We start from the raw sequence: 245,321 nt of genomic DNA, 5'->3' as shown, positions 1-245,321 counted from the left end.
TCCCGTGTGCCAGAAATTCCCAGAGCGACCCCCTCCGGCTGCAGCCTGGTCACCTCCCAGGTTCCAGAAATTCCCAGAGCGACCCCCTCCGGCTGCAGCCTGGTCACCTCCCAGGTTCCAGAAATTCCCAGAGCGACCCCCTCTGGCTGCAGCCTGGTCACCTCCCCTATTCCAGAAATTCCCAGAGCGACCCCCTCTGGCTGCAGGCTGGGCAGCTCCCCACATGGACAGTTGCCCTTAGCGATTCCTTCGCCCCAGGTGGCTAATCAAGCACTTTAGGGACCTGGGGCCCTGAGCCGCGGCGGTCATTACTGTCATCCTGGCACCGCTTAGCATCAGGCAACTCCCGAGGCTCAGCCTCTCCCTGCCGTGATTGCCACCCTCCTGTAACTCGCCTAGGAAATGGGAAAAGTTGCTTCTCATTCATGCGCATCCTTCTCCTAAGTTCTCTGTACATTCTTGGGAGTGACAGCCTCTTCCAGCTGCACCCAGAGCTGAAATGGCAATTTTATTTCTGTCCTTAATGGAGCCAGAGAGAGGATTACCCAGCCACCGGCTCTTGCTCGATTCAGCGCTGCTCTGCCCACCGCCACCCCCGCCCCCGCCCGCCACCTCCCTAATTGCTACGGGGAGCGTGGGAAAGGCAGGAGGGATTTCAGGCAGTTAGTGACCTGGGATTTCAGGCAGTTAGTGACCTGGAGATCACACTGGGGGCTTCCTCGTGGCTCCCAAGTCTCTGAGAGCTCCCAGTGGGAACCAGTGGGGGGAGGGCTGGTGAGTGCGGAACGGCTCCAAGTGCCTGTTGCTTTTGGAAGCGGGTGTCAAAGCAGCCAGAGAATGCACTTATTGTTCCATTCTATGTGGATTCCAAGCCACTGCCTTCCATCTGTTGAATGTCTGGGTTTTGCTTATTGAGAGAGCGCCTGGTGCCCGCGGGCTCCTGCCTCCCTCGGGGCCTGCTCCAGCCTCGCCGACCCGGCCCGCGGTCATTGCCTTTCCCTTGTCTGGCCCTCCGGCCTCCACCCGGAACACAAGCCCTCAGAGTCCTCCCGGCCACCTGGAGCACTGGCCAGGATGGAGCCCTGGGGGCGGCGGGGCTCGTGCCCTTTAAGGAAGCATTCTTCCCCAGCCTTTGGACAGTCTCGCAGGTGTCACTTCGTGTCCCTTGCTGGCTGTCAAAGAATGATGATGGCTTTGGCCTTGCCTCCAGCCCAGTGAAGGGACTGCATCGGAGCCCGGGCACCATGAGACTTGCTTTAGAAGTGGCTAGAAGGGAGAGATCGGGGCCGCGAGAGACCTTTGAGCTGGGGGTAGCCTCGCTTGGGTGGTTAGAGTTGGCCACCTGACTCATGGTCGGGATAACGTGTCCCCAGAAAATTGGAGCGAGCGCGATTATTATAGTTCAGTTTTGTCGTTGAACGCTCAGATGTTATTTGGGCTAATCCAGTGATGGACCTGTGGGCCGGTGTGCTGCCTGGCGTGGAGACCTCACCGCCCAGCAGATGGCTCGTTAGCCCGATACTTATTTATTCCCCATGTGTCCCAGTCACCTGACCCGACCCTCTCCAGTCATCTCCTTCTGGCGCCCTGGAAGGACGGGTGTCCGAATGCCGTGTGCGGCTCTGAGGAGCGTGCACATCTCCGTCCGGCATCCCGTGGGGCGCCGGGGCCTCCTGGCTGCCTGGTTCTGTAGCCAGAATAATGATCTCTCTTGTCAGCGTGTGAGGAGCTAGGATGCCGCCGCGGGTCCGGTTCAGAGAGACTTAGCTGTCGCCCCCGAGAGGAGTCCTTGCCTTTGCCTCATGCCCGCGTGGGGCAGTGGTTCCAGCGCACATCAGCACCGCTGTGCGTCCGCGCCTCCCCTGGTGCTGGCGTTCGGAAGGGAATACACTAAAATCTCGGGCTGGAGGAGCTGGCGTTTCACTGCGAGACACACAAGGTGGGACAAATAAATGGAGCATGTCGCGTGTTGGATCGTCATGAGTGCAAAGGAGAAAAGTCACTTGGGGAAGGAGATTCCAAATGTGGCACGTGGGGGCTTGACATATTAAAGAGTGAGCCAGGCACAGTGCGCAGGAGTCGGGGAGCCAGGAGCCCAGGAGGAAAGAACCTTCTAGCAAAGGGTGAAGAACCTTCAAGTATGGGCCGGGGGTGGAGGTGGGGTGCCCGATGCAGCTGGCAGGGGGAGGGGAGGGAACAGGGGAGCTGCAATGGGGAGCGAGTGGCAGGCCCCCGTGTGGACCATGCAAGTGACCCGATGCCACTCTTCTGGATGCCAGCCTCATGGTATGTGGAGGAGGAGGCATGTGGCCTACTCGCCTGCTGGTGTTTTGACAGGATCATCCCGCTGCTGGGTGGCAGGGCTGCAGCAGGGAGAGCTGCAAAGACACTGCTGCTGTCGCTTTTGCAAACAACACTGGCAGTCGTGGACCACAGGGTGAGAAGTGGCTGGATTCCGCACCCAGTTTGGAGGTTGCTCACATCTTTCATTTCTGCTCATCGCTTGGGTTGACGTCATTTCGACCTGTTTGCTCTCCTTCCCTTTTATATCGTGTGGTCCTGCCTGAACTCCTGCTCCCTCATCCTGGACGGCCCCTGGGGTAGGTAAGGTCCGAGGAGCCAGCGCTCCCCTGTATGTCCTGAATCAGCCCAGGTGTCTCCTGGGGTCCTCGACCTGCATTCCTGGCCACCAGGCGTGCAGCCGGTGTAAGTTCCAAGAATCAAGACAAAACCCGAGAAAACCACCTGCCTCTGCCTGCTGGGCTGGGGGCTGGGGGCAGGATGGGGAGCCTGGGTGGAGCGGGAGGCCCAACTTGGAGTTCACGTAGTCCCAGGGGGAGTCACAGGGAAGGAAGCCTCCGATTGTCTGGGATGTTCCGAGTGCGAGCTCCTGCCTAAACCTCACAGGGAAGGGGAAGTGGTGAGGGAGCTCCCGGAGATGCAAAGCCACCGGGCTCCTGAGGACCAGAACCGAGTCCAGCCTCTGTCTCTGGCCCCGCGTGGACTCTGTGCTTTCTTCCGGTGCCGAATGCACAGGTGCGTTCTGTATGCAGAGCTTACTCGCTAACCACCGCAAAGACCGCACCAAGGGAGAATTTCAAAGTAAGGCATCAGAGCCAAAATGAAGAGCAGAGGGACCAAGCTGAGACACGGTGGGAGGGGCTGGCCCTGGTCCCCGGGTCCCACACGGGCTCTTCATCTCTGGCTTGAGGACGCGAAGCCACGTGAGGAGGAAGAGCAGGTCTCCCGTGTCTCTGCAGGGAGGATGCAGAGATTAGCAGGGAAGTTCAGGGAAAAGTCCAGAGGACGACGTGTGTCCGGGGTGGCTTGGCCAGGCGCAGCATTCTCCCTTGCGGCCAGCAGCGCCCAGCACCTGCTCCCAGCACCTGCTGCTGGTCTGCCCCGAGGGCATTCCCCTGCCTGTTCTTTTCCTTGGGCCTACCTGGTGTTTTTAATAATTGCTCTGGGAAGGATCCAGTGGCTGCCTCTACCAATTCTTTTTCTGAACCAGGGGTGGGGTGGGGGGCACCAAATGAATGTATGGAACAAGCCAAGTGCATTGGTGCCAACTGCATATATGGCGCTGAGCAGGCTTTATGAGGGGAGATTGGGGTGTGCCGGGCTCTGGGAGCCCCGTAGGACGGGATTAAAATGAACACGCTCACTGGATCTAAGACGCTTTACACTCTGACAGTTTTATCATCCGCCTCTTGGAGGGATCAGCCTGTTTCATACATACATAAGGAACTGAAAACCCCGTAAACTGCTCTAACCCCCTGGGGAAGCCGCTTGGCAGGATGCTCCAGGATCTGCCCCGAGCTTTGGGGCGAAGGGAGGAAAAGCGTGTGCAGCAAGGGCCCGTGTTACCGGAGTTTGATTTGTACCCACGTCAGCTTGTGTCTTTTCATGGTGTTGGTAATTATAAAATTATTACTGTTTGTAAATGTTTCAAATAATGCAGTGCAAGAGGCAGGGTCCCGAACAGATCAGGACGTGGAGCCCCACCGTCTTCTGAATCCTCGGCCCGTGGCTCTTTGACTTGCACATTTTCTTTTTTCTTCTCTTGTTCCCTGCGCGGTGGTCGTTGGGATCTTCCCAGGATTTTGTGGTTCCGAGTAGTATAGGCAGGAACCTCATGGGCGTCCTTGGGGAGCCGTGCTGTTAGTCTGTAGAACTGATCCTGGGACGTCAGGCTTCAGGGTGGAGGTGTATGCACATCTAAATTTTTGATTTTGGGAACACCTGGGTGGGGTCGGCGTTTGAGTGTCTGCCTTCGGCTCAGGTCGTGACCCCGGGGTCCCGGGATCGAGTCCCGCATCGGTCTCCCCGCAGGGAGCCTGCTTCTCCCTCTGCCTGTGTCTCTGCCTCTCCCTCTGGGTCTCTCATGAATAAATAAATAAATAATCTTTTTAAAAAATCTTTAAATTTTTGACTTTGCTGAATTGCCCTCTGGATGGTTATAGCACGGTTCTGGCTGCCATCAGCAAGCGGAGAGGTCCTTTCTGCCACACTTTGAACAAAATGAGATAGCCGTGATCCTGTTTGCATTTGCCAATCGAAGAAGAAGAGAAACATCTTTTTTTCCCTTTTTTTAAACATTTATTTGAGAGAGAGAGAGAGAGAGAATGCATGCACAAGCCAAAGGGTGGGAGGAGGCAGAGGGAGAGGGAGAAAGAATCCGCATCAGAGTCCTCGCCGAGCATAGAGCCTGAAGTCGGGCTTGATTCCACGACCCTGAGGTCATGACCTGAGCCGAAACCAAGAGTTGGACACGTAACCACCTATGCTACCAGGCGCCCCAGAAACATCTTATTTTAGCTTGCATTTCTGTGTTTTCAAGTGAGATGAGACAGCTCTCCTGCTTGTGGGCCGTTTGTGCTTCTCTGGCAAATTCATATTCTTTGCCCTTGTTTTATTAAAAAATATTTTTTATTATTGATTTTTACCAGCTCTTTCTGTACCACCTATAGCAGCTCACTGACCCTCATGTATTTTCCAAATATTTCCTCCAAGTGAGTGGCTTATCTTTCAACTTTATGCATAGTGTCCTTCTGATGTGCCTTTTATGTTTGCGCATCCTCAAGCCGCTGCTCCTCTTCCCGTAGGCACTCTGGGTCTCCTGTCAGCTAAGAAAGCAAGTATCATTTGTAACACAAATTTTTTTAAAGAAAGAAAGATATGACCTACATTTCCAGAGATCGGTACTGGCTAATTAACTGTGGCACATTTGCTGAAGGGAAACATCAAACAGGAAAATTATGGTGAGTGCACGGAGGCCAAGGGAAAGGTCACGGCACCTCCAGTGACACAGAATCTGCAGAGGTGTTTACACGCTGGCTGTGCATTCCCACACGGGACCCGTCTGTGTGGCACGAGCCGCAGGCTGGAGCTGGACACCAGCACGGACAGGCCCAGCCCCTCCTGGGATGCCCGGGTGGCCCAGTGGTTGGGCATCTGCCTTGGGCTCAGGGCATGACCCCGGGGTCCTGGGATCGAGTCCCGCATCGGGGTCCCTGCATGGAGCCTGCTTCTCCCTCTGCCTGTGTCTCTGCATCTCTCTGTGTGTCTCTCATGAATAAATACATAAAATCTTAAAAAAAAAAAAAAAAAAAAGAACCAGCCCCTGCCGCACAGAGTTCACCCACCAGGGCTGGTCCGTGAAAACCACCACAGGGTCGAACCCCATTGGAAAGGGGATATGAAATGGGTGGTAGGGTTCCAGGCATTTTCTTCTTCAAAAAAATTTTAAAAAAATTCTGTGATGTTAAAAAAAAAATTCTGTGATGTTATTTTTTTGCCATAAAATTGGGAAAAGGGGAAGCAAGCAGTAAGGTGGTGTACGTTGAGCGCGGGCAAATCTGTGCCCTCCCACTTTCTTGGAAGGGGCTGGATAGGGAAGGTCGCATCTGGTTTCCAAACATGGTGCCGGGAGCCTTTGTTTGACCCTGTGGTGTGGAGTTACGCTGCTTCCCCTGGCGGGCCTCCCTCTTCCCCTCGTCATGTACAGTGTTGGTCTCCGTGGGAAGGTGGCTGGATCCAGGCCTTTTTTTTTTTTTTAAGATTTTATTTATTTATTCCTGAGAGACCAAGAGAGAGAGGCAGAGACACAGGCAGACGGAGAAGCAGGCTCCATGCAGGGAGCCCGATGCGGGACTCGATCCCAGGACCCTGAGATCATGACCTGAGCTGAAGGCAGACGCTCAACCACTGAGCCACCCGGGAGCCCCTGGATCCAGGCCTTTCTTCCTGCCTCTCCGTCCATTTAGCGACCTCCTACCAGGGATCCCGGCCGCTCTCATCTTTCCGGAGTGCACGTCCCCAGGAGCTTCCTGGTGCACAGCCTGGCGCTGTCACTTCCCTGGCTGGCCAGTCTGGGGGCCTTTCTTGCCCCCCAGGGTGGCATACCTGGCATCTTTCGCCTCCCTTGTCCTTCTCGGTCCACACCTCCAAGGAGACACCAGATACTCGCTGTCACGTCCCTGACTTTGCACCCCATTTCACCGAGAAGAACGTCCCTTCCCCTCTCCTCCCCTTGATCACCTCAGAGATCCTTTCAGGTGTCATCCACACGGTGCCGACTTCCCCGAACCCCTTGACCTCTGGAGCAACCTCTCCCCTGGGTTCCCCGAGCCCCAGCGCACCTCTGGGATCCCATGTGTGGCCCCGGACAATTTACGAGCTCTCCCCAAGCCTCAGGTTCCTCGCTGAGCAAGTGGGGGTGACCACGCCGGCCCAAAGCATCCTGGAGATGGATCGGGGGCATGGGCTGGTGCGTGAGAGGTGGGCACGTGGCGGTGGGCTCGTGCGCTGTAACAGCTGCCATCTCCTCCACTAAATCGTGGCCTTGGGGGTGCCGACCGGGTCGTGGGGGTCTTCCCGACACAGGCTGGCCCTCCACCTGGAGCTGGACGGACCGTCACCGTCCACCCAGGAATGTCTTCTGCGACTCGGCTGCCAACCTTCCTTCGGTACGTGGCCCTGCTGGATCTGTGACCTCACCTCCGTCGGCATTAAAACAGTCCTGGGAGCCCCTCGGGCCGCAGGCGGTGTTTCCTCGTGCTGACCCCGAAGGCTCTTCCTCCCTCCCACGGAGCCGGAGCCAGCTGACCCGCCAGCCCTCGTGTCTGTCGTCATCTCACCGCCCGGTCACCCGGGGGCCTTGGGCAAGGAGAGGAGGTGGCCGCCCGCGACGCCAGCCCAGGGGACGGGCTCCTTTCTGTCTGGGCCCCGGAGCAGGTTCTGGGAGGGCGAGGTGGGCATCCGAGCCTGTCCTCAGCATCCCCGGCCCCCAGGGCTCCCACGCTGACCTGTGCGGGGCAGCTGCAGGATTTTAAGCCGGGGTCCAGGCTGATCCGAGGACCCGAATGACCCCCCCGCCACCCCGGCCCACGCTGGCTCCGTGGAGAGTCCGCCCTTGTGAGAGGAGCCCACTCCACTCTCGTCCGATGATGTCATTTCCAGAAACAGCACACGAAGGCCTCGCTGTTATGCGGACCTGTCCTTGATTATTCGCCCCCCGCGCGTAGCTATAGATCCAGCACTGCGGCTGGATAGTTGTTAAGGAGGAGTGTTGTGTCCTATTATTTCGGGTGGATTCCTCGACACCTCAGAATATGTGACAAACACACCCAATGTCGGTTGGAGGGTCAGGTCCGGTGCGTGTTTTACTGCAAGAGACTTCCGTGAACTCCAAGCTCGACTGCGGCCATGGCCTCTGCTGCACTAATCGCCCAGGTGCCCGCCTGTACGTGGAGCAGGGAGTTCCCTGTCCTGTGTCCCCAGAGCCACCCTGTCCCTCCCGCATCACCCGAACCAGGCGTTTACGAGGCTCAAAAGGAGGGGCCTCTGACTCGTCCCAGCAGGTGGAGGATGTGGTTCCTTCCACCCCGATTCTCCTTGACTTCCCCCGGAGCCCCCTCCCTCAGAAAGGTCCTCTGGTCTGTGACTATCCAACCCGTAACTGGGTGAGGTCACGGCTGCCCGATGGGACACCTTTCTCCCATCCCGAAATGCCTCCCCCTGCCCTGTTCTCTCCCTTCCTTTTGATTTGCTCCCACAAACTCCATCTCACCTGTGGGTTTCCCTGGCAGGCTCCTTCTTTCCCTCCCCTGGCTGCTGGGGAAAGGCTCCAGCCCTGCGTCCAGGAGCGCGAGCCCGCTGCCTGCTGGGTCCGGCCTGTTCTCACCACCGCCCTGACACCCTTAAATGAAGGAGAACATCTTTCTTGATCAGTGTGGACCAGAGGAGGCTGGAGATTTTCAAAGAAGCTTCTTCCAAGAAATTAGGTGAAGTGGGAGGTAGAAGGAATCAAAGGATTTACCAACGTTTGGAAAAAATGAGTTTTTGGTGGCCTGTCTCTGAGGGCCAACTGTGAAGCAGGTGAATTGGCAGGACCTACCAGGCCTTCCACCTTCTGGGTCCGGCCCGAATATGGACCACAGCAAACAAAACTCACCAAGCACGGGTCAGGGTGAAGCCCGGGGCCAGGAGCAGGGAGCTGGGGGCCTGGAGCAGGTCTGGGGCTGCCTCTGCTCTGTGATGAGCTCGTGGGCATATAAAAGAGGAGGGTATGTGAGAAGAGCACATACTCCGTTTCCCTCAGCCTGCACATGTGCACAATATAAGTACCCTCTTGGGGGAGGCTTGCAGAAAGCTCTCTCGGTAAATAGGCCAGGCCAAGTTCTACCAACCTGGGACTTATGTTCTGGCGGGGAGACAGACCAGCAGCACCCTGGTGGGACTTATATTCTGCTGGGGAGATAGACAATACAAAAAATACCATACCATATAATGGATTGTATAGACGTACAACGCCAGGGCAGAGATAAGAGCTGTAAAGTAAAAAAATAAAAATAAAAAAGAAACAGAGAAAGAAGATAGAGAATTCCTCAGGCTACTATTGTAGATATTATTGTGGTCAAGGAAGTTATCATGGAAGAGGTGACACCTGAGCAGAGACGTGGTTGCAAGTGACACGGGTGCAAGGAGGCCGAGCTGCCCAGTGCAGTGTCCAGGCCAGTGGGGTCCTGGGGACTGGCCAGCTGGGGCCAGAACCCAGGTCCTCCTCGCTGGGCAGCACTGGGTATATTGCTTACCTTTCCTCAGCCTCAGTTTACCACTTTTTACAAGGGACTCATGTGTCCCCTGCAAGACGAGCGGGTATAGGTATGGAAAGCACTCAGCCATGCACAGCGTGGCCCCGCCCGCGCCTTTCTTGTCCCTCGTACCGCGGCTTGCTAGTGTAGGAGGAGAATTTGAACGGCGGTGGGACAGCTCTGCAGGGCGAGCTTTCTGGTGTGACGGGCACGGGGTCACTGTTGCCATGGCAGTTGTGACTTCTGCCCCGGGAGCGGAGGCCTGAGGATTGCAGAAGGGCCCTCCTTAAGGGCCGGCTGAACACTACAGGAAATTTCTGCTCCCCCTTTAGGGTGGTAGGTCCCCGATGTTTTCCTTTTGGAGATGATCCCGAGCAATGCCCGGCTGCTGGGAGGGGAGGGGCGCGCCCCCACCACTTGCTTCCATATTTATTTTATTTTGATGTTTTACATTTTAAAAAATTTAAATGCAATTTGCCAACATATATAGTCTAACCCCCAGTGCTCATCCCATCACGTGTCCTCCTCAGTGCCCGTCACCCAGTCACCCCGTCCCCCTGCCCACCTCCCCTTCCCCAACCCTTTGCTTGTTTCCCAGAGTTAGGAGTTGCTCATAGTTTGTCTCCATCTCTGATTTTCCCCACTCAGTTTCCTCCTTTCCCTTATAACCTCTTTCACTATTTCTCATATTCCCCTTATGAGTGACACCGTATGACGATTGTCCTCCGACGGACTTATGTCACGCAGCATCGTACCCTCCAGCTCCATCCACGTGAAGCAGGTGGTGGGTGTTCGTCTCTTCTGCTTCCGTCTTTAGTGCCAGTGACCTGGGCCGACCCGGCTTCCCATCTCCGCCGCGCCTTCCCCCTTCCAGGAAAGGAGCCTGTTGGGGGCCACAGCCGCCAGAGCCCCGCTGGGAAGCCCGTGTGCACGCAGTCACCCTTTCCCAAGGCTACCTCCCTGGGCCCCGGCTGTCCGCGCTTCCGTGACACCTGACAGGAGCCGCTTGTCGCTGGGGTTACAGGGCACACCTGGGGTGTCGTGCTTGCTTACGCTTGGCCTTCCTTGGAGCGCAGGGCTGGGTGGATGGTGTAACCCACCCCCAGATGCTGGCGCTGTCATCTGAGGGTCAGCCGGTCCTCGGCCGCCTGCTAAGCGAGGTGGAGGCGACGCTGTCCGGGCCCCGCCGACAGGAAGGCTTGGTGCTTCGGAAGAAAATCAGTTGGAGCCTTTCACCGGTGAGCTGCTCCGTACAAATTTCAATTTCTTGCTGATGCAAGACATGGCTCTCCAGACTCCTCCCCGGTCTAAAGCACAGGACTTAACGGAGGGTAGAACGTCACATCGAGGCCACAGAGTGCGGCTTTTCCAACCAGGGCACATGGGGACACTGGCATGTGCAGGGCCAGGCTCTCTCGGCTCAAGGGGACGTGAGCAAGGACCACAGATGCGCTGACTCGTACGTGGAGTCTGGGGCTTGATGCAGTTAGACCCGAGGTCTCAGTCGGCGCGTCTGGCCGGCTCCCCTGCCCTCCCGATGGGCCCTTCCCCCGTGACCCGGGCCAGGGCTGGCTGGTGGCCCAGAGCTCACGTCCCGCCCGCCGTGACCCGAGTGCAAGGTAACTCCCTCGGGACCGGGTGAGATGCCGGCCTCAGGGGCCACCCGGGGCCCAGCATGAGTCACTGCTGCGGGGACTGGGTGCTCTGACCCAGGCGTCCGGGTCACCGCCGGGCGGTACGAGCCATGACTCACAAGCTTAATATGCTCATTACAGTTTAGAAAATAAAGTTTCTATGGCAGAAGTCTTTGAGGCTTCTGGAAAAATTGCAAAGGTAGTACACAGAGTCCTCGTCCACCCCGCTCCAGGTCCCCGGCACGAGCAGCCGGCCTTCCTTCGCGGGGCACGCGGGGCACGTCCCTGAGCCAGCATCGATCCAGCAGCCTTGACACAGGTCCAAGGCTGGGTCAGACGGTTTTGTTTTCACTTTGTTTTCCTAATATCCTTGATCTGTTCCGGGATCCCGCCCAGGAAGCCACATGAAATGCAGTCATCACGTCTCCCGAGCCTCCTCCTTGGCTGCGACAGCTCCTCAGAAATCTCTGGGTCCTGGTGACCTTGACAGCTTAGGGGGCGCCGGCCCCGGCTGCCTGGTAGCTACTGGCTGGCTGCTTGGCCCCTCCCTCGAGCTCCCGGGGTGGGGGGCAGGTTTGGGGAGGGGGCCTCGGGGGGTGAGGAGCGGGTTTGGGGAGGGGGCCTCGGGGGTGAGGAGCCACTCTGTGTCACGTCCAGGGCGCACACTGCCAACATGGCCAGGCACCGTCACCCTTGAGCTCGATCCTCCGGCTGGGGTGTGTCGTCGGGTCTCCTCCCTGTGGGGTCACCCCATTCCCCCGCCCCCCAGCATCTCCTTTGGGAGGAGGGAGGGTGAGGTGTGCTCCCCATCCACTTACATAGGTTATTCTGAATTCTTCTGCCTGGGGAATTTGTCCCTCCTCCCCCCGTGTCCTTTCATTCAGCTATTTCTGTTTATCCGGGGGGCGGGGGGGGGGGGCTCTGGGAGGCCTGCGGAGTTCCCTGGTTATAATCCAGCGCTGCTGGTGTGTCTTCTGCTCACCTTGATTCTGGTCACTGGGAGCCTTTCAGTGGGCTCCGGGGCCCTCGGACGTCCTCCTCGGTCTGTCTTCCTCCCTCATTCTCTTTCTTTCTTTCTTTCTTTCTTTCTTTCTTTCTTTCTTTCTTTCTTTCTTTCTTTCTTTCTTCCTTCCTTCTTCCTTCCTTCCTTCCTTCCTTCCTTCCTTCCTTCCTTTCTTCTTTCTTTCTTTCTTTCTTTCTTTCTTTTCTTTCTTTCTTTCTTTCTTTCTTTCTTTCTTTCTTTCTTTCTTTCTCTCTCTCTATCTTTCTCTCTCTTTCTTTCTTTCTTTCTTTCTCTTTCTTTCTTTCTTTCTTTCTTTCTTTCTTTCTTTCTTTCTTCTTTCTTTCTTTCTTCTTTCTTTTCTTTTCCCTCTTCTTTCCCCTTCCTTCCTTCCTTTTCTTCTTCTCTTTCTTTCTTTCCTCTTTTTTCTCCTTCCTTCCTTCCTTCCTTCCTTCCTTCCTTCCTTCCTTCCTTCCTTCCTTCCTTCCTTTCTCTTTTTCTTCTCTTTCTTTCTCTTTCTTCTCTTTCTCTGCCTCTCACTTCTTTACTTTCTGGCACCACAAGAAGCTCAGCTCATCTTGGGTACGTCCTGCCCTCGTCCTAGAGCAGCCATATCCCCAGGAGCCCTGGTGCCTTGGACTGGAGAACTGTGTCCGAGACCAATATCTGGAGCTGGGTGTGCTCATTGCTTCTGGGCTGCCTCAACTCACAAAACTGGAAAATATATGTGTATATTCTGATCCATGTGTACACACCAATTCACAACCTTTGTATTTGTATCAGATCGGATGGAATCATATTGGCATCTTCAACTCTAATCTGTTACCACACTAATAATCTTTCTGGCCCCTCCTCTTGCCCATGCATGGCCCCCCTCCACCTCCTGTGGTGGGAAAGCTGGCTCCCATCACCCACTATCCATTGCTTAATTGTTCAAGGCCAGTATCCATGTGTCCCGATGTTTGGAGAGCCTGTCAGGGGTGGGTGGGATCTCAGGGCCTGGCCACAGGGATGCAGAGGTGAGGAGGGGTGCACAGCAGGGGCTGCCCTGCTCTAGGACCATTGCCATAGAACATTCCAGGCCCTGCAGTGTCCAGAGTTAGCCGTCTGCTGTGGAATTCACGGGCTGTGGAGATGCTTCTCTGCTCAGCGTCTGATGGAAGGCCTGGACAGATGCCCCTCTCCTACCCTGGTGAGGGCAGACTGTGTAGCCTGTAGAAAGATGGGGATAGTAGGAAGGAAGTTCTCATGAGAACAAACCGTGGAGGGCTTGCGAGAGGACGGATGAACAGACTGAGAAGGGCCCCATCAGACCAGCCAGGGAAGGTCTTAGCCTCAGGCAGGGTGTAAAAGGAATGAAGACTCTGCACATGCTGATCTTGAATTAAGCAGTGAGCCTCTTGACGGGAGGCCCAAGGTTGAAATAGCAACTTCAGAATAAACTGTTGAAAGGTGGCCTTCGTCTTGTCCTTCTTCCAAAGTGACCTGCCCCCTCAAAATCCCCAGACCCAGGGATCCTGGGCAGGGTCACCGGAAGCCCACCTGGTGAAGCTGCTGCTTTTATAACAGTATGTGGGGCAGGGTCTGCTCCCGGGATAGCGCTTCTGCAACAGGCGCTGGAGCCTTCCGTCGCTTTGTCCTCCCTGGACTCGCTGGGCTGTGAGCTTGGAGCAGGCTACCCTGCCGGCTGTGGTTGGCCCACTGTGTGCTGCTGCCATGGCCGGGAGGAACTCTGTCCCTGCTTTGTGGATCAGCAGAGCTTCAGTAGTTTGCTCAAAACTAGCCCGACTCTAACCATCAGGACATAGGGAAAGTCCTTATAGGCACTGACCCCCTGGTATTGGTTTTCTGTTGACACATGACCTATCACTTGCAGAGTGCCCAGCGTGAAGGGAACCATCGTCTGTGTTCCCCTACACGTCTCTGTTACGGAGCTGAAACACTGCATCGCCTTGTCATCGGTCACATGCTCCTTTCCCCATCATGAGGATGAGATGTCACTTCTCAAGTGAGCTCACAGAGCTCAGAGCTTGATAGTTCTGGGAAAGAGGCATGGACCATTAGAGGCTGCTTTCCTCGTGCATGTGCGTCTGCTGAAAGATCCTATTTGCGAGCCCATTTGGCACCCATGGGGACTGGACACAAATCTGTTTTCTGGTGCATGCTGATTAATCTCACCCCACCTACAAAACACGCACATCCTCTGCGACTGACTCCATGAAAACCTCAGGATAGTGGCTTAAGAAAACATACAATCCTTCAGTATTCTAGAAATAGCCATTTTTATCATTTTTCAAGCGAGATTGATTCTTTTTTTTTTTTTTGATTCTTTTTTTTTTTTTTAAAGATTTTATTTGTTTATTTGAGAGAGGGTCCTGGGATCGTGACCTGAGCCGAAGGGAGACACTTAACTGACTGAGCCACCCAGGTGCCCCCCGATTGATTCTTTTTAAGAGGTGCCGTTGTCAGGCACATGGATTTGATGTAGTAATGTGCACGGTAAAAATAATGTGCTGCCCATGTTCCCACAAATGCCGTTGTATTTGCCCTGTTTGACAGGTTGGCTTATAGACTGGCCATCTGCTCATTTTCCAGCTTTGAAAACAAAAATGGTGCATGGGATGCCATCTAACTAGAAAAGGCAAACATCTTTGGGGAGTTATGCAAGGCTTCTTTAGAAATGCTCCTTAACTGAATTATGGTGTTTGCAGAGTGTTATTAACATGTTACACAATAGTACATTATTACGGTATGAGTATTACAGAACAAGAAAACCATTTGCTTCAGTGGAAAGTTAGTCACTCTGTGGAATAAATATCTAGTAATTTGACAATGTAAACTTTTCCACTGGCTGATTTGATGTTCTGTAGACAGAACTTTAATGAATCATTGTTAAATCTACTTAGCTCCCTCACAGAGGCAAGGAAAAACCATCTCTAAATGTGCAAATGAAAAACAGAGAATAAAAAAAAAAAAAGAAAAACAGAGAATATGCTCTAGAGCTCTCTGCCTTCTATTATTTGCTTTAACCAAGGGTGGGGGAATAGGATAAACTGCCACAACCAATTAGGGCTTCCCTGCCCACACCCACAAGGTGGGTGTGAAAATGTTCCATCTTGGACTCTTGGTCAGTGAGAGAGAGCTACTTTACATTTCTGTGGAGATGGACTATGGTGACCTAAGAGATGAGGATAATGTCAAAAGCCACAAGCACCTGGTGAAGTGACAGGATAGGAGAATATACCGCAAGGGATAGAAGAATATATCTTAAACGGATAGATGGGTGGATGGATGGATGGGTGGGTGGGTGGGTAAATGGATGGGTGGATAGGTGGGTGGATAGATGGATGGGTGGGTGGGTGGATGGGTGGATGGATGGATGCTCAGATGGATGAATCATGGATCACAGATACTTGAATAGATGGATGGATCATGAATGCTTGAATAGGTGGTTGGATGAATGCTTGGATGGGTGGGTGGATGGATGGATGATGGATAGATCATGGACACTTGCACTGGCAGATGAGAGCTTGGATGAATGCATGAGTGGACGGGTAGATACTTGGTTATATCTATGAATGGGTGCATGGATGGATGGATGAATAGATGGATGGGTGGATGGGTAGATGGATGGATGACGGATGCTTGGCTAGGTGGATGCATGGGTGCACAGATGTATAGTTGGATGAATTAACAAATAAAGATGTTTGGTTTGGTTTAGGCAAATGTCAGCACGTTCAATCACCAAAGTCCAGTAGGTAGGTGGACACTCAGTCATGGAGTATTTACTTTGTGACAAGCACAGTGCCAACATGAGGTTTACCTTTAGGAGGTGAGGACCAGTGTGGTTGGTAGAAGGTCAGGAAGCCATCAGAGGAGATGGCAACTGTCTAAGCCTGAGTGAAGATGGAGCCCATCTTGAGCAGGTAGGGTCTAGAGCTTTGCAGCAGGGAGAGTAACTATGGTAACAACAACTTGCAAGTCTGTAGTAAGGTGCTTGGGGCTATGTCCTCTCAGTTCACCCTCTGTCCCTTTTCTTCACCTGTCCTGGGGCTGACCCATATGGACACACCAACGGGCCCTCTTCTCTTCTGTCTTCTCATTGGGTTCAGCCAACAACGAGTCCTGGCAGGAGCTCAGAGTTGGAGGAAGAGCTCGGGGCCTTGATCTCTGTGACATTGCCCTCGTCAGGCTGTTGTCTCCTGTGACTGAAGGTCACTGCTCTGCCCACAGTGTCCTCCTATATATGACTATCTTCTTCCAGGCTTCTTGTAAATGCTCGCCCCTTCCCTATAACCCCTTTGGTGGTAACAGCTCCAGGTTACCACGTCATCTCTCAGGTGTCCCCTTGCGCCCTGCCCACACCTTTATAAATAGTTCCTTTTCCAAATAACCCCCCAAATTGTCCTGATTCTGGAGTTGTTTTCTGTTGAGATCTTGACTTATAAGGTAGTTAGTATGAGGGGCGCAGAAAACAGATCCTCAAATCAAAACAGATCCTCAAAACCCATTCCTAGACCCTCCCAGGGGGGTCTGGGAATGGTTGGTCATATATTCAAGGAGCCCAGGAACAATCTCCTTGCCAGGGGAGACAACACAGGTAAGCACAGGCACAACGGAACCTTGATGATTCTGATAATCACTGGTGTCCACATGACAGTGTGGAGGGGAGCACAGCAGGGAGGGCAAAGCACTGGACAGGAGCTCCTGTTGGGTGACTGTGATGAGTCACAAGAGTTTGGTCTCTTGGTTTCATCCTATCTCCCTGGGGAGACGAAAAACTTAGACTACTGGGCACACATGAGGTAAGGGCTCTGGGGGGCAAAGAGATGATGGGCAAACCCTGACACATGGGATGAACACATGTATAGACCTGAGAATTTTGAACTTCCGAGTTTCCTGAGCCTCCTATTCCCCCAGAAACAGTCCTTCTCCTTTGTCTGAGGACACCAGTCCTGTTTGAGGACACACAAAACCCTTTCAATGACTAGACTGGGCCAGGTACTCCTTGAGCTGATGCTAAGTCTGCTTGTTCCTCCCCTCACTCCGTCTCCCCAAACACCTTCATTCTCACCAAGTGTAAATGAGAGTGGAGTCAGGTCTTCCTTCTCATGCTTCAATGTGCCTGGGAATCCTCAAGGGATTCTGTTAAAACACAAATTAAACTCAGTAGGTGTGGGGAGGGGCCTAACAAGCTCCTGACGCTGCTGCTGGGCTCTGGACCATGGGTTGAGCAGCAGAGAGGCAGGCTCAACATAGTCCTGCTGGGGAGGAAGGAGGCAGTCTACCCACCGAGAGGCTTTAGGACCTTGACAAATTGTCAGCAGGAAGATAGAGGAGCATGTGTGAGGGGATTCTGATGGTGTAAGGCCAAGTGGGGATATGATGCTCAGAAAGGCCTACCCACTGACCCAGTTGGGATGGGAATCATCTGCAGAGCCTGAGTGCCACCTCCAGAGATTCTGATGTAATTATCTGGGATAGGATTTGGGCATTAGGAGTTTTAAATATTCCTCAGAAGAGTCTAATGGGCATCCAGGGCTGGGAACCACCGGTTAAATATGATTAAATGTATTGTCTTTATCAATAGACGACTAGATTGATCTTCAGAGCCTGAACTCAGTGACGGTCTACAGAAGGTCTGGGTGAGCATGTGACTCTGCATTTCTAAGAAAAATCCTGGAGTGGCCGAAGCCAAGTGCTTACCCATTAGAGACAAGTGGACTGCACTTCCATATCCAAACAGGAAGGGTAGCCATCAGAATGTTCGGACAAGTAGCACACGCAGCAATGGCTAACTGATCATGGAGTCACTAAAAATGGAACAGGTGAACAGGTGAGCAGCCTCTCAAGAGATATGTATGTAAGGAAGAAAATTCCATGCATCTGTCTATGTATCATGTATCTATCATCTATCAACATCATTATCTGTTATTTATCTATATTGACCGGTCTATCTATCTGTGGAAAATTCAAATTCTAAATTGATAGGGAGAGATCCAACTTAATCACCACAGTAGGGACTCATGCCCCAGACCTGGACCTAAGGCCAATTCATAGATCTGTGTCCCTCTATTGATGGGGAGGCTGTCTCCCTTTGAAGAAAGGTGCTGCAGTGAGGCACGGGTGTATACTGTGGGACTTTCTTCAGGCCTTCCCTGGGACCAACACGATGGCCAACCCTCTGGGCATTATTAGATATCGATTTGGAACATATACTGATCCCCAGTGGACACTGTGATCCACTAATAAAGATGGAAGCTTTTGGCACAGTGTTAATGGAGTCTTGGCTCAAGTTCATCTCACGTGGAGACTACGGGAATTTATTCCTAGGGGAATAAATATGCTTAATGTCTTAGCTTGGTGTGCCATAATAAATACTATAGACTGGGTGGCTTAAACAGTAGACATTTATTTCTCACGGTTCCGGCTGGGAATGAAGGACCTATGAGGCTGGGAAGTCTGAGATCCATGTGCCTACAGATTCAGTGTCTGGTGAGGCCTGTCTCCCTGGCTTGCAGAGGTGGCCACCTTCTCAAAGTGTCCTTATGTGGCAGAGAGAGAATCAGCTCTGGTGCCTCTTCCTCTTCTGATAGAGACATTAATCCTGCATGGGAACCCACCTTCATGTCCTCATCCAAACCTAATTATTTCCTAAAGGCCCCATCTCCAAGTACCATTGCACTGGAGGGCAGGACTTCAACATATGAATCTGGGCAGGGGGGAAATACAGCCATTCAGTCTATAACATTTAGCAACTGGCCAAATGCCCATATTGGTGGAAGGAGCCAAGGGAGCCCTAGAACTGCCCTCTACACCATACCTTGAGAAATAATGAATCAAACCAAAACCTTATCCTAGGGAAACTGAAAAGTTGGGGCACTAGAAGACTTGGGAGATGTCAGGGTGGAGATTTGTACCAGGGGCCCATTTAAAATATATTCATTTAGGTTTTACAAGAGTCAGATGGATCCTAGAGCATGATGTGGGTTTTCACAAACTTGGTCGGAGGTAATGGTGACTAGGGTTCAGATATGACTTTACTGGAGCATAGCTGCTGGCACCAGATTTGTAGCTATTGCCTGGAAAATGCTTTCTTTTCAATTCTGATCAGTAAGGAGACTCATAAGCGTCTGCATTTACATGGCAGGTGGGGAGGTATGCACGGGGGTCCAACCACATGGTCCTCCTTTTCACCAAAGCTGACCTGGTTACTACCACTGCTGAGTGCTGACCTGAGACCAGTGCTGAGTCACCCACGATCCTCGTTGGGGTGAGCTGATGACCTGGTGGCCAGCTAGTTACACCAAGCCTACCCATCACAGAGGAGCAGCACTCTTGTTTTCATAGGAACAAAAACTTTGCCTTCCCTCCCCTGTCCCCCAGTATCTCCGAGCACCACCGTTCTTGTTCTGTAGGATGTCCCAGCCATTACTGTGGTATTCACACTCCATTGCCTCCAACAGTAACACATTTCATGGCGAGCAGGTGCTGCTACCCCTGAAAGAGAAGATCACCAGCTGGTTGTGTGGCTCAACCGTGAAACTGGATACACACAACAGAATTCCATTATATGATGCAAGTTTTCATGGGGACGCTGGGCAAGAGTAGACCACAAGGCACACATATATTGCATAAGCAGGGAGCTCAGACTCTATGGGACCCGTGTGCTCCTTATTCATCTTTCCCTCAGCCCATACCTGTGGCCATCAGGGCCATTTCTTATGGCCGGGTAATGGAGAAGGAGCAGCATGGGCCTGGTTAGTGGAGGGGTCTCCATGCTGTGCTGGCACCAGCTGGAAGTAGTGGCCTTGCGGTGCAATCAAGGCATAGCCCTAAAAGACAATGATGAAGGGAAATCCTCCCGTGGGCACAACTCCACGAAACACATCTAGTTGTCTACCTCATGGTCACCGAAGGCCCAGGTCTCTGTTGATTTATGAGGAATGGCAAAAGGGTTGGCTGGTCTTCCAGCTATGTGGAAAGAGCACAAATAAAAGCCTGGTGACAAGGTGGGTCCTGGGGAGACATTTGTGGGTCTCGTGGGAAGGGCAGAGTGTGAACATATTTGTGTCTGACATAAATATCCATTGGGGGATGTGGGGGCATCCCAATATTCAGCAGTCATGGGTGACCCATCTTATGGATATCAGCTCATCTCTTTCTTCAACCAGTCCAGTGCTTGATTGGATCCATGTCAAAGAGGCCACAGATTTTAAAAATCAAAATTAACGCCCCCCCAAAAATCCACAATAAACAAAACATCAAAGTTTAAAATAACCCCCCCACCAAAAAAAATAAATAAATAAAATAAAATAAAACCCAGGACAACACCAAACCATACTGGAGCCTGGGACCAGGAAAGGAACCCCAGCTGGATTACTTTCCTGGGGCTGCTGTGACAAGCTAGGCAGCTTAAAACAAGGTAAATAAATGTATATTCTCCTGGCTCTGGAGGGAGAGCCCAAAATCAAGGTGTCGCAGGGTTGGATCCTGCTGGAAGCTCTGAGGGAGAGTCTGCTCCAGCCTCTGTGCCCTCTGCTGGTTGGTGGCTGGCAGTTCTTGGTGGCCCTGGGCTCGGGACTGCATCAATTCCATCTGTCCTCCTTCTTCACATCACTGTCCCCTCCCTGTATCTCATCCCCTTCTCTTCTCTTCTAAGGACACCTGTTTTGGATTTAGGGCCCATCCTGACCCAAGATGGTCTCATTTCCAGACCTTTTTTTTTTAATATTTTATTTTATTTATTTATTCATGAGAGACACACAGAGAGACAGAGGCAGAGACACAGGCAGAGGGAGAAGCAGGCTCCCTGCGGGGAACCTGACATGGGACTCGATCTCAGGACTCCAGGATCACGCCCTGGGCCAAAGGCAGGCACTCAACCGCTGAGCCCCCCAGGGATCCCCCTCATTTCCAGACCCTTAATTCAAGTACATCCACCAAGGCACTTTTTCCAAATAAAGTCATAGTCACAGGCTCCAGATAGACCTATCTTTTGGGTGGGTGGGGCCACCATTTGACGTACGACATCTGGTTGTCTTAAGCAAACACATCAGGAATATACCTGATGTTGGCTTGTTCACTAATCTGATTTTTTTTTTTTTTACTAATCTGATTTTTAATGGAGAGAATTTCCCTGTTTGATGATTTCTCTTCACTAAGTGGTGATCTTAAATAATTTTTATTTCACTTAAGTGAATATCATTATAATAAATTTCGTTTCAATAGAAACAAACGAGTAGTGTTGTGGCTTTTAATATACCTCCTTTTCAGCTTTTCATTATTTTTTTTTAACTACTTTAATGCTCTGGGGGAAAATAACCATATTCAGCCATACAACACACGTATACGGGGTGCACGTGCTTCCTTTCATCTCAGGCTCTAGCCCGGGTTGGCTCAGGTAGGATCACGCAGGTGTGGGCAGCCAGGCTGGTGGCCTGCAAGGGATGAAGGCAAAGACGAGGGGACGGCATTGAGGTGTCGTTTGGACTAGACTTGAGGCCAGTGCTGCCACGGCCCAGGGCTTCCTCACATTTTTGGTGTCTTTACCGCAGCAGGCACATCTCGGAAGGACTTCCCCGCTTGGCAGCTTGCAGAGGAACGAGGACCTCACCACGGTTAAAGGCCTTAGAGGCTGTGAGAACAGACACAGCTGCCAGGCTGATTCCCGTTGGGGCTGGGTGGCCTCCCCCATCAAACCACCACAGCTGAGGCCCTGACGGGGCCCGAGACAGGCAAGAGCCAAGCCCCAGCGTGTGGGGTCCCCCCAAAACCTCTGTTTGGCCATCCGTCTGGGCTCGGCTTCCTGGGGCACCAGTGATGTCTTACCCTCAGAGCATCACGTAGGTGAGGGGGCCTGAGACATCGCGAGTCACTTGATGATCCTCAGTGGGGAAGGATCACAGGGACTTTTATGTAAATACATGCTGAGAAAATATAACGTGAACAGCTTTCACCTTCGAGCTGCCTCTCTGAGGGATTTGTAAAGGCTGAGCAAAGGCCTCCTTCCTGATTTGACAAACTGGGCCCTAGGTGTCCGCATGAAAAGATCCTGGGAAGAGAAGTATTGTAGGTGGGGCTGGTGATCGGCTCTGGGGCTCCCCGACTCTGGTGAAAGCCAAACTTCTGCGTGGACCCCAGTGCCCCACTGAGAGAGGAGGGGCTCCAAGGACAGGTTTAGCACCCGCGGTTCAAGGGTGGTCCCTTCAACAGACATGTCCACCCTGCGGCTGTGAACATGGCCTTATTTGCAAAAGGGTCTTTGCAGATGTAATTGCAAAGTTGAGGATCTCGGCGTGGGCTCATCCTGGATTTAGGGTGGGCCCCAAATCCGATGGCAGGTGTCCTTATGAGGAGGGGGACCCAGACACACAGGGAGAATGTCACGTGGAGACAGAGCAGAGATTGGAGTCAGGTGTCTGTGAGCCAAAGAGTGTCAAGGATTATAGGGACCCCAGCAGCTGGGAGAGGCCTGGGAACAGAGTCCCCCAACCTCCAGAAGGAGCCAACACTGCTGATACCCTAATTTTGGGCTTTTGGCCCCCAGAGCTGGGGGAAGATGAATCTCTGTCGCTGTAAGCTCCCAAGTCTATGGTTATAAGAGCCCAAGGAAACAAATGCAGTGTTTAAAGGATTTCTAGGGGATCCTTGGGTGGCTCAGAGGTTTAGCACCTGCCTTCGACCCAGGGCATGATCCTGGAGTCCCGGGATCGAGTCCCGCATCAGGATCCTTGCATGGAGCTTGCTTCTCCCTCTATCTGTGTCTCTGCCCCTCTCTCTCTGTGTTTTGCATGAATAAATAAATAAAATCTTAAAAAAAATAATGGATTTCTAAAAATCTAACTTTTATTTATGACCTAGAGTATCGGTCCTGTTCAAAGGGGGAAGGAAGGTCTTTTTTTTTATTTAAAGATTTTATTTATTTATTTATTTGACAGAAAGAGAGAGCATGCCCAGGTGAGAGAGAGACAGAGAGAGAGACAGAGAGACAGAGAGACAGAGAGACAGAGAGAACGACCAGGGGGCGGGGCAGAGGGAGAGGGAGAAGCAGGCTCCCCGCTGAGCAGGTGCAGACGTAGGGCTCCGTCCCAGGACCCTGGGATCATGACCTGAGCCAAAGGCAGATGCTTCACCGACTGGGCCACCCAGGCGCCCCTAAAGGGGTGGGAAGGTCCTAACTGGAGGGGCCTCTCAGAGACCCAGCCTGGGCATGCATATGGGACCGGGTGGGCGAGCGTCGCTGGATGGGGTTGAGCCGTGGCCCCAAATCCCGGACATGGAGGCTGGGAGTGAGCGAGCGCTGCTCCAGGGGCCTCGGGTCCAGGTGCTTCTGCAGAGCCCGTTAGAGGCAGGCCCCGGGCTACGCGGTGCCCCGACCTGCCGGTGCAGCCTCTGCTCCTCCCCCCCGTGGTATTCCACACGCGGCGTCAGGGCTTTAGCTCTTTCTCATTGCAGCGCATACGCTCACACGCATGTAAAAATGGTGTATAAAATCCCGTTGTTTGCATGCTTCGGTAGAAACCGTTTGTAAAAGGCTGCACGCGTGCCGGGGTGGTGCGACTCCCCAGTCCCTCTGGGACGCTCAGCCCCTGAGCCACTTTCCCTGCAGAAGCTGGGGCCACGTGAGCACAGGTGAGCCCCGCAGGTGCCCCTCACGTGGACCTTGGGCTCCGAGCGTGGATGACAAGCAGCGAGGAGAGGGCTCCTTCCCGGGGCAGGAGGCAGCAGCATGGGGTTGCCAGGGCTGTGGGGCGGTGGTGCGCGGCGTCCAGGTGGCAGTCGCAGCTGCGTCCTCCGCAGACCAGGTCTGAGGCTCTGGCTCCTGCTGGCCGCTCGCCTGGCTTCGGCTCGTTTTCCAGGCCTTCCTGCAGCTGGAGCGGGCTGCCCAGTGTCCTTTCAACATCCCTTTCTGGTCACATCAGCCTGGGGCGGCTGGAGTGCAGGGCCTGGCTGATAGGACACGCCGAGCGCCACACCGTGCTGGTGGCCGTCCTGCAGGCTCCTTCGGCCGCACCACTGACCCTGCTTCCCCTACCAGGACAGCCCTGAGCAGCCCACCTACTCAAGGGAGCGCCGGGTGCTCTGTGGGGCTGGCTGTGGGGCCCGCGGCTCCCTGGAGGGGGTGCAGTGACTGGGGGGGCCGGGCGGCATCCCGGGGGTGATGCCCTCTTGCTCGACCTGGCCGCTGGTTAAACAGGTGCATTCACGGTGTGAAAATACATAAGACTAAACACTTAATGATTTGTACATTTAGCTTTAAGCAGGTTATACATCAATAAAGAGTTAAAAATAAAATACAATAAAGAGGAGATGAATTTGGGGATTGGTGGGGGGAGGACGGAGAGTCGGGTGTGGGTAAACCCTGAACACCTCCTCTCCCTCAGGTCCTTAGCACTGTCACCAGGAAGGCATGGATGAGGAGGGAGGGGAGAGCAGGAGGAGGGGGAGGGGGGAGAATGAGGGAGGAGGGGGAGGGAGGAGGGAGAGGGAGGAAAGAGGAGGAGGATGAGGGAAGAGGTGAAGGGAGGGAGGAGGAGGGAGGGTGAGGAAGGAGGAGAGGGGAGGAGGGGGAGGGAAGGAGGGGAGGAGAGTGAAGTAGGGTGAGGGAGGAAGGGGGAAGAGAATGAGGCAGGAGAAGAGGGTGAGGAGGGAGGAGGAGGGGACAGGGAGGGGGAGGGAGGAAGGAGGAAGGAGGATGATAAGGAAGGAGGAGGAGGAGGAGGAGGAGGAAGGCCATGGAAACCGCTCAGTCTGTGTGCTCACTGGAGGAGACGTCCCCCGGAGGCTCTGGGGGCGCAGACAGGTGCTGGTGACCCTCGGCCAGTGTCCCCCGGGGAGCGTGTGGACGTCTGACTCATTTCTGGTCACTCCTCCGAATCTGGCCTGGGCCCTGCCCCTCGGTGGGCGGAAGGTGTGATTTCAGGGCGGTGCGGGCATGCAGGGTGGGCGCCCTGCCTGGGGAGCAGGAGCAGGCTCTGGGGGCCTGGGGGTGCTGGCCCCTGACACGGGGCATGAGAGCTGCTGTGAGCCTGCCTCACCCACTGAGGCTGGCGGAGCTGTGGGGGGACGAGCACCCCCAGCCTAAGGACCAAGTGACCCCAGAAGAGGGACCCCATCTTGGAAGCTCACGGGGCAGATGGGGTTGGCAGGGGACCTCCAGAGGGAGGAGAAGAGCCGGGGGCTCAGGGGACCCTGGTGGGTGGGTGAGGAGCACAGGAGTGTCCAGGGAGGGCCTGGAGCAAAGCCTCAGGGGCGGGGCGGGGGGGGGAACCTGCCCAGCTGCTCCCTGGTGGCTGGAAGGGGACAGTTTATGGCCCAGGGAAGGAGCAGCTAAGCCGCTGCCCCTCAGCCAGCCCCTGCACCCCTTGCCCAGGAAGACACCTATCTTAGGTGCTGCCTGTCACCAGCGCCCCGGGGCACGTGGCCCCCACCCCTGCCAGCCGGCTCTTCCCAGGGGCGCCCCGAGCCCTGCAGCCGCCATGCCCACGCCGTCCCCTCTGCCTGTCTGGAGTCCCCCTGCTCAGGGCCTCGCTCTGGCCAGCCCCCTAACCCCGGCCTCCCGGCTCCCATCCCAGCCTGGGGCCCCCACAGCCTGGGTGTTGGGGGGTCCTGGGGTGCTGTCCCGCTGACACCCCTGAGGGGCTCCGAGGCCGGGCAAGATCCCAGCTCGCCTCCTCTGCAGGCTGGGTCGGGAGGCCTCATCCCCCTCGGCCTCCTAGTCTGTGCCCGCCCCCGTGAGGACTGGAGAGACGCACTGGGAGGCAGCAGATGCCAGTGGAGGGGGCCTGCGGGGAGAAGCCAGAGGAGCTGGGGCAGGGGAGCCCAAGGGGCAGCAGGGCGCAGGAGGGGTGCGGTCAAGCCGGGGTGGGGGCTGCGGGGTGCTCCCCTGGTGCCTCCCCACCCCCACCCCCACCCCCGCACGCAGGTGGCAGGTTGGCGGGGGGAGATGAGGGGGCCGGAGAGGTGGGCAGAGAGCCCTCTTCCTGAGCCTCCCCTAGCTCCCCGGCCGGCTCCCCACTGCCCTTCAGCTCTTGCTCGGGACACATTTGCAGTTCGGCAGCGGCTGGCTTCTTCCTGCATTTCCTCTCTTGTGCTAAATGTGAGGGTTTGGGCGCTCTCCAGGCTGGCTTTTACACAGAAAACAGAATTCACAAATTGCCTTTCGTTTTGAAAAAGTCATCTCCGTTTTATTAAAGTGGAGAATTTGAATAACTAGTTCTTCCTTATATTTAAGTTCAGCTGGTAGTTGGGTACCCGGAAGCGATTCGTTTAAGGAGGATTTTGATTCATACAAGCAAACCGGGAATCTCTCCTATTCCTTAGTTCGGCACAGTGGATTCCCTTGGTGGCGGCTTCAGTTATTTGATTAATAAAGCGGACTCGCCTGTTGGATCCGATTACCTAAGAAATTCACTTTTTAAATACAGACATTCTTGGGGCGCCTGGGTGGCTCAGGGGCTGAGCATCTGCCTTCGGCTCAGGGCGTGACCCCGAGGTCCCGGGATCGAGTCCCACATCGGGCTCCCCGCAGGGAGCCTGCTTCTCCCTCTGCCTGGGTCTCTGCCTCTCTCTGTGTCTTTCATGAATAAATAAAATCTTAAAAAAAAATAAACAGAGATTCTCAAGTTCTTTTCAACGTTCCCATGCTGGAAATAAATTTCGTAAAATTTCTACTTAACATCCCCGGCCTAAATCAGTTACTTCTGTCTTAATTGAAATAAAAAAACCAGGCACAGCCTTTTGCGATTATGAACACAGCAAACTCCAAATATCTGTAAATCCTTTCGTTGTGAACGTATAGATTGTGAGTTTGGTTTTCTTAAAATTTCTGTACACGATTCAAGCACGTCAGACATTAAGAGGTCCTACGAAGTCATCCCGAGAAAGGTCACTAAGGAGGTGGTGACAAATTCCCATTCTGGGGACAGTCGGGTTGTGTCCCCGTGATGACCAGTGAATTATTTCCGACAGTGCATTTGGGCATGCTGAGCTCCGCTTGTAGTCTATAAAAGGGGTGGTTTCATTTTTTTAAATTCCCTTATTTTAAGAGTTCTGTGTTGTTTTCATATCCCAAAGGTTTACGTCAGCCTGGCCAGATTCTTCTGTTCGCTCAGGAGCCTTCAGGTCGCACGGTCGCTGCTGCTTCTCCCTTGCAGGTGGCATAGGACCTCCCCATCTCTGGTGCTCGGGAAACCACAATTATGAAAGTTTCCAAATTCACACAAAAGTAGGGAGAACAGGGAGCCCTCTGTCTCCACCTTTAACTTCCAGTAACATAACATATTAAGCACATTTCCGTCCCCACGAACTTCATGGACTCCTGCAGTTCCTTTCCCGACCCTTCTCCTTCCTTAGGGATGTTGAAGCCATGCACTGTAGGAATCATCTCTGCCCGTCTCTCCTGGCTTGTTGCTTCTTTTCCCCTATTGGGTTACAACCTCTACAACGAGAGCAAACCATCATGGAAAATCCCGTAGAAGTGCTTGGGAGGAGGAGGGAGGGGACGTGATGGCAGCCAAGTGGAGCCTGGTAGGTCGCGGCCTGAGCACATCTGCGGCCCTTCGGGCAGAGGGCAGGGCTCCAGTGACCTCGTGGGAAATGCACCGCGGGCCTGGTGGGGATCTCGATGGAGCTTCTGGCTCCTGCCTCACCTGCGCACTGACCCGTGGCTCCAGGCGAATCCTCCCTCCGCGGGAAGAGTCCTGGGGCCCCAGCCTGGTCAGACTCCCCTGAAGCACACAGGCGGCTCATCGATGTGGGGGCAGGTGCACTGCCGGCCTGGTCAGAGCCCGCGGGACACTCAGACCCAGGTGTCTGCTCTTCCTGCCTGCACCTGCCACGTCGCGCCACACCACAGGACGAGGGATTTTGCAGCAGGAAGGAGCCTGGCTCCCCTCACTCTTTGGTCTCAGATGAACGTCGAGGCCTGGAGGCTGTTTGCTCATCAGCCGGCCTGTGGCCACCTGACATCCTCCTCCACTGAGCTGACGTCCATGAGGTCACAGTGGAACACGTTTCCCCGCAGCTCCTTGTCTGAGTGATGCTTGCCTTTTGTAGATCCCCAGGAGCAGCTGCCCCTATACTGTGACTTTAGAGCTCATGTTTCATTGCAGGGACCTTTGAAATATGGGGGAAAGTTGACTCTCAGCCTTTCAGAAGCCACGCTGCCTGTAAGATGAGACAGGCTTGCAAGATTATACAGGACTGCTGCCTATATAAAGATAAAATCAACACCTCAGGCTTGCTTTTGATAAACCTTAAGGAGACCGAAAGACCTTTTCTGAAGATTGTCCTTCACGGCTTGTCCTCCTGCATTTGTCCCATAACAACATCGACCATCAGAGTCTAGGTTCTGGGAGGACAGGGGCTAGGTCAGCCTCAATTGCTGGTGGCCCCCAGCCTCCTGAGCAGTGTCCTCTTGATCAGCCTAGGTTGAAAACTGAATACGTAAGACAATAATTCAGGGGCCTTAGACGTGAAGGATAGCTCTAGTGGAAACCTCGACTCTAAGGGCAGAGGAGAGCCAGTGCCCCTCACGCTGGGAACTTGGGCGTGTGACTGCCAGCATCGCTCACCTGCAGAGGAAAGCAGAGCATGGCTCCGAGGAAGGAGATGCTCGTGGGCTGAGCCTCAGTGCCTCCAAGAACTGACGGTGACCTGCTGTCACTCCATCCCTCTGGTCCCATCTCTGTGGCTGTAAGGTACTGAGTTTCCTCCCTCTCAGGACCCCTTAGACCCTGTGTCTGTTTGTCCATTTATGATCGGCCATCAGCTAGGCCTGGTCTGGCTGGATCCTTGGGTTTTGGCAATGGGGGGGCCATGATACCAGAAGGGCAGTCAGAGCCACACCTAGGCAAGCCTTCACTGCCTGCTTCACGGTTGACTTTACTATGTAGTAAAAACCACGGGCAGGAAGAGAGCCATGCTGTCAGGGTGCATGGGTGGCCGTAACAAAATCCCATAGACTGGGTGACTCAGCAGTAGACGTTCATTTGCTCACAGTTCCCGAGGCTGGATGTCCAAGACTAACATGACAGCAAATTGGTTTGTGGTGAGAGTGCACCTGGCTTGCAGATGGCCACCGTCTTGCTGTGTCCACACATGGCTTTTCTCCAGTGTCTACACTGTGGCCGGGTCAGGGAGGGACCGAGGAAGCTCTCTGCTGCACTCTCACAAGGACCCTAGTCCTGCGGGATCAGGGCCCCACCATTAGGACCCCATTTAACCTCATTACTTCCTTACTCCAAATACACCCACGGTGGGGTGAAGGCTTCAAACTATAAATTTGGGTGTGGGGAGGGGACACAAGTCAGTCCACAGTTGGTGGTAGTTTAGGAAGGTTTACTGGGCAGCAGAGAAGGGAGCTGTTGGAGAGGAAAAATATTTATTGAGAACCTATTGTGTACCTGGCAGTTTGAGGGGTTTTATATACCTTTTAAAACATCATCCTCATTTACTAGTCTTCTTTTACAAGAAGGGAGACTGAGGCCAAGGAAGTGGAGGAACTGTCTGAAGGCATACAGCTCCTCAGTGGGGAATGAGCTTTGAATCCTGGGTCGTCCTACCGGAGCCTGGTGCTATCAGACAGCTGAGGAACAGGGATTGGAAGGGAAAATGGCAGGGGGCAGAGGCATGAGTTTGGGGATGCTTTAGGTACCCTGGGGCACAAGGGACAGTTTTCAGACCTGTCGAGTTCAAGGTGGGCCACTTTAGGGGTACACTGCAGGATCTGTGAGAAGGCCAGGTCTCACCCACAGAGAGCTGGAGAGAAGCCCGAGGCTGAATCAGTCAGCAGTTGCTGTGTAACAAATATCTGGCTGCGGGAGGAATCTTATGGTCTGAATGTGACTCCCAGAGGACACTCCTTGAGCAGGTGTAAAGGTCTTCATCAGGGGCTGTGAGAGTGGCAAGTGCTGGTGTCCCCACTTCTTTAATAATGTGGACATGTTGGGGTGCTAGCAGAGTGCCAGAGAAGAGGGGATGTTTGGTGGTGGGTTGGAGGGGGGCTGATAGAGGCATCTACAAGGTTCCCTGTCTCAGAGAAAGGAGAGTGCAGGTGCCTGGAATCTATAGAAACAGGGGCTGCAGCATGGGGTGTGGACCTGTACCTCATGTTCATTTAAGGAAGAGTGCCACATCCTTTCAAGCTGTTGGAAAACAATGTGCTCTGAGCACAGGCTTGAGCTTACTCAGGAGAGGGACGGTGGGTTTAAGACAAATTAATCCCCCAAGAAAGCAGAGGCACTTGGCACAGAGCTCTCTCTGAGCCTGAAGGAGTTTCCTATCCTTCCCCCAACACAAAAATGTATTTTCAGACCAACCAACCAACCAACCAACCAACCACAACCAACCACAACCAACCAACTCACCAACTAACCACAACCAACCAACCCACCAACCAACTACAACCAATCAACCAACTAACCACAACCAGCCAACTGACCACAACCAACCCACCAACCAACCACAACCAACCAACCACAACCAACCAACGAACCAACCAACCAACCAAGCACAACCAACCAAGCACAACCAAGCACAACCAACCAATCAGCCAACCACAACCAATCAATTAACCAACTAACCACAACCAACTCATCAATTACAATCAACCAACTAACCAACCAACCACAACCAACCATAACCTACCAACCAAATAACCACAACCAGCCAACCAAAACCAACCAGCCAACCAACCAACCACAACTAAACAACTAAAACCAACCAGCCAATCAACCAGTCAACCACAACCAACTCATCATTTAAACAATCTATTGTACAGTCTTTCACCCAGAGGTCAGGGTCACAACATAAAATAACACATTGCTCAGAGACTCATATAACAAAAGGGGACCAGTTCCTCCTGGCAGGACGGTGAGGGCCTCATTCCCCAGGGATGTCTCCTGTCTGACCCTACTTCAGCTGCCATGGCCTCCTTCAGCCATGGTTTCCCCCCACCGAGTGTGGAGGGGTTAAGGGCATCATCCATGATTAGAGATGCAAATTTTGGAGTCAAAGGAGACTGCAGACAGCCTCTCCAGCTCTGTGAGGCCCCAGATGCTTTTCCTACAAGCCACACACCCTTGCCTTGGCCCAGGAATGACTGTTGGGACCATGCTGGTCATGCACAGGCTTCTCCAACCTGCCTGTCCCGCTGGCTTTCCTGTCCTGTGAGTTTACGCAGTCATACCCCCTTTCATTTGTCAGCCGGACTCTTCCCTTATTTCTCTGCTGCAGGCAAGGTGACAGAAGCCCTGCTCCCACCCTTAAGGTGTTAGAACACCTGTGCCTGTACCTGAGGTGACGATTCCAGAGTGGGGCAGCTCTTCATGTTAAGAAATGCCATGTTTTACCTTCAGGCTCTTTTTGCCTTTTAGGACCAGGTTGTTTTGGGATTCCTTGCTTTGGATTGGGTCCTGCGAACCCCACCATGTTGGTGGGGCACTCAGTTGCCCTGGAGTTTCTGTCCTAATGGTCTGAGAGACAGGCACTTCTCCTGCTGGTCATTGCCATCCGTGGTTGGCTGATTTTGTGAATGTTCCACGAGCGCCGGATAGGAGAAGGGAGCTACTCCTGCAGTTCCTCAGGCCCTGGCAATCCTCTTATATTTCTGAGCGGAAGGGGGTGTGACACCTGCTTCCAGGTGAGCTCTCTTCTGTTATTTCTTGTGCAGCAAGAAAACAGGCTTCTCCAATTCCACCCTGCGTGGGGCCCACTTCACAGGGTGCAGGGCAGACTTGGGGTCAAAGGCAGATTGAACAGAATGTAGGCGGGGTGCCCACATTAGTCAGGCTACTTCGGGAGAACAGATGTATTTGTGTTTAAGATAAGGAATCAGCTCACGTGATCATGAGGCCGAGAAGTCCCTAGACTTGCATCTGCAGCTGGAGATCCAAGCGGCAGGTGGTGTGATCCAGGCCGAGTCCAAAGGCCTGAGGCCTGCCAGAGCCCAGGTGGTGTGCGTTCCAGTCGAGGGCAGGAGTCCGACGTCCCCGCTAAATAGCCAAGCAGAGAGCAAGTCTTCCCTCTCCACCCTTTGCTCTGTTTAGGCTCCAACAGACCATACAGGACAGGACCCCCCACACTGGGAGGGGGCACTCTGCTTTATTCAGCTCACCAATTTGAGTTCTCATCTCACCCAGAAACACCAAGAATAATGTTTAGCCAAATACCCCCTGGCCCAGTGCAGTTGACACACATTATTCCTAATGGTGGTTTGAAGCCACCAAAAAGAGAGGCCTTTCCTGCTCACTGGGTCTGAGCCCAGGATCCATCCACTCTGGCCTGTTGAGAACTAGGCACCAGTGTCCTGCACTCAGGCAGCAGGGCTGTTAGGGAAGAGGCAGCAGGCCTCTCACTGACCCACATGGGGTTGGGAGAAGATGCTGTGGTAGGCCCCTTGCTTTTTGAAATGTGTGCATGTCAGTTTACAAATGTGTTCACACGCTTGCATGAGCATTGTGGTGACATGAACTCACACGCAGATATGCACACTGTGACCAGGAAGTCATTTAACTCAGGCTCAGTTTCCTAGTCTCAGCAATGGAGATCAATGGGTGCCCATTCTTGATGGAGACCAACAGGTACCCCTTCCCGATGGAAACCAATAGGTATCCTTTCCCTATGGAAACCAACAAGTGCCCCTTCCCTATGGAGACCAACGAGGGGCCTTTCACACTGGAGATCAATGGGTGGCCCTTCACACTGGACACCAACGGATGGCCCTTCACACTGGAGACCACTGAGTGGCCCTTCACACTGGAGACCAATGGGTGGCCCTTCCTGATGGAGAGCAATGGGTGGCCCTTCCCAATGGAGACCACTGAGTGGCCCTTCACACTGGAGACCAACAGATCGCCCTTCCCAATGGAGACCAATGGGTGCCCCTTCTCACTGGAGGCCAATGAGTGGTCTTTCCCAATGGAGACCAACAAGTAGCCCTTCACAATGGAGACCAATGGGTACCTCTTCTTAATGGAGATCAGAGTGTGTCCATTTGAAGATTTGGTGACAGTGCTCTGAGATCAGCTGGATTTTAGCCCCCCTTGCCTGTATGCTGGTACCTTTGTGTGAGGCACAACCTAGCCGGGTCTATACAACAGGCCTGGTTGTGCTGCCATGGAAGACTGGGAGTAGGGTTGGGGGGTAGGGTGGCATCTAGCAATGTGTACTTATATTAAATACAAGCTTGGGGCACCTGGGTGGCCCAGTCGGTTAAGTGTCTGACTCTTGGTTTTGGCTCAGGTCATGATCAGGGTTGTGAGACTGGGCCCCGTGTTGGGCTCTGTGCTCAGTGTGGAGTCTGCTTTGGGCTCTCTCACTCTCCTTCTGCCCCTCCCCTTGTGCACTCTCATGCTCTCTCTGTCTCTCTGTCTCTCTCTCACATAAATAGATAAAATCTTAGAAAAATAAATAGGAGCTTAATAGGTGCTTCTTGAAGGAGGGGTTAGGGGATACTCCCCGACACCAGGTGGTGGCTAGGTGCAGACAAAGCACCAATGGTCAGGATGTCAGCGCTCTACAGGGCACGTGTCAGAGGCACGGCATCCAGACATCAGATCTGGGAGCATGCGAGGCTATCAGCTTCCAGCCATTCTCTGTGAGCCCAAAGGGGACAGGAGCAAATGGGAGCTGGTGCCCGATGTCAGGATGACAGCCAATCTGAGGGAGAAACATTTGTTTCAGGATCAAAAGTCTCCATCGATGCTCTTCCTTTGAGGTCAAGTATTGTAGGGGGAAAGCTAATGACAAAGGAGGTGTGGGTGACCTTGAGAAATGGGGATTGTGGGACCAGCAGGGTATCTGTGCTGGGGACTCTGCCAAGAGACCACATGGTTCAGCTTTCCTCCCCCTCTGGGTCAGCCTGTGACCACTGCCACACTCGTCACGAAGGATGCCCAGTTCTTCATGAATATCATCAGTCAAAACAAGACAAAAAATAGAAACAATGAATTAGGGCATGGAGAAGCCATTGCCTGGGACAGAAGGACATACTGCAGTTTTAGCACCAAAAATGGTCTAACTGGGAACAATCAGCGATGTTCCAAATGGAATCCATAATCCAACTCCACATCCAGAGGGTCCAATTGCGTTTTCTACTTGAAGGTCTCCCATCACATGTGCTCAGAAGGCTTTGGCCATCAAAGGGGTAGCAGCTTCTTTGCTCTGTGGCAGAGGCTTGCTGGTCTGTGTGTCACCCACGTAGACTGGGGTAACCGGTCTTGGGACTGAGGTTTTTTGTAGGGTCTGTGGAGTGTAGACCACAGTGGGTGTGAAGCAAGCTCCTCTGACTAGGGGGCTGTGGGGCACAACTCCTGCGTCACCGTGTTGTTGATCCCAGCTCTGAGAGAGAAAGAGGGAGAGGGAGAGAGGTTTCAGGTTCCTTGTTCTGCAGGTGTCAGAAATACCACTAGGTACCAAATGACTTGGTTAATCTTATGACCAGTATGGGTATCCGTTTTATACAAAATCTCACTTTATATGTTTGTAGATACGAAAAACAGCCTTTTTCTTACTTTATTTTAGAAAAGAGGTAATAGCCTCTCGCTGTGAAATAAGCTAAATTAGTTCGAGAATTTCAGAAGAAGTCAATATTTTAATTGAAGTTCTGAGGAATGTTCTCCAGACCTGGGAAGAAGCTGAGTCCAGGAGAAGACAGTTTGTGAGCACTTGGGATCCTCAGCGTGAGGAAAGTGCGCAGAGGTTCTCAACTCTGGGTGCCCGTGGGTGCCTACTGGGGAGTATTTTAAAATGCTGATGCCCGGGCCCAACTCTAGACCAGAGGAGCCAGAAACTCTGAGAGTGGGGCTGGGAATCTGTATTTTTAAGAAGAACACCTGGGTGGGAGCTGAAAGCCACTGCGTAGAGATTTCTTTCCTTTTTTTTTTTTTAAGGACTTTATTTATTTATTCATGAGAGACAGAGAGAGAGAGAGAGAGAAGCAGAGACATAGGCAGAGGGAGAAGCAGGCTCCGTGCAGGGAGCCGACGTGGGACTCGATCCCGGGTCTCCAGGATCATGACCTGGGTCCAAGGCAGGCGCCAAACCACTGAGCCACCCCGGGATCCCATGCATAGAGTTTTCTGATTGCTGCGAAGCCAGAGTCAACTGGGTGCAAGAGGTGGGGCTGAGCAGGTGCAGGGGGCAGGGTGGGCGATGCTGGTGAGGAGTGGGGCCCCCTCCGTGGCCAGGCTTGGTGGGAAACCCCCACTCTCTTTGCCCCTTGGTCCAGATTGATGATTGCCCTGCAGGGAGCTGATCAAGTTGACAAACACTAACTGGGCCAACCCCTTCTCCACGCATCTCAGTGCGGACAAGCTCTCATTAGCTCCTCTTCAATATGAGTCATTAGCCAGCTGCCCCTAAATTAGCCTGCGCATATCCACATGCATTTCAGGGAAGTGGTGACTGACAGCTTGTCCCAAAATGGAAAGGCAGATGACAGAAGCTTAATTAAAATAGAATAATCAGTATTTTTAAGACCCCACACTTTGAGGCACAGCTTGCACTGGAAAGGAAGCCGACGTGGCCTGGAACCGGAGTGAGCTGCGCTGTAAAATCGTGACTCAGCTGTGCCGAGGGAGAGGCATCATAGCCTCTGGACTTGTCCCTGCTGGCGTCCCCGTCTCCAATCACATTTTAGTGGGCCGCACACACCTGCAGGGCCCGACTACGTCTTACCCACCTCAGTCGTCTTCATGGCTTCCAGCGTGACGGCAGACTCATAACAGGAATTCAGTCAGCGATGTCTGGGGCGTAGAAGATGAAACCAGCCTCTGTGGGGTGAGCGGGAGGCACATGTCCCTGGATGTGGAGAGACTCCTGCTGCCCCAGGATGACCAGGGCGAGGGGCACACGCCAGTTGGCATTTTCAACATGGGGGAGAGCCGTCCTGCGCTGGAAGGGGGGCGCGAGGGAGTGGGGGAAGCCACGTCTTCAAGGTAGACGCCCATGAGCATGTGACGGCGGCTGGGTCCTGAGTCTCAGACCCCTGCGTGGCGCCCTTGTGAAGGATGAGAGCAGAAAGGTGGAGGCGTCATGTGTTCACGCCCTTGCCCCTTCAGCAGTGCTGCTGTGGACACCAGTACGTGCCAGGCACCGAGCTATAACCACAGCTTGTCCCCGTAGAGGCCTCTGTGTAACGTGGACATGAACATTCCAACGCCACTGGAGGATCGAGGTGGTATATGAGGGACGTGGGGACTCTGAGGAGAGACAGACCCTGCCTGGGAGGGGGACGGCCCACAGCACGTGGCCATTACTAATCCGGAGGCATTAGGACAAGGATGGGAGAGCTCTTTCTCCTGTCTGGCACTGTGACCACTTAACATCTGGCTGAATGGTGTTGATTTTAGAAGGCCAGTGGGGAGATGGCCCCGGGGTGGGGTGGGGAGGTGCAGGCCTCCGGAGCGTCCAAGCAGAGCTGATACCACGGATCTGCACTCCCAGTTTGTGATGAAGTCGGAAGAAAACATCTTCCTTCTACAGAACAACTCGGAAATGCGGCTAAGTCTCTCGTCCTGGGTAACAAGAACAAATGGGCTTGTCTTGGTTTCCCCGCAGTCAGGCATAGTGTACGCTGCTTGAGGATGGTGAGTGGGTCTCTCGTGACCAATTCGGTCGTGTTTACTCTCTAACCCGTGCCTTGTTTACAGGAAGTTCCTAATAAATTGCTGATGAGCAACGGCTGACTTGCCTGAGCACGCGCGGGCCCTGCGTTGGGACACTTGCTGTCGCCTTGTTAAATGTCCTTGCGTTTTAATGGTCAACGTTTCTTTATTTGTAGCTTTTAATCGCATTTCACTGGAACACTAATACAAAGGACGGTTTAAATTCTTGGATGTGCTCCGACGCGTCCATGTGGGAGATGGTGTGCCTAGAAACAGATGCTTACATTTATTCCTGAGATCTGTTATTTCTACCAGATATCTGCTGCCAGACCAGTGTCTCGTAATCTTCTGGAAGTAGAGACGCAGACCAGATTTTCCACCAGCATTATACGCACCATGAAGGTACTAGAAAGGAGACAGGCGATCTGATTCAAAGGGCACAGCTCCGTACTCGGGCGCCGTTTTCAGGGAGGCTTTGGGTTAATTCTTGTCAACTTGAGTGGCCAATGATTCCACTGGGTGATGGCCGATCCATCGTCACCTCTGCACTCCTTTGGACGAAGACGGGGGCTCTCCAAAATATCTGCTTTGAACGAATCACATTCTTGTTGGGCATGTCTCAGTAGGCCTTCTGCTGTGACAACAGGTCAAGTCTGAGCGTGTCCCCAAGAGAACAACATTGTCCCCTGCTGGCGATGAGGCAATGTGCACGTTTCCCCCGTTTTCAGCAGTCTGAGTCAGTAAATGGGCCCAGTGGAGATTTTTTTTGCTCACGTACACTCCTGATTCTCCACGGGGTCCTGTCTGCACATGACACCCTGCCATCTTGAAGACAACCACGTCAGATAACTTAAAATATGTATTTTGTCTGGATCCCCGTGACAGGAAGTAGACTAAGCAAAGAGAGGGCTGGTGTCTGTGAGCGTGGGGGACCCTGAGCCCCCATGGGAGGGATTTCGCATCCCTGGAGCGTTGACAAGTGGTCTTGCGGTGGTGAAACCCACTGTAATTTGTGTCTCCTTCCTAATCATTTTGCAAGAGGTGATGCCTGGTGGCAACGATGCGAGCCTGTGTACCAAGACGCACTCGGAAGGTAATGAGCGTGCTGGGGGATGGAATGTTGTGTTGTGACACAGGGGACGGCCAGTGTGGAGAGTAGCTGGGAGCCCTTCTTCCCCCTTTGACAATGGCCGTGGCCCTCTTTCTGATGAGACAGGTAACCCCAAGAAAGCACTTGTGTGACAAAAATCTCTTTAATAAACCACTGAAGAGTAAAAGACGTGGATCATCACCTTTAGGTTGGGCTGCAACCCAGAAATGAAGTTAATTACTCCTGCACGTTGGCGGGACTGTTTGTGGCTGTGAAGAATGGTACAGGCAGGATGCCCAAGTAAGGAGGCGTGATAAAGACCACTGTTTTTGTAATAGTATTTAAAAATCCCATGACAGGTATTCAATAAATGTTCATCGGAAGAATGAATTATAATATTGGGCAGTGAACAGTTATTTTAGATACGAAAATATCATCTTTAAACCTGGACCATGAGATCAGCCCTGTCGAAGGTTCTCCCACCAGTGGTGATGCTCTACTTCAGTATTAATTTAATTCTTTAATGTGGGCAGGCATTGTAGGCTACTAGTGCCTTTTTTTCCTGGCTGACAATCCTCAATTTTCTTTGAGTGCAATTTTCCCTGGCCCTGGGATTAAGTATTTTCTGATCCAAGCCAACCATGGCTTCCTGTCCATGGGTCCCAGTGACCATCTCTACAAGTTTGGATGTGACCGACTTCTGGCCAATGAGATGTACGGAGAGTCAACTGGAGCATTTCTGGGAAAATGTTCTCTCCTTGATAATTCAAAAATAAATAAATAAAAGGAGAGCTTTGTGAAGATGGCTTTTGCTTCCTTGCCTTTCGTACTGTGGATGCCATGCACAAGCATGTGGTGTTGCTGTTGTGGGAGACATTGTGCAACTGTGGGCAGGGCACGCTCATCCTCTGCGCATAGCAGGCTGGAGATGCAGGGGGGAGCCTGGGCTCCGTGATTCTGCGAGTCCTGATGGCTCGTGTGTATGTGTGTGTGTGTGTGTGTGTGTGTGTGTGTTTGATGTCAGGGTTAGCTGCTAAGCTGAGAGCTTATAGGTCACAAATTTGCAAGGCCTCCCTGTGTTAGGCTCACCATCTAGAATGAGCCGGGGACATGGAGACCCCACTAGCCACCTTTTACAAATATTTGCACGTTACAGGAGTGTCTTTGTTCCAGCTTCGAAGACTAAAATCCCACAGCCTGGGCGGGTAAACAGCAAACCCATATTTCTCACAGCTCTGCAGGTGGGACGTCCAAGGGCAAGGTGTCAGGAGTTTCAGTTCTCTCTGGGAGGTCCTGCCCGGCCTGCCCATGGCCACCTTCTCGCTGTGCACACGTGACCTCTTCATTGTGTGCGGGGATGTGAGGGCTCTGGTGTCTCTTCCTCTTCTTATAAAAACACGAATTTCAGCGTGGGGGTCTGCTTCCAAATGTCACCCACATTGGAGGTTATAGCTTCACCAGTGGATGTTGGGTGCATGCAAGCATTAAGCCCATGACAAGGAGGTGGTAGGAAAATGTGGCAAGATCAATATACATCCATCCTGATTTCTGGAAAAATGACTCTGAGCACTCAAGGTGGTGTCTCAGGCTGCGTTCTCAAGAAGCAGAGTCTGAGGTGGGGATTTTTGTGCAGGCGCTGTGTTAAGGGCACGCTCTCAGAAGAGGAAGGAGGAAAGCAGGACAGGCCAGGAGAGCCACGTGGTCTCAGCTGAGGACTGGCTGCAGCCTGACACCCACAGAGGAGCCCAGGAGTGAAAACTGCTCCACACACTTCATCTGCCCTTGAGTTGGGCTGGCTTTGGAACCGTGGGCCAGCCATGGGCCGTGGCTGCAGGGGCAGAGGAGAACCTGACGCAGGGGTGAGGTGAGGCCCCCTTTTGACCGCAGTAGTTCTTTGGAGAAGATGGCACCCTTTGCTATGCCCCTCGCCCTGGGCCAGCAGCCCTCCCTGCCGCTGTTGGATGCGTACACTGTCGCCCTCTTTCCTACTTGCCAGGAAGCCCAGGGCTGAAGCAACACTGTCCACCGTCAGCCCCTTCCTATGGAGGACGTCACCCCACTGACCAACAGGGGCTCACGGACGCATTTCTGGGACACCTAGAAATAATGTCACCAATGGCTATATGACAAAAACTTGTAAATAGCTGCAGTGCATGTGATGCAAAGAGCACTTTCAACTCAGCAGACAAAGTGCAGAGATGGGGCAGTGCCGAAGAATAAGGAATGTGCCTAGGAGTGAATTCATCAACAGATCTGTGAAAACATCTTCCACCTCGCTGGTAAAATCCTGTGCACACAAATTAAAAGAACAATCTGACATCAGGCTTTATGTCTCAAATTGGCAAAGATCAAAGACAAGTTTAAACACATTAAATTTGCAGGTTGCTTAAAAGGCTTCGAGAAGATTCCCCGACATCACCCTTCCGTGCTCGGTGTCTGTTTCACAGAGGGCTTACTTCTCGCTTCGTCTCCATCATTCTGTTCCTTTCACGGCCGCCCTTTTGGGAGCTTTGCCAAGTTGTGTTCAGAAGCCAAACTGTCAGGGCGTGAACTCTTGTCCAGACCCACGGTGGATTATAAATGTCAAATATCCCCTCATCTCTGTGAAGCCCAGAGAAATTCCTTTTGGAAAAAATATTCCAAAGTTTGGTTGCCCCAAAATAGCCCCTTGGTGAATGCAGTTTTCTACTACAGACACTTGGATTAGAGAAAACCCTGTAAAACACGAGAGCAGACTTTTAGAGAGAAATGCCGATAGTGCGGTGCGGCTCAAGGGAAGTGCTGGACTTGGGTCGGGAGCCCCGGCTGGCTAGCTGTGACCTGGAAGGGATTCTGGCTTCTTTTGTGTGTAAAGTGGGGAAAGCCCCATCGATGGTCCAGGGGGTGGGGTGAGGGTCACACTTGGCTAGGTGTAAGGAATTGCGTAGCTCCAAGGTGCCGCGATGAATGATCCTCCACCTTCTTATAACATGTGCTCCTCTCGTGGCCTCAAGAAACTCAGAAAGTGAGCTGTTTTATGGACAAATTGAGTGCAATGGAATTGTCCGTTAATGTAAAGCATAGGCAAGCCGATCCTGCCAGGAAAGAAAATTTGATTTTGATTTTTCTTTAAACTGATAGCAAAAAGGGAAAAAGAAAAGCAGCGCTGTACACAAACATATTTGATTCATCTGAAGCAAAAACTGGAAAGTGGGACTCCAGAGAATCCCAGTCTACAGATGTGTAAGGGGAGGCCTGCCCTCTGCTACCCCCCATCTCCTATCACTGGTCCCCTTTGATACAACACTGACAACACTGCATTATGGGGCCAACAGAAAGATATCTAGACTTGGAGCTTTCAGAGAGTCCTGTGCATCGGAATTGATGGGAGGGAGGGAGCTGGAAAAGTAACACCTGAAGAAGGGAACTGAATAGTTAACATGACTCCTCATTAGCCTTCTCCTGTTTTCTCTTTTCCCAAAATAATTTCACCAAGCGTCCTGCAAGTTTTCTCTCTGCTACCTGGCCTAAGATGATAGGGTCACTTGTTACGACAGGTGCATCTTTAAAAACTTCAAATACAACAGGCAGAGTATTCGAGTGCACTAGGCACAGAGGTGTCTTGCCCTCAGCTCTGAGCCGACAAGGCCTGCAAAAGACTTTGAAGTTTTGTTACAGGGAGAACAATGAGATTAATTGGGAACATGGAGAACTTAGTGAGGGACAGGCTGGATGAGACTCTCCAGTGGGTACTGGGGACCCCAGGAAAGCACAGGGTGCCTGGAGCCTGGGGCCTTAGGACACAAAGGGTGAATGCTTAAGGCAGAGCCTATTTAACACTTTCCCCTTGGGCCTTCCTCCTGCTGAGTCAAGAGGGGACATGCCACATCTCTTCCCCTGGTGCTTCTCCTCCTGTGTGCACCCCAGATTCCACAGAATGGAAATTCAGGCCATGGCTGGGGCCTCAGTGCTTCGGACTTGCAATGGGGCTCTTGAGGGTTGTCCTGTCCTGTAGGGGAACATACATTCTGAACTCTAGATAACCTGCTTACAAATGGACTTTGGAATGCAACCTATTCAGAGTTTTAGGTCAGCCTGTACTCAAGCTTCTCAACTTTTTGGAGAGTTTGACTGAGTTTTCTCCCATTTGTATTCAGAGTATAGGACAACATAGTCAGGCTGCCAAAGTGAGCATATTGGAAGCTCTGATCTCTTGGTGTCGGAAGAACGAGTTATTATTAAATTTATGCTGAGAATAACGCATATGGATTTCTGCTTCCAGTAATAGTGAGCTAAGCAGTTTGGACCGACCCTCCCTCTGAGGACAACTAGACATATTTGAACAAAATATCTGAAAAAAGTACTCTGGAATGCTGATGAACAAATCAGACAGTGAAAACATGGGGCCAGCATTAGGGAGAAGATAGGAATTTGAAAGATGAAGATGAGCCCAACATCCAGGGCGTTTGTTCCATTGGGAGCATTTGGAAATTATGGAAGAGGCAGCTGAGAGGAGGAGCAGCACCCTGTGTTGTTCCACAGGGAGAGAGGACAAAATTAAAATCCAAGTTCCTCCAGGTTTGGAGGTCTTAGCAACCCTTCTTCTTTGGTGGGGATCCTGAAGTGTTTCACCTAAAGAAAAAGGTGAACTGGAAATAAACAAGTGCTCACAAAAACTTTAGCCTCCTTTTAAGACATCTGGATGTCCAGGAAAATCTCAGTCCATAAAGTTAGATTAAGATGATTCCAGATTGCTAATACAGCCAGGTGACTGGCAGCCAGAAGAATCCCCAGAGAAGATTTTATCAGTAAATTATTTCTACAATTTCCCCCAAATGCAATGTCCAGCACATAATCTAGAATAAGTAAACACATAAAGAGAAAAGACTGGTGACAAGAACCAGCAGAAACAAAGGACAATAAAATTAGACCTTCAGGGGCTCTCTCTAGATATTGTGATTAGCCAGGCAAAACATTAAAATAGGTGAGAAACGAAAGCTATAAAAAATGACAAAGTATATATGAAATATCGGAGTACAAATTTGAGAATTGCAACATACAACTATTGAAACTAAAAACTCAATGGATGGGTTGAAATTATATCAGTTAATAAGAAAATCAATGGATTTGAAAGTGGGTTAAAAAAAATATCCAGAATAAAGTATGGAAAGAGATATAAGGATGGAGCATACAAAATAGGGGTTAAAAGGCATAGAGGATGCTGTGAAAGGTGTTATAAATATTTGCTGGAGTCTGAAAAGGAGAGGAAAAAAAGAATTGGAGGAAGCAATATTGCAAAGATATTGGCTAAGAATTTTTTTAATTGAAGAAAGACAAGAGTCAACATTTTTCTCTAAACGTTATTTTCCTGCATCCCACAACATTTGAAATGTAACGATAAAAACTGTTTAAAGCAAAGTTTTGGGGGAAAACCCCCCAAATAATGGGGAAAATGCCATGTAAACACAAAAAGAAAACTAGTGTATATATACGAATATCAGACAAAATTGACTTTAGACATAATGTCTTTAGAGCTGCAAATTTACTAGAGACAGAGATGGAAACTTTGATTCATCAGGAAGATATAGCAATTCTAAATTTGTATGCCCTTAATAATGCGATGCCAAAATATATTTTAAAGACATTCAATAGGGGCAGCCTGGGTGGCTCAGCGGTTTAGCGCGGCCTTCAGCCAAAAGCCTGATCCTGGAGACCCGGGATCAAGGCCCACATCAGGCTCCGTGCATGGAGCCTCCTTCTCCCTCTGCCTGTGTCTCTGCCTCTCTCTCTGTGTGTCTCTCATGAATAAATAAATCAATAAATCTTTAAAAAAATAAAAATAATAAAAATATTCAATAGAACGAAAATAAGTAGAAAAATCCAAATTATAGTGATAGTGGGAGATGTTGACTCACTTCCTTCATTGCTTGTAGACAACATGCAGGAAAATCAGTAATGATACCGAATATTTTAATACAACCAATAAATGACATAATAGATATATATGTGGAACACTGCACCAGAATCTGTTAGATATCCATTCTTTTCAAGCACATGTGAAGTATTTACCAGAATAGACCATGAAGTCAATCTCAACAAGCTTCACAAGCTAAGTCATGCAGAGTATGTTCTTTGGCCAGAATGTAACTAAGCCAGAAAGCAACAGTAAAAGAAAAATAGAAAATCTCTCCCATGTTTGGGATTAAATTCTTCTAAAAGCTTAAAGTTTGGAAGAAACATACCAGTGAAAGCTTTCAAAATATTTTGAATTCAAAGACAACCTTTGGGAAGCAGTTAAATAGCTTGATTCATAGCTTGATTATATACATTAGGAAAGAAGGAAGATGGAAAATTAATGAGTAAGAATTTTCTCAGGAAGTTAGGACGAAAAACAAAGTAGAAAGAAGGAAATAAATAGGAGAGCAAAAATAGTCAAAACAAACGCCAATGTGAAATAGAAAAGACCAACAAAGTCAGAAAACATCGTTGAGGGGACGCCCGGGTGGCTCAGTGGTTGAGCGTCTGCCTTCGGCTCAGGGTGTGATCCCGGGTCCCAGGATCGAGTCCTGCACCAGGCTCCCCGCATGGAGCCTGCTTCTCCCTCTGCCTGTGTCTCTGCCTCTCTCTCTGTGTCTCTCATGAATAAATAAAACCTTTAAAAAGAAAATCATTGAGAAGATTAGTAACATTGACAAAACTCTGAGACTGATCAAAAAAAAAAAAAAGTAATGGCATAGCAACGAATGTCAGAAATAAAGAGGACACTGCCACAGACACAGATGTGAAAGAAAAAGAGAAAAGAGTACTAGGATGATTTTATGAGCAACTTCATGCCAGTAAATATGAAAATTTAGATGAAATAGAAACACTTCCAGAAAAATAACTTACCAAAATAAACACAATAATAGGTATAAAATGTGAATAGTCTTTATTTTTTAAAGATTTTTTTTATTTATATATTCATGATAGACAGAGAGAGAGAGAGAGAGAGGCAGAGACACAGGCAGAGGGAGAAGCAGGCTCCATGCAGGGAGCCCGACGTGGGACTCGATCCCGGGTCTCCAAGACCACGCCCTGGCCCAAAGGCAGGCGCTACACCGCTGAGCCACCCAGGGATCCCCCAAAATGTGAATAGTCTTACAGCCATTAAAGAAATGGTTAAATCATCTCAATAGATTGAGGGGAGGGGAGTATGAAAAATTTTCAACATTCATGTGTGATTTAGAAAAAAAAAAGTAATTCTGAGCAAGTGAGGCTAGGAGGGAGCTTCCTACGTCTGATAAAGTAGATGCCAAGAACCCTCCAGGGAGCATCAGAATTACAAGTGGTCCTTGGGGACTGGAAATGAGACCATGATGGTGGCTGTCGTCGCGTCTATTAGTATTGTCTGGACGCCCTACCCTGTGCCTTCTGAGAAGTCGGACTCCCTGGGTACTTCCAAGTAACCCCGGTGAATGATCGATGCTGGGGAAGCTGGCCTTGCCCCACCCCCACCCCTCGCCCTGAAACAGGTGCAGTGTCCAGGCCTCCTTGTGGTTGCTGGGGTCACGTGCCTGGCTGTGGCCATGAGCCGTGACTCCAAGTGTGTCCGAGCCCTTGTTCCCTGTGGTATGGTTCTTCCAACCTTCAAAGTGGTGGCGATTCCATTAGCTGGGACCCCAGAGGTGGGGGTGTGGAGAAGAGCCCCCAAACTGCCGCAGACGGCATGCGGTGTGAACGAGAAATGAATGTGTTGCTGTGCGTCCGGGGTCACGGCACTGGGACACAGGGCTCGGAAGCATCCCGCGCTTGCAATTAGATGCTCCAGCACGATATGACGCATAGCACTTCCGCGCATGACTCTGGGCCATCACTGGACACGTGATCCCACTCAAGCAGAAGGAGTTCTGGAAATGTTCTCTACAGAAATAAACACGGAGAGGCACCCCGAGGTCCCATTTACCAACTCGTTGGCTCAGATGCCAGGAAGGCTGTCGGCAGCCAGTCTGCAGCCCGCAGCCACTTCAGTGACTGTCTCCGCTTCGGGGAGCCACCAGACCCAAGGTCGAGCCTCCCAGGCACCCGCATTCCGTGGCCAACCATGGCAGGGGCTGAAAGCGTTGACCATTTTGGCCCCCAGTGGGACCTAGAGCTTCCCCGGAAGCCGGCTGAGGCCGTCTTTAAGCTCTCAGCTCACAGAGAAGGACAGAGAAAGCTGAGTCACAGCCAAGACTCCAACGTCATGACAGTCGAGCTCCAAAGAAGGTTAGATTTCTGACCCCAAGCGCGGCAGGTCTGCTATGCCAAGGCCGGGGCCCTGGTTGGGAGGAAATGGTACCGTGGCGCATGGAATTGGGGCTTTCAGATTGGCGCACCCGAAAATCCTCAATTCCCAACTTCCCCGGGACCCTCTGAGTCTGCACAAGTGGGCCGCCCCTCCCAGGTCAGATGCTAACGCTGCTCCCCACCCCCGCGCCCCCCGCCCCGCTTGCTTGAGGACAATGTAAGATGACTCCCTTGTGTTCTCTCAAGCATCAGAATTTCATACCCCAGCGAGGACCTAGGAAGAGACGTCACGGACTTCATCTACTAGGATGGTCCCCGGAAGGCTGGAAAGGCACAGGCCACGCAGAGTGCGACGGGAACCCGCGACTGCCACGGCAGGTGGTGGACGAAGTAACCCCTTCTCCAAGACTCGGGACGTGGGCTGGCTGGAATGGACACGCTACATAAACCCCAAAGCCCGCCAGATGGTTAGGTCCCACAGCAAGTCCTGCCGGGGTCACCACTGACCGTGGGCTTGTGAAGTGCATTGCTGGGAGGGGCACCAGCCCCACTGAGACGTCGGTGGTGGCCTCCTCTCCTCGGTGCACCATCTCCCTGCAGGACAGGCCACTGGGACGGGCTCACCATGGGAGGGGCCCCGGGGAACCCGGCTCACGGAGACAGTGGGAATAAAGAAATTAGAACCCCAGGGGCCGCCGTCCGGGCCGAGCTGTCAGAGGACAGCGGGGTGTGATCACTGCGGCGAGCGGGCAGGCTGGCGTGGCGAGCCCATTCGTAGCGCTATGAAGACAGCTAGTGGGATGCAGCACCCGTGGAGGGCGACGAGGGTAGCCCTCAGCTCAGACCAGAGAAGAAACCAGGGTGGGTGATCGGAGGGGGAGGGGGGTGCACCTTGAGTCACGACCCCTTGTCCTGTCTACAAGCCTGGGACCACTGGGACCTCTTGGCTAAAGGGCAGGTTGGATCCCCAGGGGGAAAGGACGACGAAAGACATAGCCGGCGAGCTTGGTGACAACCGTCCCGTTCCTTCCCCAGTGAGACGGATGGGCATTTACTTGGGTAATTACACGCTGGGAAGGGAGGGACACCCAGACATCTTGAAGCCTGCTGGATCCATGGCTGGTTTGTCCTGGTCCCTCGGGACCCAAGGCTCCTCATAGGTCCCCATTGAAGCGGGGGTGTGTGGACGCCAGGCAGTAACTGTCGTCTTGTCCAAGCACTGATTTATAATGGGTGCATGGGGTCTGCACCCCTGCCCGCGAGGCCGTGTCCCCCATCCCCAAATTACAGTCTTGACACCCTTGGAGGTAAAAATCAACTGTCACGGGCCGGGGCGGGTGGGGATGACAAATGGAAGCCTCTGAAAACACCCCTGACCTCGGGCAGGATGGGAAATACAAACAAGGTTGCATGTGCCCCCGCGGAGGGTGACGGCGGGAATTAGCTTCTGTGCTTAAGGAGCTGAAGCGTGGGGGTGAGGGAGCGGGGAAGGGGGTGGGCGACGGCCCCCGTCACATCTCTGCTTGCTGTGCCACCCTGGCCCTTGCAGAAAGCAGGAGAATCCTGAGAAAGGACGACAGGAGGCCCCACAAGCTTCGTCAAGGGGCAGCCTCCACTGTCCCCGGCCCGACAGGTACAGCCGGTGACCCCCCCCAGGTCCACCTTTTGCCCCCCCTCAGCTGGCCAGCGCCTCCTTTACTCTCCCCACAGGGAAGCAGTCCGCAGTCACCCGGGATGCATGACAATATACCTTTGTGCTGTGCTCAGGCCTGGGCCCCCACGTAGCCCGGGGGTGACCTGGGCATCTCCATAGCACATTGGGCTGTGCTGTGACACTGACGCGACACTGAGGACACGACGCCACAGGGAGATAAGCAAGAAGTGGCAAAGCCCACTGGAAGTGCTGGTAAGACGCCAGAGCTCCAGCAGGTGGGAGACGAGCCCGAAGAAGACTGAGGGAGGGGCGGCGGGTCTATGGGGACTCCCCCCCGCAGGGAAGCACCACGCACTGCATTTTGCGTGTCCTCAGATGAAGAGACCAGTGGAGCCCAGGCTGGCGGTGGTGGTGCTAGGCTGGTGCTAGGCCTGGAGGGATGGGGAGGCCACGGCTGCAGGGGCGCCCAGAGCGGGAGGGGGGCCCTGCAGCCCCAGAGAGACCCCAGGTTACCACGGGCATGGGGGGGCGGTAAGAATGCGAGTGGGGGTCACTGGCCAGGCCCTCTGCAGGACCGCAGCACCCTGTGCCTTGTGAAGAGCAGCTGCCCGTGAGCTGCGGCCCGGGGCGGCTCGGGGCGGGCCCGCTTCTGTCACACTGTTGCTGGTGGTTGTTGGGGGTGTGGGGGGGTCAGAGACAGCCCCCCGCAGGTGAGCGTGTCTGCCCAGGGCGGGAGCAGAGGGCCAGCAAGCCATGCGTTGCCCGGCACCCCCCCCCCCGTTCCCCCCCGTCGTCCGGGGCACAGGATGGCCTGATGGAGACACTCCACTGGGCTGGGGGAGGAAGGAAAAGCCCCAGCTTGGAGGATGGGGGGCCATTCAACCTGTGGGACCGGCCTCAGGGGTGTGGCAACGCCCCTCCAGCCCCACTCTGTCCTCCTCTAAAGAGCAAGGGGAAGGAGCGGCCTCCCGCGGGCAGGGCTTTGGGGCCCCTGGGCAGCCACACACCGAGCTCCAGGGCTGGAGGCACCTGAGCCCCTGAGCCACCGGCCAGAGGGCAGGACAGGTGTGCAGCGGAGGCCGGGGGTGCACCTGGGGGGCACAGGAGGTGTGGAAATCCTGGGCAGGCAGGTTAAGGGTCCCACAGATGACCTGCCAGGAAGGGGCACCAGCAACCCGGGAGGGAGTGCAGGCTTGGCTGCTGTGGACCATGTCCCAGCCCCGTGGGGTTGCTTGGGATCTGGGGGTGCGGGGTGTGTGCTGAGGCCGCGTCCCCTCCGTGCTGCAGCTCCACCCTCTCCCAGGGCCCCGCCTTCCCTGGGCGGCTGGTTCCAAGGGAACCTCCTGATGTGCGTCCTGCAGGCTGGGCTCCCGCTCAGGGCCTGACTGCCGGGAACCTGCCCTGCTGGGAACCTGCCGGCGACATCCGGAGCCGCCCTGATGCCCACCTCCGCCCCTCTGCTCCCGACTCCCGCGCCTCACACGTGAAACATGTTCCCTCCCTTGGCACCCGACGTGCCCCACCAGCCCGGCACCATATTCCCAGGCTCTCTGGGTGCCGTGGGGTGGTCCCTGTATTGGGACAGGGGGTGGGGGACGCCCAGGGCTCTGGGGGTGCTGTGGGGTGGTCCCTGCACTTGGGTAGGGGGCAGAGGGACGCCCAGGGCTCTCTGGGTGCTGTGGGGTGGTCCCTGCACTGGGGGGGATGCCTGGGGCTCTCTGGGTGCCATGGGGTGGTCCCTGCACTGGGGCAGGGGGTGGGGGGGATGCCCAGAGGTCCCCACCAGGCCCAGATTGGCTGCCTCTCGAGGTGTCGATGGACGAGAGGAAGAGACACGTCGCTGTCTCCCTGTGCCTCCTGCAAGGTGGGGGCGGGTTGTTGGGGGGCGGCCGTGACCCGCCTGGAGCTGGGCACAGTGACAACACAGAGGCCGCGGGTTTGAGGCCGCCCCGGGGTCCTGGTGGGCGGGCCGTGCTCCCGAGTGGGCCCGAGTCTGCTCCCCGGGAGGTGCCCCAGCCCAGGTCTCTGGGCGCGGCCTTGCCTTTCGGGGCCCTTCCTGCCGGATCTGGGCGTCGGGAACCCCCCTGAAGCTGGGGGCTGTCAGCCTGCCTGCAGCTCCCACGGGAACGGGCCCGGGGTGATTTCCAGTCCCTCCCAAGGGGCCCCCAAGCGGCCTGCAGGGACCCAGGGGCCATTCGCAGTCGGGGGCGCCCACCGAGGAGCCGCGCGTTCCCGGCCGAGGCCCCGCCGCGTCTCGTCCCCACTGGAGACAAGGGTCCCTTCCACGGCCTGTCTGGCGTCACCTCGTGTGTTCCACGGCTTTGCACTTCCTGCTGGCGAGGCCGCCGTGTAAAATGGCCCGTGGCGGAGCGGCAGGTGCGGGCGGGGGGGCGATCGGGGCGCGCCTCCCAGCGACAGCGCGGGTGTAGACGGGCGTCGCTCGGGGGCACGTGGCGATGCCTCCGGCCGGGGCTTCAGCGTCAACGCACCAACACTGCGCGTGCAACACGTGTCTTTAGGGGGAGGCGCGCATCGACCGGGTTAGGTGTTGACGGATGACCCCGCTGTGACCAGAGGCCCGAAGGCACAGCCTTGGGTTTCCCCCGGGGTGGGGTGGGGTGGGGGGGCTCACTCTTGGCTAGCTCAGCGTTCTCGCAGACGTTTCCAGAATAGAGCTGCTGCACACGGCGAGAAGCGACGTCGCCCAGGTGTGCGGCTCCTTCGGGGGTGTCTGCACTGAAGGAGGCGGGAGGAGGCGGTGGGCGGCCCGGAGCCCGGGAGCTCACCGGGGCCGGGCCCTGCCTCTGCGTCCCCATGTCCCTCCCGAAATGCTGCCGGCGGCCGCGTCCGCGTCACCCGTGGGGCCGGGCTGGCGGCACGTGGCCCCTCTCCGTGTGGCCCCCCTGACGTTGGCTCCGCTCCCGCGCAGGCTCTGAGCCCTCGGGCCCTGCTCCCCTTCACCCGCTTGCCGAGCGCATCACTGTTCTCCGGGCTCAGCTTTGCCGTCTAAACCTCTCCCGGGGCTCCCTCAGCCAAAGGACGCGCACTCCTGGAATCGGGCCCCCGCCCCCACCCGTGGACTCACAGGCACCAGCTCTGGAACTGCCTGCCCCTGCCCTCCCAAGTTGCGGGGTCCGCGCTGGCACCTCGGGGGGCTCCGCTTCCCCTCCGGTGGCTGGCTGCGGGGAAGAGCCCCGGGGGGCCGAGCGCGGGCCCTTAGATGCCCCAGCCCCGAGGGGACGCGTGTCCCCACCGTCAGGGCGCACAGGCCCAACGCGGCAGGGCGCCGGCGACTACAGCCACCGCCTGTGCTCAGCCGGGGCACGCATGGGGCATCGTTGGCGGGAAGCCCCGAAGGCCCTATGGAGGCCCCAAGACACGAAGGGGGCTCAAAGGGGGGCGGGAATGTGCTCTGGTGCTCAGGGCGGGCGACGAGCCCCCGGAGGGGCGGCCACGGCGTGTCACAACTGTGCCCTGTGGGGCCCACGAGCCGCGCCCTCCACTCGCAGCACCTGGCCGGGGCCTGAAGGCCCTTAGGGCGCCCTCTGCCGCCCGCGCCGGGGCCCCCATTCGGGGAGCGGGTCCTGGATCTCTGTCACAGCTGGATTTGGGAGCCCGAGGAGCGCTAAGGCTTCCTTCCGGCTCCCCACGCTGCATTTGCAAATGATCCGGGAAGCTCCGGGGGGCGGGGTGGGGGGGAAGAGGGGGATCTGTCCTGGGGGGCGTCACGAACACCCTCGGCTTGTCATTGAACTGAAAGCCCTCCAGGAGTTCCCGGACCTGCTCAGAGCCCACCCCCGGGCTCCTCTGAGTCACTGGCACTTGGACGGGTTTCTTGCATTTCATATAATTTGGAGGCATCGATTTATCATTTCCCCTACTTGGTATTCTAGAGACTTCATTTTTCATTTCATGCTGCTGTTTCTAAAAATAAAAGTTACTGGTAACTTGAGTTTCTTACTCATTTCTCTTCCCTTTGACAGCAGGCGATTAGATTTATAAAATCTTGCCGCTGAGGAGATGGGCGGGTGACCAGCCACCCTGGGCTCCTTCTTGGCACTTGTGTCCCCCCCTTCTGCTTAGGTCCAGCTGCTAGGGGACGGCTGGGGGCGGAGGCCAGGCCTTCCCCTCCTGGGATGGGTCACCTGGCTGGACCCGGTCCCTGAGCGCTCCCCGGAGCTGATCCCGGGGGAACCTGCCGTGTGCAGTCGCTTGACTTCTCGGGGCTCCCATGACCTGGCTGGGTGGAGGCGAAGCAGGTGCAGGGGTCACGGACACACTGCTCCAAAACGGGCCCCTTTGGGGTATCGATCATTTTGAATAGAAGTACCTCATGAGCCAGCATGTGCAGGAGGGACCCAGACCCCCGCCCCTCCCCCACCGTGTCCCCTGAAGGAGGAAGTAAAGGTGCTTCACTGTCCCAGGAGGGAGGGGACCCCTCCTTGTCACCAGGGGTGGGGCCTCCAGAGCTCAGCATGCTGTGCAAACAGCCCTGGTCGCTTTTTTGCTAATGCAGTGCCCCAGCCCCCTCTGGCTGGAGTCCCCTACTGCCCGGGGCTCCCAGAGTGGTTTCTTTGTCCCGCCAGTCCCTCTGGGCTGCATGGTCTCCTCCTGGAAGAGCTGTAAAAACCTGTAAAAACTGCCCGCCTCGCTTGCTTCCTGGGCCTCAGTGTCCTTACCAGGCCTGGCGAGCAGGTAATGACACTTCGTCTTCTGTCTCCTGTTAACCTGCCTCAGGTCAGCTCGGTTCCCAGTGCGGTGACCTGAGACCGAGGGAACCCCCTCCCCTCACTAATGAGGCCGGTGACTGCTCCTGATGTGACCCCTATTTTCGTGTCCCTGATGAGAGTGTAAGAGGCGCTAAAGGCCCGTCACCACGGGGCTCGGGTGGGAGGCAGTTGGAGGTGGCTGCAGGCTGGGGCCCTGGTGGGGGGGTACCCCCTGGCTTCCGTATGGTAACCCGAGTTCCTGCATTCCTCACTAGGGGGAGGGGTGACCCTGCCCGAGCCTGGTCGCTCGCCCTGCCCGTCAGCCTGCAGGCCTCTGGGCTTCTGGGTCGCTGGAAGCAGGACAGGCCGACTGGACAGGCCGAGGGAACAGCCCACACCCCCAGGGAGGTGCTGGGAGGGGTGGGCTGGGGAGTGGGACCCCCTAACGGGGCGGATGCTCCCTGCAGGGGAGCGGCCTTCCCCAGGTCCTTCTGTGGAGCAGCGCCGGGGGCCCTCTGGTGGCGGCAAAGAATCCCGCCTGTGTTGGAACAAAAGGAAACCAATCCCGGGCCCAGCCCTTGCGTGGGAGCAGCCCTGCGTGCCCGCCAGCGCCGGGGGAGGGGGGGGCGGCCCCTGACCTGCCATTAATGGCCTCACCCTGGTCATGCCCACGTCTGCACCCTCCCCGGGGTGTCTGTGTCAGGGGCCGCTGGCCACCCCTGTCCCCACCGCCCTCCATCGGGGCTTCAAGCCCTCTCTGAAGCCAGTGGGCTGTCTCGACCCTCACGCCACCCCTCCCCATCCCTACACCCCTCTGTTTCCCTCCCCTGGCCCTGCTTGTCCGGAGAACCCCAATCCTGGTGGCCTGCCAGCTGCCCTGGGTCTGCTCACCGCGTCACTGAGTTCTTGGCTCAACTACCCCCCCTAACAAAGGCCATCTGGCTTGGAGAACGCTGTGCCCTCTGCAGCGCCCTCACCCCAGTGAGTTGCTGCTAGAGCCTGGCCTCCCTGAACTGGGGTGGGTGCCCCCGCCAGAGCGCAGCCCGTGGGTGCAGGCCCAGGGTCACCCTGTTTGTTGCTGTCTGCACACTCGCTCAGCACTTGGCAATGTGTGTGTGTTGAGGGAATGGATGAATGAAGGGATGGATGGATGGATGGCACCAGTCGACCTGTCAGGTTTGAAATCCTGCCTCCAGGCTCCTGGGAGCTGCCCTCCTGGGGCTTGGGTTTCAAGCACGAGGGGCTCTAAAGGAGAGCTTGTAGGGCTGGTGATGCCCCAGGTCACTGAAGGGGGGTACTGGGCTCAGCAGGCCTGCTTGGGGGGAGCCGGGCTCAGTAGACCTGCTTGGGGGGGGGGAGCCGGGCTCAGCAGGCCTTCTGGGGGGGAGCCGGGCTCAGCAGGCCTTCTGAGGGGGAGCCGGGCTCAGCAGGCCTTCTGAGGGGAGCCGGGCTCAGCAGGCCTTCTGGGGGGGAGCCGGGCTCAGCAGGCCTTCTGAGGGGAGCCGGGCTCAGCAGGCCTTCTGAGGGGGAGCCGGGCTCAGCAGGCCTTCTGGGGGGGAGCCGGGCTCAGCAGGCCTTCTGAGGGGAGCCGGGCTCAGCAGGCCTTCTGAGGGGGAGCCGGGCTCAGCAGGCCTTCTGGGGGGGAGCCGGGCTCAGCAGGCCTTCTGGGGGGGAGCCGGGCTCAGCAGGCCTTCTGGGGGGGAGCCGGGCTCAGCAGGCCTTCTGAGGGGAGCCGGGCTCAGCAGGCCTTCTGAGGGGGAGCCGGGCTCAGCAGGCCTTCTGGGGGGGAGCCGGGCTCAGCAGGCCTTCTGGGGGGGAGCCGGGCTCAGCAGGCCTTCTGGGGGGGAGCCGGGCTCAGCAGGCCTTCTGGGGGGGAGCCGGGCTCAGCAGGCCTTCTGGGGGGGAGCCGGGCTCAGCAGGCCCGCTACCACACCGCCTCCTGGAAACACGCACTGCAAACACAGCTTCCCAGGAAACAACAGCCTGCGGGGCAGCTTTCTTCACTTTGTGGTGTTAGCCCCAACTTTTAAAATTAGTTTTGTTACTTCTTCTGATTATAAAAATAAGATACGTCGGCATCCAGACACGTGGACAGTACAGGAAGTCACGTCTACGTCAGGGTTCCCACAGAGAAACAAGCAGTAGGGGTCATGTCCGCATACCACACACACACACACGTGTATACACACAGATACACGTAGACATGCACACACACAGACATGTATGCACACACATGCATACACGCCAGTCACACACCACATACATGCACACAGGCATGTATACACACACATAATGCACCCACACACACGTATACACAGATGCACACACATGCACACACACCACACAGTCACACACCACACACATGCACACACAGACACACATGCACACACATACACACCACACAATACACGCACATGTACACAATGCACACACACATCGTATACATACACAATACAGACATGCATGCACACATACACACACCTACACACAGACACACGCAAACCACTCACACACACATGCACTCACTCTCGGGCAGGAGCCAACCCCGCGGTCCACAGGCAGGATCTCTTGTCCGTCAGGAAAACCTCAGTGCTGTGCGCCAGGCCTTTGGGCGGATCGAGGCGCCCCAGCCCGTCGAAGGTAATCTCCAGCAGAGGGGAGATGGCCACACGCCACCAGGTCCTCCAGCCGCGCCTGGGTCAGCGTCGGCCACCTGACGCTGCAGCGCAGCCACGGGTCTAGAAAGTGGTCTGCACGTCAGGGGGCTGGCGAGGGGCAGCCGGCAGGGCACCGTCGCGCAGCCGAGGATGGCGCAGGGTGCAGCCCGTGTGGCCCACGGGACACGGAAAGACGCTCCGCCTGCCTCCCGGGCTAAGTGCAAACCAGTACGGCCAGAGCAATGCTGACTTGTGCGGGCGGGGGGCCCGGGGCTGTTTCGGGGTGCTGCTAATGCTTTATTCCTTGTGCTGGATCCTGGCTCCGTGGCCGTGCAATGATCATCTGTGACCCGCCGGGGCTCCCGGGCCTGGCTCTGGTTCTCTGGGCGGAGAGGACGCACCTGTCTGCGGGGTCAGACAAGGGGATGCCGTGAGCACCGCCCCCCGCGGCTTTCCAACAGGTCACCCGCTTCTCGTGCGTCCACCCGAGCACCTGCGGCTGGCGCGGAAGGCACGGACCAACGCGGGGCTCTCAGTCGCCACTGTTTTGAGGCAAAAGGACATGTTCTGGCCAGGCCTATCTGCCTGTTTTAGGACATGTGCTTAGTTTACTCACAGTAACAAAGCAAGAGTCTAAACCCACCCGTGGGTCGCGCGGTGTGTCCCAGCCCTGCCTGCCAGCCGACGGGCACCCCCGGGAGATCACCAGTCAGTAAGATCCAGAGAGCAGAGGGAGGAAAGGATGTTCAGGACCACGGCGTAGGGGCCTCGGCCTGGGCAGGAAGGGGGCGCACGGACACACGTGCATGCCGAGAGGCCGTGCGTGGGCACGTCAGCACTGCTCCTGCACGCCGGTCAGCGCCCGAGCTCTCGGAGACCCTTCGTTGGATGGGCCGGAAATCGCCTTCCCAGCGCCCCGTCTCCTGGCCCGTGGAGCCCTGGAAGGAGGCGGATGTGGGTCCGGGAACCAGAAGGATCTACACAGCTGCCTTCTGTCCCTTAGCCGGCGCCTCGACCCGCGACACCTGGGGCCCCTCGCCACCCTGGTGGCTTTCCGCGCAGGTGCACAGCGGGCACTTACCTCTTACAGGTCACGGCAAGCGACTCCGAACGTGCTGGGAAACGGGCACCGGTGCCTCAGGTTAAACAGGGCGTCCTTCCCCGGGAAGTCAGGGTGAAGTCCGCCTCTGGGCCCGTGTGGGTGGCACATGTCCCCCCCGCCCGTGTGTGCGGCAGCCCCGATGGACGCTCTGCCGCCAGGGTTGTGGGGGCGTGGGGGGACGGAGCCGCGGCCAAATCTGGTGGGTGTGGGACGGAGACCCCCAGGCCCATGCGGGACTCGGCCGTGCTTCCTGGGACAGCGTCAGCTCAGCGAGGTCTGCTGGGTCCGTGGACCCGGGACCCGTCACCTGCGAGGAGCGGGCGGGTAATACAACGTGACAGCAGACTTTGATGCCGCTGGGTTTCTTCCTGATACTTAACAAACGAAGGAACCCGCACGTCCATAGAGGAAGTGCTAGTTCTCAGACATTAAGCTCTAGAATTTTAGTGCTAAAAGGTGCCCTGGAGCCAATCTATTTGAAAACCCTCGTTTCAGAGGATCCCTGGGTGGCTCAGCGGTTTAGCGCCTGCCTTTGGGCCAGGGTGTGATCCTGGAGACCCGGGATCGAGTCCCACATCGGGGTCCCTGCATGGAGCCTGCTTCTCCCTCTGCCCGTGTCTCTGCCTCTCTCTCTCCCTCCCTTTCTCTAACATGAATATAGAAATAAAAACATCTTAAAAAAAAAAAAAGAAAACCCTCGTTTCAAATGCGAAGGGCCTGGGGGAGGAGGGGCTGGGGTGGCACTTAGTGGGCACAGGGTGACGAGAAGCTGTAACCAGAGCGCTGTGCTTGCAGAACGTCGTGCAGGCGCCAAAAGCCGCCCGAGCACACGCTTTAGCACATTATGTGAATTTTCCCTGCATCTGAAACTATAAAAACGAAGTGCCTGAGGCAGGCACGCGCTGCTCCTTCTGGTGGCCTTAGGACACTGTGGGGTGTGGGCACCACGGCCCGAGACCCCCAGCCTCTTCAGGCTTTGGGCACGGTGACCTGTGACACGTTCAGTGTCTCTGAGCTCGTTGGCCCCAAATGCCATCAGGGGCAGATCAGGCATGAATTCCGACTCAGGTTACATCTCCAAAGGGGGGCAGGGGCCTCTGGGGCAGTAACAAGTGAGGGTGCGGCCCAGCCCCCCACCTGTCGGGGCGGCGTGCCCCCTGGTCCTCGTCCCTGCGCACCTTTGGTGGCAATGACCCCACACTGGCTGGCGAAGGGGGTGGCTGAAAGCCGGCCTTGAAGGATGAGCTCAGAGCCCCGAGACTAAGCGTTAGTGGGAGGGGCATCTGGAACATTCTGGGAGCGGGAGCTCACGTGGTGGCACGTAATGTGAAATAGCTGCGTAGTGTCTACGTGGCCACCGGGGGAAGGGGACGCCAAGGGAACACACCCCCGACACTGGCCCCGGGGGTGTCAGAGACAAGACTGGGACCAGCCCACCCTGCAATCTCCGTTCTAATCTCCGTCTGGGTGGGGTGTCGGTGGGACGGCGTCATTGGCACGTGACCCTGCAGCCGCAAGGGCCCTGCGCCCAGAAGGCCTGGTAACCGCGCTGCTAATCCCCATGCGGACGTTCTGAGTAACGTGATCTCGGAGTTGTGGTTTCTAACAGAATGTCGGGTGGGACAGTGGAGCAGGTGCTGGGTCCCCGAGATCCCTCCTCCTGCCGCCTCCTAGAGCAGAAGACACGGTAACACTTTCTATCTCAGTACCTTGAACCGCACCGTGTTCTGCCTTCTGAACAAAGGGCCCAGGTTTTCGTTCAGCATTGGGCGCTGGCTGGAGATGAGCCTGCAGCTCCCGGCCCGGCAGGCCCAGGGGTGCCCTGGGAGTCAGGCCACTGCGGCTTCTCAGGGACACTCCCTGTGACACCCTGTGAGTAATTCACAGCGGCTGCTGCAGCCTCTAAGCCCCGTGCCCTGCACCACGCTGGACCCCTGTGCCCCGGTCAGCACCCAGCATGGGCTGCCCGTCCGTGAGCCTCTCTACTGCTCACCTGCCAGCCAGCCAGCTGTGGAGGTTCATGACACGCAGAGACCGGAGCAGGCATTTACAAACTCCTACGGCAACGGGCATGGTGTCTGTTCAGTCTAACAGGTGTTAGGACTTGTGTTTTTCCAGTTCATTTTTTCTGATGATTAGTTTTATTGGGTCTCATAAAGCAGTTGGAGAGGTGGTTCTGATTCCGGTCTTGGGGGGTGAGCTTCCGGGCACGTTACCTCAGAAGGGCTCTGCTCCTGCTCTCGGCTCTTTCACTGCCTCTATCACAAGCTTGCATTTCAGTGTTTTTTTGTTTTTTTTTTTTTAATTTTTTTGGTCGGATTTGAATAGGAAAATCTTAGGGACGTACAGATTCATGGAAGGCAGAGTCACACTTCCATGAGGGTGCAAGCCTGCACGTATCACAGGCCCAGCTATTTGCAGAAGGAAATCATCTCGGTTTCTTGCTCAGGGTGAAACAAAGATGGATTCTTCTATTGAAGTCGGATACCTTTTCCTTTAAAAGTGACGATGAGAGCGTCCATTCACGGATCTGCATGCGTTTCAGCGGAACTGCTTTCCACAGTGGCTGTGTGTGTACTCCTCGTTTTCAGATGTCGACTCTGCATCTCGACAGGTGAGCCCGGGGCTCCCAGAGCTGGCTCCGGGGCGCAGAGTGGCCTTTCTCTGTGGGTGGTGGAAGAGTGCCTAACAGAGTCGGGGAAAATGGTCACCCCAAAGCTTCCTGTTGCTGAGCCACAACCGGCGGTGGCTGTGCTGTGGGACGGGGGCAGAAGTGAAGCGGGTCTTCCTAAGGCCTTTTCCGGGCATACAGGGCGGGGTGTTCAGGTCTCAGGGAGAACCTTCTGCGGGGCGGGGAGCAGGGGGGCTCCTGAACGTCACGAGAAAGGATTCTCTGTGCATCAGCGAATGCACGTTTGTGCCCGCCTCCTCCTTCTCTGTGTTGAGTCCATGCTGAAACTGGGCACCCAGTACAGGGGCTGGGTGGCCAGCAGGAGGCTGCAGGGGACACAGCAAGGGGCCCTGGGGCCAGGCGGCACCAGGTGCTTACACCCAGGATGGGGAGGGAAGGCAAAAAGGAGTGGCCCCAGCGTGTGGGCTCGAGGCGAAGAGCAAACACAGATGGAAGGAACCAGAAGGAACCAGAACCCTGTTTGCGAAGTGGACCATGTGTTAGAAACTGCAGGATCCACCCAGTGCTGACCCGAACCTCATTCTAGTAGCGGGAACTTTCAAATGTGTACGCCACCTTTGCCATTAAACAAAGCAAGCCTATCTGGGGAGGGCGACGGACACCAGAAGAGCCCTCATCTCTCTGGCCCTCCCTTCTCTGCAGAGCCCAGAGCCGGCGCCTCCGTGGGGACGACAGGGAACCGGGCTGGACTCCTAGCCGTGGCCCTCTGCACTGTGGACGGACGAGGAGCCCGTTGCCCGTTTCTGGGGAGGTCCTCCGAAAGCCTGCACCACACCATGCTTCCAGGTGCAGCCCTGCTTCTCTCGTGCGTCGCAGGGTTTACAAAATACCCAGACTCTGGTTGCCAGGCGTGCGCTCAGCCGGCACCCGAGCAGGGTGGGCTCTGCTTTGCTGGAAACGGCCTCAGCTTCCCCGCAGAACTGCTGAGTGTGTTCTACTGCGAGAAAACCAAGGACACGTAGTGTTGGAAGTTCTTTTTTTAACATAATGGAAACGTGAGCAGACACAGTCAACACGCTGCTTGTTTTTTTTTTTTTTTTTTTTTAAAAACATTTTATTTCAAAGAGCAGATTAAGTATTTTGTTAGGCAACAAGTGGGAAACCAAGTGGCCAGAGGACAGAGTTTGTCTTAATAAATAACAAAATGCGATTTACATTTCTTAAACTTCTAAACCACGTACCACATCTTAAATAAATAAACCCACACTGGTGCTACGTCGCTAAAGAGAGTTCCAGGCGCCTGGTGCGTCGAGAAGTGAAACATGTCGGGGCACCGGGCCCGCCAACCCCCACCACGTCCTCCCTGAGACCTGCAGGGACGAGCAGTGGCAGCCGCCTTGGAGCTCAGACGTCGGGCATGTCCCCGGGCCTTGGCTTCCCGGCTGCTCGCTTCTTGACGCCTGCTTTTCAGGCCCGTGTAGACAGGGAAGTGGTGGGGAAGTGTCCCGGGTGACGTGAGGGCTCTGAGGCCCACCCTGGTTTCAGATCCAGGTGTCAGGGTTCTCCTGTCCCTCCAGAGGCAGGGCTCTGTGCTGGCTGCGTTCTCGTGCCCGTGGGGGTAGCCAGTCCCCACGCAGCTGATTCAGGCAACGCCTGGGAAGGTCCCTGTGGGCGCAGGGCTCACCTGCTCTAACAAACTGCAACACCTGAGAGACGCAGGCTCGCCCAAGCACCACCCGCCAGCCCCCGAGCAGCTGCCGTGTGTCCCAGGCTCCAACTGGGACGACAGTGGAAGTGTGACAGTGGGACGACGACTGTGGCGACAGCATTTCCCACGCACATTCTTGCCGCTGTCGTGGGCTCCACGGCTCTCCTGAAATAGTACCTGGACTTCTCAAGGTGGCTTTTGGGTCTTTTCCAGGTGTGTGTGCAAAAGGCAAGGGTAAATCATTCTTTCCAACACAGGATCCTTTATTTGAACTTTTCCTTGACAGTTTGTGAAGGACGGGCCCAGCCTCCCTCCAGGGCATGCGAGTGGTCAGTGCTCCTTGGATCTGGAAGGGGATAAAGGAGCAGCTGGTGACACAGCCAGCAAGGGTCACTAGGACAGACACGGAGTCTGCCGAACGCACACACCCTCCCAGGGCCAGCCTCTCACCCTTCCACTGGGGTCTTCCGAAGCCACCCGGCCCACCCCGCAGCCCTGGGGGACTGAGGAGGGAAGACAGGAGTGCAAGCAGGGCGCCCGGCTGGCTCTGGGGCTATTTTTGTTCTGACAAAGCTGCAGCTCAAAGACCACAAGGAAGGCAATTTCCCTGACGCTGGTCTCAGGTTCTGAGGAGGGTTATCACGATCGCAGGCGCATTGAGGCATTTATTAGGAGCAATGAGTGTGACCGAGATGTGCAAGGTCAGGGGCAGCGGGTGGGTTTTCTGTCCTCTGTCGGGTTAGGAAAGGCCAGGTGTGGAAGGCAGGTGAGCAGGGCAGCATTAGAGCTGCCCTCTGACATGGTGTGGGGGGCACTTACAGAACTTGGTCCCCGGTCGCTGACCCCGGGCAGCTCAGCTCCTTGTGAATGAGGCGGATCAGGAACTGCACCCAAAACGAAGAGGAGAGGCCGTTACTGTCGGCAGGGAGCCCGCGTCGGGCGAACCGGCGGCGCCCTCGGAAGCCCAGCTGCCACGTGGGGAGCAGGGGGGCTCCTTCTGGACATAAAGGGCTCAGAGGCCCACAGGGCAGCAGGAGCCTGAGGCTCGGGCCCCTGGGTGGGGCTGAGGGCCTGTGAGTCCCGCTGAGGCCACGCGTCTAGAGGTAAGGCCATTAAGACAGATTTCAGCCTAAAACCTTCCGGATCAAGATAGCCTTGAAATGAAATGAGTCCGATCATAAAATATCCAGATTGGAAACAGAGAGTAAAGACAAGGTGGCCCACGATCACGGAGACACTGGGTGGGGGTACTGGAGAGCCGCACGCCGGACTCTGAAAGCCAGGGGACCACCTCCTGGGCCCGGCACTCGGAGGCTGACCAGGCTGTCTTTGGAGCAGCCGAGTTTCATCTGGAAGCTTCTGGGGGAGCACTTGGCTCCACCGGGACCTTTGCTCGCAGCCCCCGCAGCCGCTGTGGGGGTAACCCAGGGACAGCTCTGCCTCACCTGCCACCTTTCCCTCGAGCTCCTTTACACGCTCACGGGGCCGAGTCCGTCTAGAGTCAGACCAGCGACAAAGCGCCCCTCTGGGTAGCTGGTTTGCGGCTGTGGATCTGGTCTTTCTGCAGGTGGACGCCAGCCCCACAGGAGGCTCCCTTACGAGGCAGCAGGTGCCCTCAGGCCCAGGAGGGCCTAGTGGGCTGACAGAGGCCCAGCACAGGTTAAAACCCACACAGCCCCACAGGACCCAGCCTCAGGCCAGAGCTCGAGGAGACGGGGACATGCATCGTCCTCGCGCTCAAGTTTCAAGGAGGAGCCCAGGATGCCCTCTTAGACGGAGTTCAGGCTAGAGAGAACAGGTGTGTCCCCCACAGAGAAGTGCGGTCGGCTGCTGTGCTCCGTCCTGTGCGCGTACAGTTAGGGGAAACGGGGAACGTGTCAGGTGCTAAGTACGGGGCTGGCGGCGACAGTGACACTTCTGCTGAGCAAGCTGACCCTGGAGTCTGAGCCTCCGGCCCACTAGCATCAGGCTGCTCGGCCGGAGCTGGCAGCTGAGCGATACACATGCCACCAAGTGCCACGTGTGAAGGGTTAGCAGGAGGAGCCCAGGGTTCTGCTAAGCAGATCACAGGAGGGAAGGGGGAGAAAGTGACCAGTGTTTTGCGTGGCATGAAATACACTGCAGTAGCGACGAACCTGCAGATCAAAGGTCGTATGCCAGTGTGTGACCACGTGCTGTGTCTGCAGGCGGGACCAGCCACCCGGCGCCCCCGAGACACGGGTCCGCAGGGGTAAGCCTACGCATGTGACGGCATGGCCACCAGGCGCTGGTCATGCTCCACGGACAGTCCCGCAGGTGCCTGGGTCTGACCCCACAGGGTGACCCGCCCGAGTTGTTGGGGTTCCCAGTCTGACTTGGGAGGTGCAACTGGTCTCTGACCAGCAGACAGAAGAGGTATGTCTGGTGTTTGTGCCGCTCCCGACTCCTCCCTGGGTGCGGGACGGCCCCTCTCCTGACACTTCTTCGTCTGGGTCTCTCTCACCTAACCCCGACAGCCGGTTGTTATTCTCCTGCCAGGTATTTTCACATTCCCTTTCTGCCCTTCCTGAACTGTGACGTGTCACGTGTGCTGTCCACTCTGCGAGCCCTGCAGCTGGCGGCCCGGCGCAGGCCGTTCACAGACCCGTTTGGACGTGTACACCCACCTGGGTTCCGCCCGCACAGCCCTGCTTTTCATTCCCGCAAACTGTCAGCTATTTTGTCATCAACCGAGCCCCATCCCATCTCCAGACCCCTCCACCCAGGGCCTCCAGGCAGATCCATTGGGTCTGTCCCGTCCTTGGTCTCTCTCTAATGCTGCCCACCACCCGCCTCTCTGTGCCGCTCCCTGGGGCTTCCTGCTGTCCCCATGAACTCCGTTCCTTCTCTGACATCTTCTGTAGCATCACGTATGCTCATTTTACGTCTATCTGATCCTGTCTTCTTGGACCAACGTGCCAGTGCTGCCTAATAAGCTGCCCACTGGAGCCCTCGAGGGTCCTGGTGTCCAGCTCCCCCTGGTGCAGGCCCGACACCCCACCTCCTCTCCCCGGGGGGCCCAACCCCTGGACCCTCCATTTCTGAGACTGACGACTCGCCCAGCTGCTCCAGCCAGAGCCTTAGCACTTATTTATGCTGCCTGGGTTTGGGGCCTGTGGCTACCCTCCCTTTCCTCAGGGTTGGCTGGGCTTTTAAAAGGAAGCGTGGTACATTTTCCCTGGCATTGGTGAGGGAGAGTTTCCAGTCTCTGAACAGCCCTACGGATGGAAGTCTCCTTGCCACTTAGGTCAAGTGATGTGGGGACTTAACTAAAACCCTAGAACAAATCCTCTGAGGAACAGCCTATGAGTTTCTGTATGAAACGGGGAGCTGTAACAGCCCCAAAATGAAAATACGGGACTTTCATTGGCTCGACAGAGCTGATATTTCCAAACCCTGAAGTCATTCTCCTTGGGTGTTTTCTGGTGAAGCAAGAGGAGGTGCCTGGCCCCAGGTCGGGGTCTCTGTGCACACCAGCCACTCTCAGGTATGCGCTGCATGCCTCTGGCTTGTGCCTGCTCCTTCTGTCCTGCAGCACCCCTGGGTCTTAGTGCATCTGCCCTAGAGAGTTGGGGCTGCCAACAGAAGCACCAGGTGCCTGCACCCATAGCCTCTGCTCCTTCTTTCTCATCCCTCTGGGTGCTGGGAGTTGGCAACTTCCCCAGGGGGCTGCTGGATGCAGGAGAAGTGCTGGGGCGACAGGGATCACCTGGTAGGTGGTGGGTTTCAGCTTGCTGTCTCCCCCAGTCCCCTCGATAATCCTGTCTTGGGAGCTGTTGTCATGCCCATTTAACCAACGTGGAGCTGCAGAACAGAGTGGGTGGACGCACACCCACCCACAGACGACGCACAGGGCTGGGGTCCCACGCAAGGGTGCCCCTTGCTCTGTGTGTCGCTACCATGCTGCCTGAAGCTGCAGAGCCACGGTCGGGCCTGCGTCTGCTCTGACGTTTGTTCAGACAACGTTTTGTTCAGACCACAAAGAGGAATCACGAGCGCTCAGGGCAGTCAGGCTCTGCCGCAGGCCAAGCCTCCCTGAGGACCGCGGGTCCCCGGGAGGCAGCACCACCAGTGTTCGGACAACAACCAAGGAGACTTACCAGTAAGGCACAGGCGTCAGCAAACATCAGCATGTAGAACACGTTGTTCCATCCAGACGGGGACAGGAGCCCGGCCAGCAGGGGGCCCAGGGCTGCTCCTGAAAGGGGCAAAGGGACACATGTGAGCTGTGTGAGGAAGACTCTGGAAGGTGGCTGACTGGAGTACCCAGGCCCCATTGAGTACAGACCGGTGCTTAAGGTTAAAGAAACACACTGACACCACAAAAACCCAGGCTGCTGGGGGTGGAAAGCTCACAAATACCCAGTACCGTGCGGGCGTGGCTGGGAAACCTCTTTCTGGAAGCAAATCTAGAAATATGTTCTGACCTTAAAACATTCATCCTTCTGATCCAACAATACCAATTAAAGACTTTATTAAAGAAATCAATCTAATGCACAACCTTAGATATGATTATGTTACGAAACGTACACTTGGTAAAACATGAGTAAGGCTTGTAGGTGCTGATACTGCATCGGTGCTAACGCCCTCGTTCTGATAATCAGGTGCTGTGGTTGCACCGCGGGATCCTTTGTCTTTACGGAACACTCACTGAATACACAGTTCCTGGCGAAGGGGCAGAATTTGCCCCTAAGTGGTTTGGGGGAAAAATATGCACATACACTTTTCTTACGTGTATGTGTAACGTGTTACAAGTATGTGTGTGTGCGCACGAAAAAAGATGATGTGTAGGATATATGAATCTCCTGTTCTATTTGTGCAACTTTCCTGTAAGTCTAAAATTATGTCAAAATGATTTTTGAGACCCTATCAAGATGAAAGAAAGCAAATATTCTTCAAAATGCCCAAAGATCTCCAAGAATGTGGCAGCAGTTTGGGTATTTATTGTCCTAAGAGTGACAGTGAAAGATTATGGCCCGTGCATAGGATGGGTCGTCGTTTCGGCATGGTAAGAAGTATGAAGAATTTACACCCACTTATCCTGACACTTAACCCTGAGAGGTAGGAGTTCTGGGGTCTTTGCCACTTTGTACGTACTAATGTGGTCCCAAGTGTTTACAAGGAGCCCTTACTACTTTTACACCTGAGAAGTGCTTGCGTGTGTTTTAAGTCTCAGAGGAGCTCCCAGATGCACACGGTACACTGCTCAGGTGTGCTTATCTGGGCACATCCCAGCACCACAGAATGGGCCACAAATGAATTTAACAACTTATAAGCCCACAAAGAGAAGGGCAGATGGGAGAAGGACCATTCTTGGGAGGATGGACTTTCAAGGGCACAACAAGGGCACGGGCTCCAGTCTTCTTGCTCAGAGAGAGACAGCCAGAGGACTCCTTGTTCACAGGCAGGCCTGTCCACGCACATGAGGCAAGGGGGTGGGGGTGGAAGGAGAGGGAAGGTGGGCAGCAGGTGAGAATTTTTTATGATGAACCATTAGGTCCGTCCCTCCACTCTCTTGATTCCAGGTTTCTCCTCCTCAACATCACTCCAGGGACACCCCCTCCGGCCACCAATGCTCACAGGACAGCAGCCCCTCAGCCTGGAAATTGTGAACCAGAGGCACTGGGCTCGGGGATTCGGGTGGAGATGAGGCAGCAACTGAGTCAGGGGATGGAGGGAAGGCCACCACTTCCACCAAGCAGGTGCCCACCCTCCCACGTGATGGCTGGTATGCTGGTGTGAGGCTCACACCCCAGCAGGCATTGAGGGGGGTTTCCTCCTCCAGATTCCAGGTGGATCCCACAACTGAGAAGACCAGTGTGGACACGCCATCCCACGCAGAAAGGGTTTCTAATAAGTGCTTGGTGGCTCATTCTTAAATACGAATCTGTGAAGGGCTGGCCACATTTATCTGTGTCTGAGGAAAGCCGCACACAAGCGGGGAGGAGGGGAAACCACAGGAAATAAACAAACCAGGGAGGAGAAAATACTCAGGAAATTGTAACACCTTTGGAGAACTGTTAGAAAATTAAGTTGAACCATATGATATTCTCACATTTACACCCAAAAACCAGTATCACCAATTTCACGATTCAATCTAACACAAGGTGTACCCAAGAAATAAGGACGGGATGCACCAGGCTTTTCCTCTCCCACAACACCCTGTGCTCGCTCTTCCTTTCCAGCCAGGCCCCACAGAATGGCTCCTGCAAAGAAGAGTGGCAAGGAGGGCCGTCATTGAGGCAGTGACCAGAGAACACACCATCAATGTTCACAAGTGCATCCATGGAACGGTTTCAGGAAGTGTGCCCCCTGTGCCCCCAGGCACTCAAAGAGATCCAGAAATTCGCCACGAAGGAGAGGTGAGCCCCACATGTGCACACTGACACCAGGCTTAACTAAGCTGTCTGAGCCAAAGGGATAAGGAATGTTCCATACTGTATCCACATGCGGTTGTCCAGAAAATGTAACATGGATGAAGACTCTCCAAGCAAGCTCTCTACATTGGTTACCTACGTTGCTGTCACCACTTTCAAAAATCAACAGTTAGTCTGGAGGAGAACTAACTGCTGATTGTCAAATAACGGCACAAAATTGCAAAATAAAAATACCCAAAACAAAACAAAAACAAAAACCCCACAAAAAGTGTGATGTACTACGGGGGCAGAAAAACACTAATGTGTGAGAACCAAAGTGAAGGTTGGAAAGTAAAGTCAAGAATATCTCTGAGAAAGCAGAGAAAAGAGAAAAAGACAGTAAAGAAGGGAAAAAGAAAAAAAAATGGAAGGATTAACCTAGAAAGGTTAACAGATATCTGACTAATCAGTTTTCCAGGAATTAAAACCAGGCAGCAGGAGGGGAGCCTCGTCAAAGAGAACACAGAGCACAATTCTGCAGAGAGGAAGGGCATGTGTCTCCGGGTGGGGTGGGCCCCCCGGGCTCTGGGCACAGAGGATGAAGAAGGCGCCCAGGGGTTCCCGGGGGAAGCAGGCGGAGCGCAGAAACGAAGGCTGGGAGAGGGCGACAATGGCCTTCTCAACGGAGACCATGGAAGCTACAAGACACTGGAATCCTGAGGAAAAAGGACTTTCAGCCTGGGATTCGTATCCGCAAGTTAGAGCAGGATCCAGACCTCGAAGACTCCCAGCCCCCAAGCTCCACCTCCCATGAGCTACTACTCAGGAAGCCACTGGAAGTCTCCTCCACCTAAGAGGAGCAGACACGGAGCTAGAAGATGGGTCCTATGTGGGCACATGGTGGAAGGGGTCGCAGGATTTGGGGGAAGAGGCTCTGGGATGAGGTGCAGGAGCAATGGGGCCAGGGAAGTCCCTCACTGCTGACAGTTGTAAGGGGGTGACGGGAAACAAAGGAGCAAGCATGACAGCAAAAAGTGTATTTCTTGGCTCAGAGTGAGCACAGCTAACACCACGCGAGGCACTGACTGAGGAGGATGAGGAAGGGGAGCGGGGCACAAGCGCCGAGCCCCAGCCTCCTTCCTAGGAGGACGGCAGACAGTGTCAGGCCGGGGACTGAGGCGTGTCGACTCGTATGCAAGTCAGACCAGAGGGAACAGCCGACGTGACTGCTTCCAGAACGAGGACTGACATTTTACATAATTAGCTCGCAGGGCTACCTGGTCTCGAAAGTTACATCACGTTTTACTTTGATAAAATGAAAATTAGCTGGAAAGAACTCAGGGCTCTATGTAGCTGCTCCGTGTAGGACATACAGACACCACAAGCCTCGCATCCCACAGGGAGGGGACTCCAAGCACCCTGGGAACGCACCTAACAGGTGGACCGTGTCACTGGAACTGCATGGCCCTGGTGAGCTGCAAGACGACACTGGCTTGTTTACTATGAGCTGAGCTTTGCCTGCGTCAAAACCAGAATTTACGACACCGAGCAAACGAGTCCAGGTGAACACTCCGTGGGCAAGGTATTTGCGGACCGCTGTGCATTTCAGCTCGAGCCTTCTTCTGTCCAGCGTGGGCAGCACGTACGGAGAGAAATGGCAGAGGGGCAGCCTGCTCCATCGCCGCTGCTTCCAGGGGCCCGCGGGCGGGGGGCTGGCAAAGCTGCAGGTGCCCCGTGGCCAGCGCGCTGAAGGTCAGTGGCCAGGTTGGAGGTGGTTCCCCTCTGCCGCCCTTCGTGGGGGGACGGTGCTCAGAGCTGTGCCTTGGTTCCTACTGGCGGCTCAGACGCGTTCTCCATCCTCAGCTGGGCACCTCCGCTCCCTCTTGTTTTTTTCGAAGAATATCAGGAAAGATGTGGTTTTCCACCTAACTCAATCGCCCTCCTTGTAAACCGTCACCCTCTGCTATCAAACAGCTCTCAGGGCTGCTGCAGAGGTGCAAGTGAGCTTAAAGAAACGGCTTCATGGTGGCAGTTGGGCTGATGTCCTCTGGGGACAGAAGGTGGTTCAAAGTCACAGATCTCCTGAGAACTGAGCTCCGCCCAGAAGCGTCCTGACTTCCGCCCGCATGTGCCCCAGCCGTGCTACGTGACGGGAGCTGTGCTGCCTCGTACACACCTGCCTCGGGCCCAGCACCACCTCCCTTTCTCTGGACGCGTCCCCAGCCCCTAAGAGGTGGCCCAGGAGGGGAATGTCTCACTTTAAACATTAGAGAGTGGCTTCTAACACTGCCCCCCAAATTCAAAGTCACCCCCAATCCAAAGATGGTGCAAAAGAGGCTCAGGCCTGGCCCCCTTAGAACGGTGACCTTGCCTAGTGCATTTTAGAACAAGCGGCACCTGTCACACGAAGTAAGCTGGGAGCCCTTGGGAACGGCAGCCAGGGCGTGATGGGGCTCCTGTGACCCAGAGGTGGGCGGTCCTGTCCCAGCGAGGTGTGGGTAGCTGTGTGAGCTGCGGGGAGCCCAGGCCCCTCTGAGCTGGCCCTTCCCTGTGAACTCAGCAGCCTGGACAGAGGCAGCCTGGCCCCGGCTGCCATCCTGGGGGTCCGAGCAGTCAGGCATTTCGGTTCACACTCCTCTACTGAGTGAGCGCTATGTTCCAGGTGCTTCTCCATGCTGGGATGTCAGCAGAGCACAGAACAGAGACTCCTGACCTGCAGCAGCTTCTGTTCAGGTCCACGTAGCAGACACGCAGAACATGCTGTGGAGACGAGACACCAGGGAAGAGGCGCCTGGAGTGTGGGTGACGTGGGTCCACCTTCCAGACAGCCGAGAGTTCTCACGGAGAGGGTGGTGTGATACCTGAGCCAAGACTCCAAGGGCCAGGCAGGAGGTTCCCCGAGGGGCGCTCCTCGGGCCCAGGACACAGCCCGTGCAAGGGCCCTGCACAGGCACACACTGGTATTTGTGAGCAGCAGCAGGGAGGCCGCGTGGCTCTGGAGAGCGGCGGGAAGGACTTCAGATTCTGCATCAGTAAGACAACAGTGGGCGTCCAGGAGTGGACGGTAGCGGTCTCTATCCTGCTAGCTCACAGGGCCACGGGCACCACCGAGAGAAACCTCAGCTTCCACAGTGCTGCAGGACAGCCCCAGGTGCCAGGCTCAGGGGGAACTGTGTTCTTACGGAGCCGCCTGAGTCTGGTAAGGGCTTAGTTCTACAGCTATGACGTTGTCCCACATGCCCAGGTGGCCCTCCCCACCTGGCTTGCCCTCTCTCACCATCGCCCTGCTGAGGGAGCCTGGGGCAGCAGGTGACCTGGGCTGCAGCTCAACATCCTCCCGGGCAGCCGTGGGCGCCACACCAGCCAACCTCCTGAGCTTCAGCTTCCCACGTCCGGAGAGGGACCAGAATAGGATCACAGGAGCCGGGTGCAGGGCAGGGGCCCTGGCGGGAGCGGTCACAGGGACGTGCTCCTTGCACGAAGGCTCAAGTAAGGTCAAGAATGTTGCCCTCAGCCTTCTAACTTGCCAGTAAGAACACGCTTGTCACTGTATCAGTTCCCATCTGCCTGTCTCTGAGTGAAGGACTTGCTTATTGTGCCACTTTTCTTTCCTCCAGAATATGCTACTGAATGCGCTTCAAGAACTCTAACGAGGGGTGCCTGGGTGGCTCAGTCGGTTAAGCCTCTGACTCCTGGTTTCAGCTCCGGTCATGATCTCATGGGTCCTGGGATCGAGCCCCATCGGGCTCCCTGCTCAGTGGGAGACTACTTCCCCTCTCTGTCCCTCTCCCTGTTAGTGCTTTCTCTCAAAAATAAATAAATAAATAAATCCCCCCCCCCCCCCATGAGCCTCTTAAAAAAAAAGGAACCATAATGAGGCTGATAACACCTGAATCTTGTATGCCTGGGGACCTATCAGTGTTCCTGCCCTTTGTGTTTGGTTAAGATCCTGTCCATCTTGAAATGGGAGTGATAAACAGGGGACCAGCGGCCCATGGGCCGAGAGGTAGCTTAGGTGAAAGCCCGAGCACGCGTTCTTTCACACAGAGGCAGAGTATTACCAACGAGTCCCGTCTGTCCTTCCTCTGGAGCCATCCGACCAGCGGACAGACGCCTACGTGGCCACTTCCCCCAGATGTGCGCATGCTTTCCATCTGCTCATATTTTACAAAGCCCAGCCAATCCCTTATTTATAAATTTATAAAAAAAACTTATTTATAAACTTTATTCGTCTTATAAATACGCTGTTCATCTGTTTGTGAATGGGGACTGAACTTTTTGAATATTGAAACCGATCTGAATATTGTATTTTGGAATCATGTTTTTCTACCTGAAATCTTAAAAATATGGTTGATGAAAATTCTATAATGTACTGGAAATGTTATGGTTGCATCACGGTGAGCCGGTGTTCTGCTACGCAGCGTCTAGCCCCTCCACTGAACGTGGGGATGCTGTCCTCACCCTCCCACCCGTGGCCCTCACTCTTTGGCTGCACATATGAGCTCTCCTGTGGTCTGCACATGTCATGGTTCGGTCTCAGAAAAGATTAGGTTTTCACAGTAACAACATCTAGCACTTCTTTTCACATTAAGTAATCTAAACTTGTCAGTAACAATTACCTGAACTCTGTGGCAAGTACATTAATCAAATTGCTCTTAACTGGTTTTTATAATAACTTATTAATATAAATTAGCAACTCCACTGAAATACTAACTGAACCCCAAATAATTATGAATACTATATTTTTCTATTAGTAAAAACTATTAGTATTATTAAGCACATGTAAGTACCATATTCATGATGTGAGTTTTCCATTTTGTCAAGTTAGATTTCACATATTTATTATGTATGAAGATTAAATTTTGAATTAAGTCCCGTTTGTAAAATTAACTAAGAAAAGGGAGTTTCTGTAAGTCTTCGTTACATTTTCCTTCCCTGTGTCTGTAGAGAACTGTCACATGGCAGCTGCTCTTTCTTCTGAACTCTGCCATTTTTAAGACTCTGATGCCCAAATCCTGTATCAACCTTTGTGTTTTTAAGTTGCAGTGTTGAATTCATTTGTGGACAAAAAAGATATTATAATTATATGATTATACACCATCCAACTAAAAGTAATCTTTGAAAGATTCAACAAAAATCTTTTTTTTTAATTTCCTTATTATTTATTTGTTTATTTTCATTATTTATTTTTAAAGTAAGCTTTACGCCCAACACGGAGCTTGAACCCACAACCCTGAGATCGAGAGTTGCTCTACTAAGCCAGCCAGGTGCTCCAATAATCTTTTTTTTTTTTCTTTTCTTTTTTTTTAGAATAAGCATTATAACAATACTGTAGAGTGTTTCAATGCAGGAAAAAAAAAAAAAGACCAGTCAGTGCTGTATTACCAAAGCAACTGAAATCCTTGACATCTGTAAATGAGGATGTGACAATGTGGTTTCCCTTTGACCACAATTAACCTCTTAGAGCTAAAAATATCCACTCACCTACAGAGCCAGTCCCGTCAATGATGGCAGTCACAGTGGCGAGGGCGTGGGAGTTCCCCTTGAGACTTTTGTGTGTGCCCTAGAAGAGAGCAAAGAGCAAACGTGAGCAAAGAGCAAACCTCTTGCACCATCAGTGAGAAACAAGCCTGCGCCTCCTTACAGCAATTTACTCGAATAACTTGGCAAAGCAATTCAAAGCATGGGGTGTTTTCCATCCGAAAAATTAAACTCTGCTCCATTCCAAACTTACTTTGGAAAGATACACAAAGTTTAAGGGTTTTCAACAGTAAGAAATCATCAGAAATATCTGTCCAAACATATTCTGCTTTAAAGAACTCTCAGAATGTTCCCTTAAGCAAATATTTACTCACAGCACACCACACTAGCCAATGTGGAAGATAAAGACACAGATGACACTCGTCCCTGTCCCTGAGCCGTGCCAGCATCAACGCCCACTTCCACATTCCCGTGAGGGGCTTTCCGTGACAACATGCCAGATGGCTCTGCAGTACCCGAAAACCAGTTCACGGCAAATGCCAGGGACGATGGGGAAGAGGGCAGGCCCCAAGGGGCTGATGTGAGGGTCACCAAGTCCTAAATGACAACCCATCAGGAGCTCTGGTTCTCAAAAAGCAATACATGTAAGCTTGAGAGAAAGCAGCACACACTGAGGACAATAAAAGAAAACAATTAACGGGAGATACAGTGCTTGGAAGCCTAAAACTACACAAATAAACCCAGGCCTGTAGCAACAGATGCTCGTGTGTGTGTACACAGAAGTATACAAAATAAAGCACACACACAAAGCGATAATCACCCGTAAGCCACATTTTCTGGAGTCTCTGTTGTCTGATCCCACGGGGCAGATTAGGGGTCTGGTGTGGGGCCTTCTAGAATTTTCTGTGCCTCGTGCAAACAGGAGTGTGGGGACTCCCTCAGCACAAACGGGGGGCCCGCTGCTGGAGGTCTGCGGCCCGGTGGACTCCCCGGCACCCCTCCCTCTGCTCCTCTCTGCTGACCTGTCAGGGCAGGGCCTCTGGCCGTCTTGGGCGTGAAAAGGCCTGGGTGCTGAGGACAGTGCACTGAGCCGCTGGGCAGGTGCCCTGCCCTGAGAGGAGGGGTATAAGGGGTAGGGGGCAGGTGCGGGGCCCACCGTGGTGTGGGGTCCGTAGCCACACGGGCTGGCCGTGGTTTCCCAGCAGGAGAATGAGCGAGTGGTTGGAGAATTCTGGGTCTGGTTCTGGGAGGACTCTAGAGAGGTGCAGGAGGGAAGCCATGTCCCTGCAGGCCAGGAAAGTTCCAGGGGCCTCAGGAGCCCGTCGGGGAGGCCGGACCAGAGGCCTGAGGAGGTGGCCACCCTGCCTACGAGACTACAAGCCACCTCTGGGGGACTGCTTATGAATTTAAACAAGCTTTTAATTTTAGAGTAATCCTGGGTGCACAGACGCGCCCTGCACCCACCTTCCCTGGGTCGCAGCGGATGCTGCTGGCTCTATCTGCCACAATTAAGGCCCAGCATGGATGCGCTAGGATTACCTATCACGTGGGTTCTTATCTAACGTCTACTTTGGTCTCTTTCTGTCCAGGACACCACACGATGTGCGGCCATCACATCCCCTTGGGCTCCCCCTGGCTGTGACAGTCCTCATACGTCCCCAGTTTCTGATGATGCCAAAGCCTGGAGTGGGACGTCCCCACGCTGGGATGTGTGGGATGCTCTGCTCATGATGACACTGGGCTGGGGGTCTGGGAGGGAGGCCACAGGTGACGTGCCATCTCCGTGGGACATGTCCTGGGTGCATGCTGTCACACGCACTGCCACTGTCGGCGCTGACCTTGGTTCCCTAGCGGGGGTGTCTATCAGGTCTCTCCTGCAGACCTTGAGAGACCTCTCCCCTTGAGAGGAAGTCGCTGTGTGCAGCCCACACCTAAGGAGAGTGAGGTGTATTCCCTTCTCCGAGGATAGAGTACCCACAGAAATTCTTTTATGGAGGGGATTTGTATCTTTTCTCCCATTTATTTAGGGAAAAGACTTTTTAAAGAGGATTTTGTATCTTGGAGCCTGGTTCCCTATAGACAGTGGCATCTGATGACTGTGTCAACTGACCCTCGTGTCAGGTGGATGCGGGTGGCCCTGCCTCCAAGGGGTCCAAGGCCACCTTGTCAGCAGCCCCTTCCTCCGGGAAGAGTGGGTCAGTGGTCCCCGTGGACCCCAAGGCCGACCAGCAGGGGGCCAGGCACAGAGGGTGGCAGCTAGAGGGTAGAGCCGACCCCACTGGGGCTCAGATCTGGGCCTCCAGGGCGGGCTTGGGGGTGCACGTTCACCAGCCCCTGGGGTTAGGCAAGGGTAGCACCGCAGGCTGGCTTCTGACCTGGGGCCTCACATGAGCCCCCTCCCCTGGGCTCGGCACCATCGTGGATGAATGGAGGGGGCAGCGCCGCTCTGCACTGGCTTCAGAAGACTCTTAAAAAAGCATGGCTATCAGTCATAGGCAGAAAGCTGCTTCTACATAGACACGTTTTTTTTTTTTTTTTTTTTTTTAATTTATGATAGTCTCACAGAGAGAGAGAGAGAGAGAGGCAGAGACATAGGCAGAGGGAGAAGCAGGCTCCATGCACCAGGAGCCCGATGTGGGATTCGATCCCCGGTCTCCAGGATCGCGCCCTGGGCCAAAGGCAGGCGCCAAACCGCTGCGCCACCCAGGGATCCCCCATAGACACCGTTTTACTAAGAGTGACCACCTCTGTCGAGAACGGCAGAGATGACCTGCGCCTGCCTTGGCTCGGTGCTGAGACGGGTGGCCACTCACCAGGTCGGCGGAGACGGCGGTCGTGATCAGGGCGTACGGCCCGCTGACCAGGGCCCCGCTGAGCAGCAGCATGGCTGTGGGAACCAGAAACCAGAAGGACAGATTTAGTACTAAACAGTGGCCTCTGGGAGAGCCCCTGAGGCCTCAGCCACTCGTAGGGGAGCAGCCTGGTGCCACGCATGGGTGGGGAGTGGGGAGTGGTGACCGCTGGGCCACGCGTGGTGAGCATCTTCCTTTAAACCTGCCTGGGTATAGTGTGGAAGTCCTGTCACACTCCCCCGAAGGCTCTGGACGGGTCTGGAGGACCTGGTACTACTCCCATTTCCTTGACCCTCAATGGGCGGCAGCTGTCGACGCCCCAGGAACGAGCTGGAACCCCGGTGTCCCGAGCTTGGACGTGCCCTGGGGGTGCCAGTGCTCCCTGTCATCATGCCGGCTGTGTGCTAACACCAGCCACAGCCTTCTCTGCCACAGGGAGGGCTCTCTCAGTGCCCGCTGGTGGCAGCCCCCGTGGGGAACCCGGAGACCCAGCCCAGCTCCCGAGGACAGAACACGCTGATTTCTGAAACGCGTGTTTCTACACCGTCCTTCAGGCTCACTCTCCTAACCTAGCCTCTGGTTCACTCTGTGCAGAAGCTTCTGGACCCACGGGTCACAGGAAACCCCATGGTCCTCGCATCAGCAACCTGCCTTCTGGATAACTTCTAACGGGATCCCACACAGCCTGCTTCCTTCCCAATCGGCGCTGCCAGCTTGTTAAGACAGAAACAATATTTACCAAGTGTCAGAGCCATAATCGGATAGTGCTGCTTGCAGGACGTTAAAAATAGCCCTCCAGTGTCATGCAACTGCTCTCAGAATGGCAGCTGACGGATGCCAGCTGGGAGTCCGTCCCCTGCCCGGCCTGTCCTCACCCGCCAAGGGTGCGGGACTCGGGCTGCTGCGGCCCTGCCCGCTGCCTGCCGGGGGCACATGGCTCCTCTGAGGGCCTCCTCCCGGCCCCGGGGCAGGTGGCCTGTGCTCTCAGACCTGCGGATGGGCAGGTCTCACTGCGGGCGCAGGCGTCCCACCAGGGGAGGGACACGGGACTATTTTAGCCATGCCATATGCTCAGTGACACCAGCCAAGTGCCTCTGTGTTGATGTTTTACTTTGTTTCATCAAGCTGTGTAGACGAGCACCGAGTATGGAAGAAGGAAGGCCTCATAGACTCACCGATAGTGGCTTCTAGGCCCATTTTGCTGATGGTGGAGAATATGTAGAGCTGCCACGGGTATAAAAAGAGAACTGGTTACTCCAGGAAGCTGAAGACTGCCCAGGAGGCTGTCCTTCTGAGAAGCCAGGCCGGGGGTTCTCAGGCAGCCAACCCGAGAGTGAAGATGCCCTGGAGTCCCCAGCCTCCTGCCCCCCATGCAGGTTCTGGTGGCACCTCCCACTCTCTGGGGGGTGGACGGCTGATGGATGGGGCTGGGGGTGGGGCGGCTCTCCCCGGGCTCACTCTGAACAGCCGTCCCCCTCCCTGAACAGATGTAGCTGCTCAAGGAGGTCCTGCGCTGGGGCCACACTGACGCTTCTTCAGCAAAGGTTCTATGAGGGTCTTTGTTGGGCTGCGTCCCAGGCTCCAGGGTGCCTGGCAGCTAGGCCTGTTCTGGGGACACAGCCCAGCAGGGTGGCAGACGGGCAGGTGCTTACGATGGGAGATGATGAGTAACTGCATTAGTCCCATTATTATCGTTACTGTTACGCAGCACTGAGTGGGAAACCCTCACATTCACTCCGTGAGGGGGCACTACTGGCGCCCTCGTTTCTCTGATGAGGAAACAGGCCCAGAGAGAGAAGGTCACCCGCCCAAGGACATGTGCCATCAAATGCATGAAAAGCTGGAGTACACAGCGCCACAGTGGGCAGGGTCAGCACGGCCTGGGGAGGTCGGGCATCCTAAAGGCTGAGCAGGGCCTGTATGGGGAGGACAGGGATAGAGCACCTCACAGGGAGCCAGGGATGAGTGAAGAGGTGGCTCATCAACATGCTGAGGCCATGGGAGGCGTCCAGGGGAGTGGGCTGGGAAGGCCCGGAGGGGTTTGGAGGGGTTTGGAGGCTATGGCCAGCATCCAGAAACCATGAGCCATGAACGTGGCTGAGTTCGGGCCAGATATGACCGTGTTTGCTGGTGGGGAGGGTGGCTGCTTCTGGAGACTCGGGGCCCACACAGGGCAGGGGTGCGGCGGGGCTGGGCTCACCGTCGGGGCCGCCAGCAGCAGCATCAGGCCGCAGGTGGAGGCCCTTTTTTCCAGTCGGTCTGAGATCACACCTGCCAGGATCCCACCTGCAATGCAGAGGGGCGAGTCCAGGGCTGCCTGGGTGCCCAGGGCAAGAGCCCATCCAGAGAAAGCAGACTACACAAGACAGCAGCAAGAAGAGAACCCTCTTCTCCACATCCCTGTCCACGTTCACCATGAGCAGGAGGCGCCTCAGTGAACCAGCCTCGTGGGGCTGTGGTCAGAGGTGGGTGACCCGGGGGCATATCCCAGTGAGACAGCAGGGCAAGTCGTGGGTCTGGTTCTAGGCTGGCCCCGAAGCCAAGCCCCTTCACTGCTGGGGCTCTGACATCTGCAGCCTACCCTGAGGCAGGTCCCTGCTTCCAGAGGAACACTGGTTCCAGGTGAGTCAGAGCCGGGACAGGGGACGGTGCCCCGGAGTGACGGCCATATATCCACTCGGGGGATGCAACATTTTGGGGAAACGCGTCCCTCTCAACAGTAAGGCAGCTGAGAGAGAACACAGGCCCAGGTGCACACCTACCCTTGGCAGTTTCCGTCTAAGTACCACAGGGAGGGAGGGACTCACCGAAGATCCCGCCCACGTCAAACAGGGTGGAGAGCTCCCCGGCTTGCCTGGCGTCAAGGTGATCTAACAAAACGACAAGTATCCCTGTGAGCAAGTCGCAGCCACGTAAGACCACACGTGGCACTCTTTTGTTTCCTAAGCATGGCTTACACGGAGGAGCAGCTGAGTCGACTCCACAGTTCACTATGTAGGTGGACGCGCAGAAAAGACGAAAGCCAAACACTCTTTAGCAAGAAATGAGGATTTGCCTGTCTCAGCCTAATTACCATCCCTCTGGTTCAGTGTCCCCCAGGGGTAGCTGTAGGTGGGGCACAGCACAGAAGGTGCTGGTGCAAAGAACTGCCTGGTGCAAAGGGGCTCTGGCACCACGGGAGTGCCACAGGACCCTGAGGTCCTCAATCTGGAAGGGACTGCGCCTCCTCGTACGGCAGAGGAGGAAGCCACGCTGGGCTCTGCGGGGGATTCAGCTTGGCCGGCACAGGAGAAGCGGGCTTCGGGGAGCATCTGGGACCACCGGTCAAATCCAGCCTTTCCTGGTGTCCTCAGTGGCACATTTTTTTGTTTTAATCACTGAGACTGGAAAAGCCAGCAATTCATGACTAGAGTCCTAAAAATGTCACCCCTTCTGCAATCACAGGGAACAGAAGAAAAAAGAAGGTATGATGCTTGTCTACACTGCATGTGGCTTGCCTGCCCTAATGGAGTCACTCGACAGGGAGCAGCTCCTTACTGCCCCCCTCTGTCCCACAGACTCTGCACCCCTAAGGTCAGGGGGCTCCCCTTACTGCCTCAACTGCTGTCCCTATGAAACTCAGCCTTCTTGCCTCAGGCTTATGGCCACCTCTGCTTGTCCTTACCACCACTGGGAACATGCGGTGTCGGGGCCCAGGGCAGGCTGCCCCAAGACAGGCCACTTTGGCATAAGGATTATCTTGAGTGAAGGAGTGCCTGGGTGGTTGTCAGCTATGCATCCGACTCTTGATTTAGGTTCAGGTCATGATCTCAGGGTTGTGAGATCGAGTCCTGTGTCAGGGTCTGCACTTGGTGCAGAGTCTGCTGGAGAGTCTCTCCCCTCTCCCTGCTCACGCTCTCTTTCCATAGAAGCTTCTTGTTGCCTCACTGTCTTTGGAATGCCCCGTCTGTGTGGGTTTCCCGTGTGCACACTATCAAATGTGATTTTCTCCTGGCATCTGTCTCATGGTATTTTGATTTTCAGTCTAGCTCAAAGGACCACAGGGCAGGGGAAGGCCTCCTCCCCGACAGCGGTCTGCACCCTCTGAACCCACACATTCCAAATCTCCCCTTGTCATCACGTTCTTGGGGACTCCGGTGTCCTTCCCTTCTCCTTGCAATCCCTGTTTTCTGGGCCCAGAGGCTCCAGGGCCCGCCCTGCCTGTCCGCCCCCAGCCATGGCTGCAGCCTCTGCACTCAAGCATCTTTTAAGAATGGCCGGTGCCAGGCAGCCCGGGTGGCTCAGTGGTTTAGCACGGCCTTCAGCCCAGGGTGTGGTCCCAGAGACCTGGGATCAAGTCCCACATCAGGCTCCCTGCATGGAATGGAGCCTGCTTCTCCCTCTGCCTGTGTCGTGCCTCTCTCTCTGTGTGTCTCTCATGAATAAATTAAATCTTAAAAAAAAAAAAAAGAATGGCCGGTGCCCCTCTCATCTTCCCCTCTGTGTCCCACACAGCACAGGGGTGCACGGTGCTCGTGGGCTGGTATGTTCCAACCTATCTACAGCTTCAGCCACAGCCGGACTTAGGATAAGGCCAGCTGTCAGCTGTCCCTAAAACTAGAGCCCATCTCCAAGGAGCAAGTTCCAGGTCAGATTACTCAGCATTTAAAATCTCAGATCCCCGGGCCTCCCCTCCTCATGGGAGGGTGTGACCTGAAGTTCTAGATTGAAATACAGGCTGCCCCAGATAGGAAGAGCCCCACGGAGCCTGCAGCCACAGCTGGAAAGGAACACGGGGTCCCTAAAGCTCCATCAAGGTTATTATCTGAGTTCTTTTTCTGCCTAAATTTTTCTACTAATCTAAACTATAGATTAGTGCACAACTTCCATATCTGAGTTTTCTTTTTGCCCATATTTTTCTACTAATCTACACTGTTTGTTCCAAAATATGTTTCAAATCATCATGCATCACGGGCACCATTTCCTTCCCAGACTACAGAAACCTGCACATAAAAGGGAGTCCAGATCACGGCCACTGCACGGACTTCACACCGGTGCTTCCAGCAACAGGTACTCACCCACATTGGTGATGTACAGTGGAAGCCAGAAGAGGAAAGTGTAGCTGACCAACTTCGCAAACAGCAAACACAGAGAGAACTCGATCACACCCTGAAAAAGAGCGAGCCAGTCTTTACCCCAAATGTGTACTCAGCAGGTTTACTTAAAGGTGCAACAGAATTATGAGTTACTCATTCCCCTAAGAACAGCTGGCACCTCTGGGCTTGTGGCACCGGCAGATGCTGCCGGCAGAGGACAGGATGCCGCCCAGGGAAGGGAGAGGACCGGCCCACGGCCACTCCGGCAGCACGTCCTCCCTTTGCAGATTGACACCCAAAGTCTTGATGTCAGATCAGAGTCCCTAAAAGTACGCACTGATTTGGTTCCCGCACCACGTTGCTCTGGAAACTTAGCGGCTAGAGTTCTCAGAGCATGCCTGGAGGGCCACCTGGTCACCGCGCACTTGGTCCTCTCTCCCCTTGCCAGAAACTGCTGCAAACAACGCAGCAGCCGACACGCACGGGACAGGCCTTCTGATGGGCCCACACCTGCGCCCGCAGCCTGCCTGCTCCCCACAAAGCAGAGTGCTGGGAAGACTCCAGGGAGAGATGTAGGTCGCAAAAGGGACGCCGGGGCCTGCCATCTGATGGCGACTGTGAGAGTCCTGTGTTCTACTTGAGCTCTACTTTTACAAAGATGTGGCCTCACGGGACAGCCATTCCAGATGTCATTGGGAGGTCTGGGTGAGAAACAGGGTGTGACACTAAGGGTCACGCTATGTGCGCACAGGAACACCCACCAAACTAGGCAGGGAACACAATTCTCAACGTGCGTGATTCTGGAATTACCCGTGTTAGTGTTTCACAGGGGCCAGGCCGGGATGAGCATGCGCGCAGGGCTGACGGCACGAGGACCATGCACCCGGAGCGGTGCCCACTGCTGTCCTGAGTGACCCCGTGTAATCCCCAGAAGAGTATTACACCAGTCACAGAGCCCCACTGCCCACGAGGCAACAGAGGCTCAGAGTGGCTGACACACTTGCCTGGGACACCCAGCGTGCCGGCGGCAGGGCCAGGTCACGATGCCACTTCAGTCTGCAGCGATGTGCACCCCACCTTCTGCCGAGCGGCGCAGGGCAAAGTTACTAGCTGTTATTAACAATTTTAAAAGTAGCTTTTGGGGATCCCTGGGTGGCTCAGCAGTTTATGGCCTGCCTTTGGCCCAGGGTGTGATCCCAGAGTCCCGGGATCGAGTCCTGCATCAGGCTCCCTGCATGGAGCCTGCCTCTCCCTCTGCCTGTGTCTCTGCCTCTCTCTCTGTGTCTCTAACGAATAAATAAAATATATATATATTTTTTAAGTAGCTTTTTATTTAAAAGCAGCCTGGCCCACATCCTCAGTGACTCTGGGAGTCCCGGCCTGGCCTTCCACGTTCCCCACTGGCCGGACGCCCAGCTTCATCTGGGTGCTGCCAGTACTTTCTGTTCTCAAGCAGAAGTCTCCGGAGTGCTTTCATTTCTGTGATGTCATTCTAAGGTCCTGGGTGTACTGTTTGTGTTTCCAGCCTCACCCATTCGCCAAAGGGCCTCTGGGCCTGCGCTCCCTCTGCCCTTTCTCTGCCCTTTCTCTGTGAGGGCCCGCACCAGTGGGGCCACTCTCCTCATGTGAGAGATCTGCGGCAGCTCCTTGCATGTCCCACCCGAGGGCAGGAGCCCAGATGTTTCTAGGTGTGGTCTATGAGGCCAGCAACAGCACAGGCCTGGACATCCTACCCCACGGGGGCAGTGTGTGCGATCTCCCCTCTCCACCTGCTTCTGCCCTGGGCTCGGCCTTCATCGCCTGCCATGGCTCGCCGTGTTAGAATACATCTTCCACGTGTCCTTTGGGAGGCCCCCAGATTCTCTGAGGGAGCCTGTGAATTTAATACAAGAAAATCTAAAGCAACGAGAAATGTCACCACTGCCTGTGTAAAAACCTCTGGCTGGACCTCCTTCCCGCCCTGATCCCATACCAGCATGCCGGCCAGCAGGTGCTACGTGAGCCTGTTAGCCCGGAGCTGGGGCCCACTGCCCGACCACGGACCAGCACCCTCATCTTTACACCAGTGCACAAGTGCAGTCTGCAGACCATCGGCTTTGTGTGTCCAGGGGCCTCGGTCTTCTCCCTTGGCTCTGCATGCTCGCCCCCTTACTCCTCCTGTTGGCACCTACAGCTCACACAGACCAGCTCTGTTCTCCTACAAGCGCTTTAAAGGGTAGAGAAGATCGAGTGGCCGCTTGCACACCACAGAGCAGAACTCGGGACAGCACCTCCCAGGGGCTCACCCTCGGGGTCTTCAGGGGCCTGGGAGGGGGAGCACCGGGGAGAAGAGGGGGCCCGGGGCACAGGCTTGCTGCCTCCAGATGTTCCAGTTTTCTGAGTGGAAGTGTGAAGCCCTAGTTGTCTATGAACTCGGTGACCTTCTACATGGAGGCAACCGACTTTGAAAAATTGAAAGCAGTGTGAGGCAAACACAGCCTGCAGCCTTCCCCAGGCCCCAGCCCGCCTGTTGGCAACTTCTGGGTTATGCCGTAGAGTCCTAACCCGGGGATTATCTAACCACGGATTTCTTTTTTTAAGCTCGATCGTCCGCAGCGGGCACAAGGGCCCCTTTCTGAAACCCCTCCCAGGCAGGCGTACTCACGGGGATCTTCAAGGCTCCGGTGAAGCTGATGGCGGCCATGCCGCCCCCGCTGTCGGCGGGGAGGACGACGATGTGGTTCTGGTGGACGGGGTGCTTCCCGTCCGAAAGCAGCAAGCATTGCATCTCGGGGTCCTGGAGGCGAAGCCCATTGGAAAGAGGAAAGAGAGAGAAGGTGTTACCAGGGAGGGCGTCTGGCTGAGCAAGGCCAGAAGTCCCGAGGAGGACGCCGCGCCACTAGGTCTTCGGGGCATCCTGCGTGAGCTTCTCACCAGGTCTTTGCCTTCTAATCCCAAGCACCGAAGTGTCTTTAAGAAATACTAACTAAAAACATGCAAAATCCTTTGACCCAGCCATCTGGAAATCTATTTCTGAAAGATCAAGTGGAAAAATACCAAGAACCATAGGAAAAAACAAATACTTGCAGATTCATTACTTTCAAATGAATTGATACCTAAGTGTAGTTACCAATACACTATTTTAATGAGATATTCTATTTTTTAAATTTTAATTCCTGTATAGTTAACATATAGTTTCAGGTATACAATAAAGTGATTCGTCACATACATACAACGCCCGGTGCTCATCACAACAGGTGCACTCCTTATTAACCACCACCTATTTCCCCGATCTCCCTGCCCACCCCCCCTCTCCTGACCACCAGTGTGTTCTCTAGAGTTAAGAGTCTGTTTCTTGGTTTATCTCTTTTTTCCCCCTTTGCTCTTTTGTTTTCTTTAATTCCACATGGGTGAGGTCAATATGGTATTTTTCTTTCTCTATTTTGCTTAGCATGATACCCTCTAGTTCCATCCATGTTACTGCAGATGGCAAAATGTCATTCTTTTTTTGTGGTTGAACAATATTCCTACACACACACCTCACTTCTCCTTACTCTGTTCATCTACCAATGGATACTTGTGCTGCTTCCATACCTTGGCGACTGTAAATACTGTTATAAACATCAGGGTGCATGTATCCTTTTGAATTAGCACATTTGTGTTTTCTGGGGGTAAAGAGTAACGTGATTGCTATACTCTAAGGCAGCTCAATTTTTACCTTTCTGAGGACCCTCCATACTGTTCTCCAGAGCGGCTGCACCAGCTTGCACCCCCACCAATAGTGCAAGAGGGTTCCCCTTTCTCCACATCCTCACCAACACCTGTCGTTTCCTGTCTTGTTAATTTTAGCCGTTCTGACAGGTGTGAGGTGGCTTCTCATTGTGGTTTTGACTTGCATTTCCCTTATGATGAGTGATGTTGAACATCTTTGCACATGTCCTTTGGCCGTCTGGATGTTGGAGAAATGTCTGTTCATGTCTTCTGCCCAGTTTTTACTTAGATTGCTTTTTTGGTATTGAAGTGTGTAAGCTCTTCATACATTTTGGATACTAACCCTTTACCAGATGTGTCATTTACAAATATTTTCTCCCATTCCATAGGTTGCCTTTCAGTTTTGTTGTTTCTTTCTCTGTCTGAAAGTTTTTTATTTTGAGAAGTCTTAATAATTTTTGTTCATTTTTGCTTTTATTTCCCTTGCTTCAGGAGACATATCTAGAAACACGCTGCTATGGCTGAAGTCAGAGACATTACTGCCTATGCTCTCCTCTAGGATTTCTATGGTTTCAGGTCTAGGACAGGTGTTTATAAACACTAAGCAGGCTCTCCAGTGGGTGGCATGCAACCAGATAAAGAGAAAACACAAAACAGATCCTGCTCAGTTAAGAGAAGAGCATCTCTAGCCCAGAGCAGGAATTGCATACAGAAACCCGCCTGGCCCTCTCTGGTTCTGTAAGGCCCTCCTGGGCCACTTGCTGGGCTGGTTGGGAAGCCCCAGATCCGGCCCTTCAGCTCTCTAAGCAAGCTTGATCTTTGTTGGAAAGGGCCTCCTGCCCACACCCACTCATCTTTATGCACAGGCTGGAGGGGTGGGGGGCTCCAGCTACCAAATTCCAGTCCTCTGCAGTGTCTGGAGGAGACAAAGGGAAAGTGGGAAGTCACGGTGGGTTTTCCAAAACAAACCAGGGGAACAACGCTGAGTCCTTACAGAGCCAGAGGCCCACTGGGTGGACCAGGTCATGGGATGCTGTGCATCAAGGACCCTATAGGATCTAAGAGCACCTGTGGGAGCCCTTGGTGGGGGGCAGGGCTTCTTCAGCCAGGGCGCCCCACTCCTGGGTGTAGGAGTCAGAGAGCAAAAAGGTTCCATCCACTACAACACAGACACACACACACACACACACACACACACACACACACACACAGGGCAGGGGGAGGGGAAGCATGTAATAATGCACTAACCTAAATGTGATAAGCCCATGCCACCCACTGTGCTGCCTGCGGCTATGCTGTGCTGAAAGGTCCCCCCTAGAGATCTGTGGATTCCCACTGTGTGCCTTGGGGAATCACCTCTAGTATTTAAACATCCACTCAGTGCCCATTGTTTGTTGAGCCACAGCCAATCAAAAGATCCTCAGAGAAGCCAAGGATGGGCAATGACTCATGACTACAAAGTGACAAATTCTGACCATCCACAAGCCAATCATCATAAAGACCTGAAGGATGGAAGAGGGTCCTCCTGGCTCCATGAACGCCAGAGCCTCTTCCTCTTCCCTTATACTTGTTTCCTCACCCACTCCTTTCCTTATGCATTTCCTCATGAAGTTGTTCAGAGTCAGGCCTGGCACAGAAGCGGTGGCAATGAAGGGGCTGGCTGACACTGAACTCTGAGCCTAGGGGATCTGAGCTGGGTCATTCTGGGAAAGGGGACACCAGGATGTCCTGCCGAAATTGGAGGACTCCTTTCTGGTGACCCGGGAGCCACCTCCAGTGAATGAGCCCTTCCTGCCACGTGAGAGATACGGGACCCAAACCAGCTTGGTCATGGGCACGTCAAGGTCAGCCTGTGGTGTGGCCAGGCCTGAAGAAACAAGACTTGCCAGGGCCTGTCAATGTGTAACAGTCTCTCTGGTGATATGTTAGTCAATAGGCTTTTGCAGGACAGGAAGGGGAAGAGGGAAGTTACACTCAGAAGACAGAGCTGGCTGTACTGCTCGTGCTGGGCTGCAACACAGGGCCCGGGGTCTTGCCTCAAAGGAAAAGGTAAGTCTTCAGTAGCAATCGGGGGAGTTACAGCCATTTGGACATTGATTAACTCCTGATGCTGCGGATCCAGTATCTGCGTTCCTCTGAGGTTCCTGTGGGGAGTCCCAAGCCCTGCTGTGAGGGGCAGAGCCCTGAGGACAGAGTCTGTGCTGTGTAAGGAGAGTCTCTCCCTGTGCTTGGTCTCTCCAGCGTCCCAGGAGAAGGCAGCCATCAAGAAGTGGGCCTCACCCCAGGCCCCACCAGTGCCTGGATCCGGCACTTCTTTCCTCCAGAAAGAAACGTGTCCTGTTTAAGACACCCAGTCTAGGGTATTTTTGCCAAGACATCCAATTTTTTAAATGCAAACTCAACAGTGAGGAGAGAGTTGAGCGCATTCCAATTGAATCTCCCTAAATTCCAAGAACCAAGATGTACGAAACATCATTTTTCCCTTTCCTGTTGTATCAACCACCACAAGTAAGTTTCCTTGGGCAGAAAAGAAAAACAAAAGTAAGGAGTCCATTCGGTACACTTATCCTTTAGGCTATTTGACTTAGAAAAGCTTGTAATTTTAAGAAGTCAAACTAAATCCGAGATGCCCCTGTGGCTCAATGCGGCCTGTGAAGCAGAGCCCCATGAAATACTGCTCGGGAGTCTCCTGAAAGGGAAGGGGTGGCAGCGCTGCCTCAGTTTCCTTGTCTGGAATGTGGAAGTGGCAGGTTGGAGGCCTGGGAGATGACTATGTTACTCGCTGGGCCCACCTCCCATGCCCAGCCCTCCCTGTGCATCCTTTGAATCCCTCTGGCCCAGGTCGGTGCAGACCCCGGCCTCTCCTCCTCCACAGCTCTACCCAAGCCACCTGCTAAAGGACGGATCCCAAGACTGGGCCTGCACCAGAGCCTGCTTACCCCCTCCCTCTGGACTCCTCGACTTAGCTGCTGTGGGAAACTGCTGGTTTCCATCTGCACCCCACCCCTGCCCCCCAGAATGGGAGTCCATGGGAGCAAGGGACGCTGCCGCAGATGATCCGGGTGTGACCTGACCTGGGACCCTGAATACTGGAAACAGTCGTAGAATGAGTGCATCACTTTCAAAGTTGACTAGAAACTTAAAGTCCAGCTTGCAGCCCAAAGAAATCGCACGAGGCAGACTCAGACTGTGCAGAGGAACTCCGAGACTCAGGTTTGTCACGAGGCAGGGCTCTGATTTCTGCGCAGCAGCAGGGCTGGTCCAACTCACCAGAGACTTGTTCTTGTCCATGAAGATCTGCTTCTGCAGTCTGACTCTCTGCGTGCCGTTCTCACAACCCTTCGGCTGCGGGGAGACAAAAGGAGAATTTAGCAATCACTGATCCGACAGCCGGCAGCCACAACCAACGGCACCGAAGTGAGGGTGCTCTGTGCTGTCCTCGCAAAACAGCTGCCGAGGGCAAGTAAGACACACAATTAAAATAAAACAAAGGGCTGAGGGGCCCGGGTGGCTCAGTCGGTTAAGTGTCCGACTCTTGGTTTTGGCTCAGGTCATGATCTCAGGGTTGTAGGATTGAGCCCCACGTAGGGCTCTGCGCTCAACAAGGAGTCCACTGTAGAGCCCCTCTCCCTTGCCCCTCCCGCTCCTGCTCTCTCTCTCTCTCTCAAATAAATAAAAATACATAAAACAAAGGGCTAACTGGAGGCTCTAGACCCTCAGATCAAGGATGTTTAAAGAAGATCCTTCCTGGAAGAATGATCCAAGATTGAGGTGAAAGGACTTATGAAGCCGCTAATCGTGGCAACTTCACTTTCATGTCTTCATGAACTTCACCTTCATGGCTTTGACATTTTTGAATGACCCTGAAAGGAAAGGCCTGTAGAAATAATATCGGGCCATATTTTTCTCCAACCTCCTGGGTCAGCAGGTGGATCAGAAGGCAGATTGTGTGCGTGCAGGGGACGCGTGGACGTCTCTGAGTGCGGCCGCTGGGCCGGCTGTTAGGGTTAATTCACAGCACAGCTAAACACTAATCCGTTTAAGTTTTGAAACTGAAATTCATGCTCATGGCAGGAAAATAGCTTTTAAACTACTATAAAATATCAACTATGTTTTTTTTTTTAAACGTGGACTGTAACCTTCCTGAAGGCAGTGTTTTTTTTTCTTTTTAAAAAATTTTTATTTATTTATGATAGTCACACAGAGAGAGAGAGAGAGAGAGAGAGGCAGAGACACAGGCAGAGGGAGAAGCAGGCTCCATGCACCAGGAGCCCGACGTGGGATTTGATTCCGGGTCTCCAGGATCGCGCCCTGGGCCAAAGGCAGGTGCTAAACCAGCTGCGCCACCCAGGGATCCCAAGGCAGTGCATTTTCAAAACTGATTCTTCATTTATTTTTTTGAAGAAGGTGCCAGAACCCTTCTTTTCAAATTAATTTTGCTCAAAAGCTCCAAGTGTGAACAAATGGACCAAAACCTCTCCTCCTGCATCATGGCAGGTGCTGTTTGGGGAGCGGCGGCCTGCGGGGAGAGCAAGAGGAGGTCCTGCCCTGGGGCTGCCCTGAGTGGGGAGACCAGCAGAGAGGGGCAAATGAACTTTATGCAGGGAAAAATGGGGAGCTGTGGGGAGGGTGTCAAGTCAGTGACATGCCCTGACTCCTGTTTCAAGAAAGTCTGCCCAGGAGGAGCAAAGGTCAACTGCCTGGGGAGGCTCAGAGGAGAGACTCGGTGCCCCGGGCCCCAGTGGTGGAGGGAACATCCCGCGTGGTGAGGAGGACACTCTGGGTTTGGCCTGCCCACAGTGAGGACAGGGGATTCCCGAATGAGAAGGAATGCTGGGGCTCAGCAAGTCTATGGGGTAGAGAGAGATTATTCCAGTTGTGACTCGTCTGAGACCCTGTGGGGATGGCAGGCGCACAGCGGCATGAGTGACGGGGAGCTCAGCGTGGAGGCCCTGCTGGGACTCCACACAGGGAGGTGCTGGCCACCAGGGCCTCCGTAGATCTCTGCAGGGAGGGTGTGGATGGGTGCTAGGGCATCTGGGGGTCTGGCAGAGATGTGGGGCCAGCAAAGCACTCAGTGTGGCCACGGCTGGACTGTCATGGGAGGCCTGGGACAGCTTGGCATCTGCAGGCCTGAGAAAGGGGGCACTTCATGGGAGAGGGAAAAATCACATCTGAGTGGGAAAAATTGGAGAGGGACACAAACCATGAGAGACTCTTAAGTCTGGGAAACAAAGGGTTGTGGAAGGGGAGGTGGGTGGGGGGATAGGGTGACTGGGTGATGGGCACTGAGGGGGGCACTTGTTGGGATGAGCACTGGGGGTCATACTATGTGGCAAATCGAATTTAAATAAAAAAAATCACATCAGCACCAGCAACAGGCCAAGTGGGACAGGGCCAGAGGCTGACTACATGTGGCCAGATGATGTTGCTGGGCCTGTGATGGTCTGTTTTTTGTTTTTTTAAAGATTTTATTTATTTATTTGATAGAGACAGAGAGTGCATCAGTAGGTGGAGGGGCAGAGAGAGAGGGAGAAGCAGATGCCCTGCTGAGCAGGGAGCCCATCCCAGGACCCCAGGATCATGACTTGAGCTCACCAACGGAGCCCCCAGGTGCCCTATGGCCGGCTGTTTGGGTGGGACAGTGCAGGCCTGAGGAAAGGAGAGAAGCCCTGCCAGTGCAGTGAGGGAGGGGATGCCCCAGGGGTCTGCTCTAAGGCAAGCGGGGAACCGGGCAGGAGCGAGGGCCACGCAGGTTTCATCCAAGGTGGGGACGCCAGCTGCTGGGAGCAACGCAGGGAAGAGGGAGCGCGGAGACGCAGGAGCAGGTTGACGGAGGAGCAAGTTCCTCGCGGCCACAACAGGGCAGGCCCGGCCTCACGTCAGCCTTCTGGGGACACCGCCACCCAGACTGCACCCCGTTCCCGCTGTGGTCACGATGGGCCCTTCTCCAGCACTGCCTGTATTGTGAGGGCAGGCCCCATGCCCACACTTGTCACCCACAGACACCGCACAGACTGGACCAGGCTGGTGACAGTCCTCAGACACCGGCCGACGGCACACTGTCCCAGAGGACACGAGGAGCCGAGGGGGTCCTTACCGCCACCAGGGAGGAGGAGCAGGCGATGTCCTTTGGATCTGAAACATCAAAGGGGGACAGCGGTGAACCCAGGCCCGGGCGTGTCCACCACCCAAGACATTAAAACGAGACCCATCTGATACTTGACTAAGTGAGCAAGGGTTTCAGGAAAAGACGATGCCCGTGGCAGCACCCTGCCACGCACCCCGCACGCCCCTCCTTCAGTCCCCGGGACACACGCTGGGTGAAGGGAGCCCCGGCAAAGGCAGACCATCGTGCGTGTGTAAAGGGCTTTGCACTATGGGAAAGATTTCACACGGGACAAGTACAAATGCGCAGAGGGTGTGTACACGACGATGACGAGCCACAGGAGGTACGTTTAAGGGCAAGGGTGCTCTGAGCCTGCACTGGGTTCTCTCTGGTCGCAGACACCCATGCACGGGAGCCCGGGCTCCAGCAGGCCGGGGAGCCCCAAGGCTACAGGGACGCCTCCTACTGTGAGGCCAGCCAGTGGCGCTGCCGCCAGGGGGGTCGCTGCGAGCACAGGGCAGCGCTTGTCAAGGCCGCGTGCACAGAGAAGCCCCTCCTGACCACGGCTGCGGGGAGACGGGTGCATGGTGGGGGAAGGGGGCTCCCCAGAGAGTGCGACATCGGAGCAGAGAGGCCTACTTGGGGGTCCCCCTGCTGAGAGGTACGGGGTGGACGAGGCAAGTCTGGTCTGCACGCCAGAGTGAGGGGGCCACGAGCCCCGTTGACTTCCTCATGGCTCCTTTTGGGGGACCCTATCACGGGCTCTGGGGTCCCAGGCAGGAAAGAGAAGGGCCTGGAACACAGGGGTGCATCCGCCTCTTCTCCCCTAGATGCTCGGGCCCAGGAGGGAAGGCGAGGAGGCTGGGGGCTGCGGCAGACGCAGAGCGAGGGAGTGAGGAGAGGCTGCGGTTAGGGGCCAGTGCGTGTCCCACCAGCAGCGGCCAGTCGCCCACTTTCCACCGTGTGGCAGGGGGAGGCTCGCACGGGGGAAAGATGGTGGCTGAGAAGTCACGGACGGGTGGTATTTCTCAGATGCTTTTTAAGAAAAGAGTTCCCACGGCCCCAGAGAATACTGTTCAAGTCCCTGGGCTCTAGGGAACCCAGGCTGGAGAAGCAGACTTCAGGAGAACCCACGCTCCCCCCGCAGGAAGACGGCTTTCAAACACATGTCGTCTCTGTGAGAAGAGACAGTGTTTATAACCCATAAAGTTTGTTTTTTAAAAATTATCACCTAAGTGAAAATTTTTTTTTAATTGAATCCATAAGAACACATCCCACGGACCCAGGGGTCCATGGCCAAAGTCTGAATGGGTGACCAGGCACCTGGTTACGCCCCAGCTTCAGCACTTCCTGTGTGACCTACAGCCCCGAGCCTGGAGACTTTGCCCTGGAAATCCACGAGATAACACCGCACTGAGCCTGGCACAGCGTCTGGGACACGGAAGCACTTGCTACGTGCTGGCCGCCTCCCCCCACGAGAATGTCCTCGCGAGGACGTGGAAGAAGGGCCACAGGGCACGTGCTCCCTGATTACTCGGAGAGTCTGAAAGGTGTGTGAACTCCAGTGCAAATAACAAGTAAACCTCAGATCTTAATACAAGAGGGTAGATGCCAACACTCGTGGGAGCACACAGTGGAGACGGGCTCAGAGGAAGACCCCCGGTGGGAAGGCAGAGAAATGCCAGGGTCAGGTGCCCATGAGCCCCATGAGCCTGGCGCTGGGGAGCAGCCCCCGCAGAAGCCAGGGGAGGAGAGCAAGTAGCCAAGGGTGGGGGGAATAGGGACCGCTGATCCCAGGACACGAGCCGTCCAAGGCAGCGCTGGGGGACGCTGGGTGAGGGCAGGGGCCAGGTGACGAGAAAAACCTGGTGGCCCTGGGCTCTGGAGGAACCTGCATGCATTGAGACACCTGCCCCAGACCACGAAAAGTGGGAGGAGAAGGTCAGGGGTGGGGGGCCGGGAAGGAGGGAGGAGGCACTGCAGGTGGTGCCCTGAAGGGGGACAGGGGAGCCACTGAGGATCTCGTGTCACCTGGAGCGTCCGTACTACCAATGGCCGGACATACAGACTCTCGGCACAAATCCACCCACAGCCCCGGGAATGTGACTGGGGGTGGGGGTGGTGGGGGGAAGGGGAGACAAGCTCCGAGTCCAGGCCTCACCTCACAGCACCCGCCCCGCCCACCCAGTCTCCCACCAGGGTCAGCACCCTGCCTTTCCCCGCAGGTCAAGGGGAACCCACGGAGCAGAGGCGCAGCGCGGGTGTGCAGGTGCGCATCTGTCCCCCACGCAGTAACAGCGGCCTCCCGGGACAGCCTCACACGTGCGGTCCCCTGGCCTCAAGGCCTGCTGGGCGGGGGAAGCTGAGGGATGGTGCTTCTGCCCCACAGTGACCGGGGCCGAGAGGCAGTGCTCCAGGGTCCCTGTGGGAACTGGACGGGGACCCCAACAAGACAGGGTGGGAAGGCAGCTCCAGGAGACCCTGGGGGGACCCTCCGCCGTGGCCCACCCCGTCGGAAGCCACAGGAGTGGGGCAGCTCGGTGGGAAGGAGGCTCTCGTTCGATCACAGAAGACGAACCGCAGCTTCCTTGTTCCTGGGAGCCGAGCCCTGAGCGGAGGACGAGGCCCTGCCCGGGAAACCAAGCTGACGGGTCTCGGTGCTCAGATCCCGGCCCGGCCGGCAAACAAGCTCACGTCTGTCTCCTGCCACACACCCCATCCCTCACCGCATTTCCTCTTTCCCCCATAACCAATCATCGGTAGAGGAAGAGAAGAAAAGGTACCGTGGATTCTCGACCCGGGGCAGGACACACCTGGGGCCCCCTGCACACGAGCAAAGAGGCGTGCATTGTTCTCCAGCTGACTAATGCCTAAGGGACACGCTGAGCGCCCTGGTGCCAGGAAGCCAGCCTAGAGAACAGGTGCCACCAGGGACCTTGCCTGGAACTCTGGGCCACCCCGGCCCTGCTGACGTGCCACAGCTGGCTATGGTGGTAAGTGGGCTCAACGGTCCCAGCCGTCTCATAGCTCACCTCACAGATGGCCCCCGGAGGACATGGTGACAGTGGGGTGAGCAGCCCTACCCCTCCCTGCTCGCCCTAGTGGACCATGGCCTCCCCTCACAGACGGAGGCTGGCCCGCAGCCTCACATCTGCACGGGTAGACAGCGGTCACTTTAAAATGGAAAGGTTTGCTTCAGCAACAGGGAAAGAGAAGCGAGAAGAGGAGTCAAACAGTCCTTAACGTCCTGGACGAAGCTGGCAGCTCGGAGCACAAAGCTGAAGCTGCCATGAATGCCCGGCACGGATGGCGTAACTGGGCTCCTGGGCATCCCGACCCGGGAGGGAACAGTAGGGAGCCGTCTAGCACTGTGTGGTGTTATTTTGCTTTTAGCCAAATTAAGGAAGCAAATGCCCAATACAACTCCTCAGAGCAGCTCACGGGATTAGAAGAGCAGAGCAGTGCTGGCTTGGGGTAATTGCCAGGAATCTCTGTCCTGCCAGATTTCTATTCTGAAAGTTAATGTCCAATCCAATTAAATCACAAGTTTGGTATTGAGTCTAGAACGGAACAAAGAATCTGATTTTCTGGTAGCACGCTCCCCACCTGCTCAGGATATACGGTCTTGAGTCATGCAATGATTTTATCATGTTGTCTCAGACCTATCTATCAGAAGGCAAACAAGCTGGTGAGATATGAGTTTGTGGGAGCGAGACGGGTGAGCAGGTGCAGCCATGTGGGCTGGGCGCTGCACCCCTGGGGGTGAGCGACGTGGCAGGTCTCCGGGAGACGTGACACTCCCAGCACAAGGCAAACCGTGCACACCTGAGAAAACAAAAGCCGGCAGCACCAGGGGAGAAACAGCTCATGGGAGAAGTCTACACCTGAAGAAGGACGCCTACCTGGCAAGGGGAGAGCCAGGGCGACCCTGGGCCCGCACTGGACGAATGTGGCCCATTCTCTTAGCAACTTGCCCCCCGAACCTCTCCTGGGGCGTCCTCCCCAAGGCCGCGTGTACTTACGTTCGATGAGAAACAGAAAGCACACTATCCCCATGGCTGCCACGATGGCCCCGGGAACGATGAAGGACAGGCCCCAGCATGTGGACACCCAGTAGCCAGCAATCAAGGAGCCCAGGATGTTGCCCACCGAGGTGTGGGAATTCCAGACCCCCATAATCAAGCCTCGCCTGTAACACAACACAAGATGGCAAAGGACATTGAGAAGCTTCAGTGGGTCGGCAGGTGTAGGATGGACGGTGCCCAGGATGTGTAAGAGGTGACCTGGAAATCGGCAGGAGTGTGGATGCCGCTCCCGCAAGGCGTTTTTATTTTACCCCAGGCTGAATAACCGCACCTCTCTCCCAGGGCTTGGTGACTTCACGCTTACAGAGAGGAAAGAAACCTTTCCCTGAACGTCGTGGAAGGCCCCAGCTTTAAATTCGTGCTTCCATAATCCAATCATTTGAGGAAATATCTCATTATCAGGACCCACCCGATGAATGAATTGGGAGAACCTGAATGAGGTTCGGGTGATCAGTTCAGGTCAGCCATGCAGAAGGACAGACTCGCCCCAATCATGACACGGTGGGGGGTGCCTCTCTGGGGAGGAAGGCCCAAGTTCCACAAGTTTCAATCACCTTCCTTCACAAAATAGTGAAAGTGACTTCTTCTGCAGGATGTCTAAAGAATAACTAAACAGAAGGTGATCTGGATTTCAAAAATAGGGCACCTGGGTGGCTCAGTCAGTTAAAGCGTCTGCCTTCAGCTCAGGTCATGAGATCAAGTCCCCACGTCGGGCTCCCTGCTCAGTGGAAAGTCTGCTTCTCCCTCTGCCCTTCCCTCCTGCTTGTGATCTCTCTCTCTCAAATAAATGAAATCTTAAAAACAAAAACAAAAACCTCAAAAAATAAATGCTACTGGGAGTGGAGCCACCTCTGCTCACCTTCCTTTTCCAAACCAGTTGCTGAGGCAGGTGACGACGCTGGGCCAGCCGGTGGTCTGCACCAGTCCGTTGATGATCTGTGACAGAGGGGAAAGAGGGCTCACCGCTGGCGGAAGAGGGTGTGTGAGCCCCGTCTTCAGGCCAGGCTCCCAAAAGCTCACTTGTCTCTGTTCCTTGCAAGTTTGGGAGCACAGCTGGGACTCCCACTACAAGGCAGCACACACGCTCTGATGTGAGCCTCAACAGCCAAAGATGAGTTTTAAACTACACACACGAGTGTGTGCATGTGTGTGTAATTACAAAAGTAACCGAGTCCAGTGAAACTCGCAGACCACACGTTTCACTTGTATCCTGACCCCCTGTAGGGGGACCGGATGGACCCCGTGCCCAGGGAAAGCATTTCTCCACTTTCCAAGAGTATTCTGAGCTTAGGCTCTAAGTACAGGGGTCAGGAAGGGCAGCAGGTTGGCTTCAGTCTCAGGAGTGGGGACGGCCAGCTCAGGATGACATGGGAGACCAGGTCCACCAGGGCACCCCCTCCCACTCGGGAGTCGGGGGGCTGCAGGTCTGGCCCCGGGCTTCAGCCCGGCCTGCCTTCCATCCAGGAACACGCCGGGACTCCGGCGAACTGTTCATTCCTTCCCTCTAATTTTCCATTTTATTACAAAGTGTGAATCACTGTTGTAATTAAAACAGCCAAACTTTTTCAAGTCCTGTGGCGACATTTTAAAAAGCAAATTACACAGGATTTGCTTTGATGATCTCAGTGCACCCCCCAGGCTATGCGGAGAGCCTCAGAGGCCAAGTCAGTACGTCTTGCACTTGTAGCTGGTACCTCCCTGGGGGTGTGCGGAGCCAGGGCTGCAAGAAGGACGGGGCCCAGCTGGACGGACAGAGCCTCACGGCCTGGCCTCTACTCCCCTCGGAGCCCCGGGAGGCTCTCTCCTTTCCTCCCCGCTGACCACCTGCAGGCGCGTCATCCTGCCAGCAGCTGCAGAGTCCTCCCTCCCTCCTACCCCCGCCACACCTCGAGTCCCCACAACACGAGAGGTCAAATGCATCATAGGACACCACATCCCAAAGTCTTCCACACAGAGGCGGAAGGGCTCCCCACGCTGGGGTGCTGATGGGGGGCGGAGGTTCTTGAAGAGGCAAACTCCTGGGATGAAGGGGGCCTCAGAGCTCCTGCCAGGACGGAGTGGAACAGAAGTGGCACTTCCTATGGAGTGCAGACGGCAGACAGGACACGCTGCTGCCCCCACCCTGCAGCTTCCTCCCGTGGCAGGGGTGGGACCTGCAGCACAAACACCCAGTTGGATTCATCACAGAAACCCTGTCCACGGGGAGCCACGGACCCGGCCCTTACCTGAGTTACCACGTAGAATCCAAAACTGTGGATATTGTAGAAATAGCCCAACCCAAACAGGGCAGTGAAAGCGCCACTGGACAGCATCCCAAACGTGAGATAATACCGAATGGGCAGGCGTTCCCCTATGATGCCGCTGGGGACGGAGAAAAAAGAAGCCAACGTGAGAAACGAGGAGACCAACACACCCCTGATGTGAAGGGCCCATGATCTCTCCGGATGTTTCCACGCTGTTCTTGGAGTTTCCAGAATTCGAATGCACTACAGTTTCTAGGAAGATTTCATCACAACTGTCTCCAGTAGAGCACTTATTAACCAGAAATTGGCAACGGGCAACATCTTTTAAGACTTTATTGCTGGTAAGAGCCACTGACTGTCCATAATAAACCTCAAACACTGTGACCTGCATGTGATGGCTGGCAATTAAGATCACCAAAATCTTGGGGCGCCTGGGTGACTCAGTGAGTTGAGCGTCTGACTCTTGGTTTTGGCTCAGGTCATGGGCTCAGGGGTGTGAGACTGAGCCCTTGAGTCTGGCTTCCTGCTTGGTGGGGAGTCGGCTTGTGCCCCCACCCCTCCGCTCTGCCCTGTTCTGTGAAATGGATAAATAAAATCTTAAAAAAAAAAAAAGAACCCACAAACTTGTCCCACTAGTTAATCCTGCTTTTATACAAACAACGTCCAATAAGTGTGCCTAGTGCTTAAAATGTTGATTTTCAGCCTGCAGACACGTGATCATGAAAAGGCCCTAGAGCGGTCACGGGGTCACCTGCGGTCATACGCCAGGCTGGATGGGTCTGCCAGCCGCCCTCCTGCTGCCACCACTGTGACCTGGTTTGAAGACAGTTTTTCTCTAATGTGAGGGCTGACACAGGGGGCTGCTATGCTCCTGTCCCCAGAAATGTCACTCGACGATGAGCTGGCCTCATGGGTAATTCCTTCCCGGAGCTGTCAGGGCGCTCGGATGAGACCGAAGTGGGCTAAGGGCCTGGTCCATGGTGGCTGCTCAATACGGCACACCTCATGCCACACGGAGTAGATGCCTGGCTGCCTGAGGAGTGTCACCATGGAGCAACTTGTCATTGTCACTTAGGAAGTGAACAAAACCCAGAATAATCACAAGTGATTGTGAGCCTTTTATAGTCATTGAAAACTGCTGATCTCCTTTCCTTCCACGTAACCATTCTGGGAGTCAAATAAATATGAAGCGTAATGACACCTGCCTGCCCGGTACTCTGGGAAGTATCCCCCAAATTCTGTCTTTCATCTCAAGAACCAATACATCCACCAGCTTTCCCTTTTGAAGTCCCTAAATAAGGAAGCTCTATCTAGCACCACGCAGATGACTAAAGCGGAGGAAGTAATTTAAAATTAGAAAGAACATTCAGGTCATGTTTTAAGTTGGGTAGAAACTTAACAGGACAGACTCAAGAGCACTCTAGAGCCAAACAAGTGATCCAGTTCAACTTGCTGGCATCAGGGAAGAGAAAACGTGTCTCAGAGGGGCAGGCTGACCTGCCTGATGTCACAGGACAGAGCTCGTGCCCCCGGCCAGGGCTGACAAATGTTCTGCAGTTTTGCTATAGGATATAATGGGCCCACGTTTAGTCTTTACTTCAAAGTTTTTGAAGGAAACGCCTAATGGGATGGACGCCATTCCACCTTACATACGATTCACGCGGAGACAAAAGGTCGTGCCGCACCTGCTGGGAAGGCGTCCGCTGTACACCGAGAGACAATTTTATAATACCCCTCCTGAGCGAGCTGCATGACAAATTACCTTTGTCAAGAAAAAGGCAACAATAAAACCACCTTATTTAAAGGCTTTTTAACCTCAACACTCCCAATACGTTGCATGGGGTCATTCTCTGTGGTGAGGGGCTGTCCTGTGCTGGAGCACGCTCAGTGGCCCTGATCTCTGCCCGCTAGAAGCCAGAAGCACCCCGTTCTGTTGTGACAACCAACCACGCTTCCAGCTACTGCTCAACGTTGCCTAGGGGACAAACTCCCAGCTGAGAACCACACGTAGATACTATTTTCTAGTAACTGAGAAAAACACCTTCCAACCTTTGGGTCTTTTTATCCTATAAGGTTACTGGTGTCCTGTAAGACTGTAGCCTTTGGGGTGTAAAGGTCTGACCTCAAGATGGAATATGGTGGCTAGCTGCCTGGTTGCAACTCCTGCCCTATGAAGCCTGATGCTTACACTGCCTCCTCCTCAGCTGGGCTTGTGTTCTGTTGTGTGCCACACACATCAGGCTTCCGAATCCATCCTTATTCATTCGTTCAAACACGTTCTGCAGCGCTACGCAAACACAATAAAGCAAAGGGCATCCACTCCCTCAACAGAAACTGCCTGGGGGGGCACCGACCACCCACCAGCTGCCCTGAGCTGGGGTGGGGGGCAGGTCTAGATGATGCCACACTCTGGGTGGATTATCAGGGAAGGAATGAACCACTTACAGGGACCCCCAAGATACTCAAAGTTCTGTAGATCTCTCGGTTTCCTACAAAAGCTTCTTTTGAACCAGCCAGTCACGTGTGCCATTCCCACCTTCCTAGGTCAATTCAGAATGGGGTAATGATCACGTGTAGAGATGCTGGGAACACTCCATGGGCCGGCTCTGTTCTGAGAATCCTATGTGTATTAGCTCATTTAGTCCTCACCATAAACCTGTGAATTAGCTACCATTCTCCCCATTTCACAAATAGGAAACTGAGGCCCACAGAAGGTCAGTAATTTGCCCAAAGCCTTGTGAGCTGGTGCTAGAGTTGGGATTCACTCCCAGCAGCATGCTTCTGGGGTCCACGCCCCAAGTACACGTAGGGCGGTGAGGCGCTCCGTTGAGCCAAGCTGGGCACCCCGGGGCCATCCCCAGCGCACACTGTATAAACAGCTCTGACACTGGCGATCTGGGAGTGTGAACAGACCGCAGCCCCAGAGGCCAGAGGTGAGGATGCGCTCTGTAGAGCATCCTTGGGAGCTGCCAGCATCCTGTCTCTGGTGACCACATCGCGGCAGGGTTCACAGTGCATCTGAAAGCCCACGGCCCTAAGCACCGTCCATGCACGGTCCGCCCTGATCAGCACAATACCTGGGATGCCTCAGTGCGTAGCTTTGGGGTCATGCCTTGACCACCAGAGCAGTCTGCACACGCCGGCTTTCCCTTTGCCCTTGTCTCTGAGAAGAAACGGGAAGGGAAGCAACCTGCAGACACGTTCTGCACCGAAGAGACAGGAACCAGCAAGAGAACCCAAGTGGACCTACCTCAGGTACATGCCAATGGCATATGCGCACAGGAACGAGTAATCCAGGGCCCCGAGCAGCTGCTGGTAGTTATCCTGGTCTACATGGGAAACAAATCAACAGGAAGCGGTGAGTACTGTTTACTTTTCACTCAATCCTGGTTTATGTTCTGGGCCAGGACCATAAAACACAAACACGCGCCCTGTACAGTTGGGCGGTGTGCTCAGGAGGAGGATGGGGTCGTTTCAAGCACAGGAAACGTAGCGGAACATCTTCTGGTTGGCTTCTTGACAAAGGGAAAGAAAGTTGCCACATTTTCAAATACTAAATAAACACTATCTGGGTCAGAGGAAATCCCCACGGCTCACAGGCGGCCTGTGGTGTGTTCAGTTGGCCTCCCGCGTGAGGCTGGCTCCTCCTCTGCAGCCCCTGCCCTGTGCCTCTTGGGGTCCCCCTTCTGTCCACCACGGTGGATGCCCTGCAAACCCTCTCTCAGCTCCAACCCTCTCTCAGCTTCGACACGGACAAAACACAAGGTCTCTTCAGCAGATCTCCCAGGATGAGAATCTGTCAGGTGGCGGCGCAGATGCCACAGATACAGCAGCTGTGGAAGGAGGGCCACTTGACAGGCAACGGCTGTCCCGGGAGAGGCGGTCACACTGGAGCACGTGGTTACTGCGGCTCGGATGGGCCAGGCTGGGAGTCCGGCAGGGCCCCAGCTCTCTGCACACCCCCACCCAGCCGTGGAGGAGCCGGAGGATGGACGCTTCTGGAATCGAGTGCTCCAGGTGGTGGGGAGGATGGAGAACTCACCAAACGGGGCCCAGCTGCAGTCCGTCTCATTGTCTGCTGGCCGGTGGGAGGGGGTGCCACTGGCTTTCTGGCTCTGGCTTTTGAATTCGACCTCCTCCCCGTGCAGGGCAGTGCAGTACCTGTGGAGCTCGCCCTGGGACACCCGCGGGTGTCAGAGGCCAGACAGAGAAAGGGGACTCAGGTGAGGCTCGGCGGGCTCACAGCAGAAAGCCCTCCTAGGGCAACCATGTCCCGGGGGGTGAGGCCCCTCCTGCAGGACCTGCAGAGTGCCCCCGGGACTGAGGCTTGTCGGACCCTCTGCGACACACACACACACACACACACACACACACACACGGCCCCAAAGATGGTGGCTCTGAGCAGCCACACAGCTGGAAACTGCCTGCCGCTGTCCTGGCACCACCTGCCCACGGTGAAGAATGGTGCCGTCCTGCTAGATTCAGACAAGCAAACACTGCCCAGCAAAGCAAGAGAACAAGCCACAGGTCCACACGACGGTGAGGACCAGTCTCCCCACAACAGAAGCGAAGAGTGCCAATGGCTGGACTCCTATGACCCCGGAGAACAGGCATGGAACCCTCGGTGGCGCTGGTGGGACCAGGAGTCACCTGAAGGAGCACAGTGATGGGGGACAGGGCACACGGGCGCCGGAGCTGGAAGGGAGCCTGACCTTAGGCAAGGTGACGACTTCCAGAGTGAGCATGTAAATATTTGACAGGCTAGACACTTAAGATCTGGGGACACTACTGTGTGCCAATCATACCTCAGTAAAACCACTAAACAGCCGGGGCAGAAGGCCACAGCCCAGCAGGCTGTCCGCGGAGCCGGCAGGCAGGCCAGGGGCACAGGTGCTCCGCGGGAAGGAGCACGAGGCCCGGGAGCTCTCCGGCTGACGGGTGTGGGGGCCCGGGCAAGCTGCTCTCCCCCTGCCTGTGCGCCCGCCTGCAGACAGGGCTGCCCCTCCTCACCCCCAGAACTCCTACGGGGACCCACGGTGCTGGACACCACGTTCCAGCACCGTGCTTGGGACTAGGCGCCCTCGAGGAAAAGTGGCCTTGGCACTGGGGCTTGGAGGTGCCAGGAAGAGTTGCAGGGGTGGTCACGGGGGCCGTGCACAGGGCACAGGGGATGCTCCTTAGGGAGAGGAGCCCCACTTCCAGAAAAGGGCCACGTGACACCGGGGCCCATCTTGTTACAGGGGAGCGTCCATGCACCTGCCAGTCTGCCATTCAGCTCCCTGCCACCCGCTGTGGGTTTTCTGGGTTTTTCACTCCAAGTGGCTCAGAGGAAGCAATCTTCCAGATTGAGGGCAGACAGAAGACATCCTCAAGGTCAGGGAGGTGGTCCTTAGTGGGAGCGAGGGCTCTACGGGGCATTCCTTACCAAGCAGCCACCTGAGAGAGGCAGGGGGCCTGGGGGGCATGAGGAAAGTGGGCACTTTCCAGGATACCAGGAGAGGTATCCCTCCAGGTTGGGACACAGGACAGGGGGCACAGAGCTCCGCCGCGGTGCAGCGGGTGGGGGGCAGCCAGAGTCCTGCCTACGGCCCTCCTTTGCTGACACCCGTTTCTTCAGGAGGGAGTCGCCAAAGAGGTTGATGACTTCCGAACGGCTGCCCTTGCCAGGGCTGTGGTCAGCCTGGTCTGGACACCTCCTGGCTTTGCGTGGACACACGCCGCTGGGACCTGGCACGGCACATGGGACTCAGCCACCTTGTGGTCCTGTGGCTTTGTCGTCAGCACTGGGCGAGCTGCTGGAAATTCAGACTCTGCCCTAAAAATTAGCTGAGGGCTCCGCTTTACAAGCTCAGTTAAGTCTCTGCAAAATAGCTTTCTTGTCTCCGCCTGGGATTACTCAGCCTCCTCTGTCCCTGCCTGTGCTCCAGGCTCGCCGGTTGGATGTGGCCGCGAACACGGAGGGAGGCTGGCAAGGCCGAGCCCCTCTTCCTGCACGTGTTCCCCATTCCTCTGATTTTATGCGTGGCTCCTCCTGTTCGCCTGCAGAAGTCAGCCTGGGCCCGACCCTGAGCAGCACGGTCCTCCTGGTTCACGTCCCACAGAGAAAGCTCAGGCTGGCTGGGGGAGGACCAGCCTGCTGAGGAGCTCGTGCGGGGGCTTACGTGGGTGCAGGGGAGGCTGCAGACCACTGCTCCACGCAGGGTTTCACATCCTCTCCCATCACGTCATTGTCCCAGGGAGCAACCGTAGCGAGAAATAGAGAACGTTGGAAAGGTCCCTTCTTGTTTCAGGGACAAGCAGAAAAGGGTTTCCGTTTGGTTCGTCCCGTGGTGAGGGGGCTCTGTGCTGGGACCTCGGTGCTAAGGTGCTGGCTTCCCGCCTCCGAGAACGGTGTGGGGACCAGTCTTCCCAGGGCCGCTCGGAGGGTGCAGTCATTGGCAGCCGTGGGCAGGGGGCCCCCCACTCACAGCCAGACCTCAGCCCCCACCGAGCCCCCTCCCCCTGGAAGCATGATCTCCGCCTCTCCGGGCCGCTGGAAGGCTGCACAAAAGCAAGACAAGTCTTCATATTGCTGTGGCACAAAGGGTCCTGGGGATGCTCGTATCGCCACATGCTGGTTTTCAATGACGCTACCATGTTTTCACATTTCAATGAGTTTTACTCCCAAGTCTGGTGTTTGAGGAAAAATTACGGATTAATTAGACCAAGATGAACTGATCAGAAAAATGCTCAGCAGGTGACAGGCTCACATGTCACAGTGTGAATCATTAGGGGGCTAGTCCTTCATCGTCCCAAAAGCAGTCGCCTTTGCCAATTTTTACGGAGTGCTTCGACAGATAACAGGAACTCATCAACACGTGACACCGGGCAGTCATTAAAAGCTGGGCAATCAGAAGACTACGTGGCGTGGAGCACTCAGGGTACACGACCCTCGAGGTCATCTATCACCGTCTGTGTGACCCACGGCACAACAGCAGCAACAAAATACACAGCAGATGCCACAGGGACTGGAAGGTGGGGTGAGGGCGGAAGGGCATGGTGTCCGCAAGATGGGAGGCCAGAGAACAGCCACGGAGCCACAAACAATGCGGGTGGGGGGCGGGGGGGGGCAGGGTGGGGTGCGGGGTGTTTGTACTTGTCCCCTTCTGCAGATCCATCTGCAGCCCTAGCCCATCCCGCTGTCCCCACCCCAGCACTGGGCAGCGAAAGGGAACCACGTGCGACCAGCGGGCAACAGGGCCCTTCCAAGGCGACACTATTCTACACACATGCTCGTCCTCACAGCCACGAGGCACACACATCCTTACTCGGAGGTACATTTAAGGAAGACTGTTGTTTAAGCTTGGAACCCGAGCAACATCACAGAGCGACTATGTGTGCTCCCTCAGTCATTCCACAACTGGGTGGGCCACCTCCTGGGTCCTCAGGCCCGTCTGGCCCTATGGCTACAGCCACACTGCTGGCTCTGTGACTGAGCACTAAGCCAACCGGGCAGAGACCAGGCAGGGGTCACAACTGTGGAGAGGTGACAGACGGTGGGAAGGGCAGGTCAGAGCGGGATGCAGGCCTTATCAGCAACCCCAGGAGAGGGGTGGTGGATGCACGGTGAGAACTTAGAGTGTGTGCATGCATGTGTGCACATGTGAGTGTACATAATCCACATTGGGGGGGGGGGCACGTGTAGTCAGCTTTCTGTCGTTCACCAGGTGGTGGGGGTCCTTTATACTTTTAAAAATCTCTGGGTTACAGGGGCGCCTGGGGTGGCTCAGCGGTTGAGCATCTGCCTTCGGCTCAGGGTGTGATCCCAGGGTCCTGGAATCAAGTCTCACATTAGGCTCCCCACAGGGAGCCTTCTTCTCCCTCTGTGTCTCTCATGAATAAATAAATAAAACCTTAAAAAAAAAAAAAGAAAGAAAGCAAGCTCTGGGTTACAAAAACTTTTCAAGCATTCTCTGAAAGAAGTCCTGAAAGACAGGAAGTTTGGGTGTCTGTGGTGGTGTGAATGCCTATTTCCCCCAAATTCTTGTGTTGCAACCTGACCTGCAAGGATGGTGGTAGGAGCTGGGGGCCTTTGTGAGGAGAGCAGGTCAGGAGGGATCCTCATGAACGAGGTGAGTGCCCTTGAAGAGGGGACCCCAGAGAGCTCCCATGCCTCCTCCCGCATGAAGACCTAGGAAGGCAGCCAGCTGCAGGCCGGAAGAGAGCAGTGACCAGGACCCCACCACGCCAGCACCCTGGCCCGGGGCGTCCAGCCTCCAGAACTGTGCACCACCCAGTCCATGGGATGCTCAGAGCAGCACGAGTGGGAGGAGGACACACAGCTGGTTGCACCAAGCATGACCTGCATGTGGCAGGTGGTCTGAGGGAACACAGGTGCCATAGGGCAGCAGCGCAAACACACACCCACTACACGGGGGTACAGAACGAGGTAGGGGAGCTTTCTCCTTATTGCTAATTTTTCAAAACTGGAATCATTCCATACAGACTTAAGTACACCTTAACACTTCTTACTCAAAATATACCATTTTGAAATCTTTGTGTCAACTGGTTTGGCTCTAATTCTTGTTTTTCTTCTTTTTTTTTAAATTATTTATTTAGTTACTGATTTATTGTTTTTTTATTTTTATTTTTTTGATTTATTAGTTTTTTAAAGTTTATTTTACTTTATTTTTTGAGGGAACCTCTGTGCCCAACACGGGGCTTGAACTCACAACCCCGGGATTGAGAGTCACGTACACTCTTCTGACTGAGCCAGCCAGGAGCCCCCCTAATTCTTTTAAGTGGTTGCACATGTCAGAATACAGACTGGCCATAATTTACTCAAACTTGCACCTGATTAGGGTCACATAATATGCAGGGTTCCCCCCCCCCTTTGGCTTTTTTTAACGTAAGCCGTGCTACAATGAAGGCACCCATGCAGATTCTAAGAACGGACCCTTTCATTCTCATGGGTGAGAGTCCCAGGGCGGGCTGAAGGGTGCATGTTTTTTACTTTCAGTAGGTGTTCACAGAAGGCTCCTGGGAGGCCTGGAGCCCTGCATCTGGTGCCGCCGGTGACCAGGGCTCATGTGCGGTCAGGTGGGGTGTCAGGCAATCCAGTGCTCCTTCCACTGGCCTTTGTGATCACTCACAAGCTTGCACACGGCTCATCCAGTTTGGCGAGATTCCGAATCCTTGTCTGTGAACCACCTCTCCACCCGCCCTGGCCGTCCTCCTTCCGGTTTACCAACTTCACACCACTAAGACGGACTTAATTTTGTTCTTGGATTTTTACTTATTTATTACACTTAAATCTTTACTCCAACCATTTTTTAGACAATAAGGATTCAACTTTACTCTTCTAGACAAACAGCCAGCTGTGCTCACGCCCTTTGCTAAAGAACCTACACTTTTCCCACCACCCCCATCAACCAATGCCGAATTTTCTATTCTCTTCCGCTGACCTCTTGGTCTGTTCTCATGCAATACCATAAAAAGTAAATTACAATGGCTTAAAAATGCTATCTTTTCCACACTCTCCTTGGTCATTAACTCTTGGACATTTTTCCACATAAATTCTAAGATGATTTTGTTCAGTTAAAGAGGCACTGCTGAGACTTTCCACTGGAGCTGCCTTCTGCTGAAGCATTCACACGGGACGCCGGCCTTTCCAGCCAGCAGCTTTCCCACCCAAAGCCAAGGTGTGCACTGCCAGCTTTCCCAGCTGTCTTCCATCTGCTGCTGAGCTTTTCCTAGCTTCCTCCTTCCAGGCTCTGTGTGTGCAGAGAGGGCTGGGCGCTCACACTCAGCCCGTGGGGGCACACGGCTGCCTGCAGCTCAGGCTCTCCTGAAGCCCCCCGCATCAGGAGGCGGGGCTGGGGCGGCAGGGGGAAGGGAGGAGGGCTGTGTGCGCACCCCCATGGGCTCCCAGCCCGTTTCCATCGCTGCCACCTTTGCTTCTTTTTGCTACACCAAGATGACGTATGTCATGTCCCTCTCTTTTAAATGTCATTAAAGAATATGAACCATTTTATAATTCACAACAACTGGTGATCAATTCCAGGCAAGCAATACAGGCTACAGATAATTCAAAGTATTCCTTGGGTCACCAGAATCGTCCCCAGCTCTAGTTTTATAAATGAGATGCGCTAGAGCACATAAAAGCTTTGCAAGGTGTTATAAAGTTTAAGTTAAAGTACGTAGTGGGACATCCTTATCTATCTTAGGAAACTGTGCGTGCGGCCAACCCACGTCCAAGCACAGCTAAGGTGCAAAGTGTGAAAATCTGTGTGTGGCAGAAAATCCAGCTGTGGGGCTGCGGATGTACTCGGGTGCTTCCAATGCCCTGCAGGCCCCGGGGCACAGAGGTTGGAAGCAAAGTCCCTGCAAAATTCACCGGAGCTGGCACCACCCTGCATGCGGGGACTGGGCTCCCGAGTCCCCAGGCCGCTGTGGGGACTCTGTAAGTGATGAGCAGGTGCGCTGTGTGGCGCCACGGGCTTCAACAAACCCTGGGACTGAAAGAATGTTTCCAGGGGGGCTGATGGGACCCTGCTTCATCGTGACGCCACTCATCGGTAAGCCCCAAGCTCCTTACAGGAGCCGGGAGGGTGCCTGCAACACTGCTACATCCTTTTTTGGCTGAGTGAGGCCCCTCATGATGTCACATCAAATCCAAGTGTCCTGTCCTGCCACAAAGATCCTCCAGTGGCCAGTGGGCCTTCCCCACCCTGCCTGTGTCCCATCAGAGCCTCTGCCCACCATCCGGGGCCTCAGGGTGAGGGCTCACCCTCCACCTCCTACTCCAGGCGTCCACCCCCCATTCCAAGCTCAATCCTGGAACCCACCCCAGACTCTGCAACCCCTCTTGCTCAGTCAGCCCCACAGCGCTCACTGGGACCTCCAAGAGTCTCTTCCATTTTTATAATTTGCCTTTTCTCGAGCTGTACGTATGCTTCCCTAACAAGGAAGACGGAGAGTGAGTGGTAATATTTAAATGTAGTGGCTGGGGCGCCTGGGTGGCTCAGTGGTTGAGCATCTGCCTTCAGCTCAGGGCATGATCCCGGGGTCCTGGGATCGAGTCCTGCATCGGGGTCCCTGCAGGCAGCCTGCTTCTCCCTCTGTGTCTCTCAAGAATAAATAAATAAAATCTTTAAAAAAATTAAAAAGAAATAAATGTAGTGGCTGGTCCTTGGGGCGATGTTACAGTTCCTGGTTGGGTGCAGTAAAGCCCACTATCTCTTGTGCCTCTTTCAAAAACCACATTTTTAAAGTTCTGCAAACATTTCCACAGCCATTAAAACTCAGTATATCAAAAACTCGAGGATTCTGCAAGCGACGTGAAAGACATGGAAGCTTCTGGATTACTAAAGACCAAGGAGGAACTGTAGGATTCTTTGCATAGTTGGATGCTGTTTAAGTCCACTGGGTATTCCTGGGGAATGGGGAACATCACACTGTCCGTGAAAGCCGAAGCCTGGCTCGGCATTGCCTGTCCCATTGGCCTGAAGACAGGCGAGAGCGAGCACTCAACCACCAGTGGGAAGGGAGGAAGTGTGGCCACAGAGGTCAGAACTCCAGTGCTAGACCTGGGTCCCGGCCTATGACTAAGTGAGGGAAGGGGCAATTGAGCTGTCAATCAGCAACCTTGGCGCTGGACAATTTCCTTGTTCCTTCAACAATCAAGAGTCAAGCCTGTTGACACTTTATAGGCAAAATGATGTCATTCCACTGAGGGTGAAAGAATTATCCTGCTTCTTCCCCAGTTAGAACTGGCTACCACGTAGGATCGTCTAATTTAATCTTCTTTTCTCACAGTGCAGTTAAATGCCTGCCGAGCACTTTCCTCCTCACCCATTGCTCAAACAAAAGCTCAGGGTTCTAAGAATAATAAGTCACCACCACAGCCAGACTTAGGATCAGAGCACAGCAACAGTAGAGGCACTCTGGGGAACGGTTTAAGATTGGATACATTCAGAGGGAAAATTCACAGACGGAATAAATATTTAATTAAGCTTGAGAATTCTGCAACTACCAACTAGTGTCACTGAAAGTATATCACCTCTAAGATGCTGAACCCTAAAAACATCTCCAAGATTTTCATTTCAGAAAAGAGAAACTAACAAAGCAGGATAACCTGCTTCTAAACCATCTGTTTCCTCCATTTATCTCACCGCCCTCCCCTACACCCTCCATATCCTCCCCCACAAACTCCCCCCACTCCCAAACCAGCTCCTAAAGGGACCTCTGCCTCCTTACAGAAACTGCGGGCAGGATATGAAACAGGGTTTTTTTTTGTGATTTCTTACCTTAACTATGCTGATAGGCTTTCGGGACAGGTGGAAACTTGCATACAGCAAAAATGTTAAAATAAAAATGAAGGCTCTGTACCTGAAACACAAAGCAGAGGTAGGTAGAGGGTGACGTAAAATAAAATTCATTAAGAATACATTATATTCCCCTTGCCTCCAGAGACATATCTAGAAGCATGTTGTGAGGGCCGTTGTCAGAGACATCAGTGCCTGTGCTCTCTTCCAGGATTTTTATGGTTTCAGGTCTCACATTTAGGTCTTGCATCCATTCTGAGTTTATCTTTTTGTTTGGTGTAAGAAAGTGGTCCAGTTTCATTCTCCTGCATGGGGCTGTCCAGTTTTCCCAACATCATTTGTTGAAGAGACTTTTTCCTGTTGCATATTCTTGCCTCCTTTTTTGAAGATTAATTGACTATGTATAATTACGGATTTATTTCTGGGCTCTCCAGTCCATTCCACTGATCTATGCGTCTGCGCCAGTACCATACTGTTCTGATCCCTCCAGCTTTGTAGTGAGCCTTGAAGTCTGGGACTGTGATGCCGCCACTTTTTTCTTTTTCAAGATCGCTTTGGCAATTCAGGGTCTTCCGTGGTTCCATACAAAGGTTAGGATTGTTTGTTCCAGCTCTGTGAGAAATGCCGCTGATATTTTGATAGGGACTGCATTGAATCTAGATTGTTTTGGGGGGTATACACATTTTAATAGTATTTGTTCTTCCAATCCATGAGCATGGGATGTCTTTCCATTTATTTGTGTCTTCTTTGATTTCTTTCATCAGTGTGTTACAGCTTTCAGAGTATAGATTTTTCACCTCTTTGGTTAAGTTTATTTGTAGATACTTTATTGTTTTGGGTACAATTGTAAATGGGATTGTTTTCTTAATTTCACTTTCTGCTGCTTCATTATTAGTGTATAGAGATGCAACGGGTTTCTGGATGTTAATTTTATCTTCCTGGACTTTTCTGAATTTATGTATCAGTTCTAGCAGTTTTTGGAGGAGTCTTTTCAAGTTTTCTATACATAGTATCATGTCATTTGCAGATAGTGAGAGTTTTATTTTCTTCCTTACCAATTTGGATGCCTCATTTCTTTTCGTTATCTGCTGTGGCTAGGACTTCCAGGACTATGTTGAATAACAGTGGTGAGAATGGACATCCTTGTCTTCTTCTTTGCCTTAGGGGAAAAGCTCTCAGTTTTTCCCCCTTAAGTGTGACGTTCACTGTGGGTTTTTCATATAAGGCCTTTATTATGTTGAGGCATATTCCTCTAGACCTACTTTGTTGAGGGTTTTTATCATGAGTGGATGTTATACTTTGCCAAGGGCTTTTTCTGCATCTATTGAAATGATCATATGGTTTTTATAATTTCTCCTATTGATGTAACATATCACATTGATTGTTTTGTGAAAACTGAACTACGCTTGTATCCCAGGAATAAATCCCACTTGATTGTGGGATATGATATTTCTGATATTGTTGGATTTGGTTTGCTAATATTTTGTTGAGGACTTTCACATGTATATTCATGAGATACTGGTCTGAAGAGATAAAAATCCTTAAAGGGAGCACATGAGGTACTTTCTCTGACATCGGCTGTAGCGACATTTTTCTAGGTAGGTCTCCTGAGGCAAGGGAAACAAAGGCAAAAATGAACTATTGGGAGTTCTCAAAATAGAAAGCTTCTGCACAATGAAGGAAACAATCAACAAAACTAAAAGGCAACCTACGGAGTATCATTGCAAATGACATATCTGATAAACAGTTAGTACCCAAATACATGAAGAATTTACACAACTCAACACCAAACAACAAATAATCCAATAGAAAATTAGGCAGAAGACATGAACAGACATTTCTCCAAAGAAGACATACAGATGGCCAACAGACATGTGCAAAGATGCTCAACATCACCTGGCATCAGGGAAATGCAAATCAAAACTACAATGAGAAGCTACCTCACACCTGTCAGAATGGCTAAAATCAACACAAGAAACAACAAGTGTTGTTGAGGATGTGGAGAAAGGGGAACCCTCTTAACGCTGCTGGTGGGAATGCAAGCTGGTGCAGCCACTCTGGAAAAGAGTATGGAGGTTCCTCAAGAAGTTCAAAATAAAACTACCCTACTACCCAATATTGGCACTACTGGGTATTTACTCTCAAAATACAAAAACACAAGTAGATATGTGCAATCCTTACATTTATAGCAGCATTACCTACAGTGGCCAAGATATGGAAGCTGTACAAGTGTCCACCGATAGATGAATGGGTAAAGAGGTGGTATGTATATCCAATGGGGTATTAGCCCTAAAAAGGAATGAAATCTTGCCATTTGCAACGATATGGACGGAGCTAGAGGGTATTATATGCTAAGTGAAACAAGTCAGTCAGAGAAAGACAAATACCATATGATCTCACTTATGTGGAATTTAAGAAACAAAACAAATGAGCAAATAGGAAAAAAGGAGAGAGAGACAAACCAAGCAATAGACTCCCAACTATAGAGATCACACTAATGGTTACTAGAGGGAAAGTGGGCAGGGGGATGGGTGACCTAGGTGGTGGGGATTAAGGAGTGCACTTTACAGGATGAAAATAAGTAAATAAATAATACACTGTAACTGTATTTTAACTTGTCTTATGCTGTGTATCATTCACTCAGCCCTGTATCAGTTATTAATCCTATTTGTAACATCACCATAATACATTTAAAAAATTTGCCATTTTTGCTTCCTGCAAATTGAAACTATTTAAATATTCATTTAAAAATATCTACAATCAAAGAGAAATTTGGGATGTAGATGAACAGAGTTCGCAAAGTAGACAGAAAGAAACCATTATCTGGTTTGTCACAGAATTAATGGCAAACTTCTTATAAGCCTGTATCCTGGGCATTGAAGATCATATCTATTTTTTACGTTTAGCATCTGTGCAACTTTTTAGAAGGATGCAAGCAAGGCAGGAATATAACTATGTCACTGACCTCCATGAGAAAGTCAGTGATGCAGACATGCTGCGAACAAGGCCGATGACATAAGAAAGCCTCGCCTAAAGCCCCGCTTGATTCTTGATTTATGTGAAAAGCAGTCCATGAGTAAGACTAATGTGAATCAGAGACTAAAGAAAAGAAGATGCTGTAGCAAGAAGATAAAAGTTCATTCCAGCCTCAAAGTTTGAACCACTCTCTAGAAAAGTATTTCTTAGGGAAGGAAACCTGCCAGCAGGAAGAATATTTGGCAAAAGGGGAGAGCAGGGGCCCCACCAGGAAGGCAAGGCAGGCCCCTCGTTTCAGGAAGCATAGCCCATAACCCTGAAGAGCCTTCCTGGTCCCGGCTTAAAGAGGCCAGTGACTTTCAAACAGAGCGGCCACCGGAGTGGACAGTCACCTATGGCAGAGGTATGGGCGACAGAAGGCACGAGGCAGGGCTCCACCTCACCCCACCTCAGGCATGCACGCTCACCCCACCCGGGCAACAGGGTTCTCTTCTCCAACCTCCACAGAGCGAAGTTCTGGGACTGAGGCAGCCCCAGGACCTCCCAGATCAGAGTCTCAGAGAAGGTTCTGGAGCCCTCAAGGAAGCTACGTGACACCCGTTCACAGGTATATTATCAAGGAGGAGAATCTGAATTTCATCATCAACCAGCTAAGGATTTCGGAAGAGTGGCTCTACTTCAACGGCCTTGGGTTCACACTCTCTGGTCTCTACCTAGACATAAACAGAATATTCTATGCACAAATATTTGATTCTTATTAAATACATTAACAAATTTATTAAATAGACTAAATCCAGAAGTAAAGAGCTCCTCTGTGTCCAGATAATGTCTGCAGATCCCCAGGGGCCCTCATGCCCCCAGTATTCTTAGATGGTAAAGTCTAAGTTTTCGGGCCTTAGTGGCCAACCTGGGCCTCTACTCTCACCTCTGGGCCTCTGTCCCTCTCTTCTAATGGACAGTCCCTACATGGAGGTCTCACCAGCGAGGGCCCAGTGGGGTGAAGGTGGTTTCCCCGACTGCCCTTGTTGGGGGATGCCCCATGAGCACAGGGGCCACGGGGTGGGGGCAGTACATGCTTCTGGACTGAATTGCACTTTCCTCGATGAATCAGCCTCTTTGGGGAGGCTAAGTGCCTACAGGCTGGCAGGGCGCTCTGAGAGAAGCTGTCCCGCAGTCAGAGCAAAGGGTGAACCTACATAGCAAACTAGAATTCTCCTGGACACAGACTCTAAGTCTCCTACTAAACAGGAAGCCCTATCTTCTATTTGGCTGGTGTCAGGGCCGACCCTAGTTTCCCTATTTCTCTGTCCTTCCTTTCTTCCTTTCCTTACCTTGTTTATGTAGGATTAGAGGAAGGTAAGAGCCAGCGGTCCAGGCTGCCTTTTCCCTTCCAGAAGGTTCTGACCACAGCAGTCACATCGATACACCTGTCCTAGAGAGTGAGCAGATATTTCACTTCCGCGGGACTAGCCAGGGTTATGGGACCAGAGGCCTATACAACCCTCCAGACTCGTTTTCCCATGTTGTAATTAATTCTATCCTCGCTTTGTCTTCCTTTATCATTTATGAAGCAGGATTGTGGATAGTATTTATTTCCTATTATCCATTTTGCACTGGGCTAAATCCTGTCTGCCCCCCAGAATTCAAGTCCATCCAAAAACCTCAGAACCATGGAAACCGAGTCCTGTGGATATAATCAGTTAAGTTGAGGTCCTACTGAACCCACGTATGACCTCAGATCACACGAGATCCTAAATCCAATGACTGATGTCCTTATGAAGGCCGTGGGAAGACCTCCACATGACTGCAGAGGCAGAGCCACAATACGGAAGGCCAGGGACTGCCAGCACCCCAGAAGCTGGAAGAGGCAGGAGGGACCCTTCCCTGGAGCCTTCAGAGGTGCACAGCCCTGCCCACACCTGGATCTCTGACTTGCAGCCTGTGCCCTGTGAGGCCCCACCGTGGGTGGTGCTGTCCCAGCAGCCTCAGGACACTAACGTGATCCGATACCTACATGTTTGTTTGGTGTCACATTTAGGTCTGGCAATATAACACGTACGATTACAAATGCGCTACAGAACCCTTCCGCTCCTCGGCATGGCGCTTGCTTTGTGCTTATGTCTAGCGGTAGCCTTGTTCGCATCCGCAAGCACGCTACAAGAACAGCGCTGGGGTTCATGCCAAGATTCTAGCAAAAAAAAGCGCATCTCGGCGATGACAGCACAGGACAGGTGTGCACCCCAGACTCTCCTTAGCCGTGTTCTTGAACATCACACATGTTCCCAGGTGAACAACAGCATGCTTCAATCTGAGAGATGCGGGGCACAGTATCTGTTTCCACATCGGTGTTACTTATTGAAGTCACAGGCAAATGAGGAGGAATAAACGCTTTAGGTGAGAGTACCTGAGCAGTAGGATCCTGCATAAAAATTAGTCCAAAGATGTCCTTAATTGGGGAACAATGAAACCACACACAGCTATGATGTGAGTCCTTTCTGGAGCATCCTAAAGCAGAGACACGATGTCGGTGCCACCAGCACTGACCACCTGGTAAGGGGCTATCTGCCCCTGTCTGTCCCTCAGGGAAGCAACACTTTTTCCCTCTACGTGATTAACAGGGAGTCTGTGGGGACATACTTGGAGCTGACGTGGCTACCCTGTCCTTCCAGACTCCCCCACAGAGTGTGTTCACTGGAGACTGATGTGAAGCTGCGATCCTGAGGGTCATGGAACAGTGGCCCAATGCTGGCCCTGCAGCTCTACTTAGCAGCTGGCATCCTCTGGGGAGGGGCTTCCTCTCTCCCACTCGTGCATGAACTTATTCACAGCAGTGCCAGCTCACGGGGTTCTTATTTTACTCAACAGGCTAATCTGTCACCAGTATCATTTATTTTAAATCTCAAATCACTCCAGATTTAGCCAACGAGAGCCCTTCATGTTCTAGGATCTCCTTATTTTCTGGTACAAAATATTCCTGACTCATCCTACTTTGCCTGATGGCCCAGCCCTGACTTCGGCTCAGTGTCCAATGACACCTGGCTCCCTGCGTGGGAGATGGCACAAAGAGACCAAGATCCGGCACCCGCTGTGCTCACCGCCGCCAAGGTACTGCGGGAACACCATGGGCCTCTTAGCAGGCAGAGGTAGGGCCTGACTCACACACAACCCACACAACCCCCACAGAGACAGCACACGACACACACGTACACAGCAAACACACCACACACCCCAAACACAACACACACACAAGCACACCAGACACACACAAGCACAGCACACGCCACGCACACATGCAACCACAGGTATCTATTTCTCCGCCCTTCTCTCCAGCTCTCCCTGATAACGTTATTTCCAAGCCAACAGCACCTGGTACATTCAGCCCCTCCTGCACCCACACTCGTAGCTCCTTCACCAGCAGTGAGAAGTTATCTCCCGTTTGTGGTGTTCCCGACAGAAAAGCGTGAGCTGAATCTAATCATGAGGAAATACTAGAAGTCCAAAACAAGGGGCAGTCTACAAAATAAATGGTTTGTACTCTTCAAAAATGTCAAGGTCATGGGCAGCCCGGGTGGCTCAGCGGTTTAGTGCCGCCTTCAGCCCAGGGTGTGATCCTGGAGACCCGGGATCAAGTCCTGCGTCAGGCTTGCTGCATGGAGCCTGCTTCTCCCTCTGCCTGTGTCTCTGTCTGTGTCTCTCTGTCTCTGTCTCTCTCATGAATAAATAAATAAAATCTTTTAAAAAAATGTCAAGGTCATGAGAGACAAAGAAAGGCCAAGAGACAGCTTCAGATTAAAGGAGACCAAACCCACAGGACAACTTGGACACAACATGTGATTGTGGGTGGGGTCCTGGACCAGGGGAAGCTGCACAAGGCATCAGGGCACATCTGCTAGGACTTCTGGATGTGGACTGTGGATTAGATCCCGGTATCACATCCATGCGAAGTTTCCGGATTCTGACCTTCATGCACAGTTACAGGACAGCACCTTATTCATAGCAAATCCACACCAATATATTTAGAAATAAAAGGGCATAATGCCTCCAAGTCGTTCTCAAACGATTCAGGAAAAAAATGTGTGTGTGTGTATACGTACCTCTACATACACACACACACACACACATATATACACACACACGGGGTGGAGGGAGAAGCAAATGAGGCAGAAAGTGAAGGTGTGTCTGCTGGCTGAGCCCTGGCCCCAGCTGGACTAGCCGCATCCAACAGACCCTCGACCCAGGCTTACTCCACCCAAGACTCAGCATCACAGGACAGAGACCAGTGGCCACCCTGGGTCCCAGCCTGCCTCCTGGGGGACATGGGCTGTACGAGAAAGGCCATGGGAGCAGAGCCTCAGGCCCTCTGTCGGGCGCCACACTGGACCCGAAAGTCCTGAGACTTACCCACCTACTGAGGCAGGAAAACTAAAGGGACCCCATAAAAAAACTGCTTTCCCTCCCTTTTTCCTGCTTCTATTTTTGCTAGGACCCACACCCTGCCTTACACAGCTGTTACAGAACAGATAACAGATGTCCTCCTCGTAAACCTCAAGGAGTTAATGATTTCTTTGGAGTCTCCCAGCACAATAGATAACATCTGAGGAGTGACCGGGTGGAGTCGTCATGAACTTTCCCAAGACCACTGAGTCACCAAGACTCCTGGGTCCAGGGCATAAGTGACTTACAGGGGACAGCTAAGCACTTGTCTCTGTTCCCGGATTGCTGATAAGACACAGGCACAGACCATCAATAAAAACCCAGGCCCCGAGCAAACACAAGACTCACTCTTCTCTCCTTTCTGACTCTCCCCAATGCCCGGCCTGTCTCCACACTCTCTGTGTCTTTAATAAACTCTGTCCTTCCTTCCTCTCGGCGGCTCGTGTTTGATTTCTATCTTGCATGAAGCCGAGGGCCTTCCTGGCTGGTCCTGTGGGGGTCCCCTGCACCCCTGGGCACCGCATCCCCTGGGAAATGCAGACTCTCAGGCCCCACCCCAGACCTCCTGACTAACCATTTGCACTTTAACAAGTTCTTGGGTGATGCACATGTATATGAAGTGTGAGATGCCCTGCTTTACCAGTGCCTCAATCTAAAAAAAAAAAAAAAAAAAAAAAAAAAAAAAAAGAAAGAAAGAAAGAAAGAAAGAAAGAAATGTGTGACACACGGTATCTCTGGTCTTTGTGATAGTCTTACAATTTTCTGTTAGTTTGAAAACTGTAACAAAATAGTTACAAAACAGACAAGGAAAGTGAAGGTAAGCACCCACTGGGTGAAAGTAAGTGTCTAGAGCTTGCGGCCGGGTTACTGGTAGACATGAAGTGACAAGAGAACTGCTCTGGAAGGGAGGCAGAGGTCTGGGGTGACATCTGGGGCCCTGGGGGTGCCCACCAACCAGCAGGGGCCTGAGAAGCAGGAAACGGTGTGACGGCCACAGTGGGCTGTCGTGGCAGAGATGAAGGGGTCCAGAAGACGCCACTATGGCAGAGAAACGATTTTGAATAGTTCAACTATTTTGAATAGTTCAACTATTTTGAATAGTTGGAATTATTTTGAAACTATTTGAACTCCAGAAATTTCTCACCTGCCTAAAAGCACAGCCACCTAGAGCTCAAGTGCCATAAAACCCTCCCTGGGGGCAACAAAGGGAGGCGTCTCTTCTTACTGGACATGAGAAGTATCCACCGCACCCCCAACCAGATGCTGCCATAGCACTATCAGATCTCCCATCCAGTCCCCAAAGGGCCCATTTAACCTTCCCAAAAGTCATTTGTTTTCCCATACACGCCCTTCTCCACCTCCTCTTCTCTATTTAAGACGGCATAGAAGCCCTCTGAGTCATGTTCTTCGGCGACCTCCCATACACACATGATCACATCTGTCTTTTCTAGTTTAATTTGCATGCCCCCAAGGAAAGCACATAAGAGGGTAGAGGAAAACTTGTTCCTTCCCAGTAGAGACCAGCAGGGAAGAGCACCCTTTGTGGGGTGGGGCGAGAGGATGGAGAGCCTGGCTCTAGACTGCCCTTGCCCTCTTCTTCCTCGAGGAGCGTGGGACTCCGGAACCTGCTATGGGAAGGGCTGTGAGAGCACGCAAGGAGAGCTTGTGTTCTGGTCTGCCGCTAACCTGTTTAGATTTCATTTTGTCTCGGCACATTCCGCCCCAGCTAAGCCACTTGCTGGGCTCAGTGCTCATATATTTATTTCCTCCACAGCCATTTTAGGATCGTGCCGGTAGCCAGTGGTCGTTTTTTTCTGTAGAGACCGTGATGATTACAGAAACTACCAGAGACCAGGAAGAAGTCCAAACACTATCTGTCACTGCCAGAACCAAAGAGGAAGACAACTTAACAACGTTCCCGTCAGTTTCCACCACTGATAAGCCATTCGACGGTCACACGGGGAGGCCAGACATGCACACGCGCTGTATGCTGACGGCCCACATCTACGCACAGCGCTGGGCCAAAGGACCAGGGCGCCAGCACTCACCACTGATCCCGGGAGAATGAGATGATGAAGCGAATGCCGGCGGGGAGTGGAGCCATTTACGCCACACTGACCACGGAGCTCTGGTCAGAAGAGAGGACGCTTCATGGACAGGTTATCACCCTGGCTCTCCAAGTATTTCTCTCTGGCCCCTGCAGCTCACACGAACCACAAAGTGCGTCGAGGTGTCCTGCTGGGTCTCGCTTGCCCTCTTCCTTCCGGCAGAGGCTCGGCTCTCTACGAGGAGAAGGAGGGGTGAGAGGTCAGGTGTTCTGACAAGGGCGCGGTTCGAGTGACATCCTGTGCGGGTGTCAGCCAGCCCCGACCAAAGCTGGACTTTCAGCACGACCCGAATTCCCAGCACGAGAGCTACGAAGTAGAAGCAGAGCATCTACCCTCAGGAAGCTTGTTCAAAGATCACAGAAATGACTTCCACGTGGAGTTCTGATGACGGATATACAGACCCAGGGTCCACCTCCACCTGGGAGGCATCTACAGACCAACCCATTCGCTCTTGACCGCAATACTCTGCGGAGCCAACGTCAGTATTCACGTGAAGCCAGTATGTGCCCAGTGGTCACGTCCTGTGCTCAGTTACCAGAGTGTGTCCAGGGAACTGCACTTGCTCGATTCCACCCACTGTCGACCGGGCCACCTCCGAGCTGCACGAGCAGAGAAGCACACACATCTGGATGAGGTGGCAGGTCATTAAACCAATCATTTAATCGTGGTCTTGGAACCAAATTGAAATGCACCTAATGTGACGGGAAGGAGCCTGACTGTGTGTCTGCCTCTCCATGTCTCCTCTCCTGTGCCCACCTCAGAGGCCATGGAAAATGACCCCATTCCGAAGTTAGGACTGAAGGCAGAGCAAGACAGGAAGGAAGGGGTGGGGGGAGGTCTGAGATCGTCAAGGATGCCCAGCACACCAGGCAGGCCTGTCCTGTCCCAAAGCCAACCTCGTGGCATGTTGTCAGTCTATCCTCTATGCTTGGCAACAAGGACTCTTTTGGACCGATGTGTTAGGTAACACGGGACCTGGTGCGTGCAGGGGCATGGCTTGTTGTGTCTTAACACTTACTGAAAATTCACTGGTTTAAAAGAAAGCTACTTTTGGGCAGCCTACATGGCTCAGTGGTTTAGCACCGCCTTCAGCCCAGGGTGTGATCCTGGAGACCCGGGATCAAGTCCCACATTGGGCTCCTTGTGTGGAGCCTGCTTCTCCCTCTGCCCGTGTCTCTGCCTCTCTCTCTGTCTCTCATTAATAAATAAATAAAATCTTAAAAAAAAAAAAAAAGAAAGCTACTTTTGAGTAAACGTTAATCTCAGTTTTAAGCAGCTGAAATTTATTTAACGTCTTCAAACAACTTCCTTGGGGTTACGGGCAAGCAAAGCAAACAGTTCAGTGGGAAGGCTCCAGCTAAATTCTTTCGAGCCCGGGCCCTTCACACGCTGCACCTTCTTCAAGGGTCTCCCTGCACGCTTTTAGTCAAAAATTAAAAATCCTTGCTGCGTTTAAATCCCAGGACCCCGGCCCTGATCCCTCCATCTCTCTCAGGGGGCAAGGGAGAGGCTGTGCCTGCTCCAGCCAGAACTACACCTTTGCTTCCTCCAGCCCACCAGCCTGCTGCCGGCCCCCTTCACCCCGGACCCACCGCAGCTGACCTCGGGCTGTGTGATCCCAGGTTCACCACCAACTGTCTGCTCCCCTGCTTGGCTAAAAAATAGGGATGATAGCACCTATGTTTTAGGGTTCTTATGAAGAGGAAAGGAGCTCATCCCAGGAAAGCCCTTAGCACCAGGCCTGGTGTGTGGAAGATGCTCAGTAAAAGGCTCCATAAGAAGGAGCCACGACTACAAGTGGCTGCCCCATTCCCATGACTTAGGTTCAAGCTTAACGCCCAGCAAGTGCTCAAGAGATGTGTTAAACCGATCTCCACAAATGCTTCAAAAAAATGTTTTTGTTCAAAACCTAGCTTTAAAAACTATTTTACTAAAATTCCATTCAAAATGAATGGACTCTCGTTTGGGCCTCAATATGCTTTGAGAAACAGATTTTGTGACAATGACTTCAGAGTAAAGGATCTGATTTAAATTTTATAATGTCTGAAAATGGATGGTCAGAGTCCACTTTCTCCCTCTGTCCAAACACTGCTTATCTAGGCCTGGCGTGTCGAGGAGTATTCTATTGCCATCTGAATCAATCAGTCAATAAATCTCATTTCTGATAAAACCTGTAATTTAAAATAAAATCCAGAAGGCACAGGAAATCAGCAGAGGATTTCCTTTTTTCCTCAGAAAATCTGAATTTTTTTTTCTAAATAAATGCTGGTTCTTCCCCTGTAAAATAGGTGAAAGCAAGTGCTATACTTCTCATGGTAAGTGCAGTTCATCTGTGGAAAGGCAGAAATTTTACATGTATGATGTTAAGGGCTCAATTTAATGAGGCTCCTTGCTCAGAGCCCAGGGGGCCCTCTGAGGTCCCCCGTGAGGCATGGTGCTCCCTCCCAACGAGGCCAGGTGGCTCGCCCAGGGGGTTCAGGTTCACCTTCTCTCAGCCCCATCCTCCTTCCCACCTCTTTTCCTCTGGCCTGGCCTGTCCCCTCCCGAAGAGCACAGGAGAACGAGGCAGGGCACTAGCTGGACACCCTGTGTTCGGCATAAAGCCCAATTCCATAGAAAGAAGACATATTCTTTCTGCCAGTTGCTCTTTATAGGCGCCCCTGGAACTCACTCCAGGGGAGAAGTCAGACCCCCGGTGTCACTCTGCCATTAAGGACGATGACCTCAGAACCCTCCCAGACAGCTCTGTCAAAATCTGTTAACTGGCACGTATACCCATCTTCTGAAGGAGCCCAAACCAGGCAACTAGAAAGGAATGACCGGAGGGAAACACGCATGACCGAGCCGCGCCCTCGGGGGCCCGCGGGTGACCGGCCGCCCGAGCAACTTTGAGTCTCCCAGACAAGACAAAGCCCGAAAGAAACTAACCGAACAAGTAAGGGCTTTTCCAGAACGGAGCGCTGCTGTAAATCATCTAAGCAGCCCTGTGCAGACTTTAAATAATCTGCTTAAAGACAAAGTTTTCAGAGTGGATCTTATTCTAAGGCAAAGATGGGGAGGGAGGTGCATGTCCCCCCCCCAAAGTTTTTTTTTTTTTTTTTCTGGAAAGAGAGAGAAGGGGGGGGGCGGGAATGAATACAGCTTCCTTTCCAGAGACAATACTTTCTATGGTTTGCCCTTTCAAGGCTCTATTTCACAGTAAGATCAAGGACAGCGGCCACCACCTCTTGCTGTGGTTTAGACCCCAAAGGCCCGTCCCTCCCGACCTGCAGCTTCCCCACCACCGAGCCCGCCCGAGGTCAAAGGCGACGCTCGCCGGAGAACCTGCAGAGGCGGCCGGACGCACCGTGAGACGCCAAGGTCGGGGTCGTGGCCCGGGAAGGAGCCGGGGGCAGAATCCAACCGGCCACCAACTCAGGCAACTTCCCAGGATTTGTGGTGCCGGGCGGGCGGCCTCGGGATTCCTCCCTCCGCTGCACATGCAAACCCGCGGCCGCGGACGCCGCCTCCCCGAGCCGCGCTCAGACGCTAGTCGGGAGGGGCCGCGGGGTGCGGGGCCGGGGCCGGGCCGGGGCCGGGCCGGGGCCGGCGGGTCGGAGGCGGCGGCGGGGCTGAGCGGCTGTGCCCGGCCCGCGGCTCCGCGGGCAGCTCCTCCCCGGCGGCACGCCCACGTCCCGGCGGCGGCCCCCGCGGCCCAGCCCGGCGGGGAGGGGCCCGCAGGACCGCTCGGCCCGCCCGGATCCCGGATCCCGGATCCCGCGCCGCCGGCCCCGGAGCCGCGGAGGGAGGCGAGCCGGCCGGGCCGAGGCGCAGGCCCAGCACAAAGGCCGGCGGGCGGGCGGGCGGGGCGCAGGGACCGGGACCGCCGCGGCAGGTGCGCGCCGAGCCCGAGGAGCCCGAGGAGCCCGCGGAGCCCGCGGAGCCCGCGGAGCCCGAGGAGCCCGAGGCCGGCGGCGCAGGGGGCGCAGGGGTGCGCTCGGCCCCGCGCCGCCCTCCCCGCCCGCCCCGCCCGCGCCTCACCTGCCGCCCGACCCGCCGCGGGCGCTTCCTGCTCGCGACTTCCTGGGGCGGCGCGCGGAGGCCCCGCCGGCCCGGCCGCCCCTTTCACTGTGCGGCCCGCGGGGCGCCGGCCCGGCCCTCCCCCTCCTCCCAGCCGCCCCGCCCCCCCCTCCCCCGGGCGCGCCCGGGTCCCCAAGGCGCCTCCCGCCGCCGCCGCCACCGCGCCCCGGGGCGACCCCGCTCCGCCCGCGTCCTTGCACCTGCCGGCGCCCTTGGCCCCAGGGTGGTCTCCCCAAGGCCCCCCCCCCCCCCCCCGGAGGCCGCGCTGCAGAGGGCTCCTGGGACTACGGGCCTTCATGCCGCTGCCCCTCCTCAGGCTCCGAAGCATGGAACTGGAGGAAGTGAAAGGGGCCCGCGGTCGCTGTGCTGAGCCTCTCAGTCACGCCTGTGCGCGCAGGACGCGCAGCTCAGACGCTTGGGCTGGAGGAGCCTGACTCTGGTCACCTGCGCCCCTGGCACCTCGCAGGTGCCCTCACGGACCCTTCCATTCCACCCAGAACAGTTGTTCCCTACCCCGCTCTCACCTCCGGCCCACAACTGACCAAGGGCCCGATTATATTCCTACAGGCACCCCCACAGCGCCCTAACTGGGCCCCGGAGCCCAGCTCCCAGAAGAGCACCTCCCAGGAAGAGCAAAGTGAAGCAGAAAACACATTTTGCAGATGAAATTCCAGGAAGGCGGCTGCCCCTGGTTAACACAATGCTTATGGCTAAAAGCAATCCAAGGCCCCGCGCTAAGTGCCCAGAGGTCTGCAGGGACAGTGGGTCTGGGCACAGCGACCTGCCCCGCCCCACATCTCCCTTGAGCCAGGAGGTTTCCTCCTCCCCTGCCAGGCCTCACAGTTTCCCCTGGGGCCCTGTTCTGTTTCTAGAACACTCTGCTATCCTCACTTGTGTAGAGTGCACCACTTCTCTATTGTTTTTTTGCTGGTTTTTTTGAGAGTGCATGGGGGTGGAGGGGTGGGGGGAAGGGGGGACGGGGTGGGCAGAGGGAGGGAGAGAATTCTAAGCAGACTCTTCCGCTGACCGGGAGCCAGATGCTGTGCGGTGCTCCCTACCACAACCCTGAGACTGAGACCATGAGCCAAAATCAAGAGTTAGACACTTAACTGACAGCCACACGAACGCCCCCATTGGCTTTTGAGAAGTGCTCTCGATGCAGAAAGGAAACCTGACAGCCTCAAGTGGCCCCAAGGTTTAGCCACAGGACACCAGCTGGGCCCCCTCTTCCACCAAGTGAGACAGCCCCAGGCCTCTCAACTTCTCTCTCCCTTTGGCTGGGTCTCTGTGGGCCAGTTCCTTCCTTTCCTGAGTCTCCGTCCTTGGTGATCCCCAGAGCAGCCCAGTCTGGCTCCCATCTCTCCCCCAGCCACCCCTGCTCTGGTTCTCCCACCTACTAGGTAGGTTCTACTAGGGCTCCCGGCCTCTCACGGAAAGTGTGCACCAGCCCCCCACCCCACCTCCAAGCTCTCCCTCAGGCACCCTCTCCACAGCTGCCTCACTGCCCTCCTGAAGCAGCTGGGACCCTGTCCTTCCTGATGGAAACCCTTCCCGATGCCCCCTGGCCCGCAGGAACAAGACCTGGTCCCTTGGTAGCTGGACAAGGCCTGACCCCACTCCTGCGGCTTCCTGCCCAAGCGTCAGGGCAGCTCTGTGGCTTCCAGGAGGCGTGCTTTCTCACACACTGACGTTTCTGCCCTGCCTGCCCCACCTCAGCCTTTCCTCCTGGGCTCAAATATCTCTGTCCTCTCAGGCAGCCCGTACTGCGTTTCCTGGGTGCCGCAGAAACCAGTTTATCCTGACTTGTCACAGTGACTCGGTACTAGTTATTTCTAAATCTAGCTGGAGAGAGATACTCAGGGTCTTGCCCTGACTCAGAAGGCAGTGGCCCCTGTACATGAGCTGCCTCAGAGGAAATGGTGTTTGTATGGCACACTGTGGACAACCAGAGGGGGCCGGGGGGCCTGTATGATATTTGTTGAAAATATTAGTCTTTTAATTTTAAGAGGATTAAAATATGAATCGTTCATAAAGTATTAAGCTTCTATACGATGATAAGAGACACCTAAGGTGTTTACCTAAGGTGACTGGCTGGCTCAGTCAGTGAAGTGTCTGCCTTTTGGCTCAGGTCATGATCCTGGGGTCCTGGGATCGAGTCCTGCACTGGGCTCCCTGCTCAGCAGGGAGCTTGCTTCTCCCTCTCCCCTTGCTTGTGCACTCTCTCTGTCAAATAAATAAATTCAATCTTTAAAAAAAAAAAAAAAACTAAAAAAGTAGTAGAGCAAATACCACAATTTTTAAAACTTTCCAAATAAAACAGTTCACATTTGAAACGAGAACCTGTGGTTGCTTCAATGAACATACCAGGTTTGGTGATTAAGGCAGCTGCAGGGAGGCTCAGGACAGAGGGGATAGCTCAGATGTCACCACGGAGACGCTTGCTCTGGGCCACTGATAACTTTTTAAAAAATGTCTTAAGATATTATTAATGTATTTGAGAGAAAGAGAGAGACAGTGCAGGGAGCGGCAGAGAAAGGAGGAGAGAAGAAATCTGAAGCAGATTCCCTGCTGAACTCAGGAGTCCAAAGCGGTGCTTGATCTCACGACCCTGAGATCATGACCCCGAGATGACGACCTGAGCAGAAATCAAGAGTCGGACGCTCCACCGACAGAGCCACCCAGGTGCCCTGGGTAACGTTAGAGCCATTTTTTTTTTTTACAATCATAAGTTGTACAATAGTAGAAATTATGAAGAATCTAACAGCTCTTCCTTTTCTTTCATTACCACATAGTACGGAAGTTTCTTGTGAGGGTAGAATGACTTCCAATCCAGTGGAACTTTTCAAATCCAGCGTTTCAGAATCATGACGAGGTGTGCAAGGCCAGAAGTGGTGTGTCCTCCGGCTGCCACAGACCCACCCCAGGGTTCCCGGTGGATGAACCCACGGGGGCCCAGCGGGGGCTGTCAGCCGAATGCTCCCGGCCTGGTGGGGCCTCTGCTCTAACCCTAACCCGGAGCTTCTGTGCTTGCTTTGAATTTGTTCTGATGTAACTTCAGTAAAGGGAACAGACCAAGTCAGAGGCACGTTCGTTTTTAGCCAACAGGTGTTTACCGCCTGCCGACAGGGGCCTGCCCCGTGCCAGGCTCAGGAGGCCCGAGTCAGCAAGAGGCCTCAACGGAGCAAAAGACGTAGCAGGAATAGGCCGATCCCCTCAAGATGAGATGCATGTGAGCGGGAGGAAGGGGCTCACATTCACGTCTTGGTGCAGCCGTGACAAAGCCCCTCAAACTGGGCAACTTCCAGTGTTGCTGGCAATCCTTGGTGCTCCCTGGCTTGTAGATGCACGGCTCCCGTCTGCCTGTGTCATCACACTGGGTCTCCGCGTGTCTGTGTCTCCCCTCCTACCAGGACACCTGTCACACTGGATTGGGGCACACCCTGCTCCAACAGGACCTCGGCTTCATGGCTCGATTACATCTGCGGCCACCCTATTTCCAAATAAGGTCACGTTCTGAGGTACTGAGCAGGACAAGAATTTGTGGGGCGGAGGCGGTGTGGAACCGGCCTGTGCAGGGTGTAGGGAGGGTAACAGGAGCTGAGGCTGCGGCTGGACAGGAGGGGCCCTGGGAAGGGATGTGGCTGCTCTCAGGCGCTGGCCTTACAGGGAGGGTCACCTCATCTAGACCAGCTGATCACAGGAGGGGACATCTCAGGAGCACACAAGGGGTTGGCCAAGAGAAGGGACGCGGTCCATGCAGAGGGAAGTTGGCATGCACGAGAGCCCAGGAAGCAAGGCAGGAGGCTGGTCTAGGAAGCAGTGTCTACCCAGGCCCACGGGGATATGGTCGCCAGGGAGCACGGGCTGGAGAAAGGTCTAGGAGGCCAGAGCAAGGGGGCAAGGAGAAAAAGGAGCCAGGGCTGGCCCCCAGGTGTCAGGCTTGGGCAGCTACGGGAATGATAGTCTCCATGGAGAGGGACACAGAACATACAGACTTGGGGGGGCAGGTGGGAGAGGAATTTATTTGCACTTTGGAGCATTTGTTCCCAGGGGACCTCTCAGTGGAGATGCTGACTGGAGCTGGAGGTGTGGTTTAGAGTTTCTGGAAGAAACCCAGGCTGGTGAGGGAGGCAGCAGGGTATGGACAGCCATGGACGCAGGGAGGAGAAGCTGGCCCAGGCAGGAGGCGGACACTGAAGCCAGGGGTGCCCGCACTTAGGGGCCGGGCAGAGGGAGGAGAGGCTGGAAGCCGCAGACAGAGTAGTGGGAGAGGCCGGAACAGGGCCATGTCCAAGGGCCCAAGGAGGGCGGTTTCCAGGAGGGGATGGAAGGGGCCGCAGAGTCAGGCTGCACAGCAGTCAGGGTTCACAGGCTTTGCCTAGAAAGGGGGGACTGAAGCTTCCATGGGGGCGGGCAGGCCGCTGTGGGGGAGGACTGAGTAGGGAGGAAGAGGAGGCAGCATGAGCAGACGAGCCTTTCAGAAAGGTTGGCCGAGCCTGAGGAGGGCAGAAGGGGGGCACAAAGCTGGGGAGCAGGAAGCAGGCCTTAAACGTCTGGGCATTTTCAAGCAGGTGCAGAAGTTGAGAGAACACTAGGACGGAGCCCCAGGTACCCGTCACTCAATCTCAACTACCAGTATGTGGCCAAGCACGTTTCCTCCGTTCGACCCCCTTCCTGCCCCAGGAATCGCGAACGTTATTTTGTCTGTAAATTTTCGGAATGTATCTCTAAAAGACGTGGTTTTAAACATCACCACAACCCAATCATCACGGCTTGTCCCAACATGAATAATCCTGGAAGAGCATCAAATACCCAGCCTCTGCTCTCGGCCTCCCCGACTGTCCTACGAATGTTCTCGCCCTCTATATGGTTTGTTTTTATTTTTTATTTATTTTATTTTTTTTATTTTTTTAATTTTTATTTATTTGTGATAGTCACAGAGAGAGAGAGAGAATGAGGCAGAGACACAGGCAGAGGGAGAAGCAGGCTCCATGCACCGGGAGCCCGACGTGGGATTCGATCCTGGGTCTCCAGGATCGCGCCCTGGGCCAAAGGCAGGCGCCAAACCGCTGCGCCACCCAGGGATCCCTATGGTTTGTTTTTAAATGGGGATCCAAGCAGATCACACACATATTGCCCTGATGTGTCCCCCAGCTCTCCCCATCTGGACACCCGCCCTGCGCCTCTCTCTCTGCCCCTGCCACTTTGTTCCCGTGGTTGCAGAGGCCGGGCCATTTGTCCTGCGGTTTCCCACACTCTGTGCGGTGCTGGCTCCGTCTTCACGATGGGATCTAGCATGTTCCTCCCCCCACCCCACCCCGCCCTTCCTGAACTCGGCCGTGAGATCTGGAGGCGCGGTTAGATTTGGGCAGCGAGGACACGGCAGGGGCGATGGAGAGGTCTCGTGCCGAAGTCCATTCTTCACTGGAAGTTAGAATCCCAGAAGTTGTGAAGCGATGTCACAGAAGTGCTGTCCTAATTCCGCGAGTTCTCCTTATTTATTCGTAGCACACCTCCAGAGACAGACCTCTTACCAATTACTTAGCTAACTAATTAGCTGCCTGTGAGGTGCGGTGCAGGCAGGGAAGGCAGGATGAAGGCGGGATTCCTTCATCTGCCACTTGCTAAAATAATATCTTGATTTTTTAGCATTTTTTGAAAGTTATCAGTTTCCTTTCATGTTGTTTTGCCTTTTTTGTTATATGCACTAATGTCATTTGCCCATCTGGCAGGTAAGAGCCTCTTTTTCTTCTCTTTTTAGAGATTTATTTGAGGAAAAGAGAGAGCAGGGGGCAGGGGCAGCGGGAGACAGAGCCTAAACAGACTCTGCGCTGAGCACAGAGTCTGAAGCGGGGCTCAGTCTCCCGACTGTGAGATCCTGATCTGACACCAAGAGTTAGACGCTCAACCGACCGCACCACCCTGGAGCCTCCTCTAATTGGTTCCTGAGACCTTCTGCCTCCACCTGGTGCTTTATTAACATCCTCGCTTTCCAGTGAGACAGGATGTTCTGAGCTCGTCTCACACATGTGCCCAGACCTGGAACCAGGCATCTCTCTGGGGAGGCGCCAGAGAGAGGACAGGGTCGGTGTGCACGGGAAAGAGGGCTGTCAGCTCGAAGGACACACGTCCCTCCAGAGGCAGAAAGACAAGGAGTCCACACCAGAAAAATGAGCCCCGGGATGGAGAAGGGACAATGAAAAGGACATACGTAGACACAGGTCATTTTGTAGGTGAGTGCGCATGAGCTGAGGGTTCTTATCTACGTTCCTTTGGCGCAGAAGGTAAGGTCAGCTGCTCAAAGTGAAGAGGGACCGACCTCTGGTGTTTGAGAAAAATGAAGAGGGTTTAAGGGAATCTGCAGGGAACACAGCCTGGAGGGCAGCAGGTGCTGCTGGCCGTCAGGAGGAGAGTAATGAGATCATTAATTTCTATCAGTGTCCATCTGTGTGTGCGACAGAGTGGGTGTGTCTGTGGCCCGAGTGACACCGATAGAGGACAAAGGTGGGTGGCCCCAACCTGAAGGGTTAGGTTTTGCCCCCAACCCCTGCACCCAGATTTGCATGGAGGAGTCACTCCTTCCCCCTGGTATTGAGAAAGGGGCAACTCGGACACCTTCTGGAAGGTTCGCTTGTTCATGAGAAAGAACCTCCTGTGTGCAAAAGCAGCCCCATGCTCGGAGCTGGGATTGCAACGAGAAGTAAGGTTTAAAGCAAGGACCTTGTGTCCGAGAGCCCGGTGTCTGCAGGGCACCAGGAGGCGAGGCCGGGTGCATCTGGGAGAGGAGCAGACACCTGGGAGGGCCTCCCTGGAGGGAGCTCAGCGAGTCTGGACTTCAGAGCCTGGAAATGCCGCAGCTTAGAAAGCATAAGAGCATTAAGCATCATTCGGGACGTGCTGGGATGTGGGCTCTGCGAGGGCAGAGATTTTTTTACCTGTTTGTCCATGGGGTGAATGCTTGTCACCTAGAATCGAGCCTGGCACACAGGAGCCACCTGATAAACCCTGGCTGCTGAGTCCCTGGTCCCAGGTGTGCGGTGGCTGCTCCAAACCCCCCTCCCCCCCAGAAAGGCACAGCAGGTGGACGTGAATGTGTAATAACTTGTGGTCAAGCCCTGGGCACCAGGGTAAAAGGGAACTACAGAGTCCCTTTCTGCAGCATAGGTGGTTGGTCTGTCATTTTCTTCTAAAAAGAGAACTTGAGGGACGCCTGGGTGGCTCAGTGGTTGGGCATCTGCCTTCAGCTCAGGTCGTGACCCTGGGGTCCTGGGATCGAGTCCCACATCAGGCTTTCTGCATGGAGCCTGCTTCTCCCTCTGCCTGTGTCTCTGCCTCTCTCTCCACGTCTTTCATGAATAAATAAAATGTCTTAAAAAATAAAACACCTTTCAAAAAATAAAAATGGAGTTTGATTTCCCGCCCTTACCCTTAATATAAATCCTGTTAAGGTTTGGTTAAATGGCATAAAGCTAACAGGTTTTAAACCCAAATGTGCCTACAAAGTTCCTATGGATCACATCACTGCCCCCCTCCTGCTGGCAAACTCAGGAGCGTCTGCGAGGGGACAGGTGCTACCAGGTCAGGAGAGGGGACCCAAGTGGCTTGGCTGCCTGTGCCCACAGTCTCCCCACAAGGGTGCTGCCTGAGGTCCTTGCAGCACTTTCTCAGTATGTCACCCTGGAATGCTCCTGAACCTCTTTATGCCTCAGCGTCTCCTCTAACGTAGTGTCGCTGAGCACTTGGCTCCGTAAGACACCGACCGTGTTACCAACAGAACCCGGCCGGGTGCCATCCTCAGGGAGCTCACCGTCCATCTAGTTGGTACGAAACCACAGAGAGCTTCCAGCCACAAAACTCCCCCCGCCCCAAAGCCTTAAACATGTTACAAGTTCTCTGGTTTCAACTTAAACAATCTAAAAACTCTTTTAGAAAAAACATCACGTATTTTGGGGGTATTGTAACTTCTGAGAATCAAACAATACTTCAAACGTACTAAGAAACTAGTCAAAGGAACGCACTGGTGAGATGGAGCTATCTTCACCTAACTGACCTTGCTCAGTAAACGTGGATTTTTACCTTTCTATTCTTCTTCAATGGGGAACCTTTTAGGGTCCCTACACCGAGACTCTGCACCCAGTGCCAGAAACAAATCGCACTGAGCTCGTGGGTGGTCGCCATGCCCGGAGGTGGCAGCCCTGGGCCCAGTGTGGCCCAAAGTGGGTGCCAGCCTGGTTCTGAGTGCCAAGTTTCAGTGTTTGGATGGTGTGGACGCCAGTCCTGGGAAGCCTTCAACCACCAGCCCCGCTTAAAACCTTCCGGGCTCTGTTCCTTGTGGAGGAGGAAGGATTCCTGCAGCTCTCCCGACTACTCTATTTGGTCCCCAACTGCTTGGAGGTTTGCCCTGGCAGCCGGTCATTAAAAACCAGGTCGGGGGAGGAGAGACAGACACACACATCCCGGGGTACCAGAGCCATAAGGAGAGGAGCGGCAGGCACCTAGAGCTGAGGAAGTGCTTCTGTGGCCATCGAACAGTAGGGGTGAATGACGTACCCAGAGAAGACCCTGAAATGGTATCCTCTTAATAACGTAAAGGAGCACAATCTCCTTAAACGACGCTCCCTACATCCTTCAAGTCTGCATTAAACACTTCCATTTGTTCATCAAACTGGATTGAATCAAAATAGTTCTGACATATTCTCAAGATGAAATACAGTTCGATCATTTAACCCCTCCCCCCCCTTTAAACACTTCTGAAGAAGTTCTGGCGTGTCCACCGTGTGATAGTACCTCCTAACGGCAAGCGATAGACGAAACCATTCCAGTTAAATACAAGCATGTATGCATTTAGATGGCCTGGAAGGGGGACGCTCGGGTGGCCCAGTGGTTGAGCGTCTGCCTTCAGCCCAGGGTGTAATCCTGGAGTCCTGGGATCGAGTCCCACATCCCGCTCCCTGCAGGGAGCCTGCTTCTCCCTCTGCCTGTGTCTCTCATGAATAAATAAAAAATCTTTAAAAAAAATAGAAGGCCTGAAAGGATTCATGTCTGAACACCGATAGCAGCCCTCCCAGGAGATGAGGTTACGGGTGTTCTTCACCTTCTTCTTTATACTTCACTGCGTTTTACCAATTTTGCCAAAAGCACTTAGTACTGTTTACTAACCTGAGCCTTAACTTGGGGTCAGGCTCTGTGCTGGGCCGCGGGGCCAAGGCCCTGGGGCACGTGGGGACACGGAAGCACAAGTCACAAGTACGCCAGGAGTGCAGCAGAAGCAGAGGGAAGGGGACGTACCAGGGGCTCGAAGCACATAGGAAAGCGTCCCCCTAGGGGGTTACATCGGGTGAGGTGTGCAAGGAGAACTGCGCACCAGGTAGAGAAACTGAGAGTCGCGTTTCAGAAAGACAATGGCATTCGCTGAGCTAGGACAGTGTCCTGAGGAAAAACGATCTAAGTAATTATATACAGTTAATGTAGGGGAAGAATAAGCCGTGGGGAAAAGTGCTCATCCTCACAAACGATCCAGGAAATACAAAGTAAAGTCACCACGAGATGCTGTTTGCCCATCGAATTAGACAAGAAAAACAACTTACAGCAGGCGAGGGATTGGGGGCATCAATCACTCGGCTGGAGAGCGGCGTGGGCCGGCCATCCTAGGTGGCAACACGGAGAAGCACACATTTAGTCTCCCTGCTTCTCCTGCTGGCCCAGTAACCCTCCACCCCCACGAGGCTGAGTGCTGCACAGTGGATGTGAGGTGGGGACAGAGCTCTTTGCACTCAGGTGTGCCCAGTGATGCTGGTCATCCCTTCATTCGCTTCTTGGTTTCGGGGAGCGGGCTCACGGGTGTTCATCGCGGGTCTCTGCTGCGTCACAGACACAGGGAAACACGCATTCTGTGCAGATCCAGTGCTATGGGGTCAAGGATTTAAAACCCCGAGGTAAGTGTACATGTTCCATTTCTACAGCATGTGGCCTTTCCAGAGCATTTCATTCTCGTGAACTCATTTGATCCTCATGACCTTCCTGTAAGGTGCACAGGGCGAGCCCTACCCTGGGAAACGTCACTCGGCTGGCGGGCTCCTGCCCTGCAGCTGCCTCAGAGAACCTGATGCGTCCTCAGGTGCTGGAAGGTGCAGGCCCTTGTACCGCTTGGGAGGCATCTCCCTCCACCACCACTGACCCTGCAAGGTCTTCTGTACCAGCAGGAGATCCAGCCTCACATCCCCACTAGTAGGGAAGAACGACGTCCCATCTAGAGTAAGGGACCAAGAGAGCCACAGGGGATCAAGATTTAGATACATTTTTTAATAGCGTGGACTAATGCTGACTTTGTCCCAAACGGGTTTGTAAATTTTTCTCATTTCCTCAGAGTCCCTAGTATACAACCCAGGGGTTCAGCACACGCTCAGTGACAACTACTTAACCCGTGTATTCACAGAACCTTCGGAAAATCCAATCTGACTTAAGAATAAAGAAAGGAAGACCCTAAAGCAGATGAAAAAGGAATTAAAAAATGGACACGCTCTACTCTTTTGTCTTTCCCAAGCATCGCCTAAAATCACTGTGCTGCAGCAAAGCGATCCGTGGTGTGCAATGTGAGCAGCGTGTGTTGACCGGACGCTTCCTCTGTGCAGTGCCGGGAGAGGCTGCAGGCTCTTCCCTTGAGCTGCCGGGCTGCGGGCCAACATCAAACGGAGCAGCCGGATTCCCAGGCACCGGTCCCCGCGCGGCCGACTGCCACTGGCCTCCCCGCCTGGCTGGTTGTGTCGTAGTACTGGATGGTTTCATGACCGGAGCGGACGAGGACTGGTGGTGTCCTCCCATGCACCTCACGTGCACCTCGCATGCACCTCGCGTCCACCTGCCGTGCACCTTGCGTTCGCCTGCCGTGCACCTCGCGTCCGCCTGCCGTGCACCTCGCGTTCAGCCTCCCGTGCGCTTTGCCTGTACCTCGCGTCCGCCTCCTGTGTACCTCGCGTCCACCTCCCGTGCACCTCGCATGCACCTCCCGTCCACCTCGCATCCACCTCGCGTGCACCTCGCGTCCACCTCCCGTGTACCTCGCGTCCATCTCACGTCCACCTCGCATGCACCTCGCGTCCACCTCACGTGCACCTCGCGTCCGCCTCGCGTGCACCTCGCGTCCACCTCCCGTGCACCTTGCGTCTGCCTCCCGTGCACCTCGTGTGCACCTCGCATCCACCTCCCGTGCACCTTGCGTCCACGTCCCGTGCACCTCGTGTGCACCTCGCATCCACCTCCTGTGTACCTCACGTCCACCTCCCGTGCACCTTGCATGCACCTCGCGTCCACCTCACTTCCACCTCCTGTGCACCTCGCGTCCACCTCCCGTGCACCTCGCGTCCACCTCCCGTGCACCTCGCGTGCACCTGACATACACCTCTTGTGCACCTCGCGTCCACCTCCCGTGCACCTCGCATCCACCTCCCGTGCACCTCGTGTCCACCTCCTGTGTACCTCGCATGCACCTCGCGTCCACCTCCCGTGCACTTCGCGTCCAACTCCCATCCACCTCGAGTCCTCCGCCCATGCACTTCGCGTCCACCTCCCATCCACCTCGAGTCCTCCGCCCATGCACCTCGCGTCCACCTGCCGTGCACCTCGCGTGCACCTCCCGTGCCCTCCCCCGTGCACCTCCTGTCCACCGCAGGATGGGCGTCTGCGCGCCGGCGGCTTCCTGTGTTGGCCGCCTCGAGCGCGGGAGGCGCAGCTTCACACTGGTCCCGCGCAGGCTGCCCGCCCGCGTCCGTGGCGCCGACGAGCCCGAGTCTTCACGACACCGACGCTCACAAGCGGCCGCCTGGCCGACGCACGTCTGCAGCCGGAGCGCCTTCAGGAAGACCCGGCGACTGAAGGGGCGGAGGATCCCTGAGTCCACAGCGCCCCCGAGGCCTGGCGGAAGGTGCACCGGGAGCGGGCCCCGCCGAGGGCTCCACCGCCGTCCGCACGCCGCAGCCCCGCGGGGCGGCCACTCTCCCTCCACCGTAGACACGCGCCCGCGGATTCGGGGGAGGAAAGCCGCCCGGAGGCCAGCCCGCCCGGCCCGCAGCGCCCGCCGCCGTCACAGCTCCACCCAAGGAGGCCGCAGTGCTGCTTCGAAACGTCCACCTGCTCGGCCCCCTGCACGTGCGGCGGCGCCGGCGCTCGCGTCCCTCACCCGCTGCTGAGCCGAGCCGTCGCCGCCGCCCCAACGAGGCAGATCAGGCCCGGGCGCCCTCTCCGGGGCTCCCCAGGGACAGGCTCGGACGCCGCCGGTCGCCATGGCAACTGCCGCCCCCCAGCCCCCTGCGGCAGGCGGTCAGGGAGGGGTGCAGTGGGGGCAGGCCCGCCCCGCCCCCCCCCCCCCCCAGCCATCCCGAGCCGCAGGGGGCCCTCAGCGGCCTGGCCAGCCCGGCCCGGGCTCCCTCCACTCAGCCTCCTCGCAGGAGGGCGGCGGGTCTCCGTCACTCACACTCCGGGAAGGCGCGACGATAAGTTCTTTCTGGGGACACGAACCGGCGGAACTGTAGGCCCCCGCCCGCACTCACGCGACGCCCCGCCGCCTCGGCGCTCCCGCCTTCTCCGAGGGCTGCCTCTGCGCAGGCGTGCACTGGGGGCGGATGGGAAGGGCCGCTGGGCGTGATGGGAGGGCTCCCTGGGGGGTGATGGGAAGGGCCGCTGGGGGTGATGGGAAGGGCCCGCTGGGGGTGGTGGGAGGGCTCCCTGGGGGATGATGGGAGGGCTCGCTGGGGGTGATGGGAGGGCTCGCTGGGGGTGATGGGAGGGCTCCCTGAGGGTCATGGGAGGGCTCTCTGGGAGTGATGGGCTGGCTCGCTGGGGGTGATGGGAGGGCTCGCTGGGGGTGATGGGAAGGGCTCGCTGGTGGATGATGGGAGGGCTCGCTGGGGGTGATGGGAGGGCTCTCTGGGAGTGATGGGCTGGCTCGCTGGGGGTGATGGGAGAGCTCGCTGGGGGTGATGGGAAGGGCTCGCTGGGGGTGATGGGAGGGCTCGCTGGGGGTGATGGGAAGGGCTCGCTGGTGGATGATGGGAGGGCTCGCTGGGGGTGATGGGAGGGCTCGCTGGGGGTGATGGGAAGGGCTCGCTGGGGGTGATGGGAGGGCTCGCTGGGCATGATGGGAGACCTTGCAGGTGGATGATGGGCAGCATGTCCCTCTAGAGGTCCTTCGGGGGTGAAGAGGATTTCCTCCCTCTTTGCGGGGAAGAAAAGCCTTTCTGGTCGTGGGGAGGGCGCCCTCGCTTGGCCCCTCAAGCCTCCGAGGAGAGGAGGAGGAAGCCTTCGGAGTTTGAGAGGCGGCTGTGCCCCCGGCGCTCGGGTCTCCCGGGAGGGAGGGCCCAGGTGCGTCGGGCTCCGGGCCGGCTGCCGGTGCAGCCCTCCTGGGACCCGCCGCTGGCCGGGAGCGCCTGCCCTGAGCTGTCCTGCGGGGAGGGGTTCGGGGCAGGTCTGTGCTGCTGCGAGGGACGGGGCCGCCCGTTGTCCCCGTTCTTGCCTTATCTGGACAGTGGAGATGGGAGGGGAGAGCAGCCTGTGTGGGGCATCGGTCAGGTAGGGCTCGGAGGGGCCGGGCACCCGGCCGCCCGCTAGCGTGAGGTCCACGCCAGGCTTTGCTTGAGCCGCTTCTGGCTTCCTCAGCCTAGAGCTCGAGGGTGCGCCGGGGGCTCAGCGGTGGAGCGCCTGCCCTCGGCCCAGGATGTGGCCCGGGGTCCTGGGATGCGGTCCCCCATCGGGCTCCCTGCAGGGAGCCCGCCTCCCCCCTGCCTGTGTCTCTGTCTCTCTCTCTCTGCGTCTCTCATGAATAAGTAAAATCTTAAAAAAGAAAAAAAAAATAGAGCTCACTGAGCCAGTGGTTCTCTGCTTGGTAGGTGCTTTTAAGGCCACCCCCTGGACACCGCAGCTGCTCCTTGGAGTCAGAGATTTGGAAGGCAGGGGGGTGTCACGAGGAACAGCAATGGCTGTGACCCCGCCGATTCTATGAACCTGAGCAATGACTTCACCCCCCTGGGGCTTCTCTCCCTTAGCTGTACAGTGTGTGTGTGTGTGTGTGTGGGGGGGGGGGTGATGGGATGCAACAACACGATCCATATGAAGCTCTTTTTTTTTTTTTTAATTTTTATTTATTTATGATAGTCACAGAGAGAGAGAGAGGCAGAGACACAGGCAGAGGGAGAAGCAGGCTCCATGCACCGGGAGCCCGACGTGGGATTCGATCCCGGGTCTCCAGGATCGCGCCCTGGGCCAAAGGCAGGCGCCAAACCGCTGCGCCACCCAGGGATCCCCATATGAAGCTCTTAAAACACTGCAGCACACAGTCAGAACTTAGCAAACCTTAGTTACTGTCATTGATAGACCAAATCATTCTCACGTGCAAAAAAAAAAAAAAAAAGCTAAGACATACTTGAATTATCATCACTGTTCCAGATTTCTGATCTCTAAAATATTTTTGACATTTTATTATAAAGACATGTTCAGTTGTAGTGAATGTGACGACATTTATAAAGAAGTATAAGGAAGATCATGATCACCCGTGTCCCAAAGACCTCACTCTTCCCCACAAGAAAAACTGTTAAGTTTTGTTACTTACGATCTTTTTTTCTTTGCATCTAACGAATAATGCTAGTTGTAGGTTTTTGGATGTTAATTTGCTTGTATTTTCTTTCTTTCTTTCTTTCTTTCTTTCTTTCTTTCTTTCTTTCTTTCTTTCTTTCTCTCTTTCTTCCCTTTCTTCTCTTTCTTTCTTTCTTTCTTTCTTTCTTTCTTTCTTTCTTTCTTTCTTTCTTTCTTTCTTTCTTTCTTTCTTTCTTTCCTTTTTTTGTAAGTGATGCCTAAGATTTGGGCCTGAGATTTGGTTAAGATCATTACCGTCCACTACGTCATTGTTTCCAAGGGAAAGGTTGCAGAGTATGAGTGCTCAGGAAGATCTGGGGGGCTTCCTCTCATGGGTTTGGCATCTGTAAGGTGGTTGGCAAGATCAAACTCTTATTTCCTCGCTACTCCTCCCCTTACCTCCAGGGCAACAACAAACAACATACCTTGGGATGGGTATGGGAGGAACTTTCTATTAATGATACGTGATTTCTTTGTAATATTTTTATTGTTAATATTAGGTAGCTATCATAATAATGCATTGATAAAATATTATCTTTGATTCCTATGGCAGCTCTTTGAGATCAGAAGAGCTTATTCTCCCCAATTTACAAAATAGGAATCCGAAAAAAACCCCAAAAACCAAAAACAAACAAAAAACAAAATAGGAATCCGAAGCTCAGAGGGCAGATGAATTGCCAGAGGTCACCAAACCCATGGGGCCCAAAATTAGAACTTAGGCATTCTGGCTCTAGGAGAGTAATGTTTTTATTGAACAATGATGACTTTAAGACCAGTTTCCCTCCCATTTAGGTCAATTTTTTGAATACTTAAATATTACGTTTAAAGAAATAAGATGATTGGGTTATTGTTATTGTTCAAGGTTTTAAAATTCAAAAACCAACAATATGTAGATTTGAGAAGACACAGTTATTTGTGTGATTTTCAAAAACACATTAGAAATCAGGTATACAAATGTACAATGGCCAAACCATATAGAAAAACAGAACTCTGACCCACAAGCCACAGCCTAAGAAACCAACCCATTATCTATAGGAACCGCCCAGGGAGCTGATGTGCTGTAAGTCAGACTTGTAGGAAGTCGGTCTGATCTAGGAGCAAACAACTGCCCTAGAAGCAAACAATAACCCCCATGACAATTGGCCAGGACTTGATTAATAGCTGAGTGGTCTCCACTTCCAGCTTAAGACCAACCAGAGAAGGTTCAGTCTGCTAGCCAATCACCTAGCATGTCCCACTTCTAGTTAGCTGGGCCAACAGCCCCCAGGTGGGGCACACCTGGCGCCTCCCCTCTCTTCCACTGCAAGCTCTGCCCCCCTGTGAATCTCTGCCAAAATGCAAGTGATGGCAGCTGACTCCCTGGCTATAGCAAGCTCTGAATAAATGGCCTTTGCTTGTTCATTTGAGTGGTCTTTATTGACACAAACAAAATAGAGATTCTTTTAAGTACCATTAAAAGAAAGACCTCTACCATGTTTTCATCTCACCAGGGATCTAAAGGCCCAGATGGACTGGATCTCACTGGCTTGGCTGAGCATCTACTGTGTGAAAAACCCTTTTCTAGGTGCTGTGGGGGCTTGATGGCTAGCTGGATGGATGGTGGGTGGATGACAAGCAGGTGGATGATGCGTGGAGTTCAAGTCCTTTCCTCCTTGAGACATAGAGGAGACTGGACTCATCATGTTTGAGGTGGAGGAGGGGTGTCAAACCCCGAAGCGAATCAGTGTGGACGCGCCTCTGCTAAGAGGTTAGAGCTGACTCCCTGCGTCAGGAGGGGATGTTTATAAACAAGAGGAAGGCTGTCAGCGGACACGTTTCTCTGGACTGTCCACACTGGTCAGGAGAGCCCAGAAAGGCGAGGAGGAGAGGGCAGGGCCCGCGGAGGGACCCAAGAGGCCAAGGGAGGGGTCGAGAGGGGCAGCACTCAGCGGCGGGCAGAGGGGAGGCCCTGTCCAGAGCTGGCCTCTGTGCGTCTTCTGTGCACCCCCTCTTCACGGCCCTGACCCAAAGGTGCCTCCTCGTTACAGCATCATCCAGCAGCCGACGGCGGGATCCCGGCCAGCCCAGGGTGTCCAGGTCAGAGAGCTGGTGGGTACCAAGTCCGCCCCGAGCCCCGCCCCCTCCCTCTTCCCGGGCGGCGATTGGTGGAGCCCCTCCCGTTGCTATGACAGCACCCGGACGCGGCCAGTGGCTCCCGCTCCAGGCCACGCCCCCCTCCATTCCCGAGTCCCGCCCCCTCCCTCTCCCCGGGCGGCGATTGGTGGAGCCCCTCCCGTTGCTATGACAGCACCCGGACGCGGCCAGTGGCTCCCGCTCCAGGCCACGCCCCCTCTCCATTCCCGAGTCCCGCCCCCTCCCTCTTCCCGAGCAGCGATTGGTGGAGCCCCTCCTGTTGCTATGGCAGCACCCGGACGCGGCCAGTGGCTCCCGCTCCAGGCCACGCCCCCTCTCCATTCCCGAGTCCCGCCCCCTCCCTCTTCCCGAGCAGCGATTGGTGGAGCCCCTCCTGTTGCTATGGCAGCACCCGGACGCGGCCAGTGGCTCCGCCCCGCGCCGGCGGAGGGGGCGGGGCAGGCCGCGTCTCCATGGCGACGGCGGACGCGGCGGTGCAGGCGGCGGGGACCTACAGAGACGCGCTGGTGGCGGCGAGGACCCAGACCCGGGCGAGGCCATGTCGGACCTGGGCTCGGAGGAGCTGGAGGAGGAGGGAGAGAATGATATTGGGGTGAGAGCTGGGTGAGGGGTGGGGGCTCCCCGGGCGCACCCCCGGAGGCCAGTGCGGCCAAAGCAGCGCCCAGTCCTGGAAGCTGGCGGTGAAAGGAGAACAGCTGACGTCTTCTCGCCACATCCCTTGTCGCCGCTGCCTTCCCTCCCGTCTCCTCCCCATCCGCCCTCCCGTGTTCCGAGGCAGCCTCTGGAGCGTCCCCCGCCTGCCATGTCCGCCAGGTGGAGCATCCTCTGCTGCCGCTCCATGCCCGCGGTGTCTGTGGCTGGCAGGGCCACCCCTCCTGCCGGGCGGCGATGAACAGTCATTCCTGCAGCGGAGCTCAGCTCCTCGGGATCAGGGGGACGGAGGACAGCTGCTTGGCCAGCCTTCAAGAGATGCTGAGAAGGTCTCAGCGAACGCTTCCCCAAGGCATGCCCTAGAGGCCTGGAAGGACTAATGCTTCTCTGGGAGCTGAGCCAAGTCGTAGGACTCATCCCCTGGTGTAGACAGACAGTGGCGAGGCGGTGCCGGGTGCACCTTATCCAGTGGTGTGAGCTGGGCGCCGTGTGCACATAAACATGTAATCACAGATGAATCACTCTAGCCCAGAGGGTGCCATTTCTTGGCTGACAGTTGGGAACCCCAGCCATGGTGTGTGTGTGTTCAGGGTACAGAGTTGAGATGGTTTCCGAATTATTATTATTATTATTATTATTATTATTATTATTTTATGGTTTCCGAATTAACTGAAAAATCTGTCACCTCTTGCTGTGACCGATGGGTCGGTGCCTGCTGGGGCCTTCTTGGCAGCTCTGTGCGCCCGTCTCCCAGCTTCTGCCCTAGTTACTGCTCAAGACTAGCACCTCTACAAAGCAGAGCCGCCTGGCCGGCGGGCAGAGCCAGAAGCCCGGGATCTGCGTGCTCTCAGGACAGCCAGCCGCTCGTGCTTAAAAAGCAGGACAAACTGCAGTGATTTACACCCCAGAATCCCCTGTGCAACGAGGCCGAGTCTGGGACGTCTCCAGACATTCTCATGCTCCTCTTCCATATCTGTTTCCCCCTCCCATTTATTGATTTCCCGGGGAGCACTTTAAAAAAAAATCACTTGCTCAGGGTCTGCTTCTGGGGGAACCCGACCTACGACATCTGCCCAGGAAGACTTCAAGTTTGTCTCCTAGGATGGCCCTAGTGATTCGTAACTTTTTTGTTGCCCATAAATCCACAGCTGGGGTCGTTTTAAAGGGTTCCCTTCTATTCAGTCACCCCAGTGGCTCAGCATTGGGTGCACTGGGAGGGCTTCTGAGCGAGGGTGGGGGGAAGCTTTTATACATTGTGATTTAGATCTGTAAAGCCACACATTTTTACCTTCTGCTCTGAGCAAGGATTTCTGGGCTAGATCGTGCGAGGCAAGGGCAGACCCCAGAAGCATTTGTTTCCAAAGTCCTAGTGGCGTGTTTGAGCCTGTGTTGCAATAAGTCTTTGCAGATCCAACTCCACGTGAAATCATTACTCTGTGCCCCGGCCCTTTTATTATTTATTCTGTGCACTCTGCGCTCACGACGAGGTGCTTGAGGAATGTTTGTTTTGTGAAGGGTAAGGAGAAAAGAGGTGAATTACAAGCTTGTGTTAGGTTCTTTTTTTTTTATTGACCTACTTTTAAGATATGTAATTATTTCTGTCTTACCGTATTAGTCCATGAGTGTTTGAAACTCTCTTGATAAAGAGTTTAAACTTGATAAGGAGATGAGCTAAGTGGAGTTGGGGACTCTTGAGACAACTGAGCCCCGGTGACTCCTCAGTTCCCCCATGTGGCTTCCCCTCCCCCTGACACCTCCTGAGGCTGAAAGCTGTCCTGACATCTCAGGCACCCAGGAATCCAGGAATCCTTGAAGGAAGAGTTGGGTGGGGGGTTTTTTTTGTTTTGTTTTTGTTTTGTTTTTTGTTTTTTTTTTTTTCATTTGAAGTCCTGGATTACTGGCGGCAGCAACAGGGAGGTATTTGTGTGGCTTGAGACCTATTCCCCCTGCATGTATTACTTCACATCCGTCCCCATAAAGAACACAATTTGGAATGCCTCTCGTTTTCCACAATTTGTTGGCTTCATTTACAATGTGAAGGATTATCATGATAAATTACCAGCTCAGATACCGGAGACAGCGAGTGAGGCTCCCGCCAGTGACAGGCACTAGGTGTGTCCCCTTGGACCAATGCTTCATGTCGCCCAGGTGTGGTTGCCTACCTCACCTGTAAGATGGGGCTGGGGATTGGGAGGGATTCAATGAAATACTCTTTTATGTAAAGATGCTTAAGACATCCTTAGTGACGAATACACAGTAGCTGTAATTATCCCTGTCTCCTCTGCCCAGGAATACGACGGGGAACGGAATGAGGCAGGCGAACGACACGGACACGGGAAGGCAAGACTGCCCAACGGGGACACGTATGAAGGGAACTACGAGCACGGTAAAAGACACGGCCAGGTCAGAATGGTGCCGCCGGGAGGTAGCTTATTCCAGTCAGTGCGCCAGCGGCGAGCACCGCAGGGCTGAGCACGTATCAGGAATGATATGAATCGTATATAATCAATGTATTTCAGGGGATCTACAAATTTAAAAGCGGCGCTCGGTACATCGGAGAGTACGTTAAAAATAAAAAGCATGGTCACGGCACTTTTATATACCCAGATGGATCAAGATACGAAGGTAAAACGTGCTCACAGAGCAGATTTCTGGGCCGTAAAGCTCTTGTTTGGGGACCGAACTTGTCTGTGGATGCTGGGCCGTACGAGGGAGCTCCAGGTTCTCCAGGTTGGTCAGGCACTCTGCAAACACGGGCTGTGCTCCTGTGTTCTCAGGGCTGACGCAGAAACCAGGAAGCCCTGAGACTCACAAATTGGCCCCTGGTGCGGGGGGGGGGGGGGATATGACTCTCCCTCGTGAGCCCATATGCTGAGCAGCAAAAGCAAGGGATGCCCTGGGGGAGCGCAGAGCCTCGTGGAGTCAGGAAACAGGTGCTCTGTGGTGCTCCTGCCCTTGAAGCTGATTTTGCTGTTTCTCTCTCTGACCCACCCTCTCTTCATGAACATGCGTGGTTTCTTTAGACTTGGGGGTTCCTTCGTTGAACGCTTCTGGTCGGGGAAGATGTTCGGCCTCGTTAAGCTGGCATTCCTCTGCCTGCCACGATTTCTTGCCTGCCAGTGTCATGTCTCAGGAGGATCGTTGTTCCCTGGTTTCCGAGAATGCCCCCTGCTGTCCCCGCACACCGTCATCGCCCGGTGTGACTGCCGTGCTGGTCTGATCCCCATCAGGGGTGAACCTGGGAGGAGAGACAAGTGGGAAGTGGGTGTGAGGCCACCACACAGAACCATGCAGGGTTCTGTGTTCTGGACTTTTCCTGGGAAGAATTTATCCAGTTTGGGTCAGATTTCCCAGGAGGTCTGTGACTGCAACCCTGGAGCTATGGTGACAAGAGGTGGGCCCTCCTGCAGGGAGCCTCCCCACTCGCTGGCCTGGCTCTCTGGTCCGCAGATGAGGATGGTACCCTGGGCACCGTGCCTGGCAGGTGGCGAGCGCTCAGGATGGGCTGCCCGGGCAGCGCCGTGGTAGCGTGGCTTCCTGATGAGGATGTGTCCTTCGGGTGCAAGGCGGAGCTGCCTCTCTGGTTGCTAAATGGAAGTGGAACCAAGGAATTGCAAACCAGGTGTACTGCCAGGGTCCGAGGCCCCGGGGGAGGGTGCCAATGCCGTTGCTGTTAAGAGAAGAAGTTGCGGCTCCTTTTCATCGTTCTCAGAGCAATTATTCCAGAAGGAGCACCATCTGCTTTTTAAATGAACTTCAGACAATTTAATTTAGAGTTTGATTTAATGCCTTCCAGACGGTTATGACCCTAATCTCATTGTTGCCATGTTTTATCTTAGTCTAGATGTCAATACAAGCCGAACAACATGTGCATATATATAAAGGACGCAGGGGCAGCCCGGGTGGCTCAGCGGTTTAGCACCTGCCTTCCACCCAGGGTGTGACCCTGGAGTCCCGGGATCGAGTCCCACGTCGGGCTCCCTGCATGGAGCCTGCTTCTCCCTCTGCCTGTGTCTCTGCCTCTCTCTCTCTCTCTCTTTTTCTGTGTCTCTCATGAATGAATAAATAAAATCTTAAAAAAAAATAAAAAGGATGCTCAGAACAAGGGGTGGAAGGAGTTTTTAACGTGCAGGTTAGCCAACACACAGACCTTTGGAAACAGCCGTGAGTTTTCGCGTCTCCGAGTGGCTCTGTATCTTAAAGGGTGCAGGGTGTGGTCACTACTCAGAGGTTTCTTCTCCCGGGTCAGAAGCCACAATGTTAATTTTAGCTCCCGAGGTGAACCGGAGCTAAAGCTCTAAGTTGACATGAGGCTGACTTCTTTAAAACCCTGTGTTGCCCGGCTGCCATCCTAAGGGACGTGCAGAGTGGTTTCCTGCAGGGTAGCTACTGCGCTCGGCCCCAGCCCGAGGTGTGGGGTGCATTGGTGATCTCCCAGACAGGAGGTGGGCCCGGTGGGGGAGCCCAGGGATGAGCGGACACCCCTGCTGTGAGGGCCCCTTGGGCAGAGGCAGGGAGGCAGGGGTGCTTGGCGGAGCAGGGGATGAGGTTGGAGGGGAGCGGAGGGGGCCAGGCTTCGGAGGGGCATGTGGACCACCTCTGCAGACGGCCAGGTGTGGAGATGGAGGGCCGATGAGGCCTGGGAAAGGAGAGGGAGCACCCCTCTCCAGCACCCCTCTCCCATGTTGGCCCTGTTGCCAGCTGCAAGGGGTGAATGGAGATGAAGATGTTGAGTAAGGACATTGTGGAGAAATAAGATAATAGGATGGCTTGAAGCTGGCTATTCTGGAAGCTCTTGGGGGCAGGAGCCAAAAGAAGGCATGAACACTTGGCCCTTGGGGGTGCTTGTGAAGAGGGCATGGGGTTGGAGCCAGAGAAACCCAGATTTTTGTTTCGGTTCTGCTGTGCGGCCTTGGGCAATGTGCGTGGGTCCCTCTGGTTTTGGGTGTTGTCTCTGTAAAAATGTGTTGCGGTTATTACAGTGTCCCAGCGGAGGCGGCCAGTGCAAAGCCCGTCGCTGTTGGGAACCAGCACGGGGGTGATTCCCCACCAGTGTCAGCTCCCGTCTCTCCGTGTCTATAGCTGACCCAGCAGCGGAGGGAGCCAGCAGGGCAGACAGTGACTAACCTGCATGTTAGTGGAAGAGAGCTTCTTGAAAGAGCATTTCATTTTCTTTTTATTTTTTTATTTTTTAAAGATTTTATTTATTTACTTACTTATTCATTTGAGAAAGAGAGAGAGCCCATGTGCATGAGCGGGGGTGAGAGGGCAGAGGGAGAGGGAGAGAGAGTCCCTCTGCCTTCGGCTCAGGGCGTGACCCCAGGGGTCCTGGGATCGAGTCCCTCATCGGGCTCCCTGCAGGGACCCTGCTTCTCACTCTGCCTGCGTCTCTGCTTCTCTCTCTGTGTCTCTCATGAATAAATAAATAAAATCTTTAAAAAAGAAAATAAGTCAGATGCTTAACTGACGGAGCCACCCAGATGCCGCAGAGCATTTCATTTTACATGGTCTTTCATCCCCAGAGCTCCAGACCGGGGAGCCCTGGAAGCCCTGGGGACCATGGTGGGGTGAACACCCGTGGGGAGCTTTGTAAGGGGACCGTGCGCCCCTGGGGGAAAACCAACCCGGATCACAGCCAACCGACCTGAACAGAAGTGTATGAGGATTTCTCCTGAACAGAAGTGTTAAAAATCCACGTCTGACGTGCCTGCAGCACGCCTCTTCCTTACCTTTCTAGCTCGTAATGGAGTGTCTATCTGACAACAATTTTGCGATGTCCCTTTCTATGGAGAAAATAGAGAATCCTGTCTTTGATCAAAGACATATCAAAATTAGTTTTTAAAAATTATTCACAGTCTAGAAAAGTGTGACAGGGTAATAACTTGTTCTTAGCGGTGCCATGTGATTTTTTAAGGATAGTCGTCAACTTTGGAAACCTCTATCAAGTTTCTTCCATTTGGGAGCTGTAAGATTGGAGGACGCCCTAAGTCTCCTGGTACAGGGATCAACCTTCAAGAATTGACAACATTCACTAAGCAGATTGCTGTTGTCATTACGGTAGAGGTGTTAGGAATTTTATGGTACCTTTGCCAATTCCAGTGTTTCTTAGGAAGCTGGCAGGAGATTAGCAGGACCCTGCGTGGAGGTGCATAGGCAGGGACCGTCAGGGAGGAGTCCAAGCAGAGGCCGTGGTTGGGAACCGTGCGGCGTCCACGTGCGTGGAGCTGGTGTGCAGGTGGGACACCCGGGGCGTCCAGGCCGGGAAGGTGTGCGGGAGCCAGGTGATGAAGTGGGAAATAGTGTGAGCTGTCGGCAAGAGGCTGAGGAGGGATCATCAAGCTTCGAAGTTGTTACTGGATCACTAAACACATGCAAGCAGCAAGGGTATGGGGTAGGGAGACCAAAGCCTGATCTGAATCCTAGCTCTGCCCGTGGCCAACTGTGATGCCTGCTGGTAGCGCGCACAAGTGACTGTGGCCCACCTGCATACACCTGCCCGGACCTGCCCCCAGTGAGCTCTTGACTCAGCTTCCCTTAACCAGCCCTCCCCCCACCAACGCCATGCCTTTGAGCCAGAGGGGCAGGGGGACAGAGGGGAGTCACAGAGGGAGGAGGCAGCAGATGAAGGCCATCTCGTGCCTCTCACCCGGGCCTGCTTTTGTGTCGTCCCTTCCAGGTGAGTGGGCCGATGACCTAAGGCACGGCTATGGTGTGTACTACTACGTCAATAATGATACCTACACTGGAGAGTGGTTTGCTCACCAAAGGTTTGCGTTCTCTCTTCCGTTCTGTAGACCTATTTATGTAATGGGAATAGGATGATGCCTTAGCATGAAGCACAATCATGACAAAAGCCCACTAGCCAGCTTTGCCAAGCAGCTGCACCCCTTCATGGCTTGAAGATGAGCATGCCAGAGGTGACATTGCCAGGCAGGTGCAGACTTGCTGGGACAATACGTGGTCCTTGGCTCAAGAGCCCCCATGGCAACGAGCCCACCGAAGAACCCTCCTGGGGACAGGGCCACAGCTCCCAGGAGCACCGCCTCTGACCCCCACACCCCCCGTGGCCCGGCTGATGTGCAGAGAGGCAGTCGCTGTGTGTGGGCACACAGAGCAGGAGCGTGCTCTGGTGGGGCAAAGACAGAGAAGCCAAGTGTAGACACCCTCCATTTAAATGTCTGTCTTACAGACCCGGAAGGTTTTCCACTGTGTCGGAACAAAATGCACTCTCCTCTCTGTCTTAACCAGGCACGGGCAAGGCACCTATTTCTACGCAGAGACGGGCAGCAAGTATGTAGGTACCTGGGTGAATGGGCAGCAAGAGGGAGCAGCCGAGCTCATTCACTTGAACCACAGGTACCAGGGCAAGTTCTTGAACAAAAACGTAAGTCAGCGGGAAACAATGTGCGCCAATGAAATGCACAATAGCCTCTCCCCCCAGTCTCTGTAAATATGTGAATGAGGAATACCAAAAATCCAGAGAACCGCCCCCCCAAATACAGAGGGTGGGCAGCCATGCGTCTCCCCAGGTCTCTGATGCTGGCAAAGGGCGGCGTGTAGGGCACTTGCTTCTCTTCTCCGCATGTCAGCGACATCCCCACCCTCCCTGGGCTGCCATCCATCCCGTTGCTATAACGTGGGGGCATCCTGCCTCTCATAGGTGCTCCTCGTCGTAGGTAGATCGGCCGTGAAACATCTGCTGTTGAGCATGTGTGTGTTTGGACTTTCTTTGCCCTGGGAGGCATGGGGCTGGGGCCCTGGGGAGGCCGACCCACGAGCTTCTTGCTGCAGGCCTGCCCACCCACCCTGGGCGTGGGCTTGGGTGTCACGGTGTCCAGTCCGCGGTGCCCACGATTGGTCATTTCTGTGTGGCGGGCTCTACGGCTGTGCCAAGTCCTGCCGGGATGCAGAGAAGCCCTGCATAACTCAGCCCCACCTCGCTGGCACTCCTCGTGGCTTCGAGCTGGGGTTGGGCAGAAACTTCCCCTGAAGAGTTTGACGAGCAAATTAGAGGCTTTAGGAGGTGACATGGAGGGGGGCGCTTGGGTAGCTCAGTGGGTTAAGCCTCCGACTCCTGGTTTTGGCTCAGGTTGTGACCTCAGGGTCGTGTGCTCAGCTGTCTCTCCCTCTGCCCCTCCTCCACTTTCACTCTCTCTCTCTTAAATAAATAAATAAATAAATATTAAAAAAAAAACAAAACAAAACCCAAGTTGGCATAGCGAATTTTGAACTGATCTAATGAAGTCGCCTCAGACTCTCTTAAAACTCAGTTTCCATTTATGTAGAATTCATGCCCCAATTAACAGATTCTACTCTCAAGTCTTTGTAAAGCAGCACATCCCCCACCCCCAAATCTATAAATTGCACGTGTAATTCCCAGCAAAATTCTCCTGGGGAGCTGTGTGGAGGGAAAGAGAATTTGGCAAAAGTGAATCTGGAAGCACCGATGAAGGCGGCGAGCCTACACTAACCTAGTTCTGCGAGTTAGTGAAAGCTATGCACATGACACGCAGGTACAGTTGACCCCTGAAGAAGGCAGGGGTCAGGGGCGCTGACCCCCGGGCAAAGATCCACAAGGGATTTTGACTCCCCTGAAACTTAACTGCTGACGGCATGCCGTCGACTGGAAGCCTTACTGATCACATAAAGAGTCGATTCACACATGCTCTGTATGTTATGGGTATCACACACGTTATTCTTACAATAAAATAAGCCACATACTTTGTATATGTATTATATGCTGAACTCTTATAATAAAGTAAGCTAGAGGAAAGGAAATGTCATTAAGAAAATCATAAGGAAGCCGAGTACCTGGGAGCTCAGGGGTTTAGGCGTCTGCCTTCGGCTCAGGTCATGATCCCAGGGTCCTGGGATCGAGTCCTGCATCGGGCTCCCTGCTCAGCGGGGAGCCTACTTCTCCCTCTCTGTCTGCCCACCCCCCAGCTCGTGCTCTCTCTCTCTGTCATATAAATTAATAAAATCTTTAAAAAATTATGAAAAAAAAGAGAAAATCATAAGGAAGAGAAAATAAATTCACAGCACTGGTCTGTATTTATTGAAAAAAAAAAATCTGCCTATAAGTGGACCTGTGCAGTGTAGACCGGAGCTGTTGAAGGGTCGGCTGTCTCCAGGCACCCGGCCCTCCACCGCCCACCTGAGCTCCAGCCTTCCCTTCTCCCCCTGCTTCTTCCCCGCCGTGGCGTGTGACCCCGCCACGTTCTTCTGTGCAGCACGTCTGCACACACATGCAGCACGGGGCTTGTCACTATGTAAATAGGATCACGTTACATCAGGATATGAAAACACAGAGACACCTATCTTTTTGCGCATTTGGAATATTTACGTAGGTTAGATATCGCAATTGCTGAGTCTACAAATATTGACATTTTGAATCATGATTGCTATTGCCAACTGCCCTAAGAAGCTGTGCCAGTTCACATTCTGGCCAATAGACTCCGAGAGCCTCTGTTATACATTCTGCAACGTTGTACATCACTAGTCTTTAATTTTTTTTGCGAATCCAATGGATAAAAAAAAAAAAGCCTGGTTTTAGTGTGCATTTCCTGATTCCTAGTGAAGTCCAGCATCTTTACACACTTCTGCTACTGGTTTGACTTTCTTCCTCAGGGAATTGCCTTTTCAAATCCTTACCGACAAGTTGTTAAAAGACACTTTAAATAAAGCTTGATAATTAAAACTGAGATACCAGGATGGAGAAATACAGATCAGTGAAGCAGATTAGAAAGTCTAGGGACAGATTCACATGCATACGGTGACTCAGCTCCTGAAAAGGGGAGAAGTCGAGGAGTGATGTTCAGACAACTTGATAGCCGTTTTGGGAGAAAAATGAAGTCAGCATTCGTTGTCCATCATTAGATGAAGACACGCACTAGAGGGAGTAAAAGTTTAGATGTAAAAAAAAAAAATTACAGATAAAATGCTCATTAACTTTAAAATGAGGAAAGAAAGAGGACTTTATTTTTTTCAATTATTATTTATTCAATTATTTATTTATTATTTCAATTATTTATTTATTATTATTATTATTTTTGAAAGAGGACTTTCTAAACAGAAGCGTAAAGGAAAACCCAATAGATTTGGGTTGTTTTATTTAGATAAAAAAATCTATATTTTTTAATCTAAAATATCATATTGGGTCATTTGGGTTATTATTTTTAGATAAAAATAATACCTTGTAGATTAGAACACGTTATAAAGAAAATTTAAGACATAAATGACCAATGGGGTTAGGATATTTGTAACGTTACGTATAAATGTATAAAGCACTTGCGTCAATCAATGATTTAGTAGCTTAAAGATGTGACTTAATGATGAGATCCTGTTTTTCATATTTTTTAAAAAATGTAAAGATAGGACAAAATGTTAATGCCCAGGAAAGACAAGGGTTTGAATACAAGGGGCTCTTAAGTGATGTTGTGGGAAGGAAAATTATTAGAGCCTCATTGTCATCAATACATAAAAAAAGAGTGTGTCTATATATTTTGTGTACACATTGTGTGTTTGTGTATGTGCCAGAAATTCCACCTGTGAAAACTTCCCTGAGGAAAATCTCACAAGTGTACATAAGAGGGGACTCCGAATGTGTCTCCTGCAGGGGTCTTGGTCAAAGAATAACACCAGCACACCGAATATTAATGATAGTAAATGGGTAAAATAGATTATAACTCTCAAATGAGAGAAAATACCAGGCTGACAGATTGGTATCATGTACAATGATTTGCAAATATGGGAATTCATTTATGCCACGTTTCTAAGTAAAAATAGAGTGTATGAGTCAGTGTACGTAATTATGGTCCAACCTTTTTTTTTTAAAAAAAGATTTTATTTGTTTACTCATGAGAGACACAGAGAGAGGCAGAGACAGACACAGGCAGAGGGAGAAGCAGGCTCCCTGCAGGGAGCCCAACGTGGGACTCAATCCCAGGACCTCAGGGTCATGGCCCTGAAGGCAGAGGCCCAACTGCTGAGCCACCCAGGTGTCCCATGGTCAAACTTTTATTTAGAAAAATCTATATACTAGAAATAAGGAATAAGGTCTTAAAGAATATGTCACAATATTTTTTTTAAAAAGATTTTACTTCTTTGTGTATTTATTTAGAGTGTGGTGGCGAGGGGCAGAGGGAGAAAGAGAGAATCTCAAGCAGACTTCCCGTGAGCACGGAGCTGGGGGGGTGGGGCCCGATCCCATGACCCCGAGATCACGACCTGAGCCAGAATCACGAGTCAGACACTTAACCGACCGAGCCATCCGGGTGCCCCAAGACCATGTCACAGTATTATTAGCACTCCTGTCTAGCTTGTTAGCCTGTGGGTGACATTTTTGTAATGAACGCATCCTTTTTATTGAGATAAAACTAAAGCTTAAATAACAAACCAAACAGGCCCTATACTTGGCAATTCCATCAGCCGTTGGTTCCTAAAAGCTTTCTTTAACACACATGGGATGTCCCCCCTCCCTGACCCTGGGCAGGTGTTTCTGGAGGTGACATCTCCGCAGCATTTTGCGCGCTCCGGTGGGGTGGGGAACGCAAGGAGTGACGCGCTGCTTGGCTTCTCTTTGCTCGTAGCCTGTCGGCCCTGGAAAGTACGTGTTTGACATCGGATGTGAACAGCATGGGGAGTACCGCCTCACGGACGTGGTGAGTGGCGGGGCCACAGGCGGTTCCCTGTATCCGTGGGTCGGAGGGCTGCCTGGGATGTCGAGCCCCCCGATCCGAGGTCACACGGCTCTCGGCAGCCTCCCTGCCGTCATCCTCCTGTGCGCGCGGGCCGTAGTTTAGACCTGGATTTCCAGAACTAAACGGTATCGTTCACGGTTGCTGCTGGAGCCTACACGTAGCTTCGGCCAAGAGGAGCCAGCTGGCCCCGAGTCGGAGGGCTCTGGGCGGCGTCCAGCTCCGGAGTCGGAGGCCGTGGTGCCACCAGGTTTGTCCAGCAACAGCGCTTTAGGTGTGCGGCTTGCGCTGTGCGTGGTTTTTTTGCCTTTTTGTTCCAGCATGTGACGTCAACGTGAATACTCGCTCGGTGCTTCCCGGTTAGTATGAAGGGATCCCGATCTGCAGGCGATGGAGTGAAATAGCTCAGCACCCTCTGCCTCCCCCGGGCCTCCCCGGGCACCTCCTCCCAGGACACCCCCAGGCCCAGGCCTGCCCTCCGCCCCTCCTTTCCTGCTCCCCGTCCTCTTGCATTCCTTTGGTCGCTCTGCCAGGGGCCCTCTGTTCCCCGAAACAGCCTGTGATTCCCCGAGGTCCTCCTCCTCTGCCATGGCCAGAATGGCCCATGGGCTCCCGGTGGCCTGTCCCCTGGCCTTATGCCGCCTGCTTGTCTGCACCGTCCCTTCGGACCAGCTGCCGTGGACTGTGGCGAGGGTCGGTTTCTTAGCTAGCTACCCAATTTGAAGTGGCCAAATGCTTGACTCTGTCGCTAAAAATAGGCCCACCCCACCCCCCAGGATCGTTTCTGCCCGGATCCCGGGACGTGTAGTCTGAGTGAGAGGGGCTCCCAGAGGCCATGCATCTGGAGGAATTTGATGGGTCTCCCCTGCTCGGGTGACTGCTCCCCGCATTCCCCCTCGGGAGGGCTCCGCACACATAGTTGGGAACCGCAAACACAGTCGACTGCTGCGTTGTTAGATTGTGACAGCGCCTAGGGAGTCCTTGCTGGGCTCTCCCTGGGGCTGGCACGCCCCTACTGGGCCCTGAAGCAACCTGCTGGCTACACTTATTGCACTTCCCCCACCCCACCCCCCAAATCTGGCCATTAGGGTCTCGTTAGAGATTGAGCTGCTATTGTGATTTGTGAAGTGACAAGAGCTAAAACAGCAGAGTAGTGGGCAGTTTTAGTCTGACCTGGGCCAAGTTCTTAGAAGTGAGTGTTTCGGGATGCAGGGGAGAGAGTAGAAAGAACATCCTGACACCTAACGGGGGGGATATGGCCATAAGCCCCCAGCACTGCTCCCGTTCAGGAATGAGCCTGCGAAGCACCACATACCCTAAGGACCTAGTTCTGAGCACTGGTGCTTTCCGGGAGGACAACCGGGGTCGTGCTACGCAGATATACCGAGGGTCACACGCACAGAGGAAGTGAGACGGCAGGTGGTCGGGGGGCGGTTCTCCAGGTGTGGTCCTGGGCCTGCAGCATCCACAGCACCGGGGCACTGGCTAGAAGTGATAGCCCCCCCGCCCGACATCCAGACGCAGGAGCTCAGACCTGTGTTTCCACAAGTCCCCCGGGGGCTCTGCTGCGGTCCTAGGGCACTGGTGTCCCCTCGTGGGGGACGGAGCTCAGAAACTTTGAAACCGAGTCATCTATTTCTAAGTGACTCAGTGGAAGTAATAGGTGGGTCTCTGTCACTGTCGGACATATGATCCTCGACGTGACAGTGACATCTTCCTTATTTGTGGGATTGATGTTCAGATCTTTGGAATTTGGGGACAGTTATGAGATTGGGGATTAGGCCCCTACGCTGGGCCAAATGGGCACGTGCCGGCTGCTGGCTGTTGCCGAAGTTAGACTCTTACGAAAGATCCCCCAGTTAGAGGTGATCGACTCTCACTCTGCTTTTGTGGGATCTCGTCTTCCCCCCATAATCGTTGATTCTAGGGCGTTAGTTTTCAGGCCCTTCTAAGCTACATGGCCATCCTAGGATGTTTTCAGCCCTTTCTTCAGACCTGGAAAACATGACTGAGCAACTGAAAGCCACACGCAGCCTTGGTCACTGCTTAATGGCTCCAGAAGGCTGGGGATGTCAAGCCTGGATGCCGTTCACGGCATGAGCGGGAGCGCGTGGGTGCCGCGCGGCGATGCCCGTCCGCGCCTCCTCTTGGTGCTCAAAGACACACCTTCAAGCCCAGATCACACCAGGGACAGCTGACAACTGGGCTGTCACAGTGCCCGAATGTCCCCTCGCTGTGAACATCCCGCGCCGAGATGTTGGTAATTTGACACACATGTTGGTAATTTGACATTTTTAAACTTAAAATAGGAAAGAGGAGAAGAGGAGGAGGAGGAAGAGACGACGATGATGACTCTGGTTCCAAAATGGAAAGCCACCAAAATCACGGAACTGGCTCTGTGGACCCCGACCCTCCCTGAGGAGCATCCACCTGCAGAGGCACCTGGCCCAGAAGAGGTTCTAGGAGCCGAGGGTATGGGCGCTTCTGGGGTATGGGGCACTTCTGAGGTGGGGTGCTGGGCATTTTCTCTTTGTGGGCCGCTAGTAGGTAGGGCTCTGGGAATTAGACTCTGGGCCTGTTTTGTGTGCAGGATATTGTCAGGGTCGGTTGCGGGGGGGCCCTAGGGAGGGGGTCAGAGCCTCGGGGAGGGGGGTGGAAGGAGGGGTGGGCAGTGGGACTGACTGGTTGATGGACAACCTTATTGGTCCCATGGGAAGCCCTGCAGCTAAAAGCCCGCTCACCTTGGTCAGTGATGGGCTGTGGGCGTAAGTTGGGGCCAGGGCTCAGAGCAGCCTGGTGACAAGTCCTTCCTAAGACGTGGCGGTAGCTCTCCATCCCCATCCCACTGGGCCTCCTGAGACGTAGCCCAGGCTCCATGGAGTCCTTGCATCGTGAGTGATTGAAAGCCAACTCAAACTGGCTCAAGTGAAATAATGCTAACTTATTGGGGTTCCTCCAGCTGGAGAGGTCGGGGTGGAGACAGCCCCAGGCAGGGCAGGGTCAGGCCTCTGCTCTCCGGTCTCTGCATGTGGGCATTCCTTCCCTTTGGAGAGCAATGCTCTTCGACTTTATGCAGTAGAGCTGCCCCACCTGAACCCGTCGCCGAGCCAGGGGACAGCTCTCCAGATCTGGGCTGGACTGGGTGACTTCAAGCAGGGAAGGTGGTCCCCGGAGGGAGGCCTATCAGCAGGAGGGAGGGGCGCTGGCAGTGAGGAAGCAGCCGCCGGAGACCCAGGCCTGCGGGCTACGTGATAGCAGTTCCCGTGGCTTCATCGCAGGTGACGGGGAGCTCATGGAGGAGGGCCAGGCTCTGGCGGACATTTCCGAAGGGGAGACTGACTCCTTGAGGCCTGGGGAGGATGACGGAGATTCCACCAGGGAGGACAGCCGGGAGTACGGCCGGGACGATTACCGATATGACACCACCGACCAGGGTGAGCACGCAAGGGCCGGGGCGGGAGGCAGGTGCACACTGGGAAGGGCTCTTGGATTCTCCTGCCTTTGTCCTCGGCCTCCTTGGACCGTCCCAGGGACTGGGACGAGATCTCAGGGGCTGGCTGAGGACTTGCATGGGGCTGTGGGGATGTTGCTGTCTCAGGCCCTCCGACAAACCCCTTGACTGTAGCGGGGACAGCTTGCTGCCCCGCGTGGCCTCTCTCTTCCTGTCATGTGCTAATTATTTCCATTTTTACCAAAAGAACAGCCTCAGGCTGCAGTCTCACTAGAGATTTATAACATGCCTTTTTTTTTTTTTAACCTGATTTTACCATGGTCAGATCACAGGAGTATGATTAGAGGTTAGAGGCCAGCGGTGCTGGGAATCAGCCCCTGTTAAGTGGGCTTGAATGTACCATTAATCTAGAAGCCTCTGCACCTGCAGGTCACAGGCCAGGGATTGACCTTCTGTCTGCTTGGGGCTTCAGGTTCCTAGAATCTTCTAAAACCTTCCAAGTGCTGTGGGTACCACAAGGAAGTTCGGAGAGGGCTTTCTTCTTGAAACCCAGTTTCTTACGTCTGGTTTAAGGCTGGTATCTTGGTGGTGAGGGAACCAGTGGTCTGGGAACAGCTGGCTCCAGACAGTGGTTGCTGGGTCAGGGACCCCGTGCCACTTGGTTTGTCTCTATTGCAAATTAAGAGCAAATCTCTTGTTTGAAGGTTCGTACTCAGCATTGTTTTGAAGATAATATCTGAAATAATTAACTCCTATAAAACAGGTTACAAACTAAATGCTTTAGGTGCACATAGAATTATGGTTTTGTTGGCCAGTGGTTCTGACTACCCTAGTGGTGCAGCGCAGAAACTCGTGCCGGGAGCTGGGTGGCCTGTGACTGAGAGCGCAGGGGCCAGACACCAGGCTTTCCCGTTAGCACCCGGATGGCCTCTTTCTCATACTCCCTGCATCCTGCTTCTGTATCATGTGCCCTGAGATCCGTGAGGATGGAGGATGCCTGCATCTGCAGAGCATTTAAATGGCACACGAATGCTCCATACGTGGAGGCGTTGGCTGAGGCGGGGCACTTCCGACAGGTGGAGCTGTGCTTGCCTGGCTGGGGGGAATTGGGAGGCACCAAGGGCCTGATGGGAAGTGAGTGGAGAATCAGTGACTTGACTGCGGTGTGCCTGCTGTGTGCCCACTGTGTTCCTGCTGTGTGCCCACTATGTGCCTGCTGTATGAGCACTATGTGCCTGCTGTGTGTTTGCTGTGTGACTACTATGTGACTGCTGTGTGCCTGCTGTGTGGCCACTGTGTGCCTGCTGTGTGCTCACTACGTGTGTGCCTGGTGACCACTATGTGCCCACTGTGTACCTGCTGTGTGAGCGCTATGTGCCTGCTGTGTGATCACTATGTGCCTGCTGTGTGCCTGCTGTGTGAGTACAGTGTGCCTGCTGTGTGCCTACTATGTGCCTGCTGTATGAGCATTATGTGCCTGCTGTGTGACCACTATGTGACTGCTGTGTGCCTGTTGTGTGCCTGCTGTGTGACTGTTGCTGACTGCTGTGTATAGGAAGGTGCAAGGAGCAACTGGGGCAGCAGCAGAGGTATTTCTGAGAGGACATACCTCAGGCGAGTTGCAAGGCTGGAGTGGTGCGAAGGGAGCAACCAGAGGGAAATCCCCCCAGGGGAGAGTGCAAGTCTGAGGACAGGGTGGGGTATGGGGAGCAGGGCAGGTCACTTGGCCAAGAAAGTGAGGAGATAAACCTCTTTCTGATGGACTTTTCTTTGAGGGCTCACCATGGCATTGGACTTGACCCTGAGTGCTGTGAAGGGGGCCAGTGGGGATGGGTGCCTGGGGGCCAGGCAGGCAGGAGGCAGGGGCTCCCTCGGGAGGTGAGGCCTTAGCACCCAGAAGCCATAGGGGTGGGAGCAGAAGGAGGGGACAGGCAGGAGCAGTACTGAGGATGAGAGTCCCTGGGGCCTGGCTGGGAAACTGGGCCGAGTCCACGCCCTCAGGACCAGCTGGCACCTGAGCTGCGGACTCGTGATTCAGCCCCGGGCAAAGGGGCGTTTCCTTTAGCTCCCGGGCTGTGTCCTTGGGGGACACTTGGCTCTGTCTGGAGACTTGGGGGCTGGGCAGGGCAGTGGGCAGAGGGGAGGGACAGTGCTACTGGCACCTTCCAGGTAGGCGCCAACATGTCAGAGTGCCTTAAATGAAAAACGGGCCTAAGTAAACAGTGGGCCTGGGTAGCAAACATCGCATGAGAATCACAAAAACTCAAGATTTAACAGGATTCCTATATTATGTCTGAGGTTCACCCTACTGATCTCTTTTCATCGCCAGCAGTGAGAGCTACAGAGTTTGCTTCACAAGAAAAAAATAACTCTGAATTTCATGATACTTTTGAGATAGTGTCTTATCAGAACGTAGCCAGTCCCTGCCTTTCTTTTCGTTGACAGCGAGGGCCGCCCGGTGACGCCTCGCGTTTGTAAAGCTGGTCCTATTTGGACAGCGTGTGCAGGCAAAGGTGCTTACTGAGCTCACTCTCACGCGAATATCCTCAGCAGTTTCTTTGGAGAAAGCTTCTTCTTCGGAGAAAGTTTGTTGCTGGTGTCGCAGGATTTGTGACCCCTTAGCCCCGGGGTTCTTGGTCACATCACTTCAGAGAATGAAGGGGTAGACGGGACGAAGAGTGCTGGGCAGCAAAGCAAAGTTTATTGAGCAAGAGTATAAAGCTCCCGGAGAGGGAAGGGGACCCGAGAGAGTTGCCCTTGGAGTTCCTAAGTTGAGGGGTGTTCATGAGCTCTTTTGAGGAGCTATCTCAAACATCAGGGTGTGCTGAGTCGTACCTACCTAAGCTAATGTCCATGTGCTTATGGTTTTATTATTATTATTATTATTATTATTATTATTATTATTATTATTTTGCTACGTTTGGGGGCTTAGGTCTTAATTGCCCCTTACCTGTGATATTGACAAGTGATTTGTGGTTAATTGTCTTATTTTAGGACTTTTGCAGAAGTCACTTCTGCAAAGGCTGCAGAGCAGAATGCTAGTCTGGTCCCGTCTAAGCTACAAAATAGGATGTCGGTGCCGTTTTATCTTAGCTGTCCTGACTCCGTATTTTCTTGTTGGGGACCCTGGCCCTGACTCCCTGACTGCCCAACGAACTCCTAACTCTGGTACCAAAGAAAAACTACGAAAGTCTGTATAAGATAAAATTTAACGTTGTATTTTTTGGCCCCATAAGTGCTTAGTATTTATAATATTATTCATTGCAAAAGATTTGTTAGCACACAGAATTTCAAAAGAGAAAATTCTGGAATATACTCATGGTTCTTTTCTCCCCTTAGGCATTGTTAGTTTTGAAGAAGAGGAAAGTAAACAATCAGAGCTGCCAGAGTGAGGTGAAGGAAGCGGGAATAATAGGAGATCGTATCACAAAAACGCTCTGTTATTTGGCTAGTTTATGCTAATCCATTATTATTCTTTCTTTTTAGTTGTTAAGTAGTGTATGATATGAATAAATTTCTTCCTCATCCTTTGTTTATGGATGAGCCTCTGTGGGTTCCTTAAGCTGGAAGTCTCCAGGTTATTCGGCTGTGGTTGTGCAGCCCTGTTTTCTCCTGGGATAAAGAAAGAGGTCACGTACCCCCCGTACCCCCAACTCTGCGGGAGGTGGCTCATGGGAGTGACCTTCTGGCTGTGCTGGTAGAGTAACTACTGACTAAAGCTTCTCTCAAATCTGCCTCGAGAGAGCTACAAAGACACCCAGAAAGTAATTCTGTTTTTAATGTGCACAGAACACAGCAAGGTAGGTAGACTTTGGGTGGGGCACCTGCGGGGGCTCAGTTGGTTGACTATCTGACTCTTGATTTCAGTTCAGGTCATGATCTCAGGGTCGTGGAACCAAACCTCACGTAAGGCTCTATGCTCAGTATGGAGTCTGCTTATCCCTCTGCTCCTCCCTCCTCAGCTCTCTCTCTTTCTCTCTCTCTCTCTCTGGAAGGAAGGAAGGAAGGAAAGAAGAAAGGAAGTCTTAAAAAAATAAACTTTAGGCTTGGGAAAGAAACCATCAGCTGCCATTGGAGGGGGCGCTCCTGCCCATTCCTTTGGCTTCAACATCCTAGCGTGGATTTCAGGGGTCCCTGCAGATGGTTGAGGGGCAGGGCTACCCAAGGCATGGCTCTGCTCTGGGGTGCACACCCTTCAGGTCCCCCGATGGGTGGGGGGCTGACACCTAGTCCACACCCACACTGTCTGGTCCCTCCTGGCTCTCCCAGCACCACTGTGAAGCCACACACTTCTGGAAGAGCCCTTTCCCACGTCTCCCATCTCCCCAGCTTCACATCACCCATCCTCCTCCATCCCCAGAGTCACTTGGAGGGCGGTGTCTTCAGTTCACGCAAAATGCTCTCTGTAGTTGACATGCCCAGCACCATACTCTGCATCTGGTCATTAGGTCCCCAAACATGGGCCCCCTTTAAGAACAATGCGTTATGATCCAGGCCTCTGTACAAAAACGCACAGAGCATTATGAATATAAAATTGCATTAAGACACTCTTTTAGAACTAGAAATTCCAAAAAAAATTTCACACTAAAAAAAAAAAAAGCTGGCAAATCCACAGATAGCACATGTAGAAAACTATTAGAATATTGATATTCTAACACTTGTACTTTTTTTTTGTCAGCATACTCTTGCCTCTTCCTATGACAATAATTTTGCAAGATTTCCCATAGGGAGGGGATCCCTGGGTGGCTCAGGGGTTTAGAGCTGCCTTCAGCCCGGGGCATGATCCTAGAGACCCAGGATCGAGTCCCACATCAGGCTCCCTGCGTGGAGCCTGCTTCTCCCTCTGCCTGTGTCTCTGCCTCTCTCTTTCTCTGTGTGTGTGTGTGTCTCCCATGAATAAATAAATAACATCTTTAAAAAATAAAGATTTCCCATAGGGAGATTAGTGAGGTCATCACAGCTGTTCCTTTAGTGTGGATTATAATTACTGACCTTCGAGGGGGATAAAGCATTGACCTTCACATCCCACATCTCGGGGCTCATGAAACTGCCTCAGGATTGTGCACCACCAACATACAGTCTGATAAAATCCTATTGTGTGTGATTTGCACCAATATTGTACATGCTGCATCATCACGTTCCGGACAGGAGAGAGTCCAACTTTATGTGTCTGGTGATTGAAGTAATATGCACAGAATAGAGCCTGGAGCTGTGCTCCTCAAACTTCAAACCTCGTTCCTCCACTCCCACAGATGTGGGGCTGGCCCCACGGGACAAAGGGAGATGGAGGTCTGACCATACTTACTTACTTCACCATACTTACGTGTCGGAAGGCTGGGCAAGTCACCAAAATGGGTGGCAGGAGTATTTCTGGGAGCTATTTCCAGAGCAGGTGGCAAGAACTGAGTTACATGTGGAAGTTACTACAAACCAGGAACATACATATATTCTGGAAACCCACACGGTCAAACCCATGCCCAACTCAACTGACAAGGCACGGCCTTGGCGTGTTCCAAAAGTACCATCTCAGGACCCTTGGTGAAGACTAGAACTCTGTCTAGACTCTGTTCTATACATACATACACATAAGAAGGTTTAACTTATAACCCAGGCACCGTAAGAGATTAGCAATAGTAACTAATAACCACGTGGAACAATTATAACAACATAGCATGAGGAAAGTTGCGTGAATGTGGTCTCTGTCGCACGTAATATCTTACTGCACTGAGCTCACCCTTCTTGTGACGGCGGGAGATAATAAGATGCCCGTGCGTCGGGGCGAAGCCAGGTGAATGAGGTACATCCTGTGACCTGGGGTGAGGCTACTTTTGACCTTCCAATGACACGTCATCTGCTTCTGGATGGTGTTTGGCTGTGTCGACACAAGGTGAGCAAACCTTTTAGAATCTCTAAAAGAAAGAAGAGTTTTCTTCGAGCCCAGGTTAGGACAGCTGCCTAGGAAACACGCTCTTTGCACAGAAGAAATGAGAATGGACAGTTTTTACAGGGTTATGTGCTTTTTTTGTTTGTTTTTTTTTCATCCTGTAAACTCTCAAAATTCATAGTTTCGCATACAGGCAGGAATCACGCGTTTTATCGTAAAGGAATGCGGGAGCAGGAGCATCGATAGGTATCTCAAGGACAAAATGGTTTTCCTTTCGCTTATTCACAGAGCAAGTGCACGATGCGTGGGCGGCGCGCCGGAAGTCAGGCTTTTAGTTTGAACAAGATGTACGTACAGTCATGCTGACTTCGAAAGAAATCTAAGGGACGCCTGGGTGGCTCAGTGGTTGAGCGTCTGCCTTTGGCTCAGGGCGTGACCCCGGGGTCCTGGGATCGAGTCCTGCATCGGGCTCCCTGCATGGAGCCTGCTTCTCCCTCTGCCTGGGTCTCTGCCTCTGTCTCTCTCTGTGTCTCTTATGAATAAATAAATAAAATCTTTAAAAAAAGAAAGAAAGGAATCTAAGCTGGTGTTAAGCTCAGGCTTCAGAGGGTTTTTCTCTCAACTGCAGTAACTGCTGCAGAACTGGGTAGAACCACGGGGGAGTGGGCTATGGTAGATGGTACGTTCTGCAGAATCATTTGAGGGTAAGATACGCCCAAGTGTTTCAGGGTATATTTTATGAAAATAGGAACATCCTCGTACGAGATCACCGTGTAAGCAAAATCGGGAAATCCCACACTGATATGATTTGATGGAATTCCCTCACTCCACACATCTTTATTCAGGTTTTGTCAGTCGCGTCCCCCTTGCCCTTTTCAGCTAACGCAAGTGATACTGCGCGTTCATGCACGTGCTTTTGGGGTGTTTACATGTCATGCTTTGTGAAACGTCTGTTCAAATACTGTTCGGTTTTTAAATGGCTTGTCTTACGTTTTGGATTGTAAAGATCTTTATTCTGGAAATAGGTCCCCCACCAGAGGCGTGTTTTCAGTCATTCACTGGCTCGCCTCGGTTTTCTTGGTCGGAGTCCTTGATGAGCAGAACCTCGAAGTCTGGTCCATCGAATCGGGCAGATGTATCCATAGGATTTGAGTGTCTTCCTTTCTGGGTTTTTCTGCTCCTTAGATTCTGTGCTCATTTTCCGGGGCTGCGGCTGCCCCTTCGGGCCGGGCGGGGGCCGTGGAGGCTGGGATCGCTCTGTGCGGCTGCAGGCTGCGTTCGCAGGAATGGAAGTCCCGCTTACCAGCTTTTCCAGCAGCTCTCTTCTAGAAGCTGGCTGCCCTTTGTTCCCTCTCCACTGGCATCAGGGCCTTGTTTTGTAACTTCTGCGGACTGCATAGCTGTTCCCCAGGAGGGCTGGGTCCAGAAGGAGCTCACCAGGTGCGGAGCCTGCCGTGTGTGTGTGTGATGTTGGGGACAGCAGACTTCTGTTCGCCAAATGTCTTTGTCTCAAATGAAATGATTATGACATTCCTCTTGACCCCAACGTGGAAATGGTTCATATTCCAGGATTTCCAAGGCCGAGGCAGTCCCCTGGCCTCCACCAGCCCCATGGCTTTGTCTCCTTGGCCTTGGTTTCCTCAGAGCTGTCCCTCCACTGGAGCCGTCCTGGCAGCTACATCCTGCCCTGCATGATTGCCTTCCTGGGTGAGGAGGCTCTTGGGGCCCCATCTCAGACAAGCTCTTCCACCCGCCCATTCTTCTCTTCACCAACCCAGAGGGATGGCCTGGAGCCTGTCTAAGCACCCTTCTTTCTAACCAGGGATCCGGCCTCTCAGGGCTCTCCTGCCAGGTGCCCAGATGCCAGTTCTTGCTTGCTGATTTGGTTTGGTCTCAGTTCTGGGCCATCCGGGAGCCATCCCGAGCCACCTTGTTAGAACAAGAGATGCTCCTATCACCCAGAAACCCCCAGGAGATCTAGGAGCTTCGTGCCAGGAACCAGGGTCATACACCAAATATCTCCTATCACCTACGACATCACAAGGATTTTAGGATGATAAAAGAAGAAAAAGTCAACCAAATTTGAAGGTCTAATGGGCTTTGTTGGAGGATTCACGATCAGGGCTGCATCCCACCTGACAAACGCAAGGGAGCTCCGAGGAGTTGTACAGAATGGAAGGCTTCTGTCGGCAGAAATGGACGGGACAAGGAAGTTATTGGAGAAAGATGAAGAGTCGTTTCAGGCAAGGTCACCTTCCCGCGCGAGGGCCGTGGGTCTCGTCATGCCGGCCGCCCACTAGCGCCGATCAGGGAGTTCCAGGCTGAGGTGGGAAAGCCCACCGCTGGGGAAGGCGGCAACTCTAATCAGCTTGGTATGAAATCTTGGCGGGGCGCAGCTATGATTTTGCATAATTTACCTCTTGGTAAGTACAAGGTAAAGGTGACCTATGCTCATCATTTTTATTTTATCAAGACAGAGTCTATAATCAAGCTGAAGCTTTCACTGTGTACTTTGAATTTGGGTTTCTGTTTTACCTGGACTGTCTTGGGGTGGCTTTTCTTTGTCCCCTTGTCCTCGGGTAAGGAGAGCTTCCTAATGTATTTATTGTTATCATGGCCTGTGGAACGACTACTGTCCCCATGGGAATGGAAGTTGTCCTCAGACTGGGATCCGAGCAGGACACAGATGACACTCCCAACACAGGGCAACTCCTGGTGAAGTGTCTCCCCATGAGACAGTGTGAACAGGGTGTAGGAAACTGGCTTAGGTCTGGGATCTGGGAAGGAGTCACCGGTCAGGTTCCTTGTTGGCCGACCAGGGCTTCTCACACCTCAACAGGTCACATGGCGTTTTGCAGGCATCTCCTTCGTGTTCGGGGACCCTGTGAGCAAGGAGCCAGCAGCACACGTGCCAGTGCGTCAAGATGCTGTTGCCTTGCTCTCCATGCGCCTTCTCGAGGGGTTCGGCTGGCCTGGTCTCTGGTGGCTGGTGGGGCGGGGGCACTGCTTCCCCTCTGGGATCCCATTATTCCTGCTGAGATCAGAATTTGGTGCCAGCCCTGTGCCCCCCAGCATCCCCTCCAGGCTGCAGAGGACCACCGCCCAGGGCTCTGTAAGGACTCCCCTGCAATCTTCTTGTCCTCTGGGCCCCCGCAGGGGTGAAGCTATGAGTCGCTCCCAAAGAACGGATCCATTTCCATACTTCTGTGTCCCCGAGCCTTTGACTTCTGTCCCAAACGGCAGGCCAGCGCCTCAAAGAGCTTGACCTCATTGACTCTATACAGTCTTTGTTCAGGCCTCAGGTAGTCAACCTGGTAACTTATTACCTGCACCTTCAGGTCTGTAAATCCCAACATGGGAATCCAGGCCAAGGCACCTGTGTCAGACACTTCAGCGAATCTCAGCTCCTTCCATCCCATCTGGTCTGGCACTTGCTCCCGGGTTTCTGCTGGTGGGTGTCCTGAGAACTGGCACCAGATCTGAGGCAGCCTCCCCAGGAGCAGGTGTGGGAAGGCTTTTGGGGGAGGGCAGTGGAGGGAAGCAGAGGAGAGAGGGAGGAGGGAGAGGAGAGGAAGGGAAGAGAGAGGGGAGAGGGGAGGGGATGCCCCTTTGCAGACAGTGGGGCTTCAGGGGAATTTGCTTTTCCAAATCTTCAGCTTCTTCTCCATTTCTGCTCAAATGTCTCCACTGCGTGTCCACACCTTTCACTCTCTTCCTCCAGTACCCTCCCCTGGAAGTGCTCTGATGGGATGGAGCACCCCATTGGCCTTCGGCTCTGCCTCCTTTAAAATCAATCAGACCCATGCTTGGTCCTCAGCTCCTCTGCCGGGTGACCAGTGGAGGAGCACCGCTGACTCCCCACGCTTGGTCTTGTTTCTGTGTCCACGGTTTTGGGTTTCTCTCTCCCTGGGTGTGTGCCTCCATGGCCCCAAGAGGCCCGGTGGCCACACAGTCTGGGTTATTACTAGTTGCTATGGTAACAGAGCCACAGACAGGGGTGCCCCCATCCCTTGCCACCACCAGTGCCACTGTGAGCAAGAGGGGTGCTACGCACGCTGTGGGGGACCTACACCCTCCCCCAAGCAGCAAGGAGATGACCACGTACCCGTTGCACGTGTGAGTAATCCAGGATCTGATAATGGGAGGGACTGTTTCTTGAGCCTCTCTTGTCCGGATGACAAGGTCGCAGCAGGAAGGAGCACACCCAGGTGAGGACAGTTTGGAAGGAACTATTTACAAAGATGAGGGAAACCTCACAAGGGAGCGAGCTGTGGAAATGGATCCCACTGCCCTCCTCCTCCACGCCATCCGCCCTGTGCTCCCCATCAGCCCAGAGGGGTGGGAGCCTGGCTGATGTGTCCAGACGGGTCAGCCTGAGGGCAGAGAGGCGACTGGAAGGCATCCAGCTCGGCCACAGCATATGTAGCCCTTGGCACAGAGCCTGGCACAGTGTAGACGCTCCACAACTACAGCTAAAGGAACGTTTCTGGGAGGTAGAGTCTGGGGGGCGGCTGCCAGGTTCGTGAGCCCACCCTGTGCCCGCTGCATCGCTCAGGCCCAGCCCGAGCCGCGCCGTGCGTGCACCCTTGGGGCACCTCTCCACTGCCTGAGCCCTGTCGCTGGATGCACAGTCCGTCCAGCGGTCCTCTTCCCCGGCCGTCGGGAGGACGGAATGACCACCAGGTGAAACCGTATCCACGCCCCTAGCTACCCCGTAGTTGGGATTTTACTGAGTAACAAACTGAAGGGAGGTAAGCAGTTTGCTTGGGATGCACCCAGGCAGCCCCACTTGCCAGGGCACCCCTGGGAGTCGCAGCCTGGACGCCCGCCGCTGGGACCTTGGCCCACCCCGGCCCAGTCCTGTGAGAGCGGAGCAGGCCGCCGTGGGCAGAGGCGCGCCCCCCACATCGCCTGTGGGGGAATGATGTGGTTTTTCCCCACATCTGGATTGGGGTAGCAAGAGCTTGGGCTCAGAGCTCACGGTGCTAGAATGCAGCCTCTGGTCCAGCGGGCCGGTGAGAGGCCTGGGCCTCTGCATTCCTAACAAGCTCCCAGCTGATGCCCAACGGAGCACGAGTGTTTGAGAAGCAAGATAGTGAATGACTTATTTGGGGGTTTCCTCACCTTTCCCCAGGGCTGGTTATAGTTCCCCGGGTAAGGTGCTCTGGGGGCCCCTGCTGCTGAACCAGGGCACACGCTCAGGCCTTGCTCGCCGTGCCCAGATCAAGGACAGCAAAGGGGATCCCTGGGTGGCGCAGCGGTTTGGCGCCTGCCTTTGGCCCAGGGCGTGATCCTGGAGACCCTGGATCGAATCCCATGTCGGGCTCCCGGTGCATGGAGCCTGCTTCTCTCTCTGCCTCTTTCTCTCTCTCTCTCTGTGTGTGTGACTATCATAAATAAAAAAAAAAAAAAAAAAAAAAAAAAAAAGGACAGCAAAGCGGTCCAAGGACCCCTGAACCCCTGAGGGCAAATAAGATGCACATGTTCCAAAATCCGTCACTAACCTGGACTGCGCTGCCCTTCTGGGAGGCTTTTGGGGTGGGGGGGGCCCCCGGCAGCTGGCCGGCTCACGGGCATTTCTCCTTTGGGGTTTAGGTTGGTTTTGTGCGGTAGCTTCTTTGGAAACTACTTTGGTTTATTGCACTGAGGGAGTTTTCACCTCCCTAAGGATGGCACACCGTGAAAGATCAATGAGTTCAGGCGAAGAAACACACTTTTGGGGAGAGAAGGAGAAACCGGGTACTTGGAGATCGTTCATTTTCCGAATGTCTTCTTAGAGAGCTTCTTTGTTTGCAGCCTTCGCTATGAAGATGGTGTGTGTGTGTGTGTGTGTGTGTGTGTGTGTGTGTGTGATTCTTAGCTTATTCTGGGGAGCTTAAGTTTTAGGAGCAAATGGTTCTCAACAGCTGGAAGTGGCATTTGCTTGGAAGCAAACTGGGCTGAAATGTTCTGCAGCAACTTGCGAACACCTTTTGACACAGCTGGGTCCCGGTTACACGTGCGATGGAGCGTCTGTAAAATCCCCCAAGTCTCTCATAATTCAGCCGGACGCCCGCCTGCAAATTTGCTCCCAGCGTCCAGCGTGCTGGGTTCGTGGGGTTTCCTGATGTGGCAGAGCCAAGGGGGCTAGTAGAGGCAGAGGCGTCCCGTTGAACAGAGAAGCTGGGGAGACGATCGGGGGGGGTCCCTCCCAGGCATGGTCCAGGCGCCAGAGGCGCGGGCCGGGCAGGGAGCTTGGAGGGACCCCAGGATCGAACCGTCTGTCCAGACCCCAGCCTTTCCCCTGTGACCCGCACCCCCGCCCCAGCTCTGCTTCCTCCTGGCTCCAGTGTCCCCCGTCGCTCCTCTCCTGACCCTGCCCGGGGCTCACATCTCGCTCCTTCTTCCCCCCTCTTCGCCGGGGAGACTGTGGTTTCCTTGGCAGGAGGCGAGCAGAGCCTGCAGTGCCCGCTGTGGGGGTCCCGGACCGGCCCGCCCCGGCGTCTCCTCCCCAAGGAACAACGCCCGTGCCTGCTGGCAGCCGTGGGCTCTGCTAGCAGCTCACCAAGGCTGATTTCCACATTTCCAAGCATTTTGGGAATCAGTTGTTGAAACGTCGGCGGCGGAGAATCAGCCCTGGAAAGCAGCACACCCCACAAACACGCTCACTGCTCGCTGCTTGGGCCACAACCCTTCCTCGGCTGTCGCCAGGCCCGCAGACGTCCTGCCTAAGGTCACGGCGGGCAAGAGAAAGAATGGGGCCACACTCGGGGCTCCCGAGGCCCGACGCAGCTCCTTCGAACACTTCTCTCGTCGGTGTTCATATACGTTGACCGATGAATGTCTCCTTTGTTAATGGAAACTACTTGTCGGGAGTCCACCCACCCGCGTGCGTGCACCATGTGTGGGCCCGTGGGACGCGTGGGAGGCGCAGGACGGGGACGCCTCTGCGTAGTGTTCAGCTGTGCTGGGATCAGGCCCCGGCCCCGGCCCGAGGACTCTGCAGCCTTCTGATGTTGGAGGCACACTTTCCAGATCTAGAAGCTGGGAGGTGTGTGTGTGTTGCGGGGGTGGGGTGGGGTTGGTCACACGGACAAAAATGCCACCAACAAGGCTCGTCTGTCATCGGATGCCGCAGAACGGCAGGCCCCGCAGACTCTTGCTGGGCTTGGCGCCCCGGCCCCCCACGCGTCCCCACCCAGGCTCGCGTCTGCACCGGCAGCTTCCGAAGGCCGGGTTCGTGTGCCTGGATGTCCCGTGTCCTCATTTCACAGAGCCGTGCCCTTCGGAGCATCACGCCCTCAAGATCGACATACAGCGTGCACACTCCGCAAGGCTGTGAAGGAGTTAGGCCAGCTCCCCCCGCACCCCTGTGCTGTCACGTGCGCCCAAGGGCTGGGACCAGGGCCCAGGGAACTCGTCAGGGGTTTTCGATGGGCACGATTTTGCTCCCCAGGGCGTGTTTGGCAAGATCTGGAGACATTTCTGGTTATTAGTGTTAACTGTCAAAGGGGCATCTTCCTGGGTCAAGGCCAGGGGTGCTGCTGAACACCCCACAGGGCACCCCCCTCCCCCCGCAGCACAGAATTACTGTCCCCAGACGTCCGCAGTGCTGAGGTCTTGAACCCCGGGACACACAGCTGTGCAACGAGTCATGGGCACCCAGGAGGCCTCGGTGAGCATTTTGTGGATTAATGTGGGGCCGTGTCCCCCTTACTGTGCTTGTCCAACCAGACCGGTCTCCTCTGTGCCCCACGATGGCACGTTTCTGTTCTCAGGCGTCTTCCATTCAAACGTCCTGGGCATTTCATGTCCTGATGTCGCTGCCGTGTACATGGGATGTCATCTGTCACCATGTCTCCTGATGATGCTGGTGTACATGAAACCCATCGACGTCTGAGCTTCATCTTGGAGCTCAGGCGCTTACTGGATGCTCTTCTTGTGGTCCTAGGATTTCGGTTGATTTTCTTGGGGCTCCAGGTCTGTGATCCTGGCATCTGCGGGTACTGATGGCTTGCTGTCAGTGTCTAAGCTGCAGGGAGGGGGCTCTGCTCTCTGTGCTCCCCACCTCTACCCTCCGTGGCTCCTTGGACTGAGCTGGGGGCCTGTAGGATGGAGGTGCCAGCTAGGGCTGTCTGTAGGGTTTTGTGAGCCCCTGAAACCAGGTGACAGAGTGGCTCAGGGTGGAGAAGAACCCCTGCCCCCGCTCCGCCCAGCTTGGCTCTGCAGAGGAGACAGCAGCTCTGGGAACACTGGGTGGTGACCCCAGGTGGGTACCTGGTCTTGCTCCCAATGGGCAGGTTGGCAAAGCCTCCATACTCGAGGTACTGAGAAAGGCAGTGGGCTCTCTCCATGAGGAAGCTTGGGGGCTGTGTGACCCCTGAGCACCTGCGAGCCCCTGAGGCTCCCAGAACACCCAGTGGCGGGGGGCAGAGGAGCCCACAGAGCCCAGCAGTAAGGCTCCTCCCCAACGCCGGGAGCAGGAGGGCGCCTGGGGGGCCCGCGTTCCTGCCTTTACTCCTCACACCGACCTAACTCGCCCACGGGAGGTCAGACTTTTATGTTTAATGCTTAAAAATAAGTCCAAAAAGGAAGGAAAACAAGAAAAGGTCAGGAGAGGAAGCGCGTGGAGGTGGGTATTTAACCTGTTGGGTGATGGAGCCGTTGCCGCACACCTTACGCCGAGCTGCACGATGTGGCCGGTGCCCAGCCAGCTGTTCAGAGGCTTGTATTTTGTGGTGTTTATGCCAACGTGTTTAATGCACTGTGTTGTCCTAGGGCTGCTGTGACGAAGGAGCACGACAGGAACTGCGTCATCTCACAGTCCGGAGGCTGGAGGTCCGAGACCCAGGCGTGGGCTTCTCCCGAGGCCTCTCTCCCGGGCATGTGACGCCGTCTTCCCCATGTCCTCACTGGTTGTCCCATGCGTGTGTCCTGATCTCTTCTCATAGGGACACCGGTCAGATTGCGTCTGGCCACCCCGCTTCCCCTTACTCACCTCTTAAGAGACCCAGCCTCCAAATAAGGCTACATTCTGAGGAGCTGGGGGTGTGGACTTCAACTTAGGGATTCTGGGGACACACAATTTAACCCATAAAAGTCACCAACGTGGACCAGACCCCCCCCCCCAGAAAAAACCCCAAATCTCAAATTTGGTTCTAAAATAATACTTGCTTCAGTGGGAAATTACGATGGTTGTTTCTCAGCACAGAGAGAGGGTGTTTCCAGGCGATGGTGGCCCCAGACCTGCGACCACAGACGTGTCCCCTGGAGGCTCCAGATTCCCCATCAGCCCGGGCTCAGGCTCCCGAATCCTTGGCTGCCTGGCCCCAAGGGCATCCCCCATCCCTTCCATCTTCTGAAAGAGCAGGTGGGGAGTCCGGGAGAGGCCTCCCTCCCTGCGCCACAGGCTCGGGGACACAAATGAGGGGAGGCAAGCAGGTGCCAACCGAGGACAGGTCCTTTCCAGGCCTGGTTTTCAGCCCCAGGGGAGGGAAGCAGAGATGCTGCGCGGCCGGGCGGCCCGGGCGTGTGCAGGCCCGTCAGCAGGGGGCAGGGCAGCCTCACCAGTCTTGGGCCCTGCACGCCCGGAGCCGCCGACCTTTGTTTCTGGGCTTCTCACTTGCTGGAAAAATTGAAAACTTGCACCAACCAGAGATGAACCCCAACCCTCCCTTTCCCCAACGCGGCTCTGATGCTCTGATCGCAGGGCCCCCTCCTTACAGGGAGGCCCATCCTGGGAGCTAAAAGGGACAGGACCGGGCTTTCCCTCCCTTGCGTCAGAATGGAGGGGCTGGTCAGACCCAGAATCACAGAATATAAAGAAAATGGAGCTTCTTGCTCTCCTGACCTTGGCATCTGAGATTCGAACCCATCTCGTCGTCTCTTGCAAGACCCCATCAGCAGCCCAGCAAGGAGGGTGGGCCCCCCTTCATTCCCCGGGGGGGCATGTGACCTCTGCAGCCTCACCCCCCTACGGGGTGAACCAGGCACCCGGGGACCACCCCCCACGAAGGGGCCACTATCTAAACTCCACTTGCTTGAAAAAGTGAAGTTTTTATTCATCGTCCTGATTAGTGATGTTGGGGAGAACATGGGAGCCTTGCTCCCCACCTTGCACCTGCTGCAGAAAAGGGGCAGCTGTCCAGGTGCTCGGAGGCAGGTGCGGCCTCCGTGGGAGGGGCTGCCCTCCCCAGCCCCAGGGCCCGTTTGCTTCCTGGCAGCACCTGCTGGGAGGCAGGCAGGGTTATTTCCCTAAGCCTGTGACGTGATGGGGACCAGATGTGGGAGCCTGTGAGTGGGCTGTCCCCTGCTCTCGTTCTGTGTCACCTGCAGACTCCTTTACATTCAGAGCCAGAAACATGACATCACGAGTGAAGTGAAATAAGGGACGGACACTCTGTCTTTCTCCCAGGGTGTGGGACTCCAAAGCCAAGAGCTTTTGCGTGGCCTGTGTGTTCTTTGTAACGTGGCTGCTTCCCCGTCTGGATTCCGGGGTCCACCCTCTCTGCTCCTCATGAGCTCCCTGGACCCCGTGCCCCCAGCCTCGCCTGGGAGACAGCAGGGGGCAAGGCCCGCACTTCCCGCCAGCCTCCATCCTTGCTCTGTGAGCGGCCAGGCACAGGTCAACCACGGTCCCAAACCATGACAATGCAGCCATAGGCCTAGAGCACAGCGGGAGAGGAGGAAGGCCAGTCGGGGGTTCACTGGGCCGTGGTGGGATTTTGTCTGGGACGCATTGGTGGTCGGGACAGGTGTGACCAGCAGGGGGCAGGCGGGGGAGGACGCCACGGGAGAGACTCCCCCATCACCCACCTGGGCCAACTGTCCGAGACTCAGAGGCACCACTGGATTGACGGTATCCAGGCAGGTGTCCCCGTGCTGGTGGGTCTCTCCTGTGAATCAGGGCAGGACATGCTCCCCCCACTTGCAAAGCCACCTCCCTCTCCACTGGACCAAAACGGGGAAAGGGAGAAGCTGGGGCAGGCCTGCACTGAGGGCGCGGGGGTGTCTCACATCCTTATACTGGGGCCCCGGTACAAGCAGCCCAACGTGTGGGGCAAGGGGGATGGAGTTGGCCCCAAAGCCATATCCATCCTTATCCCAGACCTGTGATCGTGTCCCTTACAGGGCAAAGGGGGGGACCGTGCCAATGGGATTCAGCTGTGGATCTAGAGATGGAAGACTGGCCTCCTGTAATCCCAAGAGACCTTACAAAAGGGGGACGGGGTCGGAGGCAGAAGGTCACGTGGTGGTGGAAGCGAAGGGGGTTGGTGCTTGCAGATGCTGCTGCTTCGGAAGGAGGCAGGAGGGCAAGGGGCAAGGGGCCAGACGCCCCCACCTGCCAGGGCCTCTGGGAGGAAGGCAGCCCCCGACCTGTCTTTTCCTGACCCCTGCCCCCCCAGAGCTGTAACAGAACTCAGCTGTGCACGTGTTTTTAAAACTGTGTGTCAGTCCCTAATGGCTGCTCCGTGGTGATTTGTCCCCGCCGCAATGAGACACTAGTACCAAGGAGCGGACACCGAGCAGCGGTTCCCCGATTTCCAGCAGGGAGGTGGTTTCCTGTTGCATTTTATTGACTTCCATACCCCCTTGGGCCCGTGTGGAGGGAGCCAGAAGGTGATGAGAATAGAACAAGGACATCGACGGGGCACATCCATCCGGTCCCCCGTGGAGGGTCACGGTGGCTCCTTCCCTCCGGGCCACGCGGCAGGTCCCCAGGATACGAGGGCTGCGCTCACAGGGTGACAGTCCACCAGTGGCAGCTGCAACGGTGACCGCCGAAGGCAAACATCCGGGGATCTAAAAGTGCATTTCGTGCATCAACAAATCACATCGAGGGAGCGTCGGACACCGTCGGATGCCGGCACCGCCCGGGCTCCGCCAAGAGCTTGGTGCGCTCACGGCGGCACCGAGCGGAGCGTGGACGCGGCGCCTAGCGGCCCACCAGCCAGTTCCGCCAGTTAAACGCCGAGTTCGAGCCGTGGGTCAGCGTCTTCACGGGAGGGTTCACCAATTCCCATTTGCCTTCCTCTTTATTTTCTTCACAGAAGCACATGCCCAGAGAAGGAATCTAGGACGGAGTTTTTAATCACTTGTTAATATTTCATGGCAGGTCAATCGATTTTACGGTCACTCTAAAGCCACGCGGCAGGTCCTGCTGGGCCAGGAGGCGGGCGTGATGGGTCCACGCTGGCAGTGCTGCCTTAGCCACATGCCCGCGGCTCCCGCAGCCGTCCTGGGGCGGCCCCCTCCCACGGACGGGGAAACGCCTGCCGACGTTATTGTTGGTCGCACTGGGGTGCTGCTGGCAGGGACAGAGGCCAGGGATCCCGCTAACAGCCTGCAGCGCTCAGGAAGGCCGTGCCCCCCGACACGGAAGCACCTGCCGGAAGCTCAGCAGGGCCCAGGCTGAGAAGCCCAGGCCTGAGGACTGACTTGCTTTCTCAAATTTAGCATCACAGAAAGGTACCGGCATTACGTTCAGAGCCCGGAAAAAAACCAGTAAATGAAACTTCAGACCTCAAGCTCTTCATCTGCAAAATGAAAGTGTTCGTGTAGATTTTTTTTCCTAAGGCTTTTTGTTTGCAGTTTGCATGTTTTGTTTTCTTTTTTTGTCTTCTCTCTTTTGATGCCTGGAAATTCCTTGGTGAGAGAAAGTTTGCAGAAATTCCAGCAAGCAGGGCCGTCCGTGGAGGCTGGTAGTGACTCAGGACGCTCTCTCCTGCTTAGAGAGACTGTGTGTGTGTGCACATGTGTATACATGTATGTGTGTATGCACGCACATGCATGTACGATTATGTGTGCATGTGTGTATGTACATACACGTGCTCAGGTGTGCATGCATGCACTGTGCACATGTGTGAATGTCTGTGTGCACGTGTGTCTATGTGTGTGCATGTGTGTAATGTGTATGCATGCACGTACATGTATGTATGGATGGCTGTGTGCACTTATATATGTGCACATGTGTGTATGTGTGCACGTGGGTATGTATGTGTGCAAGCATGTATGTGCATGCATGTATATGTGCACACGTGTGAATGTGTCTATGTGTGCACGTGTGTGTGCGTGTGTACATGTGGGGGCAGCACCGTGTGGTAGGCAAGGGACAGTTGTGAACAGTCTGTTTCCACCTGCCCTTGGTTTGAAGGTCGGTGGTTCCCAGGGCCCCTTGGTAGATTTCTGATACGTGCAGTAAGTCCAGCTTATTTGGAGGTGGGGGTGTGTGGACACCAAACCGTCAGGACAAGAAAGTCGTGGGAATTTGGAAATTCAAGGCTGGCATCTTGAGAAGCGGAGGCCAAGGACTGGGGGAGAGGGTGGAAATCTGGCCACAAAGACTAATGGGGTTTTGCAATAGCACCAGATTTGCCATTCTGTCAGCAACTGGCACATGCAGGGTGGCCGTCATGCAGGTGACCTGAAGCCCCAGGGGACCCTGGGGAAGGGTGCAGGATCAGGAGCGTGCAGCGTGGGAACACACGGAGGGAGGCAGTGAGCTCCGCAGGGGCGAGAGCAACACTTGGGGAGCAGATGGTGCAGGGGCCACCAGGAGAACCCCCAGAAAAATCCATCGTCACCCAGCATGGCCTGGAGACTTGAGCCCTATATTCAGTTGGTGGCCCAGGACCCCAAAGGGCTTGGGAATATCTGGGTCACATTTGGGAAGCCCCACCTTGGAGATACTTTGGAGGGGACTCATGCTTCCACTCAGGGCCAGAGGAAGCTGAACGAGAAGAGGGAAGGTGCATGCAGGTAGGGTGCTCTGACTCACCCCCCACGTGAGGGGGGGCACCGGGCTTTCACCGGCAGGCAGGGCCGGGCTCTGAGAGCCAAGGACTTTGCACAGGCACAGAGCCCGTGTTGGCTGGCGGGGCCTGGGGTCTGTCCCTCTGCAAACAAGCGGTGGCCACTCATGATCCTGTGACGATGTTGCCCAAGGAACCAGCTCAGGGACCCATGTCCCATCACAGCTGTTGTCTGTACCGCTGCACTCCCAGCCTCAAGATCATCAGTCAATTGATTTAAAAAGGGCAAGGACAGTAGGCTCCGTCTGGCCCTGAGTAGATGCTCAGGGCAGGAGCAGGGGGTGGGGCTGAGCCGCTCGTGTGTCTGCCTTAATTCATCTCTGGGCGATGGTCATCCGGCTGGTGCAAAGTTCCCACTGTCCTCTACATGCGGGTCACCCGTAAGTATCTGCGTAGCCCTGCCCGGCCCGGGGAACGCGGGCTCCTGCAAGGCCTGTGTGTTCCATGGTGGCCTGACTCCGAAGGCAAGAGGGTGTGGCTTCCTCTCTGTCCTCCAGCTCCCGGCCCTCGAGTCCCCAGAACAAGCCAGGCCAGCAGCTGTCCTTTCTCTTGGCGTCCACATGGCTTACTCCTCACTGGACCATTTGTTCAACTACTTCCAGGGATCACCGGGTCTTATTATATATATATATATATATATATATATATATATATATATATATATATATTTTAAATTTTTTATATTATGTGGGCAGCAAATGGCCAAAGTTGCCATAATGATGTTAAAGATGATAAACAGCTCCCGTCAGCCCCCTGCTCAGGGCTGCAGAAGAGCAGGTGCGCACGTTCTCAGGAGACGGGGCGGGTGGGGTGGTCCCTGCTGCCCTGGGTGGGCCCGACTCCTGTTTTCACTCTGAGTAGGAAGCACGATGACCCTGTGTGCTCGGGGTGCCGGACTTCCTGGCCCAAAGAGGAAGGGGGCAGGCACGTACCTTTCTCACTAGCTGGGCGAAGTCTCCACTGTCCCGGGGCGGCAGCCCAAGGAGCGGGCGCGTGCAGGAGTCCAGCGCCGAGCCGTGGCTCACAATCAGGATGACGCCCACTGGGGAGAGAGAACACCTTGGGGTCACACGAGGCACGTGGAGTGCCTTTTTCTTTTTGTTTTCTTTTTTTTATAAAAAAAACGAGGGTCCCCAGAGTTGTCAGGGGAAACACCTTGTGGCACACAAAGCCTTGAGAGGCCCCGGGTAGGAGGCAGTGTGGCAGGCAGGTAACTGCATGTGCGTAGTCTGGGGCACATCACATCCTCGGGCACGGTCTGGGGGTGTCGGCGCCTGCCGTGAGCTTCAGGGGGTGGGACTGCAGCGGGATCTAGGCTGCTGCCTCTTGCAGGACGCAGCGGTGGCTGCCTGCCGGGCCGGGTCCCTTAGCTAGACAGTGGGCAGCCAGGTGGCCACCATGAGCCTGCTGATGCCTCACGCTTGAGTCCACGGGTGGAGCGAGTCTCCGGCCGGGGGGACCCACTGGATCCACCTGGGGGACGGGGTCGGGGGCGGGCCTCCGCGGCAGGCGAGGGTGGACGCAGAACAATCCGTTCACGCTGCCTGCCTCCTAACTCGACTCCAAGTTCTCCAACGTGGCCGAAGCCCTGATGTGTTTTCCTGTTCATTCCTGTAGCCTCGGCCTCCGAAGTCACAGTGCGGTGGCCAAGATGCCGTCTGGGGCGGGGACGCACAGCTTGGACCAGCTTGGACTCTCAGTGACTTGGGCAGGCGGGCTTCAGCCTTCCGGGCTTCCGAGTCACGAGGGTCACTGTCTGCTCAGGGCGGTGCGCAGTTAGCAGGTGACGTCTGGGAAGGGCCCCCCTGCGCGGGGACCCGTAGGTGTTGGCTTTCACCCTCCAGCCCACCTGAGTTTTCCATTCCCCCTCCGCCGCCTGCCACACCGGTCCCCCTCCCGCCTGCTCACGCGCTCCCCTCTGGGGCGCCGTTTGCTTCCAAATCCTGCTCGTCCTCCCCGTCGGGCACGGGGGCCATAGGGGCCGTGTTCCCCGCGCAGGTGAGCAGCACCCACACGGGGCCCCGCGGGCGACGGAGCTGCTAGAGCAGATCCCCGCGCGTGTTCCGGAAGGCTCGCCCCTCTAGGGGGTTCTCAGGGGGGCAGAGCATCCTGGGGACACCAAATCTCAGCTCAGGACAGGCTTGGAGTCATCAGCTGGAGGGTGTCGGGCCGAGGCGAGGCCCCGGCCAGGCGGGGACGGCTCTGGCATCATCTTTGTCCTGTGGTGCCTCGACGTGGTCACGGGGATGAACGGGACGTTGGTAACCAACCAAATGCCACTGAGATGTGGTTTCCGATAGTAGCCTTCCCAGGGTGCCAGCCAGGCAAAATTGGGGGCGCCGGCTACGGCGAGGTTCGGGTGCCTCCCCGCAGGGAGTCTGGGAGCGCGTCCCCCAGGGGCGCCAGCGGCTCTCCGGGGAGGCCAGGTGCTCTGCTGTCCCTGAGAGCCCAGACGGTCGCCCCCTGCCAACGACACCTCCGCCTGCATCTTGGGGTGAGGGGTGGGCAGGACCCAGGGCAGGGGAGGCGGGCCCGGCGGCCTCTCACCGCCTACCAGACGCTTCTTCACGTTCTTCAAAATTCCTAATATTCCAGATGTTGTGCTCCTTTTCCTAACAATAAATATTCGGACTCCCCGAGGGGAGTGCGTGCGCCCCCTCCACGTAGGTTTTCCCCATGGTGTTGCATCTGCTGTCCGACTCATCGCTGACCAACCAGACACGCTTGCCAACTTACATTTTTTTAAGGGTTAGTTTTCAACTTTTTTTTTTTTTTTTACTATGGACACTTCCGAAGATCCCCAGAGAGGCCCGAAGGTGGGCCCGAGGCATCCTGGAGCCGCACGCTGTGACATTCGCGCGTCGCCCACCATCCAAGTGCGCCCCTGCCCTGGCCCTTCCACATGAGGACTCCCCCCCCAACACCTAACAGGATCCACTCGGTTTCTTGGGTATTCCCACACTCAGATTCCACATTGAAATTTTTCTGATGGTCCCAACCATCTGCGCGTACCGACGCCCTGTGCCAAGCGGCATTCAAACGCGACCTGACACCTGGCTCTTCCATCCTTAGGCTCTCATTCCCTAGGAAGCAGATGTGCGTGGTTTGTGCTGACCCGCTGTCCCGGGTCCCGTCGGCTCTCAGTCTTGGAATCGGGTCCCCGGGGCGGCACTGGGACATGTGTCTACGCGCCCCGCTCCTGCAGAGGCCGCCACGCAACACGGTCGGGGCGGGGGGCGAGGAGGAGGTGGGGGGCATTCCTAGGTGCGTAAAATGGGCCAGTGCCTGGGGGGGGGGGTTGCTGGCCCTGCCGGGGACGGGGAGGCACTTACCGTCCCGTGGGCAGGTGCTGATGATGTGCTGTACGCTCACCGCGCACCTGTCCACATACTCGTCGTAGCTCTCGGCTGGCAGGAGGGAGGCGAGAGGAAACGCAGGCCTGAGGAGGAGAGAGAGGAGCCTGCCACGCCGTGGCCCGCGTGCCCGCGGCCCCTGGAGAAGGAGAAGCCCGGCCCGGGGGCCCCACCTCGAGGCAGGGTGTGCAGCCGGGCGGCGTGTCCCCAAACCGCAAAGTGCCGGCAGTCCGATCTCCAGCAGCGCCCTCCCCGAGTGCCAGGAGGGTTTTGTGATGGCAAAGAGTCGGCCATGGGCAGAGGATGAGGGAACTTGGCTCCCTGACCGCACCCGAGCCAGGCTCCTGGAGCCCGCGTCTCCCGGGCCCGCGGCTGGGCTTCCGTGTCCAACCGTGTAGACTCAGTAGCAAGACTCCGGCAAACACCGCGAAACCGGAGCCCCCCTCCCCATGGTATGGGCTCCCCCCGCTCCATACCTGAGCAACCCCCCCGCCGTGCCCCGCCACCCCCAGGTGATGTCCCGGCACTCCCTGCACTCTGGCCTGCCTTCCGCAAGCTGCTGCTGGGGCAGTTTATGGAGCGATCCCCCCGCAATACCTTTGCACCCCCCACCCCGCTCTTCTGCTAACACCCCCACTCGTCCTCGTTATGCTGCAGCCGGTCCCATTCTGCTCCCCCGTGCAGCGCCCTCCCCTCCAATACAGGCTTCCTTACCATCTTTAACAAGTGGTGTGAATATGCCTTCTTGAACGAGACCCAGAGAAGCACCCCCGCCCCGGGCAGAAAGCGAGGGGACGGCTTACCTATAATCCGTGCTCACGTTGAAATCCGCCTCTTTCAGCTCATCCAGGGTCATGAGGGTCGGGGTGGTTTTGCCGGACTCCCACTTTGTCCACTCAAAGATTCCGGGTTCCACTCTTATCTTAATTTTTTTCTCCAGTTTGAGCTCTGTGGCCAACAGAATACGAGTGTTTGTCACCTTCCAAGTTCAGTTTGCTTTTCACGTGAGTCTCTTCTTATACCCATTTAAAAAAAAAGTGGGTTTTTTTGGGGGGTGAGGCGGCACCTGGGTGGGTCAGTCAGTTAAGCATCTGACTCTTTTTTTAAAAAAAATTTATTTATTTATTCATGACAGACACAGAGAGAGGCAGAGACACAGGCAGAGCGAGAAGCAGGCTCCATGCAGGGGGCCCGACGTGGGACTCGATCCCGGGTCTCCAGGATCACGCCCTGAACCAAAAGGAGATGCTCAACCATGGAGCCACCCAGGGATCCCAAGCATCTTACTCTTGATTTTGGCTCAGGTCATGGTCTCAGGGTCATGAGACTGAGCCCCACATTGTGCTCCACACTCGGGGGTGGGGGTCCGCTTGAGACTCTCTCTCTCTGCCCCTCCCTCTCCCCAAATAAATAAATAAATCTTTTTTAAAAAGTGGCATTTTTTTTTCTTTCTTGGCAAGTATTGTTCTGTGATTACTCACAGCCATGCTATTTATTAATTTATTTTTTTGACTTTTAAATTTTATTTATTTATTTAGCCATGCTATTTCTGAGTCAAAACCCACCGGGCTGTTGGAAGGTATCTGAGGAGCAGGTGATGCCTGTCCGTCAGGAAGGGACCAGGACTGCGAGCCACCACCAGCGCTGGGCTCACCCTGGCGCTCACCTTGATGGTCCAATACAACTCTACAGGCAGACCAGCACCGGGTCCGGTCCTCGGCCAAAAGCGAGAGCACACCACATTGGCCAACCCAATAATCCATGGAAAAGATTGGGGAGCACATTAGTCACATTGAGGCACCACTTTGACAAACAGCCCAGACTGTGCAGAAGGCGAAGTTCCCTCGGGACACCTGACTTCTCCCAGCTACCCCTCCCGAGCATTTCATACCTTGACTAGGAGAAGACCTGTGATGTAAGGCCAGCTCTGTGAGCAGGGCCTATGAGGAAGACCTGAATGTTTTCATTTCAAGTGGAGCAAATGTCATTAAGCTCAACTGTTGGGAATAAAATCTGTTCCCAAATTGCATCCCAGGTCCGTGGAGCAGGTTCCTTTGCCAGACAGAGCACTCTTAGGTAGGGAGCTCCATGGTCTAACTGGACTCCTGAGCTCTCTCTAGCCTGTGGAGCACCCGTGTCCACCGTGAATAGGTCACTTGAAGGAACAGTGGGAGAAGTTCCCAGATGGATGTGGCCACCCCTTCTGGGGAGCCACCTTGCAGCCAGAGTGGGTCATGCTTTGGGAAACGGTCCATCTGGACGGCCACTGACACAGCGTTGAAATTAAGGGTAGCAGGTTAGCATCTCACACGTCCTGATGCTTCCAGGACCCGGGAAGAAGGCTGAGCGCCCTCCTCTTTCTGAAGGGACGCGGGCTTTACAAGCTGGTGACTCCTTGGGCATCATGACAACAACAAGGACTCAGAGTCCATTGGGGATCCTATTAGAGGCAGTTGACGTCATCCCCATCAGGGAATATTTCTGGGAGCTTCTCATCGCACTTCTCAAGCCCGCCCGTCATGAGATCCAGCTGTCCACCTGCCCCCCGCATCTGTGCCCGCAGGAAAGCCCCAGGCCCAGCTGGTGGGCGGGTCTCCATGTAAAGTCGTGCTCGCTGACCTCGGTGGGCCCTTCGTCGGGCCGCCCGGTGGCCATCCTCCATCTCCCCACCGTGACCTGACAGGTATGTCATAGCACCTCGGCGCCCCAAACCTCCAGAAGGCCTTCCCATCCTCACTTCCGGCTGCTGGCCCGACTCCCTCTGCCTCTGAGGAAGTGGAGGGAAGCCCCCTCCCCACGTTTGCACACCTGCTGCGTCTGTGTCCACCTGCTTTGCCTTCCGTCCCACCGTTGTGGAGCAGTGGCCTGTGCTACTGCCCTGTGAACTACACCACGCCCCCCCCTTCCCCACACAAGAGGGCAGGGCAGGGGTCCAGCGGGAGGTGCAGAACCAAGGCCCCCAGAACAGGCTGCCCTTCTCTGGCAAGAAATGTCTTTTTTCCTGAAGGCCGAAGCTGCAGGAGGCCTGCCGGTGGCTTCCCAATGGACACCAGCCTTTGATGGTGCTGGGCTGCTCCCAGTAGCCGATCCCCTTGCCCTGGCAAGAGCCACGGGCTTTGGGCTCAGAAGGCACCATAGCCATTCCCAGAACTCTGGGTTCTGACTGCCCCTCCTCAGATTTTTTTTTTTTAACACATATGGCAGATGCAGGCCCAAGGTGGACAGCGTGATGACAGGCTCCTGGCACTCAGTTACAATCCTGGCATTCCAGAAAGGTTGACAGGCTCAGTGCCTGCCAACAGCTCCTGGAGGGCTGCTCCGTGACCCTCTTGTGCCCTACATGGCCACACGTCGCCACTCGTCCAAATCTTACCCCATTCACTCCCCTCTGCCCGTGGAGAATAACCACAAGGTCAAGGCTACGTGAGAGCTCCCTGCAGTTCTCACCGACCTTCCAGGATGTGCTTGGCTGTCTGCACACAGCGGAGGGCTGGGGAGGTGAAGACGGAGGTGACTCTGATGCCACTGTCCAGTAGTGCTTCCCCTGGAAAACAGCAGGTGGGGAAACACCTCTTCGTAACTGTAGCCTCCCATGGGTGGCTCATACCTGCGGTAGGCAGGACCTTAAGTGGCCCCAGGAGTCCCACCCCCTGGTGTGCACAACCCCGTCAGCCCCTTGAGTGTGGCTGGAAGCTGTGAATGAGATGAAGTGGCACTGCTGGGTCTGCATTGTGTCATTTGGCAGGAGGGGGTTGTCACCATTCAGGTGAGCTCATTAAAAGCAGAGATTTTCCTCAGGCTGTCACAGAAGAGAAGCCAGAGAGATTCAGAAGTACTGGGATTTGAGGGGTGCCTGGGTGGCTCAGTCAGTTAGGAATCTGACTCTTGATTTCGGCTCAAGTCATGATGTCAGGGTCATGAGATCGAGCCCTGTGTCAGGGGCTCCATACTCAGCAGGGAGTCTGCTTAAGATTCTATCTCTCCCTCTCCTTCTCCAAAGGAAAAAAAATACGGGTATTCGACATGTAAGAGATTCCCTATTGCTGGCCTCAGAGATGGAGGGGGCCAGGCAGCAGGGAACGTGGAGGGTACCGGGTGTCGGGTGCTGAGTGCTGCCCTTTGCCGACAGCCGGCAGGGGAATGAGACCTTCAGTCCTACAGCCCCACAGAACAGGATCCCCCCCGACAACCTTTTGGGAGAAACTGGAAGTGCTTTCAGGAGCCTCCAGATGGGAGCTCAGCCCAGCTGACAGCTGGCTCTCAGGCTGGGAGATCCCGAGTGGACAACCCAGTCACGCCGTGCCCAGGCTCCCACCCTACGGAGCTGTGAGCCGACAGGTAGGTGCTGTTTTAAGGTTTGGTAATCGGTGCTGCAGCAACGGGGAACTCAGACTACTTGAGGCTCATGGAAGGACAAGCTTGGAGGCCACATTCCATGTCACAAAATTAGAGGGCCCTATTCTTAGGAAAGAAGGGGATCTTCTCAGTAGGATATATGCACGGAGCCAAGGGCAGTGTGGCTGTAGAGGAAGCTGTCACGGGCTGGCCTGTGTTGCCACAAATTCACATGCTGGGGTCCTCCCTGTGTGACCTTCTTCGGTGTCTTCCTAATGGTGGTCAAGTTGCAGTGAGGTCCCTAGGGGGACTCTAATCCACACACCAAGGTGAAGGGCCTGGAGCGGACGCCCTCACGGCCTCAGGAGCAACTTGGACTTCCAGAACCTCGAGAGAATAAATCTCTGCTGGTGAAGCCGCTCCCCTTTGGCACTCTGTTATGGAACCAAGGAGAGGCCGACCACCGTCCACAGGGACACGGGGGCGCAGGTCCTGGGCTCCATCAGCAGGCCCGCGCAGGCCCACACACCTTCCTCTCTTCCTCATTCATTAAAGGAAGCCTGGATGAATTCATTGGCTTCTTTGGCCCAAAAAGCCGCTCATGTGGAACCAGAAGCCCAGACATAAAGCACAAGCCCAAACTGACAGATTTTGAAATAAAATCAAAGAGAGGATGTGCTTTTTAAATTTTTAAATTGACATCCATAGTGTACGCAGTGGTCGTTGGTTTTTCTCCCCACTCTCGTTCCTTCCGTGCCTGTCCTTTGTTCCTCCTGACTTCCCTTGGGTCCAATCCCTGCACTTCCACTCCCTGGCTACGTGACCTGGGGCAACTGACTTAACCTCTCTGTGCCTCAGCGTCCTCATCAGCAGAGTGGGGATGAAGCTAACACTGGCCTCCGTGGGCCTGTCGCCAGGGCCCGGTAGGCATTGGTGATGATCGTCGCTGTGATCACTGTTACCACCTCCCCGCTAGCATGACCCCCACACATACCCGCCATCCTGGACTGGAAAATCCCACACGATGATAACGGAGGGTCATTTTCAAAATCTTTGATACCGTTGCTCCTTCTGGGCAGACTGTAGGGGAAGTTCAGGTCTGGTCGGTAGTATTTCCCTGCAGCATAAATAAACACCGGGCGTTCAGATCCGCGCATCAACCTAGGGCACATTTAAACCCCCATAATATCCAGACCCATATCGGAAGCAGGACTATCGCTTTCACTTAAATTGTTGTCAACTGTGTGTGTGTGTTTTTTTTTAAGGTTTTATTTATTTATTCATGAGACACACGGAGAGAGAGTCAGAGACACAGGCAGAGGGAGAAGCAGGCTCCACGCAGGGAGCCCGACGTGGGACTCGATCCCAGGACCCTGGGATCACACCCTGGGCCCAAGGCAGATGCTCAACTGCTGAGCCACTCAGGCGTCCCTCAACTGTGTTTTTTCTCGCATGTGCTCTGTGAGGTGGATTCAACTGGTGAGATATTGGTGCTTTCCTGAGCACACGTTTCTTCAAATACAGAAAACACAGGTTTTAGCCTCCGGAAACACGACGCCCTCTTTGTCCCCTGGTGACGCCTCCCAAAGACTCACTCAATACAATTTTTCCTGATTAAGAATGGAGTGTCTCCATTACTGATTTAGCTTAACTTGACAGGAATCCCAAGTTGCCATTAATTGCGGAGGCGAAATTCTAATGACCCCCAGAGCCGACAGTGTGTCATATTGTCTCCGGGGACCGAGTACACAGGGCTGGGATGCTCCTGCGTTGTGCGTTATTGAGCCGATTGCTGAGGCACACCTGGAAATCAGGAGCCTCTGCAGGGACTCCCCCCCCCCCCCCCCCCCCATCTAGAGGCTGCAGAGGTTCACTCTGTGTTTGACCTTGAGCTCCACGACGTGACAGTCTGGTGCAAATCCTGGCACCATCAGTTACTAGTTGTGTGATTAGAGGCAACTGACTGAATCTCCCTTATCAGTGAAGAGGGGAAATGATAAGGCTGTTACAATGAATCACTGTGATAATGCCCGGACCCCAGGGCCTAGGCTCAGGGGAAGTGGTCAACAAGTGGTAAGCCTGAGCTCACCGTAATTATCCATCACCCCTGCAGAGGACGCTATACTATGTCCAGCTCTCACGTCCTCCCAAGCAATCCCAAGCCTCCTGGCGGCCAGCAGATTCTAGCAACCTGAGTCATCTTTTTCTGAGACCTGCTGTATATCCGGGGAAGGCCCTGTCGCATGCCCCGCCTGGAGCATGCCAGCCCAGCCCTTCACGAACACAGGGAGGCAGCCTGCTACTTTGAACGCCTTGGTTTTTCTAGTCCATGCACGATTTTCCTGAAAGCTCCCTCCCTGGAACTTCCATTGGCAGAGATGTTGTTCGAAGAAAGGCCTTCATTAAATGCCAAAATATACATCGTGTTTGCTGGGAAAAGTGATTTTTTTTTTCCAAGAGAAGGTCAGTCAACTGTGTGATATTCTCAAAGGCATCTATGATCCACAAAAGGTGAACCAGTGTCATGTGGGTATCTTGTTCTCATTGACTCTATCCATGAGAGGCAGAGAAAGCCCAGAAGAAAACAAGGACCTGGAGCAACGTTAGATTCTGATGGTGTAGAGCTTACAGGTGTGGGGGGTGACCTGGCCATGCAAGGTGTGGGTACGTGGCCCAGAAGTGAGCAGAAATGAGGAGGCTCAGAGGAGAGGCTGGAAGCACCCCCAAACATCCCATTGTAATGGATTAAACATGTGATATGTAGGATTCGGACAAATTAGGCTGTCAGTATTCACTGCATCAAGGGCGGCTTTGACTGGTACAAAGAGCCACCAGGAGCCTCTTTCAAGCTGGGATTCTCTGTTACCTTAAAATATCTCCCCTGGAAGTGACTCAGTCTTTTGTCTGAAGGACCAATATTCTTCCTCTTTCCATGACGTCCCATAACTGCTTCGGGGGCTGGTTGTTTCATGTGGGTTCTCACCCCACCACCACACGCACGCTGACGTGAGGTGCCATTTCAGTCTGCGGTTTCAACCATTGTCCTACAAGAAAGTTTCTTCTAACTGCATGTGTGAATGCCAGTTCACCTCATATCCACCTCTTGTCCTATTGTTTCTATCCTGAGCCTTTGTGTCTCTGATTGATCTTGTTTTACAGAGACAACCAGAGCATCACTTCATGGGTCCTTGCAGATACGTTTGGTCATGATGTAATCTTTTTAAAAAAATATTTTTATTTACTTATTTATTTATTTATCTCCAACAACTATGCTTTATATTTTATTTTATTTTATTTATTTTTATTTTATTATTGAGGTATTGACATACAATGTTATATTACTTTCAGGTGAACAACATAATGATCTAACAATTAGCTACATTACTCAGTGCTCACTAAGATAAGTATAGTCACCATTAGTCATTCTACAACATTATTATAATATTGTTGGCTATATTTTCTATGCTGCAGCATTTATCTCCATGACTTTTTTGTTTTATACCTGGAAGTTTAAGCCTCTTAATCCCCTTCCTATGGTATTTGTCTTTGTCTGACTGGCTTATTTCATTTAGCATTATACTTTCTAGCTCTATCCATGTTGCTGCGAATGGCAAGAATTCATTCCTTTTTATGGCTGAATTCATAGGTATACCTGCACCCCAATGTTTATAGCTGTATCTACAATAGCCAAATTATGCAAGGAGACAAGAGTTCATTGACTGGTGAATGGATAAGGAAGTGGGATATATATAAAACATGGGATATATATATTACTCCAGCCCTCAAAAAGAATGAAATCTTGCCATTTGCAGTGACACGGATGGAGCTAAAGAGTATTGTGCTGTTAGAGAAAGATATACCGTATGACTTCACTCTCACATTTAATTTAAGAAACAAAACAAAGGAGCAAAGGGAAGAAAACAGAGAGATGCAAACCAACCAACAGACTCTTTGCTATAGAGAACAATCTGTTTGTTACACAGCCTGTTTCCACAGGGAAACACTACCAAAAGTAAACTATTAGGACTACATCATGGTGAAATTTTCTGCACAGCAAAGGAAACAACCAACAGAATTAAAAGCATCCTACTGAGTGAGAGAAGGGATTTGCAAATGATATATCCAATAGAATAGGTATCCAAATATCTAAGAACTTCTAGAACTCAACACAAAAAGACCCAAGTTAAAAAATGGGCAAAAGACATGAACAGACATTTATCCAAAGAAGACATCCAGATGGCCAACAGACACATGAAAAGATGCTCAACATCACTCATCAGCAGGGACATTCAAAGTAAAATCACAATGAGATATCACCTCACACCTGTCAGAATGGCTAACGTCAAAAACTCAACAAACAATCGTTGGCAAGGATGCATAGAAATAGGAACCCTCATGCACTCTTGTTGGGAACGCAAACTGGTGGAAGTTTCTCTGCTACTGTGAAAGACAGTATGGATGTTCCTCATAAAATTAAAAATAGAACTACCTATGATCCAGTAATTGCTCTACTGAGTATTTATTTATCTCCAAAACACAAAAACACTAAGTTGAGGGGATACATGCACCCTAATGTTTATTGCAGCATTATTTACAACAACCAAATTATGGCAGCAGCCTAACTATCCATTGATAGGTGAATGGATAAAGATGAAGTGGTATCATACATATTTTTATTTATTTATTCATGAGAGACACAGCAAGAGAGAGAGGCAGAGACATAGGCTGAGGGAGAAGCAGGCTCCATGTAGGGAGCCCGACGTGGGACTCGATCCCGGGTCTCCAGGATCATGCCCTGGGCCAAAGGTAGACACTCAACCTCTGAGCTACCCAGGCGTCCCGGTCATGATGTAATCTGCTCAGAATTTTCCTGCTGTGGGCTGAGCACCTGGCAATGGTTTTCCCTAAGCATTTCCCCTTCTTCTCGGCCTACTGGGCTCTGGGAGGAATTCCAAAAGAGCTGAGCTAGCCCAGCTACTGCGAATCTCACTATGCTCATTCAGTATCTTCATTTATACAGTTAGCTATGGCTTAGAAATAGTGGCGTGCTGGGCTTTCCATTAAGGGACGTGCATTGGCACAGATGTGGCTCATTGGTAGAGACGGCTTGTGGGTTCGCTGTATTCACAAGCACGGTCCCTACTGAGTTCTCGGCATCCGGGGGGTGAAGTTGCATGTTCAGAATATGTCCATGAGTTGAGTGGGACAGTTAAATATTGTAGACAAGTGACCGCAGCAGTGCAGCAATGAGCCTGGGAGATAGGGTCGTGCCAGCAGGTGAGTTCAGAGACTGCAGGGCACAGTGACATGCTCTCAATGCTGCTCTCACAAACCACTACCACTATGTGTGCATCCAGAATAAAGGTGACCGTCCGTGCGTCACACCAGCAGGCTGCTTCCTATCGGTAACCATTCTTCCATCTTCCACAAAGCATTTGCAGTAAGGTGCTTACAGACGGCGTACACACTCAGCGCACATGGACAACGCCCGTGGCGAAAGATGGAGCACGTACCCCTCCCACATACATTAGCTCTGCGGAGTCGCTCTCAAGAATGGTGCCATGGGAGATCCGGCTCAGGAGGCCGAGAAGGGGTGCCATTTGTTAGATCCATCTACTTCCTGGGTTTAGACTCTTCCAGGACGTTACCTACCGTCAGGAGTGGAGCACTGCTGTAGCCACGACTTCCCGAAGATTTGATCCACTCTCTCCCCGTGGCGCACCACCAGAACGCTCCTCCTCGCTATCGTGGCCTGAGGTGGTGGAAGGAAAGACATGTGCAATTTTACATCTGCATTCTTCGACTTAATTCAGTGGGCACCTCCCCCTCACCATCTGACAGGTGGCCTAGAAACGGGATCTCTTCCTTCCTTCCTCAGTGGCTACAGCCCATTTCACCAAAGGAATTGCAATGAAAGAAGATTAGGAATTGCAGGTGGAACTCTCTTTCATTTCTAGCAACTTTGTATTTCCTGGGCATCATGACACTACCAAGGAAATGACAGGCGATAGGAACATCCCATAGCATACAGAGTCCATCAACTTTTCTACCTTTCTGTTTCTTCCAAGTCCTTACCGCTGTCCTAGTCCCTCCATGCTGCTGTAACAGAACACTACAGACTGGGTCTCGTAAATGACAGACGTTATTTCTTACAGTTCTAAAGACTGGAAATCTGAGATTAGGGTGTTGACATGATTGGGCGAGGGGCCTCTTCTGGGCCAACTTCTTGCTGGGTCTTTACAGGGTAGAAGGGGCAAGGGACCTCTGTGGGGTCCCTGTATAAGGGCACTAATCCCATCATGGGGGCTCTACCCTCCTGGTCCCCACCTCCTAATGCTAGTACACTGCTGGTTAGGATCTCAAAATATGAATTTTGGGGGGACACAAAACATTCATCCCTCCATGGTGATGTCTTGGAACATTTTCTATTTCTATACACATTTATTGTTGTATAATAGATATTACATATTTTCTCTCTCTATAGATACTGCTGTTCGTATCCTGGGGCCCAGAATACTGGGAGCAAGCATATCAGAGGCTGGGACACAAGCTTCAGCTCACAGACTCCCCACTTAGAGAGCTTCAGGGCTCACCGGGACCAAAGGACAAACATGGAAAGATGAGTCATAGAGGAGGATGAGAGACAGCTGACGGTACCTGTCACAGGAGGTGGGCTGGGAGGACTTCAGGTGGGACGTGAAACTTGGTCATGCCTGGAGCCAAGGTCACCAGGGAAGGACAGACCAAGGTCACCAAGATGGACAGGCCAAGGTCAGCGGGATGGATGGTCACAGTAAGCAGGGGTGGGCTGGCCAAGCTCACCAAGGAGGGCCGGAATGGGAAGGGCATCTGGGCAGGAGGGAGCTCTAGCTGGTGCTCTGCTTGTCCTTGCCCAGCTCCTTTTCCTCAGGTGGACCCTTTTCTCCCGCTCCCCACCCCTGGCCTCACAGCTCTTTGAGGCCGGGCTTAGGGTGAAAATGAAGGAGCTGATATTTTGTCCGTCTTTGCTGCTGAGTGAGGTAAGAAAGGGAGGTGGCAAGACATGGCCCTCCTCAGCATGGAACCCCATCTGCCTGCTTTCTCCCGCACTTCCCCGAGTTTGTTGGCAGGATAAGGTGGGACATCACCTGCCTCATGGTGTTCGTGGGGCCAACATCCCCTGTAGCTCCACAGCCATCTGGGCGAGTCAGTCTCCAGCGGCTTAACCCACTCATTGTTCTTGGTGGGTCTGACCACATGCCGACGTGTGCCTGAAATGTGCTTCTCAGGCTGTGGGACCTTCCAAGTCCCCATGCACAGTTTCTCGGGGCCTTGGGGCCGATTCTCCAAAATGGACATACGGTCAAGGCAAAGCAAATCTTCTGATGGTCCCTTAATACGGTGTGCAGATGCTTGGTTCCGGAGGCAAACACACACCTTCTAGGGTAGAGCTCCAAAGGGAAGTTTGTCTTGTTGTCTTCTAATAGCAAAGTATGGTCGATGCTTATGGGCACCAGGATGCCTTTCCCCAGGAGAACGAACATTAAAATATCTCATCCCCTGCCCCTGTCAAGGGCCGATCTGCAAGCAGATTGCAGGGCACGCATGGGCTCCCAGGCCTAGTCTGCTTACTGACGGTCTCCACGTACCGTCGATGCTTTGGGCTGAGGTTTTGAATTTAGAACATTTTCTTCCCTGGAGGAGCTGAGAGCATTTGAATTTTGAAATGCAAAGCCCTCTTTGCAACAGGAATATTCAGATAAAGTGCAAGGTCCACGAGGGAGTGGAATGGCCTAGCTCCTGGGGTCTAGGGGACACCAGGTCTGCATTGCCTCTTAGCACATGAGGTGCCCGGGGCTGCTGTAGCAAAGCAGAAGACATGGGTTCGTTCGCAGATTGGAGGCCAGTATTCCAAAATCACGGTGTCAGCAGGGCCACCCCCCCTAAGGTTCTAGGGAGCGATCCCTCCTGGCTTCCTCAGCTCCTGGAGCCTCAGCAGTCCTTGGCCTTGGGGAAGACACTGCAGTCTGTGCCCCGACGCTCACAAGGCCTCCTCCTCCGTGTATCTGTGTGCTTGCTTCTTCCGTCTGGATCAGACACCCTGTTTGTCTCTGTAAGCGGCAGCTGTGATTGGATTTAGGGCCCGTGGGATACTCCCCATCAGGACCCTTAGCTCAGCCCCACAGGCAAAGACACTTCTTCCTGCTAAGAGAACACGCGCAGGTTCCAGGGACTGGGTAGGACTTCATGTTTGGGGCCATTCTTCAGCCTGCTAGTGCCCGTGTCTCAAAGCGGATGCCAGCTTTATTTTCCTAGCACATGGAGAAGGGGGCTCACACCAGGCGAGGAGGGTCCGGCTCGCGGGGAGATGTCTGCTAGGCTTTCACCCACTTAAAGCTGCAGCGAGGGATCCCTGGGTGGCGCAGTGGTTTAGCGCCTGCCTTTGGCCCAGGGCGCGATCCTGGAGATCCGGGATCGAATCCCACGTCAGGCTCCCGGTGCATGGAGCCTGCTTCTCCCTCTGCCTGTGTCTCTGCCTCTCTCTCTCTCTCTGTGACTATCATAAATAAATAAAAATTAAAAAAAAAATAAAAATAAAGCTGCAGCGAGTTCAGACTCTGGCTGAGCTATGACCCTTCCCTTCCAGCTTCCTGTCCTCCGTCTGGAAAGGGGGGGGCCCAGCCTCAGGGAGCCCCAACCCAGTCTATGCCTGCTCTCCTGAACCCCACTACGGGGAGCGAGTCCAGCCTCCGCCGTGCCTTCCAGAGTCTGGCCAGTCCGTGTAGGGGAGCCCCGTTTTTGTCTGTCTCGGGCTCCCGGCCAGCAGCTGCTGTGCCCAGGCTGTTCCCTCCAACTGAAGGCCTGTCTAATGGGGATGCTCCATGGCCTTCCCAGCACCCAGTATCCTATGCTTAGTGCTCTTCTGGACCAAGCCCCCCCCCCGCCAGGAGGGGCTGGTGGCTTCTTGGGGAACAAGGGTGAGCTCTGGATTTAGGGGGATTCACTCATGAGCCCCCATCAGGGCCTTCATTAGGTCATTCCATGATTCGTCCAGTGAGATTTACCAACCAGGCCCAGAGCCAGGTGCTGGGGACTCAGGGGGACGTCAGACATCACGGCCCTGCCCTCCGCACAGGAACAGACCCTCAGCACTGGGGGCCAGGCCTGCTGTGGGCGCCTTGTCCCATGGAATCCTCCAACAGCCAAGTTCGGGGGTGCTTAGGTGTCTGAGCGCCCCACACAAGCTTCTCGTCTCCTCCATAAGTCTCAGTCTCCGGACCTGTAAAATGGGGAGTAACATCTCCCACGCAGCTGGGGGTGGCAAGGATGAAGTCCTAACTCGATGTGGGGGCAGAGGAGGCAGGATGTGGAGGTGCCGCTGGGGAAACTACGCAGGTCCGAGAGGCATCTCCCCTGAAGTGGGCGGTGGTCAGGGGCTAGTTGCAGGAGCTGCCCTGCCCCCTGGGGTTCCTGGGTAAGCGGCCCGAGGGCCAGCCTGCCCATCACCCTGACAGTGCCAGGGATTCCGTGTCACCTGTTCGCCTCTGGGGAGGGACTGTCTTCTCCGTGGAGGCCCTGCGGGGAGGCTTCACTCCTGGATGTGCCCCTCGCAGGTGGCGGGGCTCACGTGTCCCTGCTGGGCCCCTGAGCCTGGCCCTGTGGCGGCTGGCCCTCCGGGTTACCAAGTACTAGCCCCTTCCTCTCTCTGAGCACTGACTTGAGAGACCCCCATCTTTCAGTGCCCTGGGGGAGGCGAACCCCTCAGGGTCACACAGCTGGCCCATGAGAGATTGGCTGCAGGAGTCTGGGATTCTGGGCAGGGCTGTGTCCCCGCATCTTCCCTGCCCCTGTCCTGGCGCCGTGACCCCCTGAGTTACAGGCACATGCTGCATGTTCTTGCGATGCCCAGGAGGCTTCCTGCAGGGGCTCACAGCGTGGGGCGGCCTCCCCTCTGCCCAGGGTGGACAGAGCAGCGCTGGCCAGGCCCTCAGCACTGCAGGGCACTGGCTCTTGCTGAGCCACCCGGGGCTGGGGCTGTACCCGAGGGGCCGAGTCTACCACGGAGTTAATATAAAGTGTGGTTTCCCTTCGTTCATCTTACAAAACAGAGAATTCCATCACCTGTAAGGCCTGGATGCTGCTAATGCCCCTTGGCATCTGTGAAGCATGGAGTTCCCCGTTTCGCCGGCCGCTGGCCTCACCGTCCTTTCTGGAGATCAGGTCCATGGCCAGGCTGAAGGTGTATGTCCTGTGGGAGAAGAAACTAGTGTGCTATTGTCTTCAAGACATTGGGAAGCAACCGTCTGCATCTGGTCATGCGTGTGCGTGGGAACACACATGACGAGATGGGCAGGGAAGGTCACTATTGGGGACAAAACGCAGCAGTGTGTTCGAAGAGCCCAGTGCTCAGCACATAACAACTCCTGAGTAAATCTCGTTATGGGCTGAACCATGGCCCCTCGACATCTAGAGTCTTGGCCCCAGGACCTCAGAGTATGACTACTGGAAACAGGGTCTTTAAAGAGGTAATTAAGGTAAGATGAGGCCAGCAGGGTGGCCCAATTCAATCTTATAAGGAGAGTAGGAGGCACAGAGGAACACCAAGGATGCTGGCCCCGAGGAAAGACCATGAAAAGGCACCAGGAAGGTGGCCGTACTACTCACCAAGGAGAGGCCTCTGGAGAAACTAGCCCTGCCCACACCCCGATCTTGGACTTGCAGCCTGAGACCTTGAGAGAAGAGATGTCTGTTGTTTAAGCCCCTGGCTGGGGTACATGGTCCAGTAACCCAGGCAAACTAGTGCACCATCCTTGTAGGTTCACCTCCTAAGACAGCAAAGGCGTGAAGATGGATGTGGCTGGGATACAAGAGTGAAGGAGCCGTGAAAAGAGACATTAAGATGTAGGGAAACACACAGGAAGGGGGGTGCCTTTCGTGCATGCTGGGGAAAACAGTACCCAAGGAGTTGCAGGTGGTGAGGAAACTGCCACTTGTTCAATGAACCAAGAATGATGCCACGAGGTGGGCACAGAATCAGGGGACCTGGAGAGGATGGAGGGGAAAGATCTTAGCTAACTAGAGTAGTATGAACTCCAGGACAGGAGGGCGGTCATGGCAGGTGCTGCAAGTGAGTGTGTCTGGAAGGAACAGGGAGAGGGGCCAGAGGAGGAGAGGGAACAGTCACTACATCCTCCAAGAACAAGCAAATGGCTAAGTGTCCCAGGGGAAATTCATTTCATGAAAGGGGAGATCATCTTTATAAGTTCTACTTTAAAATGATCTGTAACCAACACCCAAAAAACAAAAAATCCAGTTAAAAATGGGCAGAAGACGTGAACGGACGTTTCTCCAAAGAAGACATCCAGATGGCCAACAGACACATGAAGAGTTGCTCAGCATCACTCATCATCTGGGAAACGCAAATCAAAACCACCATGAGATCCCACGTCCCACCTGTCAGACTGGCTAAAATCAACACCACAAGAAACAAGTGTTGATGAGGGTGTAGAGAAAGGGGAGCCCTCGTGCACTGTGGATGGGGACGCAAGCTGGTGCAGCCGCTCTGGAAAACAGTAGGGAGCTTCTTCAGAAGCTTAAAAATAGAACTACCCAACGACCCAACAATTGCATTGCTAGGTATTTACCCAAAGGATACAAAAATTCGGATTCAAAGGGGCCCGTGCACCCCAATGGTTATAGCAGCATTATTTACAACAGCCAAGACATGGAAGCGGCCCAAGTGTCCATCGACGGATGAGCAGATAAAGAAGATGTGGTCTATACATACAAGGGACTATTATCCAGGCATGAAAAAGAACAAAATATTGCCAACGACATGGCTGGAGCTACAGAGTATTATTCTGAACGAAATAAGTCAGTCAGAGAAAGATAAATACCAGTGTGGCCTCACTCATGTGGGGAATTTTAGAAAACAAACAAGCAAAGAGAAAAAGAGAGAAACAAATCAAGAAACAGACTCTTAACAGCAGAAAACAAACTGCTGATCACCAGAGGGAAGGTGGGTGAGGGATGGGTTAAATGGGGTTTTTTTGTTGTTTCTAATTGCTGAGGAAAGTTCCACCGTACACATAGACCACATCTTCTTTATCCATCATCTGTCGATGGACACCGAGGCTCCTTCCACAGTTTGGCTATTGTGGACATTGCTGCTAGAAACATTGGGGTGCAGGTGTCCCTGCGTTTCATTCCATCTGAATCTTTGGGGTAAATCCCCAACAGTGCAATTGCTGGCAGGTCTATTTTTATCTCCTTGAGGATCCTCCACACAGTTTTCCAGAGTGGCTGCACCAGTTCACATTCCCACCAACAGTGCAAGAGGTGGGACCCGCATCCTCCGCATCCTCTCCAACATTTGTGGTTTCCTGCCTTGTTAATTTGCCCCATTCTCACTGGTGTGAGGTGGGATCTCATTGTGGTTCTGATTTGTATTTCCCTGATGGGAAGTGATGCAGAGCATTTTCTCATGTGCATGTTGGCCATGTCTATGTCTTCCTCGGTGAGATTTCTGTTCATGTCTTTTGCCCATTTCATGATTGGATTGTTTGTTTCTTTGGTGTTGAGTTTAATAAGTTCTTTATAGATCTTGGAAACTAGCCCTTTATCTAATACGTCATTTGCAAATATCTTCTCCCATTCTGTAGGTTGTCTTTGAGTTTTGTTGACTGTATCCTTTGCTGTGCAAAAGCTTCTTATCTTGATGAAGTCCCAGTAGTTCATTTTTGCTTTTGTTTCTTTTGCCTTCGTGGATGAATCTTGCAAGAAGTTACTGTGGCCAAGTTCAAAAAGGGTGTTGCCTGTGTTCTCCTCTAGGATTTTGATGGACTCTTGTCTCACATTTAGATCTTTCATCCATTTTGAGTTTATCTTTGTGTCTGGTGCAAGAGAGTGGTCTAGTTTCATTCTTCTGCATGTGGATGTCCAATGTTCCCAGCACCATCTATTGAAGAGACTGTCTTTCTTCCAGTGGATGGTCTTTCCTCCTTTATCGAGTATTAGTTGACCATAAAGTTGAGGGTCCACTTCTGGGTTCTCTATTCTGTTCCATTGATCTATGTGTCTGTTTTTGTGCCAGGACCACACTGTCTTGATGACCACAACCTTGTAGTACAACCTGAAATCTGGCATTGTGATGCCCCCAGATATGGTTTTCTTTTTTAAAATTCCCCTGGCTATTCGGGGTCTTTTCTGGTTCCACACAAATCTTAAGATGATTTGTTCCAACTCTCTGAAGAAAGTCCATGGTATTTTGATAGGGATTGCATTAAATGTGTAAATTGCCCTGGGTAGCATTGACATTTTCACAATATTAATTTTCCCAATCCATGAGCATGGAACTGGAGGGTATTATGCTGAGTGAAATAAGTCAATCAGAGAAGGACAAACATTATATGGTCTCATTCATTTGGGGAATATAAAAAATAGTGAAAGGGAATAAAGGGGGAAGGAGAGAAAATGAGTGGGAAATATCAGAGAGGGAGACAGAACATGAGAGACTCCTAACTCTGGGAAACGAACAAGGGGTGGTGGAAAGGGAGGTGGGCGGGGGGTGGGGGGAAATGGGTGATGGGCACTGAGGGGGGCGCTTGATGGGATGAGCACTGGGAGTTATGCTATATGTTGGCAAATTGAACTCCAATTTAAAAAAAAGGAAAAAATAAATGTTTTTTTTTTTTTACTTATGATGAAAAAATTTAAAAATACATAAAAATCTTTAAAAATCTACCATCGGAGCAAAGGAGCAGTAGCTAGACAGGGAAAAATAAAGGGTTTGTTTGTTTGAGTCTGTTTTTAAGATAACTGCATGCTGCCAGTGGGAACGATGGGGGGAAGTCAGGAATGGCAGATGGTGCTGGCGCGGAGCCCTTGGAGGGCATGGGATGCCCGGGGACTGGGCTGTGAGGCACTGTGGGCCGGTGGCCCTGGGCGGGAGCTCAGACCACACAGCACAGTCTGATGGGGGAGAGGGGCACGTGGCCCGAGGCTGCAGGTGGGCGGCCTGGTGGCCGGAGCTGGTTGGGCAACCTTCTGACTTCACCTGTCCACAGTGGACGGGACTGATGAATCCGGTAGGTGGCGTCTTGGTGAAGTGCAAACATCTCACACAAATCCACTGGAGGGCAGAAGCTCCCAGGCCATAGCTGGTGGGAGGATCGGAAGGGGAGGTAATGCGCTCACACTCACCGGGGTGACTGGTAAGGGCACACTGCCCTCACTCCTGCGTTTTGTCTTGTTTTTAAAGATTTTACTTATTTATTCATGAGAGACACATAGAGAGAGAGGCAGAGACACAGGCAGAAGGAGAAGCAGGCTCCCTGCGGGGACCCTGATGCGGGACTCGATCCCGGGACCCCAGGATCACGACCTGAGCCAAAGGCAGGTGCTCAACGACTGAGCCACCCAGGCGTCCCTCACTCTGTGTTCTGAAGAGCATTATTCTCCTCCTGCTCTTCCAATAGTAGGCTACTTTATGGTTTTCAACACCCAGAAACCTTAAATTCTAAGCATTTGATAGTCACTATTAAAGACCGATCTGTCAAGTGTCTGAAGAAGACTCCTTCCGTCACTTCTATGCTTTCAAAGCTCTCCTCAGTCCAGAAATCAGAAATAAATTCACTTCAAGTGCCTTCCACTTTATATGATTTTCTGTTTCCATTTAATTCCTGGGTTGAGTTCCATATATGAGGTGAGGCCACCCCCAGGACCCCTCATTGATACCCTTTCCTCTCCCTCTGATGCGTCAGCAGGTGTGAAGAGGCCAGGCCTCCCGCTCTGGTATCAGCTCTGCTCCACGGATCTGCTTTCCCTCCTTCTCCCAAGCCAGGACCGTATCATCGGTTTATAACAGCTTTTTTAATATGTGTAGGGTAGCCAGCTCCTCTCGTTACTTTTTTTTACTTTTCAAGGTTTCTTGAGTTTCTCTCCCATTCATTCTTCCATATACACTTTTCAATCATCCAGTGAAGTTTCAGCAAATGATCCTATTGAGATTTTTCTGGAATTTCATTAAACCTGAAGGCTCATGAGGAATTGATACCAATCATGATTCATGATTCGTCTTCCTCTATCATAGATGCGGTGTGTTTCTGCACCCTCGGCCCGTGTGTGAATGTTTGCATTTCCCCCCAGGGACCTCATGTCCTCCATTCCCCCACAACTACCGCTAGTCCCCACGTGTCCACTGCTGAGACCTGACCAAAGCCAGAGCGGGGGGAGGGGGCTCCTTGGGAGCGTTTCCCCTGCACCCCAGCTCCGGCCACCAGCCTTCCACCACCACCGCCCCGGACCGTTTGTGCCCATGTGGTGTTTCAACTGGCGAACACACTTCTCAAAATTGTGCAGTTCTGCAAGTTGTACCTTCTATTTTCAGGTTGTTGCCCTCCTGTTTTGTTCTGGAAACTCCCATTGGAGCTAGATCCTTTGCTTACATACTCTCAGGGTCAGAGGCAAGCTCCCAAGAGGTGAGGGCTGAAGTTGGCCGTAAGTGGACGGAGAGCACAGGTATCCATGCCCAAACCATTGACAGCTCCCTCCTCCCATCGCCGAGGCCCCATTTACGGTCTCCAATTGACAAAGGAAACGTCGGTGGGTTTCCTCTTCCTGAGGATGAGGCGGGGCCTGCACCCTGCTCGTGCCTCCCCACGTGTGCACAGCAGAGCCTCCTTATCTATAAATAACATCTGTGAAGCCTGCAGTTGGAGAGAAAACCAAATTGTTTTTTTCGCTTGTCTTTCAAATGAAATATAATCAAGATTACAATGAGAGGTGAAAGGAAAGAACTTGGCATTTAAATATTTCTGATCTTCTCTTGGGAGAACTACTTAATGGTCAACCCAGACCACAGAAGTAGATGGGTTGACATTCTCCCTGGCTTTTAAAAGGGGCGTAGCTGCAGCCTGTGGGGCTGTATGGACCACATTCCCTATTAGATTCCTGGGGCAGCCGTAACAAGGCACCACAGACTGGGCGGCTGAAATGACAGACATTTATTGTCCCCGTCCTAGGGTCCAAGTTCTGGGATCCAGGAGTGGACAGGGTTGGTTCTTCCCGAGGTCCTGCTGGGCCCGTGGACACTGTCCTCTCCCCCTGTCCTCATGCCGTCCCCCTCTGTGTGCATCTGTGTCTTGATCTCATAGAGACACTGGTCAGATTGCATCAGGTCCACCCTGGTGACCTCCTCCTCCCTTAATCACCTCTGTAAAGACCCCATCTCTACTGTCCCATTCTGGGGCGCTGGGAGCCAGGACTTCAACACAGGAATCTGAGGCAGATAGAATTCAGCCCACAATAGCACCTTTATTACATCCGAGGTACTTGCCACCAACGCGCTCTGTGGTTTTGGAAATTACTGGGTGGATATGGCTTCAGTGTTGAAAATCCTCTCATCTTGGCCAGAAGACAAACTGTTCTCCAAGCTCTAACACTCCCGGCCTCTCCGCTCTTTGTTCTGGATTATGTGACATACATTTTCTATGTGGAGCGTTGAGAGCCACTTTGATTCCTGAAGACACTCCCCCATCGTATCAAGCTGGTCACCTCTCGTCTCCTTCAAGGTCACCAACAGGTTTCGGGGTGTGATTTTGTCGTGCAGTGATTCCAAAGACTCCCAGGACCGTAGCAAGAAGGCTGAAGTTGAATTGGTGACGGGCGGTGGATGTTTCAGTGGCCAAGCAGAACCGCATGGCTGCAAATTCATACCTGGAAAGGTGTGCCCTCTGGCAGGTAGGGGCTGCTCCAGGGTAGGTGCACATCTGTTCTTGGGCACATCCGTAAGGCCAGCAGGTGACACATGCCAAGTACCAGTCCTGCAGCCCACGCAGGGGGAGGTATGTACCTGTGTGTCCACAAGCTAGCTTTTGGATGGTGCCACCAGACCACATTTCCCTCTACTCAACAGATTAGTGATTTGTCCAGTCATTCAAGGATCATCTTCTAATTTAAATAGACTTCGGTGTTTAATAAGGTACACTTTTGGCAGTTCTAAGCGACTTTGCCAGAATGACAGAGTCTGACAGCAGTGCTAGGGATCTGCCATCGGGCCTGTAATCACATGTCACAGTGTGTCAGCATGTCTTGCCCTCCTCCAGGGAGGATGGGGATGCTTCCAAAACATGGCCAGTCAGACACCCCACGGGGGAGCCCACTACTTAGCTTTCTCTCTTTTTGTTGCAATTTTTCTTAGTGTTTATTAATTCATAAGGAAAACTTGTCTTTAGGAAGAATAGTCCCAGAAATGTCAGGCTTAATTGGTTATGTTGGTCACAGGTGGTTGACTGATTGCGAAGCAAAACATATGATGGCCACACACTTGTCTTCTACAGAGTCTTCACTGTGTAGTTCTAGAAACATCTGGGTTTGCCAATTGCCCCATGGCAGTGAGGCTCTCCCATCCTGAGCGGGGAGTGGAAGACCTGTCCCGCTCCTCCTGGAACTCAGACAGCGGTGGGGGCGTGACCAGCATTTCCCAATTTGCTTAAAGCATTGATGAGACCTGGTGATGGACGGAGCTGGTTCTCAAGGAAAACAGGTGCTTCCTTAGTTGTGTGACACCATCCGGCCTCCCCACTTTCCCGGGCCGGAGCGTTCTCCGCTCTCCAGGTCAGGGGGCTGTATTGGATTAGCTCTGCAGTCCCACGGGGCACCAGTGTGACTTCGAGGTAGCCCACAGGACCCATGGCCATGTCCACCCTGGCAAAATAGTGCTTCTCCCAAATGACTGGTCTACTGCATCTGGAATGGCCGAGATCATTTGGTGGAAACCGTATCCCTTTCTGCATCGGGTGTGGGACGGCGGGGATCTCCCGGCATGCATGGCGTGTGCAACCCCAGCTCTGGATTTGACTGACTTCTCCCATTTATTCTCTCTCTGACCCAATGTGTTTCTATTCTTTTATTTAAGTTTAAAATGGGGTGAATTTATATTTTGAATAAGTAATGCACACATATGGTTCAAATATTTACAAATCACGGGAGGTAGAGAGCAAAGTCTCCTTCCCAAGTCTTCTTCCTTCTCCCAGACCTTCCCCTAACCCCCAGGGGACCTCTGTTAGAAGTTTCTAGAGATGCTCCTTTCCAGGGAACTTTTAGACACAGGCATGCATAGAAATACATATCACACACATACATGTGCAGACAGTTGTGTTCCACTTCACCCTTCCCCGCAAATAGTTCTGTGCTACACACAGTTCAGCAACCTGTCTTGGATTTTTTCATATCAGCACATAAAATATGATATGAATTTTATTCATTTGACCTTTTTTTAAGCACTGCGAGTATTCTATATGGATGTATCACAACTTATTTCACTAATACCTTATTTCATAATTTCATGATCCCTTTTACCGACAGTTTAGGTCATGGTGGAAAGCACACGCGCACCTTTTCCCAGTTATCCCATCAAACGCTAAGCTGCGTGCTGCTGTGCAGAGATTTCGCAGATGCTCTTAAAGACCCTGGTCATCTGGCTTTAAGTTAATCAAAAGGGAGATTATCTTGTATGGGCCTGACTTATTCAGTTGGAAGGTCTTTAAAAAAAGGCTTACGGCTTCTCTGACCCTAAGAGGTTCCAAGTAGCATCTGTGTCTGCAACTGCTCCCTGTCTGCCTGGGGTGTCCGTCCTGATTGTCACACCGAGACAAGCACTTCGATCACCATGGTTTCCAGAGGTTATGTGGTTTCCATGGTTTCCTTCACTCCCTCCCTTCTTGCCTGCCTGCCCCTGTGGAGCTAACTCCAAGAGTCACACACGGCACTGCCTTGTAATAAATCCTTAAATGGATGTGTATATGTGCGGTGCGTAACATATACATGTATCATAACATAAATAATATGACATAAATAGAAACTATTATATTATCAATACATAATTTTCATGTATTAACTATAAAATATATATGTATAAATATATTTATATTACATATGTACAAAACATATACAATAATACATGTACATTTATACATATATAATATATATATAAATTACTATTCTGTTCTACTTCTCTGGCTAAACCTTAACTGAATTTGGGGGACCTTTAGCATGTAGTGGCGAAAAGCTGAGTGACATTGTTGGTGGAAAGCAGAAGCTAGAAGCAGTGCAGTTGGTCGTGTAGCACAGAATATCTCCAAGCACAGTGTTAAAAGCGTGGCCCGTTTTCTTCTTGTTGCTCATAGTGACGCATGTGAGGAGAGAGATTAATTGAGGGAAGAGAATTGGACAAAAGGAACCAATACCTGATAATTCCAATCAACCTCAGCCTCTCCAGATGATGCTAAAAATGCTCAAGTGAAGAGATTCTCCAGCTGAACGTGAAGAAGCAAGCCACCAGGAGGCCTATAGCTTCTAGGAAATGAGTTTTGCCAACACCATGTGAGCTCAGGAGAGGACCCCGAGCTTCAGATGAGACCCTAGCCCTGGCCCAAATCTGGGAGACCCCAAGCTGAGGCATGCTCAGACTCCCGATGCATGAAAACTAGGAGATATTGAATGTGCGTTGCTTTAGCTGATAAGTTCATGGTCGTCTGCGTAGAGCAATAGACTTCACAGTTGACACACTGAGCAGGAGGAAAATAAAGCCAAGTTTAGGATCTCTGAGTATGATCTCTTATGTCCATAATAAGGAAGTTGTTTTTGTAGTCATTTTGGGATTATGATGTCAAAAGACAAAGAGAGTAATTCATGTTTTCTGAACACCATCCTCAGAAAACCATGAATTGACCAAGATATGTACTGTATACCTGCAGGGATAATGTCGCCAGCATGGAGAAAGCAATTTTTTACCAACGATGGAATGATCTAGAAGCATACAAATAAGGCAACCACTGTTTTCAGAAGGACATTCTTGGGCATTAACTCAGGGAGAGATGTCTGGGGTGTCGCTGGAGGCAGCACTCACCTGTGCTTAACCCAGGTGTCAGACTCGCTGGCTTGCTCTGTGTAGTTCTCGGGTAGGAAGCCCCGGCAGCCCGTCCGCTGGGAGATCCCAATCACCCAGCCCTTGCTGGCTTCCTCCTGCTGAGTGGGGTCCACGAAGATGTAGTCGCCGGGACTTAGTGTCAGCTCGTCCACGTTCTGAGGTTTGTACTGGAAGAGGGCCCTGAGGGTCTGGAAAAGAGGCAAGTGTTTTCCTGTCTCAAGCAAGGACTTGTGCGGAGAAAGATGGTATCAGGAGAAGGATGACAGGGGCCTCTTGCCTCTAGGCTTCCGTGATGAGTTCTAAGACTCCAAGGCACTGTCCCGGCCTTTGGTGATAAATGGTGACAGAGGGTACCCGAACGTGGCACAGGATTCTTGGGATAGGTTTGGAAATGAATTCTGGTGTCTACCTATCTGTTATCTATCTATCTCTTATCACTATTTACTTATCTCTAATATGAAAAATCTTAGAGCATAATTAGACTTTCACATCCACCTTCCTTGGCATGAGTTTATTTATGATTTCTCATACAACATGGAACACGGTGGATTCATTCATACTAATTCCACGGGCCTGAAAGGAGCCCGGCACACTTTCTATTTAAGCCAATCAATGTAGGAAGTCCTGCAATAAGGCTTCATTGAAATCATCATTTAAACGAATTAATCAGCGATACGATACATTCGTAGATTTTTGCAGTAGTCCATTTTTTATTGCCAGAATTGCTACCATTCTTTTTTCAATTTTTTTTGTGTGTGTGTCTGCACTCATATGTAAAAGAACGAGAGTTCCAAATTGCACAGATGAGAAAATGATTTAAAAAACCCAACCAAAAAAAAAAAAAAAGACCCCAACCATAAATGGTCTTCGTTTTCCTGAAATGCCTCCAGAGGAGGGCTCCTGGGGGTAAGCTCTCCGTCGGGTGGGCAACCATTGGTTCCCATGGGGAGGCGGCTCTGGCTGAGGCTCCCAGGCCCGGGTTTGCTCACCTGGTAGTGCACGAAGCGCATGTCTCGGGAGTAAAGTGCGGCAGTCCACTGGCAGCTGAGGCTTGGGTGGATGGCTCTGGCCAGCTGCTCCAGGGTCCTCTGGTGGTGGGGGTAGAACTTGTGGGCCAGGGTCAGGTGCAGCTGCTTGGTGCAAGGCTTCACGGTGCAGTCTGTGAAGTCCGGGGAACACAGGGTTGAAGGGCGCTCTTACCCACACCGCTAGCTCTGCTCCTAGGACAGCCCCACAGCCCGGGTGGAGGGGCAAGGCCTTTCTGCATGGTGCCTCCTGCCTCTGCCCTCTCCTTCCCCCTGGGCACCGGGGCTTTGTTGGTAAGGCCAGGACGCCCTCCAGACTGCACCATCTCCTGAGTTCAGCTTATAGGGGAAGTGGTGGGGTACTGCAGATTTTACAAGGAGTAGGGAAGAGGAGGGGTAGAGATATGGGTTGGGGTGTTTGGAGCCTATCGATTGGCAAGCTAGTTGCCCAAACAGTTGGTTAAAGTGGACGCAGTGGACAGTTTCTCCTTCAATCCCCGGGGTGTGCACATCTCTCAGCCCTCAGAGTCAGCCACGCAGAGTCAGGCCCTCTCCATCAGTGGGTTCGGGTTCAGCCACAGAGTCTCAGGAAGAAAGCACCACAGGCCGCTCAACTGTGTCAAACATGACAGGATCGCTAGTATTTTGCTCACTTTGGTGAAGCAGGAAGCCCTCGGAGTGGCCAACCCTGGTCTTTTTGGGTGGCCTCTGCCCTGGTGGCCCCGGCCCTCCCGGTCCTCATTCCAGGGCCCTGGCGTCAGCCAGGATCTGCTTTCAACTGGGCCACAAAGGAGTTTATGTTCTGGGGAGGCGGCGATGGACAGGAGCACCCAGACTGTGGTATCACATAGGCCTCCTCTGCTCCTTCTGGAACGGTGACCTTGGGAGCATCTCGATCTGACTCAGCTTTCGTTTTGACAGTAACAGCTTGGAGACAGTGACAGCCACCTGCTGGGGCTGCATCGAAACCATTCCCTTAATTCGCGTCCCCGGGGAGTCATTTAGTCAATACCAGCTACCTGCCACCTCTCCCGGGGGCAGCACACACAAGCAGGTAGGATGTGTTCTCCCCTGGAAAACATCACGATGTTGCCATTGCTTCCTGGACCCACCTGGTGTCTCCCCTACACGAGCCTTTTAGCAGCAACTAAGAAACTGTCGAGGGGAGAAGCCGAAGTTGCGATGGTGTGTGGGTGGTGCGGAAATTCCTTTCTTAGGTGTTTCAGCACCGCGGTGGGGAGGACGGCCTTGCCACGTGAGTCAGCGTGGCCTGGGAAAGACCCATGCTAATTGTCATCGGTGTGATCAGTGAACCACACACCGCTTCTGAATGGGCCCTCATCTGCTCTCCGCAGCCCCTGCCTACGGGGGCGTTCCACTGGGTGGGGACAGAGGGGGACACACTTTGCCCTGAGAGGGGCCCAGGATACGCTGAAGCCCATGGGCCCTTCCCCAACCCTCGGGGTCGGGCCCAGGGCAAGGCAAGGCACTCCACGTCACAGCCGCTCTGTTGGAGCGCAGGGCTGGTCGGTGAGGACCCCAGGGGGACCGGATGAGACAGGACTGGACCCCTGTTCCAGCTCCGACCACTGCTTAGAGGACACTGTCTCTTTTCTGGGTCTCTTTTCACAAATGGCCACGGACGAGGGGGACTTGAACCAGCAGAAATGCATTCTCTCACAGCCAGGAGGCCAGACCTCTGAAATCCAGGGGTGGCCTGGGCCGGCCTCCCTCTGAAGCCTCCGGGCAGGGTCCTTCCTGCCGTGTCGGGCTCCCAGGGCTCCTGGTGCTCCTTGCCTCGTGGCCACGTCCCCACATCTCTGCTGCCCTCCTCCCATGGCCTCCTCCCCGTGCCTCTGGGTGTCCTCTCCTCTCTCAGAGGGACCCCAGTCACTGAATGTAGCGCCCGCCCAACTCCCATCTGGCCACATTTTAACTAATCATGCCTGCAGAGACTTTTCCCAAATAAAGTCTTTTTCTAAGGTTCTGGGTGGACAGGAATTTTAGGGAACTCCTTTACCCCATGACAGTGACCTCTGGCCGACATGCTACTTACTCTTCACAGGCCTCAGTGTCTTCATTTTAAGAATAGGGCATGCGAGACCCATTTTTTTGGGGGGTTGCAAAGCATAAGAGAGGTGCCGTGCCTGTTCTGGGGCCACAGGGCAGGGCTGGATGAGACCGCGCTGTCCTCTGGAGGCAAGGAGGTCAAAGAGCCATCACTTGACTCTTGTTTCTATAAAAGACGCCAATCTGCAAAGGCTCAGGGTAAGCTGATAATCATGCAGCAAATAGGACCCCAGAGTCCAGAGGCCAGGCTCCAAGTGGAAATCCAGGATGCAGGGACCTCCTCACATGGCCAGATCTGCGTCCAGGCACATCTGAAACCAGGGGTCACGACACTGAGCACCTCCGTGTGCCAGGACCGACGGGGAGCTCCACAGAAACAGGCAGTGATGTTTGAAGGCCCAGAGGCCTCGCCACCGTGCAGAGAGACAGGAGCGACTCCAGGGGCTGATGCGGCCCGAGGAAGCCCTAGCGCTGACCAGAGACTCGGGAGGAGCTCTCGTCCTCTGAGGTCCCTCCTGCGGGTCCCGCCAGAGCCCGACTCCCCACCAGCGCAGGTCCAGGGGGGGATGGGAGGGATGCAGATGCTCCCAGTGAATCTAGACCGTCCTTCCCCAAGAGGTGAAGGAGAAAAGACTCGCTCCTCCCTAAACATTAGCAACAACCACCTAGGACTTGCGTTTTCCACACAGCACTGGCCCCAGGAGGGGATCTGCCCAAGGTGGGTGTGGGGCTGGGGGCGGCCCCGATCCCCCAACATGGGCACCCGCCTGCAATCCACTGTCTTCATGTGGCCACTCGAAGCCCCTGGAGGGACAGTTGCCCAGGCAGCTGGAACGTGCCAAATGTTTGCAAAAACCACACTGATGGAGACAAAGGTATTCCCACTTAGGGAAAAGGTGTCCACGGGGTCTCAGAGTCTGCGTTCCTTTTGAGGGCCGTCCCGGCTCATTAGGTTTAGCTCCGGCTGAACTGTTCAGCCTCAGACTAAGGCCCCGTCCGAGGAGCTGGCTGCAAAGGGAGCGGTGGGGGTGGAATCGCCCCCGACCGGGGCGCATGTGTGCAAGCGAGGAGCAGCTTGCACCCCTTCCCTGCAGCTGGGCTTCTGCCCCAGGAGCAAGCACGGCCCCGGACACAGAGTGATGGGTCCCTATTAACCGTGCTCCTCGTGTGCACCTGGCCAGGGTCGCCACCCACCTGCTAAGACAGATGCTTCCGTGGCGAACATCATGGCGAATTCCCGGATGACGTCCGCAGGGCTGTCGCTCACGAAGAAGCCTAGATAGCTGATGGAAGAGTAGAGGACCAGAGGGACCGTCGGGGGGAAGGAACCCAGGATCCTGTCCCCAGCTTTCTTTAGAGCCTCATACAGACATTCCACCTTGTGGTCTTCACACTGAGGGAGAAGAGAGACAGAGGACGTGCGACGGTTAGCGTAGTTGATAAGAAACCAGGCAGCCAACTGGGCCTGTTTTGGGTCACGATGCCGGAATATGACTTATCTCATCCAACTGTTTGGGGTCATGGAGATTTGTTCTACACCCGGTGCTCAGTTTCTTTCTTTCTTTTCCTTTCTTTTTTTTTTTTTTAAGATTTTATTTATTTATTCATGATAGACACAGAGAGAGAGAGAGAGGCAGAGACACAGGCAGAGGGAGAAGCAGGCTCCTTGCAGGGAGCCCGATGTGGGACTCGATCCCGGGTCTCCAGGATCACGCCCTGGGCTGAAGGCAGGTGCTAAACCACTGAGCCCCCCAGGGATCCTGCGGTGCTCAGTTTCTTAGACATTCACATCAAATTCCTTTTGGAATGGAATATCCTTTAAGTGTCTAGGCTGGAAGTCTCTTGTCACCCTCGCTAACTCCCTTCCCTCTGTGTCATGTCTAGTCGACCCACAGCTGTGGTCAACCCACATGTGGCATCATGTGGCCTCTGGAGGTTTCCCTGAACCACGGGCATGCAGTGCTCAGAGCTCATGGCAAGGACGGCAGTGGCCGAAGCCCCCGGCATCCGGCCACACTCCCGCAGTGGCCGAGCCCGTCACGGCCCCTGACGCTGGTTTCCATGGAGGTGACTCGGGGCCCCCAGGCTCCCTGTCAGCCCTCTGTCCTTCTCCTTCCTTCACAGGTGCTTCTCCCCAAATAAATCTCTTGCAATCGCACTTGGGGTCGCACGTCTAACTCCACCTCGGGGTCTGCTCCTTGGGAGAGCGTGAACCAATGCAGGCTCCCAACCGGTCTCCCCGCTGCCCCCCAATTCACTGCACACATTTTAGCCTGACCGCTCTACCTAATGCTGTGTCCCTGCCATGCCACCCCCCACCCCAAAGCGGCAGGTGCGCCCCCGGTCACCTGCAGAGTTCTGTCTACACCCGCTCAGCCTGAGTGCCAGCTCTGTCCAAGCCACTTCCTGGGCTTGGAGACCTTCCTCCATGTGGAAGACTCACGTGAAGCCACAGTGAACCCCAGACCCGTGCCCTCCCACTCCCCACCCCCACCCCGGCAGGAAATCAGCGCCAGCCCTGCTCTTCCCTCTGAATTTCCCACGGCTCCTTTCATCCTCTGAGGAGTCAACCACCTTCTAGTTTTCATATGCATTTTTACGTCCCTTCGTCTGCCTATTGCATCTCTGCGGCCCTCGCGGGGCCTGGGAAAGCACGTGATGCGTGGAGGGTATAACCTTGAACCTGAGTGTGCACACTGTGATCACGCGGCCGCAGGTACATGGTCTGGAAGCGCCGAGTCGGACTGAAGCAGAGCTGCGGTGGGACCTCCTGCCCGTGGAGGCTGAATGTTTTCCTTCTGCAGCATCAAGGGCAGAGACCCAGTCCCTCTGGCACCCATCTGCCAGGAAGGGCGCCCGGCCAGCCGAGGCGGCGTTGGACGTGGGCCGGGGGTTAGTGGGACGGCCGACGTGGGAAGGGGAGGGTGTGTGTGCGCATATCTAAGTCGTGTCTGTGTGGACGTGTGGGTGCCGGGTGCTGGGTGCAGCCCCGGGGGCTTGGGAAGAGGAGCTGGAGGCCCGGGTGCCCCCCCCGCCCGGCTGCCGCGATGAAGCACGCCCGTTTCTGAGGCTGTTTTCATCGCTGCCTTTGGCTGCCTTCTTCCCCTGATGAGCTCCCAGGACAAGCCGGAAAGGAGTTTCTGACCGGCACAAGTGCTGTTGCTGGAGGGTGACCAGCTCACCCCAGTTTGCCCGGGATTTTCCTAGTTTTGGCACCGAAAAGCTCTGTGCCTTGGGACCGCGTCCCCCCAGCTCCGGGGTGGGGGGAGGTGTGCTGGGAACAGCCCGTGCAGAGGCTTGCGGCCCCTTCCCATGCACGCTGTGGAGCCTGAGACGGACTCGTCCTTGGGCCCCGTGGGATTCCTGAATCGGGTGGAACCCTAAGAGCCTGGGGACAGCAGAGGGGGGCCGGCCGGGGTGTGTCCTCCCCTGGTTCCTCTGGTGGGGAGCCACAGAGGAAGTGGCAGCCTGTCCCTCCCCGCCTCCCTCCCTCTCGTGCCTGCGTCTTCTCCTCTGAGCCGGCCCAGGTCCCTCTTGCCCTCCCGGGACCCCCGTGAGGCTGCCTGTTGGACCGTTTTCTGAGTCAGGGCCGGTTCCTGAAGCAGGGAAAGTCCTGCATCCGTGACGGGCCAGCAGTGAAAGTTCTCCAGCTCATCCAGCCCACGGTTCTGAAACACCTGCTCCGAGGCCCTGTGCTAGTCTGAGAGCACGGAAGCAAGGGCAGCATCTACCTTCTCGGGAGGGATTCAGTCTCGTGAGGGGCGCAGGGCGGCACCAGACACATGGGCGGAGCCGTGGACAGTGCCACCAGAGATACTAGCAAACAGGTGGGTGGTGGGAGCGCAGAGGGCGGCGGGGGAGACAACCGGGGGGGGGATAAGTGAGCGGGGCTCTGAGGGATGCATAGGAGTCGCCCAGCTGAGGCCGAGGAGAAACGTGAAGGGTGTCCCACACCAGGAGGCCCGCTGGTGTGACAACTGCAGCCCCCACCTCCCACACCGGTGACAACTGATCACGTGGCTCCCCTGGGTCACATCCAGCGTCGCTGGACATCACGGGGAAGTGCCTCCGGCGGCGTGTCGGTGAGCACTAGGGGCTCGCGGGCCCGACTCACCGTGAAGAAGTCACAGAGCGTGATGTGCGGGAAGACCTCGTGAGCCCGGTTCTTGGCGCACTGGCGCTTGCTGTCTTTCCAGAACTCTTCGAGTTTCTCCAGCAGGGGCCCCGTGGGGCAGAGGAAAAGAGCGTACTCCTGGGGGATGGGATCGTCCAGAGAGGGGTCATTGCGATGACAGCGCAGCCTGCAAGAGAACAGGCCGCTTTCAGCCGGCGCCCCGACGGCAGGGCCGTCCCCGCGTGGAGAGGGCAGCGAGCAGAAGAGGCCGCGCTGTGCATGGGCGGTGTCCACGCTGCACAAAGTCACTGCCGGCCCCTCTCGGCAAGGCTCAGCGGGCCCGGGGCCGGTGTGGCCGCGGAGCAGCGCTGGGTCCCCCTCCACCCCGTCCCCCCGGGGCTCTGCCCCACGTTAGTGTGATTCCCGGGCCAAAGACAAAGACAGTGAGAGAAGGTGACCTGGTCTTCAGACCATCTCTGGGGAGCCAGCTATCTCGGTAGTGGTGGAAAAAATTTTTTTAAAAGATTTTATTTATTCGTTTGAAAGAGAGAGACAGAAAGAGCCCAAGCAGGGGGAGAAGCAGACAGAGAAGGAGCAGCAGACTCCCCGCCGAGCTGGGAGCCCAACGTGGGGCTCGAGCCCAGGACCCTGAGATCACGACCTGAACCGAAGGCAGACGCTTACCCATCTGGGCCACCCAGGCGCCCCAGAGTTGAAAAAAATCTGTAGAAAACACTCACACTTCATTTTATCTGACTTCAAACTGAGTGTAAAAGTCAAAACTCCAAAAAAAAAAAAAAAAAAAACCCTAAAAACCCAAAACATAGACAAAACATAGGTAGTTATTATATATTTTCCTCTGTATTCAGAAGGTTATTTTAAGGACAAGGAGAAATGTTATACGACCTCAAATTCAAGCTCATTCTCACTGATGGAAGAAACAAGAATGAAGACAACCACAAGGCGTCATTTTCTCGCCCGTCAGATGAGAACGATGTGTTTGAAACGAAAAAAAAAAAAAAAAAAAAGGTTATGCTCAACTGTGTCAAAGGTGCAGCGGGTTCGTGCAACGTCTGTATAAAAGCAAATTGCCAGGAGGCGCCAAGAGCTTTTGGATACCCTTCCCGTCCAAACCGACAATTCCGCTTCCAGAAATTTCTCCAAAGGCGAAAACAAGTAACACGGCACATCTGACGTGCTTTATGGCAGGGTTATTTGTAACAGGTGAAAGACGCAGAGACGAGATAAGTGACAGTAGGTTTATTTATCATCTGTTCACTGGGAGTCATGGTTTTTTTATTTTTTTATTTTTTAAATTTTTTTTTGGGGGGGGAGTCATGGTTTTGAAGAATTTCTGGGGATGCAGGGAAGTGTCCGAGTTATTTTTTGTTTGTTTTTTTTTTTTTTTTGTTTGGTTGGTTGGTTTTTAATGGATTTAATAGGTGCCAGTAAACCATAATGACCAGTGGCATTGTACACATTCTTTTTCTATGTATTTTTTTAAATTGGAGTTTGATTTGCCAGCGCGGATGGAACTGGAGGGTACCCACCCACCCGAGTTGTAATCCTGAGTTTAGCGGGCGGCCCAGCAGCCCCTTGAGGCAGGAGCTGTGCTGGAGGGAGTCGCCCTAAGAGTGAAACACCATCAGAGGGCGCTCTGACCCTTCATCCTGAGCACTCCCTCCCATGTAGACGCATCCTTCCCCATCCTTCCCCATCCTTCCCCATCCTTCCCCATCCTTCCTTCCCCATCATTCCCCATCCTAGCCCCAACCTTCTCCACCCTAGCCCCAACCTTCCCCATCCTTCCCCGATGAGCCCGGATAAGCCAGAAAGGAATCTCTGACTGTCACAAATGCTGTTGCTGGGGGGTGACCGGTTTCTCCCAGAAACTTAAGCAACGAACCCATAGATGACACTTGGCGCGTGTTTTATATAAACCATTAGCCATTGCTTAACTCATGCTGCAGATTGCTGGGGCCACGCCAGGGTCCTGCAGATTTATCCATGCTGATGGGTGGGCACCCGGCTAAGGGAGTCCGAGCGACCCTTCCAAGGGCCCTGCGAGCTCCTCCCCCGTGTGCGAGGTATCTTACTCATCCATTCCACTGGTCAGATGCTTAAATTGGTTTCTTTTTGCCCAATTTCATAGCACGGGAATCGCGAGCTTTGTCTAGGTCCCTAAGGCACAGACCTGGCCGTGGAAGTGCCGGCTGGGCCGCCGCGTGGATCACACCGGGACTGCAGCCAGGGCAGGGAGAGACCGCCCCTTGTCTTCACCCACGTGGACGCTTGAAGTTGCCTTTGGGTTCTACTGGCATCTTACTTGGCACTTCCCCTGATTGGCTAGGGTTGGCCCACTCCAGGTGGAGCCTAGGGGACCCCACCGTCTCCCCGGTGCCTCGGTGGGACTTGTGGTCTGCGCAGCTGAGTTGGAACTAGAAGGAAGCCACCACGGCCCTCGAGGCTGTGGGTTTCATTTGAAATTCAAATTTGGCAACTGACTTTAGACTTAGCCCAGCCCGGAGGATTCTGGGCATTTCCCTTTGTCTGGTAGAGGGATTGCCTATCCTGCCACTGGCCTAGCGTTTTGGGGTGAAGAAGGGGATTTCCAGGGAGGACACGCTGGCCACTCAAAGCCCCACAATCAGTGGTTGCCATCCTGCTCCGGGAGGGTGCCCCAGTGGGTCAAGGCCTGGGTTTTATTGTTTGATTTTCACTGCGGTTTTCCAGAGCAGAGCGTGAGGGGACTTCCCACCTAGGGACAGAGTGACGGCAGCATGGCACTTTCAGGCGGGCCTGGGGGGTTCAGGAGTGGGGTGATCGCAGAGCACAAAGCCGAGGCCTGCAGGAGTGGGCGGCTTGCAGGCTGGCTGACGGATAGCAGAGCCCCCTGGAACCCCGAGTTCCACCCCCGGCCCCCCCCCCACCTGGCACCTGAGGCCTCAGAGGGCATCCAGGACCAACCAGTAAACTCTCTCCCCATCATAGGTAGCCTGAGACAGTGGCAACCTCTATTTTCTATCTTTCCTATTTACTCAACAGATCGCGTGGATTTCTTTCTTCCTTGAGAGTCACGTTTGGATAAACTCAGATTTTTAAGTGCAGAAAGGCTTGTTCACAGTTCGATCTCTCTCCTCTGTCTCCCATTTTAAATGCGGGTTCTTTTTCTTCCTTCCCTTTGGTGCCTGGCCGCCCGGCGTGTGTGGGGTGCTGCCCGTGGCCACCCCGCCGAGCTCTCAGAGCCAAGTACTCAGCACCCCTGCGGAGACTGCCCTACTCACCAATCTGATGCCTCTTCCGCTGTCTTTCTTCCAGTGGCTGCCAACGCCTTCAGCCTGCAGGAGAGCAGAACGAGAGGAGCATTCAGGGGCGCCCGGGGGGCTCAGCGGTGGAGCGGCTGCCTTCGGCCCAGGGCGTGATCCCCGGGGTCGAGGATGGGGTCCCACATCGGGCTCCCTGTGTGGAGCCTGCTTCTCCCTCTGCCTGTGACTCTGCCTCTCTCTCTCTCTCTCTCATGAATAAATAAATAAAAAAATCTTAAAAAAAAAAAAGAAAGAGAGGAGCATTCAAGAGCCCTGGCTTCCATTCTCTGGGGAAGCAGAGGAGAGGCAGGGGCAGCCCTGCAGCACAGGACACCTGTGTGTGTGTGTGTGTGTGTGTGTGTGTGTGTGTGTGTGTGTGTGTAGGGGGTGCCTACGAGGGCCTGGACTGCTACACTTTGCAGCTGGGTGCACTGCCCAGGCCTCAGTCTCCATGTGGCATCACTGTGATTTCTGAAAACGCCAACCTGCTCACACCTCCTCTGCTCATTCTCCTTCAGGGGCTCCCACTCCCGTCCTGGGCACCGGCTCCCACCACACCTGCCATCTTGCCAGCCCCTCCACCCTGCGCTAAAGCCAGGGGACCCCACTCTTGCATCCTCAGGTTGGCTGTGAAGGGCCAAATCCCTGGCCTGCACACGCGCCCTCCTACCAAAATGCAGCCCCGTGCCAACATGCCCTCGGAGAAATGACCCCGATCCTTCCAAGCATGGCTCACATGCCCTTCCTCCAGGGAAACGTCCCCAACCACACGTTCAGTCACTGGGCTTCATCTCTATAAACCTGCGTCTGTTTGCCTCCTCCACCAGCCTGCAAGGTCCGTGAGGTCCAACGGTGTCGTACTCGCCATTATAACCCAGGATGTATAGACACTGAATTAAATTTAGCTGAATGGGACCAAATTGGACGGGATGGAATAGGGCTAAGGTAACTCGCTCAGGAGTTCAGCCTGGAAGTAGCTGGAGTTGAAGAGCAAACCGACAGGGTGCTGCCCCGTGCTGCTGTTGGCGAATGCCGACGGGGATGATACTAGACCACAAGGAATTCTGAGCCTGAGTCTCCATCCAACGTCAGTAGCGTAATAAGGGATGGGGTTTAGTGGGGCCAAGAGTGGGGTCCTGCCCTGCCACTGCCTGTGCTCTCTGGCTTCCGTGACCCTGGCTGGGGTCTGGCACATGGTTCCACTGCTGATTTCAACCAGTGTCTTATCAACATAAAGGTGACAACGTTCTGAGTTGGGTTAGAAAAGAAAAGAGTGCAGCTTCCAAGCGATTTCAGCCAATTTCAAGGTTTTGTTATAATGTTTAGGGAAACTTTGGTCCCCTCTCCAATCCAAAGTCACTTAAAGGGACTTCTGATGCATTTTCCCACGTGAATCAGCCTGAGAAAAATTAGGACCGCATGTCCCTATCATAGCTTGTTTTTTTTGGGGGGGGACTTCTCTCTCTGACACAGTGGCTCCTAAGGTTAACATTTTCTATATGGGAACCTTTGCCTTGGGTAAGCAGGACTGGGTCAACACAGTTCTGGCACCTTCTTAACCATCTCTTTCAATGATCAGACAATGAAGAGATTTCCCCTACAGATAAATGGTTTCTCGGCATCATTTAGAAATACATTCCTGTTGGTAGTTCTTTCAACAGCTCCCCTCCACTTAGAGTTTAAGGTACCCCGGGTGTCATCTCAGTCACTGAACTGCAGAGAGGATACACCCAGGCCCAAGCTCCTCCAAATCCTAAAGATGGGGGTGCCCCAGTAGCACACGGCTCCCAAGTTTTACAAATTTCAGGATCCCTCTACCAACCAACCAGCCAGCCAGCCAGCCCAGTTTGTCTTTAAAGAGCAAAGAACATGTCATTTATAAAAAGTAGAAAAGGGCCTTATTTTGCGACAGTATCTAACACTGCGAGATGCCCCTCTCCGGCAGGAAGTAAGTGCTCTGAGCTGCCTGTAGTTCTGCAGCACAGGCCAGAAGGGTTGAGACACACACCCAGGGGCCAGCGGCGGGACAGTACTCACGCGGTGTGTGCCGGGAAGCCCATTCCCAGCAGGGTGTCCAGGAGTGAGGGGGTGCTGCGGCCCTTGTGCTTGTTGGAGACCTTTGCGTAGAGCTGAGTCTCCCCCGCTGCCATCTCTTCCTGCCTCTGTGGACAGAAATGAATAGATAAAACCAGAGAGAGAGAAAGAGACAGGCGAGGCTGTCTGAGGGTGTCAAGAAAAACCTCAAGCCCTTTTGATCTTTCTGACAAAAGCTAATATCCTGTTTGCATGAGATGTTGGTTTTCAGAATTCTTTTTTTTCGGGGTGCTGGGGGGTATAGCATCCACTAGCCCTGTTTCCACATGAGGTTTAAGGTCCAGAGGTCCAACACACTTACCAGAAGAGCAAAGATTGGAAAGACCGACAATACTAAATTTTGACAGGCTGTGGAATAATTGGAACTCTTATTCGTTGCTCAGCCATTTTGGATAACATTTGGACAGTTTCTTATATAGTTCAGCATAAATTTGCTATATGACTGATTTATTCTTAGCTGTCTCCCAAGGAGAAATGAAAATGTGTGACCATGATTTGTATATGAATGTTCGTAATAGCTTTATTCACAGGAGACCAAAACCAGAAAGAATCCAAATAAATATTCCAAATAAATCCAAATAAATTTATTTAAATAAATAAATCCAAATTTAAATAAATAAATAATCCAAATAAATCCACTGGTGAATGCATACATAAATTATGGTGTATTTGATCAATGATTTAGCCCTCATTGATGACAAAAACACACTACTGTTTCATGAGACAGCATGGATGAATTCAAGCAGTATTATTTTGATTAAAAGAAGCCAGAATCAAGATAATACACACTGTATGATTCTATTTCAATGAAATTCTATTTTTAAAAAGATTTTATTTATTTACTCATGAGAGAGAAGGCAGAGGGAGAAGCAGGCTCCAGACAGGGATCCTAATGTGGGACTTGATCCCAGGACCCCAGGATCATGCCTTGAGCTGAAGGCAGATGCTCAACCTCTGAGCCATCCAGAGGTCCCTTACAAGAAATTCTAAAATGAGGTAAAACTAAACTATAGAGATAGAAAACAGATAAGTTGCTGCCTGAGGCCAAGTTCTGAGGGAGTTTTGGGGGTGGTGGAAATGTTCTATATCCTGATATGGGTGTACAGTTCTTCAAAATTGACTAAATCAAACACTCATATTGGGTGCATTTTAAAGTGTGTAAACTAAGCTTCAATAAAATTTATTTTTAGAAAGGAAAGGGAAGGAATACTTAGAACAATCATAACAGTGTGCTAATTTTCAACAAAAACAGGCCTGCTGGGATTTTGTTGGGGATTATATTGAATCTATAGGTCAGTTTTAATAATATCAAGTCTTCGGAGCACCTGGGTGGCTCAGTGGTTGAGCATCTGCCTTTGGATCAGGTCGTAATCCCAGGGTCCTGAGATCGAGTCCCGCATCAGGCTCCCTACGTGGAGCCTGCTTCTCCCTCTGCCTGTGTCTCTGCCTCTCTCTCTGTATCTCTTATGAATAAATAAATACAATCTAAAAACAAAACCAAAAAAACAATATCGAGTCTTCCATTCCATGAACATGGTATATCTCTCTATTTACTTTCTCTCAGTAGTGTTTTGTAGTTTCACAGTCTTGTATTTCTGTCATTAAGTTTATTTCTATGTGTTGCTATAGCTTAAAAATAATTTCTATTTCCATTTGTTGCTGATATATAGAAATGCAATTGATTCTTATATATTGACATCATAGCCCTCTTGGCACAGTGGGCAGTGCATCAGTCTCATATATATTGACATCACATCCAATAATCTGGCCGAGATCACTTATTAACTCTATTATTTTGTAGATTCTTTTTGATTTTCTTTTTTTTTTAAATATATTTTTTTAAATTTTTATTTATTTGTGATAGTCACAGAAAGAGAGAGAGAGAATGAGGCAGAGACACAGGCAGAGGGAGAAGCAGGCTCCATGCACCGGGACCCTGACGTGGGATTCGATCCCGGGTCTCCAGGATCGCGCCCTGGGCCAAAGGCAGGCGCCAAACCGCTGCGCCACCCAGGGATCCCCTCTTTTTGATTTTCTATGTACATCATCATGTGCTCTTCAAATAATGTCAGGTTCTCCTTTCCTTTCCAATAATTGTGAGCTTTATTTCCTCTCCTTGCCATATAGTGACAAAGGCCTCCAGTGCCATGTTGGATAAAAGTTTATGATAGGTACCCTTTATCAGATTGAATAATTTTTTTCACTACTAATTCACTGAAGTGTTTTAAAAAAATAATGGGTATTGAATTTTATCAAAAGCTTTTTCTGCATCTATTGAGACGATCATAGTGTTTTCCTTCTTATTCAGTGAATGAGGTAGCTTATGCCAGTGGGCTTTTGAATGTTAAATCAATCTTGTGTTTCTAAGATAAAACCTTGGTAATTATATGTTATGTTTTATATATATTAATGTGTTAATACTTTGTTTAGAATTTTTTGCTCTGTGTTTGTGAATTGGCTTGGCCTGTTTTCCTTTCTTATAATTTCCTTCTCAGGTTTTGGTGTCAGTAGAATGATCAGCTCATTTTGGTATTCTTGAGACTTCCTGGTTACAGCACGGTAAGATCCCCTTCCAGGACACCCCTCAGCCTTTGGCAAATGAGGATAGTTGGTCTCCCTAAGAGTCAAGTGTTATTCTGATCTCAGATATGAATTGGGAAATATTTCCTCTTCCCTGATTCTCTGAGTTTTTGTAAGATTGGTATAACTTTTTGCTTTAATGTTCAAAAAAGATTTGTCAGTAAAGTCTCCTGGGCCTAGAATTTTCTTGGAAAGTTTTAAACTATAGATTTAATTAATTTAACAGCTACAGGAGTATTCTTCTTGTGTCGGTTTCATTAAGTTGTTTTTCAAGGAACTTGATCATTTTTTCTAAGTTGTTAAATTTCCTGGCATAGAGTTGCCAGATTTTCTTTCAATTCTGTTGCATAATTTTCTGTGTAGAAGTCTTGCATATTAGTTGTTGTTAGGTATTTGATAATTTTTGATGCCACTGTAAGTTATCTTTTTAAAATGTCATATTCATACTCTTTGTTGCTGGTAATTCAAATGCTATTGATTCACATTATTTTACATTTGAACTTATATCTAAATGTCTTGTTTGACTTGCTTATTAATTCTAATAATTAATCTCTAGAATTTAAAAAATAATTCTAGATACAAAAAGAATTGTGTCTATAAATAATATTTTTATTTATTTTTTACCAGTACATATTCTTTACTTTAAAATTTTTTCTTTCTCTTTTTTCTTTCTTTCTTTTTTCTTTCTCTTCTTTTTTCTCCTCCTCTTCTTTCTTCTTCCCTTTTTCTCCTTCTTCTTCCTCTTCCTTTTCCTCTTCTTCTTTTATTGCACTGGCTTGACTCCAAATGTTGAACAGAAATGGTATATATCTATATAGTGCATGTCCTTGTGGTGTTCTCCATTTCAGAGTAAAATGCTTCCATATTTCATCTTTAAATGTAAGTTTATTGTGTTTTTAAATATCTTTTTCTTTGAGGAATTAAAAAAATGAAATAATTTCATAACCAAATGAATTAAATATCTTAAAATTGAAAGCCTCAAAATATAAAACGCTTGTTACCTAGAAGAAAAAAAAAGTAGATTTTGGGTCTGAGATACAGCCTCTACTCAAATACATCTTTCTTTTCTCAATAGTAAACCACTTTTGGAGCAATTGTGCTTATAAGATATTAAAATATGAATTTTTAAAAAAATCTTATTTAGCAAACCAGAAAATGTCAAATCATCTCTTTTCCTTATTTTTAAAAGTTATCTCCCAAGACCATCAGTGACAGATGAAAGTTTCTTAAGTTGCACGTTTTCCTGTGGGTGATGCCCAAAGCTTTCTGCTCTCACTAATGGGATCAAGGTGGAGACTGAGACCATGCTTGGAACTCAATCTGTGTGCAAATAGTTATGAAAACTTCACAGCTCCTAGAGGACCCATCAGGGTAAGGTGCCCCTCAGATCTCCAAGCCAAGACCATGCAAGACACTGCCTTGGTGAATATCAGATGCCAGCCCTAGATATGCTGATTTCTATTTCTTTAAAGTTTTATTTTGAGATTGATGGAATTGATTTGTAGGTAAATTTTCTGAGAGGCTACTATATGGTGGTGGAAGTTTAACCACCATGATCGGTCATCTGCTATAACCTGGCAAATTGACCTCATTTGACACACAAGCCAAGATACTAACATGGTAATATATTAATATGACATATGTGAATTCATGATTGCTTCTGGTCTTCTTCATGTCTACTCAGTATTGTTCCACCACCTTAGTTTATGATCAGCTCATCTATATACCTAGAGCCTCATCACACACTCATCACAGTGCCAGGGGCTTTGAGAATACATTCTAGACTGCCCTCTGAGATTGGTAATCCACCAGAGCACCACCTACAGCACTGTGGTGCAAACAAAGGAATATCCCTGTCTTTGAGGGCAAATGTTTGTTCCAGAACTAGAGAGAGTAGTTAGGAAAGATGTAAAGGAAGGGTGTAGGAGCTTGAAGGATTCCTGGTCTTAAATCCAAAAACATTGAGAGGTGTGTGGGCAGGTGCTGGGAGGCAGGAAAACGAGACTGAGTTAAATCACAATTGGCTGAATATATCTCTCTGGCTATTGTTGCCATTGGCAAATCCTGCCAACTCTATCTTTAAAATCATTTCCAAATCCAGCTTTTGCTCTCTATTTGTACCACCAGCATCTTGGTCTAAGTCACCGCCATTATGGCCCCGGTTTTCAGTAGCGTCCTCCTGCCTTTCTGTGAATTCACCTCTGTCGCTACACTGTACACATGCATAGATCCAACTTTGCCCTATTCAGCTCTTTGGTGGCTTTCCATCACATAAAAACCAAACCAGCGTCCTTCCAGTGGCGCAGGTCTTCCATGATCTGCCGATCTCCAAGCACATAGGCTTTCTGGGGCTCCCCAAACATCCACAGCTCATGTTCTCCAGGCCTTTGGAGTCTATGGTCTTGTGCTTGGAACAATCTCTCCTCTTAGCTCATAAGACCTACTTTATCCCACCACTGAGGTTTCCACTAAAATACCACTCTTTCCTAGAAGTCTTCCTCCACCACCCTGTCTGATCACTTGCTGATCCCTCTCCTTCATCTCTTTCCAGCATTTGTCATCAGCTGAGACCACAGGTGAGTGCTTTGTCCCCTCTGCCATCTGCTCTGAGTCTAGATGCCTGGCTCATGGCAGATGGCCCATAAATATTTGGTGAATAAACGAATGCATGATTCACATCTAGCTCTACTCCACTAGACTTCCAAAGGGGCTCAGTCCCCTGCCCATGGCAGCAGGGCTATGTTCTCTCCTGATAAAACATCTTAAAGCTGTATTGTGTGCAGAAACCCCTTGAGACGTAGAGGCCCCTCACCGAATGGAGTGTGAAGTGTCTCTATAGAGTGCTCACTGTGAGAACACCTTCAGGTTCCCTCCCTTTTGTCTGCAGAGCAGCTGTGAGTCTAAACTCAGACTCAGTCACATGGAAGGATAGAAACCCCTGCCAAAGCGTTTTGCCTGCCCCTCTTGATGTGCTTGCTCAGCACCGGGCAGGACCTATCTGTTCTTTTATAAAAGGAGCGTCTGTGTTCCGAAAACTCTCTTATGCAAAGTTTCTGAAAAGGTTTGCTTACCTTACTTACTAATTAAAGGCAAGTCACATTTTTCCCCTCCCTGGACTCTGCAGTCATACAACCGATGGCCACTTGATAGCCACATCCAGATCGAGTTACAAAGATAACCTGCGATAATGCCATTTGCTGTGATGATTGAGTCGACAAGGCTGAGTGACTTGGTGCAAGTATTTCCCGATTGGACGAACCTGTTGGCAGCCTGCTTACCATCACGCTTGCTTTTATAATGAAAAAGGAAATTATTTCTGCTTTTAATGATGGCGGCCCCAGAAATGGTGAGTAAAGTGGGTGGGGGAGACACAACGCTTCTGAAAGAGAATTTCTCAACGTTGCTCAGTGTTGTGAAACCGGCCACCGATGGCTTGTTTGGGAAGGGACTTCCGTGTCTAGGTTCAAGGTTTCAGAAAGCATTTTACCACTTGTTCTTATTCTGATCATAAAGTTAAGCTGCATAATTTGCCACCTGCTGATAGTACGAGGCAGGTATCAGCAAGAATCAAAAGCAAAAATGCCTGATGTGGATTTATTAGTTTTCTAAGATGCTCTCCAAAGCCACTCCTGAGATGGAAACGAAATAAATATTTTTAGTGTAGAGTTCCTGCTTCGATTTTCCTAAGGCCACATGAAACAGCATGAAGACAGAGTTTGCGTTAAATGGCTTAATAGTTTCTTTTTGAATCTCAAACACCACAGCCAGTGAGCAGAAATCTAAAATGGTTGATTTAAGTATCTATGTTTATGTGCCTGTTGGAACCACCTCTGAGACTGATGCCTGGGAAGGTGAGCCGGGATTGAGTTGGGAACATTCCGCCATTTCCTTGCTCACTCCGCCCCTCATAGAGTTGCAGGAATGACTTCCAGAGGCTTCTGACCTCTCTGGCTTTGTGATAGGTGGAATTCTCTTGGAGGAAACAGAGCCCTAGTGTAGCTGCTGCAAGCCAGCGTCCCCAGCCGCTCCTCCCTTTGCCATGTGGGGGACCGGGCACCCAGAGGGCAGGGATACTTTCATCCTTAACTAGGTCATGCCCGGCCGAGCCAGGGAAGCACGGTGTTTACGGGAAACTACAAATATTGTGGGTGAGTGTCCCCTCCCTGGTGCCATCTACATTTTGGGGGCATGGACATTATGTGAGTATAAAAAACTTCTTATGGTTATGATAGGTGTCCCACAGGTGTAGGCAAAGGATTGAGTTTATGTAGGACAAAGAACAATGACAAAAAAGAGAAGGAAAGTGCTTTGAAAGAGATTTATCTTCTGAAAAACAATGATGTAGTAATTTCTAATCATAAAAGGGCACGTCTCTAAAGATGGCTAGTCAATTGATTTTAAGATTGATAGAATACAGAGTGAAGAAGTCATTAATTTAAGCAGAATTAAGTTCGTAGTTTTTCATTAACTCTGAAAGTTTCTCTGTTACTGGCTGAGGCTCACAAAAAAAATTGTGTCTCATTGGATGAATAGTTTTACTGAATGCGCTTGATGTGGATGGTCAGATGTCAAAGATTTAACACGACAAAGATGCATTTGACGCTAAAATTGTAAATAGAGAAGCAAGTGCTTCTTTCTGTTCTTCCTGGCGAAGGAGGTGGAGGTGGAGGTGGAGCCGAATCTCAGAGGTCCTGAAATAGTCACCATGGGGGAAAATGACCCGCCTGCAGCTGAGGCCCCTTTCTCCTTCAGATCGCTTTTTGGACTTGACGATTTGAAAATAAGTCCTGTCGTACCAGGTAGGTGGAACCAGGTGTGATTTCTGGGGAAGTACCTCGCCAGGATTTCTCACACCCAAAAGCTGGATGCTTGCACTTCCTTGGGTTTATAGAACCCTGGAGAGGAGGGGACACTAGAGAGGACATCACCTCGGTCAGGCCCTTGCCAACACCCGGAGACAGAAGTTAGCATTCTCCGGATGGATGTTTTCAGAAATTGAGGCTCCAGTTGTCCCGCCAGAAAAATCTCTGAGCCCCCCAGCAAATCCTGAGAACCTATCAGCTCTTTCAGGAAACTAAAAGTGTTCGGGCATTGCTGGGCATTGCTGGGTGTTGCCGAAGGTATTTGCTGCCTAGATTAAAACCGAACAGCAGGAGACAGGAACTGCTCTGAGCGACAAGGAGAGTTGGTTTTGTAAATAGGTCTCAAATACAGAACTTGCCACAGTGAGATGTGGCTTGCTGGTCCCGGGTGCAGTCAGGAATGTTGACATCTGGGGCTGGGAAGGGAGACACCTGGGGGCTCTGGCTGAGGTTCCAGAAAGCATGGAGTGGGGGCTGTCCTGTGATTCCTTTTAAAGCCTCTGGGCAATTGAGGTTGGATGGTAGTGGAGAAGATAGGAGGTGGGGGGAACAGGTTTCAAGTAAGGGTAAGGATACATAATTCAAAAATACAGCTCAAAAAATGAGCATAAATGTTAATTTTAAAAGTACCTTCTTATCACCTGACCCCCAAGATTTACCTGGCTTTTATGTTGGCCTTCATTCTCTTCCTGTTGTTGCCCGCAAGTGCGCATTCACGTACAGTGTAGGTATAGACAGGTGTTTCCCCAAGTGCTACTTCGTTTTTATAAATGCTCTTTGTTTATAACATCATGACATCCTATCAAGTAGATGTTCAATTTACATAGTTCTTTAAATCATCATTTGACAAATAATTATTTCTAATATTTCTATAGTACAAATAAGATGAGCATGAGTAATGCTATGCATATTTGCCTCTGCTAATTTTGCTTATTTTTTCATAATTGATTTCTAGTAGTGAGAATTTAGTAGTGCTTTACATAAATAAGCAATTGTATTGTTCATCATAAAAATTTAGAAAATACAGTTAATCAAAAAGATTTTTTAAAGTCACCCACGATTTTACCATTATTCAGAGGTAGCCCTCTTTGTGCTTTAGTATTGGATTTCTTGTCTTTTTCTGATATACATATCTGCATTTTCCTTTGGAAGTGGCATATACTATGTTGAAGCTTTTTTGTTTTCAAGTGAAATAATATCATGTTCTTCTTTCCACGGTGTTAAATGATTAAATATTCTTTAAGGATTGGCAAACTATGGCCATGGACCAAATATGGCCCACAACTTGGTTTTATAAATAAAGTTTTATTGGGACACAGACACATTCATTTATTCACCTATTGTCTACAGCTGCCTTCATGGCACAGTAAAGTTGAGCAGTTGCAACAGAGACCATAAGGCCCATAAAATTTAAAATATTTACTATCCGGTCCTTTACAGAGGAGGTTTGCCCGCCCCCTTTCCCTATCATGGAACCAACTCTATTCATTTGTCCTGTTACCTCTTCCTTCTAATGTGCATTCGGGCTGTTTCCCATGCATCAGTATGATACATGCCACCTCTCCAAGTGTCCATGTAGGTAGAAATGCATGTGCATCAATGAAGACATCTTAAGATAAATTCCTGGGAAGTGGTTTTACTAGGTCAAAAGAAAAATTCCGCCCATGTTTAAGGCTTTTGGTTTGTATTTCCAATCTGACTCTCAAAAAGCTTACACAATGTATATATTGACTGCAAGTGGAAATCCATTTCCCTTCTCTCTGGACTGCAGTGAGGGTGCTATAATAGCAATCACCAGGGATCCCTGGGTGGCGCAGCGGTTTAGCGCCTGCCTTTGGCCCAGGGCGCGATCCTGGAGACCCTGGATCGAATCCCACGTCGGGCTCCAGGTGCATGGAGCCTGCTTCTCCCTCTGCCTGTGTCTCTGCCTCTCTCTCTCTCTCTCTCTCTCTCTCTGTGACTATCATAAATAAATAAAAATTAAAAAAAATCTTTAAAAAAAAATAGCAATCATCATAAATATTGCAAGGTCGGTATGAAGTTACATTTGATTTGCAGTTTTTCAAATTTCCAGAGAGGTTGAAGCTTTTTCTTCATGCTTGTTGATCATTTGCATTTCTTTTTGGGGGAGGTGCTAGTGCATTTTGCTTTGTACTCCAGGCACGCCCTCAAAGACAGGACAAGGAGGTGGAGTGAGGCCACAGTAGTGTCCATAGGGCACCATGGTGGAGGAGCTGTAAAGGGGCAACTGTGAACAGATACGAAGCTTCTAACTGAGCAGCAATCTTTAAGTCTATAATTAGGATGAATTTTCTAAATCTAACTCTTAGACCCAGAGCAACTAGAATGATAAGAGGTCATCCTTGGGGTTCCTGCTGATTTTTAAAGTGTAAGTGGAGAGTGGGCTCTCATAAGGGGAAGTTATTAATTTGGTGCAGGTTTCTGGGGGTGGGGAAGGCTGAGGAGAGTCTGCTCTGCTAACTCAAGACCACAAACTGGTTGTCCTAAAAGGAATTGGTCTCCTATGCTGAGATAATACAACCTCCATTATCGTGATATCATTCATCCATCCAATCATCCATCCATTCATCCATCCATTCATCCACTCAAATTACTGATACCCTTGAATAACATAGAAGTAGAATTGAGTTGATGACTCCCCACCTAGCCCAAAATCCACTTATAACCTTTGGCTCCCCACCTAGCCCAAAATCCACTTATAACCTTTGGCTCCCCCAAAACTTAACTACTAATAGTCTACCATTGACCAGAAGCCTTGATGATCACAGCAACTCACTTAAGAAGTATGTAGCATGGTACATGTATTATATACACTGTGTTAGTGCAATAAAGTAAACTAGAGAAAAGAAAATATTATTGAGAAAATCCTAAGGAAGAGATAATACATTTGAGGTACCACACTATAAAAAAATCCACCTGTAAGTGGACCCACACAGTTCAAACTTGTGTTGTTCAAGGGTCAGCTATATTCATCAAGGAACCCTGCACGCCAGGTGTTGGTCTAGGCCCTGAGTACACAGCTGCAGAGCAAACCACCTGCTCATCAAGACAGCGACCTTGCCCTCTGCCTCCCCTCCTTGTTCTGTATCCTTCAGGCCATGGAGTGTGCCTTTCCTTGTTCCCCTCAACCGCTTCCTTCTCCCCCTTCCCCATTCCTTCTCTTACTCTTCTCCTCCTATCCCATCTCTTCCACTCCCATTTTTGTCTTCAAATTCCCTCTCTCTCTTTTTTTTTTTAATTTTTTAAGATTTTATTTATTCATGAGAGACACACAGAGAGAGGCAGAGACACAGGCAGAAGGAGAAGCAGGCTCCCTGAGGGGAGCTCAATGTGGGACTCGATCCCGGGACCCCAAGATCACACCCTGAGCTGAAGGCAGATGCTCAACCACGGAGCCACCCGGGTGCCCACATTCTCTCTCTTTTTAAAGGATCCTTGAATGATATTGACCATTTTATAAGCACACTCTGTAGTGCCAGAAGGTGAAGCTCTGGGTTTCCAAAGACACGCAGGAGAGATCTTTGTGGCCTTTCCATGGGAAATCTCTCAGCTCAACATCTCTAGGACTGGGGTGTGAGAGGACCGGACAGTCTTGTCTTGAGTAACCGTGCGCCATGCAGAAGGCTGTCTCCCCTTCCCGCATTCCCACCCTCCTCAGTGTGAGTGGGGACAACTTCGGCTCAGATGTATTTTCAGGATCACTGAGGTAATGTGCATGGAGTGGCCTGTTCTCCTCGGAATCAAGGTGCCGATGGAGATTCTCCCGGTTGCCCAGAGAGGCTTGTCCTTCTGGGCATCATACCACTGGGGTGGCACATCCTCTTTTCCATCCAATGTACCTGGTTCTTTAGGCAAGAACTGGGACAGGTCTGGGGTTTACCCTACTTGCAAACTAACCAGTCAGTGCCCAGTGTGCTGGACGCTCCTAGAAGACAGGAGGCTCTCAGATCGGACACGGAGGACGTTGTTACCCATGGCACAAGGGGCGCATATATCCTGCTCCAGTCAGTCACTAATGTCCGCCAAGTCCCACAATGGCGATGTCAACAGCCCAGGGATATGCCGAGTGCCCAGAGCATCTGTATCACACTAAGGAACCCAGGACCAAGGCAACTCGAATCCGTTATAATGCACTGTGAGCAGATCTGCACACGCTTTGTCCCCGACGAAGACGTAGTATTTGTTAAGCCAGACAGTGAGTAAACCTGCTCCTTGGTCTGGAGAGAGACCTCGTCTCTCTCTTCTCAGGCTGCTCGCCCTGCCAGCCTCCTCAGAGAGATGGTCTGGGACAAGGCTGGAGGTGTCGCCGTGCATGAGGCTCTGGAAGAAGGGGCTACTACATCATCTGGTGACCCTCTCAGACGGTCCCAGCTCTCCCTCTCCTCAGAGCATCCTGTGTGGCTTTTCCACGTCACCGTCCTCCATGGGGGAAGCGTTTCTGGGGACCTGGGCTCCACCTGCCTTCTGTCCTGAGTTTCTTAGGGCTGCGGAGACAAAGTGCGACAAACTAGGTGGCTTAGAACGACACAGGTCTATTGTCTCATGGTTTTGGAAGTCTGAAGCCCAGGGGCCAGCAGGCCCGTGTTCTCTCCGAAACCCACGAGGACGCTTTCCTTGCCTCTTCCCAGCTTCTGGTGTTTGAGGATAACCTTTGGGGCTCCTTGGCCGACTTCGAGGTTTGTCACCCAAATCTCTGGCTGCATCTTCGCCTGCTGTCCTGCCTGTGTCCCTTGGCACCATTCCCTTCTATGCACGTCTGTTTCTGTGTTCACGTGCCCCCTTTTCAAAGGACACCAGTCAGATTAGATTAGACCCACATCATTACTTTATTTTATTATTATTTTTTAAGATTTTATTTATTTATTCCTGAGAGACACACAGAGAGAGGTAGAGACACAGGCAGAGGGAGAGGCAGGCTCCCTGCAGGGAGCCCGATGTGGGACTCGATCCCAGGACCCCGGGGTCACAACCAGAGCCAAAGGCAGAGACTGCTCGACCCCTGAGCCACCCAGGCGCCCCGATGACTTTGTTTTAACTTGATGGCCTCTGTAAAAACTCTATTTCCAGATATGACAATAGTCTGGGGTGCTAGGGTCCAAATGCCCGCATACTGCAAGGGGGGCGGGGACACACTTCGGTCAGTAACACCATCCCTTAACCCGGATGGACACAACGGGGTCAGGAGTGGAGACCATGGGGCCGGGCCTCTGGAGAATGTGTCCCCAGATCAGTGGCCTTTGTTCTAAGCTAAGGTGGACTTTCTTTGGGCCAGAACATTCTCTGCTTTGAGGGGAGGGGGAACGGATAGCTGCATTTTAAGTTTTATTTTCGTTCGGATCGGCTGCTCTGTGGCTTTTTGCTCTTTCCCCCACCTTTGGGTTTTCAGACGCAGACGCGGTTGCGGCACAGATACTGTCTCTGCTGCCTCTGAAGTTCTTCGCCATCATCGTCATTGGGATCATCGCCTTGATACTAGCGCTGGCCATTGGTCTGGGCAGTGAGTACGATGCATTATTTAGCGGGCTCTCGAATGCCTATTCGGGCCTTGAAACTTTGATGAGCCCCCGGCTCGCGTGGGTGGGGCGCTGCCACCCAGCCTTGAAGAGTGGGGGCGACAGACTTGGGGGCTTGCTGGCTCCGAGTGCTCGGCCCGCACGAGCCCGAGCCAGCCCGGGGCCCAGGAGGGGCTGTTGGCCACGCTCGGGGCTTTGTCACCAAGGAACCTGCCCAGTTAGAAGTGTCGAGAGGCAGCTGATGAAATAGGATTCCGCGGGCGGGAGGGGGCGAGGGGCCCGGAGGAGAAGACAAGGAGGCCATTCATGCCAGGCCAGGCGAACCTGCTATTTTTAAAAATGAGGCTCATGCGGCTTTTGAGAAAGTGAGTCATTTGGACGCGCTCTGATAGGGAACAGTATCTCAGCTCTCTTTCAAATACGCGCCCCACCTGCTCGGCTGTGCGGTCCGCGGTCCCTTCTCTTCTCGCCCAGAGTTGGAGACAACAGGGGGGACGTGGGGGCCCCCGAGTCGTCCTCACGGAGCTCCTTGCTCAGCTGGCTCAGCCAGGCGGGCTGCAGCCATGCGCTTTCTCTCTTGACCTCGAGTCCTGTGGTTCAAGGCCGCAGGGCGAGACTAAGTGGGGGTGCCGCAGCCCCCACGCTCTGGAATTCGGAACAGAAACTAGGCTGAGGCAGACGGGCTGCAGTTTCGAAGCAGGTTTCATTACTGATGGCCAAGCTCAGGGCCACGTGGCCAGCGGATGGTTGTTGGTGCTGTGCCCTGAAGAAGCCAGCCCTTCCTTGACGCGCGTGTCCTCCCCTCTCCTCAGTCCACTTCGATTGCTCCGGAAAGTACAAGTGTCGCACGTCTTTTAAGTGCATTGAACTGACGGCTCGATGTGACGGGGTCTCAGACTGCAGGGACGGGGAGGACGAGTACCGGTGCGGTAAGGCCACGCTCCTCGCTGCAGAGGGACGGCCCAACCCTGACCTTGCCCATCTGCAGAGTGGGTCCAGATCCACTGGGTGCCAGCGTCAGGTCACGTCCTTAACTGGGATCCACGTGACATGCGTCCCCAGGGGGTTGTGGAGCCGGGAGCAAGGGGAGGGCTATCTCTTGGGGCCCAAATGCAGTTTGGGGAGATCACAAGAACCGTAAGAAGAGGGTGCGGGGGGCACAGGGCGGGGATCCAGGCAGGAAGAGCTGCCTCCGGGTGGGGGTGCTGGGGGCGAGGTCTCGGGGTCCCCTGGCCGCTAACGAGCTGCTCTTCCCATGCGCCGGCCAGTCCGCGTGAGCGGCCAAAACGCGGTGCTCCAGGTGTTCGCAGCTGCTGCCTGGAGGACCGTGTGCTCTGACGACTGGAGAGGCCACCACGCCAACGTCGCCTGTGCCCAGCTGGGGTTTCCGAGGTAATTTACAGAACATTGACGCTGATGGGTGAAGTGTTCAGTGGGGGCGACCACGGGGACGGGGAGCTGCCTTTCAGCCGCCTCGCTCCACAGGGGCGCACACCAGGCCCCCAGGCCCCGCCGACGCTGAGTGGTTTGACCCAGGCCACACGGGACGGGGCACGTTTGGGGACAGGGCCCCAGATGCACACATGAAGCACGGAACTTCTGAGCCGAGACCAGGCCCCCAGGTCCTCAGGCACCTGCCCCCTGCCCCCCGCCTGGTGTTGGGGCCACGTGGACGTGCCCGCACACTCCCTAGGAGCCCAAAGAGCCAAGTCTGGAAAGTCAGCCGTTTAGTGAAAACAGTCACTTCCAACGGCTGTTTGGCGACATGCAGAAGGGCCAGCTCCTGTGGCGGGCGCCTCGCTTTTCCACATTTGGTTTTGTCTGTGTGACATTTGTGCTGAGGGGACGAGTTTCTCTCCTTGTCTCTCCGAGCCTCTCCTCTGACCCCGGCACCACCATCCTCCGTGGCCGCCCCACAGGGCACTCCAACCCCCTCTGCCCTTGCCCCCGGGGTTGGAAGCAGGCCGGCCGCCTGAGTTCCCACGCTCCTGCGTGCTGGCCCCCGAGTCCCCGCGTCCTGGGCCCACTTCCCTGACTCGGGCGTTGCAGCCTAAAGCCCTGGAGCCCAGGGAGCCTGGTTCGTGTGTGGTGCTCCTCAGCTGCCGCCTCCAGCAACTGTGACACCCCAGTGTCCCAGCCTGTGTCCCCCAGACCGTGACCTTCTCACCTTGTGACAACCCGGGTGCCAGAGCCAGCTGCAGCTCAGCTCTGTGACAACAGCCACGTCACCCCACAAGTGCCTCCCAGGACAATGCAGCCTTCACCCCTCACGGACAGGGGGGCGGTCACACTGCTCACGTGTGAGCACACATACCACAGTGCACACACACCACACATGTCCACTGATACCACATACATACCACACGCACACACACCATAAATGTGCGTAGGTACCACGCCCACACCACAGTACACACACATACTGCACACTTAGCACACATGCACGCCAAATTTGCACACATACAACACACATTCCCATACACCACATGCACACACACCTCACACACATGCCATATGCACATGCACATACACACCATGTGTGCCACACAGCACACCCACACCATACACACTCCACCCCCCATGCACACACACACACACACATACACCGTGCATGCCACATACTACGTACAAACACACACAGACATGCACATACACTGCATCACATACCACACTGCACACACACATCACCCATACACCCCATCACACAGTGCACACACATTCACACAGTGCACACACATGCACACGCTCATGCACACACCACCACCACTGCAGACAGCGGAAAGCTTCCCCATGCAGGTCTGTTCCCTATGGAGGCGCTTCCGTGGCCTCCCAGGGGCGTCCCTCCCACCTCCCGGCCCCCCTCCCTCCCCTCCTGGAGTGCCTCCGCCGGCCCCCGAACCCCAAGGCCCCCCTCTACCATGCAGAAGGGCCCAGAGACCCCTTTCCCTCAGCTCCCCGGCCAGCCAGCCATGGTGAGATGGTCCTTCCTACCCATAGCGAGAGCCGTCAGGGGAAGGGAGCCCAGCCAATGCTACTTTCCCAGACTGCCCCTCGGCACAGGCCCGTCTCCTTCGCTGTGCACCTGTTCTGCCCTCAGTTCCCAGATTCGCTTCCGTATCTTTCTGCCTTTCCTTCCTGCTTCTGTCCCTAGAGCCCGTCTTTGTTCTTCTCTGCTCAGCCGCGTCCCACGTCAGCCATCTGTGATGACAGAGAGAGGGGAGGCTGTCAAGCCGGACGGCCTGGGTTCGAATCTCCGTGTCGGCACCCCAGTTCCTTGACTCAGGCCTCAGAAACGGAGATAATAGTCGCGCCCACTTTTAGGGGTGGCGTGAAGTTCCGGTAGACACAGGCACATCCTGGGAGAGCTGGTAGCCGTGCTGGGTCCCGCCACCTGGACGCTGGGTGCTTGATGGGGATCCCGGGGTGGCTCTTGGGGGCCCCTTGCATCTCACAGACCGGCTGTGGCCAGCCTGCCTGCATCAGCCTCTCCGTGTCAGGTCAGGAGCTCACCACCCAGTGCCTGCCCCGTCGGCCACGGGGCCTCCTCGGGAGGCCTGGGAGCTCATTGCCCTCCAAACTCAAACCCGACTCACCTTCGCATTCCACACATAGTCCTGGCAGCCCGCAGCGCTTGCATCACCAGGTGCAATGCTGTTTGATCAACCGATGAGTGAAGCAGGCCGGCTGCTTCGGGTTTTGTCTGCTCCGTGGGAAAAGGGAGGGGGGTGGCCCTTCATTTACTACCCTCCACCTCACAACCCTGCAAACATTTGATTATTTTTTTTAAAAAAAGATCACATCTTTACCATGCTTCTCCAGAAAACCTGCTTCCCGGCACTTTAAACGTTTGCAGGCACCTGGGGCGCCCTGAGCCTCTTCCCTCCATGCTCATCTCTCTCCGATGGGAGCCTGCACCGGCTCTCGATTTCGATCTCCCCACCCGTGGCTCTCTTGGGTGCTCGGCATCCCCACTCAGGTCCCACCCGAAAATACTCCGCCTGCTTCCATGTTCTGCTGTCTCTGGGGCTGGCTGCGTCAAGGGGGGCTACTTGGCTACCCCAGGAAGTGGTCCTCCCCGGCACAAGGCCAGAGCCTGCGGGGGGGGTGCAGGGGCCGTGGGGCGGGGGTCCCAGACATTGTGAGATTTGGAATGCCTTCCTAAGCTAGCAAAGCTGTGGATGGTTTTGCGGGGGTTGGGGTGGGAAGTGACCCCCACCCCCAGTATGATCCATGCGGTATCCTGACTGGAGCACTGGTTGATTTGAACCGGGCCTCGTTTCCCATGTGCTTGCAGCTACGTGAGCTCAGACACCCTCAGGGTGGACTTGCTCGAGCAGCAGCTCCAGGAGGACTTTGCCTCCGTCAATCACCTCTTGCCCGATGACAAAGTGACTGCTCTGCACCACTCGGTGTATGTGAGGTACGTGCGGCCAGGTGGCGCTGCCGTCTGCGCTGTGTCAAGTCACCTGCTGGCTCCCCCGAGCTGTGCGCAGCCCCGTGAGGACACAGGAGACGTGAGAGTGTTTCTCCAAGTACAAGGCGAGGCCTAGCGGCCTCAGGGAGACTGGCTGGAGCCCCGGCTGGGGTGTAAGACCCTACCCCAAAGCAGGCAAATAGGGCCCGACGGGGAGGGGTGTAAGGAGGACCATCGCGGGCCAGCTGCTCTGGTCACGGGCACCAGGTGTGTGCGGAGCAGCGCAGGGGGACAGGGAACGAGGCAGAGGAGGCTCAGAAGCTCGAGTATTCTCTGTCTGCCATTCGGATTCCACATTTCCCTGGCAACTCTTGAGAAAGGTTAAAAAGTGAGATACCTGTAAATGACCATACCTGCAGCCTAGCGGGTCCCCTGCCTGGTCCCCTTCCTGGTCCCCTCCCTGGTCCCCTTCCTGGTCCCTCCCTAGTCCCTTCCCTGGTCCCCTGCCTGGTCCCTCCCTGGTCCCTCCCTGGTCTCCTCCCTGGTCCCTCCCTGGTCCCCTCCCTGGTCCCTCCCTGGTCCCCTCCCTGGTCCCATCACTGGTTCCCTCCCTGGTCCCTCCCTGGTCCCCTCCCTGGTCCCCACCCTGGTCCCTCCCTGTTCCCTCCCTAGCCCCCTCCCTCGTCCCTCCCTTGTCCCTCCTTGGTCCCTCCCTGGCCCTCTCCCTGGTCCCTTCCTTGTCCCCTGCCTGGTCCCCTGCCTGGTCCCCTCCCTGGTCCCCTCCCTGGTCCCCTCCCTGTACAGCCAGGCAACTCCATACGCTCTTGCTGGTACTCTGGACCAAATCCCAGGAGCACGTTCTCTGCTCTGGGAAACATCAGCTTGTCGGCCTGTCCATCTCATAATCGACAGTCACCCCGGGACCCACAGGCAATTCATGGGGACAGCTCATCTCTTAGATCCTTAAACCTTGGTCTGGTGGACATCCCCTTTTCCTTGCATGAGCGGACTGCAGCGCGGGAGGTAGGGAAAGTCACAAGGGGACATGGGTGGATGGTGAGGAAGGCATGCCCTGGCTCCCACCCACGCAAGGGCGAGCGCGTGTCGTCCCTGGAGCAATCACAGCTCCGCTCTGGAGAGGGGGTGACCCAGGCTGCAAGGACCTGGTGCCAGGAGAGGCTGCCTCGAGGCTGCCTCGCTGTCCTCGAGGGGCCAGTGGGGAACACCGGGCTGAAGCCGACCTGCAAACGACAGCAGCGTGTGCTCATGTGAGAGAGCTCCTCCCGCGTCTCCTCTCATTAGCCGTCCGAAGCGTGGGGATGCTCATCACCTGTCACACGCACAATACTTCCTGCAGCCAAATGGTTCCGTATCAATGTGTCACCTCATACACATGTTTGTTTGTTTACTTTAATATGGACTAAAATTGCAATCTGTAATCAAGAGCAGGGGAACAGGGTCTTTTTTCCCCTTTTACCCCAAGATTAAGTTTTTAAAAAGGGCTCGTTTCGCAGGCCTCTGGCATTTACACAAGCCTCCTCTTTTCGTCCTTAGGGAGGGATGTGCCTCCGGTCGGGTGGTTACCTTGAAGTGCACAGGTAAGGGACCTACACGGCAGGCATAAGTGGAAACTTGCGCTCGCTCACAGACTCCTGTCTCCCCTCACCCCCCCACCCTCCTGAGACTGCTCCGGGTCCCCTCCTCCTGGGCGCCAGGTGGGAACTCTGCGGACCCCACCTGGAGGAGAGGAGGGCGGTGCCCATCCGCCTCAGCTGGTGGGTGGGGAGAGGCAGCCCAGAGCAACTTCTCAGCAGCGGACGGGACTGCGGGCACGATGCCCCGTCACCCACGGCCGCTCCAGCAGCCCGACTCACGCCCTCTCCTCCCCGCCACCCCCTTCCCACCCACCTGCACAGGCTGGTCGGTGCCCCAGGCTCCCCGCCCCGCGGCAGGCGCCCCCGGCATCGGGGAGGGTTCACGCCACAAGGGTTGGGTCTGGAGAAGTCAGGCAGGTGCACGCCAGCCCCGATTTGCTCAGGAGAGGGCTGCAGAAGGCTCCCGTGCTCCTGGAAGAGCCGGGGTCACTGCAGGGGTCCTGGGCGTCACCGGGAGGGGTGCTGCCAGCACCAGCTCTTCCCACCGCTCCCCTTCGTCTTGGTGGCCTGCTCCCCGCTCTCGCCCTGTGGGCCCCTCCTGCCTCTCTTTCGGGGCTGGGAGCTCCGTGGGGGCAGCGGGATGTCAGGGAGAGGGGAGGGGGCCTGTGGCTGTGACAGCAGCTTCCCCAGAAAGGTCTGTGGGATTCAAGCCCCAGCCCTGCTCCCCTCTCTCTGCAGCCTGCGGTCTGCGAATGGGCTACAGCTCGCGCATCGTGGGTGGAAACGCGTCCTCGCTCACGCAGTGGCCCTGGCAGGCCAGCCTGCAGTTCCAGGGCTACCACTTGTGCGGGGGCTCCGTCATCACACCCGTGTGGGTTGTCACGGCTGCCCACTGCGTCTACGAGTGAGTGCTCCTCGCCCGCACGCCCCGGTCTCACTGAGCCACCATAGGATGGGGTGATTTCAGGGCTCGGCAGCAGGTCCAGAAAGCAGGCAAGCCGACCGGGTTGTCACAACGCAGTGTCCAATGGACGGGACCCGCCCCAGCCCTCACCGTGGCCCCTCACTGTCCCTGCTGGCTGTGCCTGGGGACCCTGAGCTCATTCTAAGGATTTCAGACCTGCAGCTCTTACAGAGAGAGTAGAAAGTTTGGAAGGAAACCCTCGTGCTGGAGGAAAACCGCCAACCTCCGTGTCGCTGAGCACGTTGCGGCCAAGAGGGCGAGAGGGACACAGGCTGGCGGGGGGGGGGGCGGGGGTGCCCGATGTGTCTCAGGGGAGGTGAGCACAGGAAAGAAACCACAGAAAGTCTTCCAAACACAGAGAATTCTCCCGGTTTTGTTTTCCGGTTTGGTTGCTGTGTGTTGGAGGACGGGCCCGACAGACTCTGAGTCCCGGGGGTGCAGGCGTCGAGGCTTCCCTGGCGGATGGACACACGGGGTGGGCCTGAGCTTCGGGGCCGAGCATGAGCAAGCAGGGAGCACCGTCGCCTCCGCCACCTGCGGGCCCCGGGTCTCCGGACCCCACATCCCCGGCCCAGGTCCGTGGGTTAAAGCGTTCGGGGCAGTCCTACTTGTTCTCTCCGACTTCTCATTTCAGCCTGTACGTCCCCAAGTCGTGGACCGTCCAGGTGGGGCTGGTTTCCCTGCTGGACAGCCCAGCCCCTTCCCATCTGGTGGAAAAAATCATCTACCACAGCAAGTATAAGCCCAAGAGGCTGGGCAACGACATTGCCCTCATGAAGCTGGCCGGGCCCGTCCCCTTCAACGGTATGTCTGCGGTCTTGGCTGCGCCGTTGCTTTCAGTTGTTTCGAGGGAGTTTGTAATCGCCTGTGGAGCCTTTCTATGACAGCCGCCTTGTGGTCCTTGCCAGGTCGTTCCAGGAGTTCATTCATTTTCCCCGCTGGCCACGGTTGATGATCTTTTCTCGTGAAACTTGTGATTTTCCTGGTTCTTGATCTAATGAGCAATTTTCAACAGCGTCCTGCACTGTGGGCTATCACAGCGTTGGGGATGCGGGGTCCACACACCTCTTCAACTTCGGCAGGTGGTCACCCCGGCCAGGTTCACTGCACGTGACTGGCCTACTCCCGTGGGCTGTGCCGAAGTGTCGTTTGATTTTAGAGACTTCACGGTTCTACTTTGGCCGACTGGTCTGGTGCCCCTGGGGCTCCCACTCGTGCCACTTGCTTCCTGCTGGAGCCACCTGGAGATGAGAGGGACTTCCCCAGGCCAGGCCACGGGTGCCTCAAGGTGGCGGAAGGGGGTCTCTGAGCTCTTCCCTGCCGTCCCGGAGCTTGTTGAGATGAGGCCCCCAGCAAGGGCTGCCCAACCAGCCCCGCGTCTCAGTCTTGGCCTGGAGAGAGGGCACTTCCCCGGTCAGCCAGCTGGTTGTAGTGGGGTCGTCCTCGTGGCCACTTCTTTACCGGGCATCGTCAGCTCCCTGAAGCACTCTGGAAGTCTCTCCGCGGCGGCTGCTGAGTTCGGCAGGCCACGTTTCCAGGCGGGGAATACCTAGTCCTAACCTCTGAAAGTCACAGAAACACCCGAACACACAGGGTAGAACTTTCGAAAGTCTTGCAGATGCCAACCAAGGATTAGGGACCCACTCCTACATACATTAGAGCCCCTCCTCCTTCCCCAGCGCTCAGCCCGGGCCCGGGACCACCGTGTTGCTCATCACACCGCACATCTCATTCTCTACGTGTAATGCTCTGAAACAAATATTCCTGGAGACGCAAAGAGAAATTGTAACGGCGGCGTTCTTGTATCTTGATTGATGATACTCACTTAAGAAAAACGAGGTGCCGACACCTGCACTTTGAGAAAAATTAGCGAGTGCTCTTACGAGCTCTCTGCCTTTCCATTACTGTCCTGGGCGGAAAAGCTTAGCGCATCTCGAGCGTATTCACGGGACAGCCTCATGGCAGCCGTGATGCTGTCTCTGCTGGGGGTGACGGGACGCGTGTGACACAGCCTGCAGGGACAGGCAAGCTTCTTGCCCCCAGATGCACCGGGAGGGACCGTAATAGTCACGGAGGGATGTTTCCCAAGCCAACGTGCCCACGGTCCAGACCAGGAGTGGGCAGGTTAGGGCCCCGGGTCAGATCTGGCCCTTTGACTGTTTTTGTACATAAAGTTTCAGTGGGAACCGCTAGATCCGTTTGGGTACCGCCGCCTGTGGCTGCTTTCATGCCACTGAGGCGGTTGGTCTACACGGCCCATAAAGCCTCAGGTGTTAGCTATTCCGCGTGTCATGGAGGAAATGCCGCTCCCTGGCCCAGACCCAGTCACATTGCCACCGGCTAGGGTCGTTTAAAGGTTGACGGCTCTGCCCTGAGCTAGGAGCTTTCAGACCGACCAAGGCCTTGACGTTCCTTTGGGAGATGGCCTGAGCTCCCCAGAGAGGCGGACGCTGGGGAGAATCATGGTCTTCGTGGGCTGGGGCTGGCACTGAATTTAGGGTTGCTGTCTCCCCTTGCGACAGAGAGGATCCAGCCCGTCTGCCTACCCAACTCCGAAGAAAACTTTCCTGATGGAAAAATGTGCTGGACGTCCGGCTGGGGGGCCACGGAGGACGGAGGTCAGTCAATCATCTGAAATCAAGGTTCTGGGTCCAGGGAACCCAGAGCTGAGAGGCCGGGATGGACGCCCACGTGGCACGCTCCCGCCATCTCCGGGTCGTGGCGTCTCCCGTGCTCTCAGCAGTCTAGTTGTGGGTCAGGGTCACGGTTCCGTTTGTCTTGGGACGTGAAAATGGCAGACTCTGTTGGGAGAGAAATGAATTGAAAAGGAGGACCAGGGCAGCCCGGGTGGCTCAGCGGTTTAGCGCCGCCTTCGGCCCAGGGTGTGATCCTGGAGACCCGGGATCGAGTCCTGCGTCCGGCTCCCTGCAAGGAGCCAGCTTCTCCCTCTGCCTGTGTCTTTGCCTCTCTCTCTCTAATAAATGAATAAATAATGTTTTTTTTTATTTAAAAAAAAAAGAAAAGGAGGACCAGGAACACCCCTTGTTGGGGAGACCGTCCCCGAGTCATCAGGCGGTTCCCCTCCCTGCTCCCCACCACGCTCATAAAGCACGCAGGGAGTCCGTGGAGAACCCCTCCCAAGGCTTATCCAGAAGGGAGACATCTGTCACTGGTGAGGGATTTTCCTCTTGTGCGACTTTGGAAGACGTGTGATTTCATCAGAGGGCAGATGCATGGAAACTCACTGCTCTAGTCGTATCAGACATAGTCACCGTCGTGAGGACAGCGCATGCTAGCTGTCCTTCCATCGGGGTGGCACATGCATGTGCTCACACTCATAGGTTTTCCACCAATTGCTCTCGTTCTGGCAGGAGTTTCTTGGGGTCAGCGGCAGGGGGTGGGGGCTGTTACAACAAAGCTCTGTAAACAGAGAGGCTTGGACAGCAGAGACTCATCGCCTCCCAGCTCTGGAGGCCGAAGTCTGAGATCGAGGTGTCGTGGGGCCGGTTGAGGCTCTGAGGGTGAAGAACCTGCCCCGGCCTCTCTTCCAGCCTCTCTTCCAGCCCCTGCTGGCTGCAGCCATCCTTGGCGTCCTTGGCTCGTAGATTAATCACACTGCTCCAGTCTCTGCCCCATCTTCCTGCGCCCGCCGCCAACCCCGTGCCTCAAATCTCTCTCCCCTTTCTCTTAGATGGACGCCAGTCTTTGGACCTAAAGCCCACCCTAAATCCAGGACGATCTCACCTTGAGATTCTTATCCTATTACATCTACAAAGACCCTACTCCAAAGAAAGGCACATTCTTCTTCTTCTTCTTCTTTTTCTTTTTTGTTTTTTTTAAAGATTTTATTTATTTATTCATGAGTGATACAGAGAAAGGCAGAGATGCAGGCAGAGGGAGAAGCAGGATTTTTGCAAGGGAGCCCGATGGGGGACTGGATCCCGGGACCCCGGGGTCGCAACTTGAGCCCAAGGCAGATGTTCAACCGCTGAGCCACTCAGGTGTCCCAGAAGGGCACATTCTGAGGTTGCAAGTGAACATGGCTTTTGGGGGTGCAATTCACCCCAATTCACAGGAAGTTCAGTATTTTCCGCCTGAGGTTTATTAGTTGAGTCTGCCCCTCCCTGAGCGTCCAAGGCCCCCAGGGCCTACCCAGATCCCAAGGGTCCGTCCTCTTCCGCAGCGCGGGGTCTCATCCCCGTGGCTTGCCACGTCCTCCTGCCCATATTGGAAGCCTCCTCCGCAGACACGTCGAGCTGCGTTTCACCAGGTACCAGGTGCCGAGCTGGACGTCTCCAGGCCACCCTGTCTGCTCCTCGCAGCAGCCCTTCGGCGAGGAGGAGACGGGCTGAGGGCGGCTCACACGACTGGCTGGTGGGAGGTCTGGAATGCCGCGTCCACGCTCCCCCCACAGCCGTACTCACGCTGTTTCTCACGATGTGTGGCCTCAGAAGACTATTTCATTACTTTGCTAGAGCCTGGGGTTACATTTAGCGCCCCTCCCCCCTCCTGCCTGGGTAGCCCAGGATCGTGTGTCCCCGTCTCAGGGCCCTTCTGCCGTGGGAGGTGACATAGACACAGGGATTGAGAAGAGGACGCCTTTGGGAGGACACTTTTGTGCTGACCACACGACGGTTCTCCCCGACAGCTGTGTGTGATCTTCACGGGACTCAGTTTCCCTTCTGTAACCTGGACTGTTCTGAGGATCGAGCAGGCCCGTGTGGGTCGAGTGGTCCCCCAGGATCACCCGGGGGAGGTCCCTGCTGGCTACCGCTGCCCCACCTCCTCCTGCACCGGCCACTTTAGGGAAGACGGTGCCCGGTGCACGCCCCTGGGTTCCCAGCAGGGCCCCTCACTGTCGTTGCTCTGACACAGGCGACGCCTCCCCTGACCTCAACCATGCAGCTGTGCCTTTAATCTCCAACAAGATCTGCAACCACAGAGATGTGTACGGCGGCATCATCTCGCCCTCCATGCTCTGTGCCGGCTACCTGAAGGGCGGTGTGGACAGCTGTCAGGTAGGGGCCCTTGGTGACCTCTGGGGGCCACAGCGGCGGGCGAGGCTCGGGTACGGTGACCCAGCCTGTGGGATAGGCCGCTGCCAGCATTTCCCTGTGACTGACTGAAAAGCAAATTTACAGGGTGTGGGGAAGACGTTTGCTCAAGATATCACTCCCTTCCCTGGCCATCGGCCAAGTTTACCCGGCGCTCCCATTCTGCCGGGTCCCGGTGGCAGGAGGGGTCCCCAGGGTGCTCCCCACCCCAGCCCTGGTTCTCGGGGTTTGCAGGGGGCAGCAGGGGCAGCAGGCAGGTGGGAACCTGTGAACCAGGGCCTCCAGAGCCACAGCGAGCCAGGCTCCAGCCCGGCCAGGCAGGCCCCTCCCCTGGAGCTCTCCGCGGGCTGTGTCCAGCCGCCTTGACCTTCGCGGCTTCAGTGCATCTAGAATCTGGCAGGGGATGCCCCTCTGACAGCTGGGGGAGACCGTCCCGGGGGGACCAAGGACTCTACCGTTGGGAGTGCCAGCGTCAGTTCTTGGAGGCCGGGGGTGTGAGCATCCCCACACTGAGTTTTGTGATACAAGGCGGGGGGGATCCTGGCTCTAAGACAAGGACACCCCCCACCTCAGTGCCTCTGTCTTTGCCATCCAGGGAGACAGCGGGGGGCCGCTGGTGTGCCAGGAGAGGAGGGTGTGGAAGTTGGTGGGAGCCACGAGCTTTGGCATCGGCTGTGCCGACGTGAACAAGCCTGGAGTCTACACGCGCATCACCTCCTTCCTGGACTGGATTCACGAGCAGATGGAGGTGGGTGCGGCTCACGCTGGTCCCTGTCCTCCGCCAGGTGGGGGAGGGAATGACCCCCCTCCAGCATCCTTTTCCGCAGCCCCAGTGCTGCTGGGCAGAGCCAGGGGTCGGTGCAGCAGGCAGCGCCCTGTGGCCTCTGGGCGTCGGAGTGAGCCCCACAGGTGAGGCCCTGCGTGGGTGTGGTCCTGGGGTGGGTGCACACATGGGCGGTGGCCATGGCCGGGGTGTGAAGGACAAACTTCTTCCACGGAGTGAAGAACAGAAGAGGGGTGGCCGAGGATGAGCCCCTGGGGACGGATGAGTCCAGTGGGCACGTGTGGACAAGGTGCAGACAGCGGGTGAGGGGCTGGACCTACAGGCACCCGCCACCCACTGGAGAATTGGGACCTGCTGAGAGTCAGGGATGGGCTGGGGAGTCTCTGACCTCGGGGGGCCTGGGCAGCTCTGTGCTTTGGGGGAGCCTCCCTGCAGGGGTGGGAGGTGGGTCTGTGGGGCCGACTTGGCAGGAGAGGGGAGTGCCACAGGCAGACAGGAGGGACGTCCGCCCCTGGGGAGTGGGCCTGAGGGGCTGGGGGGCCCGACGCACGGGAGTCTCAGCAGCACAGCTTCTACCTTGTGGACACCCCGCAACTGTTTGCTGATGTCATCTCTGACTCTGTGCCCACATCACGCCTCGGGCTAGCTTCAAAGAACTTGAGTTTTTCCTTTTATTTTTAAAATTAAGGGCAAATATATGCACCATGAAATTAACCATTTTAAAGCGGACAATCCAGGGGCTTAACATCTTCACCTCGATGCTGGATGTTTGGTGTTCTGGAAGTTTCCGGGCTTGCACCGCAGCCTCATTGAGCAGTCGAGTGTCTCCCCCACCCCTCCATGCCCGCTCCTCCCTCCCCCCCACCCTCCCCCCCAGTCTCCAGCAACCTGCTTGTGTCCCTAGATCACAGGCCTTTCACAATGCTCCTTTAACTGGAAACAATTGCCTGAGAAAGCCAGCCAACGCCTGATGTGCCCTGGGCAGTCATTTCCACTTCCTCTGGGAGTTATTGCTTTGGAAGCAAGAGAACAGAGGTTTGCAAGAGCAGCCCCCCTGGTCACAGTGGCCTTGATGGCCTGGTGAGGGGGACCCCAGGGTGCAGATGGGGCCGCACATGGGCGTGGGGGACAGAAGGTGGGAAGGGGGGTCACCCACAGAGCCACAGAGATGCTCCCTCCAGGGAGCTGCACTCAGCCACCAACGGTCCATGCCACCAAGCTAGTTGTCACCAAAGTCAAGCTTGAAACAGGTGCCGATCCTAGAAGCCAACTCCCAGTCTTCAGGCTACGGAGGAGGGCTGGGGCCTGGTGGGGTCAGGCTTCCAAAATCCCTCTGGGATCCTCCAGCAATGGAGCTGGGTGATGTCTCGGCCCATTTCCCTCGGCACCGGCCTGGGTGGCAGGTCCCGGGACTGTCCCCATATTACGGGCGAGGACTCCTACACAAGGTCCCCCGCAGCTAGTGACAGCAGAGTGCGACTCGGGCCCCACACCCACCGTGGGCGTGCACAGGACTGTCCCTGGCAGGCCGCGCACACTGACTGTTCCCGGGACCCTTCTCTATAGTCTGATCAGGGGCTGTGGGGTGAGGGCCCTGGCACGTGGTCTCCAAGGGAAGACACTTCCAGACATCGTGCTGGCCCCGTGGCTCCCTGGGAGGGCCTTGCAAAGGGCTTCCGCCCTCCTCTGCCCCGACGAGCACATTCATGAGTGATGCATGGACGGCGCTGGACGGCCCCGCGGAGGTCTGAGACACCTTTGTCACCAGCTGCCTCGGGCCCACGGGGCTAGTCTCGCCCTCCTCAGGGGTCCCGGAGACGGGGCAGGGAGAGATCCAGAAGAAGCTTCCCTCCCCACGGGAGGTTTTCCAGAGGGGCTGCAGTTTCAGCTGTGTCTTTGAATATGCCCACGGGCCCTCCAAGGGCCCACACAGGCCGAGGGGAATGGGCCCGGTTGTCATCTCTGCTCTCCTCCCCGTCATCTGTACGGGGGCGTGAAACAGATCTGTTCTTTATTTTTTAATTTTTTTTTTTTTAATTTAAATTCAGTTTGCCATCCTGTAGCGCCCAGTGCTCCTTACATCCCGGGCCCTCCCCAGTGCCCGTCACACCTGTTCGGACTCAGAACTGGGACTCAGGAGCGCGACCCTAGGGCTGGGAGAGTCACGGGGGAGCCGGGGAAAGTGTCTGGGGTCAGGGACATGCGGCTTGGGGAGCTGTCTCACCCGCAGCGACCAGCCCACAGTCACTCGGGGCAAAATGCAGGCGCCGGCTGGGCCTCAGCGCTGGAGGCCGGCTTGATGTGCTGGAGAAGGTAACGGCTGCGTTTCCATTTCTAGAGGGACCTGAAAACCTGAGGAGCAGGGGTCGGGCCGCCGCCTTGAGTTCCTGCCGCGATGGAGACACCCGGTCCTTCCACGGGCGGGTCCCCGGGCGGGAACTTGCAACAGGAGCGAGGGCCTCGGTGTTCTTCCTTCTGGCACCCCCCGCAGAGCCAAAAGAAGGAGCACCGGCTCTGTCCTTGCGACCTGAACACCCTGCCTCAGCACCTCCACAAGCCGCCAGCCGGGGTGGTGGGTGAAAACGGCCTGCTGCTCCTTTGTGACCTTCACCCAGAACAGAAGCACGAACACACCTTCGGGTGCTACGTCGTCCCACGTGTCCATTCGGTTTTCTCTGCACGGGGCATTTGCCACTACGGATGGGACAGGCGAATCCCATACAAACACCCCAGGCGCTCAGTGGGGCTGCGCCGGCCCGGAGCCGCAGGGGTGGGGGTGGGGCATGCGGGGGGATGTCACCTTCTGCTCCTTTGTATCCCCAGGTGCCCAAAGCAACCCAGAACTTTCTACTTCCAAGATCCGTTTCCCCCCGTGGGAGCTCAGTCTACAAGTGCTTAGCCATGAGGTTTATTTCTCTTCTTTCTTCGTAGCATGTGGTGCTTGGTGCATTATTTGTCGTTGCTTCCAAAGGACACGGGCTCTCTTGACGCGTCCGTCGATCAGAGCTTGTCTGACTGCATCGTGCGCCTTGATTGCTTGTTGGAACAGGTTTCTCAGCTGAGCAGAGTTGTACTTAAAGCCTCAGAAGCAGAGTTAGATAAGAAGGTACTAGAAGAAGACAGGGCCACCTGGTCCCACCCAAGGGGTGCCGAAGGCGGCGTGGACACTCAGGTGTCCTCCAGAGGCTTCCCTGCCTCTCTGCGCGGCCCTGTTAACCTGGCCATGCGCCTGAGGCGTTAGAGACCCCTCCCGGTGACCCCCACACCCGCTGTGGCCCCCAAGCGCACACACAACAGGGGAAGAGTTAGCTTGCAGGCCAGCACTGCCCAGGGGCACTTAGCACAAATGAAGTTGCTTAGTTGGGCCGGTCGAAGGGACGATGGTGAGTTTCAAAGAGCGAGCAGGTGCCTGGGGAGGGAGAGGCTGCGGGGAGCCCCCGGGATGCGCAGGGAGAGAGGGGAGACCCAAGGCACGGTGGCCGCTTGGCAATGATGTCACCCCCCCCACAGACGGCTCGGACTCGCCACGCGGATGTCCACGTGTCAGAAAGTGACAAGACCGTTTTGCTCCTAGGTGGTTGTGCCCAGGCCTCCTCGGAAGTAGAGGTAGCTCATGTGTGGGTGATCTAAGTGTGAGCAAATGAAGGCTTCTGTGCGTGACACACCTCAGCTGAGAGCACTTGGCCGTGGGGCCGGCACACGAGCATTGCTGGCTGTCGTGAACGCGTTCTTCCTTAATTACTATTGAATGTGTTAGGAAATATTTGCTGTCTTATAATCTCTCAAAAGGTCTTGAGTAATGCTAATGGCAGGCAATTAATCAGCGTGGACCGTGTGCCTGGCACCACTCTACCACATTTCCTGTGTGCACTGCTTTATCGTCGCCACGACCCTGTGAGACAGGAATTCTCATTAGTCCCGTCCCACAGATACAGACACTCGGGTGTGAGCGGGATTGACGCTCCTGGGCCCACAGGTCAGGCCGGCGGGCATCGGGGTTTGTCCCGGGCACATCATATCAGCAGGAATTAATGCAATTAACTATCTGCAAAGCCCCGCTCGCAGGCATCTGAATCTAAAGAGACTTCGCCCCACCAGTGTGAACCCACTGGAAACGTATCAATCATTCAAAGTCAACTGCTCCCTCCCCTGGAAATGTTTGGTCTTATTGGAGGCCTTCGGTGGCTCCAGCTGCGGGTTCATGGGTGGAGCTCTTTGCCATTTTGTTCCTTTTCTTCCTTGAATATGGCTTCGCATCTATGTCATGCCCCACAGCCAGGCTAGACTGGGAGCCAGGAGACAAAGTCCTGGCTGGAGCCTTGCTAACCTGCAGCCAGAGAAACAGCCAGGCGGACATGCCACGGGTGAGGAGTGGACCCACGGAAGCAAGTGTGGGGCATGTGTGTCATGGGTTAGCGATGAGGAGAGCCTTCACCTGCACCTGGATGTCCAGGACGGTGCCATGGGATAGGCTCCTTCTCTCTTCGGTCCTTCAGGTTTGATATGGCTAGATTTTAACATTTCAAAAAGCATTACAGAAGACCTAACAACATTCAGAATGTTTGGAAAAATGAGCATTATAAACCGGTCAGCCACCTAAATGCCAAGTTGGCCACAAAAACGGTGAACACGTGCCTCCCTCTTCCAAGAGGAGGGGTTCTGGATCCCAGGTTGCTCCCGGAAGTCTGATTTCTCCATCTCGCACGTGCAGAATTTGTCCACAGTGGGGCAGGAAACACAAATGAGGGGTGGGTGTGCAAACCTTTGCCCGGGACCCCGTGCTGGGCAAGGAGGGTCCAGGTGTGGGCGCAGCTGCCAGGGCCTCCAAGCCCAAGAGCCGGCTCAGCTGCAAGATGCCCAGAAGGGCAACCCCGGGGGCTGGGCGCGTGTGAGGACTCCTTCCAGGGGGGCAGATGCCGATTCCCAGTCGGGCTGCCAGCAGCGGAGAGGCACAGGGTCTCCCCAGTGACACAGAGATGGAGTAATGACCAACCAAACAGACTTGCTACTGTGAAATCCTAAGCACAGGCTTCAAATCAATCTCTTTAGACAAATCTACTCATTGGGCCACCTCCCCCTTTCCCCCCTGACCCAGGGTGAGAGAAAGAGAAACCCTCCCTAAGCGTGCTGCCACCGTGATGGCGATGGCTTGGGGCATGAGGTCCCGTGTCTGTG

The 245,321-nt window shown here is 53.9% G+C and overlaps 4 protein-coding genes and 1 long non-coding RNA gene across 15 annotated transcripts; 3 read left to right on the top strand and 2 right to left on the bottom strand.

Annotated features, from left to right (window-relative positions):
* The first annotated feature begins 617 nt into the window (after window positions 1-617).
* On the top strand, window positions 618-4,939 carry LOC118352985 (uncharacterized). Its single transcript, XR_004811060.2, has 2 exons — window positions 618-2,123; window positions 2,338-4,939. It is a non-coding gene; the product is annotated as an uncharacterized LOC118352985 (long non-coding RNA).
* Window positions 4,940-60,378: 55,439 nt separating this feature from the next.
* On the bottom strand, window positions 60,379-134,543 carry SLC37A1 (solute carrier family 37 member 1). Of its 5 annotated transcripts, none has more exons than XM_035709396.2 (20): window positions 134,473-134,543; window positions 117,809-118,042; window positions 108,333-108,414; window positions 100,088-100,220; window positions 99,296-99,374; window positions 96,028-96,163; window positions 94,662-94,738; window positions 93,740-93,906; window positions 89,709-89,746; window positions 86,879-86,953; window positions 82,563-82,694; window positions 79,901-79,991; window positions 77,651-77,713; window positions 77,044-77,129; window positions 76,019-76,067; window positions 74,805-74,878; window positions 71,995-72,073; window positions 64,255-64,352; window positions 60,956-61,020; window positions 60,379-60,482 (listed from the first exon to the last, which is right to left on the bottom strand). In XM_035709396.2, the coding sequence occupies exons 2-20, from the start codon at window positions 117,862-117,864 to the stop codon at window positions 60,467-60,469; spliced, it is 1,596 nt and encodes a 531-aa protein (XP_035565289.2). In that variant the 5' UTR covers window positions 117,865-118,042; window positions 134,473-134,543; the 3' UTR covers window positions 60,379-60,466. The 5 variants fall into 5 exon arrangements, with proteins under 5 accessions (XP_035565289.2, XP_025317854.3, XP_025317855.3 ...); XM_025462069.3 differs by having other exon boundaries at window positions 134,397-134,527; XM_025462070.3 differs by lacking the exon at window positions 134,473-134,543 and adding an exon at window positions 123,509-123,605.
* A 4,602-nt stretch (window positions 134,544-139,145) lies between these two features.
* Window positions 139,146-178,468, top strand: RSPH1 (radial spoke head component 1). 5 transcript variants are annotated; one of them, XM_049104635.1, is made up of 9 exons: window positions 139,146-139,274; window positions 141,623-141,736; window positions 141,853-141,958; window positions 146,010-146,100; window positions 146,582-146,717; window positions 150,922-150,993; window positions 153,339-153,501; window positions 154,308-154,463; window positions 178,448-178,468. In XM_049104635.1, exons 1-9 carry the CDS (start codon window positions 139,221-139,223, stop codon window positions 178,450-178,452), a joined length of 897 nt encoding a protein of 298 aa, XP_048960592.1. In that variant the 5' UTR covers window positions 139,146-139,220; the 3' UTR covers window positions 178,453-178,468. The 5 variants fall into 5 exon arrangements, with proteins under 5 accessions (XP_048960592.1, XP_025317849.1, XP_025317846.1 ...); XM_025462064.3 differs by lacking the exon at window positions 178,448-178,468 and adding an exon at window positions 169,122-172,157; XM_025462061.3 differs by lacking the exon at window positions 178,448-178,468 and adding an exon at window positions 163,204-163,541.
* Window positions 171,876-214,473, bottom strand: UBASH3A (ubiquitin associated and SH3 domain containing A). 2 transcript variants are annotated; one of them, XM_025462059.3, is made up of 14 exons: window positions 214,303-214,473; window positions 212,245-212,298; window positions 208,961-209,147; window positions 206,041-206,239; window positions 202,741-202,910; window positions 201,731-201,939; window positions 191,944-192,070; window positions 187,495-187,594; window positions 182,837-182,959; window positions 180,959-181,051; window positions 178,311-178,455; window positions 177,487-177,593; window positions 175,087-175,196; window positions 171,876-172,416 (listed from the first exon to the last, which is right to left on the bottom strand). In XM_025462059.3, exons 1-14 carry the CDS (start codon window positions 214,413-214,415, stop codon window positions 172,279-172,281), a joined length of 1,875 nt encoding a protein of 624 aa, XP_025317844.1. In that variant the 5' UTR covers window positions 214,416-214,473; the 3' UTR covers window positions 171,876-172,278. The 2 variants fall into 2 exon arrangements, with proteins under 2 accessions (XP_025317844.1, XP_025317845.1); XM_025462060.3 differs by lacking the exons at window positions 175,087-175,196; window positions 177,487-177,593.
* Window positions 214,474-220,079: 5,606 nt separating this feature from the next.
* On the top strand, window positions 220,080-243,975 carry TMPRSS3 (transmembrane serine protease 3). Of its 2 annotated transcripts, none has more exons than XM_025462055.3 (13): window positions 220,080-220,285; window positions 221,594-221,738; window positions 227,209-227,319; window positions 228,148-228,264; window positions 228,604-228,727; window positions 231,630-231,755; window positions 233,304-233,347; window positions 234,083-234,248; window positions 234,943-235,112; window positions 236,831-236,926; window positions 239,184-239,326; window positions 239,958-240,110; window positions 242,485-243,975. In XM_025462055.3, exons 1-13 carry the CDS (start codon window positions 220,265-220,267, stop codon window positions 242,500-242,502), a joined length of 1,434 nt encoding a protein of 477 aa, XP_025317840.1. In that variant the 5' UTR covers window positions 220,080-220,264; the 3' UTR covers window positions 242,503-243,975. The 2 variants fall into 2 exon arrangements, with proteins under 2 accessions (XP_025317840.1, XP_025317842.1); XM_025462057.3 differs by lacking the exon at window positions 220,080-220,285 and adding an exon at window positions 220,947-221,087.
* Window positions 243,976-245,321: the final 1,346 nt, after the last annotated feature.

The sequence above is a fragment of the Canis lupus genome, chromosome 31 (assembly GCF_003254725.2).
Source record: "Canis lupus dingo isolate Sandy chromosome 31, ASM325472v2, whole genome shotgun sequence".
In the NCBI taxonomy this organism is placed as follows: Eukaryota; Metazoa; Chordata; class Mammalia; order Carnivora; family Canidae; genus Canis; species Canis lupus.
The sequence above is the reverse complement of the archived record's forward strand: the minus strand, read 5'-3'. Positions and strand labels throughout refer to the sequence as shown.

Bases quoted from the DNA above. Each gene is read 5' to 3' on its own strand.
- UBASH3A (XM_025462059.3), bottom strand. From the start codon at position 214,415: ATGGCAGCGGGGGAGACTCAGCTCTACGCAAAGGTCTCCAACAAGCAC. The intron at 212,299-214,302 runs GTGAGTACTGTC...GCTCTCCTGCAG, and splicing joins GGCTTCCCGGCACACACCGC to GCTGAAGGCGTTGGCAGCCA. The intron at 181,052-182,836 runs GTATGTGTGGGG...GCTGTTTTCCAG, and splicing joins TTTCCAGTCCAGGATGGCGG to GGGAAGCACTACTGGACAGT.
- SLC37A1 (XM_035709396.2), bottom strand. From the start codon at position 117,864: ATGGCTCCACTCCCCGCCGGCATTCGCTTCATCATCTCATTCTCCCGG. The intron at 77,130-77,650 runs GTGAGTCCCTCC...TCTGCATTGCAG, and splicing joins TGACGTGGGCGGGATCTTCG to GTGGGATCCTGGCAGGTGTG. The intron at 74,879-76,018 runs GTGAGTCTATGA...TGGTTCCCACAG, and splicing joins GGGCCTAGAAGCCACTATCG to CCATGCTGCTGCTCAGCGGG.
- RSPH1 (XM_025462061.3), top strand. From the start codon at position 139,221: ATGTCGGACCTGGGCTCGGAGGAGCTGGAGGAGGAGGGAGAGAATGAT. The intron at 139,275-141,622 runs GTGAGAGCTGGG...TCCTCTGCCCAG, and splicing joins AGGGAGAGAATGATATTGGG to GAATACGACGGGGAACGGAA. The intron at 150,994-153,338 runs GTGAGTGGCGGG...AACTTAAAATAG, and splicing joins AGTACCGCCTCACGGACGTG to GAAAGAGGAGAAGAGGAGGA.
- TMPRSS3 (XM_025462055.3), top strand. From the start codon at position 220,265: ATGATGGCGGCCCCAGAAATG. The intron at 221,739-227,208 runs GTAGGTGGAACC...TTGGGTTTTCAG, and splicing joins AATAAGTCCTGTCGTACCAG to ACGCAGACGCGGTTGCGGCA. The intron at 235,113-236,830 runs GTATGTCTGCGG...CCCTTGCGACAG, and splicing joins CGGGCCCGTCCCCTTCAACG to AGAGGATCCAGCCCGTCTGC.